This window comes from Phyllobates terribilis, unplaced genomic scaffold (genome assembly GCF_046119375.1).
Source record: "Phyllobates terribilis strain yellow unplaced genomic scaffold, ASM4611937v1 Scaffold_8__6_contigs__length_399053987, whole genome shotgun sequence".
Classification (NCBI taxonomy): domain Eukaryota; kingdom Metazoa; phylum Chordata; class Amphibia; order Anura; family Dendrobatidae; genus Phyllobates; species Phyllobates terribilis.
In genome coordinates, this window is record NW_027362768.1 from 157,832,294 (window position 1) to 158,120,651 (window position 288,358).

General features: G+C 45.5%; 7 protein-coding genes across 10 annotated transcripts in view; 2 read left to right on the top strand and 5 right to left on the bottom strand.

Annotated features, from left to right (window-relative positions):
• Window positions 1-15,606: 15,606 nt before the first annotated feature.
• On the bottom strand, window positions 15,607-46,238 carry LOC141157705 (dynein axonemal intermediate chain 3-like). The gene is made up of 12 exons (XM_073645249.1): window positions 46,197-46,238; window positions 45,688-45,726; window positions 44,433-44,506; window positions 42,000-42,351; window positions 28,070-28,157; window positions 25,967-26,097; window positions 24,337-24,400; window positions 19,955-20,085; window positions 18,916-19,120; window positions 18,338-18,429; window positions 15,951-16,073; window positions 15,607-15,819 (listed from the first exon to the last, which is right to left on the bottom strand). Exons 1-12 carry the CDS (start codon window positions 46,236-46,238, stop codon window positions 15,685-15,687), a joined length of 1,476 nt encoding a protein of 491 aa, XP_073501350.1. The 3' UTR covers window positions 15,607-15,684.
• Window positions 46,239-52,638: 6,400 nt separating this feature from the next.
• LOC141157706 (dynein axonemal intermediate chain 3-like) lies at window positions 52,639-93,417 on the bottom strand. The gene is made up of 14 exons (XM_073645250.1): window positions 93,375-93,417; window positions 88,880-89,004; window positions 88,724-88,813; window positions 86,691-86,813; window positions 85,714-85,787; window positions 83,485-83,632; window positions 64,060-64,147; window positions 61,957-62,087; window positions 60,327-60,390; window positions 57,188-57,318; window positions 56,149-56,353; window positions 55,571-55,662; window positions 53,184-53,306; window positions 52,639-53,052 (listed from the first exon to the last, which is right to left on the bottom strand). The coding sequence occupies exons 1-14, from the start codon at window positions 93,415-93,417 to the stop codon at window positions 52,918-52,920; spliced, it is 1,572 nt and encodes a 523-aa protein (XP_073501351.1). The 3' UTR covers window positions 52,639-52,917.
• Window positions 93,418-93,710: 293 nt separating this feature from the next.
• LOC141156445 (dynein axonemal intermediate chain 3-like) lies at window positions 93,711-107,362 on the bottom strand. The gene is made up of 10 exons (XM_073642639.1): window positions 107,288-107,362; window positions 105,054-105,201; window positions 102,718-102,805; window positions 100,236-100,366; window positions 98,648-98,711; window positions 98,255-98,385; window positions 97,216-97,420; window positions 96,634-96,725; window positions 94,248-94,370; window positions 93,711-94,116 (listed from the first exon to the last, which is right to left on the bottom strand). The coding sequence occupies exons 2-10, from the start codon at window positions 105,192-105,194 to the stop codon at window positions 93,982-93,984; spliced, it is 1,110 nt and encodes a 369-aa protein (XP_073498740.1). The 5' UTR covers window positions 105,195-105,201; window positions 107,288-107,362; the 3' UTR covers window positions 93,711-93,981.
• A 9,808-nt stretch (window positions 107,363-117,170) lies between these two features.
• On the bottom strand, window positions 117,171-145,299 carry LOC141156965 (dynein axonemal intermediate chain 3-like). The gene is made up of 10 exons (XM_073643569.1): window positions 145,225-145,299; window positions 142,995-143,142; window positions 128,584-128,671; window positions 126,481-126,611; window positions 124,851-124,914; window positions 121,712-121,842; window positions 120,673-120,877; window positions 120,095-120,186; window positions 117,708-117,830; window positions 117,171-117,576 (listed from the first exon to the last, which is right to left on the bottom strand). Exons 2-10 carry the CDS (start codon window positions 143,133-143,135, stop codon window positions 117,442-117,444), a joined length of 1,110 nt encoding a protein of 369 aa, XP_073499670.1. The 5' UTR covers window positions 143,136-143,142; window positions 145,225-145,299; the 3' UTR covers window positions 117,171-117,441.
• A 7,607-nt stretch (window positions 145,300-152,906) lies between these two features.
• Window positions 152,907-199,823, bottom strand: LOC141156963 (dynein axonemal intermediate chain 3-like). 3 transcript variants are annotated; one of them, XM_073643565.1, is made up of 24 exons: window positions 195,824-195,965; window positions 185,751-185,855; window positions 183,723-183,827; window positions 182,541-182,579; window positions 177,455-177,639; window positions 177,263-177,367; window positions 176,501-176,644; window positions 175,373-175,572; window positions 174,908-175,024; window positions 174,289-174,479; window positions 173,155-173,279; window positions 172,988-173,077; window positions 171,998-172,180; window positions 168,642-168,764; window positions 166,232-166,305; window positions 164,255-164,402; window positions 161,915-162,002; window positions 159,405-159,535; window positions 157,817-157,880; window positions 157,424-157,554; window positions 156,385-156,589; window positions 155,805-155,896; window positions 153,421-153,543; window positions 152,907-153,289 (listed from the first exon to the last, which is right to left on the bottom strand). In XM_073643565.1, exons 2-24 carry the CDS (start codon window positions 185,851-185,853, stop codon window positions 153,155-153,157), a joined length of 2,901 nt encoding a protein of 966 aa, XP_073499666.1. In that variant the 5' UTR covers window positions 185,854-185,855; window positions 195,824-195,965; the 3' UTR covers window positions 152,907-153,154. The 3 variants fall into 3 exon arrangements, with proteins under 3 accessions (XP_073499666.1, XP_073499665.1, XP_073499668.1); XM_073643564.1 differs by lacking the exon at window positions 195,824-195,965 and adding an exon at window positions 199,675-199,823 and having other exon boundaries at window positions 152,909-153,289; XM_073643567.1 differs by lacking the exon at window positions 195,824-195,965 and adding an exon at window positions 199,675-199,823 and having other exon boundaries at window positions 152,910-153,289; window positions 171,998-172,075.
• Window positions 199,824-199,916: 93 nt separating this feature from the next.
• MCOLN3 (mucolipin TRP cation channel 3) lies at window positions 199,917-228,830 on the top strand. Its single transcript, XM_073643568.1, has 14 exons — window positions 199,917-200,158; window positions 204,864-205,093; window positions 207,545-207,712; window positions 208,861-209,014; window positions 210,129-210,213; window positions 210,292-210,388; window positions 212,528-212,627; window positions 213,133-213,245; window positions 215,983-216,132; window positions 218,572-218,673; window positions 220,190-220,312; window positions 220,389-220,595; window positions 222,670-222,800; window positions 226,381-228,830. Exons 2-14 carry the CDS (start codon window positions 204,866-204,868, stop codon window positions 226,382-226,384), a joined length of 1,662 nt encoding a protein of 553 aa, XP_073499669.1. The 5' UTR covers window positions 199,917-200,158; window positions 204,864-204,865; the 3' UTR covers window positions 226,385-228,830.
• Window positions 228,831-276,579: 47,749 nt separating this feature from the next.
• Window positions 276,580-288,358, top strand: part of PLK3 (polo like kinase 3) — a 12,165-nt gene continuing 386 nt past the window's right edge. Inside the window, exons 1-15 of one of the 2 annotated variants that reach the window (XM_073643571.1) lie at window positions 276,580-276,838; window positions 278,881-278,988; window positions 279,364-279,480; window positions 280,294-280,423; window positions 280,513-280,600; window positions 280,751-280,846; window positions 281,343-281,541; window positions 281,626-281,752; window positions 282,386-282,492; window positions 283,225-283,348; window positions 283,443-283,526; window positions 283,605-283,767; window positions 284,011-284,140; window positions 284,721-284,831; window positions 286,854-288,358. The exon at window positions 286,854-288,358 is cut by the window's right edge and continues 386 nt beyond it. In XM_073643571.1, the coding sequence (XP_073499672.1) occupies window positions 276,680-276,838; window positions 278,881-278,988; window positions 279,364-279,480; window positions 280,294-280,423; window positions 280,513-280,600; window positions 280,751-280,846; window positions 281,343-281,541; window positions 281,626-281,752; window positions 282,386-282,492; window positions 283,225-283,348; window positions 283,443-283,526; window positions 283,605-283,767; window positions 284,011-284,140; window positions 284,721-284,831; window positions 286,854-287,048 (1,938 nt within the window). In that variant the 5' untranslated portion in view covers window positions 276,580-276,679 and the 3' untranslated portion in view covers window positions 287,049-288,358. Of the gene's footprint in view, window positions 276,839-278,880; window positions 278,989-279,363; window positions 279,481-280,293; window positions 280,424-280,512; window positions 280,601-280,750; window positions 280,847-281,342; window positions 281,542-281,625; window positions 281,753-282,385; window positions 282,493-283,221; window positions 283,349-283,442; window positions 283,527-283,604; window positions 283,768-284,010; window positions 284,141-284,720; window positions 284,832-286,853 lie in introns of both variants that reach the window. The other variant, XM_073643570.1, reaches the window with a different exon arrangement.

Genomic DNA, 288,358 nt, shown 5'->3' on the forward strand with positions numbered 1-288,358 from the left:
CGGGATTGGTGATGACTTTTGTAGGTTGACTAACCAGCCCCGGCGACTCAGAATGTCGATTGTGATTGAGACGCTGAGTTCGCAGTCCTTGAAGGTGGAAACCTTGATGAGGAGATCGTCCAGATATGGAACGACTATTATGCCTCTGGAGTGCAGGACGTCCATGGTGACTGCCATGACCTTGGTAAACACTCTGGTAGCCGTGGCGAGTCCGAACGGGAGAGCCACGAACTGGTAGTGTGCCTGGTCGATTGCGAACCTGAGAAATCTCTGATGGGCGGGCGCAATTGGTATATGTAGGTATGCGTCTTGAATGTCTATGGAGGCGAGAAATTCTCCTTTCTCCATGAACGCAATGATGGACCGAAGGGACTCCATGCGAAAATGACGTACCCGCACATATTTGTTGAGCTGTTTTAGGTCCAGTATGGGCCGTACGCTGCCTCCTTTTTTGGGGACTACGAATAAATGTCAGTAGAACCCTTGGAAGCGCTCGGCCGTGGGGACCGGTACTATGACTCCTGCTTGAAGAAGCGGGGAGACCGCGTGGTGGAAGGCAAGAGCCTTGGCTGGGGGTTTTGGGGGAACAGACAGAAAGAATCGGTTTGGCGGGTTGAAAGTGAACTCTATCTTGTATCCTGAAGACACCAGTTCCCTGACCCACCTGTCTTCTGTAATAGGCAGCCAGACTTGGTGAAAGAGCGAAAGATGGCCGCCTACAGGTGGGGTGGCTTCCCGAGTCCGTAAGTCACGATGAGGAGGAAATGCGAGATTTTCCTCCTTTAAATTTTGACTGGCCTGCCCTTGATTGCCAGGTCTTGTCCGACTTTTGCGTCGACCGCAAGTTGTCCCTGCGTGGATCGCGGTTGTTATTTTGTGCTGGTCGCGAGACGGACCAGCCGGAAGAGTTCTGAAAGGATTGGAATTGTGCTTGATTGCGCTTTTTGTAAGTGTGTTTGGGCTTCAGTTGGGGGAGAGAGGTACTCTTACCCCCGGTGGCGTTGGATATCATTGTGTCCAGCTGTTCACCGAAAAGCCGACCACTGAGATATGGGAGGTGTGTGAGGGACTTCTTTGAGGCTGCATCTGCCTTTCATTCCCGCAGCCAGAGGATACACCAAATCGTGATGGCGTTTAATGCTATCCCCACTGCACCCCTTGCATAATCCAGAGAAGCATGGAGCATGTAATCTGCTACAACTGCTATTTGGGCCGCTTGGTCCGACAGTTCAGGGGTAGATGCTTGTAGGCCAGTTTGTAAATTTTGGGTCCAGGCCAAGATGGCCTTGGCAGCCAAAACTGAGGCGAACACGGGAGCCAGGGAGGCCCCTGCAGCCTCGAAAATTTAACGAGCTATGCGTTCCACCTGCCGGTCTGCTGTGTCCCTGAGGGTCGAGCTATCTGGCAGTGAAAGGAGTGTCTGTGCTGCTAGTCTGGAGACTGGATCTGTCCAGTGTTTGGTGACCTCCTGTGGAAAGGGGTACCGCGCCTCCAGATATTTGTGATTAGTAAACTTTTTCTCAGGTTGTGAGAACTGCTTTTTAAGAATCGCTTTAAACTCTGGGTGGTCAAAGAAGACCTTAGGCGGCTTTAGGACTCCTTCAAAGTAAATCTTATGTCCTGGTGTCTCGAGGGGTGGGTCGGAGATGTCCAGTACCCGATGGATAGATGAGATTAGATCATCAACTAGCACTGTATTGCCAGGGGGATAGAGATTAAGGACCCTTCGGTTTCCTTGTCTGAGTCGGAATCACAGATGTCATCCGAATCTTGTGTATCACTAAGGCGTCTCCTGCTGGGAGAACCGGAGCGGAGGCCTTCTCTGGTCAGGGATGGCTGTGGAGATCTGCATTGTCTGCCCCTGGCAGGGGACGGTCTAGATGAGCTGGGAGTACGGTGTCTCTCACTGGAAGGGGACGACCGTATGGTATGGGATGATGCAGATGAACGTGACCTGTGGGTCCGTTTGCGTCCTGACCTAGACGTGGATGTGCCCATGCCATCATGTCCCCAAGTGGAACTCTCCCTTTGCTGAGTAGTGTTCATAGCCAAGGCATGACTCTGCAGAGCCTGAAGCAATGTGGATGTGAGGTTATCTATAGACTGCATCATAGATTGCGACATCTGAGTGACCCATTCCGGTGTGGTATTAGGCACCGAAGTATTGGCAGGGGCTTCATGGGGCTCTGGCACAGCAGTCTGCATGCAGTCCTGGCAATGTGGATACGTGCTGCCACTGGGGAGTGTCACGATACTAGTGGCTACAACTGGACACCAGTAGCTAGGTCAAAGAGACTGCAGACACAAGGGTTAAACAAGCGATATTGTATTGATGATTTTAATGCAATACAGCATAGAAGTTCAGACGAGTCTTTAGCCAATCCAACAGACAATAGCGGCAGAGCTTACATTCGGCAATATAGCATGCAAAGTCACTGAGCAATAAGAGCACCAAGATGTCCGGCACTGACAGACTCTCTTGCAGAGCAGAGGAACACAAGCTGGCGAGAGTTCTTACATAACCGCAGGTGTAGTCAGGTCGGAGATTTCTGAAGTCAGGTGTTAGCAATCACTCGGTCACCAGGCGGAGATCCAGATGTGCAGGTCGGCAGAGGACTCCGCCGTTAGGAAAGGACCAACAGGGATCGTAAGTCCAGGCTTGAGACTGCAGAGGAACCAGGTCCAAAACATAATACACAAGCAAGGAAACAGAACAGGTGCTGACTTTATATATATCTTTGGCAGGAAGCAAGATGGCCGATGTGAAACATAAAGATCCATGCTAACTAAGGGCAAAAGAAACAACAGGTTCCAGGCCTAGATCCTGACATTACTCCCACCTCAAGAACGGCCTCAGGACGATCCCAGACCAGGCTTGCCAGGGTACCTTTGATGGAACTGCTCAATCAATCGGGATGCATTAATATTATCCACGGGTTCCCAGAAATTCTCCTCTGAAGAATAGCCTTGCCATTTAATCAAGTACTGCAATCGATTTCTGTAGATTCTCGAGTCCAGAATCCTCTCAACGATAAACTGTTCTTGACGATCCACGAGAATGGGATCGGGAGGAGGAGATGAACGTCCTGGAAAAGGATTTTGTACTACAGCCTTAAGTAAGGAAGTATGAAAGACAGGATGTATCCTCATAGTTCTTGTGAGTTTTAAGCGACATGCAACAGCACCTACCAATCCACTGATCCTATAGGGACCGATATACTTCTGTCCCAACTTAGGGGAAGGGATCTTCAGCTTTAAATTTTTTGTAGACAACCAGACTAAATCTCCTACCTTGAATGTTGGTGTTGGTTTGCGAAATCTGTCAGCTGCCTTCTTGTACCTATCTCATGCGGAAACCAAAGTCTCTTTCAGAAGCTCAAGGTTCTGCTGAAGTGAAGAGATCCTGTCGGCAACTGCTGGTAACGATGTATCTACCGGTTATCTGGGAAGAATGCTAGGGTGATATCCCAAGTTAGCGTAAAATGGTGACTGCTTGGTGGAAGCACTCTGGGCATTATTATACGAAAATTCGGCCAATGGGAATAGTCTTACCCAATCATCTTGTAAATGGCCAACCTAACAGTGAAGGTATTGCTCCAATGTTTGATTGGTACGTTCTGTCTGCCCGTTGGACTATGGGTGGAAAGCAGAAGATAAATTAACCTCAATACCTAATGCCGAACAAAAGCTTCGCCAGAACTTTGAAGTAAATTGAACTCCACGGTCAGAAACAACTTCATCCGGAACCCCGTGCAAACGAAAGATGTTCTGGATGATTAGGTCAGCAGTGTCCTTCGCAGAGGGTAAGCCGGATCAAGGGATGAAATGGGCAGCCTTGGTCAGGCGATCGACCACCACCAAAATCGTACTCTTTCCCTCGGAAGTGGGCAGTTCCACAATAAAGTCCATGGAAATGGACCCCCACGGCCGAGACGGCACCAGCAAAGGCTGTAGCAGACCTGTAGGGGAGGCAAGTGGGATCTTGAATTTAGCATATACCTCACAAGATGAAACGTACTTCTGAACATCCTTCCGAAAACCTGGCCACCAGAAGAAGCGAGATAAGAATTCTTGAGTCTTCTGAATTCCTCTGTGCCCCGCAACCTTAGAGTCATGAACCAATCTCAACACTCTTAGCCTCACGGTCTCAGAAATGTAGAGGCGCCGTTGCCGGGTCCAAACTCCATTCCTAAAAAGAAGGCTTACCTCATCAGACGGCTGAGACAGGAAAGAGTCCGAGTTGTAAGCCTCTTTGATGACCTGTAACAAATCTTGATTATGAATGACTCCTACAAAATTGCGATCAGAAAGTATGGTCTTAGGTGGAGCATCTGGAACAGCATCAGTGGAGTACATCCGAGATAAAGCATCTGCTTTTCCATTGCGAGAACCTGGTCTATAAGAGATTGTAAAATTGAATTGGTTAAGGATAAGGCTCCAGCGGGCCTGTCGTGGGGTCAGACATCTTGCTGACCTGATAAACTCAAGGTTGCGATGATCCGTGAGGACAATGATCGGCTGTGAAGCTCCTTGGAGAAGATGTCTCCACTCCTTGAAGGCGGTGATGATAGTCAGTAATTCTTTATTTCCTACATCATAGTTCTTTTCGGCTGGAGACAGTCGCTTGGAAAGGAAAGCACAAGGATGAAGTAAGTTCTTCTCACCTGTTCTTTGGGACAGTATAGCCCCGACGGCACAGTTTGAGGCATCTACTTCAATAATGAAGGTGAGTTCCGGATCAGCGTGGATCAGTACTGGTGCCGATGTGAACTTCATCTTGAGCCAAGAGAATGCTTCTTGGGCTTGAGGGGACCAAATAAACGTTGTCTTCTTCTGTGTCTGCCGGGTGATGGGCGAGATGATGTCAGAGAAGTTCTTAATAAAGCGTCTGTAAAAGTTAGCAACCCCAATGAAATGTTGGACCTCCTTGACGTTCTTGAGGATCGGCCACTCCTGAATCGCCTTGATCTTACTGTTATCCATACTCAGATCCCGTGGAGAAATTACATATCCTAAGAACTGGACCTCAGTCTTGTGAAATTCACATTTCCCCAACTTGATGTATAGATGGTGTTACCTCAAACGTTGCAGGACAGTCTTGACATGTTGCGGATGTTCCTCCATGGAGCTAGAAAAAATCAGAATGTCATCCAGATAGATTAAGACAAAAAGGTCCAGAATATCTCTAAAGATATCGTTTACTAGATGTTGGAAGGTTGCTGGGGCATTACAAAGTCCAAATGGCATGACCAGATACTCAAAGTGTCCATATCGAGACCTAAATGCTGTCTTCCATTCCTCTCCAGGTCTTATTCGGACTAGATTATATGCCCCGCGTAGGTCCAATTTTGAAAAGACCTTGGCCTGACGGACTCTCTCGAGAAGCTCCGGAATTAATGGCAGGGGTTAGTGGTTCTCGATGGTCACTTTGTTAATTTCCCGGTAGTCAACACAGGGTCTAAGGGATCCATCCTTCTTTTTAACAAAAAAAATGGGTGCGCCGGCTGGAGAGGATGAGTGGCGTATGAAACCTTTGGACAGATTCTCATCAATGTATTCTTTGAGGGTCTTGAGCTCAGGACCGGACAAAGGATAAATATTTCCAAAGGGAATGGCAGCAGCAGGTAGGAGCTTGATTGGACAATCATAAGGTCGATGTGGTGGCAACTTGTCTGCATTCTTTTTATCGCACACATCCGAAAATTCTTTATAAACTGCCGGTAACCTTAAATCCGAAGATGGGTCGCCTGAAGATGGTCCACTCAAATCCCCAGAAATTACCTCCCTAGCTGGGAAGCGCAATCTCTTGGTCTCCCAGTCAATAATGGGATTCTGAGCCTGCAACCAGGGTAAACCCAAGATAATAGGGAAGTGTGGGGAGGAAATCAGAAGGAAGGGCAATTTCTCCTGGTGGTCATCTCCCATGAGAATCTTCAGGGGCTCAGTCTGCAGGTCCACTGGCCCCGAGGCCAAAGGAGAGCCATCCACAGTCTCCATCAGAATAGAAGATGCTCTTTTCTGTGATCAGATTCCATATTCATTAGCAAAGGAGGTGTCCATGAAGTTACCGCTGGTCCCCGAATCTATCATGGCGGAACTGTTCACCCAACGTGAGTCAATCCAGATCTTGATAGGGAGATAGCAATGTGAGTCTTTTTTCTTACTGTAGAGGTCTGAAACTGCAGAAGACAAAATAACAGCATTGATAGGTAGCACCGTTTCGGATGTAACAGAGTTCATGTCTGAAAAGTCATAGTCCGGAACAGCTGCTGCAATTCCGGGTGGCCCTGGTTCGGAAACCACGGAGCGTGAGTCTGAGAAGTCGTGTTCTACCACGGCTGTGGTTATTCTGCAAGAACGGCTGGGACAATTGATAATAAAATGTCCTGATTTTCCGCAGTAGAAACATAAATTCTCCTTTAAACGAAATTCCTTCCATTCGTCACTTGCTCGACTTCGTAGGGAATTTACCTGCATCGGTTCAGGTGTGGACTCCTGTGGACCTGGATCCAGAATCTCCTTGGGAAGGAAAGGTAGAAGCGATTTATTGCTGCGGTTCATCTCAGACCACCTCTCTAGTCTTCGTTTGGAGATGCGAGCATCTAGGCGAATACAATGATTGATGAAGTCGCCTAGAGCGGTGGGGGCCTCTGCACGTGCAAGCTCAACCTTGATAGAACTGGACAACCCCTTCTTGAATATTGAGTACTTTGCTGCACTATTCCAGGGGGTATCCTGGGCCCACCTTCTAAAATCCATAGCATACTCAATCACTGGGCGTTTACATTGACGCAAGTTCAGCAGGGCCGTCTCCGCTGTAAGGCTACGGTTCGGATCGTCAAACATCTGCCCCATGGCAGTGATAAACATATTGAAGTCATTCAGACATGCATCCTGCGATTCTATCAAGGGGTTTGCCCAGGCAAGAGCCTTGTTAGTCAGAAACATGATGATAGTCAATACTTTGGATCGATCAATAGGAAACTGTGTGGCATGTGCAGCAAAAAATAAATGACACTGGTTCAGAAATCCACGGTACTTATCTTGGTCGCCACCGAACCTGAATGGCGGTAGTTTGGGGATGGCAGGGACTGAAGTCTGGGGCTGTGCTTCCAGGGCCGCAACCCGGGCACGCAATTCCTGAATGGTCTGACTAAGTACTTGCACATCATATTTAGTTTGACCCTCTAGGCCTTCTATTCTGCTCTTTCATGTCTGCATCTCAGCGTGTACAGCGGCAGTGACATTATTAAGCTTCTTAACACGCAAGTCCAAAGTCTCTGACCCAGTGGCATCCATTTTAGCTGGCTTGAGTATCCTGTCACGATACTAGTGGATACAACTGGACACCAGTAGCTAGGTCAAAGAGACTGCAGACACAAGGGTTAAACAAGAGATATTGTATTGATGATTTGAATGCAATACAGCATAGAAGTTCAGACGAGTCTTTAGCCAATCCAACAGACAATAGCGGCAGAGCTTACACTCGGCAATATAGCATGCAAAGTCACTGTGCAATAAGAGCACCAAGATGTCCGGCACTGACAGACTCTCTTGCAGAGCAGAGAAACGCAAGCTGGCGGGAGTTCTTACATAACCGCAGGTGTAGTCAGGTCGGAGATTTCTGAAGTCAGGTGTTAGCAATCACTCGGTCACCAGGCGGGGATCCAGATGTGCAGGTCGGCAGAGGACTCCGCCATTAGGAAAGGACCAACAGGGATCATAAGTCCAGGCTTGAGACTGCAGAGGAACAAGGTCCAAAACATAGCACACAAGCAAGGAAACAGAACAGGTGCTGACTTTATATATATCTTTGCCAGGAAGCAAGATGGCCGATGTGAAACATAAAGATCCATGTTAACTAAGGGCAAAAGAACACAAACAACAGCTTCCAGGCCTAGATCCTGACAGGGAGAGTATTACTGCAGGCTGTACAGAGTGCTTAATAGCAGTCCTGCCTGGTTCTCTTGTACCTTGAGCCCGGCATAGTATACAGGGGTGGCTATGCAGAGGGGGCCAGCAATGCAGAGAAGCTTATAGGATTCACAGCCGAGTGAGAGACTCCAGCTGTGATCTTACCCCACCAGTGTGCCTCTTCAGTCCAGCGTCGCAGATCCACAATCCAGTGCCCCCCGGAGACTGGCAGGCCTGGTCTGTATGTGCCGACCGGTAGCTGCAGGGTTAATGTTCCTGTAGCAGATAATGGCCGCAGGAGTGTGAGGAAGAAGGTGGGCGGAGAGCTGAAAAGGGCGGCAGTATTGCTGAAAAACGCGCCCTTTCAGCTTGGCTCCGCCCCTTCTATGACACTGTAGAGTGTCATATTCATCATCCGGGGGGCGGGCCAGGGGGAGAGTGGGCGGCGGAGCCTCGGTGTAAATTTATAGCCGATGCCCAAAAGGGCTCCGGGCCGGCGCGGAAGTCCGGGGGGGTGCCGGATCTGAGCTGGACCCCCCCGGTTTTAATGGCAGTAATAGCGGTGGGGGTATTAGTGTAAGGGGGGGCCCTTGAAGGGTCCCCCTGAGGCACCATGGCGCTGGTGCCAGCAATGAGACAGGGCTGGGAAGGCCTGTATGTAAGTATGCCATGACTGCCTTGCACTCTCCCCCGGCCCCAACAGGAGTCCGCAGCAGGGCTGGGATTCCTGGACTCGGTGCAGAATGCCAGCTACTGGGAGCTGCGGATGCCTGCACAGGCCCTACCTGAGGAGTCTCAACCTAATACCCCCCAGAGGGGGATTAGGGAGGGTGCTGCTGTCACCATCAGGGGGCTGTTATTCTTGCCTCGACATCAACCCAGAGACCAAAAGGAATTGGGGAAGGAGGGGGGTCTCGACTTCGAACCAGCACCCGAGGGGCTGGGGAAGAAGCGACATGGTAAGTAGACATCTTGACTTCAACTGTGCACCCCATAAAAGGGGGCAGAGGAAGGAGCCATGCCGGGAGTCTCGCAGGAGACCCAATTATCTTCATCTGTAAATCCGTCAGAAAAAAATTGGAGTAAAAAATCTTTAGGTGTGCCTCCTATGCGACACTAAGAAAAACTGAAGATGGTTGACGCCGTCCAGGGGTGTATACTGCAGAGGAGGAGCCACAGTTAATCTTTTTCAGATTAAGCATAGTGTCGCCTCCTAGTGGACAGCAGCATAACACCCATGGTCCTGTGTCCCCCAATGAGCCGACAGAGTAAACATTAATAAAACACAAGATGGTAGAGACGGGTCTGAACGCAGACCCATGTCTTGCCTCCTTGGACACTAAGCAAAAACTGGTTAGTTCACTCCCAGTGTGGGTGTAGCCTGCTGGGGAGGAGTTAGTCTTTTTTACTGCCTAGTGTCAGCCCTCTAGTGGCAGCAGCATACACCCATGGTTTCCTGTGTCCCCCAATGAAGCGATAGAGAAAAAATGTTGCATTAAGTTTCCTGCCAGGGAAGTAAATGAGGGGGAAATGCTATTTTTTTTTGCATCCAGAATAAGTGACAGCGACCAGACATGACGGAGAAAGTGTCGGAGCCGCTCTAATAGGACAATAATCCCGGCCGGGGATTATCCGCAGATCCTTCTTCCGGTCATTTCTGGATCTGCTTTTCTTCTTTCTTCATAATCTAATACAAGCACCAAAATGACAGCTGTAGCATCAGATATTGTTATTTAGAGGATGCATGTATATACTGGTGTATGTGGGGGCAGAAATGTATATATGTGAAGGGGAACCACCGTTATAGGATCAGATATCCCAAATTCATGGAAGCGTTGGCCCCCTACTTGTCAGGCACCAGCAGCACCATACGGACAATGCCGGTACTTTCGGGTGGATATGCTCTGGCCTGAGCTTACAGGATAAATCTGAACAGGGCCCTGTAGGTACACGGCTTCTGGAGTATTAACAATAGGTAGAGAAGCATTGGCACAAGCATGGGCTCTAAATGCACCCGCTAGGCCAGCTGCAAACCTATCACTGTGCAAAAGCCATAACTTAAGGCCACGGCCCCGCTATCAGTATTTGGTCAGTATTCGGTCAGTATTTTTTCTCAGGAGTGGGAGCCAAAACCAGGAGAGGAACAATCAGAGAAAAGGTATAATAGAAACAAGTCACCAATTCTGCATTTATCACCCACTCCTGGTTTTGTCTCCCACTCCTGAGAAAAAATACTGACCGAATACTGACCAAATACTGTTATGTTGGCGCTGGGAGCAGCGGCAGAGATTCAGTGCTGGACATGGTGAGCTAAAAAAAACTTTACAATTGTTCTTGTTTCTGCCCATTTTTCCCGCTGTGCTCGGCATATGACTGATGATTTCTCATACAATCTTCTCTGGCTTACTGCTGTTTTGTAAAACAGTCTGTGTCGCACAGGGAGGCAGTGTATTGTATAGCACTTATAGAATAACCTGTAGTCACACTGAAATGGCGGTGGCCGGGACAGGAAGGCAAGTGTCTGCCAGCGAGAAGCAGAGAAATACTAAGGGATTAGGATGGAGTTACTGTAGCCTATAAGGCCCAGATATCTGCAGAGCAGCTGACAGCCATTTCTTCCAGACCCCGTACACCTGTGCTTCAGGGGGGGGAGTCGGGGGTCTCCATACAGGTTCGGATGACTTTCTCTAATGAATATGGAGGCCCATGGGCCTATAATGTGACCAAAAAGCTGTTAGTTAAGTTGGATCCTGATGGATCTGCACCTTGAGTAGTGGCCTCCAGATTAGATTGAGGTGTTTGAAGGTATCCGGCACCCCGAGAGGAGCCGCGTGCTGGTTCTCCTCTTGTTTTCTGCTTGTCGGCGTCTGTAGATGAGTCTTGTGTGAGCGAATGTCCCAGAACATCACAGAACTGTAGAGGAGAAATGAGATTGTGTCAAAGGAAATCCAACCAACTATTCATATGAGATGAGAAATCAATAGCAATCTCCAGAATATGGACGTCATGATGATTTGTCGCTAAGATTCTGCAATCTGCCTGGGAAATAAATGTCTCAGGACATTTTAAAAAAAAAAAATGTAGGTAGACTTTAGGATGACCATATACATGAGATGAATCTTGGCCAAACCAACGTGTCTTTGAAAACTTTGGATCGCAGCATGATGTCTAGCTTTTGAGGATCTTTTGGTCTACTTCAGTTTGTCAGGCAGGTTAAGTGATTTCTTGATTGAGAACAGGTGTGGCAATAATCAGGCCTGTGTGTGGCTAGGGAAATTGAACTCAGCTTCCCAAAAATGTGATATACCACAATTAATTTATGTTTTAAGGAGGTGGGGCAATCACTTTTTCACACAAGACCCTGTAGGTTTGGATTTCTTTTTCCCTTAATAATAAAGACCTTCATTCAAAATTTGCATTTTGTGTTTACTTCTGTTATCTTTGTCTAATATTTAAATTTGTTTTGTGATCTGAAACATTTAAGTGTGAGAAACATGCAAAAGAATAAGAAATCAGGAAGGGGGCAAACACTTTTCACACCAATGTATATCATGCTTCCTACAATCAGACGTCTCACTATAAGGCTAAATTCAGACGTCCATATATCATGTTCCAAGTAAGGACCACGATGTATGGAGCGCCTGCAGGGGTGGACTTTTATTTGTAATAAAGGACTTTATTCAGGCTGTATGTTTATTTACAATATGACTATGGGGTTAGTAATGGGGGCGTCTTATAGACCCCTGGGCTTCATGTCAGCTGCCAATACAAGACTGACATGAACCCCAACTGCCATCTCCTATCTCAGTAATGTAAAACTGGGAGTGAAGGATCAGTACAGAAGAAAGGAAATCTATTGAAAGTTTCTCTTTTTCACTTTTAATAAATAAAATAATGTTTTATATCAAAAAGAAAAAAAAGTCTTTGTTCCTCATAGTGAACAATCACAGCCCAGCTTCCACTTTTTGGGTTCCATAGTAAAGACTATTATGATGCCAGGTTGTGACACTTATGCCATTTCTATGACTATTTTGGTCAATTCCCCACCACCTGGTTTGCTAAAAATGCCACCCCTCTATAGAGGGGAGTCCTGTATCAAACACCATACAACACCAACGGAGATGAGATCAACCATTTGTGCCTGTTAACAATGGCCCCATAGCAGCCCATGGGCCACATCCATGGTGGATATTAAAGGGCATCACATTGGCTACATCTATTGTAATGGTTAAAGGTCATTATTCAGACATAGAACTAACGACAGCAGATATAGTCATCATTTTTTATTATTTTCATTATTGGACCATTTCCTTTTAATGATAATTCAACTTGTCAAATGGCTGTTTTGAAAATAACTAAAAGTACGCAGATTGTTTACATTTAAAAATTAATACTTGATTCCTATTGGCTGCTGGAAGTCCCTCCCATTTAGAATGCCCGAGTAGAACGCTCATAATCGTTGCCGCGGAAACAAATCGTTGATGCAGTGACGGCGGTTGGAGAGACAGCATCTCGTTTTGCGATTCCCCAAATTTTGCAAAATGTTTCGCATTTTATTTGAATTGTGTTCGAACGTCTTGAGATTTTCAGAAGGGCAGTACGTCATCACATCAGGTCAGATCTTTAGCAGCTTATGTACATTAAATTTAATATATTGGGAGAAGAAAAGCCGCCCAAAACTGATTTTGTGTGGCCAGATGCCCTTCATGAACGGAGGCGGTTAGTGGATGTTGGGATCTCCTATCCAAAATTTGCACCATCATCTCCTAAAAAGTGTACAAAAACTACCAATGTTAACATATAGAGATGACCAGGCCTTCAAAAATCATAGGCATTGACTTTGTATGATCATCTCCATGGTCATGTAGGTTTCTTCCGGGTTCTTCAAATTCTACAACCCAAAAATATCTTGGCCCAATATGAGTATTAGGGTAGGTGCACATGGTCAGGAATGGCTGCGGATCGGACGCAGCAAAGTAGTGTTGCATGCAATCCGCAGCGGCCAGATGTTACAGCATAGTGGATGGGATTTCAAGAAATCCCATGTACACTATGCGTCTCCGTGCTCCTGCGGCTCACCCGTGGAGACGGACATGCGGTGCGTCTTCTCAGACCGCAGCATGACAATTTCTCTTGCGGAGACGCAAGAGAAATTTTATCAGTGCAATGTATAGGATGCGGTGAATCCGCATGTGTTCAATGAACAAATGCAGATTCACCTGCGTGCAGCGCTTTGGACGCAGCATAAAGTAAAGTTCAAAGCGCTGCCAGAAATAATCGTGTGCACATAACCATACCATCCAAAATAGAAGAAGAAAACCGTTCTAGATATTCTAGTCTCGGACGGGAAGTTTGGTGGGATGATAACGGAGTTTAGACAGGACCCCCTGTACCCCTCTAACCTTCCAAATAAGCACAGTCTGTCTTCCTTAGAGCAGAGGATCTTCCTTCTTGCTTGGGTTGGTCTTAAACTGTCTTTAACTCCCACCATGTCTTCAGTTAGCCTTGGGCTCATGCACTCGGATGGTCACTCACTAGAGGCTTCTATGGGGTGATCAGAGACTAGATACATATTCAGTTACCAACCGAAATATATATATATATATATATATATATATATATATATTTATTTATTATTTTTTTTTTTTTTTTTTAAGACACAAACATTTTTTTTAAATTACTAATATATATAAATATATTAATAATTTCATTTAAAAACAAAATTGGTGCCTTAAAAAATCCCAAATTCTGGTGCTCGTAATTTTTGCAATAAAATTAGAAACTTTGGAAAAGTTTGGAAAGCGTGTGCGGTGTTAACAGGGAGGGATGATGGCCACAATCAGATCAATATAGATTTAATATTCATTATGGTAGAAATTGGCACAAATAATACAGTGATTTCAATTTCTGTATTTAGAAGAAAATGTGACATTTATTAAAGAGCGTGCGTCTTCTAATAAATTTGTGCATTTTCCTCCGCTGCACTTTGGTTTAAAATTGATGGATGAAACACAAGTCACAACAAGTCTCCCCAAAATACTTTCAGATACGTGATACCTGGTCACTTATAAACACAGTTTACATGGGAGGAGGACTGGATGTGAAACAGTATCAGTCTTGTCAATAGCCCCATTCTTGTCAATAGGCTGGGTCTGGTATTGCAGCTCGGCCCCATTCCAGCTGGAAAAAATACAGGAACTATTCAGGATTTTCTTGCCCTCCAAACAACCACCACTGTCTGACAGTTCTGCTCCAGAACTTCCTAAAGTTCAGGAGGTTCATCCCTCTTCATTATGGACTGAATGCACATAGGGCTACTCCTCTCCATAGGCCCCACAATAAGAGGGGAAGGTAAAGGCCCATGGGGCATTCTCTGTGGCCCACTTGTCTCTTCCCATGGGATGTAGTCAACAAATACCTGGTGTGAGCAGAGTGACTTATTCCTGGTGTATGTTCCTCCATAGATAATAACTGCAATATTAATTTCCGACAGGTTTGAATATAGACCTATCAGCTCTACTACCACCGATAAGACGTAGAAGACCAAGAATTAACGACCGGCAAAGAAGGATTTTCATCCAAAGAGTCCAGAGGGCCGGATACCGCGAGCTGGCAATGGGAGGATAAATGGTATGACACTGCCTTATAGGCACGTGCCCACCGACCCACACACGTGTATGTACATCCAAGCACCCAAAACATATCACAGAAAACTCCGGACCCTCTTACTAAAGAAAAAAATTCAGTCACGTAGATGATTATGTGACACTGCCACGTGGGCCACATCGATGCAATCTTTGCATGCCCGGCTCATACTGCAACTCCCTAATGCACATTGAGCCACGCCAGCATTGTCTGAACTAGGCCGCTCTTAAAGGAGTTGTGCCATATACATCACTGTATGATCAATGGGGATCAGAGTGCAGGGGTCCTCACCGATCACGAGAATAGGAGTCTCATAGTCCCCTGACGCCACTGCTTCACTCACTGTCCATGGGAGTGGTGGTCACATACGTGCAGTACTGCTCCCATAGAAGTGAATGGAGTGTACCATACATGTCTGATGGATCAGAATTCCACCTAAAAGAGACGATCAAGAAAATCGAGCAGCCTTGCTGATAGTTTTTGACTGCTGGACCAGAGCCCTGCAAATTTCTTCCTACCTTCCGATATTCTCGACGCCTCTTCTGCTTTGTGCCACAACGTCATAGCGTTGCAAGGCCTACTAATCAGAAGAGGCACCGAGGATGTGAGCAGATAGGAGGAGGTTCTCCGGGCTCGGATCCAGTGACCATGGCTACTAATATGGTCACTGGACCAGAGTCCTAATCTTTTAGCTCAATTATCACTTTAATAAATTAATTGAGACAAAAAATGTCCCTACTTGGATGACGGGAGACTCCACCAGCACATTGGGTGATAGAGACCTGGGGAGAAAGCGAGAGGTTCACCTTAAATAGTGTCAGAACGCTCCTAATTCTTTTCAACACAACTTTATTTGTACAGTCCAGAAGAACACATTTTATATGATCCATCAGACTAGCGGTGGATGTAAATATATGTTACACACCGGTGATCCACAACCTGTGACTTTACAACTGTTGCAAAAACTATGACTCCCTGCACGCTGGGATTTGTAGTCTTTGCAACATCTGCAGAGCCCCAGGTTGGGGGTGACCGCAGTACACCACAGTACAATGTATGCGCTGGGTTTTTACTATTCTGTAGCTTTGAAGAATACAAACATCTGTCATTATGAGAATTAGGTTTTCACAGTTCTTTTTCGTTCTCTTTCTTAATCCGCAGACCGATCAGCACAGAGCTCTCCAGGGCCAAGTATGTGCCATACTCTCGGCTTATCTCCTCCTCGAGCTGCTCCTTTGACTTCACCGGTGGAGAGATTTCCTAGACATAAACAGGACAGAGTTATACTCGACTTCCTTCTCTTATCCTATGTGATCACTCATGGATATAAAAACAAGTAGAAGTGACGGCACAAAGTGCAAGAGCTGAGCAGTGTGGAGCGAGACACTTACGCTTTTCTTGCTGTGCTCCTTCAGCTCCAGCGTTCTCTTCTCTGCAGCCCGAAATGTCTTTCTCTGTTCATAATATTCCAAATGACTGACCTCCCTGTCCAAGTAATGCAGGACCGCGGTGCTCTGCAGAAGAGAAAGGAGAATATTGCTGCGGACATGTTCCCACAATTGCAGACGGGACAACCCATAGCGGATCTTACAATGCAAGCTGCCAATGCCACCGTTGCAAATTTCCTCATAGTGCTAGAAGAAGCCATTGGTCAGGAAAAACAAATTCACCAATTCAGCTGCAACCAGCAGCTTTAGCAGAGGACCTCAATTATGAAGTCCAGATATTAGACCCTTCCACTGTTCCCAGTTGTTGGGGTCAATACTACTTCTTCACTAACTCTACTAGTGCCCATGTTTCCCTGGCATGGTGCCATGGAGTCACAGCTGTCAACTGGACCTAAATGGTTTCAACCAAGGAGCCAGGGCCAAAGAGCCAGTTGTGAAACTGGGCACAGACACAAACATTTATGTCTATAGGATTTACCAATAGTATATGAGACTGTTGGTTTTCCTTGGGGCGGACAAGGACCCAACATGGTGGCCCTTTTCTTGTCCAAGCCTCTTATATTCCCTGGAAAGGCCCAGGAGGAATCAGGACTGATCAATATTTCTGACAGTCATTATATGTATATGGTAAAGCACCTAAAAGGCTTCAAAGGGGTTGTCAACCTTCAATATTCCCTTTACCATAGAGGAACCTATGAAATTACCCTGATTACATGGTGTCTTGCGATGCAAGCTGCCAATGCCACCACTGCAAATTTTCATGTAGGCCTGGTGGCGAATGGTAGAAGAAGCCATAGGTCAGGAAAAACGAATTCACCAATTCAGCTGCAACCAGTAGCTTTAGCAGAGGACCTCAATTATGGAGTCCAGACATTAGACCCCTCCACTGTTTCCAGTTCTTGGGCTCAATACTTCTTCACTTACTCTACTAGTGCCAATGTTTTCCTGGCATGGTGCCATCGAGTCACAGCAGCCAACTGGACCTAAATGGTTTCAACCAAAGAACCAGGGTAAAAGAGCCAGTTGTGAAGCTGGGCACAGACACAGACATTTATGTCTATAGGACTTACCAATAGTATATGAAACTCTTGGTTTTCCTTGGGGCAGATAAGGACCCAACATGGTGGCCCTTTTCTTGTCCAAGCCTCTTATATTCCCTGGAAAGGACCAGGAGGAATCACGACTGATCAATATTTCTGACAGTCATTATATGTATATGGTAAAGTGCCTAAAAGGCTTCAAAGGGGTTGTCAACCTTCAAGAATCACTTTAACATAGAAGAACCTATGAAATGACCCTGATTACATGGTGTCTTGCAATGCAAGCTGCCAATGCCACCGCTGCAAATTTTCATGTAGGCCTGGTGGCGAATGGTAGAAGAAGCCATTGGTCAGGAAAAACAAATTCACCAAATCAGCTGCAACCAGCAGCTTTAGCAGAGGACCTCAATTATGGAGTCCAGACATTAGACTCTTCCACTGTTTCCAGTTGTTGGACTCAATACTTCTTCACTTACTCTATTAGTGCCCATATTTTCCTGGCATGGTGTCATCGAGTCACAGCTGTCAACTGGACCTAAATGGTTTCAGCCAGAGTCAAAGAGCCAGTTGTGAAGCTGGGCACAGACACAGACATTTATGTCTATAGGATTTACCATTAGTATATGAGACTCTTGGTTTTCCTTGGGGCGGACAAGGACCCAACATGGTGGCCCTTTTCTTGTCTAAGCCTTTTATAATCCCTGGAAAGGACCAGGAGGAATCACGACTGATCAATATTTCTGACAGTCATTATATGTATATGGTAAAGCACCTAAAAGGCTTCAAAGGGGTTGTCAACCTTCAAGAATCCCTTTACCATAGAGGAACCTATGAAAATACCCTGATGACATGGTGTCCCATGCTCGGACAACTATTGATCAGTGGTAATTTGCAAAAACAATAAAACAAACCTTGCCGAATGTGTTAAACTCACTGCAGTGCCACCATAGGACAACATGAAGTATCACTAGTAGTACGTTCAGTCCTAACGCCAGCGTGTGTCAGTGCGCATGATACACGAGAAACATTTAAACTGGCACGTGAGGCTGGTATAGACACCGAAAAAGGTGTAAAAAATGGTTTGTCAAAGATTCTTGTTATTAAAGCATCTTCCCGAGTTACAGTAAATGTACGACCACAGAAAGATGCAAGAGTGAAATGTAATAGAAGAAAAGCAAAGATTGTGCAAGTCTATAGGAGGCCGGAGCAAATCACATCGGCAGCAATAAAATAACACTTTCCTCGTTTATTAATGTGTTCAATATATGAAGACTCTGTCCCCGAACCAACCTCATTAGCGGACGGGTGATGTAAGGTCCACGGGATCTGTAATACATGGAGGGTCCCGCTGTCATCGGCCACGGCCAGGAAATGCTGCTTGGCTGCAATAAATAAGATGTAATTCATTATTTTGAGTCTGTATCTGTTTTGGTCTCACAATATAATTCCTTATCCTTGGGCATGTGCGAGAAATCCTTGAAGAGGTTGTCTCACAAAAACAACCCCTGTTATGGCATATGGGCATTGTAGATGGGGGTCAACAAATGAGGGCAGCCCCCCGTCTATGGGCCAAAATAGAGCTGATTTGTACAAGCAGCTTCCTCTCCGGCAGACCTGCGACTGCAAAGAAGTCACCGGTGTCGTCTGATCCGCTCATTTATTACCCTCTGAAGTCTTCCCCCTTCTGTTTGTGAATGAGAAAGAAAAGGGGATAGATGAATAGATAGATGAGAGTGACACATGACTGCAGGATCAGACTACACATAGTTTACTTGTAGTCTGTAACCATGGCGACACATTGGTCTGACTGCACCTGCATACACGAAAAGGCCATATCATCATCATTTTTGTATTATTTCAGCTGTTACCTGACATGATCCAGGGTTTAATGCAGGTGATGGCCGCTGCTGATATGTTCTGCGTCTGAGACGGCTCATGTGTCTTCTCCAGTAAGTCCCAGATATCCACATTTCCATCTTCCTTGCCGATGAAGAAGACGCCGGGCCTGGACAGTGACCAGTGGGCTGCGGTGTACCTCTTCTGAGTGCAACACGACTGCAGGATCGGTCCGCTCTGCGAGAGAAAGATGCAATAAAAAAATTAAAATACAAAATAAAATGTTATATAAATATGAAAAAAGTTATTGCAGTGTCTATAACAAACATCCATTTTATTTTATGTTCATTAATATTCCAGAGCCCGTTCATCACGCCGTCCTACGTGTTTCAGAGAGATATGTCATTAGTCATGGCCTAAAATTATCATACATGGTCAACACTGTTGAAAAAAAATGTCAGGGTTGCTGTTTTGTGTTCATTCCACCGTCCCAAAAAATTAAAAATGATCAAACACTTAAATGAAACCCAAGATGCTGCCGCAGGCTCTCGTTCACACGTCCGTTTACACTTTCCTTTTCTTTGCCCTGTTTTTAAGAACAGATAAATGGAATATATGTCCAAAACGGATCCGCTGCATAACTGAGGCAAATGGAAGCACTGGGCCACGTTGGGTCTTATGGGGTCCATCTTGGTTTTTAAAATGTAAGAAAAAGAGCAGCGTGCAACAAATTTTTTTTCTTAATAAGGCACATAATAGAACTCAAACATACCCCCTAATAATCAATGCGGCCCCTCTGATTGCATTTCCATCAGTTATCCAGCAGATACGTTTTGGACAAGAATTCTGCTATGGAGAGGAGCTCCGTCCACCATGATAATGTTGTGTTATTCCCTTCCTGAAGCAGGAGACCAAGGAGACATTTATTTCGGGGGTTTATAGGGCCCGAGAGTTATAGGGGCAGGACCTGCACTAGTTATGGATCCCGGGGTAGGTTCTGGGAGGAGCGCACTTCCCTGATCTCTTATATTATGTGATGGGGGTCCATCTGCCCAGAATAGTAATACTCACAGTGACTCCTTCCTTCCAGATAGCGAAGTTCCAGCCCCCGACGGTGAGTGCAAAGTCCTTCAGAAATGCAGATCTTTGCACAGTGTGGACCAGTCCATCATGGATGCCGTGTCTCTGCGAGGGTTTAGCACCTGCAAATACCAAAATTCAATCCACAGTCAGTGGATATGACGCGCCCCCTGGGCCAGTGTTGTTGGGGATACCCGGAGCCGGATCAGATGGGGGTTGTAGTCTCCGAGTGGCTGTGACCCGGTCCGTGCCCAGGGTGTCAAGCTCAGTGTGTGGCAGTCCTTACTGATATTACTAAAGTTCTTTATGTCGACTACGCCACCCGTTGAATTGCGGTCACTACGGCCGCCGCTGCAGCAGGGTCCGCTGAGGCTGATGGTGTTTGTGCAGCCCAGGTAGTATAACCCCCAACGGGAGGGGTATAGCCTCAGGGGGTCAGGTGCAGAGGATGGTGGTTGTGGAGGTGCAGTGAGGATGGTAATGAGAGTCAGAGTCGGGCTGTGCAGTTCAGGGTTTGTTTACTTACTGCTGTTCTTGTACCGGTCACTCCGGCCTTGAGTGACCACCCGAGCCGTGCTGCGTCCACCAGGTCCTGGACTCGGCCAACCCCCAAGTAGTTCTGGAGCGTGGTTCTGAGCTCCCTTTCTGTCCTGTCCTCTTCTCTGGCCTTCCCCACCAGGGATCCACCTATGTCCGGCTCCCTCGGGCCTCTTGGTGGTAAACCCTTGGCTCTGGGTTCCCTGACCCTATTCGTGGTCTGCCTTCCGGGTGGATTTAGTGGGTGATCGTGGCAGATCAATCCTGCCCACGACCTCCGGTTCCTGGCTAAGGTATGCTGTAGCCTCTGCCAGCTTGGGATCCGGTACCCTGTTGCCAACTCTTCACCCTCTGGTCTAATTTGGGCTCTTGGAGTTCCTTCTTTCTCCCCCTCTGGGTCCTTCTTTCTCCTCTCTCTCTCTTGGCCTTGGGGCTGCTCTGCTCCTCTGCTTTCCTCCACTGCTCTGCAAAAGGCTGACAGACTGACCAGCCTTCTACAAAAGACTCCTCTGCAAAGACCCTGTCCTAAGATGGTGCCCACCTTATATACTCCCTCTATGTGTGAGCTCAGGTGACCAGCACCCAATGAGCTCCTAGCTTTACCCAGGCTGCTCCCCCTATCTGCCCCTACACTACTGGGATATTCCACCCCCCTCCCACTCCAGCCAAGGACAGACTCGGTCGTACCTGCACATTATTAAGTGGGAGTACCATTGGTCCGTCCTCCGGAAATGGGATGTGTGTAGTGCATGCAGCTAACCGAGCTCAGTTCCACACTCCATCCTTACCCGGGAGTGGAATATCACACCTCTGGCTTGAGGTGCAATACCCCTGTAGCAGCCGAATCCTCAGGGTGCTACAGATACACTGGAGATAATGCTATGGGAGACGCTACATGCCCTTCCAATAATTGTGCAGTTTATAAAATGTTGCTGCCATGTCCAGATGGTGAATTTACTTATAAAAAAGACTATGATCCTGAAACTGCACTAAAAGTATATGACAAAGGTTCTAGACCCAATAATAATAATAATAATAATAATCTTTATTTATATAGCGCCAACATATTCCGCAGCGCTTAACAATTCACAGGTTCATGTACAACAGTCATAAGTAACATAGCTAAAGATAATACAATAATTACAGCAAAAATAATGACGACCCTGCTCCTAAGAGCTTACAATCTACAATGAGGTGGGGGTGACACAAAGTACAATGGCTTATTTACAAGGATAGTCCAGCCATCTTGAGGGGATGAGGGATAGATGAAGGCTGCATGAGCTCATCACCTGCCAGTATTTGTGGTGCTTTTTGGTTGGGTGGAGACTTATGTTTGGAGAAATAAGGAATGGGCTATGAGAATATAAAAGGACTTTGATTAGGGAACGTGATAGGCCGCCCTAAACAGATGTGTTTTTAGGGAGCGCCTAAAACTGTGTAAGTTGTGGTTCATCCTAATTTCTTGGGGTAGAGCATTCCAAAGAATAGGTGCAGCTCGGGAGAAGTCTTGAAGCCGGGAGTGGGAGGTACGGATTAGTGCGGATGTTAGTCGAAGGTCGCTTGCAGAGCGTAGAAAACGGGTAGGCCGATAGACAGAGATGAGGGAAGAGATGTAGGGGGGTGCCACACTGTGGAGAGCTTTGTGGGTGAGAACAAGCAATTTAAATTGGATCCTATAATTCATGGGCAGCCAGTGCAATGACTGGCACAGAGCGGAGGAGTCTGAGTAACGATTAGCCAGATAGATGACCCTGGCTGCAGCATTAAGGATGGACTGGAGGGGGGAAAGTCGAGTGAGGGGGAGGCCAATTAAGAGAGAGTTACAGTAGTCAAGGCGGGAGTGGATCAGGGCAACAGTGAGGGTTTTTGTTGTTTCCAAGGTGAGAAAGGGGCGGATTCTAGAAATGTTCTTCAGGTGCAAGCGACAAGAGCGGGCAAGAGATTGTATGTGGAGGGTGAAGGAGAGATTGGTGTCAAACACAACGCCCAGGCAACGCGCCTACTTGCTCGGCATTATTGTGGTGCCACACACTGAGAGAGAGATGTCAGATTTAGAGAGGTGAGTAGACAGCGGGAACAGAAGAAATTCAGTTTTTGAGAGGTTGAGTTTCAGATAGAGAGCGGACATGATTTTAGAAACTGCGGCCAGACAGTCACTGGTGTTCTGTAGTACAGCGGGGGTAAGGTCAGGGGATGAGGTGTATAGTTGTGTGTCATCAGCATAAAGATGATACTGCAAACCAAATTTGCTGATTGTCCGTCCAATTGGGGCTGTGTAGAGAGAGAAGAGAAGAGGGCCAAGGACTGAACCCTGAGGAACCCCAATAGTGAGAGGAAGAGGGGAAAAAGTGGAGCCAGCGAACGATACACTGAAAGAGCGGTCAGATAGGTAGGAGGAGAACCAGGAGAGAGCAGTGTCCTTTATGCCGATTGAGTGAAGCATAGAGAGTAGGAGGTTGTGGTCAACGGTGTCAAAGGCTGCAGAGAGGTCAAAAAGAATGAGCAAAGAGTGGTCACCATTACGTTTTGCTGTCAGAAGGTCATTGGTTACTTTGATGAGTGCAGTTTCTGTAGAATGTAGAGGGCGGAAGCCGGACTGTGATGGGTCTAGAAGAGAGTGAGTGGAGAGGTAGCTGGTAAGGCGGGAGTAGACCAGGCGCTCCAAGAGTTTAGAGATGAAGGGAAGATTGGAGACTGGCCTGTAGTTGTTTGTGCAGGAAGGGTCAAGAGAGGGCTTTTTTAATAATGGAGTGATGATGGAGTGTTTGAAGGAGGAGGGGAAGATACCCGAAGAGAGGGAGAGGTTGAAGATTTTAGTTAGGTGAGTAGTGACGACTGAAGAAAGAGACTGGAGTAGATGTGAGGGGATGGGGTCAGTGGTGCATGTGGTGGGATGAGAAGAAGAGAGGAGCCTGGAGACTTCGTCTTCTGTGACTGGGTCAAATGTGGAGAGGGATCCAGAGGGGATGTGCGGGGGGATGGGAGTCACGGCACTTTGTGGCTGGGAGCCGATTTCCTGACGGATGGTGTCTATTTTCTCTGTGAAGTAGGAAGCCAGGTCCTCAGCACAAATGTCCGTGGTGGGGCCTGCGCTTTAGGACTGAGGAGGGAGTGAAAGGTATCAAAGAGTTTTTTGGGGTTGTTGGATAGTGAGGAGATCAGGGTGGTGAAGTAGGTCTGTTTGGCGAAGTGAAGGGCAGAGTTATATGTTTTTAACATAAATTTGTAGTGGATAAAGTTTTCTGATGTCCGAGTTTTCCTCCATAGCCGTTCGGCACTTCTAGAGCATCGCTGGAGAAATCGGGTTTGCGGCGTGAGCCAGGGCTGTTTTACTCTGTGTTTAGAGGTTCTGAGGGTGAGGGGCGCTAATTGGTCCAGCATGCTTCTGAGAGTGTCATTGTAGTGGTTTACAACCAGATTAGGACAGGAAGAAGAGGAGATTGGGGACAGTGATGAGTGAAGGGAGTCTGTGAGTGTATGAGGGTTAATGGCTTGTAGATTTCTGAATGTGTGATAGGTAGGAGTGTGCTGGGGCGGGCGAGGATTTGTGAGCGTGAAGGAGAGAATGTTATGATCAGAGAGGGGAAGAGGGGAGTTATTTAGGTGGGGGATTGAACTAAGCCGGACAAAGACCAGATCAAGGGTGTTTCCATCTTTGTGTGTCTCAGAGGTTGAAAGCTGTGAGAGGCCGAGAGAAGTGGTTAAAGATAGAAGCTGGGATGCGGATGAGGAGGTGGGGCTGTTTATGGGGATGTTGAACGAAGAAGAAAACGGAGGAGGGTCCAGGATGGGTCTATGGACCACTGATGTACATAGTGTATATACAGACAACTCACTGATGAGTCTTCCAGTGTCTCCGTCCTTTTCCATCTTCCAGTCTGTGTACAGCAGCTCCCCGTCCTGTAGTAAGATGGACAGAGTGGACAATGGCGTGTTATATTGTCACTAATATATACACAAGACATATGGCCGCTCTTACCATTCCCAAAGTGCAGATCCAGTGAATGTCAGATAAGATGACCATACTTGTTAGATGGCTGGCACCAATCAGCCATTCCTCTGACCCCTCAATACACAGCTGGGTTCAACAAAACAATGGTATATCTCCAATGAGAACAAAGGTTCGGCCATGCTGGAGCCCATTATACCTGATCCCTCTTCCCCCTACATCTGCCATTAGGAGAGAGTTCAAACCCCTCTCGATGGTCGGCCGGTGACTTCAGCCGACGTTCGTCTCTTGTGTGTACTGCACCTTTATAAATGATCTGAGGGGATTAATCAGTATTATATTCCCTGAAATGCTGGTTATCACAGTTCCCCAACCAGTGGCTCAGGGGCCACGTGTGTCTCTTGGGACCCCGGCATGTGGCTCTTTTAGAAACAATCGTATCAGTGTAAAAACCATATCACTTGTAGTATAGCTGAAAAGTGACAAAAAACGCACAATAGGACATCACCCGGGCAATAAACGTTGTAGATAGTCTGGTATTACTCACCAGGCTGGGTTGTATCAGGCACAACTCCTATGCAGGTATAGAAATCAGCTGCGCCATATACCGGAATAAAACCAGCAGTAAATGCAATAGTAGAGAGGGATATACGGATAATTCTGCTGCAGGTCAAGAAGATATCCAATGGCGATGATGGTGTTGAAGAAAGAGCAGTTTTATTAAACAACGCGTTTCAGTCATTGCAGTCATTGTGTTTTGCTCCTGATGAAGGAGTTTGTTCAACTCTGAAATGCGTTAATTAATAAAACTGCTGTTTGTTCAACACCATCATCTCCATTAGATATCTTCTTGACCAGCAGCAGAATTATCCGTATATCCCTTTCTACTATATAAATAATTGTCCACTTTTATGATTTATTGATCTTACCTATGATGACTGTGCTGCTGACCACAAATATTTTCAGGATTTTGTCGTGTAGTCATGGGGCGATGTAAAGCCCCTGTACATTATCTCCTTCTGTGGATTCTTTATTTTGTGTGATTTGCTGTCAGGATTCCAGTTGACCTTCTACAGTTTGACCACTAGTGGCTGCTATTGTTCACCTTAATAATTGTGCTGCAATCCCACTCCTTACCACTGGAGGCTGCTGTTGTGTTCTGCAATTACCCTTTACTAAGATGGCAGATTCTGAACCTGTGGGATCCATCTTGTTTCCTGTTCAGTTCTACTTAAAGCTGCATGGATCTCTCACTCATTGCTTGAGTATTGTGTCTAGCTGTTAGCCTAGTTTCCAGTCTCCAAGCTCCTGAACATTCTTACCTGGATTGTTCTCACCTATCTATGGATTGTTTCCTACAACTCCTTTTTGCTAACTACAAGAACTTGTACTAATGCTTGCTTTTGCTGCTTGTGTGCCTTCGGCCACTGGTTTCCAGCAGTACTAGGCCAGTATCATAACATTTGCTGACATTTACCAAGCGCTACCGTCTGTATCTCAGAGATGGAAGAACTCACTTCAGTTCCGGCAAAATAACTGGTGTTGACGTCCTCCAGAATTTTGTTGTTCTTGGCAGAGGTCGCTCTTAAACTGCTGTAATGAATGGATCCCTCGGATTTCTTCTCTTTGATCGGAGTCTGTAGTTTATCTACACACGATGGAGAGAAAGAAGAGAATAAGTAATATTACAGATGTGCTATGAATATATATGGCTGTGTAAGCCCAGAGCGATCTGTCAGACCCATACAGCCAGGAATCATTATGTTCAAGAGACCACCTCACCGGCAGAGTATGGGGCGCTGGTGGTGGCAGCAATGGTCCTGGGTGATCACCATTGCTGACTATAGATCTTCCTCACCTTAAGCCTTTCTTAAGAACATATCACACTGAATCCTCCAAGACAATGGATGTCCTGTCTTTAGGAGCGGCCGTCACTGTTTGATCAGTGGGGGTCGCCCTATCCTATGGAGATACCTGACATCAGGGATCCCGTGCAGAGCCCTGTCCAGAATACAGGGAGGTGCACATGCCAACCTCCGCTCCATTCATTGCCTATGGGACTAGTGGAGAAGGAAGAGTACATCGCTCGGCTATTTCCATCAGTCCCACTGACGTCCTGCTTAGGGATGTCCTCCATGCTTGATTATCTATGAAGGAATGTCGTTTTCTGACCAGGCCACTGCTTGCCCAGAATAGATCCTTTCCTCATCCTTTATCTTTTTCACCGTGGATGTATTATCACAAATCTAAGGAACGGTGGTTCCTGCGAGGACGGCCAGCATCTTGCTATTAAAGGCGGCAGACTGGATCAGTGTCACATGAAGAAGCTGTGAGTTCCTGTATGTGATATCCTGAGGTTTAGGCGCTGAATGACAACGTGACGGAATTAGACTCAGGAGGAGAATGGCGTGTGCCGGGGAACCGTTGGCCGCGGCTCTGGAATGCCCGAATCTGGCTGTAAAACAAGCCTGAGGCTTCCGCATCATCCCCGGGAAGTGTAGACCCCATTGTCCTCAAAGGAGCAGAGTCCGGGGATACAACGCAGGACTGCAGGAACAGGAGCCGGCTGTGGGGGCAGAGGCCTCGCTGTCTGTGGGCCCCAATAATAGGGCCACAAAATGTAACCTCCCAGCATATATAAGCTAGGGTGATAAAACAGTGACCTATACTACAGTAAACTCAGGAATGGACGATACAATGGGCAAAAGGGGCAACTGGACTGGGGCACTGCAATTTAAAGGGGTATTATTACCACCCACTTTGCAATACAAAATGTAATGTCCCTGCTTGCTCATATGCCAACATGGCATCCAGAAAACACAGCAATCTTCTCCCTGTGCGGAGTCACATATCTGTAGCGTCATTCTAACATCTTAGATGTCTTATAGGGAAAGTAAAGGAGGAACTGCGGATGCTCATCCTACATAAAGATGGATAGGAGAGAACGTATCTACTGACAACAGTCCTTACACAATGGCTTGTACTGTTTAGCACAGTATGGCGGTATTATTACATTTGGAACAGTATGGCGGTATTATTACATTTGGCACTGTATGGAAGCTTCATTATATTTGACACTGTATGGCAGTATTAATATATTTGGCATTGTATAGTGGTATTATACTTGGCACTGTTTGATGGAATTATTACATTTGACACTGGCGGAATTATTATATTTCGCACTGTATGGTTGTATTATTATATTTGGCACACTATGGTAGTATTATTATATTTCGCACTGTATGGTGGCATTGTTATATTTGGCATAGTATGGTGGTATCATATTTGGCACTGTATGGTGTCATATTATATTTGACACTGGTGGTATCATATTTGCACAGTATGGCAGCATTATCATATTTTCCACTGTATGGCGGTATTATTATATTTGGCACAATGTGGCACTTATTTGGATTGTATTGTGACTATTAGTGGCATGTTCTCTCCTTACAAAACATGGCAGTAGTTTCCACAGATCCTGCCCTGGACTATATGATATTTCCCAAGTATTCTGCTCAGAGACTGCGTCACTCATAAATCATGGAGTACTCGAGTCACGTCATGTGCCCGGCCATCCATCGAGGTGGGATCCACCTGAGAGAGCACAGAGCTGGTCTTACCTGCCGTCCTGCAGTGATGATGCTCATCTCTAAGGCTGATTTTGTTGGGGCTGAACTCTCCTCCTGTCTCAATCTTTGGAATTGAAGACTTAAAATAGAAAGAAATAACAGCAAATGATTGTTAGAAGTACAAAACTGCAAAATTCAATTGATTTCCTTATATAAGATGAAGCTCCAAACCACGCACAGCTGTTGTTATACAATCTGTCTACCTAAAGCCACCACTAGAGGGAGCTCAAGAGATCAGATAATACTGTATATACATTGAACTCAACAAAAAGTCAGTATACAGTGAGCACAGAAGCTCCCCCTAGTGGGGGTAGCAGACAATCACAATGCTGTCATATAATTGCAGGGCACTAGAAGTTATACACAAAAATAAGAGCACCGATTCATATAAAGTTTTTGTAGAAATTAAAAATGTTAAACCTTCAAATGAGATGGTGTTAAAAGGCAGATATTACCTTCAATGCACGTAAATGAAAAGTCTGGTCACTTTGTATGTATAGTTTATTATTATTTCTCTTACACTAATGTAAAGTTATAGTGCTGGATTCACAATTCTGTAGCTTTCAGAGCTGAAATCTCCCAGCATGCCCCAGAATTGTAATTTCCATTAACAGTGATGCCTATTTACACCAGGTGATGTATAACAATCTAATGTGGAAACAGCTATCACTGCATCACAGCAGCTCGGCTTGTTGACCGTTTACAGTATGAACCAACAGAATTATGAATGCAGCTCTGGAGTATAAGGCTATGTGCACACATTGAATATTTGCAGCAGATTCTTCTGCAGCAAAAAACAGTAAAATACACATGTTTGTGAAGCCTTTTTTCTTGCATTTTTCTCACATTCACTTGAATAGATGAAAAACGCTGCAAGAAATTCTTAAAGAATTAACAAGATGCAGATATAAAAAAAGCATTAATGCTTCAAATCTGCAAGGAAAGCATAATCCACAAGTGCAGGAGATTTCACAAATCCCAGGAAAGCGCTGGTATGTCGTCAACGCCTGTCCGTCCGAAAGTCTGCAATTAATTACATGGCTGGGGAAAAAATGTTGCATTAAGTTTCCAGCCAGGGAAGTAAATGAGGGGGAAAAGGAGATTTTTGTGTACTCACCGTAAAATCTCTTTCTCTTAGCCTCTAATTGGGGGGACACAGGACCATGGGTGTTATGCTGCTGTCCACTAGGAGGCGACACTATGCATAATCTGAAAAAGATTAACAGTGGCTCCTCCTCTGCAGTATACACCCCTGGACGGCGTCAGCCTTCTCCAGTTTTGTGCCAAAGCATTAGGAGGAACGTAACATGGATAACATACCATGTATATAAGAAGGCAACTATGTATGAGCTCAAACAAAACAATATGAGAACTCAACATAACAACGGCCCGGAACGGGCAACAGGGTGGGAGCTGTGTCCCCCAAATAGAGGCTAAGAGAAAGAGATTTTACGGTGAGTACACAAAAATCTCCTTTACTCTGTCGCCTCATTGGGGGACACAGGACCATGGGACGTCCCAAAGCAGTCCCTGGGTGGTGTAACGGGTCTGGGAGGCGGAACCTCTGAGCTACTATACAAGGGGGCGGTCCTTGTAAGGGAGCGGGTGGCGACCAGGCAGGCAGTCACAGCAGGTGACCGGGACAGTCTCTGGAAGAACGGGCAGGAGGTCACGGCAAGTGACCGGGGCAGTCTCTGGATGAACGGGCAGATGGTCACGGCAAATGACCGGGGCAGTCTCTGGGTAAAGGGTTGGTACGACCTGTGGCGGCTGATGGTAGACGTGAGCTCCCAGGTGAGCAGGCGAGAGTCTCTGGATAAACGGGTGGTCACAGCATGTGACGGCGGAGCCTCCAGGAAGATCAACAGACAGGCGGCAGATGAGCGCTCCCAGGTGAGCGGGCAGAAGTCTCTAGACAGGCGGGTGGTCACAGCACGTGACGGCAGAGCCTCGAGGTAGGCTAGCAGACAGGCAGCAGATGAGCGCTCCCAGGTGAGCGTGCAGGAGTCACTGGACAGGCAGGTGGTCACAGCACGTGACGGCGGAGCCTCCAGGTAGGCTAGCAGGCAGGTAGCAGATGTGCGCTCCCAGGTGAGCGGGCAAGCTGGTCCATAGACAGACTGACAGGAGTTGTAAGGCAGACCGTCGGACCTCAGGCTAGCAGAATATCAGGCAGGAATAAGACAGCAAGCTGGCAGGAATCTGGCAGGTATCTGGCAGGTAACTGGCAACGGGACCTGAGGGCTGAAGCAGAGTAGTGAACAGTGCAACAACATTGCTCGGGCACCTCCATTTTGGAGGAGGTGCCTTATATATGGTGAAGTCCTCCGGCCATTGGCCGGGGACTCCTTAGGACGGCGCGCGCGGCCCCTTTAAGAGGGAGGGAGAGCGCGCGCGCGCGCCCTAAGCACAGTGGCCGGGAAGGAGCGCGCGCTGCCAGCAGAGAGGGAGGAGGACGCCGGGCACGGAGCAGAGAGGTGAGGGGAACAGCGTCCCTGCCTAGCAGAGGGCAGGGACGCCGGCGCTACAGTACCCCCCCCTTTAGGCCCCCCCTTTTTTAGGCCAGACAGAAATTTAGCAAGGATAAGAGGGGCATGGATGTTCTCCCGGGGCTCCCACGTTCTCTCCTCAGGACCAAACCCCTTCCAATCTACTAGAAAAAAGGTCTTTCCTCTTACCCTTTTGGTGGCAAGAATGTTCTCTACCTCAAACTCGTCCTCAGCAGAAACCGGAGCAGGAGGCGTACCTGTAGACTTGGAAAAAGAGTTAAGTACCACAGGTTTGAGGAGAGATACATGGAAGGAGTTAGGGATCCGTAAGTTGGCCGGGAGTTTCAATTTATAGGCCACCGGGTTGATCTGACTGATGACCTCCAGAGGGCCGATGAACCGAGGCCCTAACTTGTAAGAAGGTATCTTGAGTCGGACATATTTAGATGAGAGCCAGACTTTATCTCCAGGACGAAATTGTGGAGGATCCAGGCGTTTTTTGTCAGCGTGTCTTTTCATCCGTTCGGACGACTGAAGGAGTGCGGATCGGGTACTCTCCCAAATGGAGGAAAATTTGCTAACGAGAGATTCCGCAGCCGGGTTGTCCACAGAGGTGGAGACAGGAAAAGGAATCCGAGGATGCTGACCGAAGACTACAAAAAACGGGGATTTGGAGGAGGATTCGCTCTCGTGATTGTTATAAGAGAACTCGGCCCATGGTAGGAGATCCACCCAGTCTGAATGATGAGCATTAACGAAGTGCCGGAGGTAACTGGTCAGGTTCTGATTGATCCGCTCCACTTGACCATTGGACTGTGGGTGGTAAGCGGAAGAGAAGTCCAGGGTGACGTCTAGCAGTTTACAAGTGGCTCTCCAGAAGCGTGAGGTGAACTGTACCCCACGATCCGACACGATGTGGAGGGGCAGGCCATGAAGACGAAAGATGTGACGAATAAAGTCTTTAGCTAGCTCGGGTGCAGACGGGAGGCCTGGCAGGGGAACGAAATGAGCCATCTTGGAGAAGCGGTCAGCGACCACCCAAATGACCGTACAACCGGCAGAGACTGGGAGGTCAGTTATAAAGTCCATTGCTATATGCTGCCAGGGGGCAGCAGGTACAGAAAGCGGAAGGAGGTGACCGGCTGGCAGATGTCTCGGAACCTTGTTGCGGGCGCAGGACACACAGGCAGAAACAAAGTCTATTACGTCCTTGTGCAGGGTAGGCCACCAGTAGTGCCGGGTAATAAGCTGGAGGGTCTTTTTCTGACCGGCGTGGCCAGCCAGTTTAGACGAGTGACCCCAGTGAAGGATCTTCTCCCGATCAGGTACTGATACGAACGTCTTTCCGGGAGGGAGACGATTTAGACTCACGGGAGCCACCTGCATTACTCTGGCGGGATCGATGATGTGTTTCGGATCTTCCTCGAGATCAGACACCAGAAAGGATCGAGACAAGGCGTCCGCCTTGACGTTTTTGTCAGCCGGGCGAAAATGAAGAACAAAATCAAAGCGAGCAAAAAACAAGGACCACCGGGCTTGGCGCGGGTTAAGTCTCTGGGCATGCTGGAGGTAAGCCAAGTTCTTGTGGTCAGTGTAAATTATTACCGGGTGAAGAGCCCCCTCGAGCAGGTAACGCCACTCCTCCAATGCCAGTTTGATGGCCAATAACTCTCGGTCTCCTATGGAATAATTGCGCTCTGAGGAGGAGAAGAGTTTCGAGAAGAAGCCGCAAGTTACCATCCTCCCGGAAGATGATTTTTGAGTAAGTACCGCTCCGGCTCCAGAGGAGGAGGCGTCAACTTCCAGGAAGAACTGCTTGTTGCCGTCCGGGCGATACAGCACCGGGGCGGAAGAGAAGGCCTGTTTTAAGGAAAGAAAGGCCTCTTCTGCTTCGGGCGGCCACTCTTTGGGATTAGTACCCTTACGGGTGAGCGCGGAAATTGGGGCAGTCCGGGAAGAGAAGTGTGGTATGAAGAGGCGGTAGTAGTTGGCGAAGCCCAGGAACCGCTGAATGGCCTTCAACCCCTGCGGTCGAGGCCATTTCTCGATGGCAGACAGTTTCTCTGGATCCATTCGTAGGCCGGTCTGAGAAATAATGTAGCCCAAAAACGGAAGCGAGGTCTGCTCAAAGAGGCACTTCTCGTATTTAGCGAAGAGGTGATTCTGCCTGAGCCTGAGCAGGACCTGACGAACGTCCCTCCGGTGAGTCTGGAGATCCGGAGAGAAGACCAAGATGTCGTCCAGGTACACCACTACGCAGGAGTAGAGAAGGTCCCGGAAGATGTCATTGACCAACTCTTGAAAGACGGCAGGAGCGTTACAGAGACCAAAGGGCATTACCAGATATTCATAGTGGCCGTCCCGGGTGTTGAATGCCGTCTTCCATTCATCCCCCTGACGGATACGAACCAGGTTGTACGCCCCACGGAGGTCCAGTTTGGTGAAGATTCTAGCCCCCCTCAGACGATCAAATAACTCCGGAATGAGCGGAAGGGGGTACTTATTCTTCACCGTGATCTGGTTAAGGCCTCTATAGTCTATACAGGGACGGAGAGAGCCGTCCTTCTTTTTGACGAAAAAGAAGCCTGCTCCCGCCAGGGAGGTAGATTTCCGGATGAATCCCCTGGCCAGATTCTCCTCAATATATTCGGACATCGACCGGGTCTCAGCAGCGGATAATGGATAAATACGCCCACGGGGAGGAGTAGTACCGGGTAACAGGTCGATAGGGCAGTCGTATGGTCTATGAGGGGGTAGTGTCTCTGCCTCCTTTTTATTAAAGACATCAGCATAAGACCAATAAGGAATCGGAAGTCCAGGTAGATTAGCTGGGGTAGGAGAAGGACGGACGGGATGGACGGGAACCAGACAGGTCTTATGGCAGTCCTGTCCCCAGCGAAGGACTTCTCCGGTCTGCCAGTCAAGCACGGGTGCATGTCTCTGGAGCCAAGGTAGACCTAGCAAGAGGGCGTGAGAGAGTCCAGGCAGAACATGAAAGGAGATACTCTCAGAATGCAGCATTCCCACCTGCAGAGTAATGGATTCGGTGATGAGTTGGATGGGGCGTGGTAAGAGACCCCCATCCACGGCAGCAACAGACAAGGGTACAGCCAGAGGTTTGGTGGGGATGCGGTATTTCTCTACCAGGGACTGTGAAATAAGATTCCCGGCTGCTCCAGAGTCAAGTTGGGCTAGTTCGAAATAACGGTTCTCCCCGCAGACGATTGAGACTGACAGCAGCAGAGATGGAGAGGATTTATTCTTGTCTAGGTCGACCTCTCCGAGCGAACCTAGACACAGGTGTTTCCCGACCTCTCCGGGCAGGCACGGATCCGGTGCTCCTTACTGCCACAGTAGAAGCAGCTCCCCTCGGCACGGCGTAAGTCCTGACGGGTTTTGACCATCTTGGTCTGGTCGACCTGCATAGGCTCAGGAGAGTGTACCTGGGGAGAGACGGAGGGAGTAACGGGTTTCTGAAAAGTAGGAGTTAGACGTGGAAACCTCCTCTCACGGGTGACCTCTTTGGCACGCTCCTGGAACCGTAGGTCAATCCGGGTGGCAAGAGTTATTAGGTCATCGAGAGTGGTAGGAATGTCCCGACCGGCAAGTTCATCTTTAATACGTCCGGACAGACCCTCCCAGAAGACGGATACCAGAGCGTCGTTATCCCAGGCCAGCTCCGAGGCAAGGGTACGGAACCGTATGGCATATTGGCCCACGGTGAGACTTCCCTGACGGAAGCGTAGCAGTGATGATGCGGATGAGGTCTTCCGTCCGGGTTCGTCGAAGACTTTCCGGAAAGCCGTGAGAAAGGCAGGCAAGTCGGACACCAGGGGTCTCCTCTCTCCCATAGAGGATTTAGCCAGGCCAGGGCCTCCCCGGTGAGATGGGACATGATGTAGGCAATTTTGGCCCGGTCGGAGTTAAACTGGTGGGACAGGAGTTCAAAGTGCAGGGTGCACTGATTTATGAAGCCCCGAGCCTGGGCGGAGTCGCCTCCGAAGCGAGGAGGTGCAGAAAGCCGGGGTCCGGGGTAGGATACCATGGTATTAGTGGGCAGCGGAGCTGCCGGATTGCGAGTCATGGCACTGGCGGAGGTTGTTGGCGGAGCAGTCAGAGTGTCCAGGCGAGAATTGACATTCCGCAGGTGACCCAGGATGGACTCCTGTTGGGACCTCTGACGGGACAGTTCATGACACAGGTCCGAGAGAGAGGGAGCTTGGGTGCCACCGGGTTCCATGGCCCGAGCAAACTGTAACGGGTCTGGGAGGCGGAACCTCTGAGCTACTATACAAGGGGGCGGTCCTTGTAAGGGAGCGGGTGGCGACCAGGCAGGCAGTCACAGCAGGTGACCGGGACAGTCTCTGGAAGAACGGGCAGGAGATCACGGCAAGTGACCGGGGCAGTCTCTGGATGAACGGGCAGATGGTCACGGCAAATGACCGGGGCAGTCTCTGGGTAAAGGGTTGGTACGACCTGTGGCGGCTGATGGTAGACCTGAGCTCCCAGGTGAGCAGGCGAGAGTCTCTGGATAAACGGGTGGTCACAGCATGTGACGGCGGAGCCTCCAGGAAGACCAACAGACAGGCGGCAGATGAGCGCTCCCAGGTGAGCGGGCAGAAGTCTCTGGACAGGCGGGTGGTCACAGCACGTGACGGCAGAGCCTCCAGGTAGGCTAGCAGACAGGCAGCAGATGAGCGCTCCCAGGTGAGCGGGCAGGAGTCACTGGACAGGCAGGTGGTCACAGCACGTGACGGCGGAGCCTCCAGGTAGGCTAGCAGGCAGGTAGCAGATGTGCGCTCCCAGGTGAGCGGGCAAGCTGGTCCATAGACAGACTGACAGGAGTTGGAAGGCAGACCGTCGGACCTCAGGCAAGCAGGCAGGTAGCTGATGTGCGCTCCCAGGTGAGCGGGCAAGCTGGTCCTTAGACAGACTGACAGGAGTTGTAAGGCAGACCGTCGGACCTCAGGCTAGCAGAATATCAGGCAGGAATAAGACAGCAAGCTGGCAGGAATCTGGCAGGTATCTGGCAGGTAACTGGCAACGGGACCTGAGGGCTGAAGCAGAGTAGTGAACAGTGCAACAACATTGCTCGGTGAGGGGAACAGCGTCCCTGCCTAGCAGAGGGCAGGGACGCCGGCGCTACAGGTGGGAAGCAATGGACGAATATTGTGTAGAAAGGCCCCTAGAACTGGAGCACCGCCGCCTGCAGAACACGTCTACCCAGGCTAGCGTCTGCTGAGGACTGGGTATGAACCCTGTAGTGTTTGGTAAACGTGTGTAGACTTGTCCAGGTGGCTGCCTTACACACTTGTTGTGCCGAAGCCTGGTGCCGAATGGCCCAGGAGGCCCCTACCGCACGTGTAGAGTGTGCCGTAATACCTGCTGGAAGAGGAGAATTTTTGAGGCGGTAGTCCTCTTGTATGGTGGATTTGATCCACCTGGCAAGGGTAGCTTTGGAAGCTGGCAGACCCTTGCGGCCGCCTTCCAGTAGAAGGAAAAGAGAATTAGACTTCCGGAAGGGCGCAGTCCTAGACACATAGATACGTAATGCCCTGACAAGGTCAAGCGTATGCAGAGCCTTCTCCATTCTATGAACCGGGACCGGACAGAGGGATGGTAGTGAAATTTCCTCATTGAGGTGGAAGTTGGACACAACCTTCAGAAGAAAGGATGGGACTGTACGGAGAACTACCTTGTCCTGGTAAAAAAACAGGAAGGGCTGCCTGCAGGAGAGTGCTGTGAGTTCAGACAGCCTGCGTAGCGAGGTTATTGCCACCAGGAAAACCACTTTCTGGGATAGAAGGTGGAGTGGGACTTCACTAAGGGGTTCAAAGATGTTTCCTGCAATGTTGTCAGTACCAGGTTGAGGTCCCACGTTTTTAGCGGTCGTCTGTAGTGGGGAACCAATCGGGAAACCCCCTGAAGAAATGTCCTTACTTGCGGCTTGTTAGGAATGCACTTCTGAAAAAGCACTGAGACAGCTGACACCTGGCTCTTAAGGGAGGCCAGGGACAGTCTGGCCTCCAGACCCGATTGGAAAAACTCAAGTACCCTGGGGAGGCAATAAGGGAATGGGGTCTGGCCACGAGATTCGCACCAGGTAAAGAAGGCTTTCCAGGTACGGTAATAAATCTTAGCAGAGGTTGGCTTCCGTGCCCTGATCATGGTTGCAATGACGTCCGGTGAGAACCCTGACTGGGTTAGAACCTAGGTCTCAATGGCCACACCGTCACAGAAGATCCGGGCGGTCGGGGAGACGTCAGGGGATGTCTGCTGTGAGCTGAACAATGTCAGCGTACCATGTATGTCTGGGCCAGTCCGGTGCGATTAGGTGGTTGGAACTCCCTCTTGCTTGATCTTCCTCACCACTCTGGATATCAGGGGGAGAGGTGGAAAAAATGTACAGGAGCTGGAACTGGGTCCATTCCTGAACCAGGGCGTCCGCTCCTAGCGCCCTCGGGTCGTGTGTTATGGCCATGAAGTTGGAGACCTTGGCATTGAAGTGGGATGCCATTAGGTCCACGTCCGGAGTCCCCTAGCGATGGCAGATCTGGCGAAAAACTTCGGGATGGAGAGACCGCTCTCCTGAGTCCATTGCTTGCTGGCTGAGGAAGTCAGCTTCCTAGTTGTCCACACCCGGAATGTGGACCGCAGAGAGAACCGAACCTGTGTCTTCCGCCCAGTTGAGAATGTGTGTCACTTCTCGCATCGCCTGGGCACTGCGGGTCCCCCCATGGTGATTCACATATGGTGGCATTGTCTGACTGTACTCTGATGTGAGAGGCTGCCAGTAAGTGATGGAAGGCTCTCAACGCCAGGAGGATGGCACGAAATTCCAAGATGTTGATGGGCATGGTCGCTTCCTGGGGACCACTTGCCCTGTGCTCCGTGGTGTAAGTGCACCGCACCCCAACCAGTCAGGCTCGCGTCGGTGGTCAGAACCTTCCATTGACCCGTGAGAAAGGATTTCCCCTTTGTTAGTGACGCTGGCTTGAGGCACCAGTGCAGGGTCCTCCTGGTTGACGACGTCAGCTGGAACTCCCTGTCGAGAGACAAAGGGGTTCCTGTCCCATGACTTGAGGATGGCTAGTTGGAGAGGCCTGAGGTGAAGCTGGGCAAATGGGACCGCTTCTCTTGCCGCCATCATCCTGTCGAGGACTCTCATGGCAGACCGGAGAGATCGAGGGGATTTGTTGGTTGAATAGCATTCCCAGGAAGGTCAGAGACTGACTCGGGGTTGGTGATGACTTTTGTAGGTTGACTAACCAGCCCAGGCGACTCAGAGAGTCGGTTGTGATTGAGACGCTGAGGTCGCAGTCCTTGAAAGTAGGAGCCTTGATAAAGAGATCGTCCAGGTATGGAACGACTACTATGCTTCTGGAGTGCAGGACGTCCATGGTGGCTGCCATGGCTTTGGTAAACCCTCTGGGAGCTGTGGCGAGTCCGAACGGGAGAACCACTAACTGGTAGTGGTCCTGGTCGATTGCGAACCTGAGAAATCTCTGATGGGCGGGAGCAATTGGTATATGCAGGTATGCGTCTTGTATGTCTATGGAGGCGAGAAATTCTCCCTTCTCCATGGACGCAATGATGGGTTTTAGGTCCAGTATGGGCCGTACGCCGCCTCCTTTCTTAGGGACTACGAATAGATTGGAGCAGAACCCTTGGATTGGAAGTGAACTCCATCTTGTATCCCGAAGACACTAGTTCCCTGACCCACCTGTCTTCTGTAACAGGCAGCCAGACTTGATGAAAGAGAAAAAGTCGGCCGCCCTGAGATTTTTCTCCTTTGGACTTTGACTGGCATGCTTTTGACTGCCAGGTCTTGTCCGACTTTTGCGTCAACCGCGAGTTGTCCTTGCGTGGGGTGCGGTTGCTATTATGTGCTGGACGCGAGACGGACCACCCCGAAGAGTTCCGAAAGGATCGGAATCGAGTTTGGTTACGCTTCCTGTAAGTGCGTTTGGGTTTCAGTTGGGGGAGAGAGGTACTCATACCCCTGGTGGCGTTGAATATCATCATGTCCAACTGTTCGCCAAAAAGTCGACCACTGAGGTACGGGAGGTGCGTGAGGGACTTCCTTGAGGCTGCGTCTGCTTTCCATTCCCGCAGCCAGAGGATACGCCAAATCGTGATGGCGTTTGATGCTATCCCTGCTGCACCCCTTGCTGAATCCAGAGTTGCATGAAGCATATAATTTGCTACAACTGCTATTTGAACCGTTTGGTCCGACAGCTCAGGAGCAAATGCTTGGAGGCCAGCTTGTAAATTTTTGGGGCCAAGCCAGGAGACCTTGGCAGCCCCAAACTGAAGCGAACGCGGGAGCCAGGGAGGCCCCTGCGGCCTTGAAAATTGAACGAGCCTTGCGTTCCATCTGCCGGTCTGCTTCATCCCTGAGGGTTGAGCTATCTGGCAGTGAAAGGGGTGACTGTGGTGCTAGCCTAGAGACTGGGGGATCCACTTTGGGTGGATCTGTCCATTCCTTGGTGACCTCCTGTGGGAAGGGGTACCGCGCCTCCAGATATTTGCGATTTAATGATTGATTTAAACTGTTGGTGGTCAAAGAGATCTTAGGCGGCTTCAGAGCTCCTTCGAAGGAAATGTTGGATGGATGGGCGAGATTACGTCCTCAACTAGCGCTGTATTGCTAGGGGGGATTGAGATCAGCGACCCTTCAGTTTCCTTGTCAGAGTCGGAATCACAGATGTCTTCCGAATCCTGTGTATCGCTAAGGTGTCTCCTGCTGGATGAACCGGGGCGGAGGCTTTCTCTGGTCGGGGATCGCTGCAGAGATCTGCATTGTCTGTCCCTGGTAGGGGACGGTCTAAATGACCTGGAATTACGGTGTCTCTCTCTAGAAGGGGATGACCGTGTGTTATGGGATGACGCAGATGAACATGACCTGTGGGTCCGCTTGCGTCCTGACCTAGACGTGGATGTGCCCGGGTCGCATGTCCCTGAGTCGAGCTCTCCCTTTGCTGGGTAGCCCCCTTTGCTAGGTAGCGTTCATAGCCGAGGCATGACACTCCAGAGCCTGAAGCAATGTGGGGGTTGGGCTATCTATAGACTGCGTCATAGATTGCGACATCTGAGTCACCCATTCCTGCGTGGCAGTAGACCCGAAGCATTAGCAGGGGCTTCTTGGGGCTCTGGCACAGTAGTCTGGATGCAATCCTGGTAGTGCGGGTACGTGCTACCACTGGGGAGAGTATTACTGCAGGCTGTACAGAGTGCATAATAGCAGTCCTGCCTGGTTCTCTTGGACCTTGAGTCCGGCATAGTGCACAGGGGTAGGGCCCTACTATGTAGAGGAGCGTATAAGAAATAATGGATTCACAGCCGAGGAGGAACTCCAGCTGTGATCTTACCCCACCAGTGTGCCCCTAGGTCCAGCGCCGAAGATCCACAGTCCTGTGCCTCCCCGGAGACTGGCAGGCCTGGTCTGTATCTGCCGACCGGTAGCTGCAGGGTTAATTCTTTATCCTGCAGCAGATAATGGCCGCCGGAGTAAATTTTAAGGAAGAAGGGCAGCAGTTGCTGTGTGAAATCGCGCCCTTTCAGTCTGGATCTGCCCCCTCTATGACACTGTAGAGTGTCATATTTGTCATCCGGGGGGCGGAGAGGAGGTGGCGGCTTCGGCCTAGTCGGCTTCGGTCTAAATTAGATGCCTGATGCCCAAAGGGGCTCCAGGCCGGCGCGGAAGTCGGGGAGGGGGCCGGATCTGAACCGGACCCCCCCCCCGGATTTAAAGGCAGGATAGCGGTGGGGGTATAAGCGGAAGGGGGGCCCTGAGAAGAGTCCCCCTGAGGCACCATAGAGCTGGTGCTGCCGCAGAGACAGGGCAGGGAGGCCTGTGCCTGTGTTGTGCCATGCCTGCCTGCACTCCCCCCGACCCCGACAAGAGCCTGCAGCAGGGCTGGGGTCCCTGAATTCAGCTGCAGTGTGCTGGCTACTGGGAGCTGCAGAGTGCTGCCTGTACAGGCCCTACCTGAGGCGTCTAAACCTAATGCCCCCAGAGGGGGATTAGGGAGGGTGCTGCTGTCACCATCAGGGGGCTTTATCCTCGCCTCGCCTTGACCTCAACCCAGAAACCAAAAGGAATCCGAGGGGATGGGGAAGGAGCGACATGGGGAATAGCCATCTCGACTTCAACTGTGCACCCCGTAATAGGGGGCAGAGGAAGGAGCCATGCCGGGAGTCTTGCAGGAGACCCATTTTTCTTCATCTGTAATCCTGTCTGGAGAAAACGAAGTAAAAGTTTTAGGTGTGCCTCCTATGCGACACTAAGCAAAAACTGGAGAAGGCTGACGCCGTCCAGGGGTGTATACTGCAGAGGAGGAGCCACGGTTAATCTTTTTCAGATTATGCATAGTGTCGCCTCCTAGTGGACAGCAGCATAACACCCATGGTCCTGTGTCCCCCAATGAGGCGACAGAGTAATGCTATTTTTTTTTGCATCCAGCATAAGTGATAGCGACCAGACATGATGGAGAAAGGGCTGGAGCCGCTCTAATATGACAATAATCCTGGCCGGGGATTATCCGCAGATCCTTCTTCTGGTCATTTCTGGATCGGCTTTTCTTCTTTCTTCATAATCTAATACAAGCACCAAAATGACAGCTGTAGCATCAGATATTGTTATTTAGAGAAGCATTGGTACAAGCATGGGCTCTAAATGCACCCGCTAGGCCAACTGCAAACCTATCACTATGCAAAAGCCATAACTTAAGGCCACGGCCCCACTATCAGTTTTCGGTCAGTATTCGGTCAGTATTTTTTCTCAGGAGTGGGAGTTAAAACCAGGAGAGGAACAATCAGAGAAAAGGTATAATAGAAACAAGTCATCAATTCTGCACTTATCACCCACTCCTGGTTTTGGCTCCGACTCCTGAGAAAAAATACTGACCGAATACTGACCAAATACTGATAGAGGGGCCGTGGCCTAAGAGGAGTTTTCTGCTATCAGTAAACCTCTGGATGCAATTTGTTTTAAAATATCAAACTGATCTTTTCTCACCCTCCCCGGGTCCAGCGCTGATATCATCTAGCCACCACTGCATGTAATCACCCTCTGAGAGGCTTATGCCATCAACTCAGGAAGAGCCGCTGAGCTCAGTGATTGGCTGCAGCGCTGGTAATATGCAAAGATTCAGTGCTGGACCTGGTGAGCTGGAAAAAAAACTTTAAAATTGTTCTTGTTTCTGCCCATTTATCCCGCTGTGCTTGGCATACGACTGATGATTTCTCATACAATCTTCTCTGGCTTACTGCTGTTTTGTTAAACAGTCTGTGTCGCACAGGGAGGCAGTGTATTGTATAGCACTTACAGAATAACCTGTAGTCACACTGAAATGGCGGTGGCCGGGACAGGAAGGCGAGCGTCTGCCAGCGAGAAGCAGAGAAATACTAAGGGATTAGGATGGAATTACTGTAGCCATAAAGGTGCCCAGGTATCTGCAGAGCAGCTGACAGCCATTTCTTCGAGAACCCATACACCTGTGCTTCGGGGGAGAGTCGGGGGTCTCCATACAGGTTCGGATGACTTTCTCTAATGAATATGGAGGCCCATGGGCCCATAATGTGACCAAATAGCTGTTAGTTAAGTTGGATCTTGTATCCTGATGGATCTGCACCTTGAGTAGTGGCCTCCAGATTAGATCGAGGTGTTTGAAGGTATCCGGCACCCCGAGAGGAGCCGAGTGCTGGTTCTCTTCTTGTTTTCTGCTTGTCGGCGTCTGTAGATGAGTTTTGTGTGAGCGAATGTCCCAGAACATCACAGAACTGTAGAGGAGAAATGAGATTGTGTCAAAGGAAATCCAACCAACTATTCATATGAGACAAGAAATCAATAGCAATCTCCAGAATATGTGCGTCATGATGATTTGTCGCTAAGATTCTGCAATCTGCCCGGGAAATAACATCCGACAGAACGTGAGTGAACGAACGCTGGAGTGGACTTGGCGTTTTATGTCTGTGGTGTCTGAGCTCCTACTTATGCAGAAGCTGGTGGTCACCTCTGCGTGCTGAGAGATTATTGGGGGTCTCAGGACTTTTAAAAAAAAAAAAAAATGTAGGTAGACTTTAGGATGACCATATACATGAGATGAATCTTGGCCAAACCAATGTGTCTTTGAAAACTTTGGATCACAGCATGATGTCTAGCTTTTGAGGATCTTTTGGTCTACTTCACTTTGTCAGGCAGGTCCTCGTTAAGTGATTTCTTGATTGAGAACAGGTGTGGCAGTGATCAGGCCTGTGTGTGGCTAGGGAAATTGAACTCAGCTTCCCAAAGATGTGATATACCACAATTAATTTATGTTTTAAGGGGGGGGAGCAATCACTTTTTCACACAGGACCCTGTAGGTTTGGATTTCTTTTTCCCTTAATAATAATGACCTTCATTCAAAAACTGCATTTTGTGTTTACTTGTGTTATCTTTGTCTAATATTTAAATTTGTTTTGTGATCTGAAACATTTAAGTGTGAGAAACATGCAAAATAATAAGAAATCAGGAAGGGGGCAAACACTTTTCACACCAATGTATATTATGCTTCCTACAATCAGACGTCTCACTATAAGGCCAAATTCAGACGTCCATATATCATGTTCCAAGTAAGGACCACGATGCACGGAGCGCCTGCAGGGGTGGACTTTTAATAAAGAATTTTATTCGGGCTGTTTGTTTATTTACAATATTGACTATGGGGTTAGTATTGGGGGCGTCTTATAGACACCCTCCATTACTAACCTGGACTTCATGTCAGCTGCCAATACAAGGCTGACATGAACCCCGACACTATTACCCCACTGCCACTGCACCAGGGCAAGTGGGAAGAGCGGAGGCTAAGCGCCAGAGTTGGCGCATCTTATTGATGCGCTATTCCTGGGGCCACTGAGGGCTGATCTCATTAGCCTTGGAAGGGGCCAGTATCCATGGCCCCTTACCTGGCTAGTAACATCAGCCCCCCACGGTCAGCTTTCCCTCTGCTGGTTATGAAACTGATGCGGGAGCCCACACCATTATTTTTAATTTTATTCTTCATTTTACACTGGATGCTGAATACAACTCCCATCATTGTCTCTGAGATCAGCGCGAGCAGGGGACAATGATGAGAGCTGCCTCCAGCAGTCGGTGCAGGGGATCAGCGTGAACTGTACTGCTGATTCCCAGACGCCGGTACGTGTCACGCTGATAACACACGTATGTCATCTGTGTGTCATCTGTGTGCACGTGTGCAGCATGCATTTTGTGAGTGCTGCACCAAAAAACCTGTCATGTCTGCGGGTTTCTCACATGGACACACAGCCCGTGTGACAAACCGAACATCTGCGCACACCCACTGAATACAATGGTTGTGTGTATGTCCGTATTTGGGCCCTTTAAAAACGGACAGCATACGGACATACAAAACAGACCTGTGAATAGGGCCTTACAACGTGTAAAAGTAACCGCGTCGTCTGGAAATCATCAGGACAGGATTTTAGCCTTTGAGTTTGATTCCAGAAAAGTCTCAGTAAATCACAGGTTATGCGGCTTTTGCAGAAACTCATTGTTTTCCAATATGGAAAAAAGTTGTGAGAGTTTTTGCAACTTTCCGAAACTTCTGAATAGAGAATATGCCAAATTGTCCAGCCATGAAGCCCGCTCTCCTGTATCAGCAGGCAGATTGTTGTTGGGGCGTATAGTAATTGGATGATGATTACTGTTATGGCAGCAAGATTTATCGTCACCCGGATTTCCAGAAATGATGGGTGTTATTGTTACATCATAAGAGAAAAGAACAACTCAATGACTTTTACTACAAGGAAGATCCAGAGCATCGTCTAATGGAAACCCGGAAAAGAAAAGTCACTCCACATACCAGTCAGCAGAACACGTGGCGAGCTGGACGCAGTAACCGCTTTTATTCTCATAAGGATATCCAGTCCGAGTTATCTGAAAAGTAAAAATCACATAAACAAATATGGATTTATTATAAAATATTGTTTGTATGAACGTGGGGTTACATGGCATTAAATCTTGTAAAGGCCTAAAACCTGGAATGGATGGAGACAATTTTCTAAATACATTACTCATACTGATCCTGAGTTACATCCTGTATTATACTCCAGAGCTGCACTCACTATTCTGCTGATGCAGTCACTGTGTACATACATTACATTACTTATCCTGTACTGATCCTGAGTTACCTCCTGTATTATACTCCAGAGCTGCACTCACTATTCTGCTGGTGGAGTCACGATGTACATACATTACATTACTTATCCTGTACTGATCCTGCGTTACATCCTGTATTATACTCCAGAGCTGCACTCACTATTCTGCTGGTGCAGTCACTGTGTACATACATTACATTACTTATCCTGTACTGATCCTGAGTTACCTCCTGTATTATACTCCAGAGCTGCACTCACTATTCTGATGGTGGAGTCACGATGTACATACATTACATTACTTATCCTGTACTGATCCTGCGTTACATCCTGTATTATACTCCAGAGCTGCACTCACTATTCTGCTGGTGCAGTCACTGTGTACATACATTACATTAGTGATCTTGAGTTACATCCTGTATTATACTCCAGAGTTGCACTCAATATTCTTCTTGTGCAGTCACTGTGTACATACATTACATTACTGATCCTGTACTGATCCTGAGTTACATCCTGTATTATACTCCAGAGCTGCATTCAATATTCTGCTGGTGCAGTCATTGTATCTATATAAAATGCATCCGTAATTTACATGTCGCATTTTGTAGATTTTTGAAGATAAATGAATCTATGAGATGTAAATAGTGACATAAAATTGTAGAACAGTGATCTGAGTCGCTCCTCCTGTTGGACTCGCTGAGTGTCTCTTCCTTATGACACATCATGGCGGCGGTACATCTGCCAATATTCTGCATAGGAATCTGACACATCACAAGTCCTCTCATGCCGGACTTTTCCTCCCGATGTTCTGGACTTCGTCAGAGGAGTTTTTGAAAGAAAAAAAAAACATAAATAAAATAATTGGTGGCCAAAACTCGCCTCAAAGTAGTCTGGGAGCCAGTGTAAGTCAGTGACCACCTCCCGGTGGCCGTGCTCTATAGAGGACACTGCGCAGTATCTCACCAGCGGAGAATCATGGGATTGCTTCACTTCCAGAGGTGTCTGTAGAAAGAAAAACAGCAATGTACCAGGCGGTAATAATATTACCAGTAATACACCAGGCGGTAATATTACCAGTAATACACCAGGCGGTAATAACATTACCAGTAATACACCAGGCGGTAATAATATTACCAGTAATACATCAGGCGGTAATAATATTACCAGGAATACACCAGGCGATAATAACATTACCAGTAATACACCAGGCGGTAATATCAACATCAATATCAATATTCCAACCTTGGATGGAAAACACAACGTCAAGATCCTTGAACATCCGATCTGCCTTTTGTTAAGCGTTATTTCACACTTTTGAGCTCCAGGGACCTTCTGCTCCAAAAACGCCTCAAAATAAATCAGTGTCATCGTACCCTAAAGACCCCCATACATTTTAGACTCACGGCAGCCGAACCCTCAGATATCAGCAGGGTCGTCCGACATTAGTTTAATGTGAATAGGAGCCTCCCGACTCTCCCCGACACATCATGTTCGGAGACAGAAGGGTCGAACATGTTCGATTGTTGCCTCTGAGATAAGCCACATCCTTAGGACTGACAGTGGCTCCTTCATGGAGGAGAGTTCAGATGACAGCTATCTATCGTGTACACTGGCCACATATGTGGCACCCCAGAGGGTCTGGTTGCCACAGTGGTAGTAATACCATGTCTGGGAGCAAAACAGGAGTTTCCTGGTTAGGGAACACACTACCTGCAACACCTCCTGCTGCAGACCAGAAAAGGGGAGGATCCTGCCCTTTATTACTGGATCTGGAGGCGGGGTTAGCCAGTCTAGTGACAGGAGTCAAGCAGGACACACTAAGGAGCAAGGAGCTGAGGACTGGAGCTGGCAGAGTTCATCCTAGCCGGAGTATATACAGAGTTGTGGACACCGGAGTCCGAGGCTGTGGGACCCTTCAGGCTCAGCAGCAGATACCGCAGGGCAGGGGATTTCAGGTCTCCTGGCCCAACAGAAGCCCGGAGGCTCAGCCACAGGAAAGGACCAGTACCATCACAGAGGAGCGAGGAATACACGGGATCCGAGTCGCCAGCCATACGGGTGAGCACCGCACGTCACACTCAGGGACGTGGGCTACAACACGACTATAAGCGAGATAGCCAAAGAGTAGAGTCAGAACGGCAGGCCTACAACTCCACCTGGCCAAGGGAATTCCAGGACTGCTCCCAGACTGACCAGGCCCTCATCCATAGCAAGTACTCCCGTTGGGGTCTATATAATTACCACCAGTAAAGACCCTAGGACTGCACTGCAAAGACTCCGTGTTATTATTACTGATCCAGGCACTATCACCACCATCATCCATACATGCTGCCCTGAAGCTCCACTCTTCCTGTGGGGAGTTACATCACCTTGCTGCCCATACCATCAGCTTCAGTGGACTGCTCCGCAGCGGCGGTTACCAATAACCGCATCCCACAGGTGGCGTAGTCGGACTATATATAGCCTATACACATAGACTAGCCTGGTTTGACCGCCCTGGGTCACAGACCGGGTCGCCGCCACGGTGACTACAACCCCCAGCATCTACAAGGTCCGGCTCCGGGTACCCCCCATGGCCCAGGGGGCGCATAACATACAGAAAAAGTCAGCCGATATAGTGGAATTTAGAAGTTTGGCCGATCAATTATAAAAAACGATTATTCACGGTTGTCGACAGGTAACTTCCATTTGCCAAAAGTGTGATCTGTCAGTTTGGGCGCTTTTTAGGCCGTTGTTGGTGACATTAATGATGTGTATTATGGCACGAGCGTTAATAATAATAATTTTTATTTATATAGTGCCAACATATTCCGCAGCACTTTACAATTAAATTAGAACGTTGATCATTTGCTGCTATGATACAAGTGATCAGTTTGTTTCGCCTCATGTACAGCAGACCCTTCCCTTTAATAATCCACCTTCTGTAATGTTCCCAGTACCTGACCGTTCATACATCCTGCAGCGATAATATTGGGGTCACTTGGGCAGAACTGGAAGCAATAAATGTCATCTGGGCATTCGAGCATCAGCTGGAGAGAATAAGAGAAAAAGTCACCATGAGACGGGATCGCAGCAGAATTCAGGAGCCCCAGGACCTGCGGATGGATGGGGTCATTCAGGCTCCAAATGAGAATCAGCGATGGCGTCAAGATGAGTTTAAAAGAAGCGTTGACTCGATCCTCCAGCGACAGCCGTTCTGTGAGCGAGACTGCGACCAAACCTGGTGAAGGAATAAGTAGTACAGAACGTATAATGTATAGTGGATTGCAAAGTGGGCAGACATGTCAGGAGCTGAGCTGCTCCATAGCCAGGCGGTGCCGGCTGTGTAATACGACCGACACCTGCTGCTATGGGCGCAGTCACATAAGTCGGACCAAGATCGGAACACAATGCCCGGACTGGCTGGCGAGTCTCCCGACCCGAGCATGAAGCCGACACGCTTGGGTCGGGAGAGCCGCCGGCCAGTCCGAGCATTGTGTTCTGATCTTGGTCCGATTTATACGGCCGTCTGACTGCGCCCCAATAGTAATGATGGGAACTTGCTGGCGCTGGTTGCGCCTGTGTGATAAGGAAATCATTAAATGTGATGTCGCAACACAACACTGTTTACTGCCATAACATTACAGTCATGTACATACTGTATATATATATATATATATATATAAAAAAATACACATATGTGGTATCCTCGTGTTCAAAAAAGTCCGATCTATCAAAATATAAAAACAATTAACCTTATCGGTAAACACCGTAAACGGAAAAAATTCAAGAACACCAAAATTACATCTTTTTGGTTGCCACAATTCCACATAAAGGGATGTAACAAGCGATCAAAAAGTCACATGTATTCAAAATGATGTTAATCAAAACGTTGTCTCACCCCGCAAAAAAATAAGCCTCCACACAGCTCTATAGGCTGAAAAATAAAATTGTTACGGGACTCAAAAAATGGCGACTAACCCCAAATTTTTTTGTTTACAAACTTCTGATTTTACATAACAAAAAATGGACATATTGGGTATAGTCGTAATCATATTGATGAGGAGACTCATATTGTAAGGTTGTTTTTACCAAAAAAAAGTCAGAATTGGGTTTTCCTTTCACAATTTCACCACACTTGGAATTTTTTTCCCATTATCCAGTACACTATGTGCTAAAATGAATGGTGACATTCAAGAGTATAACCCGTCCTGCAAAAAACTAGTCCTGATATGTCCATGTGGACAGAAAAATAACAGTTATGGCTCTGGAAGAAGGGGAGAAAAAAACAGAAATTGGCCGCAGCGTGAAGGGGTTAATGTATAACTATCGTTTCAGGAGAACTTGCAGCTTAATGTCAGTATCGGCCTCTCGCTCCTCCCCCTCCAGAGAATTTTATGAGCACCAACTGCCATCTCCTATCTCAGTAATGTGAAATTGGGAGTGAAAGATCAGTACAGGAGAAGAAAGGAAATCTATTAAAAGTTTTTCTTTTTCACTTTTAATAAATAAAATAATGTTTTATATCAAAAAGAAAAAAAAGTCTTTGTTCCTCATACTGAACAATCACAGCCCAGCTTCCACGTTTTGGGTTCCATAGTAAAGACTATTATGATGCCAGGTTGTGACACTTATGCCATTTCTATGACTATTTTGGTCAATTCCTCACCACCTGGTTTACTAAAAATGCCACCCCTCTATAGAGGGGAGTCCTGTATCAAACACCACACAACACCAACGGAGATGAGATCAACCAGTTGTACCTGTTTATAATGGCCCCATTGCAGCCCATGGGCCACATCCATGGTGGATATAAAAGGGCATCACATTGGCTGCATCTATTGTAATGGTTAAAGGTCATTATTCAGACATAGAACTAACGACAGCAGATATAGTCATCATTTTTTATTATTTTCATTATTGGACCATTTCCTTTTAATGATAATTCAACTTGTCAAATGGCTGTTTTGAAAATAACTAAAAGTACGCAGATTGTTTACATTTAAAAATTAATACTTGATTCCTATTGGCTGCTGGAAGTCCCTCCCATTTAGAATGCCCGAGTAGAACGCTCATAATCGTTGCTGCGGAAACAAATCGTTGATGCAGTGACGGCGGTTGGAGAGACAGCATCTCGTTTTGCGATTCCCCAAATTTTGCAAAATGTTTCGCATTTTATTTGAATTGTGTTCGAACGTCTTGAGATTTTCAGAAGGGCAGTACGTCATCACATCAGGTCAGATCTTTAGCAGCTTATGTACATTAAATGTAATATATTGGGAGAAGAAAAGCCACCCAAAACAGATTTTGTGTGGCCAGATGCCCTTCATGAACGGAGGCGGTTAGTGGATGTTGGAATCTCCTATCCAAAATTTGCACCATCATCTCCTAAAAAGTGTACAAAAACTACCCATGTTAATATATAGAGATGACCAGGCCTTCAAAAATCATAGGCATTGACTTTGTATGATCATCTCCATGGTCATGTAGGTTTCTTCCAGGTTCTTCAAATTCTACAACACAAAAATATCTTGGCCCAATATGTCCGTGGAGACAGACATGCGGTGCGTCTTCTCAGACCGCAGCATGTCAATTTCTCTAGTCTCCACATGCGAAATTTTATCAGTGCAATGTATAGGATGCGGTGAATCCGCATGTGTTCAATGAACAAATGCAGATTCACCTGCGTGCAGCGCTTTGGACGCAGCATAAAGTATACTGTGTTCAAAGAGCCGCCAGAAAGGACCGTGTGCACATACCCTTAGTATCATCCAAAATAGAAGAAGAAAACCGTTCTAGATATTCTAGTCTCGGATGGGAAGTTTGGTGGGATGATAATGGAGTTTAGACGTCACCCTGAGCAGGACCCCCTGTACCCCTCTAACCTTCCAAATAAGCACAGTCTGTCTTCCTTAGAGCAGAGGATCTTCCTTCTTGCTTGGGTTGGTCTTAAACAGTCTTTAACTCCCACCATGTCTTCAGTTAGCCTTGGGCTCATGCACTCGGATGGTCACTCACTAGAGGCTTCTATGGGGTGATCAGAGACTAGATACATATTCAGTTACCTACTCAAATTTATATATATATTTATTTTTTTTAAGGCACATGCATTTTTTTTAAATTACTAATATATATAAATATATTAGTAATTTAATTTAAAAACAAAATTGGTGCCTTAAAAAATCCCAAATTTTGGTGCTCGTAATTTGTGCAATAAAATTAGAAACTTTGGAAAAGTTTGGAAAGCGTGTGCGGTGTTAACAGGGAGGGATGATGGCCACAATCAGATCAATATAGATCTAATATTCATTATGGTAGAAACTGGCACAAATAATACAGTGATTTCAATTTCTGTATTTAGAAGAAAATGTGAAATTTATTAAAGAGCGTGCGTCTTCTAATAAATTAGTGCATTTTCCTCTGCTGTACTTTGGTTTAAAATTGATGGATGAAACACAAGTCACAACAAGTCTCCCCAAAATACTTTCAGATACGTGATACCTGGTCACTTATAAACACAGTTTACATGGGAGGAGGACTGGATGTGAAACAGTATCAGTCTTGTCAATAGCGCCATTCTTGTCAATAGGCTGGGTCTGGTATTGCAGCTCGGCCCCATTCCAGCTGGAAAAAATACAGGAACTATTCAGGATTTTCTTGCCCTCCAAACAACCACCACTGTCTGACAGTTCTGCTCTAGAACTTCCTAAAGTTCAGGAGGTTCATCCCTCTTCATTATGGACTGAATGCACATAGGGCTACTCCTCTCCATAGGCCCCACAATAAGAGGGGAAGGTAAAGGCCCATGGGGCATTCTCTGTGGCCCACTTCTCTCTTCCCATTGGATGTAGCCAACAAATACCTGGTGTGAGCAGAGTGACTTATTCCTGGTGTATGTTCCTCCATAGATAATAACTGCAATATTAATTTCCGACAGGTTTGAATATAGATCTATCAGCTCTACTACCACCGATAAGACGTAGAAGACCAAGAATTAACGACCGGCAAAGAAGGATTTTCATCCAAAGAGTCCAGAGGGCCGGATACCGCGAGCTGGCAATGGGAGGATAAATGGTATGACACTGCCTTATAGGCACGTGCCCACCAACCCACACACGTGTATGTACATCCAAGCACCCAAAACATATCACAGAAAACTCCGGACCCTCTTACTAAGGAAAAAAAATCAGTCACGTAGATGATTATGTGACACTGCCACGTGGGCCACATCGATGCAATCTTTGCATGCCCGGCTCATATTGCATCTCCCTAATGCACATTGAGCCATGCCAGCATTGTCTGAGCTAGGCCGCTCTTAAAGGAGTTGTGCCATATACATCACTGTATGATCAATGGGGATCAGAGTGCAGGGGTCCTCACCGATCACGAGAATAGGAGTCTCATAGTCCCCTGACGCCACTGCTTCACTCACTGTCCATGGGAGTGGTGGTCACATACGTGCAGTACTGCTCCCATAGAAGTGAATGGAGTGTACCATACATGTCTGATGGATCAGAATTCCACCTAAAAGAGACGATCAAGAAAATCGAGCAGCCTTGCTGCTAGTTTTTGACTGCTGGACCAGAGCCCTGCAAATTTCTTCCTACCTTCCGATATTCTCGACACCTCTTCTGCTTTGTGCCACAACGTCATAGCGTTGCAAGGCCTACTAATCAGAAGAGGCACCAAAGATGTGAGCAGATAGGAGGAGGTTCTCCGGGCTCGGATCCAGTGACCATGGCTACTAATGTGGTCACTGGACCAGAGTCCTAATCTTTTAGCTCAATTATCACTTTAATAAATTAATTGAGACAAAAAATGTCCCTACTTGGATGACGGGAGACTCCACCAGCACATTGGGTGATAGAGACCTGGGGAGAAAGCGAGAGGTTCACCTTAAATAGTGTCAGAACGCTCCTAATTCTTTTCAACACAACTTTATTTGTACAGTCCAGAAGAACACATTTTATATGATCCATCAGACTAGCGGTGGATGTAAATATATGTTACACACCGGTGATCCACAACCTGTGACTTTACAACTGTTGCAAAAACTATGACTCCCTGCACGCTGGGATTTGTAGTCTTTGCAATATCTGCAGAGCCCCAGGTTGGGGGTGACCGCAGTACACCACAGTACAATGTATGCGCTGGGTTTTTACTATTCTGTAGCTTTGAAGAATACAAACATCTGTCATTATGAGAATTAGGTTTTCACAGTTCTTTTTCATTCTCTTTCTTAATCCCCAGACCGATCAGCACAGAGCTCTCCAGGGCCAAGTATGTGCCGTACTCTCGGCTTATCTCCTCCTCGAGCTGCTCCTTTGACTTCACCGGTGGAGAGATTTCCTAGACATAAATAGGACAGAGTTATACTCGACTTCCTTCTCTTATCCTATGTGATCACTCATGGATATAAAAACAAGTAGAAGTGACGGCACAAAGTGCAAGAGCCGAGCAGTGTGGAGCGAGATACTTACGCTTTTCTTGCTGTGCTCCTTCAGCTCCAGCGTTCTCTTCTCTGCAGCCCGAAATGTCTTTCTCTGTTCATAATATTCCAAATGACTGACCTCCCTGTCCAAGTAATGCAGGACCGCGGTGCTCTGCAGAAGAGAAAGGAGAATATTGCTGCGGACATGTTCCCACAATTGCAGACGGGACAACCCATAGCGGATCTTACAATGCAAGCTGCCAATGCCACCGTTGCAAATTTCCTCATAGTGGTAGAAGAAGCCATTGGTCAGGAAAAACAAATTCACCAATTCAGCTGCAACCAGCAGCTTTAGCAGAGGACCTCAATTATGAAGTCCAGATATTAGACCCTTCCACTGTTCCCAGTTGTTGGGGTCAATACTACTTCTTCACTAACTCTACTAGTGCCCATGTTTCCCTGGCATGGTGCCATGGAGTCACAGCTGTCAACTGGACCTAAATGGTTTCAACCAAGGAGCCAGGGCCAAAGAGCCAGTTGTGAAACTGGGCACAGACACAAACATTTATGTCTATAGGATTTACCAATAGTATATGAGACTGTTGGTTTTCCTTGGGGCGGACAAGGACCCAACATGGTGGCCCTTTTCTTGTCCAAGCCTCTTATATTCCCTGGAAAGGCCCAGGAGGAATCAGGACTGATCAATATTTCTGACAGTCATTATATGTATATGGTAAAGCACCTAAAAGGCTTCAAAGGGGTTGTCAACCTTCAAGATTCCCTTTACCATAGAGGAACCTATGAAATTACCCTGATTACATGGTGTCTTGCGATGCAAGCTGCCAATGCCACCACTGCAAATTTTCATGTAGGCCTGGTGGCGAATGGTAGAAGAAGCCATAGGTCAGGAAAAATGAATTCACCAATTCAGCTGCAACCAGTAGCTTTAGCAGAGGACCTCAATTATGGAGTCCAGACATTAGACCCCTCCACTGTTTCCAGTTCTTGGGCTCAATACTTCTTCACTTACTCTACTAGTGCCAATGTTTTCCTGGCATGGTGCCATCGAGTCACAGCAGCCAATTGGACCTAAATGGTTTCAACCAAAGAACCAGGGTAAAAGAGCCAGTTGTGAAGCTGGGCACAGACACAGACATTTATGTCTATAGGACTTACCAATAGTATATGAGACTCTTGGTTTTCCTTGGGGCAGATAAGGACCCAACATGGTGGCCCTTTTCTTGTCCAAGCCTCTTATATTCCCTGGAAAGGACCAGGAGGAATCAAGACTGATCAATATTTCTGACAGTCATTATATGTATATGGTAGAGTGCCTAAAAGGCTTCAAAGGGGTTGTCAACCTTCAAGAATCACTTTACCATAGAAGAACCTATGAAATGACCCTGATTACATGGTGTCTTGCAATGCAAGCTGCCAATGCCACCGCTGCAAATTTTCATGTAGGCCTGGTGGCGAATGGTAGAAGAAGCCATTGGTCAGGAAAAACAAATTCACCAAATCAGCTGCAACCAGCAGCTTTAGCAGAGGACCTCAATTATGGAGTCCAGACATTAGACCCTTCCACTGTTTCCAGTTGTTGGACTCAATACTTCTTCACTTACTCTATTAGTGCCCATATTTTCCTGGCATGGTGCCATCGAGTCACAGCTGTCAACTGGACCTAAATGGTTTCAGCCAGAGTCAAAGAGCCAGTTGTGAAGCTGGGCACAGACACAGACATTTATGTCTATAGGATTTACCATTAGTATATGAGACTCTTGGTTTTCCTTGGGGCGGACAAGGACCCAACATGGTGGCCCTTTTCTTGTCTAAGCCTTTTATAATCCCTGGAAAGGACCAGGAGGAATCACGACTGATCAATATTTCTGACAGTCATTATATGTATATGGTAAAGCACCTAAAAGGCTTCAAAGGGGTTGTCAACCTTCAAGAATCCCTTTACCATAGAGGAACCTATGAAAATACCCTGATGACATGGTGTCCCATGCTCGGACCACTATTGATCAGTGGTAATTTGCAAAAACAATAAAACAAACCTTGCCGAATGTGTTAAACTCACTGCAGTGCCACCATAGGACAACATGAAGTATCACTAGTAGTAGGTTCAGTCCTAACGCCAGCGTGTGTCAGTGCGCATGATACACGAGAAACATTTAAACTGGCACGTGAGGCTGGTATAGACACCGAAAAAGGGGTAAAAAATGGTTTGTCAAAGATTCTTGTTATTAAAGCATCTTCCCGAGTTACAGTAAATGTACGACCACAGAAAGATGCAAGAGTGAAATGTAATAGAAGAAAAGCAAAGATTGTGCAAGTCTATAGGAGGCCGGAGCAAATCACATCGGCAGCAATAAAATAACACTTTCCTCGTTTATTAATGTGTTCAATATATGAAGACTCTGTCCCCGAACCAACCTCATTAGCGGACGGGTGATGTAAGGTCCACGGGATCTGTAATACATGGAGGGTCCCGCTGTCATCGGCCACGGCCAGGAAATGCTGCTTTGCTGCAATAAATAAGATGTAATTCATTATTTTGAGTCTGTATCTGTTTTGGTCTCACAATATAATTCCTTATCCTTGGGCATGTGCGAGAAATCCTTGAAGAGGTTGTCTCACAAAAACAACCCCTGTTATGGCATATGGGCATTGTAGATGGGGGTCAACAAATGAGGGCAGCCCCCCGTCTATGGGCCAAAATAGAGCTGATTTGTACAAGCAGCTTCCGCTCCGGCAGACCTGCGACTGCAAAGAAGTCACCGGTGTCGTCTGATCCGCTCATTTATTACCCTCTGAAGTCTTCCCCCTTCTGTTTGTGAATGAGAAAGAAAAGGGGATAGATGAATAGATAGATGAGAGTGACACATGACTGCAGGATCAGACTACACATAGTTTACTTGTAGTCTGTAACCATGGCGACACATTGGTCTGACTGCACCTGCATACACGAAAAGGCCATATCATCATCATTTTTGTATTATTTCAGCTGTTACCTGACATGATCCAGGGTTTAATGCAGGTGATGGCCGCTGCTGATATGTTCTGCGTCTGAGACGGCTCATGTGTCTTCTCCAGTAAGTCCCAGATATCCACATTTCCATCTTCCTTGCCGATGAAGAAGACGCCGGGCCTGGACAGTGACCAGTGGGCTGTGGTGTACCTCTTCTGAGTGCAACACGACTGCAAGATCGGTCCGCTCTGCGAGAGAAAGATGCAATAAAAAAATTAAAATACAAAATAAAATGTTATATAAATATGAAAAAAGTTATTGCAGTGTCTATAACAAACATCCATTTTATTTTATGTTCATTAATATTCCAGAGCCCGTTCATCACGCCGTCCTACGTGTTTCAGAGAGATATGTCATTAGTCATGGCCTAAAATTATCATACATGGTCAACACTGTTGAAAAAAAATGTCAGGGTTGCTGTTTTGTGTTCATTCCACCGTCCCAAAAAATTAAAAATGATCAAACACTTAAATGTAACCCAAGATGCTGCCGCAGGCTCTCGTTCACACGTCCGTTTACACTTTCCTTTTCTTTGCCCTGTTTTTAAGAACAGATAAATGGAATATATGTCCAAAACGGATCCGCTGCATAACTGAGGCAAATGGAAGCACTGGGCCACGTTGGGTCGTATGGGGTCCATCTTGGTTTTTAAAATGTAAGAAAAAGAGCAGCGTGCAAAAAAAATTTTTTCTAAATACAGCACATAATAGAACTCAGACATACCCCCTAATAATCAATGCGGCCCCTCTGATTGCATTTCCATCAGTTATCCAGCAGATACATTTTGGACAAGAATTCTGCTATGGAGAGGAGCTCCGTCCACTATGATAATGTTGTGTTATTCCCTTCCTGCAGCAGGAGACCAAGGAGACATTTATTTCGGGGGTTTATAGGGCCCGAGAGTTATAGGGGCAGGACCTGCACTAGTTATGGATCCTGGGGTAGGTTCTGGGAGGAGCGCACTTCCCTGATCTCTTATATTATGTGATGGGGGTCCATCTGCCCAGAATAGTAATACTCACAGTGACTCCTTCCTTCCAGATAGCGAAGTTCCAGCCCCCGACGGTGAGTGCAAAGTCCTTCAGAAATGCAGATCTTTGCACAGTGTGGACCAGTCCATCATGGATGCCGTGTCTCTGCGAGGGTTTAGCACCTGCAAATACCAAAATTCAATCCACAGTCAGTGGATACACTGGAGATAATGCTATGGGAGACGCTACATGCCCTTCCAATAATTGTGCAGTTTATAAAATGTTGCTGCCATGTCCAGATGGTGAATTTACTTATAAAAAGACTATGATCCTGAAACTGCACTAAAAGTATATGACAAAGGTTCTAGACCCAATAATAATAATAATAATAATAATCTTTATTTATATAGCGCCAACATATTCCGCAGCGCTTAACAATTCACAGGTTCATGTACAACAGTCATAAGTAACATAGCTAAAGATAATACAATAATTACAGCAAAAATAATGACGACCCTGCTCCTAAGAGCTTACAATCTACAATGAGGTGGGGGTGACACAAAGTACAATGGCTTATTTACAAGGATAGTCCAGCCATCTTGAGGGGATGAGGGATAGATGAAGGCTGCATGAGCTCATCACCTGCCAGTATTTGTGGTGCTTTTTGGTTGGGTGGAGACTTATGTTTGGAGAAATAAGGAATGGGCTATGAGAATATAAAAGGACTTTGATTAGGGAACGTGATAGGCCACCCTAAACAGATGTGTTTTTAGGGAGCGCCTAAAACTGTGTAAGTTGTGGTTCATCCTAATTTCTTGGGGTAGAGCATTCCAAAGAATAGGTGCAGCTCGGGAGAAGTCTTGAAGCCGGGAGTGGGAGGTACGGATTAGTGCGGATGTTAGTCGAAGGTCGCTTGCAGAGCGTAGAAAACGGGTAGGCCGATAGACAGAGATGAGGGAAGAGATGTAGGGGGGTGCCACACTGTGGAGAGCTTTGTGGGTGAGAACAAGCAATTTAAATTGGATCCTATAATTCATGGGCAGCCAGTGCAATGACTGGCACAGAGCGAAGGAGTCTGAGTAACGATTAGCCAGATAGATGACCCTGGCTGCAGCATTAAGGATGGACTGGAGGGGGGAAAGTCGAGTGAGGGGGAGGCCAATTAAGAGAGAGTTACAGTAGTCAAGGCGGGAGTGGATCAGGGCAACAGTGAGGGTTTTTGTTGTTTCCAAGGTGAGAAAGGGGCGGATTCTAGAAATGTTCTTCAGGTGCAAGCGACAAGAGCGGGCAAGAGATTGTATGTGGAGGGTGAAGGAGAGATTGGTGTCAAACACAACGCCCAGGCAACGCGCCTACTTGCTCGGCATTATTGTGGTGCCACACATTGAGAGAGAGATGTCAGATTTAGAGAGGTGAGTAGACAGCGGGAACAGAAGAAATTCAGTTTTTGAGAGGTTGAGTTTCAGATAGAGAGCGGACATGATTTTAGAAACTGCGGCCAGACAGTCACTGGTGTTCTGTAGTACAGCGGGGGTAAGGTCAGGGGATGAGGTGTATAGTTGTGTGTCATCAGCATAAAGATGATACTGCAAACCAAATTTGCTGATTGTCCGTCCAATTGGGGCTGTGTAGAGAGAGAAGAGAAGAGGGCCAAGGACTGAACCCTGAGGAACCCCAATAGTGAGAGGAAGAGGGGAAGAAGTGGAGCCAGCGAACGATACACTGAAAGAGCGGTCAGATAGGTAGGAGGAGAACCAGGAGAGAGCAGTGTCCTTTATGCCGATTGAGTGAAGCATAGAGAGTAGGAGGTTGTGGTCAACGGTGTCAAAGGCTGCAGAGAGGTCAAAAAGAATGAGCAAAGAGTGGTCACCATTACGTTTTGCTGTCAGAAGGTCATTGGTTACTTTGATGAGTGCAGTTTCTGTAGAATGTAGAGGGCGGAAGCCGGACTGTGATGGGTCTAGAAGAGAGTGAGTGGAGAGGTAGCTGGTAAGGCGGGAGTAGACCAGGCGCTCCAAGAGTTTAGAGATGAAGGGAAGATTGGAGACTGGCCTGTAGTTGTTTGTGCAGGAAGGGTCAAGAGAGGGCTTTTTTAATAATGGAGTGATGATGGAGTGTTTGAAGGAGGAGGGGAAGATACCCGAAGAGAGGGAGAGGTTGAAGATTTTAGTTAGGTGAGTAGTGACGACTGAAGAAAGAGACTGGAGTAGATGTGAGGGGATGGGGTCAGTGGTGCATGTGGTGGGATGAGAAGAAGAGAGGAGCCTGGAGACTTCGTCTTCTGTGACTGGGTCAAATGTGGAGAGGGATCCAGAGGGGATGTGCGGGGGGATGGGAGTCACGGCACTTTGTGGCTGGGAGCCGATTTCCTGACGGATGGTGTCTATTTTCTCTGTGAAGTAGGAAGCCAGGTCCTCAGCACAAATGTCCGTGGTGGGGGCCTGCGCTTTAGGACTGAGGAGGGAGTGAAAGGTATCAAAGAGTTTTTTGGGGTTGTTGGATAGTGAGGAGATCAGGGTGGTGAAGTAGGTCTGTTTGGCGAAGTGAAGGGCAGAGTTATATGTTTTTAACATAAATTTGTAGTGGATAAAGTTTTCTGATGTCCGAGTTTTCCTCCATAGCCGTTCGGCACTTCTAGAGCATCGCTGGAGAAATCGGGTTTGCGGCGTGAGCCAGGGCTGTTTTACTCTGTGTTTAGAGGTTCTGAGGGTGAGGGGCGCTAATTGGTCCAGCATGCTTCTGAGAGTGTCATTGTAGTGGTTTACAACCAGATTAGGACAGGAAGAAGAGGAGATTGGGGACAGTGATGAGTGAAGGGAGTCTGTGAGTGTATGAGGGTTAATGGCTTGTAGATTTCTGAATGTGTGATAGGTAGGAGTGTGCTGGGGCGGGCGAGGATTTGTGAGCGTGAAGGAGAGAATGTTATGATCAGAGAGGGGAAGAGGGGAGTTATTTAGGTGGGGGATTGAACTAAGCCGGACAAAGACCAGATCAAGGGTGTTTCCATCTTTGTGTGTCTCAGAGGTTGAAAGCTGTGAGAGGCCGAGAGAAGTGGTTAAAGATAGAAGCTGGGATGCGGATGAGGAGGTGGGGCTGTTTATGGGGATGTTGAACGAAGAAGAAAACGGAGGAGGGTCCAGGATGGGTCTATGGACCACTGATGTACATAGTGTATATACAGACAACTCACTGATGAGTCTTCCAGTGTCTCCGTCCTTTTCCATCTTCCAGTCTGTGTACAGCAGCTCCCCGTCCTGTAGTAAGATGGACAGAGTGGACAATGGCGTGTTATATTGTCACTAATATATACACAAGACATATGGCCGCTCTTACCATTCCCAAAGTGCAGATCCAGTGAATGTCAGATAAGATGACCATACTTGTTAGATGGCTGGCACCAATCAGCCATTCCTCTGACCCCTCAATACACAGCTGGGTTCAACAAAACAATGGTATATCTCCAATGAGAACAAAGGTTCGGCCATGCTGGAGCCCATTGTACCTGATCCCTCTTCCCCCTACATCTGCCATTAGGAGAGAGTTCAAACCCCTCTCGATGGTCGGCCGGTGACTTCAGCCGACGTTCGTCTCTTGTGTGTACTGCACCTTTATAAATGATCTGAGGGGATTAATCAGTATTATATTCCCTGAAATGCTGGTTATCACAGTTCCCCAACCAGTGGCTCAGGGGCCACGTGTGTCTCTTGGGTCCCCGGCATGTGGCTCTTTTAGAAACAATCGTATCAGTGTAAAAACCATATCACTTGTAGTATAGCTGAAAAGTGACAAAAAACGCACAATAGGACATCACCCGGGCAATAAACGTTGTAGATAGTCTGGTATTACTCACCAGGCTGGGTTGTATCAGGCACAACTCCTATGCAGGTATAGATATCAGCTGCGCCGTATACCGGAATAAAACCAGCAGTAAATGCAATAGTAGAGAGGGATATACAGATAATTCTGCTGCAGGTCAAGAAGATATCCAATGGCGATGATGGTGTTGAAGAAAGAGCAGTTTTATTAAACAACGCGTTTCAGTCATTGCAGTCATTGTGTTTTGCTCCTGATGAAGGAGTTTGTTCAACTCTGAAATGCGTTAATTAATAAAACTGCTGTTTGTTCAACACCATCATCTCCATTAGATATCTTCTTGACCAGCAGCAGAATTATCCGTATATCCCTTTCTACTATATAAATAATTGTCCACTTTTATGATTTATTGATCTTACCTATGATGACTGTGCTGCTGACCACAAATATTTTCAGGATTTTGTCGTGTAGTCACTGGGCGATGTAAAGCCCCTGTACATTATCTCCTTCTGTGGATTCTTTATTTTGTGTGATTTGCTGTCAGGATTCCAGTTGACCTTCTACAGTTTGACCACTAGTGGCTGCTATTGTTCACCTTAATAATTGTGCTGCAATCCCACTCCTTACCACTGGAGGCTGCTGTTGTGTTCTGCAATTACCCTTTACTAAGATGGCAGATTCTGAACCTGTGGGATCCATCTTGTTTCCTGTTCAGTTCTACTTAAAGCTGCATGGATCTCTCACTCATTGCTTGAGTATTGTGTCTAGCTGTTAGCCTAGTTTCCAGTCTCCAAGCTCCTGAACATTCTTACCTGGATTGTTCTCACCTATCTATGGATTGTTTCCTACAACTCCTTTTTGCTAACTACAAGAACTTGTACTAATGCTTGCTTTTGCTGCTTGTGTGCCTTCGGCCACTGGTTTCCAGCAGTACTAGGCCAGTATCATAACATTTGCTGACATTTACCAAGCGCTACCGTCTGTATCTCAGAGATGGAAGAACTCACTTCAGTTCCGGCAAAATAACTGGTGTTGACGTCCTCCAGAATTTTGTTGTTCTTGGCAGAGGTCGCTCTTAAACTGCTGTAATGAATGGATCCCTCGGATTTCTCCTCTTTGATCGGAGTCTGTAGTTTATCTACACACGATGGAGAGAAAGAAGAGAATAAGTAATATTACAGATGTGCTATGAATATATATGGCTGTGTAAGCCCAGAGCGATCTGTCAGACCCATACAGCCAGGAATCATTATGTTCAAGAGACCACCTCACCGGCAGAGTATGGGGCGCTGGTGGTGGCAGCAATGGTCCTGGGTGATCACCATTGCTGACTATAGATCTTCCTCACCTTAAGCCTTTCTTAAGAACATATCACACTGAATCCTCCAAGACAATGGATGTCCTGTCTTTAGGAGCGGCCGTCACTGTTTGATCAGTGGGGGTCGCCCTATCCTATGGAGATACCTGACATCAGGGATCCCGTGCAGAGCCCTGTCCAGAATACAGGGAGGTGCACATGCCAACCTCCGCTCCATTCATTGCCTATGGGACTAGTGGAGAAGGAAGAGTACATCGCTCGGCTATTTCCATCAGTCCCACTGACGTCCTGCTTAGGGATGTCCTCCATGCTTGATTATCTATGAAGGAATGTCGTTTTCTGACCAGGCCACTGCTTGCCCAGAATAGATCCTTTCCTCATCCTTTATCTTTTTCACCGTGGATGTATTATCACAAATCTAAGGAACGGTGGTTCCTGCGAGAACGGCCAGCATCCTGCTATTAAAGGCGGCAGAATGGATCAGTGTCACATGAAGAAGCTGTGAGTTCCTGTATGTGATATCCTGAGGTTTTGGCGCTGAATGACAACGTGACGGAATTAGACTCAGGAGGAGAATGGCGTGTGCCGGGGAAACGTTGGCCGCGGCTCTGGAATGCCCGAGTCTGGCTGTAAAACAAGCCTGAGGCTTCCGCATCACCCCCGGGAAGTGTAGACCCCATTGTCCTCAAAGGAGCGCGGTCCGGGGATACAACGCAGGACTGCAGGAACAGGAGCCGGCTGTGGGGGCAGAGGCCTCGCTGTCTGTGGGCCCCAATAATAGGGCCACAAAATGTAACCTCCCAGCATATATAAGCTAGGGTGATAAAACAGTGACCTATACTACAGTAAACTCAGGAATGGACGATACAATGGGCAGAAGGGGCAACTGGACTGGGGCACTGCAATTTAAAGGGGTATTATTACCACCCACTTTGCAATACAAAATGTAATGTCCCTGCTTGCTCATATGCCAACATGGCATCCAGAAAACACAGCAATCTTCTCCCTGTGCGGAGTCACATATCTGTAGCGTCATTCTAACATCTTAGATGTCTTATAGGGAAAGTAAAGGAGGAACTGCGGATGCTCATCCTACATAAAGATGGATAGGAGAGAACGTATCTACTGACAACAGTCCTTACACAATGGCTTGTACTGTTTAGCACAGTATGGCGGTATTATTACATTTGGAACAGTATGGCGGTATTATTACATTTGGCACTGTATGGAAGCTTCATTATATTTGACACTGTATGGCAGTATTAATATATTTGGCATTGTATAGTGGTATTATACTTGGCACTGTTTGATGGAATTATTACATTTGACACTGGCGGAATTATTATATTTCGCACTGTATGGTTGTATTATTATATTTGGCACACTATGGTAGTATTATTATATTTCGCACTGTATGGTGGCATTGTTATATTTGGCATAGTATGGTGGTATCATATTTGGCACTGTATGGTGTCATATTATATTTGACACTGGTGGTATCATATTTGCACAGTATGGCAGCATTATCATATTTTCCACTGTATGGCGGTATTATTATATTTGGCACAATGTGGCACTTATTTGGATTGTATTGTGACTATTAGTGGCATGTTCTCTCCTTACAAAACATGGCAGTAGTTTCCACAGATCCTGCCCTGGACTATATGATATTTCCCAAGTATTCTGCTCAGAGACTGCGTCACTCATAAATCATGGAGTACTCGAGTCACATCATGTGCCCGGCCATCCATCGAGGTGGGATCCACCTGAGAGAGCACAGAGCTGGTCTTACCTGCCGTCCTGCAGTGATGATGCTCATCTCTAAGGCTGATTTTGATGGGGCTGAACTCTCCTCCTGTCTCAATCTTTGGAATTGAAGACTTAAAATAGAAAGAAATAACAGCAAATGATTGTTAGAAGTACAAAACTGCAAAATTCAATTGATTTCCTTATATAAGATGAAGCTCCAAACCAAGCACAGCTGTTGTTATACAATCTGTCTACCTAAAGCCACCACTAGAGGGAGCTCAAGAGATCAGATAATACTGTATATACATTGAACTCAACAAAAAGTCAGTATACAGTGAGCACAGAAGCTCCCCCTAGTGGGGGTAGCAGACAATCACAATGCTGTCATATAATTGCAGGGCACTAGAAGTTATACACAAAAATAAGAGCACCGATTCATATAAAGTTTTTGTAGAAATTAAAAATGTTAAACCTTCAAATGAGATGGTGTTAAAAGGCAGATATTACCTTCAATGCACGTAAATGAAAAGTCTGGTCACTTTGTATGTATAGTTTATTATTATTTCTCTTACACTAATGTAAAGTTATAGTGCTGGATTCACAATTCTGTAGCTTTCAGAGCTGAAATCTCCCAGCATGCCCCAGAATTGTAATTTCCATTAACAGTGATGCCTATTTACACCAGGTGATGTATAACAATCTAATGTGGAAACAGCTATCACTGCATCACAGCAGCTCGGCTTGTTGACCGTTTACAGTATGAACCAACAGAATCATGAATGCAGCTCTGGAGTATAAGGCTATGTGCACACATTGAATATTTGCAGCAGATTCTTCTGCAGCAAAAACCAGTAAAATACACATGTTTGTGAAGCTTTTTTTCTTGCATTTTTCTCACATTCACTTGAATAGATGAAAAACGCTGCAAAAAATTCTTAAAGAATTAACAAGATGCAGATATAAAAAAAGCATTAATGCTTCAAATCTGCAAGGAAAGCATAATCCACAAGTGCAGGAGATTTCACAAATCCCAGGAAAGCGCTGGTATGTCGTCAACGCCTGTCCGTCCGAAAGTCTGCAATTAATTACATGGCTGGGGAAAAAATGTTGCATTAAGTTTCCAGCCAGGGAAGTAAATGAGGGGGAAAAGGAGATTTTTGTGTACTCACCGTAAAATCTCTTTCTCTTAGCCTCTAATTGGGGGGACACAGGACCATGGGTGTTATGCTGCTGTCCACTAGGAGGCGACACTATGCATAATCTGAAAAAGATTAACAGTGGCTCCTCCTCTGCAGTATACACCCCTGGACGGCATCAGCCTTCTCCAGTTTTGTGCCAAAGCATTAGGAGGAACGTAACATGGATAACATAACCATGCCTATAAGAAGGCAACTATGTATGAGCTCAAACAAAACAATATGAGAACTCAACATAACAACGGCCCGGAACGGGCAACAGGGTGGGAGCTGTGTCCCCCAATAAGAGGCTAAGAGAAAGAGATTTTACGGTGAGTACACAAAAATCTCCTTTACTCTGTCGCCTCATTGGGGGACATAGGACCATGGGACGTCCCAAAGCAGTCCCTGGGTGGTGTAACGGGTCTGGGAGGCGGAACCTCTGAGCTACTATACAAGGGGGCGGTCCTTGTAAGGGAGCGGGTGGCGACCAGGCAGGCAGTCACAGCAGGTGACCGGGACAGTCTCTGGAAGAACGGGCAGGAGGTCACGGCAAGTGACCGGGGCAGTCTCTGGATGAACGGGCAGATGGTCACGGCAAATGACCGGGGCAGTCTCTGGGTAAAGGGTTGGTACGACCTGTGGCGGCTGATGGTAGACGTGAGCTCCCAGGTGAGCAGGCGAGAGTCTCTGGATAAACGGGTGGTCACAGCATGTGACGGCGGAGCCTCCAGGAAGACCAACAGACAGGCGGCAGATGAGCGCTCCCAGGTGAGCGGGCAGAAGTCTCTGGACAGGCGGGTGGTCACAGCACGTGACGGCAGAGCCTCCAGGTAGGCTAACAGACAGGCAGCAGATGAGCGCTCCCAGGTGAGCGGGCAGGAGTCACTGGACAGGCAGGTGGTCACAGCACGTGATGGCGGAGCCTCCAGGTAGGCTAGCAGGCAGGTAGCAGATGTGCGCTCCCAGGTGAGCGGGCAAGCTGGTCCATAGACAGACTGACAGGAGTTGGAAGGCAGACCGTCGGACCTCAGGCAAGCAGGCAGGTAGCTGATGTGCGCTCCCAGGTGAGCGGGCAAGCTGGTCCTTAGACAGACTGACAGGAGTTGTAAGGCAGACCGTCGGACCTCAGGCTAGCAGAATATCAGGCAGGAATAAGACAGCAAGCTGGCAGGAATCTGGCAGGTAACTGGCAACGGGACCTGAGGGCTGAAGCAGAGTAGTGAACAGTGCAACAACATTGCTCGGGCACCTCCATTTTGGAGGAGGTGCCTTATATATGGTGAAGTCCTCCGGCCATTGGCCGGGGACTCCTTAGGACGGCGCGCGCGGCCCCTTTAAGAGGGAGGGAGAGCGCGCGCGCGCGCCCTAAGCACAGTGGCCGGGAAGGAGCGCGCGCTGCCAGCAGAGCGGGAGGAGGACGCCGGGCACGGAGCAGAGAGGTGAGGGGAACAGCGTCCCTGCCTAGCAGAGGGCAGGGACGCCGGCGCTACAGTACCCCCCCCTTTAGGCCCCCCCTTTTTTAGGCCAGACAGAAATTTAGCAAGGATAAGAGGGGCATGGATGTTCTCCCGGGGCTCCCACGTTCTCTCCTCAGGACCAAACCCCTTCCAATCTACTAGAAAAAAGGTCTTTCCTCTTACCCTTTTGGTGGCAAGAATGTTCTCTACCTCAAACTCGTCCTCAGCAGAAACCGGAGCAGGAGGCGTACCTGTAGACTTGGAAAAAGAGTTAAGTACCACAGGTTTGAGGAGAGATACATGGAAGGAGTTAGGGATCCGTAAGTTGGCCGGGAGTTTCAATTTATAGGCCACCGGGTTGATCTGACTGATGACCTCCAGAGGGCCGATGAACCGAGGCCCTAACTTGTAAGAAGGTATCTTGAGTCGGACATATTTAGATGAGAGCCAGACTTTATCTCCAGGACGAAATTGTGGAGGATCCAGGCGTTTTTTGTCAGCGTGTCTTTTCATCCGTTCGGACGACTGAAGGAGTGCGGATCGGGTACTCTCCCAAATGGAGGAAAATTTGCTAACGAGAGATTCCGCAGCCGGGTTGTCCACAGAGGTGGAGACAGGAAAAGGAATCCGAGGATGCTGACCGAAGACTACAAAAAACGGGGATTTGGAGGAGGATTCGCTCTCGTGATTGTTATAAGAGAACTCGGCCCATGGTAGGAGATCCACCCAGTCTGAATGATGAGCATTAACGAAGTGCCGGAGGTAACTGGTCAGGTTCTGATTGATCCGCTCCACTTGACCATTGGACTGTGGGTGGTAAGCGGAAGAGAAGTCCAGGGTGACGTCTAGCAGTTTACAAGTGGCTCTCCAGAAGCGTGAGGTGAACTGTACCCCACGATCCGACACGATGTGGAGGGGCAGGCCATGAAGACGAAAGATGTGACGAATAAAGTCTTTAGCTAGCTCGGGTGCAGACGGGAGGCCTGGCAGGGGAACGAAATGAGCCATCTTAGAGAAGCGGTCAGCGACCACCCAAATGACCGTACAACCGGCAGAGACTGGGAGGTCAGTTATAAAGTCCATTGCTATATGCTTCCAGGGGGCAGCAGGTACAGAAAGCGGAAGGAGGCGACCGGCTGGCAGATGTCTCGGAACCTTGTTGCGGGCGCAGGACACACAGGCAGAAACAAAGTCTATTACGTCCTTGTGCAGGGTAGGCCACCAGTAGTGCCGGGTAATAAGCTGGAGGGTCTTTTTCTGACCGGCGTGGCCAGCCAGTTTAGACGAGTGACCCCAGTGAAGGATCTTCTCCCGATCAGGTACTGATACGAACGTCTTTCCGGGAGGGAGACGATTTAGACTCACGGGAGCCACCTGCATTACTCTGGCGGGATCGATGATGTGTTTCAGATCTTCCTCGAGATCAGACACCAGAAAGGATCGAGACAAGGCGTCCGCCTTGACGTTTTTGTCAGCCGGGCGAAAATGAAGAACAAAATCAAAGCGAGCAAAAAACAAGGACCACCGGGCTTGGCGCGGGTTAAGTCTCTGGGCATGCTGGAGGTAAGCCAAGTTCTTGTGGTCAGTGTAAATTATTACCGGGTGAAGAGCCCCCTCGAGCAGGTAACGCCACTCCTCCAATGCCAGTTTGATGGCCAATAACTCTCGGTCTCCTATGGAATAATTGCACTCTGAGGAGGAGAAGAGTTTCGAGAAGAAGCCGCAAGTTACCATCCTCCCGGAAGATGATTTTTGAGTAAGTACCGCTCCGGCTCCAGAGGAGGAGGCGTCAACTTCCAGGAAGAACTGCTTGTTGCCGTCCGGGCGATACAGCACCGGGGCGGAAGAGAAGGCCTGTTTTAAGGAAAGAAAGGCCTCTTCTGCTTCGGGCGGCCACTCTTTGGGATTAGTACCCTTACGGGTGAGCGCGGAAATTGGGGCAGTCCGGGAAGAGAAGTGTGGTATGAAGAGGCGGTAGTAGTTGGCGAAGCCCAGGAACCACTGAATGGCCTTCAACCCCTGCGGTCGAGGCCATTTCTCGATGGCAGACAGTTTCTCTGGATCCATTCGTAGGCCGGTCTGAGAAATAATGTAGCCCAAAAACGGAAGCGAGGTCTGCTCAAAGAGGCACTTCTCGTATTTAGCGAAGAGGTGATTCTGCCTGAGCCTGAGCAGGACCTGACGAACGTCCCTCCGGTGAGTCTGGAGATCCGGAGAGAAGACCAAGATGTCGTCCAGGTACACCACTACGCAGGAGTAGAGAAGGTCCCGGAAGATGTCATTGACCAACTCTTGAAAGACGGCAGGAGCGTTACAGAGACCAAAGGGCATTACCAGATATTCATAGTGGCCGTCCCGGGTGTTGAATGCCGTCTTCCATTCATCCCCCTGACGGATACGAACCAGGTTGTACGCCCCACGGAGGTCCAGTTTGGTGAAGATTCTAGCCCCCCTCAGACGATCAAATAACTCCGGAATGAGCGGAAGGGGGTACTTATTCTTCACCGTGATCTGGTTAAGGCCTCTATAGTCTATACAGGGACGGAGAGAGCCGTCCTTCTTTTTGACGAAAAAGAAGCCTGCTCCCGCCAGGGAGGTAGATTTCCGGATGAATCCCCTGGCCAGATTCTCCTCAATATATTCGGACATCGACCGGGTCTCAGCAGCGGATAATGGATAAATACGCCCACGGGGAGGAGTAGTACCGGGTAACAGGTCGATAGGGCAGTCGTATGGTCTATGAGGGGGTAGTGTCTCTGCCTCCTTTTTATTAAAGACATCAGCATAAGACAATAAGGAATCGGAAGTCCAGGTAGATTAGCTGGGGTAGGAGAAGGACGGACGGGATGGACGGGAACCAGACAAGTCTTATGGCAGTCCTGTCCCCAGCGAAGGACTTCTCCGGTCTGCCAGTCAAGCACGGGTGCATGTCTCTGGAGCCAAGGTAGACCTAGCAAGAGGGCGTGAGAGAGTCCAGGCAGAACATGAAAGGAGATACTCTCAGAATGCAGCATTCCCACCTGCAGAGTAATGGATTCGGTGATGAGTTGGATGGGGCGTGGTAAGAGACCCATCCACGGCAGCAACAGACAAGGGTACAGCCAGAGGTTTGGTGGGGATGCGGTATTTCTCTACCAGGGACTGTGAAATAAGATTCCCGGGTGCTCCAGAGTCAAGTTGGGCTAGTTCGAAATAACGGTTCTCCCCGCAGACGATTGAGACTGACAGCAGCAGAGATGGAGAGGATTTATTCTTGTCTAGGTCGACCTCTCTGAGCGAACCTAGACACAGGTGTTTCCCGACCTCTCCGGGCAGGCACGGATCCGGTGCTCCTTACTGCCACAGTAGAAGCAGCTCCCCTCGGCACGGCGTAAGTCCTGACGGGTTTTGACCATCTTGGTCTGGTCGACCTGCATAGGCTCAGGAGAGTGTACCTGGGGAGAGACGGAGGGAGTGACGGGTTTCTGAAAAGTAGGAGTTAGACGTGGAAACCTCCTCTCACGGGTGACCTCTTTGGCACGCTCCTGGAACCGTAGGTCAATCCGGGTGGCAAGAGTTATTAGGTCATCGAGAGTGGTAGGAATGTCCCGACCGGCAAGTTCATCTTTAATACGGCCGGACAGACCCTCCCAGAAGACGTATACCAGAGCGTCGTTATCCCAGGCCAGCTCCGAGGCAAGGGTACGGAACCGTATGGCATATTGGCCCACGGTGAGACTTCCCTGACGGAGGCGTAGCAGTGATGATGCGGATGAGGTCTTCCGTCCGGGTTCGTCGAAGACTTTCCGGAAAGCCGTGAGAAAGGCAGGCAAGTCGGACACCAGGGGTCTCCTCTCTCCCATAGAGGATTTAGCCAGGCCAGGGCCTCCCCGGTGAGATGGGACATGATGTAGGCAATTTTGGCCCGGTCGGAGTTAAACTGGTGGGACAGGAGTTCAAAGTGCAGGGTGCACTGATTTATGAAGCCCCGAGCCTGGGCGGAGTCGCCTCCGAAGCGAGGAGGTGCAGAAAGCCGGGGTCCGGGGTAGGATACCATGGTATTAGTGGGCAGCGGAGCTGCCGGATTGCGAGTCATGGCACTGGCGGAGGTTGCTGGCGGAGCAGTCAGAGTGTCCAGGCGAGAATTGACATTCCGCAGGTGACCCAGGATGGACTCCTGTTGGGACCTCTGACGGGACAGTTCATGACACAGGTCCGAGAGAGAGGGAGCTTGGGTGCCACCGGGTTCCATGGCCCGAGCAAACTGTAACGGGTCTGGGAGGCGGAACCTCTGAGCTACTATACAAGGGGGCGGTCCTTGTAAGGGAGCGGGTGGCGACCAGGCAGGCAGTCACAGCAGGTGACCGGGACAGTCTCTGGAAGAACGGGCAGGAGATCACGGCAAGTGACCGGGGCAGTCTCTGGATGAACGGGCAGATGGTCACGGCAAATGACCGGGGCAGTCTCTGGGTAAAGGGTTGGTACGACCTGTGGCTGCTGATGGTAGACGTGAGCTCCCAGGTGAGCAGGCGAGAGTCTCTGGATAAACGGGTGGTCACAGCATGTGACGGCGGAGCCTCCAGGAAGACCAACAGACAGGCGGCAGATGAGTGCTCCCAGGTGAGCGGGCAGAAGTCTCTGGACAGGCGGGTGGTCACAGCACGTGACGGCAGAGCCTCCAGGTAGGCTAGCAGACAGGCAGCAGATGAGCGCTCCCAGGTGAGCGGGCAGGAGTCACTGGACAGGCAGGTGGTCACAGCACGTGACGGCGGAGCCTCCAGGTAGGCTAGCAGGCAGGTAGCAGATGTGCGCTCCCAGGTGAGCGGGCAAGCTGGTCCATAGACAGACTGACAGGAGTTGGAAGGCAGACCGTCGGACCTCAGGCAAGCAGGCAGGTAGCTGATGTGCGCTCCCAGGTGAGCGGACAAGCTGGTCCTTAGACAGACTGACAGGAGTTGTAAGGCAGACCGTCGGACCTCAGGCTAGCAGAATATCAGGCAGGAATAAGACAGCAAGCTGGCAGGAATCTGGCAGGTATCTGGCAGGTAACTGGCAACGGGACCTGAGGGCTGAAGCAGAGTAGTGAACAGTGCAACAACATTGCTCGGGCACCTCCATTTTGGAGGAGGTGCCTTATATATGGTGAAGTCCTCCGGCCATTGGCCGGGGACTCCTTAGGACGGCGCGCGCGGCCCCTTTAAGAGGGAGGGAGAGCGCGCGCGCCCTAAGCACAGTGGCCGGGAAGGAGCGCGCGCTGCCAGCAGAGCGGGAGGAGGACGCCGGGCACGGAGCAGAGAGGTGAGGGGAACAGCGTCCCTGCCTAGCAGAGGGCAGGGACGCCGGCGCTACAGGTGGGAAGCAATGGACGAATATTGTGTAGAGAGGCCCCTAGAACTGGAGCACCGCCGCCTGCAGAACACGTCTACCCAGGCTAGCGTCTGCTGAGGACTGGGTATGAACCCTGTAGTGTTTGGTAAACGTGTGTAGACTTGTCCAGGTGGCTGCCTTACACACTTGTTGTGCCGAAGCCTGGTGCCGAATGGCCCAGGAGGCCCCTACCGCACGTGTAGAGTGTGCCGTAATACCTGCTGGAAGAGGAGAATTTTTGAGGCGGTAGTCCTCTTGTATGGTGGATTTGATCCACCTGGCAAGGGTAGCTTTGGAAGCTGGCAGACCCTTGCGGCCGCCTTCCAGTAGAAGGAAAAGAGAATTAGACTTCCGGAAGGGCGCAGTCCTAGACACATAGATACGTAATGCCCTGACAAGGTCAAGCGTATGCAGAGCCTTCTCCATTCTATGAACCGGGACCGGACAGAGGGATGGTAGTGAAATTTCCTCATTGAGGTGGAAGTTGGACACAACCTTCAGAAGAAAGGATGGGACTGTACGGAGAACTACCTTGTCCTGGTAAAAAAACAGGAAGGGCTGCCTGCAGGAGAGTGCTGTGAGTTCAGACAGCCTGCGTAGCGAGGTTATTGCCACCAGGAAAACCACTTTCTGGGATAGAAGGTGGAGTGGGACTTCACTAAGGGGTTCAAAGATGTTTCCTGCAATGTTGTCAGTACCAGGTTGAGGTCCCACGTTTTTAGCGGTCGTCTGTAGTGGGGAACCAATCGGGAAACCCCCTGAAGAAATGTCCTTACTTGCGGCTTGTTAGGAATGCACTTCTGAAAAAGCACTGAGACAGCTGACACCTGGCTCTTAAGGGAGGCCAGGGACAGTCTGGCCTCCAGACCCGATTGGAAAAACTCAAGTACCCTGGGGAGGCAATAAGGGAATGGGGTCTGGCCACGAGATTCGCACCAGGTAAAGAAGGCTTTCCAGGTACGGTAATAAATCTTAGCAGAGGTTGGCTTCCGTGCCCTGATCATGGTTGCAATGACGTCCGGTGAGAACCCTGACTGGGTTAGAACGTAGGTCTCAATGGCCACACCGTCACAGAAGATCCGGGCGGTCGGGGAGACGTCAGGGGATGTCTGCTGTGAGCTGAACAATGTCAGCGTACCATGTATGTCTGGGCCAGTCCGGTGCGATTAGGTGGTTGGAACTCCCTCTTGCTTGATCTTCCTCACCACTCTGGATATCAGGGGGAGAGGTGGAAAAAATGTACAGGAGCTGGAACTGGGTCCATTCCTGAACCAGGGCGTCCGCTCCTAGCGCCCTCGGGTCGTGTGTTATGGCCATGAAGTTGGAGACCTTGGCATTGAAGTGGGATGCCATTAGGTCCACGTCCGGAGTCCCCTAGCGATGGCAGATCTGGCGAAAAACTTCGGGATGGAGAGACCGCTCTCCTGAGTCCATTGCTTGCTGGCTGAGGAAGTCAGCTTCCTAGTTGTCCACACCCGGAATGTGGACCGCAGAGAGAACCGAACCTGTGTCTTCCGCCCAGTTGAGAATGTGTGTCACTTCTCGCATCGCCTGGGCACTGCGGGTCCCCCCATGGTGATTCACATATGGTGGCATTGTCTGACTGTACTCTGATGTGAGAGGCTGCCAGTAAGTGATGGAAGGCTCTCAACGCCAGGAGGATGGCACGAAATTCCAAGATGTTGATGGGCATGGTCGCTTCCTGGGGACCACTTGCCCTGTGCTCCGTGGTGTAAGTGCACCGCACCCCAACCAGTCAGGCTCGCGTCGGTGGTCAGAACCTTCCATTGACCCGTGAGAAAGGATTTCCCCTTTGTTAGTGACGCTGGCTTGAGGCACCAGTGCAGGGTCCTCCTGGTTGACGACGTCAGCTGGAACTCCCTGTCGAGAGACAAAGGGGTTCCTGTCCCATGACTTGAGGATGGCTAGTTGGAGAGGCCTGAGGTGAAGCTGGGCAAATGGGACCGCTTCTCTTGCCGCCATCATCCTGTCGAGGACTCTCATGGCAGACCGGAGAGATCGAGGGGATTTGTTGGTTGAATAGCATTCCCAGGAAGGTCAGAGACTGACTCGGGGTTGGTGATGACTTTTGTAGGTTGACTAACCAGCCCAGGCGACTCAGAGAGTCGGTTGTGATTGAGACGCTGAGGTCGCAGTCCTTGAAAGTAGGAGCCTTGATAAAGAGATCGTCCAGGTATGGAACGACTACTATGTGTTATGTTCTGCTACCAAAGCTAAGGAAAGAGAGGAGATCTGTCCCTACTATGAGACTCAGCTGAATCCCTACGATGTAACAGGGAACCTGATCCTGCGATCAGACCTGCTAAAGTCCTAATCTAGTCTGTACGAAGACCTATAGATGTGGGGAGGGAATCCCTACAAGTACTAAGGACTGGGAGGAATATGGGACACCTCCTAACAGAAATAGTAGCAGACAGAAGAACAAACAAAATAGATAGAACATAGAGGTCCGTAGACCAAGCAAACTAACAGAGTTAGATACAGAGCACAGGCTAGCTAGAAAGTAGATATACAAAGAAGTCCAGCAAAGCCAGAAGGGCGGAGCAGGACTAAATAGGCCAACAAGGTCATGTGACCAGCAAAGGAAAAAAAAACTAACAGCAAGGTTCTAACAGTACCCCCCCTTCTAAGAGGATCCTCCGGATCCCCTAGGACCAGGCTTATCAGGAAATCTCCTGTGAAACGCTCTGATAAGTCTGGACGCGGAAACATCATCTGACCTCACCCAAGAGTTATCCTCGGGTCCGAAACCTTTCCAGGCCACAAGATACTGCAAACTACCTCTATACCGTCTAGAGTCAAGGATGCGAGAAATTTCATATTCCCCGTCCTCCACCACCGGAGGAACAGAGGCAGAGGCGTCACCATCCGACACAACAGCTTTTTTTAACAGAGAGACATGAAAGACCGGATTAATTCTCCAGGAGGTAGGAACCTCCAACCTAACAGCAGATTGGTTGACAACCTGAAGCACCTTAAAGGGCCCTACAAACTTGGGACCCAATTTCTTAGAAGGAATCCTCAACCGCAGATTCCTAGAGGACAACCAAACCATGTCACCAACAGCGAACAAAACCTCCTGTCGTTTCCTATCAAAGTAGTCTTTAGATTTTCTGTTGGCCTCCTGAAGATTACCACGCACATCCGTCCAAACTCTTTCCAAATCACCGGAAAAATTCTCCTCCTCAGGCACGGCAGATCCCAACTTGGAGAACGACCCAAACGACGGATGTCTCCCAGAACAACAAAAAAAAGGCGAACAACCAGCAGAAGAAGATGTATGATTGTTCAGAGCAAATTCGGCAAGTGGCAGAAACTCAGACCACCCCTCTTGATTGTCTGCCACAAAACAACGCAAGAACTGCTCAACATCCTGGTTTTTCCTTTCTGTCTGGCCATTAGATTCAGGATGATATCCGGACGAAAACGACAAATGAATTCCCAACCTGTCACAAAAGGCACGCCAAAAACGAGCCACGAACTGAGGACCCCTATCAGAAACAATGTCAGTAGGAACGCCATGAAGTCTGACAATTTCCTTGACAAAGGCCTTAGCGAGAGTTTTAGCGCAGGGCAGTTTGACGAAGGGAACCAAGTGACACATCTTGCTAAAACGGTCCACGACCACCCAGATGACAGTAAAACCCTCAGAGGGGGGAAGGTCAGTTATAAAGTCCATAGCCAAATGTGTCCAAGGAGCACTGGGGACCTCCAAAGGACAAAGCAACCCCGCAGCAGGAGTATGTGAGGACTTAGATCTAGCACATATAGTACATTGGCGCACCCACTTAATGACTTCCTTCTGCCATCCAGGCCACCAAAAACTGCGACCCACCAGTCTCTTGGTCTCAGAGATTCCGGGATGACCTGCCAACCGAGATTCGTGACACTCAACAAACAAATCTCTCCTAAAGGTCTCAGGCACAAACAACCTCCCATGAGGAGTGTTAGATGGGGCATTCTCCTGAGCTTTAAGAATCTCATCTTCCAAAACGGAGTCTAAAGCAGCTATCACAACACCTTCTTGTAAAATGTTTTCCTCTTTCTCAGCACCGACTATGGGAGAAAAACTGCGAGACAAGGCATCCGCCTTAACATTCTTAGTACCAGGGATGTAAGTAACGGAGAAATTAAACCGCGAGAAAAACAGTGCCCACCTAGCCTGACGGGCATTCAGGCGCTTGGCAGCATCAAGATATATCAGATTTTTATGATCCGTAAGAACCTGAACGGGAAATTCCGCACCTTCCAAGAAGTGGCGCCAGTGTTCAAATGCGAGTTTAATAGCCAATAATTCCCGATTACCAATATCGTAATTCAATTCAGTCTCCGAAAATTTTTTTGAAAAAAAGGCACAGGGATGTAATCCATCCCCGTTATCCTGAGACAATACTGCGCCAACCCCCACAGAGGAAGCATCAACCTCAACCAAAAACGGCCTAGTAACATCAGGCTGCATAAGGATGGGAGCAGAGGTGAACCTCTCCTTGAGATACACAAAAGCTTCAATGGCCTCAGAAGACCACTGAACCGCATCAGCACCTTTCCTGGTGAGATCAGTCAGAGGTTTGACAATACTAGAAAAATTTTTTATGAACTTTCTATAGTAATTGGCGAAACCCAAAAACCTCTGTATCGATTTCAAACCAATAGGCCTAGGCCATTCCTGCACAGCCTGAACCTTAACCGGATCCATCTCAAAACCTTTGCTGGAGATAATGTAGCCCAAAAAACTAATTCTCTGTACAGCGAACTCACATTTCTCCAGCTTAGCAAAAAGCGAATTGTCCATTAATAACTGTAATACCTCACGCACGCTCCGCCAATGAGACTCCAGATCTGGCGAATAAATCAAAATGTCATCCAAATACACAACCACATTTTTACCGATCAAAGGTCTAAGGATGTCATTAATCAGATTCTGAAAAAATGCAGGAGCATTAGTGAGACCAAAAGGCATAACCAGATTCTCAAAATGACCCACAGGAGTGTTAAAAGCAGTCTTCCATTCATCACCCTCCTTCATGCGCAACAGATTGTATGCCCCCTTAAGGTCAATTTTAGAGAACCACTTGGCCCCCAATAACTGGTTAAACAGATCAGGAATCAATGGCAGTGGGTAAGGATTGCGTACCGTAATTTTGTTAATCTCACGAAAATCCAGACAAGGACGTAAACCGCCGTCCTTTTTTTTTACAAAAAAAAATCCAACCGCCACAGGAGACTTAGAGGGCCTAATGTGACCGGCGGCCAAGCTTGTCTGTATGTATTCCTCCAAAGCCTTCCTCTCAGGAATAGTAAGGTTAAATAAACGACTCTTAGGAAGAGTCGCTCCAGGGACAAATTCAATAGAACAATCATAGTCTCTATGGGGAGGCAAAACCTGCGATTCCTTCTCAGAAAAAACTCTCCAAAAATCCTGAATAGGAACAGGCAATTCTCCCCTATCCAAAGCTGCAATACGCCCGTTACAACACTTGTCATAACATTTATGGCTCCAGGATTTAATTTCACTGGTAGACCAATCCAGTACAGGATTGTGAAATTTTAACCAGGGCAAACCCAATATTACTGGAGAAGGCAAGTTATTCAACACTACCAAATCCAATTTCTCATGGTGAACACCATTAATAGTGAGAGGAAATTCACTGACCTTGAGAGTAATATTCTTCAAAGGGGAACCATCCACAGAAACCACAGCAATGGGGGATGATAAAGGTTCAGGTTTTAAATTGAGTTTTTCCACGAATCCCCCATCAATTACATTCAGTGTAGACCCGCAATCAACAAACACCCGAAATTCCATTAATTTTTCCTGAGCAATCGTGGAAGCAGCTAAAAATATACCCTTGGAATTTAAACAGGCAATACGGGCGTGACTGACCATTTTTTTTTTCTTTCTTCATACGAAGCTCACAGCCTTTAATCAAATGACCAGATTTTCCGCAGTAGAAACACAAGCCTTGCGAAAAACGACGGTCTTTTTCTTGAGAGCGAGGTGCCACCGATCCAATCTCCATCGGTTCACCACTGTTAGTACACACATTATCATAACCAGAAACTGACATAGCAGAGGATTTGCTCTCATTAACCCTAGCACGCAGTCTTCTATCCACCCGTATAGCTAATTGCATAGCCTGTTGCAAATCTTCAGGTGTAGGATAAGCAATTAGCAGGTCTTTAACCCTTTCACTGAGCCCAGCAAGAAATAGACTTTTCAGAGCAGAATCGTTCCACCCTGTTTGAGTGGACCAACGACGAAAATGTGTACAATATTTTTCCACATTACCCGATCCTTGTTTTAGACGTCTCAACTCAGTCTCAGCTGATGCGACACGGTCAGGATCATCATATAATAGTCCCAAAGCAGAAAAAAAACTATCCACTGATCTGAAGCATGAATCACTAGGTTGCAAAGAAAAGGCCCACTCCTGAGGCTCTTTGCGCAAAAGTGACATTATGAACCCTACGCGCTGGGATTCATCCCCAGAGGACTTAGGTCTCAAACGAAAATACAATAAGCAAGCATTTTTAAATGAAAAAAATTCTCGGTGTTCACCAAAAAACAAATCCGGCAAACATACCTTAGGCTCCAAGAAATGTGCTCCAGGACAGTTACTCACGTGCTGACGGAGCTCGGTCACCTCCAGAGAGAGTCCCTGCAGGCGATGAGCCAAATCCTGAACCGACACCATGATGGAACAGAAAAATCTTTCCTTAGAGAATTTGCTGGCTGGACTTACTGTTATGTTCTGCTACCAAAGCTAAGGAAAGAGAGGAGATCTGTCCCTACTATGAGACTCAGCTGAATCCCTACGATGTAACAGGGAACCTGATCCTGCGATCAGACCTGCTAAAGTCCTAATCTAGTCTGTACGAAGACCTATAGATGTGGGGAGGGAATCCCTACAAGTACTAAGGACTGGGAGGAATATGGGACACCTCCTAACAGAAATAGTAGCAGACAGAAGAACAAACAAAATAGATAGAACATAGAGGTCCGTAGACCAAGCAAACTAACAGAGTTAGATACAGAGCACAGGCTAGCTAGAAAGTAGATATACAAAGAAGTCCAGCAAAGCCAGAAGGGCGGAGCAGGACTAAATAGGCCAACAAGGTCATGTGACCAGCAAAGGAAAAAAAACCTAACAGCAAGGTTCTAACACTATGCTTCTGGAGTGCAGGACGTCCATGGTGGCTGCCATGGCTTTGGTAAACCCTCTGGGAGCTGTGGCGAGTCCGAACGGGAGAACCACTAACTGGTAGTGGTCCTGGTCGATTGCGAACCTGAGAAATCTCTGATGGGCGGGAGCAATTGGTATATGCAGGTATGCGTCTTGTATGTCTATGGAGGCGAGAAATTCTCCCTTCTCCATGGACGCAATGATGGGTTTTAGGTCCAGTATGGGCCGTACGCCGCCTCCTTTCTTAGGGACTACGAATAGATTGGAGCAGAACCCTTGGATTGGAAGTGAACTCCATCTTGTATCCCGAAGACACTAGTTCCCTGACCCACCTGTCTTCTGTAACAGCCAGCCAGACTTGATGAAAGAGAAAAAGTCGGCCGCCCTGAGATTTTTCTCCTTTGGACTTTGACTGGCATGCTTTTGACTGCCAGGTCTTGTCCGACTTTTGCGTCAACCGCGAGTTGTCCTTGCGTGGGGTGCGGTTGCTATTATGTGCTGGACGCGAGACGGACCACCCCGAAGAGTTCCGAAAGGATCGGAATCGAGTTTGGTTACGCTTCCTGTAAGTGCGTTTGGGTTTCAGTTGGGGGAGAGAGGTACTCATACCCCTGGTGGCGTTGAATATCATCATGTCCAACTGTTCGCCAAAAAGTCGACCACTGAGGTACGGGAGGTGCGTGAGGGACTTCCTTGAGGCTGCGTCTGCTTTCCATTCCCGCAGCCAGAGGATACGCCAAATCGTGATGGCGCTTGATGCTATCCCTGCTGCACCCCTTGCTGAATCCAGAGTTGCATGAAGCATATAATTTGCTACAACTGCTATTTGAACCGTTTGGTCCGACAGCTCAGGAGCAAATGCTTGGAGGCCAGCTTGTAAATTTTTGGGGCCAAGCCAGGAGACCTTGGCAGCCCCAAACTGAAGCGAACGCGGGAGCCAGGGAGGCCCCTGCGGCCTTGAAAATTGAACGAGCCTTGCGTTCCATCTGCCGGTCTGCTTCATCCCTGAGGGTTGAGCTATCTGGCAGTGAAAGGGGTGACTGTGGTGCTAGCCTAGAGACTGGGGGATCCACTTTGGGTGGATCTGTCCATTCCTTGGTGACCTCCTGTGGGAAGGGGTACCGCGCCTCCAGATATTTGCGATTTAATGATTGATTTAAACTGTGGGTGGTCAAAGAGATCTTAGGCGGCTTCAGAGCTCCTTCGAAGGAAATGTTGGATGGATGGGCGAGATTACGTCCTCAACTAGCGCTGTATTGCTAGGGGGGATTGAGATCAGCGACCCTTCAGTTTCCTTGTCAGAGTCGGAATCACAGATGTCTTCAGAATCCTGTGTATCGCTAAGGTGTCTCCTGCTGGATGAACCGGGGCGGAGGCTTTCTCTGGTCGGGGATCGCTGCAGAGATCTGCATTGTCTGTCCCTGGTAGGGGACGGTCTAAATGACCTGGAATTACGGTGTCTCTCTCTAGAAGGGGATGACCGTGTGTTATGGGATGACGCAGATGAACATGACCTGTGGGTCCGCTTGCGTCCTGACCTAGACGTGGATGTGCCCGGGTCGCATGTCCCTGAGTCGAGCTCTCCCTTTGCTGGGTAGCCCCCTTTGCTAGGTAGCGTTCATAGCCGAGGCATGACACTCCAGAGCCTGAAGCAATGTGGGGGTTGGGCTATCTATAGACTGCGTCATAGATTGCGACATCTGAGTCACCCATTCCTGCGTGGCATTAGACCCGAAGCATTAGCAGGGGCTTCTTGGGGCTCTGGCACAGTAGTCTGGATGCAATCCTGGTAGTGCGGGTACGTGCTACCACTGGGGAGAGTATTACTGCAGGCTGTACAGAGTGCATAATAGCAGTCCTGCCTGGTTCTCTTGGACCTTGAGTCCGGCATAGTGCACAGGGGTAGGGCCCTACTATGTAGAGGAGCGTATAAGAAATAATGGATTCACAGCCGAGGAGGAACTCCAGCTGTGATCTTACCCCACCAGTGTGCCCCTAGGTCCAGCGCCGAAGATCCACAGTCCTGTGCCTCCCCGGAGACTGGCAGGCCTGGTCTGTATCTGCCGACCGGTAGCTGCAGGGTTAATTCTTTATCCTGCAGCAGATAATGGCCGCCGGAGTAAATTTTAAGGAAGAAGGGCAGCAGTTGCTGTGTGAAATCGCGCCCTTTCAGTCTGGATCCGCCCCCTCTATGACACTGTAGAGTGTCATATTTGTCATCCGGGGGGCGGAGAGGAGGTGGCGGCTTCGGCCTAGTCGAAGCCGCGGTCTAAATTAGATGCCTGATGCCCAAAGGGGCTCCAGGCCGGCGCGGAAGTCGGGGAGGGGGCCGGATCTGAACCGGACCCCCCCCCGGATTTAAAGGCAGGATAGCGGTGGGGGTATAAGCGGAAGGGGGGCCCTGAGAAGAGTCCCCCTGAGGCACCATAGAGCTGGTGCTGCCGCAGAGACAGGGCAGGGAGGCCTGTGCCTGTGTTGTGCCATGCCTGCCTGCACTCCCCCCGACCCCGACAAGAGCCTGCAGCAGGGCTGGGGTCCCTGAATTCAGCTGCAGTGTGCTGGCTACTGGGAGCTGCAGAGTGCTGCCTGTACAGGCCCTACCTGAGGCGTCTAAACCTAATGCCCCCAGAGGGGGATTAGGGAGGGTGCTGCTGTCACCATCAGGGGGCTTTATCCTCGCCTCGCCTTGACCTCAACCCAGAAACCAAAAGGAATTGGGGAAGGAGGGGGGTCTCGACTTCGAACCAGCACCCGAGGGGATGGGGAAGGAGCGACATGGGGAATAGCCATCTCGACTTCAACTGTGCACCCCGTAATAGGGGGCAGAGGAAGGAGCCATGCCGGGAGTCTTGCAGGAGACCCATTTTTCTTCATCTGTAATCCTGTCTGGAGAAAACGAAGTAAAAGTTTTAGGTGTGCCTCCTATGCGACACTAAGCAAAAACTGGAGAAGGCTGACGCCGTCCAGGGGTGTATACCGCAGAGGAGGAGCCACGGTTAATCTTTTTCAGATTATGCATAGTGTCGCCTCCTAGTGGACAGCAGCATAACACCCATGGTCCTGTGTCCCCCAATGAGGCGACAGAGTAATGCTATTTTTTTTTGCATCCAGCATAAGTGATAGCGACCAGACATGATGGAGAAAGGGCTGGAGCCGCTCTAATATGACAATAATCCTGGCCGGGGATTATCCGCAGATCCTTCTTCTGGTCATTTCTGGATCGGCTTTTCTTCTTTCTTCATAATCTAATACAAGCACCAAAATGACAGCTGTAGCATCAGATATTGTTATTTAGAGAAGCATTGGTACAAGCATGGGCTCTAAATGCACCCGCTAGGCCAACTGCAAACCTATCACTATGCAAAAGCCATAACTTAAGGCCACGGCCCCACTATCAGTTTTCGGTCAGTATTCGGTCAGTATTTTTTCTCAGGAGTGGGAGTTAAAACCAGGAGAGGAACAATCAGAGAAAAGGTATAATAGAAACAAGTCACCAATTCTGCATTTATTACCCACTCCTGGTTTTGGCTCCGACTCCTGAGAAAAAATACTGACCGAATACTGACCAAATACTGATAGAGGGGCCGTGGCCTAAGAGGAGTTTTCTGCTATCAGTAAACCTCTGGATGCAATTTGTTTTAAAATATCAAACTGATCTTTTCTCACCCTCCCCGGGTCCAGCGCTGATATCATCTAGCCACCACTGCAGGTAATCACCCTCTGAGAGGCTTATGCCATCAACTCAGGAAGAGCCGCTGAGCTCAGTGATTGGCTGCAGCGCTGGTAATATGCAAAGATTCAGTGCTGGACCTGGTGAGCTGGAAAAAAAACTTTAAAATTGTTCTTGTTTCTGCCCATTTATCCCGCTGTGCTTGGCATACGACTGATGATTTCTCATACAATCTTCTCTGGCTTACTGCTGTTTTGTTAAACAGTCTGTGTCGCACAGGGAGGCAGTGTATTGTATAGCACTTACAGAATAACCTGTAGTCACACTGAAATGGCGGTGGCCGGGACAGGAAGGCGAGCGTCTGCCAGCGAGAAGCAGAGAAATACTAAGGGATCAGGAAGGAGTTACTGTAGCCATAAAGGTGCCCAGGTATCTGCAGAGCAGCTGACAGCCATTTCTTCGAGAACCCATACACCTGTGCTTCGGGGGGGAGTCGGGGGTCTCCATACAGGTTCGGATGACTTTCTCTAATGAATATGGAGGCCCATGGGCCCATAATGTGACCAAATAGCTGTTAGTTAAGTTGGATCTTGTATCCTGATGGATCTGCACCTTGAGTAGTGGCCTCCAGATTAGATCGAGGTGTTTGAAGGTATCCGGCACCCCGAGAGGAGCCGAGTGCTGGTTCTCTTCTTGTTTTCTGCTTGTCGGCGTCTGTAGATGAGTCTTGTGTGAGCGAATGTCCCAGAACATCACAGAACTGTAGAGGAGAAATGAGATTGTGTCAAAGGAAATCCAACCAACTATTCATATGAGACAAGAAATCAATAGCAATCTCCAGAATATGTGCGTCATGATGATTTGTCGCTAAGATTCTGCAATCTGCCCGGGAAATAACATCCGACAGAACGTGAGTGAATGAACGCTGGAGTGGACTTGGCGTTTTATGTCTGTGGTGTCTGAGCTCCTACTTATGCAGAAGCTGGTGGTCACCTCTGCGTGCTGAGAGATTATTGGGGGTCTCAGGACATTTAAAAAAAAAAAAAAATGTAGGTAGACTTTAGGATGACCATATACATGAGATGAATCTTGGCCAAACCAATGTGTCTTTGAAAACTTTGGATCACAGCATGATGTCTAGCTTTTGAGGATCTTTTGGTCTACTTCACTTTGTCAGGCAGGTCCTCGTTAAGTGATTTCTTGATTGAGAACAGGTGTGGCAGTGATCAGGCCTGTGTGTGGCTAGGGAAATTGAACTCAGCTTCCCAAAGATGTGATATACCACAATTAATTTATGTTTTAAGGGGGGGGGGCAATCACTTTTTCACACAGGACCCTGTAGGTTTGGATTTATTTTTCCCTTAATAATAATGACCTTCATTCAAAAACTGCATTTTGTGTTTACTTGTGTTATCTTTGTCTAATATTTAAATTTGTTTTGTGATCTGAAACATTTAAGTGTGAGAAACATGCAAAATAATAAGAAATCAGGAAGGGGGCAAACACTTTTCACACCAATGTATATTATGCTTCCTACAATCAGACGTCTCACTATAAGGCCAAATTCAGACGTCCATATATCATGTTCCAAGTAAGGACCACGATGCACGGAGCGCCTGCAGGGGTGGACTTTTAATAAAGAATTTTATTCGGGCTGTTTGTTTATTTACAATATTGACTATGGGGTTAGTATTGGGGGCGTCTTATAGACACCCTCCATTACTAACCTGGACTTCATGTCAGCTGCCAATACAAGGCTGACATGAACCCCGACACTATTACCCCACTGCCACTGCACCAGGGCAAGTGGGAAGAGCGGAGGCTAAGCGCCAGAGTTGGCGCATCTTATTGATGCGCTATTCCTGGGGCCACTGAGGGCTGATCTCATTAGCCTCGGAAGGGGCCAGTATCCATGGCCCCTTACCTGGCTAGTAACATCAGCCCCCCACGGTCAGCTTTCCCTCTGCTGGTTATGAAACTGATGCGGGAGCCCACACCATTATTTTTAATTTTATTCTTCATTTTACACTGGATGCTGAATACAACTCCCATCATTGTCTCTGAGATCAGCGCGAGCAGGGGACAATGATGAGAGCTGCCTCCAGCAGTCGGTGCAGGGGATCAGCGTGAACTGTACTGCTGATTCCCAGACGCCGGTACGTGTCACGCTGATAACACACGTATGTCATCTGTGTGTCATCTGTGTGCACGTGTGCAGCATGCATTTTGTGAGTGCTGCACCAAAAAACCTGTCATGTCTGCGGGTTTCTCACATGGACACACAGCCCATGTGACAAACCTGATATCTGCGCACACCCACTGAATACAATGGTTGTGGGTATGTCCGTATTTGGGCCCTTTAAAAACGGACAGCATACGGACATACAAAACAGACCTGTGAATAGGGCCTTACAACGTGTAAAAGTAACCGCGTCGTCTGGAAATCATCAGGACAGGATTTTAGCCTTTGAGTTGGATTCCAGAAAAGTCTCAGTAAATCACAGGTTATGCGGCTTTTGCAGAAACTCATTGTTTTCCAATATGGAAAAAAGTTGTGAGAGTTTTTGCAACTTTCCGAAACTTCTGAATAGAGAATATGCCAAATTGTCCAGCCATGAAGCCCGCTCTCCTGTATCAGCAGGCAGATTGTTGTTGGGGCGTATAGTAATTGGATGATGATTACTGTTATGGCAGCAAGATTTATCGTCACCCGGATTTCCAGAAATGATGGGTGTTATTGTTACATCATAAGAGAAAAGAACAACTCAATGACTTTTACTACAAGGAAGATCCAGAGCATCGTCTAATGGAAACCCGGAAAAGAAAAGTCACTCCACATACCAGTCAGGAGAACACGTGGCGAGCTGGACGCAGTAACCGCTTTTATTCTCATAAGGATATCCAGTCCGAGTTATCTGAAAAGTAAAAATCACATAAACAAATATGGATTTATTATAAAATATTGTTTGTATGAACGTGGGGTTACATGGCGTTAAATCTTGTAAAGGCCTAAAACCTGGAATGGATGGAGACAATTTTCTAAATACATTACTCATACTGATCCTGAGTTACATCCTGTATTATACTCCAGAGCTGCACTCACTATTCTGCTGGTGCAGTCACTGTGTACATACATTACATTACTGATCCTGTACTGATCCTGAGTTACATCCTGTATTATACTCCAGAGCTGCACTCACTATTCTGCTGATGCAGTCACTGTGTACATACATTACATTACTTATCCTGTACTGATCCTGAGTTACATCCTGTATTATACTCCAGAGCTGCACTCACTATTCTGCTGGTGCAGTCACTGTGTACATACATTACATTAGTGATCTTGAGTTACATCCTGTATTATACTCCAGAGCTGCACTCACTATTCTTCTGGTGCAGTCACTGTGTACATACATTACATTACTGATCCTGTACTGATCCTGAGTTACATCCTGTATTATACTCCAGAGCTGCATTCAATATTCTGCTGGTGCAGTCATTGTATCTATATAAAATGCATCCGTAATTTACATGTCGCATTTTGTAGATTTTTGAAGATAAATGAATCTATGAGATGTAAATAGTGACATAAAATTGTAGAACAGTGATCTGAGTCGCTCCTCCTGTTGGACTCGCTGAGTGTCTCTTCCTTATGACACATCATGGCGGCGGTACATCTGCCAATATTCTGCATAGGAATCTGACACATCACAAGTCCTCTCATGCCGGACTTTTCCTCCCGATGTTCTGGACTTCGTCAGAGGAGTTTTTGAAAGAAAAAAAAAACATAAATAAAATAATTGGTGGCCAAAACTCGCCTCAAAGTAGTCCGGGAGCCAGTGTAAGTCAGTGATCACCTCCCGGTGGCCGTGCTCTATAGAGGACACTGCGCAGTATCTCACCAGCGGAGAATCATGGGATTGCTTCACTTCCAGAGGTGTCTGTAGAAAGAAAAACAGCAATGTACCGGGCGGTAATAATATTACCAGTAATACACCAGGCGGTAATAACATTACCAGAAATACATCAGGCGGTAATAATATTACCAGGAATACACCAGGCGATAATAACATTACCAGTAATACACCAGGCGGTAATAATATTACCAGTAATACACCAGGCGGTAATATCAACATCAATATTAATATTCCAACCTTGGATGGAAAACACAACGTCAAGATCCTTGAACATCCGATCTGCCTTTTGTTAAGCGTTATTTCACACTTTTGAGCTCCAGGGACCTTCTGCTCCAAAAACGCCTCAAAATAAATCAGTGTGATCGTACCCTAAAGACCCCCATACATTTTAGACTCACGGCAGCCGAACCCTCAGATATCAGCAGGGTCGTCCGACATTATTTTAATGTGAATAGGAGCCTCCCGACTCTCCCCGACACATCATGTTCGGAGACAGAAGGGTCGAACATGTTCGATTGTTGCCTCTGAGATAAGCCACATCCTTAGGACTGACAGTGGCTCCTTCATGGAGGAGAGTTCAGATGACAGCTATCTATCGTGTACACTGGCCACATATGTGGCACCCCAGAGGGTCTGGTTGCCACAGTGGTAGTAATACCATGTCTGGGAGCAAAACAGGAGTTTCCTGGTTAGGGAACACACTACCTGCAACACCTCCTGCTGCAGACCAGAAAAGGGGAGGATCCTGCCCTTTATTACTGGATCTGGAGGCGGGGTTAGCCAGTCTAGTGACAGGAGTCAAGCAGGACACACTAAGGAGCAAGGAACTGAGGACTGGAGCTGGCAGAGTTCATCCTAGCCGGAGTATATACAGAGTTGTGGACACCGGAGTCCGAGGCTGTGGGACCCTTCAGGCTCAGCAGCAGATACCGCAGGGCAGGGGATTTCAGGTCTCCTGGCCCAACAGAAGCCCGGAGGCTCAGCCACAGGAAAGGACCAGTACCATCACAGAGGAGCGAGGAATACACGGGATCCGAGTCGCCAGCCATACGGGTGAGCACCGCACGTCACACTCAGGGACGTGGGCTACAACACGACTATAAGCGAGATAGCCAAAGAGTAGAGTCAGAACGGCAGGCCTACAACTCCACCTGGCCAAGGGAATTCCAGGACTGCTCCCAGACTGACCAGGCCCTCATCCATAGCAAGTACTCCCGTTGGGGTCTATATAATTACCACCAGTAAAGACCCTAGGACTGCACTGCAAAGACTCCGTGTTATTATTACTGATCCAGGCACTATCACCACCATCATCCATACACGCTGCCCTGAAGCTCCACTCTTCCTGTGGGGAGTTACATCACCTTGCTGCCCATACCATCAGCTTCAGTGGACTGCTCCGCAGCGGCGGTTCCCAATAACCGCATCCCACAGGTGGCGTAGTCGGACTATATATAGCCTATACACATAGACTAGCCTGGTTTGACCGCCCTGGGTCACAGACCGGGTCGCCGCCACGGTGACTACAACCCCCAGCATCTACAAGGTCCGGCTCCGGGTACCCCCCATGGCCCAGGGGGCGCATAACATACAGAAAAAGTCAGCCGATATAGTGGAATTTAGAAGTTTGGCCGATCAATTATAAAAAACGATTATTCACGGTTGTCGACAGGTAACTTCCATTTGCCAAAAGTGTGATCTGTCAGTTTGGGTGCTTTTTAGGCCGTTGTTGGTGACATTAATGATGTGTATTATGGCACGAGCGTTAATAATAATAATTTTTATTTATATAGTGCCAACATATTCCGCAGCACTTTACAATTAAATTAGAACGTTGATCATTTGCTGCTATGATACAAGTGATCAGTTTGTTTCGCCTCATGTACAGCAGACCCTTCCCTTTAATAATCCACCTTCTGTAATGTTCCCAGTACCTGACCGTTCATACATCCTGCAGCGATAATATTGGGGTCACTTGGGCAGAACTGGAAGCAATAAATGTCATCTGGGCATTCGAGCATCAGCTGGAGAGAATAAGAGAAAAAGTCACCATGAGACGGGATCGCAGCAGAATTCAGGAGCCCCAGGACCTGCGGATGGATGGGGTCATTCAGGCTCCAAATGAGAATCAGCGATGGCGTCAAGATGAGTTTAAAAGAAGCGTTGACTCGATCCTCCAGCGACAGCCGTTCTGTGAGCGAGACTGCGACCAAACCTGGTGAAGGAATAAGTAGTACAGAACGTATAATGTATAGTGGATTGCAAAGTGGGCAGACATGTCAGGAGCTGAGCTGCTCCATAGCCAGGCGGTGCCGGCTGTGTAATACGACCGACACCTGCTGCTATGGGCGCAGTCACATAAGTCGGACCAAGATCGGAACACAATGCCCGGACTGGCTGGCGAGTCTCCCGACCCGAGCATGAAGCCGACACGCTTGGGTCGGGAGAGCCGCCGGCCAGTCCGAGCATTGTGTTCTGATCTTGGTCCGATTTATACGGCCGTCTGACTGCGCCCCAATAGTAATGATGGGAACTTGCTGGCGCTGGTTGCGCCTGTGTGATAAGGAAATCATTAAATGTGATGTCGCAACACAACACTGTTTACTGCCATAACATTACAGTCATGTACATACTGTATATATATATATATATATATATATATAAAAAAATACAGACATGTGGTATCCTCGTGTTCAAAAAAGTCCGATCTATCAAAATATAAAAACAATTAACCTTATCGGTAAACACCGTAAACGGAAAAAATTCAAGAACACCAAAATTACATCTTTTTGGTTGCCACAATTCCACATAAAGGGATGTAACAAGCGATCAAAAAGTCACATGTATTCAAAATGATGTTAATCAAAACGTTGTCTCACCCCGCAAAAAAATAAGCCTCCACACAGCTCTATAGGCTGAAAAATAAAATTGTTACGGGACTCAAAAAATGGCGACTAACCCCAAATTTTTTTGTTTACAAACTTCTGATTTTACATAACAAAAAATGGACATATTGGGTATAGTCGTAATCATATTGATGAGGAGACTCATATTGTAAGGTTGTTTTTACCAAAAAAAAGTCAGAATTGGGTTTTCCTTTCACAATTTCACCACACTTGGAATTTTTTTCCCATTATCCAGTACACTATGTGCTAAAATGAATGGTGACATTCAAGAGTATAACCCGTCCTGCAAAAAACTAGTCCTGATATGTCCATGTGGACAGAAAAATAACAGTTATGGCTCTGGAAGAAGGGGAGAAAAAAACAGAAATTGGCCGCAGCGTGAAGGGGTTAATGTATAACTATCGTTTCAGGAGAACTTGCAGCTTAATGTCAGTATCGGCCTCTCGCTCCTCCCCCTCCAGAGAATTTTATGAGCACCAACTGCCATCTCCTATCTCAGTAATGTGAAATTGGGAGTGAAAGATCAGTACAGGAGAAGAAAGGAAATCTATTAAAAGTTTTTCTTTTTCACTTTTAATAAATAAAATAATGTTTTATATCAAAAAGAAAAAAAAAGTCTTTGTTCCTCATACTGAACAATCACAGCCCAGCTTCCACGTTTTGGGTTCCATAGTAAAGACTATTATGATGCCAGGTTGTGACACTTATGCCATTTCTATGACTATTTTGGTCAATTCCTCACCACCTGGTTTACTAAAAATGCCATCCCTCTATAGAGGGGAGTCCTGTATCAAACACCATACAACACCAACGGAGATGAGATCAACCAGTTGTACCTGTTTATAATGGCCCCATTGCAGCCCATGGGCCACATCCATGGTGGATATAAAAGGGCATCACATTGGCTGCATCTATTGTAATGGTTAAAGGTCATTATTCAGACATAGAACTAACGACAGCAGATATAGTCATCATTTTTTATTATTTTCATTATTGGACCATTTCCTTTTAATGATAATTCAACTTGTCAAATGGCTGTTTTGAAAATAACTAAAAGTACGCAGATTGTTTACATTTAAAAATTAATACTTGATTCCTATTGGCTGCTGGAAGTCCCTCCCATTTAGAATGCCCGAGTAGAACGCTCATAATCGTTGCTGCGGAAACAAATCGTTGATGCAGTGACGGCGGTTGGAGAGACAGCATCTCGTTTTGCGATTCCCCAAATTTTGCAAAATGTTTCGCATTTTATTTGAATTGTGTTCGAACGTCTTGAGATTTTCAGAAGGGCAGTACGTCATCACATCAGGTCAGATCTTTAGCAGCTTATGTACATTAAATGTAATATATTGGGAGAAGAAAAGCCACCCAAAACAGATTTTGTGTGGCCAGATGCCCTTCATGAACGGAGGCGGTTAGTGGATGTTGGAATCTCCTATCCAAAATTTGCACCATCATCTCCTAAAAAGTGTACAAAAACTACCCATGTTAATATATAGAGATGACCAGGCCTTCAAAAATCATAGGCATTGACTTTGTATGATCATCTCCATGGTCATGTAGGTTTCTTCCAGGTTCTTCAAATTCTACAACACAAAAATATCTTGGCCCAATATGTCCGTGGAGACAGACATGCGGTGCGTCTTCTCAGACCGCAGCATGTCAATTTCTCTAGTCTCCACATGCGAAATTTTATCAGTGCAATGTATAGGATGCGGTGAATCCGCATGTGTTCAATGAACAAATGCAGATTCACCTGCGTGCAGCGCTTTGGACGCAGCATAAAGTATACTGTGTTCAAAGAGCCGCCAGAAAGGACCGTGTGCACATACCCTTAGTATCATCCAAAATAGAAGAAGAAAACCGTTCTAGATATTCTAGTCTCGGATGGGAAGTTTGGTGGGATGATAATGGAGTTTAGACGTCACCCTGAGCAGGACCCCCTGTACCCCTCTAACCTTCCAAATAAGCACAGTCTGTCTTCCTTAGAGCAGAGGATCTTCCTTCTTGCTTGGGTTGGTCTTAAACAGTCTTTAACTCCCACCATGTCTTCAGTTAGCCTTGGGCTCATGCACTCGGATGGTCACTCACTAGAGGCTTCTATGGGGTGATCAGAGACTAGATACATATTCAGTTACCTACTCAAATTTATATATATATTTATTTTTTTTAAGGCACATGCTTTTTTTTTAAATTACTAATATATATAAATATATTAGTAATTTAATTTAAAAACAAAATTGGTGCCTTAAAAAATCCCAAATTTTGGTGCTCGTAATTTGTGCAATAAAATTAGAAACTTTGGAAAAGTTTGGAAAGCGTGTGCGGTGTTAACAGGGAGGGATGATGGCCACAATCAGATCAATATAGATCAAATATTCATTATGGTAGAAACTGGCACAAATAATACAGTGATTTCAATTTCTGTATTTAGAAGAAAATGTGAAATTTATTAAAGAGCGTGCGTCTTCTAATAAATTTGTGCATTTTCCTCCGCTGCACTTTGGTTTAAAATTGATGGATGAAACACAAGTCACAACAAGTCTCCCCAAAATACTTTCAGATACGTGATACCTGGTCACTTATAAACACAGTTTACATGGGAGGTGGACTGGATGTGAAACAGTATCAGTCTTGTCAATAGCGCCATTCTTGTCAATAGGCTGGGTCTGGTATTGCAGCTCGGCCCCATTCCAGCTGGAAAAAATACAGGAACTATTCAGGATTTTCTTGCCCTCCAAACAACCACCACTGTCTGACAGTTCTGCTCTAGAACTTCCTAAAGTTCAGGAGGTTCATCCCTCTTCATTATGGACTGAATGCACATAGGGCTACCCCTCTCCATAGGCCCCACAATAAGAGGGGAAGGTAAAGGCCCATGGGGCATTCTCTGTGGCCCACTTCTCTCTTCCCATTGGATGTAGCCAACAAATACCTGGTGTGAGCAGAGTGACTTATTCCTGGTGTATGTTCCTCCATAGATAATAACTGCAATATTAATTTCCGACAGGTTTGAATATAGACCTATCAGCTCTACTACCACCGATAAGACGTAGAAGACCAAGAATTAACGACCGGCAAAGAAGGATTTTCATCCAAAGAGTCCAGAGGGCCGGATACCGCGAGCTGGCAATGGGAGGATAAATGGTATGACACTGCCTTATAGGCACGTGCCCACCGACCCACACACGTGTATGTACATCCAAGCACCCAAAACATATCACAGAAAACTCCGGACCCTCTTACTAAGGAAAAAAAATCAGTCACGTAGATGATTATGTGACACTGCCACGTGGGCCACATCGATGCAATCTTTGCATGCCCGGCTCATATTGCATCTCCCTAATGCACATTGAGCCATGCCAGCATTGTCTGAGCTAGGCCGCTCTTAAAGGGGTTGGCCATATACATCACTGTATGATCAATGGGGATCAGAGTGCAGGGGTCCTCACCGATCACGAGAATAGGAGTCTCATAGTCCCCTGACGCCACTGCTTCACTCACTGTCCATGGGAGTGGTGGTCACATACGTGCAGTACTGCTCCCATAGAAGTGAATGGAGTGTACCATACATGTCTGATGGATCAGAATTCCACCTAAACGAGACGATCAAGAAAATCGAGCAGCCTTGCTGCTAGTTTTTGACTGCTGGACCAGAGCCCTGCAAATTTCTTCCTACCTTCCGATATTCTCGACACCTCTTCTGCTTTGTGCCACAACATCATAGCGTTGCAAGGCATACTAATCAGAAGAGGCACCGAGGATGTGAGCAGATAGGAGGAGGTTCTCCGGGCTCGGATCCAGTGACCATGGCTACTAATGTGGTCACTGGACCAGAGTCCTAATCTTTTAGCTCAATTATCACTTTAATAAATTAATTGAGACAAAAAATGTCCCTACTTGGATGACGGGAGACTCCACCAGCACATTGGGTGATAGAGACCTGGGGAGAAAGCGAGAGGTTCACCTTAAATAGTGTCAGAACGCTCCTAATTCTTTTCAACACAACTTTATTTGTACAGTCCAGAAGAACACATTTTATATGATCCATCAGACTAGCGGTGGATGTAAATATATGTTACACACCGGTGATCCACAACCTGTGACTTTACAACTGTTGCAAAAACTATGACTCCCTGCACGCTGGGATTTGTAGTCTTTGCAATATCTGCAGAGCCCCAGGTTGGGGGTGACCGCAGTACACCACAGTACAATGTATGCGCTGGGTTTTTACTATTCTGTAGCTTTGAAGAATACAAACATCTGTCATTATGAGAATTAGGTTTTCACAGTTCTTTTTCATTCTCTTTCTTAATCCCCAGACCGATCAGCACAGAGCTCTCCAGGGCCAAGTATGTGCCATACTCTCGGCTTATCTCCTCCTCGAGCTGCTCCTTTGACTTCACCGGTGGAGAGATTTCCTAGACATAAATAGGACAGAGTTATACTCGACTTCCTTCTCTTATCCTATGTGATCACTCATGGATATAAAAACAAGTAGAAGTGACGGCACAAAGTGCAAGAGCCGAGCAGTGTGGAGCGAGACACTTACGCTTTTCTTGCTGTGCTCCTTCAGCTCCAGCGTTCTCTTCTCTGCAGCCCGAAATGTCTTTCTCTGTTCATAATATTCCAAATGACTGACCTCCCTGTCCAAGTAATGCAGGACCGCGGTGCTCTGCAGAAGAGAAAGGAGAATATTGCTGCGGACATGTTCCCACAATTGCAGACGGGACAACCCATAGCGGATCTTACAATGCAAGCTGCCAATGCCACCGTTGCAAATTTCCTCATAGTGGTAGAAGAAGCCATTGGTCAGGAAAAACAAATTCACCAATTCAGCTGCAACCAGCAGCTTTAGCAGAGGACCTCAATTATGAAGTCCAGATATTAGACCCTTCCACTGTTCCCAGTTGTTGGGGTCAATACTACTTCTTCACTAACTCTACTAGTGCCCATGTTTCCCTGGCATGGTGCCATGGAGTCACAGCTGTCAACTGGACCTAAATGGTTTCAACCAAGGAGCCAGGGCCAAAGAGCCAGTTGTGAAACTGGGCACAGACACAAACATTTATGTCTATAGGATTTACCAATAGTATATGAGACTGTTGGTTTTCCTTGGGGCGGACAAGGACCCAACATGGTGGCCCTTTTCTTGTCCAAGCCTCTTATATTCCCTGGAAAGGCCCAGGAGGAATCAGGACTGATCAATATTTCTGACAGTCATTATATGTATATGGTAAAGCACCTAAAAGGCTTCAAAGGGGTTGTCAACCTTCAAGATTCCCTTTACCATAGAGGAACCTATGAAATTACCCTGATTACATGGTGTCTTGCGATGCAAGCTGCCAATGCCACCACTGCAAATTTTCATGTAGGCCTGGTGGCGAATGGTAGAAGAAGCCATAGGTCAGGAAAAATGAATTCACCAATTCAGCTGCAACCAGTAGCTTTAGCAGAGGACCTCAATTATGGAGTCCAGACATTAGACCCCTCCACTGTTTCCAGTTCTTGGGCTCAATACTTCTTCACTTACTCTACTAGTGCCAATGTTTTCCTGGCATGGTGCCATCGAGTCACAGCAGCCAATTGGACCTAAATGGTTTCAACCAAAGAACCAGGGTAAAAGAGCCAGTTGTGAAGCTGGGCACAGACACAGACATTTATGTCTATAGGACTTACCAATAGTATATGAGACTCTTGGTTTTCCTTGGGGCAGATAAGGACCCAACATGGTGGCCCTTTTCTTGTCCAAGCCTCTTATATTCCCTGGAAAGGACCAGGAGGAATCAAGACTGATCAATATTTCTGACAGTCATTATATGTATATGGTAGAGTGCCTAAAAGGCTTCAAAGGGGTTGTCAACCTTCAAGAATCACTTTACCATAGAAGAACCTATGAAATGACCCTGATTACATGGTGTCTTGCAATGCAAGCTGCCAATGCCACCGCTGCAAATTTTCATGTAGGCCTGGTGGCGAATGGTAGAAGAAGCCATTGGTCAGGAAAAACAAATTCACCAAATCAGCTGCAACCAGCAGCTTTAGCAGAGGACCTCAATTATGGAGTCCAGACATTAGACCCTTCCACTGTTTCCAGTTGTTGGACTCAATACTTCTTCACTTACTCTATTAGTGCCCATATTTTCCTGGCATGGTGCCATCGAGTCACAGCTGTCAACTGGACCTAAATGGTTTCAGCCAGAGTCAAAGAGCCAGTTGTGAAGCTGGGCACAGACACAGACATTTATGTCTATAGGATTTACCATTAGTATATGAGACTCTTGGTTTTCCTTGGGGCGGACAAGGACCCAACATGGTGGCCCTTTTCTTGTCTAAGCCTTTTATAATCCCTGGAAAGGACCAGGAGGAATCACGACTGATCAATATTTCTGACAGTCATTATATGTATATGGTAAAGCACCTAAAAGGCTTCAAAGGGGTTGTCAACCTCAAGAATCCCTTTACCATAGAGGAACCTATGAAAATACCCTGATGACATGGTGTCCCATGCTCGGACCACTATTGATCAGTGGTAATTTGCAAAAACAATAAAACAAACCTTGCCGAATGTGTTAAACTCACTGCAGTGCCACCATAGGACAACATGAAGTATCACTAGTAGTAGGTTCAGTCCTAACGCCAGCGTGTGTCAGTGCGCATGATACACGGGAACCATTTAAACTGGCACGTGAGGCTGGTATAGACACCGAAAAAGGGGTAAAAAATGGTTTGTCAAAGATTCTTGTTATTAAAGCATCTTCCCGAGTTACAGTAAATGTACGACCACAGAAAGATGCAAGAGTGAAATGTAATAGAAGAAAAGCAAAGATTGTGCAAGTCTATAGGAGGCCGGAGCAAATCACATCGGCAGCAATAAAATAACACTTTCCTCGTTTATTAATGTGTTCAATATATGAAGACTCTGTCCCCGAACCAACCTCATTAGCCGACGGGTGATGTAAGGTCCACGGGATCTGTAATACATGGAGGGTCCCGCTGTCATCGGCCACAGCCAGGAAATGCTGCTTTGCTGCAATAAATAAGATGTAATTCATTATTTTGAGTCTGTATCTGTTTTGGTCTCACAATATAATTCCTTATCCTTGGGCATGTGCGAGAAATCCTTGAAGAGGTTGTCTCACAAAAACAACCCCTGTTATGGCATATGGGCATTGTAGATGGGGGTCAACAAATGAGGGCAGCCCCCCCCCGTCTATGGGCCAAAATAGAGCTGATTTGTACAAGCAGCTTCCGCTCCGGCAGACCTGCGACTGCAAAGAAGTCACCGGTGTCGTCTGATCCGCTCATTTATTACCCTCTGAAGTCTTCCCCCTTCTGTTTGTGAATGAGAAAGAAAAGGGGATAGATGAATAGATAGATGAGAGTGACACATGACTGCAGGATCAGACTACACATAGTTTACTTGTAGTCTGTAACCATGGAGACACATTGGTCTGCACTGCACCTGCATACACGAAAAGGCCATATCATCATCATTTTTGTATTATTTCAGCTGTTACCTGACATGATCCAGGGTTTAATGCAGGTGATGGCCGCTGCCGATATGTTCTGCGTCTGAGACGGCTCATGTGTCTTCTCCAGTAAGTCCCAGATATCCACATTTCCATCTTCCTTGCCGATGAAGAAGACGCCGGGCCTGGACAGTGACCAGTGGGCTGTGGTGTACCTCTTCTGAGTGCAACACGACTGCAGGATCGGTCCGCTCTGCGAAAGAAAGATGCAATAAAAAAATGAAAATACAAAATAAAATGTTATATAAATATGAAAAAAGTTATTGCAGTGTCTATAACAAACATCCATTTTATTTTATGTTCATTAATATTCCAGAGCCCGTTCATCACGCCGTCCTACGTGTTTCCGAGAGATATGTCATTAGTCATGGCCTAAAATTATCATACATGGTCAACACTGTTGAAAAAAAATGTCAGGGTTGCTGTTTTGTGTTCATTCCACCGTCCCAAAAAATTAAAAATGATCAAACACTTAAATGAAACCCAAGATGCTGCCGCAGGCTCTCGTTCACACGTCCGTTTACACTTTCCTTTTCTTTGCCCTGTTTTAAAGAACAGATAAATGGAATATATGTCCAAAACGGATCCGCTGCATAACCGAGGCAAATGGAAGCACTGGGCCACGTTGGGTCGTATGGGGTCCATCTTGGTTTTTAAAATGTAAGAAAAAGAGCAGCGTGCAAAAAAAATTTTTTCTAAATACAGCACATAATAGAACTCAGACATACCCCCTAATAATCAATGCGGCCCCTCTGATTGCATTTCCATCAGTTATCCAGCAGATACATTTTGGACAAGAATTCTGCTATGGAGAGGAGCTCCGTCCACCATGATAATGTTGTGTTATTCCCTTCCTGCAGCAGGAGACCAAGGAGACATTTATTTCGGGGGTTTATAGGGCCCGAGAGTTATAGGGGCAGGACCTGCACTAGTTATGGATCCCGGGGTAGGTTCTGGGAGGAGCGCACTTCCCTGATCTCTTATATTATGTGATGGGGGTCCATCTGCCCAGAATAGTAATACTCACAGTGACTCCTTCCTTCCAGATAGCGAAGTTCCAGCCCCCGACGGTGAGTGCAAAGTCCTTCAGAAATGCAGATCTTTGCACAGTGTGGACCAGTCCATCATGGATGCCGTGTCTCTGCGAGGGTTTAGCACCTGCAAATACCAAAATTCAATCCACAGTCAGTGGATACACTGGAGATAATGCTATGGGAGACGCTACATGCCCTTCCAATAATTGTGCAGTTTATAAAATGTTGCTGCCATGTCCAGATGGTGAATTTACTTATAAAAAGACTATGATCCTGAAACTGCACTAAAAGTATATAACAAAGGTTCTAGACCCAAGAAAATGGAGGAGGGTCCAGGATGGGTCTATGGACCACTGATGTATATAGTGTATATACAGACAACTCACTGATGTGTCTTCCAGTGTCTCCGTCCTTTTCCATCTTCCAGTCTGTGTACAGCAGCTCCCCGTCCTGTAGTAAGATGGACAGAGTGGACAATGGCGTGTTATATTGTCACTAATATATACACAAGACATATGGCCGCTCTCACCATTCCCAAAGTGCAGATCCAGTGAATGTCAGATAAGATGACCATACAAGTTAGATGGCTGGCACCAATCAGCCATTCCTCTGACCCCTCAATACATAGCTGGGTTCAACAAAACAATGGTATATCTCCAATGAGAACAAAGGTTCGGCCATGCTGGAGCCCATTGTACCTGATCCCTCTTCCCCCTACATCTGCCATTAGGAGAGAGTTCAAACCCCTCTCGATGGTCGGCCGGTGACTTCAGCCGACGTTCGTCTCATGTGTGTACTGCACCTTTATAAATGATCTGAGGGGATTAATCAGTATTATATTCCCTGAAATGCTGGTTATCACAGTTCCCCAACCAGTGGCTCAGGGGCCACGTGTGTCTCTTGGGTCCCTGGCATGTGGCTCTTTAAGAAACAATCGTATCAGTGTCAAAACCATATCACTTGTAGTATAGCTGAAAAGTGACAAAAAACGCACAATAGGACATCACCCGGGCAATAAATGCTGTAGATAGTCTGGTATTGCTCACCAGGCTGGGTTGTATCAGGCACAACTCCTATGCAGGTATAGAAATCAGCTGCGCCGTATACCGGAATAAAACCAGCAGTAAATGCAATAGTAGAGAGGGATATACGGATAATTCTGCTACTGGTCAAGAAGATATCCAATGGCGATGATGGTGTTGAACAAAGAGCAGTTTTATTAACCAACGCGTTTCAGTCATTGCAGTCATTGTGTTTTTCTCCTGATGAAGGAGTTTGTTCAACTCTGAAATGCGTTAATTAATAAAACGGCTCTTTGCTCAACACCATCATCTCCATTGGATATCTTCTTGATCAGCAGCAGAATTATCCGTATATCCCTTTCTACTATATAAATAATTGTCCACTTTTACGATTTACACTGTGTTCCAAATTATTATGCAAATAATATTTTCTCAGATTTTCCCAAATTACCTGGGAATTGCAGTCATTGTAATTTTCCAGTCAAATAACTATTAGAGTACAATTGAAAGGTTTTTGTACAAACTGCCTATGATAACAGTATATTTTTAAAAACATAAAAAACTCAAACTGCACTCAAAATGCATTATCATGCATGAAAATGATCTTGCTGCGGAATGCACGGTTCTTCTTCTTGAACCATGGAAGGAAGTGCTGTTTGAGAAACTTTAAAGCTGCATGGATCTCTCACTCATTGCTTGAGTATTGTGTCTAGCTGTTAGCCTAGTTTCCAGTCTCCAAGCTCCTGACCATTCTTACCTAGATTGTTCTCACCTATCTACGGATTGTTTCCTACAACTCCTTTTTGCTAACTACAAGAACTTTTACTAACGCTTGCTGTTCCTGCTTGGGCTCCTTTGGCCACTGGTTTTCAGCAGTACAAGGCCAGTAGTATAACATTTGCTGACATTTACCAAGCGCTACCGTCTGTATCTCAAAGATGGAAGCACTCACTTCAGTTCCGGCAAAATAACTGGTGTTGACGTCCTCCAGAATTTTGCTGTTCTTGGCCGAGGCCGCTCTTAAACTGCTGTAATGAATGGATCCCTCGGATTTCTCCTCTTTGATCGGAGTCTGTAGTTTATCTACACACGATAGAGAGAAAGGAGAGAATAAGTAATATTACAGATGTGCTATGAATATATATGGCTGTGTAAGCCCAGAGCGATCTGTCAGACCCATACAGCCAGGAATCATTATGTCCAAGAGGCCACCTCACCGGCAGAGTATGGGGCGCTGGTGGTGGCAGCAATGGTCCTGGGAGATCACCATCGCTCACTATAGATCTTCCTCGCCTTAAGCCTTTCTTAAGAACATATCACACTGAATCCTCCAAGACAATGGATGTCCTGTCTTTAGGAGCGGCCGTCACTGTTTGATCAGTGGGGGTCGCCCTATCTTATGGAGATACCTGACATCAGGGATCCCGTGCAGAGCCCTGTCCAGAATACAGGGAGGTGCACATGCCAACCTCCGCTCCATTCATTGCCTATGGGACTAGTAGAGAAGGAAGAGTACATCGCTCGGCTATTTCCATCAGTCCCACTGACGTCCTGCTTAGGGATGTCCTCCATGCTTGATTATCTATGAAGGAATGTCGTTTTCTGACCAGGCCACTGCTTGCCCAGAATAGATCCTTTCCTCATCCTTTATCTTTTTCACCGAGGATGTATTATCACAAATCTAAGGAACGGTGGTTCCTGCGAGGACGGCCAGCATCCTGCTATTAAAGGCGGCAGACTGGATCAGTGTCACATGAAGAAGCTGTGAGTTCCTGTATGTGATATCCTGAGGTTTCGGCGCTGAATGACCACGTGACGGCATTAGACTCAGGAGGAGAATGGCGTGTGCCAGGGAAACGTTGGCCGCGGCTCTGGAATGCCCGAGTCTGGCTGTAAAACAAGCCTGAGGCTTCCGCATTCCCCCCTGGGAAGTGTAGACCCCATTGTCCTCATAGGAGCGCGGTCCGGGGATACAACGCAGGACTGCAGGAACAGGAGCCGGCTGTGGGGGCAGAGGCCTCGCTGTCTGTGGGCCCCAATAATAGGGCCACAAAATGTAACCTCCCAGCATATATAAGCTAGGGTGATAAAACAGTGACCTATACTACAGTAAACTCAGGAATGGACGATACAATGGGCAGAAGGGGCAACTCCACTGGGGCACTGCAATTTAAAGGGGTATTATTACCACCCACTTTGCAATACAAAATGTAATGTCCCTGCTTGCTCATATGCCAACATGGCATCCAGAAAACACAGCAATCTTCTCCCTGTGCGGAGTCACATATCTGTAGCGTCATTCTAACATCTTAGATGTCTTATAGGGAAAGTAAAGGAGGAACTGCGGATGCTCATCCTACATAAAGATGGATAGGAGAGAACGTATCTACTGACAACAGTCCTTACACAATGGCTTGTACTGTTTAGCACAGTATGGCGGTATTATTACATTTGGAACAGTATGGCGGTATTATTACATTTGGCACTGTATGGCAGCATCATTATATTTGACACTGTATGGCAGTATTAATATATTTGGCATTGTATGGTGGTATTATATTTGGCACTGTTTGATGGAATTATTACACTTGACACTGGCGGAATTATTATATTTGGCATTGTATGGTGGCATTATTATATTTGGCACTATGGTAGTATTATTATATTTGGCACTGTATGGTAGTATTATTATATTTGGCACTGTATAGTGGCATTATTATATTTGCCACTATGGTAGTACTATTATATCTGGCACTGTATGGTAGAATTATTATATTTTTAACTGTATGATGGCATTATTATATTTGGCATTATGGTAGTATTATTATATTTGGCATTATGGTAGTATTATTATATTTGGCAGTGTATGGTAGTAGTATTATTATATTTGACACTATGGTAGTATTCTTATATTTGGCACTGTATGGTGGCATTATTATATTTGGCATTGTATAGTGGTATTATATTTGGCACTGTTTGATGGCATTATTACATTTGACACTGACGGAATTATTATATTTGCCACAGTATGGTGCCATTATTATATATGGCACTATGGTAGTATTATTATATTTGACACTGTATGGTGGATTATATTTAGAACTATATGGTAGTGTTATATTTGGCAGTGTATGGTGTCATTATTATATTTGGCATTGTATGGTGGTATCATATTTGGCACTGTATGGCGGTATTATTATATTTGGCACAGTGTGGCACTTATTTGGATTGTATTGTGACTATTAGTGGCTACTTCTCTCCTTACAAAACATGGCAGTAGTCTCCACAGATCCTGCCCTGGACTATATGATATTTCCCAAGTATTCTGCTCAGAGACTGCGTCACTCGTAAATCATGGAGTACTCGAGTCACATCATGTGCCCGGCCATCCATCGAGGTGGGATCCACCTGAGAGAGCACAGAGCTGGTCTTACCTGCCGTCCTGCAGTGATGATGCTCATCTCTAAGGCTGATTTTGATGGGGCTGAACTCTCCTCCTGTCTCAATCTTTGGAATTGAAGTCTTAAAATAGAAAGAAATAACAGCAAATGATTGTTAGAAGTACAAAACTGCAAAATTCCTTATAAAAGATGAAGCTTCAAACCACGCACAGCTATTGTTATAAAATCTGTCTAACTAAAGCCACCACTAGAGGGAGCTCAAGAGATCAGATAATACTGTATATACATTGAACTGAACAAAAAGTCAGTATACAGTGAGCACAGAAGCCCCCCCCCCTAGTGGGAGTAGCAGATAATCACAATGCTGTCATATAATTGCAGGGCACTAGAAGCTATACACAAAAATAAGAGCACCGATTCATATAAAGTTTTTGCAGAAATTAAAAATGTTAAACCATCAAATGAGATGGTGTTAAAAGGCAGATATTACCTTCAATGCACGAAAATAAAAAGTTTGGTCACTTTGTATGTACATTTTATTATTTATCTTACACTAATGTTAAGTTATAGTGCTGGATTCACAATTCTGTAGCTTTCAGAGCTGAAATCTCCCAGCATGCCCCAGGATAGTAATTTCCATTCACAGTAATGCCTATTTACACCAGGTGATGTATAACAATCTAATGTGGAAACAGCTATCACTGCATCACAGCAGCTCGGCTTGTTGACCGTTTACAGTATGAACCAACAGAATTATGAATGCAGCTCTGGAGAATAAGGCTGTGTGCACACATTGAATATTTACAGCAGATTCTTCTGCAGCAAAAACAGTAAAATACACGTCTGTGATGCCTGTCTGCAATTAAAAAAATGTTGCATTAAGTTTCCTGCCAGGGAAGTAAATGAGGGGGAAATGCTATATATTTTTTTTTTGCATCCAGAATAAGTGACAGCGACCAGACATGACGGAGAAAGTGCCGGAGCCGCTCTAATAGGACAATAATCCCGGCCGGGGATTATCCGCAGATCCTTCTTCCAGTCATCTCTGGATCGGCTTTTCTTCTTTCTTCATAATCTAATACAAGCACCAAAATGACAGCTGTAGCATCAGATATTGTTATTTAGAGGATGCATGTATATACTGGTGTATGTGGGGGCAGAAATGTATATATGTGAAGGGGAACCACCGTTATAGGAACAGATATCCCAAATTCATGGAAGCATTGGCCCCCTACTTGTCAGGCACCAGCAGCACTATACGGACAATGCCGGTACTTTCGGGTGGATATGCTCTGGCCTGAGCTTACAGGATAAATCTGAACAGGGCCCTGTAGGTACACGGCTTCTGGAGTATTAACAATAGGTAGAGAAGCATTGGTACAAGCATGGGCTCTAAATGCACCCGCTAGGCCAGCTGCAAACCTATCACTGTGCAAAAGCCATAACTTAAGGCCACGGCCCCGCTATCAGTATTTGGTCAGTATTTGGTCAGTATTTTTTCTCCGGAGTGGGAGCCAAAACCAGGTGAGGAACAATCAGAGAAAAGGTATAATAGAAACAAGTCACCAATTCTGCATTTATCACCCACTCCTGGTTTTGGCTCCCACTCCTGAGAAAAAAATACTGACCGAATACTGATAGTGGGGCTGTGGACTAAGAGGAGTTTTCTGCTTTCAGTAAACCCCTGGATGCAATTTGTTTTAAAATATCAAACTGATCTTTTCTCACCCTCCTCGGGTCCAGCGCTGATATCATCTTGCCACCACTGCAGGTAATCACCCTCTGAGAGGCTTATGCTATCAACTCGGGAAGAGCCGCTGAGCTCAGTGATTGGCTGCAGCGCTGACGATGTTATGTTGGCGCTGGGAGCAGCGGCAAAGATTCAGTGCTGGACCTGATGAGCTGGATAAATACCCTTTAAAATTGTTCTTGTTTCTGCCCATTTTTCCCGCTGTGCTCGGAATATGACTGATGATTTCTCATACAATCTTCTCTGGCTTACTGCTGTTCTGTAAAACAGTCTGTGTCGCACAGGGAGGCAGTGTACTGTATAGCACTTATAGAATAACCTGTAGTCACACTGAAATGGCGGTGGCCGGGACAGGAAGGCAAGTGTCTGCCAGCGAGAAGCAGAGAAATACTAAGGGATTAGGATGGAGTTACTGTAGCCATAAAGGTGCCCAGGTATCTGCAGAGCAGCTGACAGCCATTTCTTCCAGACCCCGTACACCTGTGCTTCAGGGGGGAGAGTCGGGGGTCTCCATACAGGTTTGGATGACTTTCTCTAATGAGCATGGAGGCCCATGGGCCCATAATGTGACCAACAAGCAGTTAGTTAAGTTGGATCTTGTATCCTGATGGATCTGCACCTTGAGTAGTGGCCTCCAGATTAGATCGAGGTGTTTGAAGGTATCCGGCACCCCGAGAGGAGCCGAGTGCTGGTTCTCCTCTTGTTTTCTGCTTGTCGGCGTCTGTAGATGAGTCTTGTGTGAGCGAATGTCCCAGAACATCACAGAACTGTAGAGGAGAAATGAGATTGTGTCAAAGGAAATCCAACCAACTATTCATATGAGATGAGAAATCAATAGCAATCTCCAGAATATGTGCGTCATGATGATTTGTCACTAAGATTCTGCAATCTGCCCAGGAAATAACATCCGACAGAACGTGAGAGAATGAACGCTGGAGTGGACTTGGCGTTTTATGTCTGTGGTGTCTGAGCTCGTACTTATGCAGAAGCTGGTGGTCACCTCTGCGTGCTGAGAGATTATTGAGGGTCTCAGGACATTTAAAAAAAAAATGTAGGTAGACTTTAGGATGACCATACACATGAGATGAATCTTGGCCAAACCAATGTGTCTTTGAAAACTCTGGATCGCAGCATGATGTCTAGCTTTTGAGGATCTTTTGGTCTACTTCACTTTGTCAGGCAGGTCCTGGTTAAGTGATTTCTTGATTGAGAACAGGTGTGGCAGTGATCAGGCCTGTGTGTGGCTAGGGAAATTGAACTCAGCTTCCCAAAAATGTGATATACCACTATTAATTTATGTTTTAAGGGAGGGGGGCAATCACTTTTTCACACAGGACCCTGTAAGTTTGGATTTCTTTTTCCCTTAATAATAAAGACCTTCATTCAAAAACTGCATTTTGTGTTTACTTTTGTTATCTTTGTCTAATATTTAAATTTGTTTTGTGCTCTGAAACATTTAAGTGCGAAAAACATGCAAAAGAATAAGAAATCAGGAAGGGGGCAAACACTTTTCACACCAATGTATATCATGCTTCCTACAATCAGACGTCTCACTATAAGGCCAAATTCAGACGTCCATATATCATGTTCCAAGTAAGGACCACGATGCACGGAGCGCCTGCAGGGGTGGACTTTTATTTGTAATAAAGGATTTTATTCAGGTTTATTACAATATGACTATGGGGTTAGTAATGGGGGCGTCTTATAGACACCCTCCATTACTAACCTGGGCTTCATGTCAGCTGCCAATACAAGGCTGACATGAACCCCAACCCTATTACCCCACTGCCACTGCACCAGGGCAAGTGGGAAGAGCGGAGGCTAAGCGCCAGAGTTGGCGCATCTTATTGATGCGCTATTTCTGGGGCCACTGAGGGCTGATCTCATTAGCCTCGGAAGGGGCCAGTATCCAAGGCCCCTTCCCTGGCTAGTAACATCAGCCCCCCGCGGTCAGCTTTCCCTCTGCTGGTTATGAAAATGATGAGGGAGCCCACACCATTATTTTTAATTTAATTCTTCATTTTACACTGGATGTGGACAGCGGGTGCTGAATACAACTCCCATCATTGTCTCCGAGATCAGCGCGAGCAGGGGACAATGATGAGAGCTGCCTCCAGCAGCCGATGCAGGGGATCAGCGTGAACTGTACTGCTGATTCCCAGACGCCGGTACGTGTCACGCTGATAACACACGTATGTCATCTGTGTGTCATCTGTGTGCACGTGTGCAGCATGCATTTTGTCAGTGCTGCACCAAAAAACCTGTCATGTCTGCGGGTTTCTCACATGGACACACAGCCCGTGTGACAAACCTGACATCTGCGCACACCCACTGAATACAATGGTTGTGGGTATGTCCGTATTTGGGCCCTTTAAAAACGGACAGCATACGGACATACAAAACAGACCTGTGAATAGGGCCTTACAACGTGTAAAAGTAACCGCGTCGTCTGGAAATCATCAGGACAGGATTTTAGCCTTTGAGTTTGATTCCAGAAAAGTCTCAGTAAATCACAGGTTATGCGGCTTTTACAGAAACTCATTGTTTTCCAATATGGAAAAAAGTTGTGAGAGTTTTTGCAACTTTCCGAAACTTCTGAATAGAGAATATGCCAAATTGTCCAGCCATGAAGCCCGCTCTCCTGTATCAGCAGGCAGATTGTTGTTGGGGCGTATAGTAATTGGATGATGATTACTGTTATGGCAGCAAGATTTATTGTCACCCGGATTTCCAGAAATGATCGGTGCTATTGCTACATCATAAGTGAAAAGAACAACTCAATGACTTTTACTACAAGGAAGATCCAGAGCATCGTCTAATGGAAACCCGGAAAAGAAAAGTCACTCCACATACCAGTCAGGAGAACACGTGGCGAGCTGGACGCAGTAACCGCTTTTATTCTCATAAGGATATCCAGTCCGAGTTATCTGAAAAGTAAAAATCACACAAACAAATATGGATTTATTATAAAATATTGTTTGTATGAACGTGGGGTTACATGGCATTAAATCTCATAAAGGCCTAAAACGTGGAATGGATGGAGACAATTTTCTAAATACATTACTCATGCTGATCCTGAGTTACATCCTGTATTATACTCCAGAGCTGCACTCACTATTCTGCTGGTGCAGTCACTGTGTACATACATTACATTACTTATCCTGTACTGATCCTGAGTTACATCCTGTATTATACTCCAGAGCTGCACTCACTATTCTGCTGGTGGAGTCACTGTGTACATACATTACATTACTTATCCTGTACTGATCCTGAGTTACATCCTGTATTATACTGCAGAGCTGCACTCACTATTCTGCTGGTGCAGTCACTGTGTACATACATTACATTACTTATCCTGTACTGATCCTGAGTTACATCCTGTATTATACTGCAGAGCTGCACTCACTATTCTGCTGGTGCAGTTACTGTGTACATACATTACATTACTGATCCTGTACTGATCCTGAGTTACATCCTGTATTATACTCCAGAGCTGCACTCACTATTCTGCTGGTGCAGTCACTGTGTACATACATTACATTAGTGATCTTGAGTTACATCCTGTATTATACTCCAGAGTTGCACTCACTATTCTTCTGGTGCAGTCACTGTGTACATACATTACATTACTGATCCTGTACTGATCCTGAGTTACATCCTGTATTATACTCCAGAGCTGCATTCAATATTCTGCTGGTGCAGTCACTGTGTACATACATTACATTACTGATCCTGCGTTACATCCTGTATTATACTCCAGAGCTGCACTCACTATTCTTCTGGTGCAGTCACTGTGTACATACATTACATTACTGATCCTGTACTGATCCTGAGTTACATCCTGTATTATACTCCAGAGCTGCATTCAATATTCTGCTGGTGCAGTCATTGTATCTATATAAAATGCATCCGTAATTTACATGTCACATTTTGTAGATTTTTGAAGATAAATGAATCTATGAGATGTAAATAGTGACATAAAATTGTAGAACAGTGATCTGAGTCGCTCCTCCTGTTGGACTCGCTGAGTGTCTCTTCCTTATGACACATCATGGCGGCGGTACATCTGCCAATATTCTGCATAGGAATCTGACACATCACAAGTCCTCTCATGCCGGACTTTTCCTCCCGATGTTCTGGACTTCGTCAGAGGAGTTTTTGAAAGAAAAAAAAAACATAAATAAAATAATTGGTGGCCAAATCTCGCCTCAAAGTAGTCCGGGAGCCAGTGTAAGTCAGTGATCACCTCCCGGTGGCCGTGCTCTATAGAGGACACTGCGCAGTATCTCACCAGCGGAGAATCATGGGATTGCTTCACTTCCAGAGGAGTCTGTAGAAAGAAAAACAGCAATGTACCAGGCGGTAATAATATTACCAGTAATACACCAGGCGGTAATATCAACAGTAATACACCAGGCGGTAATAACATTACCAGTAATACACCAGGCGGTAATAATATTACCAGTAATACATCAGGCGGTAATAATATTACCAGTAATACACCAGGCGGTAATAATATTACCAGTAATACACCAGGCGGTAATAATATTACCAGTAATACACCAGGCGGTAATATTACCAGGAATACACCAGGCGGTAATAATATTACCAGTAATACACCAGGCGGTAATAATATTACCAGTAATACACCAGACGGTAATAATATTACCAGTAATACACCAGGCGGTAATAATATTACCAGTAATACACCAGGCGGTAATATTACCAGGAATACACCAGGCGGTAATAATATTACCAGTAATACACCAGGCGGTAATAATATTACCAGTAATACACCAGGCGGTAATAACATTACCAGTAATACACCAGGCGGCAATAATATTACCAGTAATACACCAGGCGGTAATATTACCAGTAATACACCAGGCGGTAATATTACCAGTAATACACCAGGCGGTAATAATATTACCAGTAATACACCAGGCGGTAATATTACCAGTAATACACCAGGCGGTAATAATATTACCAGTAATACACCAGGCGGTAATAATATTACCAGTAATACACCAGGCGGTAATATTACCAGTAATACACCAGGCGGTAATAACATTACCAGTAATACACCAGGCGGTAATAATATTACCAGTAATACACCAGGCGGTAATATCAACAGTAATACACCAGGCGGTAATAATATTACCAGTAATACACCAGACGGTAATAATATTACCAGTAATACACCAGGCGGTAATAATATTACCAGTAATACACCAGGCGGTAATATCAACAGTAATACACCAGGCGGTAATAATATTACCAGTAATACACCAGACGGTAATAATATTACCAGTAATACACCAGGCGGTAATAATATTACCAGTAATACACCAGGCGGTAATATTACCAGGAATACACCAGGCGGTAATAATATTACCAGTAATACACCAGGCGGTAATATTACCAGTAATACACCAGACGGTAATAATATTACCAGTAATACACCAGGCGGTAATAATATTACCAGTAATACACCAGGCGGTAATAACATTACCAGTAATACACCAGGCGGCAATAATATTACCAGTAATACACCAGGCGGTAATAATATTACCAGTAATACACCAGGCGGTAATATTACCAGTAATACACCAGGCGGTAAAAATATTACCAGTAATACACCAGGCGGTAATAATATTACCAGTAATACACCAGGCGGTAATATTACCAGTAATACACCAGGCGGTAATAATATTACCAGTAATACACCAGGCGGTAATAATATTACCAGTAATACACCAGGCGGTAATATTACCAGTAATACACCAGGCGGTAATAATATTACCAGTAATACACCAGGCGGTAATATTACCAGTAATGCACCAGGCGGTAATAACATTACCAGTAATACACCAGGCGGTAATAATATTACCAGTAATACACCAGGTGGTAATAATATTACCAGTAATACACCAGGCGGTAATATTACCAGTAATACACCAGGCGGTAATAACATTACCAGTAATACACCAGGCGGTAATAATATTACCAGTAATACACCAGGCGGTAATATCAACATCAATATCAATATTCCAACCTTGGATGGAAAACACAACGTCAAGATCCTTGAACATCCGATCTGCCTTTTGTTAAGCGTTATTTCACACTTTTGAGCTCCAGGGACCTTCTGCTCCAAAAACGCCTCAAAATAAATCAGTGTCATCGTACCCTAAAGACCCCCATACATTTTAGACTCACGGCAGCCGAACCCTCAGATATCAGCAGGGTCGTCCGACATTAGTTTAATGTGAATAGGAGCCTCCCGACTCTCCCCGACACATCATGTTCGGAGACAGAAGGGTCCAACATGTTCGATTGTTGCCTCTGAGATAAGCCACATCCTTAGGACTGACAGTGGCTCCTTCATGGAGGAGAGTTCAGATGACAGCTATCTATCGTGTACACTGGCCACTTATGTGGCACCCCAGAGGGTCTGGTTGCCACAGTGATAGTAATGCCATGTCTGGGAGCAAAACAGGAGTTTCCTGGTTAGGGAACACTCTACCTGCAACACCTCCTGCTGCAGACCAGAAAAGGGGAGGATCCTGCCCTTTATTACTGGATCTGGAGGCGGGGTTAGCCAGTCTAGTGACAGGAGTCAAGCAGGACACACTAAGGAGCAAGGAGCTGAGGACTGGAGCTGGCAGAGCTCGTCCTAGCCGGAGTAGATACAGAGTTGTGGACACCGGAGTCCGAGGCTGTGGGACCCTTCAGGCCCAGCAGCAGATACCACAGGGCAGGGGATTTCAGGTCTCCTGGCCCAACAGAAGCCCGGAGGCTCAGCCACAAGAAAGGACCAGTACCATCACAGAGGAGCGAGGAATACACGGGATCCGAGTCGCCAGCCATACGGGTGAGCACCGCACGTCACACTCAGGGACGTGGGCTACAACACGACTATAAGCGAGATAGCCAAAGAGTAGAGTCAGAACGGCAGGCCTACAACTCCACCTGGCCAGGGGAATTCCAGGACTGCTCCCAGACTGACCAGGCCCTCATCCATAGCAAGTACTCCCGTTGGGGTCTATATAATTACCACCAGTAATGACCCTAGGACCGCACTGCAAAGACTCTGTGTTATTATTACTGATCCAGGCACTATCACCATCATCATCCATACACGCTGCCCTGAAGCTCCACTCTTCCTGTGGGGAGTTACATCACCTTGCTGCCCATACCATCAGCTTCAGTGGACTGCTCCGCAGCGGCGGTTCCCAATAACCGCATCCCACAGGTGGCGTAGTCGGACTATATATAGCCTATACACATAGACTAGCCTGGTTTGACCGCCCTGGGTCACAGACCGGGTCGCCGCCACGGTGACTACAACCCCCAGCATCTACAAGGTCCGGCTCCGGGTACCCCCCATGGCCCAGGGGGCGCATAACATACAGAAAAAGTCAGCCGATATAGTGGAATTTAGAAGTTTGGCCGATCAATTATAAAAAACGATTATTCACGGTTGTCGACAGGTAACTTCCATTTGCCAAAAGTGTGATCTGTCAGTTTGGGTGCTTTTTAGGCCGTTGTTGGTGACATTAATGATGTGTATTATGGCACGAGCGTTAATAATAATAATTTTTATTTATATAGTGCCAACATATTCCGCAGCACTTTACAATTAAATTAGAACGTTGATCATTTGCTGCTATGATACAAGTGATCAGTTTGTTTCGCCTCATGTACAGCAGACCCTTCCCTTTAATAATCCACCTTCTGTAATGTTCCCAGTACCTGACCGTTCATACATCCTGCAGCGATAATATTGGGGTCACTTGGGCAGAACTGGAAGCAATAAATGTCATCTGGGCATTCGAGCATCAGCTGGAGAGAATAAGAGAAAAAGTCACCATGAGACGGGATCGCAGCAGAATTCAGGAGCCCCAGGACCTGCGGATGGATGGGGTCATTCAGGCTCCAAATGAGAATCAGCGATGGCGTCAAGATGAGTTTAAAAGAAGCGTTGACTCGATCCTCCAGCGACAGCCGTTCTGTGAGCGAGACTGCGACCAAACCTGGTGAAGGAATAAGTAGTACAGAACGTATAATGTATAGTGGATTGCAAAGTGGGCAGACATGTCAGGAGCTGAGCTGCTCCATAGCCAGGCGGTGCCGGCTGTGTAATACGACCGACACCTGCTGCTATGGGCGCAGTCACATAAGTCGGACCAAGATCGGAACACAATGCCCGGACTGGCTGGCGAGTCTCCCGACCCGAGCATGAAGCCGACACGCTTGGGTCGGGAGAGCCGCCGGCCAGTCCGAGCATTGTGTTCTGATCTTGGTCCGATTTATACAGCCGTCTGACTGCGCCCCAATAGTAATGATGGGAACTTGCTGGCGCTGGTTGCGCCTGTGTGATAAGGAAATCATTAAATGTGATGTGGCAACACAACACTGTTTACTGCCATAACATTACAGTCATGTACATACTGTATATATATATATATATATATATAAAAAAATACAGACATGTGGTATCCTCGTGTTCAAAAAAGTCCGATCTATCAAAATATAAAAACAATTAACCTTATCGGTAAACACCGTAAACGGAAAAAATTCAAGAACACCAAAATTACATCTTTTTGGTTGCCACAATTCCACATAAAGGGATGTAACAAGCGATCAAAAAGTCACATGTATTCAAAATGATGTTAATCAAAACGTTGTCTCACCCCGCAAAAAAATAAACCTCCACACAGCTCTATAGGCTGAAAAATAAAATTGTTACGGGACTCAAAAAATGGCGACTAACCCCAAATTTTTTTGTTTACAAACTTCTGATTTTACATAACAAAAAATGGACATATTGGGTATAGTCGTAATCATATTGATGAGGAGACTCATATTGTAAGGTTGTTTTTACCAAAAAAAAGTCAGAATTGGGTTTTCCTTTCACAATTTCACCACACTTGGAATTTTTTTCCCATTATCCAGTACACTATGTGCTAAAATGAATGGTGACATTCAAGAGTATAACCCGTCCTGCAAAAAACTAGTCCTGATATGTCCATGTGGACAGAAAAATAACAGTTATGGCTCTGGAAGAAGGGGAGAAAAAAACAGAAATTGGCCGCAGCGTGAAGGGGTTAATGTATAACTATCGTTTCAGGAGAACTTGCAGCTTAATGTCAGTATCGGCCTCTCGCTCCTCCCCCTCCAGAGAATTTTATGAGCACCAACTGCCATCTCCTATCTCAGTAATGTGAAATTGGGAGTGAAAGATCAGTACAGGAGAAGAAAGGAAATCTATTAAAAGTTTTTCTTTTTCACTTTTAATAAATAAAATAATGTTTTATATCAAAAAGAAAAAAAAAGTCTTTGTTCCTCATACTGAACAATCACAGCCCAGCTTCCACGTTTTGGGTTCCATAGTAAAGACTATTATGATGCCAGGTTGTGACACTTATGCCATTTCTATGACTATTTTGGTCAATTCCTCACCACCTGGTTTACTAAAAATGCCACCCCTCTATAGAGGGGAGTCCTGTATCAAACACCACACAACACCAACGGAGATGAGATCAACCAGTTGTACCTGTTTATAATGGCCCCATTGCAGCCCATGGGCCACATCCATGGTGGATATAAAAGGGCATCACATTGGCTGCATCTATTGTAATGGTTAAAGGTCATTATTCAGACATAGAACTAACGACAGCAGATATAGTCATCATTTTTTATTATTTTCATTATTGGACCATTTCCTTTTAATGATAATTCAACTTGTCAAATGGCTGTTTTGAAAATAACTAAAAGTACGCAGATTGTTTACATTTAAAAATTAATACTTGATTCCTATTGGCTGCTGGAAGTCCCTCCCATTTAGAATGCCCGAGTAGAACGCTCATAATCGTTGCTGCGGAAACAAATCGTTGATGCAGTGACGGCGGTTGGAGAGACAGCATCTCGTTTTGCGATTCCCCAAATTTTGCAAAATGTTTCGCATTTTATTTGAATTGTGTTCGAACGTCTTGAGATTTTCAGAAGGGCAGTACGTCATCACATCAGGTCAGATCTTTAGCAGCTTATGTACATTAAATGTAATATATTGGGAGAAGAAAAGCCACCCAAAACAGATTTTGTGTGGCCAGATGCCCTTCATGAACGGAGGCGGTTAGTGGATGTTGGAATCTCCTATCCAAAATTTGCACCATCATCTCCTAAAAAGTGTACAAAAACTACCCATGTTAATATATAGAGATGACCAGGCCTTCAAAAATCATAGGCATTGACTTTGTATGATCATCTCCATGGTCATGTAGGTTTCTTCCAGGTTCTTCAAATTCTACAACACAAAAATATCTTGGCCCAATATGTCCGTGGAGACAGACATGCGGTGCGTCTTCTCAGACCGCAGCATGTCAATTTCTCTAGTCTCCACATGCGAAATTTTATCAGTGCAATGTATAGGATGCGGTGAATCCGCATGTGTTCAATGAACAAATGCAGATTCACCTGCGTGCAGCGCTTTGGACGCAGCATAAAGTATACTGTGTTCAAAGAGCCGCCAGAAAGGACCGTGTGCACATACCCTTAGTATCATCCAAAATAGAAGAAGAAAACCGTTCTAGATATTCTAGTCTCGGATGGGAAGTTTGGTGGGATGATAATGGAGTTTAGACGTCACCCTGAGCAGGACCCCCTGTACCCCTCTAACCTTCCAAATAAGCACAGTCTGTCTTCCTTAGAGCAGAGGATCTTCCTTCTTGCTTGGGTTGGTCTTAAACAGTCTTTAACTCCCACCATGTCTTCAGTTAGCCTTGGGCTCATGCACTCGGATGGTCACTCACTAGAGGCTTCTATGGGGTGATCAGAGACTAGATACATATTCAGTTACCTACTCAAATTTATATATATATTTATTTTTTTTAAGGCACATGCATTTTTTTTAAATTACTAATATATATAAATATATTAGTAATTTAATTTAAAAACAAAATTGGTGCCTTAAAAAATCCCAAATTTTGGTGCTCGTAATTTGTGCAATAAAATTAGAAACTTTGGAAAAGTTTGGAAAGCGTGTGCGGTGTTAACAGGGAGGGATGATGGCCACAATCAGATCAATATAGATCAAATATTCATTATGGTAGAAACTGGCACAAATAATACAGTGATTTCAATTTCTGTATTTAGAAGAAAATGTGAAATTTATTAAAGAGCGTGCGTCTTCTAATAAATTAGTGCATTTTCCTCTGCTGCACTTTGGTTTAAAATTGATGGATGAAACACAAGTCACAACAAGTCTCCCCAAAATACTTTCAGATACGTGATACCTGGTCACTTATAAACACAGTTTACATGGGAGGAGGACTGGATGTGAAACAGTATCAGTCTTGTCAATAGCGCCATTCTTGTCAATAGGCTGGGTCTGGTATTGCAGCTCGGCCCCATTCCAGCTGGAAAAAATACAGGAACTATTCAGGATTTTCTTGCCCTCCAAACAACCACCACTGTCTGACAGTTCTGCTCTAGAACTTCCTAAAGTTCAGGAGGTTCATCCCTCTTCATTATGGACTGAATGCACATAGGGCTACTCCTCTCCATAGGCCCCACAATAAGAGGGGAAGGTAAAGGCCCATGGGGCATTCTCTGTGGCCCACTTCTCTCTTCCCATTGGATGTAGCCAACAAATACCTGGTGTGAGCAGAGTGACTTATTCCTGGTGTATGTTCCTCCATAGATAATAACTGCAATATTAATTTCCGACAGGTTTGAATATAGATCTATCAGCTCTACTACCACCGATAAGACGTAGAAGACCAAGAATTAACGACCGGCAAAGAAGGATTTTCATCCAAAGAGTCCAGAGGGCCGGATACCGCGAGCTGGCAATGGGAGGATAAATGGTATGACACTGCCTTATAGGCACGTGCCCACCAACCCACACACGTGTATGTACATCCAAGCACCCAAAACATATCACAGAAAACTCCGGACCCTCTTACTAAGGAAAAAAAATCAGTCACGTAGATGATTATGTGACACTGCCACGTGGGCCACATCGATGCAATCTTTGCATGCCCGGCTCATATTGCATCTCCCTAATGCACATTGAGCCATGCCAGCATTGTCTGAGCTAGGCCGCTCTTAAAGGAGTTGTGCCATATACATCACTGTATGATCAATGGGGATCAGAGTGCAGGGGTCCTCACCGATCACGAGAATAGGAGTCTCATAGTCCCCTGACGCCACTGCTTCACTCACTGTCCATGGGAGTGGTGGTCACATACGTGCAGTACTGCTCCCATAGAAGTGAATGGAGTGTACCATACATGTCTGATGGATCAGAATTCCACCTAAAAGAGACGATCAAGAAAATCGAGCAGCCTTGCTGCTAGTTTTTGACTGCTGGACCAGAGCCCTGCAAATTTCTTCCTACCTTCCGATATTCTCGACACCTCTTCTGCTTTGTGCCACAACGTCATAGCGTTGCAAGGCCTACTAATCAGAAGAGGCACCAAAGATGTGAGCAGATAGGAGGAGGTTCTCCGGGCTCGGATCCAGTGACCATGGCTACTAATGTGGTCACTGGACCAGAGTCCTAATCTTTTAGCTCAATTATCACTTTAATAAATTAATTGAGACAAAAAATGTCCCTACTTGGATGACGGGAGACTCCACCAGCACATTGGGTGATAGAGACCTGGGGAGAAAGCGAGAGGTTCACCTTAAATAGTGTCAGAACGCTCCTAATTCTTTTCAACACAACTTTATTTGTACAGTCCAGAAGAACACATTTTATATGATCCATCAGACTAGCGGTGGATGTAAATATATGTTACACACCGGTGATCCACAACCTGTGACTTTACAACTGTTGCAAAAACTATGACTCCCTGCACGCTGGGATTTGTAGTCTTTGCAATATCTGCAGAGCCCCAGGTTGGGGGTGACCGCAGTACACCACAGTACAATGTATGCGCTGGGTTTTTACTATTCTGTAGCTTTGAAGAATACAAACATCTGTCATTATGAGAATTAGGTTTTCACAGTTCTTTTTCATTCTCTTTCTTAATCCCCAGACCGATCAGCACAGAGCTCTCCAGGGCCAAGTATGTGCCGTACTCTCGGCTTATCTCCTCCTCGAGCTGCTCCTTTGACTTCACCGGTGGAGAGATTTCCTAGACATAAATAGGACAGAGTTATACTCGACTTCCTTCTCTTATCCTATGTGATCACTCATGGATATAAAAACAAGTAGAAGTGACGGCACAAAGTGCAAGAGCCGAGCAGTGTGGAGCGAGATACTTACGCTTTTCTTGCTGTGCTCCTTCAGCTCCAGCGTTCTCTTCTCTGCAGCCCGAAATGTCTTTCTCTGTTCATAATATTCCAAATGACTGACCTCCCTGTCCAAGTAATGCAGGACCGCGGTGCTCTGCAGAAGAGAAAGGAGAATATTGCTGCGGACATGTTCCCACAATTGCAGACGGGACAACCCATAGCGGATCTTACAATGCAAGCTGCCAATGCCACCGTTGCAAATTTCCTCATAGTGGTAGAAGAAGCCATTGGTCAGGAAAAACAAATTCACCAATTCAGCTGCAACCAGCAGCTTTAGCAGAGGACCTCAATTATGAAGTCCAGATATTAGACCCTTCCACTGTTCCCAGTTGTTGGGGTCAATACTACTTCTTCACTAACTCTACTAGTGCCCATGTTTCCCTGGCATGGTGCCATGGAGTCACAGCTGTCAACTGGACCTAAATGGTTTCAACCAAGGAGCCAGGGCCAAAGAGCCAGTTGTGAAACTGGGCACAGACACAAACATTTATGTCTATAGGATTTACCAATAGTATATGAGACTGTTGGTTTTCCTTGGGGCGGACAAGGACCCAACATGGTGGCCCTTTTCTTGTCCAAGCCTCTTATATTCCCTGGAAAGGCCCAGGAGGAATCAGGACTGATCAATATTTCTGACAGTCATTATATGTATATGGTAAAGCACCTAAAAGGCTTCAAAGGGGTTGTCAACCTTCAAGATTCCCTTTACCATAGAGGAACCTATGAAATTACCCTGATTACATGGTGTCTTGCGATGCAAGCTGCCAATGCCACCACTGCAAATTTTCATGTAGGCCTGGTGGCGAATGGTAGAAGAAGCCATAGGTCAGGAAAAATGAATTCACCAATTCAGCTGCAACCAGTAGCTTTAGCAGAGGACCTCAATTATGGAGTCCAGACATTAGACCCCTCCACTGTTTCCAGTTCTTGGGCTCAATACTTCTTCACTTACTCTACTAGTGCCAATGTTTTCCTGGCATGGTGCCATCGAGTCACAGCAGCCAATTGGACCTAAATGGTTTCAACCAAAGAACCAGGGTAAAAGAGCCAGTTGTGAAGCTGGGCACAGACACAGACATTTATGTCTATAGGACTTACCAATAGTATATGAGACTCTTGGTTTTCCTTGGGGCAGATAAGGACCCAACATGGTGGCCCTTTTCTTGTCCAAGCCTCTTATATTCCCTGGAAAGGACCAGGAGGAATCAAGACTGATCAATATTTCTGACAGTCATTATATGTATATGGTAGAGTGCCTAAAAGGCTTCAAAGGGGTTGTCAACCTTCAAGAATCACTTTACCATAGAAGAACCTATGAAATGACCCTGATTACATGGTGTCTTGCAATGCAAGCTGCCAATGCCACCGCTGCAAATTTTCATGTAGGCCTGGTGGCGAATGGTAGAAGAAGCCATTGGTCAGGAAAAACAAATTCACCAAATCAGCTGCAACCAGCAGCTTTAGCAGAGGACCTCAATTATGGAGTCCAGACATTAGACCCTTCCACTGTTTCCAGTTGTTGGACTCAATACTTCTTCACTTACTCTATTAGTGCCCATATTTTCCTGGCATGGTGCCATCGAGTCACAGCTGTCAACTGGACCTAAATGGTTTCAGCCAGAGTCAAAGAGCCAGTTGTGAAGCTGGGCACAGACACAGACATTTATGTCTATAGGATTTACCATTAGTATATGAGACTCTTGGTTTTCCTTGGGGCGGACAAGGACCCAACATGGTGGCCCTTTTCTTGTCTAAGCCTTTTATAATCCCTGGAAAGGACCAGGAGGAATCACGACTGATCAATATTTCTGACAGTCATTATATGTATATGGTAAAGCACCTAAAAGGCTTCAAAGGGGTTGTCAACCTTCAAGAATCCCTTTACCATAGAGGAACCTATGAAAATACCCTGATGACATGGTGTCCCATGCTCGGACCACTATTGATCAGTGGTAATTTGCAAAAACAATAAAACAAACCTTGCCGAATGTGTTAAACTCACTGCAGTGCCACCATAGGACAACATGAAGTATCACTAGTAGTACGTTCAGTCCTAACGCCAGCGTGTGTCAGTGCGCATGATACACGGGAACCATTTAAACTGGCACGTGAGGCTGGTATAGACACCGAAAAAGGGGTAAAAAATGGTTTGTCAAAGATTCTTGTTATTAAAGCATCTTCCCGAGTTACAGTAAATGTACGACCACAGAAAGATGCAAGAGTGAAATGTAATAGAAGAAAAGCAAAGATTGTGCAAGTCTATAGGAGGCCGGAGCAAATCACATCGGCAGCAATAAAATAACACTTTCCTCGTTTATTAATGTGTTCAATATATGAAGACTCTGTCCCCGAACCAACCTCATTAGCGGACGGGTGATGTAAGGTCCACGGGATCTGTAATACATGGAGGGTCCCGCTGTCATCGGCCACGGCCAGGAAATGCTGCTTTGCTGCAATAAATAAGATGTAATTCATTATTTTGAGTCTGTATCTGTTTTGGTCTCACAATATAATTCCTTATCCTTGGGCATGTGCGAGAAATCCTTGAAGAGGTTGTCTCACAAAAACAACCCCTGTTATGGCATATGGGCATTGTAGATGGGGGTCAACAAATGAGGGCAGCCCCCCGTCTATGGGCCAAAATAGAGCTGATTTGTACAAGCAGCTTCCGCTCCGGCAGACCTGCGACTGCAAAGAAGTCACCGGTGTCGTCTGATCCGCTCATTTATTACCCTCTGAAGTCTTCCCCCTTCTGTTTGTGAATGAGAAAGAAAAGGGGATAGATGAATAGATAGATGAGAGTGACACATGACTGCAGGATCAGACTACACATAGTTTACTTGTAGTCTGTAACCATGGCGACACATTGGTCTGACTGCACCTGCATACACGAAAAGGCCATATCATCATCATTTTTGTATTATTTCAGCTGTTACCTGACATGATCCAGGGTTTAATGCAGGTGATGGCCGCTGCTGATATGTTCTGCGTCTGAGACGGCTCATGTGTCTTCTCCAGTAAGTCCCAGATATCCACATTTCCATCTTCCTTGCCGATGAAGAAGACGCCGGGCCTGGACAGTGACCAGTGGGCTGTGGTGTACCTCTTCTGAGTGCAACACGACTGCAAGATCGGTCCGCTCTGCGAGAGAAAGATGCAATAAAAAAATTAAAATACAAAATAAAATGTTATATAAATATGAAAAAAGTTATTGCAGTGTCTATAACAAACATCCATTTTATTTTATGTTCATTAATATTCCAGAGCCCGTTCATCACGCCGTCCTACGTGTTTCAGAGAGATATGTCATTAGTCATGGCCTAAAATTATCATACATGGTCAACACTGTTGAAAAAAAATGTCAGGGTTGCTGTTTTGTGTTCATTCCACCGTCCCAAAAAATTAAAAATGATCAAACACTTAAATGTAACCCAAGATGCTGCCGCAGGCTCTCGTTCACACGTCCGTTTACACTTTCCTTTTCTTTGCCCTGTTTTTAAGAACAGATAAATGGAATATATGTCCAAAACGGATCCGCTGCATAACTGAGGCAAATGGAAGCACTGGGCCACGTTGGGTCGTATGGGGTCCATCTTGGTTTTTAAAATGTAAGAAAAAGAGCAGCGTGCAAAAAAAATTTTTTCTAAATACAGCACATAATAGAACTCAGACATACCCCCTAATAATCAATGCGGCCCCTCTGATTGCATTTCCATCAGTTATCCAGCAGATACATTTTGGACAAGAATTCTGCTATGGAGAGGAGCTCCGTCCACTATGATAATGTTGTGTTATTCCCTTCCTGCAGCAGGAGACCAAGGAGACATTTATTTCGGGGGTTTATAGGGCCCGAGAGTTATAGGGGCAGGACCTGCACTAGTTATGGATCCTGGGGTAGGTTCTGGGAGGAGCGCACTTCCCTGATCTCTTATATTATGTGATGGGGGTCCATCTGCCCAGAATAGTAATACTCACAGTGACTCCTTCCTTCCAGATAGCGAAGTTCCAGCCCCCGACGGTGAGTGCAAAGTCCTTCAGAAATGCAGATCTTTGCACAGTGTGGACCAGTCCATCATGGATGCCGTGTCTCTGCGAGGGTTTAGCACCTGCAAATACCAAAATTCAATCCACAGTCAGTGGATACACTGGAGATAATGCTATGGGAGACGCTACATGCCCTTCCAATAATTGTGCAGTTTATAAAATGTTGCTGCCATGTCCAGATGGTGAATTTACTTATAAAAAGACTATGATCCTGAAACTGCACTAAAAGTATATGACAAAGGTTCTAGACCCAATAATAATAATAATAATAATAATCTTTATTTATATAGCGCCAACATATTCCGCAGCGCTTAACAATTCACAGGTTCATGTACAACAGTCATAAGTAACATAGCTAAAGATAATACAATAATTACAGCAAAAATAATGACGACCCTGCTCCTAAGAGCTTACAATCTACAATGAGGTGGGGGTGACACAAAGTACAATGGCTTATTTACAAGGATAGTCCAGCCATCTTGAGGGGATGAGGGATAGATGAAGGCTGCATGAGCTCATCACCTGCCAGTATTTGTGGTGCTTTTTGGTTGGGTGGAGACTTATGTTTGGAGAAATAAGGAATGGGCTATGAGAATATAAAAGGACTTTGATTAGGGAACGTGATAGGCCACCCTAAACAGATGTGTTTTTAGGGAGCGCCTAAAACTGTGTAAGTTGTGGTTCATCCTAATTTCTTGGGGTAGAGCATTCCAAAGAATAGGTGCAGCTCGGGAGAAGTCTTGAAGCCGGGAGTGGGAGGTACGGATTAGTGCGGATGTTAGTCGAAGGTCGCTTGCAGAGCGTAGAAAACGGGTAGGCCGATAGACAGAGATGAGGGAAGAGATGTAGGGGGGTGCCACACTGTGGAGAGCTTTGTGGGTGAGAACAAGCAATTTAAATTGGATCCTATAATTCATGGGCAGCCAGTGCAATGACTGGCACAGAGCGAAGGAGTCTGAGTAACGATTAGCCAGATAGATGACCCTGGCTGCAGCATTAAGGATGGACTGGAGGGGGGAAAGTCGAGTGAGGGGGAGGCCAATTAAGAGAGAGTTACAGTAGTCAAGGCGGGAGTGGATCAGGGCAACAGTGAGGGTTTTTGTTGTTTCCAAGGTGAGAAAGGGGCGGATTCTAGAAATGTTCTTCAGGTGCAAGCGACAAGAGCGGGCAAGAGATTGTATGTGGAGGGTGAAGGAGAGATTGGTGTCAAACACAACGCCCAGGCAACGCGCCTACTTGCTCGGCATTATTGTGGTGCCACACATTGAGAGAGAGATGTCAGATTTAGAGAGGTGAGTAGACAGCGGGAACAGAAGAAATTCAGTTTTTGAGAGGTTGAGTTTCAGATAGAGAGCGGACATGATTTTAGAAACTGCGGCCAGACAGTCACTGGTGTTCTGTAGTACAGCGGGGGTAAGGTCAGGGGATGAGGTGTATAGTTGTGTGTCATCAGCATAAAGATGATACTGCAAACCAAATTTGCTGATTGTCCGTCCAATTGGGGCTGTGTAGAGAGAGAAGAGAAGAGGGCCAAGGACTGAACCCTGAGGAACCCCAATAGTGAGAGGAAGAGGGGAAGAAGTGGAGCCAGCGAACGATACACTGAAAGAGCGGTCAGATAGGTAGGAGGAGAACCAGGAGAGAGCAGTGTCCTTTATGCCGATTGAGTGAAGCATAGAGAGTAGGAGGTTGTGGTCAACGGTGTCAAAGGCTGCAGAGAGGTCAAAAAGAATGAGCAAAGAGTGGTCACCATTACGTTTTGCTGTCAGAAGGTCATTGGTTACTTTGATGAGTGCAGTTTCTGTAGAATGTAGAGGGCGGAAGCCGGACTGTGATGGGTCTAGAAGAGAGTGAGTGGAGAGGTAGCTGGTAAGGCGGGAGTAGACCAGGCGCTCCAAGAGTTTAGAGATGAAGGGAAGATTGGAGACTGGCCTGTAGTTGTTTGTGCAGGAAGGGTCAAGAGAGGGCTTTTTTAATAATGGAGTGATGATGGAGTGTTTGAAGGAGGAGGGGAAGATACCCGAAGAGAGGGAGAGGTTGAAGATTTTAGTTAGGTGAGTAGTGACGACTGAAGAAAGAGACTGGAGTAGATGTGAGGGGATGGGGTCAGTGGTGCATGTGGTGGGATGAGAAGAAGAGAGGAGCCTGGAGACTTCGTCTTCTGTGACTGGGTCAAATGTGGAGAGGGATCCAGAGGGGATGTGCGGGGGGATGGGAGTCACGGCACTTTGTGGCTGGGAGCCGATTTCCTGACGGATGGTGTCTATTTTCTCTGTGAAGTAGGAAGCCAGGTCCTCAGCACAAATGTCCGTGGTGGGGGCCTGCGCTTTAGGACTGAGGAGGGAGTGAAAGGTATCAAAGAGTTTTTTGGGGTTGTTGGATAGTGAGGAGATCAGGGTGGTGAAGTAGGTCTGTTTGGCGAAGTGAAGGGCAGAGTTATATGTTTTTAACATAAATTTGTAGTGGATAAAGTTTTCTGATGTCCGAGTTTTCCTCCATAGCCGTTCGGCACTTCTAGAGCATCGCTGGAGAAATCGGGTTTGCGGCGTGAGCCAGGGCTGTTTTACTCTGTGTTTAGAGGTTCTGAGGGTGAGGGGCGCTAATTGGTCCAGCATGCTTCTGAGAGTGTCATTGTAGTGGTTTACAACCAGATTAGGACAGGAAGAAGAGGAGATTGGGGACAGTGATGAGTGAAGGGAGTCTGTGAGTGTATGAGGGTTAATGGCTTGTAGATTTCTGAATGTGTGATAGGTAGGAGTGTGCTGGGGCGGGCGAGGATTTGTGAGCGTGAAGGAGAGAATGTTATGATCAGAGAGGGGAAGAGGGGAGTTATTTAGGTGGGGGATTGAACTAAGCCGGACAAAGACCAGATCAAGGGTGTTTCCATCTTTGTGTGTCTCAGAGGTTGAAAGCTGTGAGAGGCCGAGAGAAGTGGTTAAAGATAGAAGCTGGGATGCGGATGAGGAGGTGGGGCTGTTTATGGGGATGTTGAACGAAGAAGAAAACGGAGGAGGGTCCAGGATGGGTCTATGGACCACTGATGTACATAGTGTATATACAGACAACTCACTGATGAGTCTTCCAGTGTCTCCGTCCTTTTCCATCTTCCAGTCTGTGTACAGCAGCTCCCCGTCCTGTAGTAAGATGGACAGAGTGGACAATGGCGTGTTATATTGTCACTAATATATACACAAGACATATGGCCGCTCTTACCATTCCCAAAGTGCAGATCCAGTGAATGTCAGATAAGATGACCATACTTGTTAGATGGCTGGCACCAATCAGCCATTCCTCTGACCCCTCAATACACAGCTGGGTTCAACAAAACAATGGTATATCTCCAATGAGAACAAAGGTTCGGCCATGCTGGAGCCCATTGTACCTGATCCCTCTTCCCCCTACATCTGCCATTAGGAGAGAGTTCAAACCCCTCTCGATGGTCGGCCGGTGACTTCAGCCGACGTTCGTCTCTTGTGTGTACTGCACCTTTATAAATGATCTGAGGGGATTAATCAGTATTATATTCCCTGAAATGCTGGTTATCACAGTTCCCCAACCAGTGGCTCAGGGGCCACGTGTGTCTCTTGGGTCCCCGGCATGTGGCTCTTTTAGAAACAATCGTATCAGTGTAAAAACCATATCACTTGTAGTATAGCTGAAAAGTGACAAAAAACGCACAATAGGACATCACCCGGGCAATAAACGTTGTAGATAGTCTGGTATTACTCACCAGGCTGGGTTGTATCAGGCACAACTCCTATGCAGGTATAGATATCAGCTGCGCCGTATACCGGAATAAAACCAGCAGTAAATGCAATAGTAGAGAGGGATATACAGATAATTCTGCTGCAGGTCAAGAAGATATCCAATGGCGATGATGGTGTTGAAGAAAGAGCAGTTTTATTAAACAACGCGTTTCAGTCATTGCAGTCATTGTGTTTTGCTCCTGATGAAGGAGTTTGTTCAACTCTGAAATGCGTTAATTAATAAAACTGCTGTTTGTTCAACACCATCATCTCCATTAGATATCTTCTTGACCAGCAGCAGAATTATCCGTATATCCCTTTCTACTATATAAATAATTGTCCACTTTTATGATTTATTGATCTTACCTATGATGACTGTGCTGCTGACCACAAATATTTTCAGGATTTTGTCGTGTAGTCACTGGGCGATGTAAAGCCCCTGTACATTATCTCCTTCTGTGGATTCTTTATTTTGTGTGATTTGCTGTCAGGATTCCAGTTGACCTTCTACAGTTTGACCACTAGTGGCTGCTATTGTTCACCTTAATAATTGTGCTGCAATCCCACTCCTTACCACTGGAGGCTGCTGTTGTGTTCTGCAATTACCCTTTACTAAGATGGCAGATTCTGAACCTGTGGGATCCATCTTGTTTCCTGTTCAGTTCTACTTAAAGCTGCATGGATCTCTCACTCATTGCTTGAGTATTGTGTCTAGCTGTTAGCCTAGTTTCCAGTCTCCAAGCTCCTGAACATTCTTACCTGGATTGTTCTCACCTATCTATGGATTGTTTCCTACAACTCCTTTTTGCTAACTACAAGAACTTGTACTAATGCTTGCTTTTGCTGCTTGTGTGCCTTCGGCCACTGGTTTCCAGCAGTACTAGGCCAGTATCATAACATTTGCTGACATTTACCAAGCGCTACCGTCTGTATCTCAGAGATGGAAGAACTCACTTCAGTTCCGGCAAAATAACTGGTGTTGACGTCCTCCAGAATTTTGTTGTTCTTGGCAGAGGTCGCTCTTAAACTGCTGTAATGAATGGATCCCTCGGATTTCTCCTCTTTGATCGGAGTCTGTAGTTTATCTACACACGATGGAGAGAAAGAAGAGAATAAGTAATATTACAGATGTGCTATGAATATATATGGCTGTGTAAGCCCAGAGCGATCTGTCAGACCCATACAGCCAGGAATCATTATGTTCAAGAGACCACCTCACCGGCAGAGTATGGGGCGCTGGTGGTGGCAGCAATGGTCCTGGGTGATCACCATTGCTGACTATAGATCTTCCTCACCTTAAGCCTTTCTTAAGAACATATCACACTGAATCCTCCAAGACAATGGATGTCCTGTCTTTAGGAGCGGCCGTCACTGTTTGATCAGTGGGGGTCGCCCTATCCTATGGAGATACCTGACATCAGGGATCCCGTGCAGAGCCCTGTCCAGAATACAGGGAGGTGCACATGCCAACCTCCGCTCCATTCATTGCCTATGGGACTAGTGGAGAAGGAAGAGTACATCGCTCGGCTATTTCCATCAGTCCCACTGACGTCCTGCTTAGGGATGTCCTCCATGCTTGATTATCTATGAAGGAATGTCGTTTTCTGACCAGGCCACTGCTTGCCCAGAATAGATCCTTTCCTCATCCTTTATCTTTTTCACCGTGGATGTATTATCACAAATCTAAGGAACGGTGGTTCCTGCGAGAACGGCCAGCATCCTGCTATTAAAGGCGGCAGAATGGATCAGTGTCACATGAAGAAGCTGTGAGTTCCTGTATGTGATATCCTGAGGTTTTGGCGCTGAATGACAACGTGACGGAATTAGACTCAGGAGGAGAATGGCGTGTGCCGGGGAAACGTTGGCCGCGGCTCTGGAATGCCCGAGTCTGGCTGTAAAACAAGCCTGAGGCTTCCGCATCACCCCCGGGAAGTGTAGACCCCATTGTCCTCAAAGGAGCAGAGTCCGGGGATACAACGCAGGACTGCAGGAACAGGAGCCGGCTGTGGGGGCAGAGGCCTCGCTGTCTGTGGGCCCCAATAATAGGGCCACAAAATGTAACCTCCCAGCATATATAAGCTAGGGTGATAAAACAGTGACCTATACTACAGTAAACTCAGGAATGGACGATACAATGGGCAAAAGGGGCAACTGGACTGGGGCACTGCAATTTAAAGGGGTATTATTACCACCCACTTTGCAATACAAAATGTAATGTCCCTGCTTGCTCATATGCCAACATGGCATCCAGAAAACACAGCAATCTTCTCCCTGTGCGGAGTCACATATCTGTAGCGTCATTCTAACATCTTAGATGTCTTATAGGGAAAGTAAAGGAGGAACTGCGGATGCTCATCCTACATAAAGATGGATAGGAGAGAACGTATCTACTGACAACAGTCCTTACACAATGGCTTGTACTGTTTAGCACAGTATGGCGGTATTATTACATTTGGAACAGTATGGCGGTATTATTACATTTGGCACTGTATGGAAGCTTCATTATATTTGACACTGTATGGCAGTATTAATATATTTGGCATTGTATAGTGGTATTATACTTGGCACTGTTTGATGGAATTATTACATTTGACACTGGCGGAATTATTATATTTCGCACTGTATGGTTGTATTATTATATTTGGCACACTATGGTAGTATTATTATATTTCGCACTGTATGGTGGCATTGTTATATTTGGCATAGTATGGTGGTATCATATTTGGCACTGTATGGTGTCATATTATATTTGACACTGGTGGTATCATATTTGCACAGTATGGCAGCATTATCATATTTTCCACTGTATGGCGGTATTATTATATTTGGCACAATGTGGCACTTATTTGGATTGTATTGTGACTATTAGTGGCATGTTCTCTCCTTACAAAACATGGCAGTAGTTTCCACAGATCCTGCCCTGGACTATATGATATTTCCCAAGTATTCTGCTCAGAGACTGCGTCACTCATAAATCATGGAGTACTCGAGTCACATCATGTGCCCGGCCATCCATCGAGGTGGGATCCACCTGAGAGAGCACAGAGCTGGTCTTACCTGCCGTCCTGCAGTGATGATGCTCATCTCTAAGGCTGATTTTGATGGGGCTGAACTCTCCTCCTGTCTCAATCTTTGGAATTGAAGACTTAAAATAGAAAGAAATAACAGCAAATGATTGTTAGAAGTACAAAACTGCAAAATTCAATTGATTTCCTTATATAAGATGAAGCTCCAAACCACGCACAGCTGTTGTTATACAATCTGTCTACCTAAAGCCACCACTAGAGGGAGCTCAAGAGATCAGATAATACTGTATATACATTGAACTCAACAAAAAGTCAGTATACAGTGAGCACAGAAGCTCCCCCTAGTGGGGGTAGCAGACAATCACAATGCTGTCATATAATGCAGGGCACTAAAAGTTATACACAAAAATAAGAGCACCGATTCATATAAAGTTTTTGTAGAAATTAAAAATGTTAAACCTTCAAATGAGATGGTGTTAAAAGGCAGATATTACCTTCAATGCACGTAAATGAAAAGTCTGGTCACTTTGTATGTATAGTTTATTATTATTTCTCTTACACTAATGTAAAGTTATAGTGCTGGATTCACAATTCTGTAGCTTTCAGAGCTGAAATCTCCCGGCATGCCCCAGAATTGTAATTTCCATTAACAGTGATGCCTATTTACACCAGGTGATGTATAACAATCTAATGTGGAAACAGCTATCACTGCATCACAGCAGCTCGGCTTGTTGACCGTTTACAGTATGAACCAACAGAATTATGAATGCAGCTCTGGAGTATAAGGCTATGTGCACACATTGAATATTTGCAGCAGATTCTTCTGCAGCAAAAACCAGTAAAATACACATGTTTGTGAAGCCTTTTTTCTTGCATTTTTCTCACATTCACTTGAATAGATGAAAAACGCTGCAAAAAATTCTTAAAGAATTAACAAGATGCAGATATAAAAAAAGCATTAATGCTTCAAATCTGCAAGGAAAGCATAATCCACAAGTGCAGGAGATTTCACAAATCCCAGGAAAGCGCTGGTATGTCGTCAACACCTGTCCGTCCGAAAGTCTGCAATTAATTACATGGCTGGGGAAAAAATGTTGCATTAAGTTTCCAGCCAGGGAAGTAAATGAGGGGGAAAAGGAGATTTTTGTGTACTCACCGTAAAATCTCTTTCTCTTAGCCTCTAATTGGGGGGACACAGGACCATGGGTGTTATGCTGCTGTCCACTAGGAGGCGACACTATGCATAATCTGAAAAAGATTAACAGTGGCTCCTCCTCTGCAGTATACACCCCTGGACGGCGTCAGCCTTCTCCAGTTTTGTGCCAAAGCATTAGGAGGAACGTAACATGGATAACATAACCATGCCTATAAGAAGGCAACTATGTATGAGCTCAAACAAAACAATATGAGAACTCAACATAACAACGGCCCGGAACGGGCAACAGGGTGGGAGCTGTGTCCCCAAAATAGAGGCTAAGAGAAAGAGATTATACGGTAAGTACACAAAAATCTCCTTTACTCTGTCGCCTCATTGGGGGACACAGGACCATGGGACGTCCCAAAGCAGTCCCTGGGTGGTGTAACGGGTCTGGGAGGCGGAACCTCTGAGCTACTATACAAGGGGGCGGTCCTTGTAAGGGAGCGGGTGGCGACCAGGCAGGCAGTCACAGCAGGTGACCGGGACAGTCTCTGGAAGAACGGGCAGGAGGTCACGGCAAGTGACCGGGGCAGTCTCTGGGTAAAGGGTTGGTACGACCTGTGGCGGCTGATGGTAGACGTGAGCTCCCAGGTGAGCAGGCGAGAATCTCTGGATAAACGGGTGGTCACAGCATGTGACGGCGGAGCCTCCAGGAAGACCAACAGACAGGCGGCAGATGAGCGCTCCCAGGTGAGCGGGCAGAAGTCTCTGGATAGGCGGGTGGTCACAGCACGTGACGGCAGAGCCTCGAGGTAGGCTAGCAGACAGGCAGCAGATGAGCGCTCCCAGGTGAGCGGGCAGGAGTCACTGGACAGGCGGGTGGTCACAGCACGTGACGGCGGAGCCTCCAGGTAGGCTAGCAGGCAGGTAGCAGATGTGCGCTCCCAGGTGAGCGGGCAAGCTGGTCCATAGACAGACTGACAGGAGTTGGAAGGCAGACCGTCGGACCTCAGGCAAGCAGGCAGGTAGCTGATGTGCGCTCCCAGGTGAGCGGGCAAGCTGGTCCTTAGACAGACTGACAGGAGTTGTAAGGCAGACCGTCGGACCTCAGGCTAGCAGAATATCAGGCAGGAATAAGACAGCAAGCTGGCAGGAATCTGGCAGGTATCTGGCAGGTAACTGGCAACGGGACCTGAGGGCTGAAGCAGAGTAGTGAACAGTGCAACAACATTGCTCGGGCACCTCCATTTTGGAGGAGGTGCCTTATATATGGTGAAGTCCTCCGGCCATTGGCCGGGGACTCCTTAGGACGGCGCGCGCGGCCCCTTTAAGAGGGAGGGAGAGCGCGCGCGCGCGCCCTAAGCACAGTGGCCGGGAAGGAGCGCGCGCTGCCAGCAGAGCGGGAGGAGGACGCCGGGCACGGAGCAGAGAGGTGAGGGGAACAGCGTCCCTGCCTAGCAGAGAGCAGGGACGCCGGCGCTACAGTACCCCCCCCCTTTAGGCCCCCCCTTTTTTAGGCCAGACAGAAATTTAGCAAGGATAAGAGGGGCATGGATGTTCTCCCGGGGCTCCCACGTTCTCTCCTCAGGACCAAACCCCTTCCAATCTACTAGAAAAAAGGTCTTTCCTCTTACCCTTTTGGTGGCAAGAATGTTCTCTACCTCAAACTCGTCCTCAGCAGAAACCGGAGCAGGAGGCGTACCTGTAGACTTGGAAAAAGAGTTAAGTAGCACAGGTTTGAGGAGAGATACATGGAAGGAGTTAGGGATCCGTAAGTTGGCCGGGAGTTTCAATTTATAGGCCACCGGGTTGATCTGACTGATGACCTCCAGAGGGCCGATGAACCGAGGCCCTAACTTGTAAGAAGGTATCTTGAGTCGGACATATTTAGATGAGAGCCAGACTTTATCTCCAGGACGAAATTGTGGAGGATCCAGGCGTTTTTTGTCAGCGTGTCTTTTCATCCGTTCGGACGACTGAAGGAGTGCGGATCGGGTACTCTCCCAAATGGAGGAAAATTTGCTAACGAGAGATTCCGCAGCCGGGTTGTCCACAGAGGTGGAGACAGGAAAAGGAATCCGAGGATGCTGACCGAAGACTACAAAAAACGGGGATTTGGAGGAGGATTCGCTCTCGTGATTGTTATAAGAGAACTCGGCCCATGGTAGGAGATCCACCCAGTCTGAATGATGAGCATTAACGAAGTGCCGGAGGTAACTGGTCAGGTTCTGATTGATCCGCTCCACTTGACCATTGGACTGTGGGTGGTAAGCGGAAGAGAAGTCCAGGGTGACGTCTAGCAGTTTACAAGTGGCTCTCCAGAAGTGTGAGGTGAACTGTACCCCACGATCCGACACGATGTGGAGGGGCAGGCCATGAAGACGAAAGATGTGACGAATAAAGTCTTTAGCTAGCTCGGGTGCAGACGGGAGGCCTGGCAGGGGAACGAAATGAGCCTTCTTGGAGAAGCGGTCAGCGACCACCCAAATGACCGTACAACCGGCAGAGACTGGGAGGTCAGTTATAAAGTCCATTGCTATATGCTGCCAGGGGGCAGCAGGTACAGAAAGCGGAAGGAGGCGACCGGCTGGCAGATGTCTCGGAACCTTGTTGCGGGCGCAGGACACACAGGCAGAAACAAAGTCTATTACGTCCTTGTGCAGGGTAGGCCACCAGTAGTGCCGGGTAATAAGCTGGAGGGTCTTTTTCTGACCGGCGTGGCCAGCCAGTTTAGACGAGTGACCCCAGTGAAGGATCTTCTCCCGATCAGGTACTGATACGAACGTCTTTCCGGGAGGGAGACGATTTAGACTCACGGGAGCCACCTGCATTACTCTGGCGGGATCGATGATGTGTTTCGGATCTTCCTCGAGATCAGACACCAGAAAGGATCGAGACAAGGCGTCCGCCTTGACGTTTTTGTCAGCCGGGCGAAAATGAAGAACAAAATCAAAGCGAGCAAAAAACAAGGACCACCGGGCTTGGCGCGGGTTAAGTCTCTGGGCATGCTGGAGGTAAGCCAAGTTCTTGTGGTCAGTGTAAATTATTACCGGGTGAAGAGCCCCCTCGAGCAGGTAACGCCACTCCTCCAATGCCAGTTTGATGGCCAATAACTCTCGGTCTCCTATGGAATAATTGCGCTCTGAGGAGGAGAAGAGTTTCGAGAAGAAGCCGCAAGTTACCATCCTCCCGGAAGATGATTTTTGAGTAAGTACCGCTCCGGCTCCAGAGGAGGAGGCGTCAACTTCCAGGAAGAACTGCTTGTTGCCGTCCGGGCGATACAGCACCGGGGCGGAAGAGAAGGCCTGTTTTAAGGAAAGAAAGGCCTCTTCTGCTTCGGGCGGCCACTCTTTGGGATTAGTACCCTTACGGGTGAGCGCGGAAATTGGGGCAGTCCGGGAAGAGAAGTGTGGTATGAAGAGGCGGTAGTAGTTGGCGAAGCCCAGGAACCGCTGAATGGCCTTCAACCCCTGCGGTCGAGGCCATTTCTCGATGGCAGACAGTTTCTCTGGATCCATTCGTAGGCCGGTCTGAGAAATAATGTAGCCCAAAAACGGAAGCGAGGTCTGCTCAAAGAGGCACTTCTCGTATTTAGCGAAGAGGTGATTCTGCCTGAGCCTGAGCAGGACCTGACGAACGTCCCTCCGGTGAGTCTGGAGATCCGGAGAGAAGACCAAGATGTCGTCCAGGTACACCACTACGCAGGAGTAGAGAAGGTCCCGGAAGATGTCATTGACCAACTCTTGAAAGACGGCAGGAGCGTTACAGAGACCAAAGGGCATTACCAGATATTCATAGTGGCCGTCCCGGGTGTTGAATGCCGTCTTCCATTCATCCCCCTGACGGATACGAACCAGGTTGTACGCCCCACGGAGGTCCAGTTTGGTGAAGATTCTAGCCCCCCTCAGACGATCAAATAACTCCGGAATGAGCGGAAGGGGGTACTTATTCTTCACCGTGATCTGGTTAAGGCCTCTATAGTCTATACAGGGACGGAGAGAGCCGTCCTTCTTTTTGACGAAAAAGAAGCCTGCTCCCGCCAGGGAGGTAGATTTCCGGATGAATCCCCTGGCCAGATTCTCCTCAATATATTCGGACATCGACCGGGTCTCAGCAGCGGATAATGGATAAATACGCCCACGGGGAGGAGTAGTACCGGGTAACAGGTCGATAGGGCAGTCGTATGGTCTATGAGGGGGTAGTGTCTCTGCCTCCTTTTTATTAAAGACATCAGCATAAGACCAATAAGGAATCGGAAGTCCAGGTAGATTAGCTGGGGTAGGAGAAGGACGGACGGGATGGACGGGAACCAGACAGGTCTTATGGCAGTCCTGTCCCCAGCGAAGGACTTCTCCGGTCTGCCAGTCAAGCACGGGTGCATGTCTCTGGAGCCAAGGTAGACCTAGCAAGAGGGCGTGAGAGAGTCCAGGCAGAACATGAAAGGAGATACTCTCAGAATGCAGCATTCCCACCTGCAGAGTAATGGATTCGGTGATGAGTTGGATGGGGCGTGGTAAGAGACCCCCATCCACGGCAGCAACAGACAAGGGTACAGCCAGAGGTTTGGTGGGGATGCGGTATTTCTCTACCAGGGACTGTGAAATAAGATTCCCGGCTGCTCCAGAGTCAAGTTGGGCTAGTTCGAAATAACGGTTCTCCCCGCAGACGATTGAGACTGACAGCAGCAGAGATGGAGAGGATTTATTCTTGTCTAGGTCGACCTCTCTGAGCGAACCTAGACACAGGTGTTTCCCGACCTCTCCGGGCAGGCACGGATCCGGTGCTCCTTACTGCCACAGTAGAAGCAGCTCCCCTCGGCACGGCGTAAGTCCTGACGGGTTTTGACCATCTTGGTCTGGTCGACCTGCATAGGCTCAGGAGAGTGTACCTGGGGAGAGACGGAGGGAGTGACGGGTTTCTGAAAAGTAGGAGTTAGACGTGGAAACCTCCTCTCACGGGTGACCTCTTTGGCACGCTCCTGGAACCGTAGGTCAATCCGGGTGGCAAGAGTTATTAGGTCATCGAGAGTGGTAGGAATGTCCCGACCGGCAAGTTCATCTTTAATACGGCCGGACAGACCCTCCCAGAAGACGGATACCAGAGCGTCGTTATCCCAGGCCAGCTCCGAGGCAAGGGTACGGAACCGTATGGCATATTGGCCCACGGTGAGACTTCCCTGACGGAGGCGTAGCAGTGATGATGCGGATGAGGTCTTCCGTCCGGGTTCGTCGAAGACTTTCCGGAAAGCCGTGAGAAAGGCAGGCAAGTCGGACACCAGGGGTCTCCTCTCTCCCATAGAGGATTTAGCCAGGCCAGGGCCTCCCCGGTGAGATGGGACATGATGTAGGCAATTTTGGCCCGGTCGGAGTTAAACTGGTGGGACAGGAGTTCAAAGTGCAGGGTGCACTGATTTATGAAGCCCCGAGCCTGGGCGGAGTCGCCTCCGAAGCGAGGAGGTGCAGAAAGCCGGGGTCCGGGGTAGGATACCATGGTATTAGTGGGCAGCGGAGCTGCCGGATTGCGAGTCATGGCACTGGCGGAGGTTGCTGGCGGAGCAGTCAGAGTGTCCAGGCGAGAATTGACATTCCGCAGGTGACCCAGGATGGACTCCTGTTGGGACCTCTGACGGGACAGTTCATGACACAGGTCCGAGAGAGAGGGAGCTTGGGTGCCACCGGGTTCCATGGCCCGAGCAAACTGTAACGGGTCTGGGAGGCGGAACCTCTGAGCTACTATACAAGGGGGCGGTCCTTGTAAGGGAGCGGGTGGCGACCAGGCAGGCAGTCACAGCAGGTGACCGGGACAGTCTCTGGAAGAACGGGCAGGAGATCACGGCAAGTGACCGGGGCAGTCTCTGGATGAACGGGCAGATGGTCACGGCAAATGACCGGGGCAGTCTCTGGGTAAAGGGTTGGTACGACCTGTGGCGGCTGATGGTAGACGTGAGCTCCCAGGTGAGCAGGCGAGAGTCTCTGGATAAACGGGTGGTCACAGCATGTGACGGCGGAGCCTCCAGGAAGACCAACAGACAGGCGGCAGATGAGCGCTCCCAGGTGAGCGGGCAGAAGTCTCTGGACAGGCGGGTGGTCACAGCACGTGACGGCAGAGCCTCCAGGTAGGCTAGCAGACAGGCAGCAGATGAGCGCTCCCAGGTGAGCGGGCAGGAGTCACTGGACAGGCAGGTGGTCACAGCACGTGACGGCGGAGCCTCCAGGTAGGCTAGCAGGCAGGTAGCAGATGTGCGCTCCCAGGTGAGCGGGCAAGCTGGTCCATAGACAGACTGACAGGAGTTGGAAGGCAGACCGTCGGACCTCAGGCAAGCAGGCAGGTAGCTGATGTGCGCTCCCAGGTGAGCGGACAAGCTGGTCCTTAGACAGACTGACAGGAGTTGTAAGGCAGACCGTCGGACCTCAGGCTAGCAGAATATCAGGCAGGAATAAGACAGCAAGCTGGCAGGAATCTGGCAGGTATCTGGCAGGTAACTGGCAACGGGACCTGAGGGCTGAAGCAGAGTAGTGAACAGTGCAACAACATTGCTCGGGCACCTCCATTTTGGAGGAGGTGCCTTATATATGGTGAAGTCCTCCGGCCATTGGCCGGGGACTCCTTAGGACGGCGCGCGCGGCCCCTTTAAGAGGGAGGGAGAGCGCGCGCGCGCGCCCTAAGCACAGTGGCCGGGAAGGAGCGCGCGCTGCCAGCAGAGCGGGAGGAGGACGCCGGGCACGGAGCAGAGAGGTGAGGGGAACAGCGTCCCTGCCTAGCAGAGGGCAGGGACGCCGGCGCTACAGGTGGGAAGCAATGGACGAATATTGTGTAGAGAGGCCCCTAGAACTGGAGCACCGCCGCCTGCAGAACACGTCTACCCAGGCTAGCGTCTGCTGAGGACTGGGTATGAACCCTGTAGTGTTTGGTAAACGTGTGTAGACTTGTCCAGGTGGCTGCCTTACACACTTGTTGTGCCGAAGCCTGGTGCCGAATGGCCCAGGAGGCCCCTACCGCACGTGTAGAGTGTGCCGTAATACCTGCTGGAAGAGGAGAATTTTTGAGGCGGTAGTCCTCTTGTATGGTGGATTTGATCCACCTGGCAAGGGTAGCTTTGGAAGCTGGCAGACCCTTGCGGCCGCCTTCCAGTAGAAGGAAAAGAGAATTAGACTTCCGGAAGGGCGCAGTCCTAGACACATAGATACGTAATGCCCTGACAAGGTCAAGCGTATGCAGAGCCTTCTCCATTCTATGAACCGGGACCGGACAGAGGGATGGTAGTGAAATTTCCTCATTGAGGTGGAAGTTGGACACAACCTTCAGAAGAAAGGATGGGACTGTACGGAGAACTACCTTGTCCTGGTAAAAAAACAGGAAGGGCTGCCTGCAGGAGAGTGCTGTGAGTTCAGACAGCCTGCGTAGCGAGGTTATTGCCACCAGGAAAACCACTTTCTGGGATAGAAGGTGGAGTGGGACTTCACTAAGGGGTTCAAAGATGTTTCCTGCAATGTTGTCAGTACCAGGTTGAGGTCCCACGTTTTTAGCGGTCGTCTGTAGTGGGGAACCAATCGGGAAACCCCCTGAAGAAATGTCCTTACTTGCGGCTTGTTAGGAATGCACTTCTGAAAAAGCACTGAGACAGCTGACACCTGGCTCTTAAGGGAGGCCAGGGACAGTCTGGCCTCCAGACCCGATTGGAAAAACTCAAGTACCCTGGGGAGGCAATAAGGGAATGGGGTCTGGCCACGAGATTCGCACCAGGTAAAGAAGGCTTTCCAGGTACGGTAATAAATCTTAGCAGAGGTTGGCTTCCGTGCCCTGATCATGGTTGCAATGACGTCCGGTGAGAACCCTGACTGGGTTAGAACCTAGGTCTCAATGGCCACACCGTCACAGAAGATCCGGGCGGTCGGGGAGACGTCAGGGGATGTCTGCTGTGAGCTGAACAATGTCAGCGTACCATGTATGTCTGGGCCAGTCCGGTGCGATTAGGTGGTTGGAACTCCCTCTTGCTTGATCTTCCTCACCACTCTGGATATCAGGGGGAGAGGTGGAAAAAATGTACAGGAGCTGGAACTGGGTCCATTCCTGAACCAGGACGTCCGCTCCTAGCGCCCTCGGGTCGTGTGTTATGGCCATGAAGTTGGAGACCTTGGCATTGAAGTGGGATGCCATTAGGTCCACGTCCGGAGTCCCCTAGCGATGGCAGATCTGGCGAAAAACTTCGGGATGGAGAGACCGCTCTCCTGAGTCCATTGCTTGCTGGCTGAGGAAGTCAGCTTCCTAGTTGTCCACACCCGGAATGTGGACCGCAGAGAGAACCGAACCTGTGTCTTCTGCCCAGTTGAGAATGTGTGTCACTTCTCGCATCGCCTGGGCACTGCGGGTCCCCCCATGGTGATTCACATATGGTGGCATTGTCTGACTGTACTCTGATGTGAGAGGCTGCCAGTAAGTGATGGAAGGCTCTCAACGCCAGGAGGATGGCACGAAATTCCAAGATGTTGATGGGCATGGTCGCTTCCTGGGGACCACTTGCCCTGTGCTCCGTGGTGTAAGTGCACCGCACCCCAACCAGTCAGGCTCGCGTCGGTGGTCAGAACCTTCCATTGACCCGTGAGAAAGGATTTCCCCTTTGTTAGTGACGCTGGCTTGAGGCACCAGTGCAGGGTCCTCCTGGTTGACGACGTCAGCTGGAACTCCCTGTCGAGAGACAAAGGGGTTCCTGTCCCATGACTTGAGGATGGCTAGTTGGAGAGGCCTGAGGTGAAGCTGGGCAAATGGGACCGCTTCTCTTGCCGCCATCATCCTGTCGAGGACTCTCATGGCAGACCGGAGAGATCGAGGGGATTTGTTGGTTGAATAGCATTCCCAGGAAGGTCAGAGACTGACTCGGGGTTGGTGATGACTTTTGTAGGTTGACTAACCAGCCCAGGCGACTCAGAGAGTCGGTTGTGATTGAGACGCTGAGGTCGCAGTCCTTGAAAGTAGGAGCCTTGATAAAGAGATCGTCCAGGTATGGAACGACTACTATGCTTCTGGAGTGCAGGACGTCCATGGTGGCTGCCATGGCTTTGGTAAACCCTCTGGGAGCTGTGGCGAGTCCGAACGGGAGAACCACTAACTGGTAGTGGTCCTGGTCAATTGCGAACCTGAGAAATCTCTGATGGGCGGGAGCAATTGGTATATGCAGGTATGCGTCTTGTATGTCTATGGAGGCGAGAAATTCTCCCTTCTCCATGGACGCAATGATGGGTTTTAGGTCCAGTATGGGCCGTACGCCGCCTCCTTTCTTAGGGACTACGAATAGATTGGAGCAGAACCCTTGGATTGGAAGTGAACTCCATCTTGTATCCCGAAGACACTAGTTCCCTGACCCACCTGTCTTCTGTAACAGGCAGCCAGACTTGATGAAAGAGAAAAAGTCGGCCGCCCTGAGATTTTTCTCCTTTGGACTTTGACTGGCATGCTTTTGACTGCCAGGTCTTGTCCGACTTTTGCGTCAACCGCGAGTTGTCCTTGCGTGGGGTGCGGTTGCTATTATGTGCTGGACGCGAGACGGACCACCCCGAAGAGTTCTGAAAGGATCGGAATCGAGTTTGGTTACGCTTCCTGTAAGTGCGTTTGGGTTTCAGTTGGGGGAGAGAGGTACTCATACCCCTGGTGGCGTTGAATATCATCATGTCCAACTGTTCGCCAAAAAGTCGACCACTGAGGTGCGTGAGGGACTTCCTTGAGGCTGCGTCTGCTTTCCATTCCCGCAGCCAGAGGATACGCCAAATCGTGATGGCGTTTGATGCTATCCCTGCTGCACCCCTTGCTGAATCCAGAGTTGCATGAAGCATATAATTTGCTACAACTGCTATTTGAACCGTTTGGTCCGACAGCTCAGGAGCAAATGCTTGGAGGCCAGCTTGTAAATTTTTGGGGCCAAGCCAGGAGACCTTGGCAGCCCCAAACTGAAGCGAACGCGGGAGCCAGGGAGGCCCCTGCGGCCTTGAAAATTGAACGAGCCTTGCGTTCCATCTGCCGGTCTGCTTCATCCCTGAGGGTTGAGCTATCTGGCAGTGAAAGGGGTGACTGTGGTGCTAGCCTAGAGACTGGGGGATCCACTTTGGGTGGATCTGTCCATTCCTTGGTGACCTCCTGTGGGAAGGGGTACCGCGCCTCCAGATATTTGCGATTTAATGATTGATTTAAACTGTGGGTGGTCAAAGAGATCTTAGGCGGCTTCAGAGCTCCTTCGAAGGAAATGTTGGATGGATGGGCGAGATTACGTCCTCAACTAGCGCTGTATTGCTAGGGGGGATTGAGATCAGCGACCCTTCAGTTTCCTTGTCAGAGTCGGAATCACAGATGTCTTCCGAATCCTGTGTATCGCTAAGGTGTCTCCTGCTGGATGAACCGGGGCGGAGGCTTTCTCTGGTCGGGGATCGCTGCAGAGATCTGCATTGTCTGTCCCTGGTAGGGGACGGTCTAAATGACCTGGAATTACGGTGTCTCTCTCTAGAAGGGGATGACCGTGTGTTATGGGATGACGCAGATGAACATGACCTGTGGGTCCGCTAGCGTCCTGACCTAGACGTGGATGTGCCCGGGTCGCATGTCCCTGAGTCGAGCTCTCCCTTTGCTGGGTAGCCCCCTTTGCTAGGTAGCGTTCATAGCCGAGGCATGACACTCCAGAGCCTGAAGCAATGTGGGGGTTGGGCTATCTATAGACTGCGTCATAGATTGCGACATCTGAGTCACCCATTCCTGCGTGGCATTAGACCCGAAGCATTAGCAGGGGCTTCTTGGGGCTCTGGCACAGTAGTCTGGATGCAATCCTGGTAGTGCGGGTACGTGCTACCACTGGGGAGAGTATTACTGCAGGCTGTACAGAGTGCATAATAGCAGTCCTGCCTGGTTCTCTTGGACCTTGAGTCCGGCATAGTGCACAGGGGTAGGGCCCTACTATGTAGAGGAGCGTATAAGAAATAATGGATTCACAGCCGAGGAGGAACTCCAGCTGTGATCTTACCCCACCAGTGTGCCCCTAGGTCCAGCGCCGAAGATCCACAGTCCTGTGCCTCCCCGGAGACTGGCAGGCCTGGTCTGTATCTGCCGACCGGTAGCTGCAGGGTTAATTCTTTATCCTGCAGCAGATAATGGCCGCCGGAGTAAATTTTAAGGAAGAAGGGCAGCAGTTGCTGTGTGAAATCGTGCCCTTTCAGTCTGGATCCGCCCCCTCTATGACACTGTAGAGTGTCATATTTGTCATCCGGGGGGCGGAGAGGAGGTGGCGGCTTCGGCCTAGTCGAAGCCGCGGTCTAAATTAGATGCCTGATGCCCAAAGGGGCTCCAGGCCGGCGCGGAAGTCGGGGAGGGGGCCGGATCTGAACCGGACCCCCCCCCGGATTTAAAGGCAGGATAGCGGTGGGGGTATAAGCGGAAGGGGGGCCCTGAGAAGAGTCCCCCTGAGGCACCATAGAGCTGGTGCTGCCGCAGAGACAGGGCAGGGAGGCCTGTGCCTGTGTTGTGCCATGCCTGCCTGCACTCCCCCCGACCCCGACAAGAGCCTGCAGCAGGGCTGGGGTCCCTGAATTCAGCTGCAGTGTGCTGGCTACTGGGAGCTGCAGAGTGCTGCCTGTACAGGCCCTACCTGAGGCGTCTAAACCTAATGCCCCCAGAGGGGGATTAGGGAGGGTGCTGCTGTCACCATCAGGGGGCTTTATCCTCGCCTCGCCTTGACCTCAACCCAGAAACCAAAAGGAATTGGGGAAGGAGGGGGGTCTCGACTTCGAACCAGCACCCGAGGGGATGGGGAAGGAGCGACATGGGGAATAGCCATCTCGACTTCAACTGTGCACCCCGTAATAGGGGGCAGAGGAAGGAGCCATGTCGGGAGTCTTGCAGGAGACCCATTTTTCTTCATCTGTAATCCTGTCTGGAGAAAACGAAGTAAAAGTTTTAGGTGTGCCTCCTATGCGACACTAAGCAAAAACTGGAGAAGGCTGACGCCGTCCAGGGGTGTATACTGCAGAGGAGGAGCCACGGTTAATCTTTTTCAGATTATGCATAGTGTCGCCTCCTAGTGGACAGCAGCATAACACCCATGGTCCTGTGTCCCCCAATGAGGCGACAGAGTAATGCTATTTTTTTTTGCATCCAGCATAAGTGATAGCGACCAGACATGATGGAGAAAGTGCCGGAGCCGCTCTAATATGACAATAATCCTGGCCGGGGATTATCCGCAGATCCTTCTTCCGGTCATCTCTGGATCGGCTTTTCTTCTTTCTTCATAATCTAATACAAGCACCAAAATGACAGCTGTAGCATCAGATATTGTTATTTAGAGAAGCATTGGTACAAGCATTGGCTCTAAATGCACCCGCTAGGCCAACTGCAAACCTATCACTATGCAAAAGCCATAACTTAAGGCCACGGCCCCACTATCAGTTTTCGGTCAGTATTCGTTCAGTATTTTTTCTCAGGAGAGGGAGTTAAAACCAGGAGAGGAACAATCAGAGAAAAGGTATAATAGAAACAAGTCATCAATTCTGCACTTATCACCCACTCCTGGTTTTGGCTCCGACTCCTGAGAAAAAATACTGACCGAATACTGACCAAATACTGATAGAGGGGCCGTGGCCTAAGAGGAGTTTTCTGCTATCAGTAAACCTCTGGATGCAATTTGTTTTAAAATATCAAACTGATCTTTTCTCACCCTCCCCGGGTCCAGCGCTGATATCATCTAGCCACCACTGCAGGTAATCACCCTCTGAGAGGCTTATGCCATCAACTCAGGAAGAGCCGCTGAGCTCAGTGATTGGCTGCAGCGCTGGTAATATGCAAAGATTCAGTGCTGGACCTGGTGAGCTGGAAAAAAAACTTTAAAATTGTTCTTGTTTCTGCCCATTTATCCCGCTGTGCTTGGCATACGACTGATGATTTCTCATACAATCTTCTCTGGCTTACTGCTGTTTTGTTAAACAGTCTGTGTCGCACAGGGAGGCAGTGTATTGTATAGCACTTACAGAATAACCTGTAGTCACACTGAAATGGCGGTGGCCGGGACAGGAAGGCGAGCGTCTGCCAGCGAGAAGCAGAGAAATACTAAGGGATTAGGATGGAGTTACTGTAGCCATAAAGGTGCCCAGGTATCTGCAGAGCAGCTGACAGCCATTTCTTCGAGAACCCATACACCTGTGCTTCGGGGGGGAGTCGGGGGTCTCCATACAGGTTCGGATGACTTTCTCTAATGAATATGGAGGCCCATGGGCCCATAATGTGACCAAATAGCTGTTAGTTAAGTTGGATCTTGTATCCTGATGGATCTGCACCTTGAGTAGTGGCCTCCAGATTAGATCGAGGTGTTTGAAGATATCCGGCACCCCGAGAGGAGCCGAGTGCTGGTTCTCCTCTTGTTTTCTGCTTGTCGGCGTCTGTAGATGAGTCTTGTGTGAGCGAATGTCCCAGAACATCACAGAACTGTAGAGGAGAAATGAGATTGTGTCAAAGGAAATCCAACCAACTATTCATATGAGACAAGAAATCAATAGCAATCTCCAGAATATGTGCGTCATGATGATTTGTCGCTAAGATTCTGCAATCTGCCCGGGAAATAACATCCGACAGAACGTGAGTGAATGAACGCTGGAGTGGACTTGGCGTTTTATGTCTGTGGTGTCTGAGCTCCTACTTATGCAGAAGCTGGTGGTCACCTCTGCGTGCTGAGAGATTATTGGGGGTCTCAGGACATTTAAAAAAAAAAAAAAATGTAGGTAGACTTTAGGATGACCATATACATGAGATGAATCTTGGCCAAACCAATGTGTCTTTGAAAACTTTGGATCACATTATGATGTCTAGCTTTTGAGGATCTTTTGGTCTACTTCACTTTGTCAGGCAGGTCCTCGTTAAGTGATTTCTTGATTGAGAACAGGTGTGGCAGTGATCAGGCCTGTGTGTGGCTAGGGAAATTGAACTCAGCTTCCCAAAGATGTGATATACCACAATTAATTTATGTTTTAAGGGGGGGGGGGCAATCACTTTTTCACACAGGACCCTGTAGGTTTGGATTTCTTTTTCCCTTAATAATAATGACCTTCATTCAAAAACTGCATTTTGTGTTTACTTGTGTTATCTTTGTCTAATATTTAAATTTGTTTTGTGCTCTGAAACATTTAAGTGTGAGAAACATGCAAAATAATAAGAAATCAGGAAGGGGGCAAACACTTTCACACCAATGTATATTATGCTTCCTACAATCAGACGTCTCACTATAAGGCAAAATTCAGACGTCCATATATCATGTTCCAAGTAAGGACCACGATGCACGGAGCGCCTGCAGGGGTGGACTTTTAATAAAGAATTTTATTCGGGCTGTTTGTTTATTTACAATATTGACTATGGGGTTAGTATTGGGGGCGTCTTATAGACACCCTCCATTACTAACCTGGACTTCATGTCAGCTGCCAATACAAGGCTGACATGAACCCCGACACTATTACCCCACTGCCACTGCACCAGGGCAAGTGGGAAGAGCAGAGGCTAAGCGCCAGAGTTGGCGCATCTTATTGATGCGCTATTCCTGGGGCCACTGAGGGCTGATCTCATTAGCCTTGGAAGGGGCCAGTATCCATGGCCCCTTACCTGGCTAGTAACATCAGCCCCCCACGGTCAGCTTTCCCTCTGCTGGTTATGAAACTGATGCGGGAGCCCACACCATTATTTTTAATTTTATTCTTCATTTTACACTGGATGCTGAATACAACTCCCATCATTGTCTCTGAGATCAGCGCGAGCAGGGGACAATGATGAGAGCTGCCTCCAGCAGTCGGTGCAGGGGATCAGCGTGAACTGTACTGCTGATTCCCAGACGCCGGTACGTGTCACGCTGATAACACACGTATGTCATCTGTGTGTCATCTGTGTGCACGTGTGCAGCATGCATTTTGTGAGTGCTGCACCAAAAAACCTGTCATGTCTGCGGGTTTCTCACATGGACACACAGCCCGTGTGACAAACCTGACATCTGCGCACACCCACTGAATACAATGGTTGTGGGTATGTCAGTATTTGCGGCCCTTTAAAAACGGACAGCATACGGACATACAAAACAGACCTGTGAATAGGGCCTTACAACGTGTAAAAGTAACCGCGTCGTCTGGAAATCATCAGGACAGGATTTTAGCCTTTGAGTTTGATTCCAGAAAAGTCTCAGTAAATCACAGGTTATGCGGCTTTTGCAGAAACTCATTGTTTTCCAATATGGAAAAAAGTTGTGAGAGTTTTTGCAACTTTCCGAAACTTCTGAATAGAGAATATGCCAAATTGTCCAGCCATGAAGCCCGCTCTCCAATATCAGCAGGCAGATTGTTGTTGGGGCGTATAGTAATTGGATGATGATTACTGTTATGGCAGCAAGATTTATCGTCACCCGGATTTCCAGAAATGATGGGTGTTATTGTTACATCATAAGAGAAAAGAACAACTCAATGACTTTTACTACAAGGAAGATCCAGAGCATCGTCTAATGGAAACCCGGAAAAGAAAAGTCACTCCACATACCAGTCAGGAGAACACGTGGCGAGCTGGACGCAGTAACCGCTTTTATTCTCATAAGGATATCCAGTCCGAGTTATCTGAAAAGTAAAAATCACACAAACAAATATGGATTTATTATAAAATATTGTTTGTATGAACGTAGGGTTACATGGCATTAAATCTCATAAAGGCCTAAAACCTGGAATGGATGGAGACAATTTTCTAAATACATTACTCATACTGATCCTGAGTTACATCCTGTATTATACTCCAGAGCTGCACTCACTATTCTGCTGATGCAGTCACTGTGTACATACATTACATTACTTATCCTGTACTGATCCTGAGTTACCTCCTGTATTATACTCCAGAGCTGCACTCACTATTCTGCTGGTGGAGTCACGATGTACATACATTACATTACTTATCCTGTACTGATCCTGAGTTACATCCTGTATTATACTCCAGAGCTGCACTCACTATTCTGCTGGTGCAGTCACTGTGTACATACATTACATTAGTGATCTTGAGTTACATCCTGTATTATACTCCAGAGTTGCACTCAATATTCTTCTTGTGCAGTCACTGTGTACATACATTACATTACTGATCCTGTACTGATCCTGAGTTACATCCTGTATTATACTCCAGAGCTGCATTCAATATTCTGCTGGTGCAGTCATTGTATCTATATAAAATGCATCCGTAATTTACATGTCGCATTTTGTAGATTTTTGAAGATAAAAGAATCTATGAGATGTAAATAGTGACATAAAATTGTAGAACAGTGATCTGAGTCGCTCCTCCTGTTGGACTCGCTGAGTGTCTCTTCCTTATGACACATCATGGCGGCGGTACATCTGCCAATATTCTGCATAGGAATCTGACACATCACAAGTCCTCTCATGCCGGACTTTTCCTCCCGATGTTCTGGACTTCGTCAGAGGAGTTTTTGAAAGTAAAAAAAAACATAAATAAAATAATTGGTGGCCAAAACTCGCCTCAAAGTAGTCCGGGAGCCAGTGTAAGTCAGTGATCACCTCCCGGTGGCCGTGCTCTATAGAGGACACTGCGCAGTATCTCACCAGCTCCAGGGACCTTCTGCTCCAAAAACGCCTCAAAATAAATCAGTGTGATCGTACCCTAAAGACCCCCATACATTTTAGACTCACGGCAGCCGAACCCTCAGATATCAGCAGGGTCGTCCGACATTAGTTTAATGTGAATAGGAGCCTCCCGACTCTCCCCGACACATCATGTTCGGAGACAGAAGGGTCGAACATGTTCGATTGTTGCCTCTGAGATAAGCCACATCCTTAGGACTGACAGTGGCTCCTTCATGGAGGAGAGTTCAGATGACAGCTATCTATCGTGTACACTGGCCACATATGTGGCACCCCAGAGGGTCTGGTTGCCACAGTGGTAGTAATACCATGTCTGGGAGCAAAACAGGAGTTTCCTGGTTAGGGAACACACTACCTGCAACACCTCCTGCTGCAGACCAGAAAAGGGGAGGATCCTGCCCTTTATTACTGGATCTGGAGGCGGGGTTAGCCAGTCTAGTGACAGGAGTCAAGCAGGACACACTAAGGAGCAAGGAGCTGAGGACTGGAGCTGGCAGAGTTCATCCTAGCCGGAGTATATACAGAGTTGTGGACACCGGAGTCCGAGGCTGTGGGAACCTTCAGGCTCAGCAGCAGATACCGCAGGGCAGGGGATTTCAGGTCTCCTGGCCCAACAGAAGCCCGGAGGCTCAGCCACAGGAAAGGACCAGTACCATCACAGAGGAGCGAGGAATACACGGGATCCGAGTCGCCAGCCATACGGGTGAGCACCGCACGTCACACTCAGGGACGTGGGCTACAACACGACTATAAGCGAGATAGCCAAAGAGTAGAGTCAGAACGGCAGGCCTACAACTCCACCTGGCCAAGGGAATTCCAGGACTGCTCCCAGACTGACCAGGCCCTCATCCATAGCAAGTACTCCCGTTGGGGTCTATATAATTACCACCAGTAAAGACCCTAGGACTGCACTGCAAAGACTCCGTGTTATTATTACTGATCCAGGCACTATCACCACCATCATCCATACACGCTGCCCTGAAGCTCCACTCTTCCTGTGGGGAGTTACATCACCTTGCTGCCCATACCATCAGCTTCAGTGGACTGCTCCGCAGCGGCGGTTCCCAATAACCGCATCCCACAGGTGGCGTAGTCGGACTATATATAGCCTATACACATAGACTAGCCTGGTTTGACCGCCCTGGGTCACAGACCGGGTCGCCGCCACGGTGACTACAACCCCCAGCATCTACAAGGTCCGGCTCCGGGTACCAGAAAAAGTCAGCCGATATAGTGGAATTTAGAAGTTTGGCCGATCAATTATAAAAAACGATTATTCACGGTTGTCGACAGGTAACTTCCATTTGCCAAAAGTGTGATCTGTCAGTTTGGGTGCTTTTTAGGCCGTTGTTGGTGACATTAATGATGTGTATTATGGCACGAGCGTTAATAATAATAATTTTTATTTATATAGTGCCAACATATTCCGCAGCACTTTACAATTAAATTAGAACGTTGATCATTTGCTGCTATGATACAAGTGATCAGTTTGTTTCGCCTCATGTACAGCAGACCCTTCCCTTTAATAATCCACCTTCTGTAATGTTCCCAGTACCTGACCGTTCATACATCCTGCAGCGATAATATTGGGGTCACTTGGGCAGAACTGGAAGCAATAAATGTCATCTGGGCATTCGAGCATCAGCTGGAGAGAATAAGAGAAAAAGTCACCATGAGACGGGATCGCAGCAGAATTCAGGAGCCCCAGGACCTGCGGATGGATGGGGTCATTCAGGCTCCAAATGAGAATCAGCGATGGCGTCAAGATGAGCTTAAAAGAAGCGTTGACTCGATCCTCCAGCGACAGCCGTTCTGTGAGCGAGACTGCGACCAAACCTGGTGAAGGAATAAGTAGTACAGAACGTATAATGTATAGTGGATTGCAAAGTGGGCAGACATGTCAGGAGCTGAGCTGCTCCATAGCCAGGCGGTGCCGGCTGTGTAATACGACCGGCACCTGCTGCTATGGGCGCAGTCACATAAGTCGGACCAAGATCGGAACACAATGCCAGGACTGGCTGGCGAGTCTCCCGACCCGAGCATGAAGCCGAAACGCTTGGGTCGGGAGAGCCGCCGGCCAGTCCAAGCATTGTGTTCTGATCTTGGTCCGATTTATACGGCCGTCTGACTGCGCCCCAATAGTAATGATGGGAACTTGCTGGCGCTGGTTGCGCCTGTGTGATAAGGAAATCATTAAATGTGATGTCGCAACACAACACTGTTTACTGCCATAACATTACAGTCATGTACATACTGTATATATATATAAAAAAATACACACATGTGGTATCCTCGTGTTCAAAAAAGTCAGATCTATCAAAATATAAAAACAATTAACCTTATCGGTAAACACCGTAAACGGAAAAAATTCAAGAACACCAAAATTACATTTTTTTGGTTGTCACAATTCCACATAAAGGGATGTAACAAGCGATCAAAAAGTCACATGTATTCAAAATGATGTTAATCAAAACGTTGTCTCACCCCGCAAAAAAATAAGCCTCCACACAGCTCTATAGGCTGAAAAATAAAATTGTTACGGGACTCAAAAAATGGCGACTAACCCCCAAATTTTTTTGTTTACAAACTTCTGATTTTACATAACAAAAAATGGACATATTGGGTATAGTCGTAATCATATTGATGATGAGTCTCATATTGTAAGGTTGTTTTTACCAAAAAAAAGTACACTGTAAAAACAATTCTCAAAAAACAATGTCAGAATTGGGTTTTCCTTTCACAATTTCACCACACTTGGAATTTTTTTCCCATTATCCAGTACACTATGTGCTAAAATGAATGGTGACATTCAAGAGTATAACTCGTCCTTCAAAAAACTAGTCCTGATATGTCCATGTGGACAGAAAAATAACAGTCATGGCTCTGGAAGAAGGGGAGAAAAAAACAGAAATTGGCCGCAGCATGAAGGGGTTAATGTATAACTATCGTTTCAGGAGAACTTGCAGCTTAATGTCAGTATCGGCCTCTCGCTCCTCCCCCTCCAGAGAATTTTATGAGCACCAACTGCCATCTCCTATCTCAGTAATGTGAAATTAGGAGTGAAAGATCAGTACAGGAGAAGAAAGGAAATCTATTAAAAGTTTTTCTTTTTCACTTTTAATAAATAAAATAATGTTTTATATCAAAAAGAAAAAAAAGTCTTTGTTCCGCATACTGAACAATCACAGCCCAGCTTCCACGTTTTGGGTTCCATAGCAAAGACTATTATGATGCCAGGTTGTGACACTTATGCCATTTCTATGACTATTTTGGTCAATTCCTCACCACCTGGTTTACTAAAAATGCCACCCCTCTATAGAGGGGAGTCCTGTGTCAAACACCATACAACACCAATGGAGATGAGATCAACCAGTTGTGCCTGTTTATAATGGCCCCATTGCAGCCCATGGGCCACATCCATGGTGGATATAAAAGGGCATCACATTGGCTGCATCTATTGTAATGGTTAAAGGTCATTATTCAGACATAGAACTAACGACAGCAGTTATAGTCATCATTTTTTATTATTTTCATTATTGGACCATTTCCTTTTAATGATAATTCAACTTGTCAAATGGCTGTTTTGAAAATAACTAAAAGTACGCAGATTGTTTACATTTAAAAATTAATACTTGATTCCTATTGGCTGCTGGAAGTCCCTCCCATTTAGAATGCCCGAGTAGAACGCTCATAATCGTTGCCGCGGAAACAAATCGTTGATGCAGTGACGGCGGTTGGAGAGACAGCATCTCGTTTTGCGATTCTCCAAATTTTGCAAAATGTTTTGCATTTTATTTGAATTGTGTTCGAACGTCTTGAGATTTTCAGAAGGGCAGTACGTCATCACATCAGGTCAGATCTTTAGCAGCTTATGTACATTAAATGTAATATATTGGGAGAAGAAAAGCCGCCCAAAACAGATTTTGTGTGGCCAGATGCCCTTCATGAACGGAGGCGGTTAGTGGATGTTGGAATCTCCTATCCAAAATTTGCACCATCATCTCCTAAAAAGTGTACAAAAACTACCCATGTTAATATATAGAGATGACCAGGCCTTCAAAAATCATAGGCATTGACTTTGTATGATCATCTCCATGGTCATGTAGGTTTCTTCCAGGTTCTTCAAATTCTACAACACAAAAATATCTTGGCCCAATATGTCCGTGGAGACAGACATGCGGTGCGTCTTCTCAGACCGCAGCATGTCAATTTCTCTAGTCTCCACATGCGAAATTTTATCAGTGCAATGTATAGGATGCGGTGAATCCGCATGTGTTCAATGAACAAATGCAGATTCACCTGCGTGCAGCGCTTTGGACGCAGCATAAAGTATACTGTGTTCAAAGAGCCGCCAGAAAGGACCGTGTGCACATACCCTTAGTATCATCCAAAATAGAAGAAGAAAACCGTTCTAGATATTCTAGTCTCGGATGGGAAGTTTGGTGGGATGATAATGGAGTTTAGACGTCACCCTGAGCAGGACCCCCTGTACCCCTCTAACCTTCCAAATAAGCACAGTCTGTCTTCCTTAGAGCAGAGGATCTTCCTTCTTGCTTGGGTTGGTCTTAAACAGTCTTTAACTCCCACCATGTCTTCAGTTAGCCTTGGGCTCATGCACTCGGATGGTCACTCACTAGAGGCTTCTATGGGGTGATCAGAGACTAGATACATATTCAGTTACCTACTCAAATTTATATATATATTTATTTTTTTTAAGGCACATGCATTTTTTTTAAATTACTAATATATATAAATATATTAGTAATTTAATTTAAAAACAAAATTGGTGCCTTAAAAAATCCCAAATTTTGGTGCTCGTAATTTGTGCAATAAAATTAGAAACTTTGGAAAAGTTTGGAAAGCGTGTGCGGTGTTAACAGGGAGGGATGATGGCCACAATCAGATCAATATAGATCAAATATTCATTATGGTAGAAACGGGCACAAATAATACAGTGATTTCAATTTCTGTATTTAGAAGAAAATGTGAAATTTATTAAAGAGCGTGCGTCTTCTAATAAATTTGTGCATTTTCCTCTGCTGCACTTTGGTTTAAAATTGATGGATGAAACACAAGTCACAACAAGTCTCCCCAAAATACTTTCAGATACGTGATACCTGGTCACTTATAAACACAGTTTACATGGGAGGAGGACTGGATGTGAAACAGTATCAGTCTTGTCAATAGCGCCATTCTTGTCAATAGGCTGGGTCTGGTATTGCAGCTCGGCCCCATTCCAGCTGGAAAAAATACAGGAACTATTCAGGATTTTCTTCCCCTCCAAACAACCACCACTGTCTGACAGTTCTGCTCTAGAACTTCCTAAAGTTCAGGAGGTTCATCCCTCTTCATTATGGACTGAATGCACATAGGGCTACTCCTCTCCATAGGCCCCACAATAAGAGGGGAAGGTAAAGGCCCATGGGGCATTCTCTGTGGCCCACTTGTCTCTTCCCATTGGATGTAGCCAACAAATACCTGGTGTGAGCACAGTGACTTATTCCTGGTGTATGTTCCTCCATAGATAATAACTGCAATATTAATTTCCGACAGGTTTGAATATAGACCTATCAGCTCTACTACCACCGATAAGACGTAGAAGACCAAGAATTAACGACCGGCAAAGAAGGATTTTCATCCAAAGAGTCCAGAGGGCCGGATACCGCGAGCTGGCAATGGGAGGATAAATGGTATGACACCGCCTTATAGGCACGTGCCCACCGACCCACACACGTGTATGTACATCCAAGCACCCAAAACATATCACAGAAAACTCCGGACCCTCTTACTAAGGAAAAAAAATCAGTCACGTAGATGATTATGTGACACTGCCACGTGGGCCACATCGATGCAATCTTTGCATGCCCGGCTCATATTGCATCTCCCTAATGCACATTGAGCCACGCCAGCATTGTCTGAGCTAGGCCGCTCTTAAAGGAGTTGTGCCATATACATCACTGTATGATCAATGGGGATCAGAGTGCAGGGGTCCTCACCGATCACGAGAATAGGAGTCTCATAGTCCCCTGACGCCACTGCTTCACTCACTGTCCATGGGAGTGGTGGTCACATACGTGCAGTACTGCTCCCATAGAAGTGAATGGAGTGTACCATACATGTCTGATGGATCAGAATTCCACCTAAAAGAGACGATCAAGAAAATCGAGCAGCCTTGCTGCTAGTTTTTGACTGCTGGACCAGAGCCCTGCAAATTTCTTCCTACCTTCCGATATTCTCGACACCTCTTCTGCTTTGTGCCACAACATCATAGCGTTGCAAGGCCTACTAATCAGAAGAGGCACCGAAGATGTGAGCAGATAGGAGGAGGTTCTCCGGGCTCGGATCCAGTGACCATGGCTACTAATGTGGTCACTGGACCAGAGTCCTAATCTTTTAGCTCAATTATCACTTTAATAAATTAATTGAGACAAAAAATGTCCCTACTTGGATGACGGGAGACTCCACCAGCACATTGGGTGATAGAGACCTGGGGAGAAAGCGAGAGGTTCACCTTAAATAGTGTCAGAACGCTCCTAATTCTTTTCAACACAACTTTATTTGTACAGTCCAGAAGAACACATTTTATATGATCCATCAGACTAGCGGTGGATGTAAATATATGTTACACACCGGTGATCCACAACCTGTGACTTTACAACTGTTGCAAAAACTATGACTCCCTGCACGCTGGGATTTGTAGTCTTTGCAATATCTGCAGAGCCCCAGGTTGGGGGTGACCGCAGTACACCACAGTACAATGTATGCGCTGGGTTTTTACTATTCTGTAGCTTTGAAGAATACAAACATCTGTCATTATGAGAATTAGGTTTTCACAGTTCTTTTTCATTCTCTTTCTTAATCCCCAGACCGATCAGCACAGAGCTCTCCAGGGCCAAGTATGTGCCGTACTCTCGGCTTATCTCCTCCTCGAGCTGCTCCTTTGACTTCACCGGTGGAGAGATTTCCTAGACATAAATAGGACAGAGTTATACTCGACTTCCTTCTCTTATCCTACATGATCACTCATGGATATAAAAACAAGTAGAAGTGACGGCACAAAGTGCAAGAGCTGAGCAGTGTGGAGCGAGATACTTACGCTTTTCTTGCTGTGCTCCTTCAGCTCCAGCGTTCTCTTCTCTGCAGCCCGAAATGTCTTTCTCTGTTCATAATATTCCAAATGACTGACCTCCCTGTCCAAGTAATGCAGGACCGCGGTGCTCTGCAGAAGAGAAAGGAGAATATTGCTGCGGACATGTTCCCACAATTGCAGACGGGACAACCCATAGCGGATCTTACAATGCAAGCTGCCAATGCCACCGTTGCAAATTTCCTCATAGTGGTAGAAGAAGCCATTGGTCAGGAAAAACAAATTCACCAATTCAGCTGCAACCAGCAGCTTTAGCAGAGGACCTCAATTATGAAGTCCAGATATTAGACCCTTCCACTGTTCCCAGTTGTTGGGGTCAATACTACTTCTTCACTAACTCTACTAGTGCCCATGTTTCCCTGGCATGGTGCCATGGAGTCACAGCTGTCAACTGGACCTAAATGGTTTCAACCAAGGAGCCAGGGCCAAAGAGCCAGTTGTGAAACTGGGCACAGACACAAACATTTATGTCTATAGGATTTACCAATAGTATATGAGACTGTTGGTTTTCCTTGGGGCGGACAAGGACCCAACACGGTGGCCCTTTTCTTGTCCAAGCCTCTTATATTCACTGGAAAGGCCCAGGAGGAATCAGGACTGATCAATATTTCTGACAGTCATTATATGTATATGGTAAAGCACCTAAAAGGCTTCAAAGGGGTTGTCAACCTTCAAGATTCCCTTTACCATAGAGGAACCTATGAAATTACCCTGATTACATGGTGTCTTGCGATGCAAGCTGCCAATGCCACCACTGCAAATTTTCATGTAGGCCTGGTGGCGAATGGTAGAAGAAGCCATAGGTCAGGAAAAATGAATTCACCAATTCAGCTGCAACCAGTAGCTTTAGCAGAGGACCTCAATTATGGAGTCCAGACATTAGACCCCTCCACTGTTTCCAGTTCTTGGGCTCAATACTTCTTCACTTACTCTACTAGTGCCAATGTTTTCCTGGCATGGTGCCATCGAGTCACAGCAGCCAATTGGACCTAAATGGTTTCAACCAAAGAACCAGGGTAAAAGAGCCAGTTGTGAAGCTGGGCACAGACACAGACATTTATGTCTATAGGACTTACCAATAGTATATGAGACTCTTGGTTTTCCTTGGGGCAGATAAGGACCCAACATGGTGGCCCTTTTCTTGTCCAAGCCTCTTATATTCCCTGGAAAGGACCAGGAGGAATCAAGACTGATCAATATTTCTGACAGTCATTATATGTATATGGTAGAGTGCCTAAAAGGCTTCAAAGGGGTTGTCAACCTTCAAGAATCACTTTACCATAGAAGAACCTATGAAATGACCCTGATTACATGGTGTCTTGCAATGCAAGCTGCCAATGCCACCGCTGCAAATTTTCATGTAGGCCTGGTGGCGAATGGTAGAAGAAGCCATTGGTCAGGAAAAACAAATTCACCAAATCAGCTGCAACCAGCAGCTTTAGCAGAGGACCTCAATTATGGAGTCCAGACATTAGACCCTTCCACTGTTTCCAGTTGTTGGACTCAATACTTCTTCACTTACTCTATTAGTGCCCATATTTTCCTGGCATGGTGCCATCGAGTCACAGCTGTCAACTGGACCTAAATGGTTTCAGCCAGAGTCAAAGAGCCAGTTGTGAAGCTGGGCACAGACACAGACATTTATGTCTATAGGATTTACCATTAGTATATGAGACTCTTGGTTTTCCTTGGGGCGGACAAGGACCCAACATGGTGGCCCTTTTCTTGTCTAAGCCTTTTATAATCCCTGGAAAGGACCAGGAGGAATCACGACTGATCAATATTTCTGACAGTCATTATATGTATATGGTAAAGCACCTAAAAGGCTTCAAAGGGGTTGTCAACCTCAAGAATCCCTTTACCATAGAGGAACCTATGAAAATACCCTGATGACATGGTGTCCCATGCTCGGACCACTATTGATCAGTGGTAATTTGCAAAAACAATAAAACAAACCTTGCCGAATGTGTTAAACTCACTGCAGTGCCACCATAGGACAACATGAAGTATCACTAGTAGTACGTTCAGTCCTAACGCCAGCGTGTCAGTGCGCATGATACACGAGAAACATTTAAACTGGCACGTGAGGCTGGTATAGACACCGAAAAAGGGGTAAAAAATGGTTTGTCAAAGATTCTTGTTATTAAAGCATCTTCCTGAGTTACAGTAAATGTACGACCACAGAAAGATGCAAGAGTGAAATGTAATAGAAGAAAAGCAAAGATTGTGCAAGTCTATAGGAGGCCGGAGCAAATCACATCGGCAGCAATAAAATAACACTTTCCTCGTTTATTAATGTGTTCAATATATGAAGACTCTGTCCCCGAACCAACCTCATTAGCGGACGGGTGATGTAAGGTCCACGGGATCTGTAATACATGGAGGGTCCCGCTGTCATCGGCCACGGCCAGGAAATGCTGCTTTGCTGCAATAAATAAGATGTAATTCATTATTTTGAGTCTGTATCTGTTTTGGTCTCACAATATAATTCCTTATCCTTGGGCATGTGCGAGAAATCCTTGAAGAGGTTGTCTCACAAAAACAACCCCTGTTATGGCATATGGGCATTGTAGATGGGGGTCAACAAATGAGGGCAGCCCCCCCGTCTATGGGCCAAAATAGAGCTGATTTGTACAAGCAGCTTCCGCTCCGGCAGACCTGCGACTGCAAAGAAGTCACCGGTGTCGTCTGATCCGCTCATTTATTACCCTCTGAAGTCTTCCCCCTTCTGTTTGTGAATGAGAAAGAAAAGGGGATAGATGAATAGATAGATGAGAGTGACACATGACTGCAGGATCAGACTACACATAGTTTACTTGTAGTCTGTAACCATGGAGACACATTGGTCTGCACTGCACCTGCATACACGAAAAGGCCATATCATCATCATTTTTGTATTATTTCAGCTGTTACCTGACATGATCCAGGGTTTAATGCAGGTGATGGCCGCTGCTGATATGTTCTGCGTCTGAGACGGCTCATGTGTCTTCTCCAGTAAGTCCCAGATATCCACATTTCCATCTTCCTTGCCGATGAAGAAGACGCCGGGCCTGGACAGTGACCAGTGGGCTGCGGTGTACCTCTTCTGAGTGCAACACGACTGCAGGATCGGTCCGCTCTGCGAAAGAAAGATGCAATAAAAAAATGAAAATACAAAATAAAATGTTATATAAATATGAAAAAAGTTATTGCAGTGTCTATAACAAACATCCATTTTATTTTATGTTCATTAATATTCCAGAGCCCGTTCATCACGCCGTCCTACGTGTTTCAGAGAGATATGTCATTAGTCATGGCCTAAAATTATCATACATGGTCAACACTGTTGAAAAAAAATGTCAGGGTTGCTGTTTTGTGTTCATTCCACCGTCCCAAAAAATTAAAAATGATCAAACACTTAAATGAAACCCAAGATGCTGCCGCAGGCTCTCGTTCACACGTCCGTTTACACTTTCCTTTTCTTTGCCCTGTTTTTAAGAACAGATAAATGGAATATATGTCCAAAACGGATCCGCTGCATAACCGAGGCAAATGGAAGCACTGGGCCACGTTGGGTCGTATGGGGTCCATCTTGGTTTTTAAAATGTAAGAAAAAGAGCAGCGTGCAAAAAAAATTTTTTCTAAATACAGCACATAATAGAACTCAGACATACCCCCTAATAATCAATGCGGCCCCTCTGATTGCATTTCCATCAGTTATCCAGCAGATACATTTTGGACAAGAATTCTGCTATGGAGAGGAGCTCCGTCCACCATGATAATGTTGTGTTATTCCCTTCCTGCAGCAGGAGACCAAGGAGACATTTATTTCGGGGGTTTATAGGGCCCGAGAGTTATAGGGGCAGGACCTGCACTAGTTATGGATCCCGGGGTAGGTTCTGGGAGGAGCGCACTTCCCTGATCTCTTATATTATGTGATGGGGGTCCATCTGCCCAGAATAGTAATACTCACAGTGACTCCTTCCTTCCAGATAGCGAAGTTCCAGCCCCCGACGGTGAGTGCAAAGTCCTTCAGAAATGCAGATCTTTGCACAGTGTGGACCAGTCCATCATGGATGCCGTGTCTCTGCGAGGGTTTAGCACCTGCAAATACCAAAATTCAATCCACAGTCAGTGGATACACTGGAGATAATGCTATGGGAGACGCTACATGCCCTTCCAATAATTGTGCAGTTTATAAAATGTTGCTGCCATGTCCAGATGGTGAATTTACTTATAAAAAGACTATGATCCTGAAACTGCACTAAAAGTATATAACAAAGGTTCTAGACCCAAGAAAATGGAGGAGGGTCCAGGATGGGTCTATGGACCACTGATGTATATAGTGTATATACAGACAACTCACTGATGTGTCTTCCAGTGTCTCCGTCCTTTTCCATCTTCCAGTCTGTGTACAGCAGCTCCCCGTCCTGTAGTAAGATGGACAGAGTGGACAATGGCGTGTTATATTGTCACTAATATATACACAAGACATATGGCCGCTCTCACCATTCCCAAAGTGCAGATCCAGTGAATGTCAGATAAGATGACCATACTTGTTAGATGGCTGGCACCAATCAGCCATTCCTCTGACCCCTCAATACATAGCTGGGTTCAACAAAACAATGGTATATCTCCAATGAGAACAAAGGTTCGGCCATGCTGGAGCCCATTGTACCTGATCCCTCTTCCCCCTACATCTGCCATTAGGAGAGAGTTCAAACCCCTCTCGATGGTCGGCCGGTGACTTCAGCCGACGTTCGTCTCATGTGTGTACTGCACCTTTATAAATGATCTGAGGGGATTAATCAGTATTATATTCCCTGAAATGCTGGTTATCACAGTTCCCCAACCAGTGGCTCAGGGGCCACGTGTGTCTCTTGGGTCCCCGGCATGTGGCTCTTTAAGAAACAATCGTATCAGTGTCAAAACCATATCACTTGTAGTATAGCTGAAAAGTGACAAAAAACGCACAATAGGACATCACCCGGGCAATAAATGCTGTAGATAGTCTGGTATTGCTCACCAGGCTGGGTTGTATCAGGCACAACTCCTATGCAGGTATAGAAATCAGCTGCGCCGTATACCGGAATAAAACCAGCAGTAAATGCAATAGTAGAGAGGGATATACGGATAATTCTGCTACTGGTCAAGAAGATATCCAATGGCGATGATGGTGTTGAACAAAGAGCAGTTTTATTAACCAACGCGTTTCAGTCATTGCAGTCATTGTGTTTTTCTCCTGATGAAGGAGTTTGTTCAACTCTGAAATGCGTTAATTAATAAAACGGCTCTTTGCTCAACACCATCATCTCCATTGGATATCTTCTTGATCAGCAGCAGAATTATCCGTATATCCCTTTCTACTATATAAATAATTGTCCACTTTTACGATTTACACTGTGTTCCAAATTATTATGCAAATAATATTTTCTCAGATTTTCCCAAATTACCTGGGAATTGCAGTCATTGTAATTTTCCAGTCAAATAACTATTAGAGTACAATTGAAAGGTTTTTGTACAAACTGCCTATGATAACAGTATATTTTTAAAAACATAAAAAACTCAAACTGCACTCAAAATGCATTATCATGCATGAAAATGATCTTGCTGCGGAATGCACGGTTCTTCTTCTTGAACCATGGAAGGAAGTGCTGTTTGAGAAACTTTAAAGCTGCATGGATCTCTCACTCATTGCTTGAGTATTGTGTCTAGCTGTTAGCCTAGTTTCCAGTCTCCAAGCTCCTGACCATTCTTACCTAGATTGTTCTCACCTATCTACGGATTGTTTCCTACAACTCCTTTTTGCTAACTACAAGAACTTTTACTAACGCTTGCTGTTCCTGCTTGGGCTCCTTTGGCCACTGGTTTTCAGCAGTACAAGGCCAGTAGTATAACATTTGCTGACATTTACCAAGCGCTACCGTCTGTATCTCAAAGATGGAAGCACTCACTTCAGTTCCGGCAAAATAACTGGTGTTGACGTCCTCCAGAATTTTGCTGTTCTTGGCCGAGGCCGCTCTTAAACTGCTGTAATGAATGGATCCCTCGGATTTCTCCTCTTTGATCGGAGTCTGTAGTTTATCTACACACGATAGAGAGAAAGGAGAGAATAAGTAATATTACAGATGTGCTATGAATATATATGGCTGTGTAAGCCCAGAGCGATCTGTCAGACCCATACAGCCAGGAATCATTATGTCCAAGAGGCCACCTCACCGGCAGAGTATGGGGCGCTGGTGGTGGCAGCAATGGTCCTGGGAGATCACCATCGCTCACTATAGATCTTCCTCGCCTTAAGCCTTTCTTAAGAACATATCACACTGAATCCTCCAAGACAATGGATGTCCTGTCTTTAGGAGCGGCCGTCACTGTTTGATCAGTGGGGGTCGCCCTATCTTATGGAGATACCTGACATCAGGGATCCCGTGCAGAGCCCTGTCCAGAATACAGGGAGGTGCACATGCCAACCTCCGCTCCATTCATTGCCTATGGGACTAGTAGAGAAGGAAGAGTACATCGCTCGGCTATTTCCATCAGTCCCACTGACGTCCTGCTTAGGGATGTCCTCCATGCTTGATTATCTATGAAGGAATGTCGTTTTCTGACCAGGCCACTGCTTGCCCAGAATAGATCCTTTCCTCATCCTTTATCTTTTTCACCGAGGATGTATTATCACAAATCTAAGGAACGGTGGTTCCTGCGAGGACGGCCAGCATCCTGCTATTAATGGCGGCAGAATGGATCAGTGTCACATGAAGAAGCTGTGAGTTCCTGAATGTGATATCCTGAGGTTTCGGCGCTGAATGACCACGTGACGGAATTAGACTCAGGAGGAGAATGGCGTGTGCCGGGGAAACGTTGGCCGCGGCTCTGGAATGCCCGAGTCTGGCTGTAAAACAAGCCTGAGGCTTCCGCATTCCCCCCTGGGAAGTGTAGACCCCATTGTCCTCATAGGAGCGCGGTCCGGGGATACAACGCAGGACTGCAGGAACAGGAGCCGGCTGTGGGGGCAGAGGCCTCGCTGTCTGTGGGCCCCAATAATAGGGCCACAAAATGTAACCTCCCAGCATATATAAGCTAGGGTGATAAAACAGTGACCTATACTACAGTAAACTCAGGAATGGACGATACAATGGGCAGAAGGGGCAACTGGACTGGGGCACTGCAATTTAAAGGGGTATTATTACCACCCACTTTGCAATACAAAATGTAATGTCCCTGCTTGCTCATATGCCAACATGGCATCCAGAAAACACAGCAATCTTCTCCCTGTGCGGAGTCACATATCTGTAGCGTCATTCTAACATCTTAGATGTCTTATAGGGAAAGTAAAGGAGGAACTGCGGATGCTCATCCTACATAAAGATGGATAGGAGAGAACGTATCTACTGACAACAGTCCTTACACAATGGCTTGTACTGTTTAGCACAGTATGGCGGTATTATTACATTTGGAACAGTATGGCGGTATTATTACATTTGGCACTGTATGGCAGCATCATTATATTTGACACTGTATGGCAGTATTAATATATTTGGCATTGTATGGTGGTATTATATTTGGCACTGTTTGATGGAATTATTACACTTGACACTGGCGGAATTATTATATTTGGCATTGTATGGTGGCATTATTATATTTGGCACTATGGTAGTATTATTATATTTGGCACTGTATGGTAGTATTATTATATTTGGCACTGTATAGTGGCATTATTATATTTGCCACTATGGTAGTACTATTATATCTGGCACTGTATGGTAGAATTATTATATTTTTAACTGTATGATGGCATTATTATATTTGGCACTGTATGGTGGCATTATTACATTTGGCATTATGGTAGTATTATTATATTTGGCATTATGGTAGTATTATTATATTTGGCAGTGTATGGTAGTAGTATTATTATATTTGACACTATGGTAGTATTCTTATATTTGGCACTGTATGGTGGCATTATTATATTTGGCATTGTATAGTGGTATTATATTTGGCACTGTTTGATGGCATTATTACATTTGACACTGACGGAATAATTATATTTGCCACAGTATGGTGCCATTATTATATTTGGCACTATGGTAGTATTATTATATTTGGCACTGTATGGTGGATTATATTTAGAACTATATGGTAGTGTTATATTTGGCAGTGTATGGTGTCATTATTATATTTGGCATTGTATGGTGGTATCATATTTGGCACTGTATGGCGGTATTATTATATTTGGCACAGTGTGGCACTTATTTGGATTGTATTGTGACTATTAGTGGCTACTTCTCTCCTTACAAAACATGGCAGTAGTCTCAACAGATCCTGCCCTGGACTATATGATATTTCCCAAGTATTCTGCTCAGAGACTGCGTCACTCATAAATCATGGAGTACTCGAGTCACATCATGTGCCCGGCCATCCATCGAGGTGGGATCCACCTGAGAGAGCACAGAGCTGGTCTTACCTGCCGTCCTGCAGTGATGATGCTCATCTCTAAGGCTGATTTTGATGGGGCTGAACTCTCCTCCTGTCTCAATCTTTGGAATTGAAGTCTTAAAATAGAAAGAAATAACAGCAAATGATTGTTAGAAGTACAAAACTGCAAAATTCCTTATAAAAGATGAAGCTCCAAACCACGCACAGCTATTGTTATAAAATCTGTCCAACTAAAGCCACCACTAGAGGGAGCTCAAGAGATCAGATAATACTGTATATACATTGAACTGAACAAAAAGTCAGTATACAGTGAGCACAGAAGCCCCCCCCCCCCCCCAGTGGGAGTAGCAGATAATCACAATGCTGTCATATAATTGCAGGGCACTAGAAGCTATACACAAAAATAAGAGCACCGATTCATATAAAGTTTTTGCAGAAATTAAAAATGTTAAACCATCAAATGAGATGGTGTTAAAAGGCAGATATTACCTTCAATGCACGAAAAGAAAAAGTTTGGTCACTTTGTATGTACATTTTATTATTTATCTTACACTAATGTTAAGTTATAGTGCTGGATTCACAATTCTGTAGCTTTCAGAGCTGAAATCTCCCAGCATGCCCCAGGATAGTAATTTCCATTCACAGTAATGCCTATTTACACCAGGTGATGTATAACAATCTAATGTGGAAACAGCTATCACTGCATCACAGGAGCTCGGCTTGTTGACCGTTTACAGTATGAACCAACAGAATTATGAATGCAGCTCTGGAGAATAAGGCTATGTGCACACATTGAATATTTACAGCAGATTCTTCTGCAGCAAAAACAGTAAAATACACGTCTGTGATGCCTGTCTGCAATTAAAAAAATGTTGCATTAAGTTTCCTGCCAGGGAAGTAAATGAGGGGGAAATGCTATATATTTTTTTTTTGCATCCAGAATAAGTGACAGCGACCAGACATGATGGAGAAAGTGCCGGAGCCGCTCTAATAGGACAATAATCCTGGCCGGGGATTATCCGCAGATCCTTCTTCCGGTCATCTCTGGATCGGCTTTTCTTCTTTCTTCATAATCTAATACAAGCACCAAAATGACAGCTGTAGCATCAGATATTGTTATTTAGAGGATGCATGTATATACTGGTGTATGTGGGGGCAGAAATGTATATATGTGAAGGGGAACCACCGTTATAGGAACAGATATCCCAAATTCATGGAAGCATTGGCCCCCTACTTGTCAGGCACCAGCAGCACCATACGGACAATGCCGGTACTTTCGGGTGGATATGCTCTGGCCTGAGCTTACAGGATAAATCTGAACAGGGCCCTGTAGGTACACGGCTTCTGGAGTATTAACAATAGGTAGAGAAGCATTGGCACAAGCATGGGCTCTAAATGCACCCGCTAGGCCAGCTGCAAACCTATCACTGTGCAAAAGCCATAACTTAAGGCCACGGCCCCGCTATCAGTATTTGGTCAGTATTTGGTCAGTATTTTTTCTCCGGAGTGGGAGCCAAAACCAGGTGAGGAACAATCAGAGAAAAGGTATAATAGAAACAAGTCATCAATTCTGCATTTATCACCCACTCCTGGTTTTGGCTCCCACTCCTGAGAAAAAAATACTGACCAAATACTGATAGTGGGGCTGTGGACTAAGAGGAGTTTTCTGCTTTCAGTAAACCCCTGGATGCAATTTGTTTTAAAATATCAAGCTGATCTTTTCTCACCCTCCCCGGGTCCAGCGCTGATATCATCTTGCCACCACTGCAGGTAATCACCCTCTGAGAGGCTTATGCTATCAACTCGGGAAGAGCCGCTGAGCTCAGTGATTGGCTGCAGCACTGACGATGTTATGTTGGCGCTGGGAGCAGCGGCAAAGATTCAGTGCTGGACCTGATGAGCTGGATAAAAACCCTTTAAAATTGTTCTTGTTTCTGCCCATTTTTCCCGCTGTGCTCGGAATACGACTGATGATTTCTCATACAATCTTCTCTGGCTTACTGCTGTTCTGTAAAACAGTCTGTGTCGCACAGGGAGGCAGTGTACTGTATAGCACTTATAGAATAACCTGTAGTCACACTGAAATGGCGGTGGTCGGGACAGGAAGGCAAGTGTCTGCCAGCGAGAAGCAGAGAAATACTAAGGGATTAGGATGGAGTTACTGTAGCCATAAAGGTGCCCAGGTATCTGCAGAGCAGCTGACAGCCATTTCTTCCAGACCCCGTACACCTGTGCTTCAGGGGGGAGAGTCGGGGGTCTCCATACAGGTTCGGATGACTTTCTCTAATGAGTATGGAGGCCCATGGGCCCATAATGTGACCAACAAGCAGTTAGTTAAGTTGGATCTTGTATCCTGATGGATCTGCACCTTGAGTAGTGGCCTCCAGATTAGATCGAGGTGTTTGAAGATATCCGGCACCCCGAGAGGAGCCGAGTGCTGGTTCTCCTCTTGCTTTCTGCTTGTCGGCGTCTGTAGATGAGTCTTGTGTGAGCGAATGTCCCAGAACATCACAGAACTGTAGAGGAGAAATGAGATTGTGTCAAAGGTAGACTTTAGCATGACCATACACATGAGATGAATCTTGGCCAAACCAATGTGTCTTTGAAAACTCTGGATCGCAGCATGATGTCTAGCTTTTGAGGATCTTTTGGTCTACTTCACTTTGTCAGGCAGGTCCTGGTTAAGTGATTTCTTGATTGAGAACAGGTGTGGCAGTGATCAGGCCTGTGTGTGGCTAGGGAAATTGAACTCAGCTTCCCAAAAATGTGATATACCACTATTAATTTATGTTTTAAGAGAGGGGGGCAATCACTTTTTCACACAGGACCCTGTAGGTTTGGATTTCTTTTTCCCTTAATAATAATGACCTTCATTCAAAAACTGCATTTTGTGTTTACTTGTGTTATCTTTGTCTAATATTTAAATTTGTTTTGTGATCTGAAACATTTAAGTGCGAAAAACATGCAAAAGAATAAGAAATCAGGAAGGGGGCAAACACTTTTCACACCAATGTATATCATCCTTCCTACAATCAGACGTCTCACTATAAGGCCAAATTCAGACGTCCATATATCATGTTCCAAGTAAGGACCACGATGCACGGAGCACCTGCAGTGGTGGACTTTTATTTGTAATAAAGGATTTTATTCAGGTTTATTACAATATGACTATGGGGTTAGTAATGGGGGCGTCTTATAGACACCCTCCATTACTAACCTGGGCTTCATGTCAGCTGCCAATACAAGGCTGACATGAACCCCAACCCTATTACCCCACTGCCACTGCACCAGGGCAAGTGGGAAGAGCGGAGGCTAAGCGCCAGAGTTGGCGCATCTTATTGATGCGCTATTTCTGGGGCCACTGAGGGCTGATCTCATTAGCCTCGGAAGGGGCCAGTATCCAAGGCCCCTTCCCTGGCTAGTAACATCAGCCCCCCGCGGTCAGCTTTCCCTCTGCTGGTTATGAAAATGATGAGGGAGCCCACACCATTATTTTTAATTTAATTCTTCATTTTACACTGGATGTAAACAGCGGGTGCTGAATACAACTCCCATCATTGTCTCCGAGATCAGCGCGAGCAGGGGACAATGATGAGAGCTGCCTCCAGCAGTCGGTGCAGGGGATCAGCGTGAACTGTACTGCTGATTCCCAGACGCCGGTACGTGTCACGCTGATAACACACGTATGTCATCTGTGTGTCATCTGTGTGCACGTGTGCAGCATGCATTTTCTGAGTGCTGCACCAAAAAACCTGTCATGTCTGCGGGTTTCTCACATGGACACACAGCCCATGTGACAAACCTGACATCTGCGCACACCCACTGAATACAATGGTTGTGGGTATGTCAGTATTTGCGGCCCTTTAAAAACGGACAGCATACGGACATACAAAACAGACCTGTGAATAGGGCTTTACAACGTGTAAAAGTAACCGCGTCGTCTGGAAATCATCAGGACAGGATTTTAGCCTTTGAGTTTGATTCCAGAAAAGTCTCAGTAAATCACAGGTTATGCGGCTTTTACAGAAACTCATTGTTTTCCAATATGGAAAAAAGTTGTGAGAGTTTTTGCAACTTTCCGAAACTTCTGAATAGAGAATATGCCAAATTGTCCAGCCATGAAGCCCGCTCTCCTGTATCAGCAGGCAGATTGTTGTTGGGGCGTATAGTAATTGGATGATGATTACTGTTATGGCAGCAAGATTTATCGTCACCCGGATTTCCAGAAATGATGGGTGTTATTGTTACATCATAAGAGAAAAGAACAACTCAATGACTTTTACTACAAGGAAGATCCAGAGCATCGTCTAATGGAAACCCGGAAAAGAAAAGTCACTCCACATACCAGTCAGGAGAACACGTGGCGAGCTGGACGCAGTAACCGCTTTTATTCTCATAAGGATATCCAGTCCGAGTTATCTGAAAAGTAAAAATCACACAAACTAATATGGATTTATTATAAAATATTGTTTGTATGAACGTAGGGTTACATGGCATTAAATCTCATAAAGGCCTAAAACCTGGAATGGATGGAGACAATTTTCTAAATACATTACTCATGCTGATCCTGAGTTACATCCTGTATTATACTCCAGAGCTGCACTCACTATTCTGCTGGTGCAGTCACTGTGCACATACATTACATTACTTATCCTGTACTGATCCTGAGTTACATCCTGTATTATACCCCAGAGCTGCACTCACTATTCTGCCGGTGCAGTCACTGTGTACATACATTACATTACTTATCCTGTACTGATCCTGAGTTACATCCTGTATTATACTCCAGAGCTGCACTCACTATTCTGCTGGTGGAATCACTGTGTACATACATTAGATTACTGATCCTGTACTGATCCTGAGTTACATCATGTATTATACCCCAGAGCTGCACTCACTATTCTGCTGGTGCAGTCACTATGTACATACATTAGATTACTGATCCTGTACTGATCCTGAGTTACATCATGTATTATACTCCAGAGCTGCACTCACTATTCTGCTGGTACAGTCACTGTGTACATACATTACATTACTGATCCTGTGCTGATCCTGAGTTACATCCTGTATTATACTCCAGAGCTGCACTCACTATTCTGCCGGTGCAGTCACTGTGTACATACATTAGATTACTGATCCTGTACTGATCCTGAGTTACATCATGTATTATACCCCAGAGCTGCACTCACTATTCTGCTGGTGCAGTCACTATGTACATACATTAGATTACCGATCCTGTACTGATCCTGAGTTACATCATGTATTATACTCCAGAGCTGCACTCACTATTCTGCTGGTGCAGTCACTGTGTACATACATTACATTACTGATCCTGTACTGATCCTGAGTTACATCCTGTATTATACCCCAGAGCTGCACTCACTATTCTGCTAGTGGAGTCACTATGTATATACATTACTTTACTTATCCTGTACTGATCCTGAGTTACATCCTGTATTATACCCCAGAGCTGCACTCACTATTCTGCTGGTGCAGTCGTGGTGTACATACATAACATTACTGATCCTGTACTGATCCTGAGTTACCTCCTGTATTATACTCCAGAGCTGCACTCACTATTCTGCTGGTGCAGTCACTGTGTACATACATTACATTACTGATCCTGTACTGATCCTGAGTTACCTCCTGTATTATACTCCAGAGCTGCACTCACTATTCTGCTGGTGGAGTCACTGTATACATACATTACATTACTGATCCTGCGTTACATCCTGTATTATACTCCAGAGCTGCACTCACTATTCTGCTGGTGCAGTCACTGTGTACATACATTACATTACTGATCCTGTATTGATCCTGAGTTACATCCTGTATTATACTCCAGAGCTGCACTCAATATTCTGCTGGTGCAGCCACTGTGTACATACATTACATTACTGATCCTGTACTGATCCTGAGTTACATCCTGTATTATACTCCAGAGCTGCACTCACTATTCTGCTGGTGCAGTCACTGTGTACATACATTACATTACTGATCCTGCGTTACATCCTGTATTATACTCCAGAGCTGCACTCACTATTCTGCTGGTGCAGTCACTGTGTACATACATTACATTACTGATCCTGTACTGATCCTGAGTTACATCCTGTATTATACTCCAGAGCTGCACTCACTATTCTGCTGGTGCAGTCACTGTGTACATACATTACATTACTGATCCTGTACTGATCCTGAGTTACATCCTGTATTATACTCCAGAGCTGCACTCACTATTCTGCTGGTGCAGTCACTGTGTACATACATTACATTACTGATCCTGCGTTACATCCTGTATTATACTCCAGAGCTGCACTCACTATTCTGCTGGTGCAGTCACTGTGTACATACATTACATTACTGATCCTGTACTGATCCTGAGTTACATCCTGTATTATACTCCAGAGCTGCATTCAATATTCTGCTGGTGCAGTCATTGTATCTATATAAAATGCATCCGTAATTTACATGTCGCATTTTGTAGATTTTTGAATATAAATGAATCTATGAGATGTAAATAGTGACATAAAATTGTAGAACAGTGATCTGAGTCGCTCCTCCTGTTGGACTCGCTGAGTGTCTCTTCCTTATGACACATCATGGCGGCGGTACATCTGCCAATATTCTGCATAGGAATCTGACACATCACAAGTCCTCTCATGCCGGACTTTTCCTCCCGATGTTCTGGACTTCGTCAGAGGAGTTTTTGAAAGAAAAAAAAAACATAAATAAAATAATTGGTGGCCAAAACTCACCTCAAAGTAGTCCGGGAGCCAGTGTAAGTCAGTGATCACCTCCCGGTGGCCGTGCTCTATAGAGGACACTGCGCAGTATCTCACCAGCGGAGAATCATGGGATTGCTTCACTTCCAGAGGTGTCTGTAGAAAGAAAAACAGCAATGTACCGGGCGGTAATAATATTACCAGTAATACACCAGGCGGTAATAATATTACCAGTAATACACCAGGCGGTAATAACATTACCAGTAATACACCAGGCGGTAATAATATTACCAGTAATACACCAGGCGGTAATAATATTACCAGTAATACACCAGGTGGTAATAACATTACCAGTAATACACCAGGCGGTAATAATATTACCAGTAATACACCAGGCGGTAATATTACCAGGAATACACCAGGCGGTAATAATATTACCAGTAATACACCAGGCGGTAATAATATTACCAGTAATACACCAGGCGGTAATATCAACAGTAATACACCAGGCGGTAATAATATTACCAGTAATACACCAGGCGGTAATAATATTACCAGTAATACACCAGGCGGTAATAACATTACCAGTAATACACCAGGCGGTAATAATATTACCAGTAATACACCAGGCGGTAAATTACCAGTAATACACCAGGCGGTAATAACATTACCAGTAATACACCAGGCGGTAATAACATTACCAGTAATACACCAGGCGGTAATAATATTACCAGTAATACACCAGGCGGTAATAATATTACCAGTAATACACCAGGCGGTAATAACATTACCAGTAATACACCAGGCGGTAATAATATTACCAGTAATACACCAGGCGGTAATAATATTACCAGTAATACACCAGGTGGTAATAACATTACCAGTAATACACCAGGCGGTAATAATATTACCAGTAATACACCAGGCGGTAATATTACCAGGAATACACCAGGCGGTAATAATATTACCAGTAATACACCAGGCGGTAATAATATTACCAGTAATACACCAGGCGGTAATATCAACAGTAATACACCAGGCGGTAATAATATTACCAGTAATACACCAGGCGGTAATAATATTACCAGTAATACACCAGGCGGTAATAACATTACCAGTAATACACCAGGCGGTAATAATATTACCAGTAATACACCAGGCGGTAAATTACCAGTAATACACCAGGCGGTAATAACATTACCAGTAATACACCAGGCGGTAATAACATTACCAGTAATACACCAGGCGGTAATAATATTACCAGTAATACACCAGGCGGTAATAATATTACCAGGAATACACCAGGCGGTAATATCAACAGTATTACACCAGGCGGTAATAATATTACCAGGAATACACCAGGCGGTAATAATATTACCAGGAATACACCAGGCGGTAATAATATTACCAGTAATACACCAGGCGGTAATATTACCAGTAATACACCAGGCGGTAATAATATTACCAGTAATACACCAGGCGGCAATAATATTACCAGTAATACACCAGGCGGTAATAATAAAAGTAATACACCAGGCGGTAATAATATTACCAGTAATACACCAGGCGGTAATAATATTACCATAATATACTGTATCAGGCATTAATGATAACAGTAATACACCAGGCGGTAATAATATTACCACTAATACACCAGGCGGTAATATTAACCCTATTATACCAGGTGGTAATAATAACAGTAATACACCAGGTGGTAATAATATTACCCGGAATACACCAGGCGGTAATAATATTACCAGGAATACACCAGGCGGTAATAATATTACCAGGAATACACCAGGCGGTAATATCAACAGTAATACACCAGGCGGTAATAATATTACCAGTAATACACCAGGCGGTAATATTAACCCTATTATACCAGGTGGTAATAATAACAGTAATACACCAGGCGGTAATAATATTACCAGGAATACACCAGGCGGTAATAATATTACCAGTAATACACCAGGCGGTAATATTAACCCTATTATACCAGGTGGTAATAATAACAGTAATACACCAGGCGGTAATAATATTACCCGGAATACACCAGGCGGTAATAATATTACCAGGAATACACCAGGCGGTAATAATATTACCAGTAATACACCAGGCGATAATAACATTACCAGTAATACACCAGGCGGTAATAATATTACCCGGAATACACCAGGCGGTAATAATATTACCAGGAATACACCAGGCGGTAATATCAACAGTAATACACCAGGCGGTAATAATATTACCAGTAATACACCAGGCGGTAATAATATTACCAGTAATACACCAGGCGGTAATAATATTACCAGGAATACACCAGGCGGTAATAATATTACCAGTAATACACCAGGCAGTAATAATAAAAGTAATACACCAGGCGGTAATAATATTACCAGTAATACACCAGGCGGTAATAATATTACCATAATATACTGTATCAGGAGTTAATGATAACAGTAATACACCAGGCGGTAATAATATTACCACTAATACACCAGGCGGTAATATTAACCCTATTATACCAGGTGGTAATAATAACAGTAATACACCAGGTGGTAATAATATTACCATAATATACTGTATCAGGCGTTAATAATAACAGTAATACACAATTTCTAGACCTTTTGTTTGGCTTAAGGCTCATTCAGACTTCGGTGATTTTTCAGCAATGTTCTTGATCAGAGTGATCAGAGTTTGCTCAGTATAAATATTCACCATCAGAGTTTGCTCAGCGTTTCAGCAGTTCTTCTTGGAGGAGACTCGGATGGAGTCTCCAGCTTCTCTTACCAGACGGCCGCGGTTGACATCCAGGCGCTGTATGATTTTCTCACTGACCCATAGACTGCCATTGGTATTTTTGATCTGAGAATGGGATCAATATCGGACAAGTCTCCGCGCTCTTGTGCCGACCACTCAGTCCAAGGAAAAAATATCTAACATGTGAACGACCCCATAGACTTATCATAGGTGAGAGTGGTGTCCGCGAAAAACACAGATGAGAAAAACTGACGTCTGAACGAGCCCTTACTTTGTGTCACATTTTCTAACATGTTGCGCCATACCCCTTTGATCTAGGACTTGCATCTTATGCTCTGAAGCACAAAAGTGTCTAAAGCACATAATGATAGGTGTAAAACATAATGACACATTAAATGATGCAAAAAATGTGCCAAAATTTGATGCCTATTTCACCGAATTCTAGACATAAAGACATTAGTGAATCTGCCCCATATTCTTATCACATTATGCCGAGCGTGCAATGCTATTCTATAATCTAAGCCGGCAATTTACAATGCAAAGTGCTGTAGACGATGTATGGAAGTACTGCCCCCTACTGGCCAGAAGGATAATAATTCTAAAGATACTAAATAGCCTCTATTTCTCACCTTTGAGGCGGTGTTCTTGGTCACAGCAGTTTTTGCTGACAGCAGCTCGTAGTAAGCGGAGATGTCCCACAGCACAACCTTGGAGGGAAAACACAACGTCAAGATCCTTGAACATCCGATCTGCCTTTTGTTAAGCGTTATTTCACACTTTTGAGCTCCAGGGACCTTCTGCTCCAAAAACTCCTAAAAAAAAATCAGTGTGAATGTACCCTAAAGACCCCCATAGATTTTAGACTCACGGCAGCGAATCCTCCGATATCAGCAGGGTCATCCGACATTAGTCTAATTAAAGAAAAACGAGTGGCCGTCATTACTTTAAGAAATGAAGGTCAGTCAGTTCGAAAAATTGGGCAAACTTTGAATGTGTCCCCAAGTGCAGTTGCAAAAACCATCAAGCGCTACAAAGAAACTGGCTCACATGAGGAAAGCCCCAGGAAAGGAAGACCAAGAGTCACCTCTGCTTCTGAGGATAAGTTTATCCGAGTCACCAGCCTCAGAAATCGCAGGTTAACAGCAGCTCAGATTAGAGACAGAAGGGTCCGACATGTCCGATTGTTGCCTCTGAGATAAGCCGCATCCTTAGGACTGACAGTGGCTCTCTCATGGAGGAGAGTTCAGATGACAGCTATCTATCGTGTACACTGGCCACATACAGAAAAAGTCAGCTGATATAGTGGAATTTAAAAGTTTGGCCGATCAATTATAAACAAACGATTATTCACGGTTGTCGACAGGTAACTTCCATTTGCCAAAAGTGTGATCTGTCAGTTTGGGTGCTTTTTAGGCCGTTGTTGGTGACATTAATGATGTGTATTATGGCACGAGCGTTAATAATTTTTATTTATATAGTGCCAACATATTCCGCAGCACTTTACAATTAAATTAGAACGTTGATCATTTGCTGCTATGATACAAGTGATCAGTTTGTTTCGCCTCATGTACAGCAGACCCTTCCCTTTAATAATCCACCTTCTGTAATGTTCCCAGTACCTGACCGTTCATACATCCTCCAGCGATGATATTGGGGTCACTTGGGCAGAACTGGAAGCAATAAATGTCATCTGGGCATTCGAGCATCAGCTGGAGAGAATAAGAGAAAAAGTCACCATGAGACGGGATCGCAGCAGAATTCAGGATCCCCAGAAATGAAGTCGGACCTGCGGATGGATGGGGTCATTCAGGCTCCAAATGAGAATCAGCGATGGCGTCAAGATGAGTTTAGAAGAAGCGTTGACTCGATCCTCCAGCGACAGCCGTTCTGTGAGCGAGACTGCGACCAAACCTGGTGAAGGAATAAGTAGTACAGAACATATAATGTATAGTGGATTGCAAAGTGGGCAGACATGTCAGGAGCTGAGCTGCTCCATAGCCAGGCGGTGCCGGCTGTGTAATACGACCGGCACCTGCTGCTATGGGCGCAGTCACATAAGTCGGACCAAGATCGGAACACAATGCTCGGACTGGCCGGCGGCTCTCCCGGCCCGAATGTGACAGCAGCATAGATATACGGTGTATGAAGCAGTCACGCTCGGGTCGGGAGAGCCGCCGGCCATTATGTTCCAATCTTGGTCCGATTTATATGGCCATCTGACTGCGCCCCAATAGTAATGATGGTAACTTACTGGCGCTGGTTGCGACCATCGCTCACCCATTACCTCCTACCCTGTGTGATAAGGAAATCATTAAATGTGATGTCGCAATGTAACACTGTTTACTGCCATAACATTACAGTCGTGTACAAATATTATTATTACATTTATTATAATAATCTTTATTCACCTGATGCATCTAAAATGAAAAATAGGAACATTTGCAAATAGTCCTATTGTTTTGTGGATACAGCCCCTAAACAAACTTATGTGTCTCTATGGTTACAGACTACAATATAATCCCTGTGTGTAGTCTGATCCTCTTCCTCTTTTGCTGTCTTCAGCCAAAAAAAGAAAACTGGGGAGAGACGTGATGGAAAAATCATGATTTATTAGTACGCTGCAACCATGGAGACACATAGATCTGCAGAGAACCTGTAAGCGCAGAACGGTAGGAGATTTAAATCTAATATAACATTAAAGGGTTTTCGCCCCAATGTTAACTTAGATAGAATAGGGGATCATTTACTGATCTATGGGGTCTTAACCAATGGGACCCCCAGCCACACCTTAGTATGAACGTGTTCTTCTCCACTCCATATAGGAACTTAAAAACTTGGTACGATCCCTTTAAGTTACTGGAAGTCATGAGAAATCATGGGAGAAAACAATATCAGGAAAGACAGAGGGTCCGGCATTTACCCTGCAGTGTCGGGTGCCAGCTGATGCAGCTGATGGTTTTTTCTTTGCCTGACTGGTGTTCTGTAAAAGACTGATATTCCTTAAGGTGGGAGTCAGATTTGCCCCCGAAAGTGCTCTCCTGCTCGCACAATGCTCGCCAGTCGTCCACAAAGGCGTTCACTATCTCATTTTGCTGTAAAGCCAATTCCAGTCTGTGGCAAAGAAACAGAAGGATGCGGATGAGGAATAACAAATGAGTACACTGCTACTGTGTATGTGGGCTCTACAGTGGAGGTCTGCAACCTGACAGCTGAATAATGGGAGTTGTAGTTTCACAACAGATAGAGCGCCGTAGATAGCAGACATCTGACAGGGGTCTGACTACTGGCAACCCTGCGCATCAGCTGATCGGAGGGGCACCAGAATGTTTAGTGACTGTGCCGGGTATTACAGACTCCTACATATACGGGCTGCAAGACCGGGCACTGCCACTACTAAAGAGATATAGAGGACAGGCGGACCGCCGGAGTGTGATTGGCCAGATACCGGACCCCCACCAACCTAGTATTCATATCCTAGCCATTGGGTAGGTCATTCATTTTACAAACCCCATGTGACCCCTTTAATCTTGCAGTTTTACCTTAATGACACGGAGTTGACGAATTCCTTCAGACTCTTAGATGAGAGATATTCCCACTTCTGCTCTTCGGTGAACTCTCTCGGTGTGTACTGGGTACAGGCATTTCGAGGGTAAGTCCTAAATCAAATAAATACAGAATTAGGGGATGGGATACGGCCATGGCTGATGGCGCTGAGTTGGTGTGGGTTCTCGCCATGCCCTCTTGATGGGTATATGTGGTGAGTGCTAGCGTTAAATTACAGCCTAAAACAACCACTCTCAATATTGTCAGTGGAGCGAAGAAGTAGTCTGAGGGTCCCTGTGACATCCATCGTCCACTGTATAGACATAAAGAGTTAGTCTCATCTCAGTAAGTGATGGCATATCGTTAAGTTACAACCTCTGGGACCCCCATCAATTCTGTGCATTAAGTGTGTGTCCCTGGCACAACCTAATCTCTACAAACAGAAGTGACTGATGTCTTACCACTTGGTCTGGGTGCTCCGCTCCTGTAGTGACGGCACCGCTTGTACGCCGGTGTCTCGCTCTTTGGGTTTAACGCTGAACCGTTTGTCCTGGTAAGAGGCGCACTCCATGTACCCGTCCTTTACATCGGACGCATTGCAATCGCCGAAAGTGACCCGTGAGCCAAACTCTCTGTGCAGCCGCGAAATCATGAATTTGATCTGTGAAACAAATGGGACGGCTGAATCTTACTAGATAGTGGATGCCGTCCTTGTGCCCCAGGCTGGATTCACCGTGGCACTGTCTCGGTGTCAGATGCTTGTACGTTTTTCTTTTTTTTTCTATTGTATATTTTGTTTTCTCTTAGAAGGGTGTTCCTATCAAAAGAACACATTGTAGTGTGCGAGCTCCACAAAAACTGAGCATGGAGGTCCAACAGCCAGACCCCCAAGGCCAAGGATGCCCTTTGCTGGGGGGAGAAAAAAGCTGATATTTGGTGCTCCAGCTTTCTTAATATCTCGTGAAGGAGGGGAAGAAGACTTGGCAACTTTTAAAAATGACTGAGAATATTGCCTTTTTATGCAGCATTAAAAATGTTTTGCAAATCCATGTGATAGGGAATAATTTCGAGTTCTTCTGAAGAGACCACAGCGATCCAGAGAACGTTGGTTTAGTATCTCTGTAGCCCCTTCCTGAGGTGCACGTACTCGGTCTCCGCTCCATTTATTATCTATGGGACCAACGGACATAGCCAGCAGTCCCACAGACAATGAATGGAGCGCAGGCCAAGCATGTGCGCCTCCGCACCCCTCGGGAACGGGTTGCAGAGCGTCATTCTCAGACTTCCAGGATCGCTGGAAACCCAGTATTCAGAGCCACAGCGATCGGGGATATCTTGATTTTTTGGAGAATAACCTTTTAACTCCAAATATAAATTATTGGTTACTTGTCTAGAAAAAAAAAAACTTTTTCGTCGTACTTGAGAATATCGGACGTCAGGATGAGCCCTTACTGGAAGCATTTGAGGGATTCGATTTTCCTGTGCAAAGTCGTCCACTTTGGCTCAATAATAAATGAGATTCCTGATCTAACTACTTTTATATGAAGTGACATCTTATACCATATATCATCCCATGTAAATCATCTGACCTTGGTCTGAGATTCCTTCACCATTTCTTCCTCGACCTCCAGCTCGCTGCCTAAAGAGATCCAAGGTCTGGGTACTGGAGAGCTGTACGTGAACTCTTCAGAGTCATCGTCTTTCTCTTCTTCATCAGTTACAGCTTCTGGTGGCTACAAATCAATGACAAATAACCTCAGTAATACATGGCTTCTAAGCACCTTATCTCTATTCAGTGTCCACATCACTGGCGGCTCCTCGGTCATACAGAAGGATGTGGTATCCTCTGCGACACTGGACAGGCCAGGACTGTGCACATTAAACTCGTCCGAATCTGCTGATCTGGTGGGACCGGACGGCCATCTTATGTGAATGGAGGCCATAGAAAAATGTAATATGCCGGATCCTTTTCTTTCCAAAGTAGATAAGCAGCTGCCACTAATGTCTGGCAGTGGCTTACTCTGCTCTCCTCACTGAAATGACATGCATGCTCAGCCTAGAAGAGTGTGCATGTGTATGACACAAAGATGGGGGTTGCAAGAATGAAGCAGCAGCGGGGCTAGGAAAGCGTTCATCCAATTCATCGTTTGTCCGCTCTGTTCAGCTTTATCTAGAAGTGATGAAGTTGGGTATTAAGTCTAATGGGCCGACTATGTGTCCTCCAGAATAAAGCCAAAGTGGAGTCGACAGGAGATGAGATGGCCGCTTCTGTGGCGCTGCCATTGGCAGACGTACCGGGACCACCACCGCCTAGCGGACATATCTGACATATCTGAACCCCGGCTTCTTACCTTCAGGGCTGACTCTTTGGCTTCCTCAGTTACAATGAGATAAAAGTTCTGACCGTAGGTGAAATCTCTATCGAACACCAGCAGCAGCTCTTCTCCGGGGTACTCCTTTATATTCAGAGAGAAAAAGGTAAATGATTACAAGGCAGAACATTCACCAGGAGGCTGTAAGAAGACCACGGCCATCGACTGTACCGTAATTATAGACTTAAAGGGGCTGAAGTCAGAAACCGCCGCTCTGCTCTTCAGATCGCTGAGAATCTCATCTTTCTTTAATAGTCTGAATGGGTTTTCTTGGGTGACGTCCTCATCGATTCGACAGCTGAAGATCTCCTGAGTCTTGGAGGTTAGAACCAGAGGAACGATATATTCGGGGTGACCTGTGCAGACAGAAAGTTACCCCAATAGGTGCCATCTTGTTCACTTGATCAAATTACCCCCATTCTGAAACGGGGGTCTTTCTGCTCCCCATCCTTCTTAAAGGATAGATAACAAGTGTCTGATTGCTGGGGGTCCGGCCACTGGAATTCCAACTGATCAAAAGTCTGGGGGTCCCTATGTCCCCTGTGTAAATAGAGCAGTAGTGAGACCACCGCTATTCTGCACTGCAGCCCCGTCTCCATGGACCTAATGACGGCAGCATCCATTGAAGTAGCTCCTTAACATCTGAAGACTTATTGTAAAATATCTCTAGGATTTTTTTATTCTCCTATACCAAGGACCCTATTAATAAAAGTGATGGAAAATACAAACATCAGGTCCTCTCTTTACAAATCAGGAGGGTTAAATTACATGAGACAACGTGAAAAGGAAGTTTTGAGACGGCTGCAATTAGACATGGCGGTCACCAAAATATCAGCCGTATCCTTGTGTCTGTGATTACAGCCGGGATGTTGGTGACTCCCAGCACCGCAGCACTGACGTCACTGGTGAATATAGGACAAAGGGACATGGAGAAGGGCACAGCGACACCTGCTGGGGGAATTGTGTACAGCAAAAGGGTAAATATGGCATTGTCACAGGTTAAAGGGGGCACTCATGGGACCTTATTACTTTTTAGGGGGTATTCAGGGGTCATTATTACTTTTTAGGGGTGTACTCCGGGGACATTATTACTTTTTAGGGGGTACTCAGAGGACAATATTACTTTTTAGGGGTGTACTCAGGGGACAATATTACTTTTTAGGGGGGTACTCATTATTATTATAGCGCCATTTATTCCATGGCGCTTTACATGTGAAGAGGGGTATACATAATAAAAACAAGTACAATAACCTTGTACAATACAAGTGGGCGACTGGTTCAGGAGGAGCGAGGACTCACAATCTACAAGGGATGGGTGAGGATACAGTAGGTGAGGGGAGAGCTGGTCGTGCAGCGGTGGTTACTGCAGGTTGTAGGCTTGTTGGAAGAGGTGGGTCTTCAGGTTCCTTTTGAAGGTTTCCACGGTAGGCGAGAGTCTGATACGTTGGGGTAGAGAGTTCCAGAGTAGGGGGGATGCACGGGAGAAATCTTGTATACGATTGTGGGAGGAGGAGATAAGAGGGGAGTAGAGAAGGAGATCTTGTGAGGATCGGAGGCTGCGTGCAGGTATGTAACGGGAGACTAGGTCACAGATATAAGGAGGAGACAGGTTGTGGATGGCTTTGTATGTCATGGTTAGGGTCTTGAACTGGAGTCTCTGAGCAATGGGGAGCCAGTGAAGGGACTGACAGAGGGGAGAAGCCGGGGAATAGCAGGGGACAGGTGGATTAGTCGGGCAGCAGAGTTTAGGATAGATTGGAGGGGCAAAAGAGTGTTGGAACGGAGGTCACAGAGCAGGAGGTTGCAGTAGTCGAGGCGGGAGATGATGAGGGCGTGCACTAGTGTTTTTGCAGATTCGTGGTTGAGGAATGAGTGGATTCGGGAGATATTTTTGAGTTGGAGTCGGCAGGAGGTGGAAAGGGCTTGGATATGTGGCTTGAAGGAGAGATCAGAGTCCAGGGTTACCCCGAGGCAGCGAGCTTGCGGGACTGGGGAGAGTGAAGAGCCATTGACTTTGATGGATAGGTCAGATGAGGGGCTGAGTGAGATGGTGGAAAGATGATGAATTCTGTTTTATCCATATTAAGTTTTAGAAATCTGTCAGAGAAGAAGGATGAGATGGTGGACAGGCAGTGTGGGATTCTGGTTAGTAGGGAGGAGATATCGGGTCCAGAGAGGTAGATCTGTGTGCCATCAGCATAGAGGTGATACTGAAAGCCATGGGACTCTATGAGCTGACCGAGGCCGAAGGTGTAGATGGAAAAGAGCAGAGGTCCTAGAACTGAACCATAGGGGACACCGACAGATAGGGGGCGAGATGAGGAGGTGGTGTGTGAGTGGCAGACACTGAATGTCCGGTCAGTTAGGTATGAAGAGATCCAAGATAGCGCCAAATCTGTGATGCCGAGAGATGAGAGAGTCTGCAGTAAGAGGGAATGGTTCACTGTGTCAAAGGCAGATGACAGGTCCAGGGGGAGGAGGATGGAGTAGTGTCGCTTGGATTTGGCGGTCAGTAGGTCGTTGGTGACTTTAGTCAGGGCAGTTTCAGTGGAGTGGTGCAGTCGGAAGCCAGATTGGAGGCGGTCAAAGAGGGAGCAAGAGGAGAGGTGGGAGGACTGCTCAAGATGGATGTGTTGTTCCAGTAGTTTTGAGGCGTAAGGGAGAAGTGATATGGGGCGATAGCTAGCCAGAGAGGATGGGTCAAGGGAAGGCTTTTTGAGGATGGGAGTGATTGAGGCATGTTTGAAGCATGAGGGGAAGACACCAGTTGTTAGTGAAAGGTTAAAGAGATGGGCTATGGTTAGGGTAAAGACTGTGGTGATGTTTGGGTTGAGGTGAGACAGGATCATGGGGCATTATTTATTTTTTTTAAGGGGATACTGGGGGTTGCATTAAGACTTTCAGAAAGGCACTTAGGGGGCATTATAACTTACATAAAGGGGCATTAGCACAGTCTAGAGGGTCCTCAGAGGGCATTATTGCCTTAGCACAGTCTAGAGGGTCCTCAGAGGGCATTATTGCCTTAGCACAGTCTAGAGGGTCCTCAGAGGGCATTAATGCCTTAGCACAGTCTAGAGGGTCCTCAGAGGGCATTATTGCCTTAGCACAGTCTAGAGGGTCCTCAGGGGGCATTATTGCCTTAGCACAGTCTAGAGGGTCCTCAGGGGGCATTATTGCCTTAGCACAGTCTAGAGGGTCCTCAGAGGGCATTATTGCCTTAGCACAGTCTAGAGGGTCCTCAGGGGGCATTATTGCCTTAGCACAGTCTAGAGGGTCCTCAGAGGGCATTATTGCCTTAGCACAGTCTAGAGGGTCCTCAGGGGGCATTATTGCCTTAGCACAGTCTAGAGGGTCCTCAGAGGGCATTATTGCCTTAGCACAGTCTAGAGGGTCCTCAGGGGGCATTATTGCCTTAGCACAGTCTAGAGGGTCCTCAGAGGGCATTATTGCCTGCTAACTTGCACACAGGGGACATTATTATTGACTAAGTTGCTCTAATGAGGTATCAATACATTGCAGGTAAAAATATTACAATTTAAGTGGGCACATAGGGGGCTTTATAACATGCAAAGAGGCACACAGGGGGCACCAGTGCTGTCAAGGAAGCACTCAGGGGCAATATTATTTTTTAAAGGGACACTAAATGGACATTATCACTTTTGGAGGGGTCATTTAGGCATTATTATTTCTAGGTCCCTCGTCCTCCGTGCACCCTGGTATCTGTATACAGAGAGCGGCAAACGGCTCATCTGCAATGTGTTGGCGGTCGGTGTGGGGTCATGGATGAATGAAGTCATTTTTGCAGACCCCTCTGGTCCCCCCCGCACATGATATGTGTGATACGATGTTACATTGCTTTCTCGTTTGATCCCGCCGGCTCGGGGCAATGTGGAACAATGAGAAGGTTCATCTCGCTGCCGGCGTCTGTGCGCCGCACAAAAATCCCTATTTTTTTCTAGATGGGAATTCTGTCTGATGTGGGGTTTTAACCTGAGAATGACTTCTAAGAAATAAGATCTGAATGCACACGCCGCCACGTCGGACAATCCTTTGAGATTGGGGACTACAAAGACATGTCTCCCTTAGGGTTTGTTCACACCTACCGTTTTTTTTTGTCAATTAATTATTTTGTGAGGACCAAATGCAACATTGTAGAGTAACAGCAAAATGAGTGACATTTCAAGAATCTAATTCACACGGTGCATTTTTTTCCTTCCGTTTTTTGCACCTGCGGTGCTCTTTTTTTCTTTTTTTTTAATGCAGGATGTCAATTTTTCAGCCTTTTTAATGCAGTTTTTTTTTGTGTGTGTTTTATTCCCCTTGAGATCAAAATGGCTTGGCACCAAAAAAATGCACCAAAAACTTGCGTAATCTCTGCTGTGGTTTTCTGCCCATCGGCTGCCTTTTTCATACAGAAAAAAAATGTTGTTTTTTTTTCAGGTACCACATAAAAACCTATAGGAAAAAAAAACGCACCAAAAGCAGTGTTTACGCTAGGTGTGAACACAGCCTTATAGCGACACACTCAATTCTTCTTAAAGGATACATTGGAAAATCCTCCAGGTCTATGTCTCCGATACAGCGTGACGTGACCCTTGCACAGCTGTGCTGTGAACCCTGTTCTTTTACAGTAAGCACACCAGCCTCACCAGGTCTACAAGATGTATTTATTAGTGTGTACGGTTTGTATTGTGATAGATCTACTTCAATTATCACCATGTAAGCCAGGAAGGATATGGATATTGTTTTTTGGGGGTCAAAGGAGATCTCCGTAACAATATGAACCTGACCAAAATGATAGGGAGGCACAATGTCTTCAGCCTCAGGCTTTGAGGTTGTAGTTTCAGCACAGGAGACAGATAGTTTTCACAATTTTACTGCCCATTAAAGGGCTTTTTTCATGTCTCATTTAAAGTAAGGTTGTAAAAGATTAGAAAAACGAGGCCTCTTTCTTTACAAAACAGCGCCACTCATGTCCATAGGTTGTGTATGGTATTGCTGATCTGCCTCCTTCACTCCACTTGAGCTGCTATACCAGTCACAACCTATAAACAGGTGTGGCGCTGTTCCTGGAAGAAAGCATTTTTATAATTCTGCACAAGTTTTTTTTATTTATGGGGAATGCATTTAGTTACTAAAACACATATTAGGAAAGCAGACAGGCCCTCTTTGGCTTTGGTCAATGACTTCAGTAGGTGACCAATACACTGGGCTATCCCTCTCCTAATGTCCCAGCCATTTCTCAGAGGTGACTTACCTGACCGGGTGGAAGCCTCCGAGTCCTCGCGCTTTTTAGCTAAAGGTAATAATGAAAATAACCAATCAGATGATCCGAAAAATGATACTGAGACCTGAGGGAGTCAAATGGTTAATGATCATACCAGTACATGATGGGAGTAGTAGTCCCCAATCATGCAACAAACATGCAGCCGTACAAGCAGGTATAACACCAAATATTAAGAATCTATGGTATGACTTAGAATATGTAACTTGTGCCCATAGCTCTGCAATTACTCCTCATCCTCTCCCCTATATGCAGTGCAGGCTCACGTTATGTGGCTAGTCATCGCCACCATGTGGTCAGACAATGTGCAGCATGGAATCACTCCTGTTAGGACTCATTCACACAGTACTAGTCCTATCTCTGTTTTTTTCCTCGAATCGATCTCATTGTTGACATGTCCATGTATTTTTGCGGATTGATTGGTCGGCATCAAAAACATGGAGAACTGTCCGATTTTGATCAAACTCGTCTATGGCCCCGATTCATCACGCCCGGTCTTGATGAGGGAACATGTTGGGGTCAGACGCTCCTGATTTATTAAGTGGCGCGAGCTTCTTAATGGATCAGGAGCGTCTTTAAAAGTAGTGTGCACCTATGTGTGCTGCCCACCACAGATCTTACTCCAGTCCAGTGACTGGAGTAAGATTTGTGATGTAACCATGGATTTGATGAGCCGGTGTCGCCATGCCCTGTCCCAACTCTGCCCATTTTGGCGTAGCTGGCCAAATCTGTCGTGAAAATGGCAAAAGTCGCAAAATTTTTCAGTAACCACAAGTTTTGCAATTTTTCAAAGTATTTTAAGATTTACGGAGTAAACACTTTTAATGAATCGGGGTCTGTAAAAAATTGGACAACATTCAGATTTTATCGGTGTCTTGTCCGTTTTTCCCTGTTTGATAGGAAAATCTTAAGAAACCGCCATTAGTGGGGTTTATTTATATAAGAAAAACTGATGAAACTCTGATGGTAAAAACTGACGCTGATAAAAAAAATCGGATCCAAAACACATAAAAAAGGTCAATTTTTCGCATGCGAGAAAAAACACTGAAGTCTGAATGAGGCCAAGATGAGCAGCCGAGTAAAAAACACTTCACGGGCATTTTAATTTCTGAACAATCTGATATATCTAACACCGACATCTTGAAGAAGAGTCACCTGAGAGTTTTGCTTTCCTCTTTGCGCTCCCCTTCCTCTTGCCTCTACGAGACGATGACCTGGAACCTGCAGACGGAGATCGGGATGAATCCCTGGTGGACATATCTGCAAAACATGAAGCAATCCGTGAGATACGTGAAACGCAAATATACACGCCGCAACGCGGAAACTGCAACACCAAGAAGAAAAAGTGGTGGAACGATGGAAATCGCAGGATAGAGACATGATCTGCAAATGAGGAAAATGGAAAGAAAATGTTCAAAACAGCTCGATTTATTCAGTCTGCGAGCTTAAAGACGATTCTTTGAGCCAATTTTCACGTGGATTTCACCCTTTGCAATGCATAATGTGAAATCTGCAACAAAATCTGCATAGATTTTTCCCAGTCACATTTGAACTTATCAAATAAGGGTTTGTTCACACAGACATTTTTTTTCGCAGGGAATTTTCTGGCTGAAAAAGTCTAAAAAAAAACCTGCTTCTAAGATCCATGTTGATTTTGATGCATTTTTTTCTCAGCCTGTTTTTTATGATGTATTTTAATTATAATATGGGGTGTAATGATAAGGCGCGATTTAGACGTCCGGATATTTCAGGTACTGGAAAAAACAGTACCGGAGATATCCATGTCCGTGTGCAACTGTGTGACAACCGTGTGCCATATCAGGATCACATGTACCGGCGCCTGGGAATCAGTGTACAGTTAGCGCTGTTCCCAAGCGCCGGGTGCTGAACGCTGCCCTCATCATTGTCCCCTGCTGGTGCTGCCATCAGCACAAGCAAGGGACAATGTTGAGAGTAGTATTCTGCTTCCGCTGTGTCCTGGTGTAAAAATAAGAATGAAATAAAAAAATCCTTATACTCAACTGTCTGAAGAGGTCGTCCGCTGTAATTCATCTGACTGCTCATGCCAAGGAGTCAGTGAGAAAGACTCGTTGCAGCGAGCGAGCCCCAGAGTTGCGCTCAGTGAGTGACAGGACACCGCTCACTGCAGTGAGTCATTCTCCCCGTCTACTCGGCATGAGCGGTCAGATGGGTTACAGCAGGGGACTTCTTCGGACAGGATTTTTTTATTTTATTCCTTGTTTTACACCAGGACACAGCGGGAGCAGAATACTACTCTCATCATTGTTCTTTGCTAGCGCTGATCACAGCGCCAGCAGGGGACAATGATGAGGGCAGCTCACTGCATGGAAAACATGGAATAAAAACTGCAGCAAAAATGTGCGTTGTCTGTGATTCCGCCAAAGAGCTGATATGATGCTTTATTAACAACACGTTAAAAAAAAAATAGGACTTGTGAGCTATAGATGCAATGTCTCCATTATTGCAAGAGGATTTGAAGCATTTTTAGGTGGATTTTTAACAGAATCTGCATAAGAAAACTCCATGAAAACATTCCCTTTAACGTGACATACAGGTCACCCAGGACTATGACTGCCTTGTGACAGCTGTGATGGCAGCCATGCTGTCTCTTCTTTCACAAAAAATAGAAATAACTAGGAAACCACTGAAATTAATTTGTTGTTGGATTTAAAGGGATTGTCCAGTATATAATAGTATGTATAAAAATGGCAGGGATTGTAATGAAGCAATAAAATAACTAATAAGCATCCCCTTTAAGCCACTGATGTTCCAGCATGGCCGCCACTCCAAAGTCAGTCTATATTGGGATGCACCCCATTGCAAATAAGACTTGTATGCCCACATACCAGCTTTTTTTTGTATATTTCCATAATTTAGAATATTCAACATAAATCCATACCTATAGATATAGATTCACTGCGGCTCCAAGTGATAAGCAGCGTAGTCTCATGTTATGTGTAAGGCTGTGTTCACACACAGTGTAGTCTCTCTCACGTTATGTCTAATTCACGTGATATCGCCACCATGTGGCCAGACTGGGTACTGCATGGAGCTTTCCTGTTACTCAAAGAGCATAAATGAGTAGAAACCTTCATGTGACTTCTGCACAATCTAGCACATAGATGCATGACTTTAATATCGAGATCTTATGAGAAGAGTCACCTGAGCGTTTCGCTTTCCGCTCTGCGCTCCCCTTCTTCTTGCTTTTAAGAGAGGACGACCTGGAACCTCCAGATGGAGATCGGGATGAATCTCTATCGGACATGTCTGTGAAACAAGAAGCAGTTTGTGAGACAGGTGAAATGCAAACATATGACACTGGCATGGCGGCACGAGATTATGGATCCATACAGCACTGCAGCACTGGGGTCCTGGGCTCAAATCCCACCAAGGACAACATCTGCAAGGAGTTTGTATGTTCTCCTCGTGTCTGCTGGGTTTCCTCCTGGTTCTCCGATTCCTTCCACACTCCAAAGACATCCTGATAGAGATAAGTAGCAATAGGGCACTTCTGCACTGCGCCATTTACTGCTTATCAAAATTTTCAGCTGTTCTTTAGATATTAACACTTTATTTTGTTTATTTTTTATAATCTCGTAGCCTTGGAGACCGACCACCGCTGCTAGACAGCAGATCAGACGCAGTGCTTACAAGCTCTTTTCTATTGAGCTTGTAGGCACAGTTTTGAAACCAGGCCAGGATCGCTGCAGTGCGCTCTTACCTCCCGACCAGTTTTAGAACAGAGCTTACTAAACAGCATTTCTTTTCATGAATTTCCAGGAGGAATAACAGAGGAATGGCACAATACAGAATTTTAAGTAAAGATGATGCAGAATTGTTATTACATGGGGAATACATGTATTTACGAAATAAAAGATGGTGACAGATGATGTTTGTTACAGCAGCCTTAGTCTGTGGGGTCACAATGTACGTCCACATGCTGTCAGTCCATTAGGTGAATGATGGCACCTTCCACCATCATATACATACTACAGGGGTCGACAAAGTTGTTCAGAATCTAGGAGCCAGCCAAAAAATTTAGGAGCCAGAATTTTTTTTAAGCAAACTTGGTTTTTAATTTAACAAAAAAAAACATTACAAACGTTATAAACAACATTTTTACTTTTAAAGATAATAAATATTATATTTTGATATTTTAGATTTTAGGCAACATTCTAGTGTTTTTCACTTTGCTTTTTGTGGCCATGAACATGCCTTGTGATTTTAGAGCTGAAGTACCAGTGGTCCACAGCCTTGGCAGGATCAAACGCCTTCACAGATGGCCCATTCATGGTGATCATAAACAAGTCACTTAAACTTTCTTCTTGCATCCTTGACCTGAATTTATTTTTGACCATGTTCATCAAACTAAATCCTCTTTCACAACATGAGGTTGAGACAGGGAGCACCGCCACAATCGACAACAGGTTTCCCAGAACTGGAAATCTCTCGGTGTTGGAGAGTGCCAAATCCAGAAGCTCACACAGTTTCTTTCCTTTTCCAAGGACCTTAAACTCATACCACTCATTGAGGAGTGAGTGAATGCATTGGTCATCACTTTCAGGTGGAGATAGCTGTTTACGAAAATGATGAGCCAATGCAGTAATCTCAACCACACCGTAGTCTTGCAATGTTGTTCCTGCTGGCCAGGCAAAGGTGTCAAACACTGCGGTGGATCTTTCAATATTTATATCACTTAGAAATCGCACTGTCAAGTATTTAACTGCATGATTAATTAAATTAGCTTTTTCCTGCTGAATTGATGCAGCTACAGTTTTGCTCAGTCCATGTAGCTGTACATTTTGAAACAGTCCTTGAAGAGATGTTCCTGAGACAAATCTGGCCTCATGTTGTTTTGGTGCATCTCTAAGTGAATTGATTGTTGAAATTGTGCTTTTCACATGCAACTCAATTGTGCTTAAAAAAAGCTCTTCCCTTTGAAATATAAGTGACAAGTTTTTAAGAATTTCCAGATAGTCCAGTAGAAAATGGAGCATGTGAACAAATTTAAAATCTGTGAGCTTTCTCAGTAAACCATGGGCAGCTGCAGAGGAAATGTCTTTTTCCGCAGCCACACTTTCTAGGTGGATTGTCACGCATTTCCAGTCTTTGACAAGTGCAGACAGAGCACCGACTTTGCTTGCTACCCATCTGACATTATGCAAGTATTGGAATTTCAGAATTGTAAGCTGCAGGTTTTCTGCTACTTGCTTCAGCTGTCGCATTCTCTTAGGTGAGTATTGATAAAATTGGTAGAGTTTCTTTAAAATAGAGTCAAAATCATCAATTAATTTAGCTTCTTTTACTGAACTTAATACACTTAAGTTCAATCGGTGTGCAACACAGTGAATGCCAATTAAATGACTGATGTTTTGGCGTATTTTCTGCACCAAGCCATTTTCGGTCCCAATCATGCTGGCAGCACCATCTGTACCAATGGCAATCAAGTGACTTGAAGAAAGCCAGCCTACAAGACCAAGTGTTCTAAGTTCTTCTGTGAGCGCTTCTAAATATCCATCTGCAGTAGCCATTTCAAGAGGAGAAACAGAAAGAAATACTTCTTTGACCCTGTTGTCCTTGATGTACCTGACATACAGAATCAGTTGTTCAACCCCTGCTTTGTCAGTTGAGCCATCTAGCATCAAGCTGACATATTTTGCCTCTTTGAGCTCACTGATTAGGTTTTTCCTGATTATTTCTGCAATATGGGAAATGAATTCTTTGCATCTTTTATCGTTTGCATATTCCTGTCGCACAGCACTCCCTAATTTCTCCGTCAACTCTAGCAACCCTTCAAAATCTGTGAAAGGTCTGTTGTTTTTGGCAATATAATAGGCCACATTAAATAGAATGGTCATATGTTTAAAAATGTCTTCATCCATTTTCCTTATACAAGCAGCCAATGGAGTAGCTTCTGGAGCCAACGCTGCATGTTTAGCCTCCACACAATTTAGATGCTGGAGAGACTTTGCTGCTTTTTGAAGGTTTCAAGTTTAAAGGGTCCTGAAAATCCTTTTACGATCCTAGATGCTTGGTCAGCAATGCCAGGGAAGGAAGCACAAATCTCGCATATAGCTATACCAGTTGTATGGTCAAATTTAAGCCATGCGAGTTCTTTACACCACTCTTGCCTAAATCTCCTGGGTCCAGCAGTTTGACAACGGCTTGTTGATGGGGACTCCTCTGCTGGTGGGTCAACTCTTGTTTCTTCAGTTACCTGTTGCCCGGCACTTTCTACCTGTTGCACTGCGCTTTCAAGAGAGGTCTTTGTAAAGAACTGTGTCATTTTCAGTTGCTTTTCATTTTCTGGTATTCTCTCTGTTGCTCTGCGCTTCATTTTTTTCCTGAACCCAGAAAAGAAAAAAAAAATGTGCACTTTGCTCTGCTATGCCAATTATAACTTACACATGATCTCTTTACCCTTCTTTGTCCGAGTGGACGAGGCAGTACTCCGGCTTCGTTCTCCCGGCGGCACCCGACTTTGTTCTTCCAGCAGCACTCCGCAGTCCGCCATATAGTACCCATATAATAATGGGATACACTGTGAATATACTGCCATATAGTAACCATATAATTACAGCATATACTGTGTATATACTGCTATACCCTACTTACAAAAAGATTTAGCAATGTAGGAAACTCCATTCAGTGGTGGTCCAGCAGGATAGGGTCTCTCAGCACTTCTAGAGAAGATTAAAAATCAATCTGCCTTATTATCCATATATTTTATTTTCTAACCATAAGAAGTTTCAAATCCTTTTTTGTAGGAACAACACTTTTCTAAATCAATGAAACAACATACTCACCTTAAATGTTTTTTGGAGGGAAAAGTAAAGATAAATTGTTGTTCCGTTTTTTTCTTGACATTTTTTTTTTAATTTTTACGAATGCTTTAAAAATTGCTTTTTAAAAAAAAATAAATAGATGTCATTACATTTATAAATTTTTTATATTCTCAGTTTTTTTCTCAGAAAAATCAAAGAAACTAATTTTTTTAAAAAAATGCCTGTTCCGTTTTTTTGTTGACAAACTGTACATATAGACCCCCTCACACACGGCGTCTCCCCGGGGAGCACGGCCTTTGTATGTACTTACACAGGTAGCGGGAGATGAGAACGGACCCCAGGCCACAGCGATCCTTCCCCCGTAACCCAACTCTCCCTGTCCAGTCCCGGAGCATAAGGGGGGCGGAGCAAAGTGGAGAAGGCGGCCTGAGCGATACTGTCCCTGCTTCCTCCGATTGGATGACTCCGTGCAGGAGGTGGGATTGGATTGAGAGTATTTTTTTTTCTTCTCAACTCCTCAACTCCTCAAGCACCAGGCAACATTTTCTAGGCGCCAGACAACATTTTCTAGGCGCCACTGGCGACCAGGCGCCTGGGTTTGTCGAGCCCTGACATACTATATACTATATACTGCCCCTATAATGCAGATCTGCAAGGACAGGCACAGACACATAGCTCTTTTCGAACACTAATAGCAGTGGGAACATTATCTGCAGGTAAACCCTTATTTATGAGCCATTGAAGCAGAAATGCACCTGGTTGGGCGCGTGACTCGGTAATCACTGGGTCCGGCTTGTTTATGACCGCTGTATGCACCAGAAATGTACAAGACAGAAATGCATCCCCCGAATATCGACATCAATAGAGGAAAAACTCGGGACTGAGTAGCAGAATAGTGAAAATATTTTAATTAGACAATCCAATTGCACAAAATATAAACATTTCGGTACTAGACCTTGGACCTTCATCGGAAGGCAACGGACTGCCGAAGAGATGGAGTTCTCAGGAGATGTAGCGCAGAGGAACAGCGACGCCAGTCGCACGTGCAGGGAAAGAGAGACGGACCAGACCTAGGCTCGGCTTCCACTCATAGGCCGGTTATTGGGGAATTCACAGTGAGTGTATGGTATATACACCTCCGATTCCAAAGCATGGAACATATAGATATACCCCAAAGCGATCACCGCAAACTCCACAATAACAAAAAGTACTACTATCTGCCACTACCAATTGTTTATACAGGCCAATTGGACACCGATTACAGGTAGCATATGGCTTCAGGGGTGCGATTTACAAAGCAAGAGGAACAGAGCTATTAAGTTTTAGATATTTAATCTGGAAAGGTAGGCAGTGTTTAAACTCTGATTTTTATTAGATCAAGGTTAACCCACATACCTCACATGAGGAGCAGGTTGTGGGATGTGCTAGGTCTTTTAGCAGATTATGAGATCCCCAACTTTTATGATATTTTCGCTCCTGGAGGTCCCAGATGGTAGATATTGTTGTCATGTTTCCTATCGCGATTTTACATTTCTATAGAGATGAAACATGGCACGGATAGCATCATCCATCTGATTAAGTTGGAGGGATTAGAATGGCCTTACAGTGATGTGAATAAATGTCTTATGTTCGTCCCTTTGCTACAACGCCGAGAATATATCTCCCATAAATATCGGATCAATGCAAACCCAATATTCATCACTAACCACTGGCTCCAGAAAGTCTGGGGACCAGTGCTTTGAACAGAGGAAGCTCTTGCCTCGGAAGTGTACGTCTCTGCTTCAGAGTAAACAAATCCGAATCTTGGTGGCTGGTTCTCAGAGAAGATCTCTGCTGTAATTACCTGTTCATCGCAGGGGGTCCCTACTTCAATGGGGGTTGGAGTGTCAGCTCTTTCTCACTTCCCAAGTTATATTTAATCCCATATGTTCAATGTGAGGGTGATATGTCCCCTCTCCGGAAAGGTCTTTATGGATTTTAATTTTTCTCTATGGCATTTTGAAACAAGAGTAGGCGTTGTATTATTCTATATTGTTACTTGAGGTTCCACATCTCGTCCACGGGCACCTCGACATACAGACTGTGCGCACGCTAATCTACTTTATAGACTATGACAGCAGAGACTAGTGATTGGAGCAGCGATCACCTGCTACGAAAGCAATGTTCAGCTGTCCAAAAATTAAAGAAATACCCACGGGGACCGAAGTGGTTTAGAACTGTCGGCCTAAAGAGGTGAGTATTGGTTATTTTATTGTTTTATCACGCCGCCTACCTTTTGATAAAATGTGTATAGCAGACATTTTGGTTGTTCTGTCTATTGTATTGGGTTCACTTATGCCAGCAAAAAATCATCATCATCATCATCTACAAAAATGTAAAAAGGTAACTTATGTCATAACAGGATTGTATCATCAGGAAATTGTCCTTTCATTTGAGTAAGGTTTTGGCTTGTTGGTTTTTTTTTTTTCATTTTGACTATGATTTTTTTTCTTCCTATCACATTATTTATTATAAAACACAATTAGTAATCTTGCAATATTCACACTGGCCACTGGGTCAAATTTAGACTCTAATTTCCTGTCCTTTCAGGAAAAGCTTTCAGCAGTCTCATTATCATCAGAGCCAGGATTAAAATGACAGGAGACACCTCTATAAACAGCTGATAACACAGGATCCACCAATCACAATAGGTGATATCACAGCTCACCTCCTCCGCCCTTCACAATGATCTTTGCACATGCTCATTAGATGCTTCAGTACAAAAGATAAGGTCAGGATACAATCATTGTGGCTAATGTACATGTGCTATCTCCTGAAACCACCTGAAGTATGAGTATAAAAAAGCCCTATTGGCCAGTGCTGTGGACAGAGGATACAATATAGAATATTTTGTACTGTACATAAGTGAAATAGTCATGTAAAGCATTTGGAAAAAAATAATGGCATATCCTCTATGAAGTGAGATGTGTGTTAGTCGGCTGTCTGTAAGCAGAAGTAAAACATACGGTGATTATAGCGGACGCGGAGCGTTCACCAGACTGTGACTTAGCGGTGACTCACGTCTGTTATGCTGGGAAGCTGCAAACATAAGATGGAAAAAACTTCTCGGCTTCACAGCTGCCCAGAAAATGGCGAGAGAGGAAATATACAGTACACGTGATGCAGATTTCCCACATTACTATACATCTGACACATATGGCACGCTATAGGCTGACACTGCCATACAATGCTGATTGACTGCCATTATAGCAAAAAATAACGCAAAATACAGTATACTTTTGGGCATCGGCAATGGCCAGTGAATAAAGTGGAAAATTTTGGAGAGTTCAGTCTGCTGCACTTTCCTATACACTAAAAAAAAAAAGTATATCAGCCTGACGGAGGCCAAAACAGTGCCAAATGTAGGGCTCAAAAGCAGATTACTAATAATTAACCAAACCAAATAACTATGTGCTCAGCATGTCCTGATCTGGATGACATTGTGCAACAGAACTGAGATCGGGAGCAGAAAGGGCTCTATACACTGGGGTATACACTGGCGTCTGCTCCAGGCGGTCACTAGAAATATACAGGTGCATCTCACTAAGTTAGAATATCATCAAAAAGTTCATTTATTTCAGCAGTGCCACATCCTGATCGCCTCCATGCCACATTGCCGCATTGATACAGGAATTGATGCAAAAGGAGCCCGACCAAGTATTGAGGGCATTTACTGAACATACATTTCAGTAGGACAACTTTTCAGATTTTAATAACATTTTTCAAGCTGTTATAAAGTATTCTAATTTACTGAGATAATGACTTTTGTGTTTTCATTGGCTGTAAGTCATAATCATCAACATTAAGGCTGAGTTCACACGATGCGTTTTTCATGCGTTTCCGCGGCGTTTTTGCAGTTGCGTAAACGCAGCGGAAACGCATGAAAAACGCATGGTAGAAGGGCAGCAATGTTCCCCAATTGAAATCCGCATGTGCTGTGCCCATGATGCGGATTTTTCCGCAGCGTAAACGCTGCGGTCAAAAATCTGCAGCATGTCAATTAATTTTGCGGAAACGCTGCTCTTTTGCCGCCATTGACTTGCATTAGACCGCATGGAATCCGCATCACTGTATATGTTGAAGCGCTTTTCATACGGTCTAATGTGCGGATGGTACCCGGGTGTGGATGAGAGGACTCTCATCCAGACCCAGGTACCATTAAAAAAAAAAGAATAAAATAAAAAATATATATATTCTCACCTTCTGACGGCCCGCGCTGCGTCCTGCTGGCTTCCCGCGCACTTCGCGGTTGAATGAAGGACCTTCGCTGACGTCAGAGTCATGTGACCGGGTCACGTGACGCTGACGTCGGAAGGTCCTAAAGTCTTCACTGCCGGCAGCCGGGACCGATGAAGCAGGACACCGGGGGCCATCAGAGGGTAAAGTATATATTTATTTTTTATTTTTTGACATTCACACACTATATAAATCCATGCCGGTTGCATGGATTTATATAGTGTGAAGTTGACAAGCACTTTCCAAGTGATGCTAAAATCGCTTGGGAAGCGCTTGTCAACCCGCATGCGGAAATGAAAGTGAAGACCGCTTCATTTCCGCATGTCCCTGGCAGGAAACCGCATGTACAATCCGCATGCGTTTTTTCCTGCCAGAGAGACGCAGAAACGCTCAGGAAAAAATCCTGAGCATTTCTGCATCGTGTGCACATACCCTAACAGAAATAAACACTTGGAATAGATCACTCTGTTTGTAATGACTCTATATAATATAGGAGTTTCACTTTTTTGTATTGAAGAACTGAAATAAATTAACTATTTGATGATATTCTAATTTAGTGAGATGCAGCTGTAGGATCAGACCCAAAGGATACAGATATAAGGTATAAACACCTCCTGATCTATGGCCCGTTGAAAAGTGGATCTCCAATGTTGAACATTACAATATTACTTTGTAATAAGAATGAAATTAGACTTGTTTTGCCCACAGCCATTTATCCACCGCTACATAGAGGCAGATCGGCAGACGCTTAGTAGCCTGTTTAGACCTCACGACCGCACTTCCGTGCTAACAGACCGATCGTTAATATGATTGATCATTAATATGATTGATCTGTGTGTTTAAGGTATCGTTATCCTCAGCAGCACATCTTGTTTACACAGGACGACGTGCTACCGAGAACGATGATTTTTAGCCGAGCTAAAACGAGCATTCTGCTTGTTCATGGGGTGATTGGCAGCCTGTTTCCACTAGGCCGGTGTAAATGAGGCTGCGTTCACACGTTGCAACTACATTGAGTTTTTCTCCTCTGTAACGTTTGTGTCATGGTATTGGAAAATCCTGGACAATGTATGTTTTTGCTGCGATGGCTGCGAGGCCTTCTTCACAGAACTTTTTCAGCTTATTTACTAATGTAATTTTTTTTTTACAAGCTTTTCGCTGGGAGTTCATTTTTTTATGAGATTTGTAACGTTTGTTTCTGCCATGTTAAAAGAACTATAACAAAGTCTATGGGGGAAAAAAAACTGAAAAAGATGCCATACCACCAAAATGCCACAAAAAAATGCAGTGTACGTAGAAATGTCACTTTTTTTGCTATGTAATCTGAGTGCAGCATGATGTAGGGGCAGAGAGCCAAAAATGGATCAAAATCGGATCCAGAACGCTCACGAATAATTGTCTGTTTTTTTTTCACGTGAAAAAAAAAAAATGGACATTTTAGCGAGGCCTCACTGTGTAATATAAGTAACGCAAAGCTTTTACTACATCACTGTGAGCTCCATTCCTCTGGTTTACTAGAAGACCTCCCTCCAACGCGCGTTTCAGGCATACACTAATTCTACTATCTACAATTACACAGCGTTCACTGGCTTCATGGGATTCACAAATTGATTTGATTATTTATTAACATGGTTGCTTCATGTGGCTGACACGCTGCGGAGGAAACAAAGGGAGAAGCAATGTTTGTTGGCACAGGGCTGTAAAAACAATTGTGAAATATGAAGTCCGGGGACAGAAAGCCAAAATGTGCAGCGTGTGCTGCTACTGAGGATCAATGGGTCACTGCATGGCTAATGTCTAGGAATAATCATCTACTGACCCCGCTCATGGTCATAAAACTACAGGGTGGCAGCTACTGGGGGTCCCACAACTACAGGGGGGCTCATATTGTCTTGGTGGTGAGAGGCTGATAGCGCTAAAAAGAATAAATGCAGATCAGTGATAAAACAGGGAAAGTGCTGACCAAAATAACCCCAGCTGGGAATTGGCCAACTCTATCAGGAGTCAGGGATGTCTCCTGTTTTTCTACAGGTGCTACAATATAGGCAATATAGGCACAGATGTCTCTGCAGAAAGTACTATTGTCCTTCTGAGGACAATCCCCTCATTATCGTAAGGACCAGAAAGTACTAACAATCCCCTCATTATCGTAAGGACCTTCCATCTGTCACTCACCTTTCCTGGATCCAGCGCTGAGCGCTGCGTCCACAGTCTTCTGTCGTCAGATCCCTCAACTCCTCTGTGAATGACACTTTCCCAGGCCTTATAGCTCGGCTCAGGTGGTGGGACACCACCTGAGTATTCAGGAAATAGGACACCACGCTGCTACTCTGTTTCATGTTACATTGCTATTCTGATACATTGAACTGAGTTGTTGACTCAACTCAACAGCTGAGTCAACTCTGCTACATCACTGTGCCAGCTCTGCTGCATTAAACTCGGTGGCTGGCTTGCCACTTCTACTATAGTTCCTCACTGCTGAGTCAACTCTGCTACATCACTGTGCCAGCTCTGCTGCATTAAACTCAGAGGCTGGCTTGCCACTTCTGCTATGGTTCCTCACTACTGAGTCAACTCTGCTACATCACTGTGCCAGCTCTGCTGCATTAAACTCAGAGGCTGGCTTGCCACTTCTGTTATGGTTCCTCACTGCTGAGTCAACTCTGCTACATCACTGTGCCAGCTCTGCTGCATTAAACTCAGAGGCTGGCTTGCCACTTCTGTTATGGTTCCTCACTGCTGAGTCAACTCTGCTACATCACTGTGCCAGCTCTGCTTCATTAAACTCAGAGGCTGGCTTGCCACTTCTACTATGGTTCCTCACTGCTGAGTCAACTCTGCTACATCACTGTGCCAGCTCTGCTGCATTAAACTCAGAGGCTGGCTTGCCACTTCTGCTATGGTTCCTCACTACTGAGTCAACTCTGCTACATCACTGTGCCAGCTCTGCTGCATTAAACTCAGAGGCTGGCTTGCCACTTCTGTTATGGTTCCTCACTGCTGAGTCAACTCTGCTACATCACTGTGCCAGCTCTGCCGCATTAAACTCAGAGGCTGGCTGCCATTTCTACTATGGTTCCTCACTGCTGAGTCAACTCTGCTACATCACTGTGCCAGCTCTGCTGCATTAAACTCAGAGGCTGGCTTGCCACTTCTGTTATGGTTCCTCACTGCTGAGTCAACTCTGCTACATCACTGTGCCAGCTCTGCTTCATTAAACTCAGAGGCTGGCTTGCCACTTCTACTATGGTTCCTCACTGCTGAGTCAACTCTGCTACATCACTGTGCCAGCTCTGCTGCATTAAACTCAGAGGCTGGCTTGCCACTTCTACTATGGTTCCTCACTGCTGAGTCAACTCTCCTACATCACTGTGCCAGCTCTACCGCATTAAACTCAGAGGCTGGCTTGCCACTTCTACTATGGTTCCTCACTGCTGAGTCAACTCTGCTACATCACTGTGCCAGCTCTGCTGCATTAAACTCAGAGGCTGGCTTGCCACTTCTACTATGGTTCCTCACTGCTGAGTCAACTCTGCTACATCACTGTGCCAGCTCTACCGCATTAAACTCAGAGGCTGGCTTGCCACTTCTACTATGGTTCCTCACTGCTGAGTCAACTCTGCTACATCACTGTGCCAGCTCTGCTGCATTAAACTCAGAGGCTGGCTTGCCACTTCTACTATGGTTCCTCGCTGCCGAGTCTACTCTGCTACATGGCTGTGCCATCCAGACCAAGGGCTTCGAGGGTCCACCTCATCAGGGGAGACGTAATACCATTAATGTAATTTCCAGGTAAATATCTTTAAATGTGTCATTTGTATAATGCGCTAACCTTCATATATTAGATCAGTGGGGGTCCGACTCTCTAAGCTGTGGCTTTGCGGTTATTATTAGGACATATTTTCCATAAATTACATGTTATATTATGAGAATAGATAAGATGTGTGACCATCATGTGATGACTCCCCATAGAACACCATGCTATGTTCCTGGCCGTAATTACAGCCTAAGGCTATAATGCGGTTCAGTGCTATGTTCTAGGGTTTTTTCCTGGAAATTTCCCTTTTTCTTGTATCCTCCAGGTCAGATGAGAAGCCCCCATTTATCTGTAGCCAAGACACACAGTGGCCGGGGCGGGGGGCGCTGCGGACCTGTGACTCCTCTATGGACTGTTTGTTTACTGAATCAGAAATGACACAATATGTGATAGAAGAAATGTCACTGATTAATAAACCAGGGCTGTGTAAGAAAATGTGAGAAATGGATTGTTTAAAGGGATTCTCTATAATAAAAGTTAATCTTAATGGGCCCAGGGCAGCTGATCATTATCTGCTTATTGGCTGCAGCGGTCATGTGATGCCCCTCACTGGGGACCTGCTGGACACACAGTATGGAGGAAATATTTCAGTCGGACATGCACACATCCAGCTGAAATGTATTGCAGCCCAGAGACCCATCGGTTCCCTCCATTGCAAAACATACCACTGGCCATTCGGAGGCCACAGCTGACATCATGCGCTGCCGGAGACGGGCACGCAGAAGTCAGCTGCCGGCCTCTGTGCTGGCTAAGGAAGAGAACTCCGCACAGCGTGGGGGTGTAGGAGAGGAGGAGGAATCTTTTATTTCTTATTTTAAATGTGGTGAGAAGAACGGCAGAACGGAAGATGGGGGACATTTTAACAGCAAGGGGCCCAGGATGGGCAAAATTATAACAGGAAGAGACCCAGGATGGGGGACATTATACCAGGAAGGGACCCAGGATGGGGGACATTATACCAGGAAGGGACCTAGGATGGGGGACATTATATCAGGAAGGGACCCAGGATGGGGGACATTATATCAGGAAGGTACCAAGGATGGGGGATATTACACCAGGAAGGGACCAAGGATGGGGGATATTACACCAGGAAGGGACCAAGGATGAGGGACATTATATCAGGAAGGTGCCCAGGATGGGGGATATTATACCAGGAAGGTGCCCAGGATGGGGGAAATTATAACAGGAAGGGGCCCAGTATGGGAGAAATTATAACAGGAAGGGACCCAGGATGGGGGACATTATACCAGAAAGGGGCCCAAGATGGGTGACATTATACCAGGAAAGGACCCAGGATGGAGAACATTATATCAGGAAGGGGCCCAGAATGAGGGATATTATAACAGGAAGGGGCCTTGGATGGGGAACATTATACCAAGAATGGGAGCAGGATTAGGGATAATACACCGGTATGGGAGTCATTATACCAGGAAGGGGCCCAGGATAGGGGGCATTATACCAGGTTCAGGGGCACTATATCCTAAGAAAGGACCCAGGATGGGGGATAAAAGGACATTATTACAGGAGGGGGCCAGGATCGCAGAAATTATTACAGGAAGGGGCCAGAATCAGGGACATTATTACAGAAAGGGGCCAGGATGGGGACATTATAACACAGTGGCGGAACAGGTATGTATTTATAGGATCTAAAACACTACAAGGGCACATACATCTGACCAACATGCAGGTGGGGGCCCAGGTCCAAATTTTGCACCAAAGCCCATTGGACTCTAGTTACGCCACTGCTGACATGTCTGTTTTAGTAAATACTTGATTTCCTCATAATAAAACAGATCTGGAACCTCTTTTATTAGAACTTGTTGATCCTCTGTTATTCCTCCTGGAAATGTATTCGAGTTAAGCAAAAGATTTGCAGGACCCCAGTCCAATGTCCGCATTAGTAAGTAAGTTAGTAAGGTGGCCATGGACTACCAAGATGGCCACTGGATTTGGAAATAACAATGTCACTGGAAGTCACAGTTGCCGGTTCGAGGGGAAGGGGGATAAGTATTTTCTTTTTATTTTTTAGAGGCAAGTAAGCAATAAAAAAGGATTGTCCAGCAATGGACAACCCCTTTAAATAGGAGGCCGTCCCCCATAACTTACGTTTGCAGCTAAGTTTTACATTTTGAGGGTCAGTTCCTTCCTTTTCTCTATTTATCCTCCACAACTCCCAGACCTGCCAGGATTAACAAATGAACAGAAATACCTCAGTATTATTGTGGGGGGCTTCTCCCGACTCAGGAGGTCACCGGAGAGAAACGGGGGTACAGCCGTGTCCTCCTCCAGCGTCCCTAGTAATTGTTACCAAGTCACGTGAGGAACACGAAACCCTTCTCGACCAATAGATTACCCTCCTGCCTGATGGGCGGAGCTAACAAGTGATTGACAGTGATATTAGCCAATGAATTCTGCCCTGCGAATTTTTTTTTTTATTTTGAACACGCCCTCTGGCTGCAGCAGCAGTAGCGCGTGTCACGTGACGGAGAATTTGACAGCGATGCGCAGAGAGCGAGAGAGGGGAAGACTGGCAGAGGGGAAGCCGGGCATCGAGCTGCGGCAGACAGAGCACTGCCCGCTGAGCTGCCACAGTGTGCGGACCGGGTACATGGAGGCTGCTGCCTGCCGCAAAGATGAGGCTGCAGAGGGGGTAGAATAGGAAGATCCGGCAACAAAGGCGCCTGTTATTCCAGGTGAGCGGCCATCGTGCTGATAGGCATCATATGTTATTCATTTATTATCTACTCGTACTTATTTTTTTCCTTATTTTAATGTTCTTTTTTTTTTACATATATTTTGTCTTTATTTAATTTATTTTTTTTTATTTTATTTATATCTTTTATTCTTTAATTAACTATTTATATTTTTTAATATATATATATATATATATATATATATATATAATGATATTGTAGGAGCTTCTTGCCCTGTTTTAAAAGGGGACCTGTCATCGGATTCATGTTACCTGGCCCTCAACAACTTTAATCAGAGCCCGGCTGTGTTATAGCAGGAGTGTGTGTTTTACTGTAACCTGGCCGGGGACCATGAGTCTCTTGAGTAGTCCCAGGCAGGTCCCCGGCGGCTTCTCCTGGCCCTACTCCTCTTTAATGACAGGTGTCTTCCTATTCTCACACACACACAGAGACCTGTCACCAGGGCCAGATCCAGGTGTTTGTGGGCCCTGGGCGGAAGAGTCTCAGTGGCCCCTTTAGCACATACCACGATTCATGATGCACAGATACGGCAGAGAAATATAGGAATACAACACAGGGCCCAGCCTGCCACCTCATCCTTCACATATGCAAACATGCACACACAATATACGCACGCACGCACAATATACGCACGCACATACATATTTGAACACATTCTTAAAAACACATATAAAACAGACATAAATATATATACACAGTCATACACACTGACATACACAGACATTCACATCATACATGCACACACATAAGAAATATTTTTTATATGGGGATTGGGGAAGCTCGCTCACCTGCCCCCTGGCCTGTTTCCCATCCAGCTCCTCAGTCATGTGGCAGTGCAGGGCCTCAGGTGTGTCACATGACACTGGACCATCAGGGGGGCCCACTCGCCGTCAGGGCCCGGCCGCTTCCCCGGCATCTGTGCAGGGCCGCCGGTGCTGTCCGAGCCCTGCTCTGCTTCATGCAGCAGTGTGCGGTCAGTGTGCTGCTGCTGCTCCACCAATCAGGCCCAGTGGTGTCACTTTCCAGACATGGCCGCGCGTTGTGCTGCTGTGTCTGGTAGTAATGACGCGGCAGGTGCGTCACACAAGCACAATTAAAGGCGAGTGGGCCCCCCTGATGGTCCAGGGCCCCGGCACTTGCCCGGGTACGTCGGGTGCTGACGCCGGCCCTGCCTGTCAGTCTAGATGAGCGGGACAGAGAGAAGCCGCCGGGGACCGGCCTCTTGGACTAGTGATTTGAGACACATAGTCCCCGGCCAGCTTTTCACAGTACTCCGCAGCGTTTCAGACACAGACATACTCATCTGCATGCCATCTGTGAGTCAGGCATCATGATCGTTCTGTCAGGTTCCCTTTAAAGTTTTTTACTATGTAATCTGTGAGCAGCATGATGTAGGGGCAGAGACCCTGATTCCAGGGATATGTCACTGATTAGGCTGTGTGCTGTAGCTTCAATACAATCAGTGTTTTTTTTCAGCAGGAAATTATCACTGCCGGACTAGGTGTCACGTGCCGGGTAGTCCACTCTGTAAAACCCCGCCTCCACCACTGATTGGCAGCTTTACAGGAAGCTGCCAATTAGGGGTGTAGACTGGGTTATACACAGCTCAGCATTCTGAGCACTGCTACATCTACAGCAGAGGAAACCTGGATTTTATCAAAACTGCACCAAGCAGCCCAGTAAGTGACACATCGCTGGAATCAGGATCTCTGCCCCTACATCATGCTGCTCTCAGATTCCATAACAAAAACCTGCTGACTAATTCCCTTTAAGAAATGTCATTATTACATAGTAAATAGAAGGGCAAAATGCAGCTTCATCCCTGATAATACTGTCCAATCAATCAGCGATAGGAAGGTTGTAGCAGAATCCCAGCATTGGATTGTGACTCCTCTCTGTCATCACACTGCTCGCCCCATAGGGGGCACCATTCCAGGGACACAAATATACTAAGGAAATGCCTTATATAGAGGTCAGAGATATATAAGTTCAGGTCACAATCAGAACCCACCCTTTAACTTTTACTGATAAAGTTTCTGTGATCGTTACCGATTTAAAATAGTAAAAAGTTCCAAAAAGTTGTCCAAGTTTCATTTGATAACTTCCCATAGCCGATAGTTATATTCTTGTTAGGACACTGGAGTCACCAGCAGGAGACTGACCTTTCTTAGACATAAATACAAGAGCTTAATCGTAGTCCCGTCTGCCGGCTTTATTAAAAGAAAATTATAGTTTTTTCAGCCCAATGACTGAAGCGATAGACAATGGAGAACATATTAACCCTTTAAGACTGCAATCTTGAGAATGGAGGGGATCTTTGAGTAATAAATTGCAAAGGTGCTTGTGTTTCCCAGCACTTTGCAATATGAACCATTAATGAACATGAGACAGCCCCTCTTAATTGAAATTATTTATTTAAAAAAATATTTTATTCCAATGAAAAATATATATACAGTACAGACCAAAAGTTTGGACACACCTTCTCATTTAAAGATTTTTCTGTATTTTCATGACTTTGAAAATTGTACATTCACACTGAAGGCATCAAAACTATGAATTAACACATGTGGAATTATATACTTAACAAAAAAGTGTGAAACAAGTGAAAATATGTCTTACATTATAGGTTCTTCAAAGTAGCCACCTTTTGCTTTAATGACTGCTTTGCACACTCTTGGCATTCTCTTGATGAGCTTCAAGAGGTAGTCACCGGAAATGGTCTTCCAACAATCTTGAAGGAGTTCCCAGAGATGCTTAGCACTTGTTGGCCCTTTTGCCTTCACTCTGCGGTCCAGCTCACCCCAAACCATCTCGATTGGGTTCAGGTCTGGTGACTGTGGAGGCCAGGTCATCTGGCGTAGCACCCCATCACTCTCCTTCTTGGTCAAATAGCCCTTACACAGCCTGGAGGTGTGTTTGAGGTCATTGTCCTGTTCAAAAATAAATGATGGTCCAACTAAACGCAAACCGGATGGAATAGCATGCCGCTGCAAGATGCTGTGGTAGCCATGCTGGTTCAGTATGCCTTCAATTTTGAATAAATCCACAACAGTGTCACCAGCAAAGCACCCCCACACCATCACACCTCCTTCTCCATGCTTCACGGTGGGAACCAGGCATGTAGAGTCCATCCGTTCACCTTTTCTGCGTCGCATAAAGACACGGTGGTTGGAACCAAAGATCTCAAATTTGGACTCACAGACCAAAGCGCAGATTTCCACTGGTCTAATGTCCATTCCTTGTGTTCTTTAGCACAAACAACTCTCTTCTGCTTGTTGCCTGCCCTTAGCAGTGGTTTCCTAGCAGCTATTTTACCATGAAGGCCTGCTGCACAAAGTCTCCTCTTAACAGTTGTTGAAGAGATGTGTCTGCTGCTAGAACTCTGTGTGGCATTGACCTGGTCTCTAATCTGAGCTGCTGTTAACTTGCGATTTCTAAGGCTGGTGACTCGGATAAACTTATCCTCAGAAGCAGAGGTGACTCTTGGTCTTCCTTTCCTGGGGTGGTCCTCATGTGAGCCAGTTTCTTTGTAGCGCTTGATGGTTTTTGCAACTGCACTTGGGGACACTTTCAAAGTTTGCCCAATGTTTCGCACTGACTAACCTTCATTTATTAAAGTAATGATGGCCACTCGTTTTTCTTAGCTGCTTTTTTCTTGCCATAATACAAATTCTAACAGTCTATTCAGTAGGACTATCAGCTGTGTATCCACCAGACTTCTGCACAACACAACTGATGGTCCCAACCCCATTTATAAGGCAAGAAATCCCACTTATTAAACCTGACAGGGCACACCTGTGAAGTGAAGACCATTTCCGGTGACTACCTCTTGAAGCTCATCAAGAGAATGCCAAGAGTGTGCAAAGCAATCATCAAAGCAAAAGGTGGCTACTTTGAAGAACCTAGGATATAAGACATATTTTCAGTTGTTTCACACTTTTTTGTTAAGTATATAATTCCACATGTGTTAATTCATAGTTTTGATGCCTTCAGTGTAAATGTACAATTTTCAAAGTCATGAAAATACAGAAAAATCTTTAAATGAGGTGTGTCCAAACTTTTGGTCTGTACTGTATATTTAATATTATACAACATGGTAAAAATAAGTAAGAAAAAAGCTAATTTTTTTTCTTTTTCATTTCGCACCCCACTCCTTATTAAAGTAAAAGAAGTTGATTAAATTTGTTCCCTGAAATAATGCTTGTAAAGTTTTTAAAAACTTTATGGCTGTCAAAATGTGATGGTGCAAATGCAACATTTTTTTTGGGGGGGTGGTGGGGGAGGGTTCTAGGGAAAAAACTTTTGGGGTGATTACAAATTTTTTATACCCACCTACTTTAAATAAATAAAAAATAATAATAATAATAAATTCCATTTTAAAAAGTGTATCAGGAAAACACAACCTGTCCCAGTGAAATATTAGCCCTCATAGGAGTGATGGAAACTCATAGAAAAGCGTATAAAATAGGATGTGACCTTAGCAGGGTTAAAAAACGCTATAGGATTGGGCTCCGCCCCTGAGCAGTGGGATAACCACCAATGTGACCTTCTGATGTAGTCCGTTAGAAATCTACCATTCTGTTAAATCTTCTGGTTAACACTGAGATTTCTATCAAACCTTCTGTCGATGACCTGGGCTACATAGTTTTCACACATTGTAACACTACGGTCTGTTCTGTTAAAGTAATGGAGACCCCAGAGATAACGGTGAAGCCGTCCCCTTCCCTGGATGAACATGACAGTCCCTACCTGAGTAAGACCTGCTCCATTACAGAGGAGCTCCTCCTAGAAGACATGCTGAAGAGGAAGCTCAAATTTTATTTTATGAATCCTTGTGAAAAATTTCGAGCTCGTGGTCGCAAGCCGTGGAAACTTTGCATCCAGATCTTGAAGATTGCATTGGTGACAATCCAGGTGAGCTCTGAAATGAGATAAGGAAGGGCCTGTATTTATTTATTTTTCTGCAGGAAAATGTAGATGTTGGACCTTTTAAGGACTATTCCCAAGTTTTTTAATGGGTAAAGTTGCAAAGTGCATGTAAAGACGGGCAACTTTGCAATTTATCTCTATAATTTATTGTTTGTTGCCTGGGGTACCGACCACCTCTGCAGTGGCAAGGAGCAAAGTTTTTACAAGCTATTTGCTATAAAGGTTGTGAGCGCTGCTCTGAAGTTGGCCATAACCATGAATCCGCTCTTTCAGTGTCCCTGTGCTCCTTTGATTATGCAGATGCAAAGCTGCCTCATTTTGCATCATCAGAGAGCTCACCGTTCAGGCTACCTGTGCACTCATGCTGCTGGCTGAACTGTCAATCACTGCCCCATGGGTGGGGATTGATGCGCTGCTGAAGATCAATCATGATACAACCCCTTTAATAAAACCATGCCGTTTAATTTCAGTTTTGCACACTTTTGAAAAGCCGCATCCAAAAACGGGCTATGACTAAAGGGATTGCCCAATAGAAAAAACTGACTTTTCATAAAATAGCGCCTCTTTTGTCCATGGGAAGTGTTTGATATTGCAGTTCACTTGAGTGGGAATGAGCTGCAATGTCCGATATCTATAGGCTGAAAAAACCTAAGGGTGCTTTAAAGTAGCTGTCCCATAGTTTAACCCCGCGGCCCTTTTCCGTTTTTGCGCTTTTGTTTTTTGCTCCCCTTCTTCCCAGAGCCATAACTTTTTTTTAATTTTTCTGTCAATATGGCTGTGTGAGGGCTTATTTTTTGCAGGACAAGTAAGTTGTACTTTTGAACTACACCATTGGTTTTACCATATCGTGTAATGGAAATCGGGAAAAAAAATTCAAAGTGCAGTGAAATTGCCAAAAAAGTCCAATTCCACAATTGTCTTTTACCAAGTTCACTAAATGCTAAAACTGACCTGCCATTATGCTTCTCCAGGTCATTACGAGTTTGTAGATGCCAAACATGTACAGGTTAATTTTTATTTAAGTGGTGAAAAAAAAATCCAAAGTTTGTTTAAAAAAAAAAAAAAAAAAAAAGTGCCATTTTCTGAGACCTGTAGCGTCTCCATTTTTCAGGATCTGGGGCGGGGTGAGGACTTATTTTTGCTCACCCAGCTGACTTTTTTTTTTTTTTATACCAATTTTGTGTAGATACGATGTTTTGATCGCCTGTTATTGCATTTTATTGCAATTTTGCGGCGACCAAAAGAAAAAACGTAATTGTGGCGTTTTGATTTTTTTCTCGTTATGCCGTTTACCGATCAGATTAATTCTTTTATTTATAGTGATTGGGTGATTCTGAACGTGGTGATACCAAACGTGTATTTGATTTTTTTTTTTATTATTATTGTTTTATTTCGAATGGGGCGAAAGGGGAGTGAGTTGAACTTTTATAATTTTTTTTAATATTTTTAAACTTTTTTTTTTTTTCTACTTTTTACTGCTTCAGTAGTCTCCATGGGAGACTAGAAGCTGCGATCGGATGATCGCTTCAGCCCTGCTATGTGTAACAAAAGTGCTCATCTGCTATCAACGCGACCGCTGGGCGGCGCTCGTACCAGATCGGCTATGATAACCACAGGGGTCTCCTGCCGACCTTGGGTTGTCATGCCAACCCATTGGTGACCCGCGATCATGTGACACGAGCGCCGATGGGTGGGTCCTATGACGCACTTCTGGTGCGGCGATGTTAAATGCCTCTGTCAGTTTGACAGTGGCATTTAACAGGTTAACAGCAGAGGGTGGATCGCGATTCCACCTGCAGCTTTTGGGGGCACATGACAGCTGTACAGATCAGCTGTAATGTCCCCGGAAAGGTGCAGGCTCAGCGCCGGAGCCCAGACCAAAGGGGGAGATGAGTCATACATGTATGATCCATGTCGTGAAAGGGTTAAGAAATAAAACTAGGTGTAGGAAGACTAGAAAAATAACTTATTCACCTAATAAATGCCCGACCGCTCCAGCGCTGATACTTTGGTGGTCCCGGGCTGTCTAGGTTACTTTCCTGGAGCAAATATGTGCCATGCATGATGGCATCACCGCTGGTGCCACTGATTGGCTGCAGCGGTTGCACGCTGTTACGGCACATCAGTGCTCCAGAAAATTAAACAAAGACCATCAGGGACCACTAGATATCGGCAGGGATTTATCAGCTGCAGATAATTTAATTTTTTTTGTGTTTTAGACAATCCCCGAAATCTCCTTTTAAGTAAATCTTAGCCTTGGGTGGGTGGTGGGGGGACAAGGTAATTTTGAAAAGTAGATATGACCTCAGCGTTACCGAACAAAAGTGCACATTCAGGGAATTAAGCAAAGTTTATTTCACCCCTGTATAACAAAGCCGTAATTGTAATGAGCTCCTGCCATGGTGAATGCCTGCATTGTGCCCGTCTCTCCCGTAGCTGGTGTTATTTGGGCTCAGCAATGAGATGGTCGTCAGTTTCAAGGAGGAGAACACGGTGGCCTTCAAACACTTGTTTCTAAAGGGCTACAAGGATGCCAGAGATGATACGTACGCCGTCTATCGGCAGGAGGACGTCTATGATCACATTGCTTTTACAATTCAGCGGGTGAGTTCATACGGTGACTTTCGACAGCCATTCTGTCTTTTATGACCCCTTGAACATGTTAAAGATCTGGCAATTTTTAATTTTTGCATATTTTTTTTTTTTTTGCTCCAAGAGCCATAACTTTTTTTTTTTTTTTTTTTTTTACTATTCAGTTGACTTAACTGTATGAGGCTTGTTTTTTTTTTTTTTTTTCATTTTTGCAGGTTGAGTTGTAGTTTTGAATGTCGCCATTCAATTTGCCATGTAATGTAGTGAAGAATGGGAAAAATTCCAAGTGGGGTGAAATGATGATCAAAAAGAAAGTAATTTAATTCTGCAATAGTTTTTTTGGAGGGAGTTTTGATTTTACAGAGTTCATTGTGCGGCAAAAATAACCCGGATGACTGCGATACCAAAGCGATATAGTTTAGTTAATATTTTAGTGGCTACAAAAAAAAAAGGTAGAACTTTGAAAAATGGTGATTTTTTTTTTTTTTTTTTGTGTGCAGTGAGCTGACATCTTTATTGATACAATTTTGGGGTACATACAATGTTTTGATTTATTTTTATTACATTTTTGGTTACGTTCTCACGACACAGCGTCTTACGCTTCCAGCAAAGTAGACGGGATTTATAATAATCTAATTCCCAAAACGTTTTTTTTTTTAAACTTTATACTTTTATTGTTTAGTCCTCCTAGAGGACTTGTGTTGATCATCCTAAACTCTGCTTATATCTGCATTGTTGGTCCTGTAGTGTAAGAAACAACAACATGCGGGATCTGTTATACAATGGATCCATACAGCGCCTGATAGACCCATTGACTAGTAATGGGCTCTTTTGAGGTTTCATCATGTTATCAGTTGTGGAACTGATGATGATGCAGGGTGATTTTATGCCCCAGATTATTACAGTCTCTTTCGAGGACCAGATGATTTTCTTTTTGGCCTTTGATAAACTGAAGATAACGGAGTACAATGCTTGGCCATCCCATGTAGTTCCATTGAGAATATGCCCGACCTCCGCTCCTTTCAGATCAGGCTCTACAGTTGGATCTCCATTCAGACAGGGTCCCTGCAGTCTGATCCCCAGTGATTAATAAGTTATCCCTTATTAATTTGGTACAACCCCTTTAAGGTGGTGATGAGTCTTTATTCTTGTTTTCACAGTACTTGGAGCTCAGAAATATATCAGTCGGGAACCATGCCTATGAGAGGATGGCAGGGGGGCAGCACGGGATGACTGTCTGCAAGTACTTCTATAAACAGGGGAGCATCTTTCCTGGAAATGAAACCTTTGATATTGATCCTAAAATTGAGACAGGTAATGTAACCTGAAGGTGAAAAATCTGGTGCTGAATTTAAAGAAACATACCAGATCTGTAGTTTTTGACAACCACCGATCTGCACGTGGATCAACGCTATGTAATGGGTCAATTAATGAATATGTGACTTCCGCATAATATATCAAAGAAATTGCTGTACAATATATAACATTAATGACTTCCCAAACCATCCTGTTTTTTGTTTTCCTGCCAAAAATGCCCCTCTCTTGTCCCTAAACACACACCACTAATTACTAAATATGCCCGTCTCTCATATTAATATGCTGACCCTTATGTCTATATTCCTACCTATTCCTATACTTCCCACGTCTACTATTAAAGTCCTAAAATCTCCATGCATGCAGAGATCCCATTTATGGCTCCTCATTTCTGTGTCTGTTATGGTCCCTAAATTCGTCACCCTGGAAAATTCCAAAATTTATTAAACGGCTCACCCTCGCTTGTGGGACATTAGGGTTTACACCAGTTATGGATAACTCTTGTCTCCCATATAGTAGTACTTTCTATATAGAGCGATTATTGCTGTAGATTGTCCCATACACATGTGGGGAGGACAAGTGGCGTAACTAGAATCCGATGGCCCCGGTGCTACTCATCCTGGCCCCATCCCGGAGCTTGTGTGTGTATGTATATGCCCTCCATCCTGGTATATATGTCCCTTATCCTGGTATATACAGTATATCCCCCATCTTGGTATATGCCCCCGTTCTGCCACTGTTCTTTACTACATAGAAAAAAATAAACCATTACACTCACCTTCCCTCTGCTCCCCCGCTGTGCTGCGTCCTTTTCTGAAGCGGCAGCTGACTTCAGCGTGCGAGCAATGGGAGCGTATGTCGTCACGTGCACGCCGATGTCAGCTACTGGCCTCTGATTGTCCGGCAGCGTGTATTGCCATGCACGGACCCGACTGGTCTGTGTGCCACGATACCGCACATCCAGGTGAAGCTTGTGCGGGCATCTTCACCTCGACGGTCGTGACCTCTGAGACCGTGGTCATTACACCCCTGGGGGAGATGGAATTACGTGATATAATGGGGTTATGAGAGCCGGAAAGTCCTGTACAGCTGGTAAGAGCCTCTCTCCTTCCAGAATGCTTCACTGTGGAACCAATGACCCCGATGAGTGATATCTCCCTGGATGACAAGTTCTGGAACATGACACTGGACTTCTATCGGTGAGTCCCAGTTTCACAGGTAGCGTCCCAGTTTCCCCAGTTCACGTACCTTCTAATGTGAATTATTTACACCTCCAGGCTCATCTCGGTGGAGATCATGTTTAAACTCAAGGCGATCAATCTACAGACCATCCGTCACCATGAGCTCCCTGACTGCTACGACTTTACCGTCACAGTGAGTACGTGTGATGTGCTGCCCCCTACAGTCACCTGGAAACACACCGGACATTTACGCCTCGTCTCTTACACCTGCAGGCAGTGTTGTATGGGAAGGCGATCATTTAGGTTTTTCTATCTGCTTTAACTTTACACGTCGTGATTCACAGCTCGTGTGATTCCTTTTCTTCCTCTGTAGTATCACATGATTTGGTTAAAAAAAAAAACACAAAAAAGCAAGTAAAATGAATAGCTAACTACTGATACAGAAAAAAATATTGCATATATTGTGTTTCATTTTTCTCAATTGACTCCCAGCAGAGGGTTGTTGTTTTTTTGGTTTTGTTTTTTTTTTTGCAGCAAAGAAACTGTGTGAAACCACCCTTAGAGGCTATGGACACCTTTGACAAGGAAAAAGATTGTTTACGTGTGTTGGTTACTTTTAGTTAATAAAAATTTCAGTCTACAATCTTCATTCCTTCACTCTTGATACGCCATTTGCAGCCTGATCCAAGTTTCACATTTTTCTCTTCTGGGAGTGTCTCTCCCAGTACTATAGGCTGGATGTGATGCCTGCCTATCCAGGGTGCTGCTGTCCTCTTTAGATTATTAGCACAGCTTCTATCCTTCACTTTTTTCCTCTTTGTTTTCTTTCCTCCTCCTCTATAATCCTGTTTTATCTGCTTCTCCCAGAGGTTATATCTCCCCTTTCCATCCTATGGAGATCTGTGTACAACTCCTTCCTTTCTGTTATCTCTAAGGCCTCCTTCACATGTCCATGTTTGCAGTACTTGTGGCATCCATTTTTTTCACGGATGCCACACGTACCCATTATAATCTATTGTGCTATGCGGATGTCCAGCAGCACGAATGACAAGGGCCAATACATGTCTATGGGTCCATGTTTGGAAAGCAAATGAATAGTAAAAGAAAAATTGCGGCAGTGTACATAACCTTTTAAGTTAATAATTCGAATCTTCAACTGGTGCTCACACATGATGTAAGCAATTAATTAAAAAAAGCTAGCAGCACCTGTGGATTGTATATCAAGCGGAGCATAATCGCAAATAGTACATACCCAACAACAACAAGAAAAAGAAAAATACGATCAAATAACCCCAATGATATGAACGATGTGAAAAAATAGAATCTTTATTAAACAAATAAGTAAAATTGTAGTACAGGTAAGTGTACACAAATCATTAAAACATATAATTGCAGCATACCCCCTGAAGAAGGCCGTGCCGAAACGTGCGTTGGGGTGGACACGCGACCTCTCTGGGTTCCCCAGTACCCCGCTGTTCCATTTCTTTGTATGCTGCAATTACATTCTTTTTAATGATTTGTGTCACATCATGGATCGATTATGTCACGTGACTGACTGATCATATTTCATGTATGATACCTTAATGGACAGCTTTGATACACACTATTGTGGATCTATTTACTGTTGATCATGTGGGGTCTGTTCATTATTATGTTATTGCACAATATAGAGATTTTTAATATTACTAGGGTCCCACAGTGTAACGTGCTGTCCTTTTTCATGTGTGTATGTGTCCCTACCATTATGTCCCACTTACCTGTATTACAATTTTACTTATTTGTTTAATAAAGATTCTATTTTTCACATAGTTCATGTCATTGGGGTAATTTGATCATATTTTTCTAGTGGTTGTCGGGTATAACTTTTAAGTTGTATGTGGTAAGAAAGGCATGTCTACTATATTCCAAAAATTGCCACTCTTGTGCGTGGTTGTGTCCGGTATTTACTTGAATGGGGTTGAGCTGTAATACCAGACACAGCCAGAAGTAGCGCTGTCTTTTTGTTTTGTTTTTTTTAAATTTTAACAGAAAATTCAGATTTTGTTCTCATAGACACTTAAAAATGCCTTTGCCTGCAATATATCCCTTGTTGGACTGACATCAATCACACAATCAAGGTATATCTTACGGGTATACCAGTGCTTTAAGGTACAGACACCCTTTCAGAGTGAGGCAAACTCTTATCGGATCTAATAGCCATTATAAAACTCAGTTCCCCAGGACTCAGAAACCCAAGATTGTTCCTCGATATGGACGGTTTATCTCTGTGCCCCTAATACTTACATTTATAAGAAGATGTAATCAGGGCCCTGCTTTGCTTTGTTCTATGCAGATCACCTTCGACAATAAAGCCCACAGTGGCCGTATTAAAATACGCCTAGATAATGATGTTGGCATCCAGGAATGCAGAGACTGGCACGTGTCCGGGTCCAGTAAGTACAAGTCTATTCTATAAGATGTATAATATCCCTGGGACTTCCCATCGCTCAACCCCTATGTAATAAATCTGGAACCTCACATTGGGTGACTTGTCTCTAAGGCCCAGAGCGAATGCTACCGGTCCTGTCTGCACCTGCGCACTGACACTGGATGATCGCGGCGGCGCACTCAGTGTCGGTGCTGTTTAGGCAGTTTAAATGCCATTTTGGAGGTGACAGACTCTTTAATTCATCACTGTAGAAATGGCCATACTGGATGATATACACAGTTGCAAGAAAAAAATATCATTTCCTAATATCTGTTGCATATTGCTGTTACACTGTTCATTTTTCATAAAAAGTTTTTCTAAAAAGTTCCTGGTAAGTCTGCATTTAACATATTTCTGTATTCTAGCCATTTCCCTAACCACAATGCCTACGATTCAGTCAGTTTCCAGTGTGTAATTTTTCATTTTCCCTCAATGAAAATAATAATTTTTGTGTTTGTTGCCACTTTTAGTACAGAAAAATACTCACTACATGATGATTTTTGATGCAGTCATAATCGTAACTTGTATATCTTCCATAAGTCTCTGCATACGATCAGTGGTTCGAGGTATTCACCTTCAGAGGGTAAGTCTTTAGGATACGATCAATAATTTACCATTTTGACTTATATCTAGTGTTGAGCGAGTATGTTCTGTCCGAGTACGCTCGGGCCGAGCTCCGAGTATTTATAGCTGCTCGGTGATATGGTTAAATCGCTCCCGTGTGCATGATTTGCAACTGTTTGGCAGCTTTATTACATGTGAGGAATGTGTAAGAAATAGACATTCCTCCCATGTATTAAAACTGTCAAACAGTCGCAAATCATGCACACGGGAGCGATTTAACCTTATCACCGAGAAGCTATAAATACTCGGAGCTGGGCCCGAGCGTACTCGGACAGAACATACTCGCTCAACACTACGTTATATCCCATTGACGAAAAACAATGGTCATCCTGCATAAAAACAGAAAGGCTGGCTTGTTTATTTTGATATATACACCGGTGGTGGCGCTGTTGCATTGTTGTCTATGGAATTAACCTGTCCATGGATGTGGTTAAGAATGGAACTGCAAGTAATTTAAAGGGAATGCACTAAGGCTTGCTGCTTAAATCAGGTTTTTATGTTAAATGTTTTTTTTTTTTTAAAACCTAAAAATTGCCAGATTTAAAAAAAAAAAAAAAAAAAAAAGTATTCAAATTGTAATGTGAAAAAAATGCATATTCTTAAAGGTAAAGTACCATCAGAAAATGAAATGTTTATGCTAAATTTTTGCCAATGATCCCAAAGTGTTTCATTATTTCATGTTGACTATATAAAAGACATTATTTTCTGTAGCACTTAGTCACGAGTCCCTGTCCATTGTGGGAAATACAGTACAGACCAAAAGTTTGGACACACCTTCTCATTTAAAGATTTTTCTGTATTTTCATGACTATGAAAATTGTACATTCACACTGAAGGCATCAAAACTATGTGGAATTATATACTTAACAAAAAAGTGTGAAACAACTGAAAATATGTCTTATATTCTAGGTTCTTCAAAGTAGCCACCTTTTGCTTTGATGACTGCTTTGCACACTCTTGGCATTCTCTTGATGAGCTTCAAGAGGTAGTCATGGGAAATGGTCTTCCAACAATCTTGAAGGAGTTCCCAGAGATGCTTAGCACTTGTTGGCCGTTTTGCCTTCACTCTGCGGTCCAGCTCACCACAAACCATCTCGATTGGGTTCAGGTCTGGTGACTGTGGAGGCCAGGTCATCTGGCGTAGCACCCCATCACTCTTCTTCTTGGTCAAATAGCCCTTACACAGCCTGGAGATGTGTTTGGGGTCATTGTACTGTTGAAAAATAAATGATGGTCCAACTAAACGCAAACCAGATGGAATAGCATAGCGCTGCAAGATGCTGTGTTAGCCATGCTGGTTCAGTATGCCTTCAATTTTGAATAAATCCCCAACAGTGTCACCAAAAAAGCACCCCCACACCATCACACCTCCTCCTCCTTGCTTCACGGTGGGAACCAGGCATGTAGAGTCCATCCGTTCACCTTTTCTGCGTCGCACAAAGACACGGTGGTTGGAACCAAAGATCTCAAATTTGGACTCACAGACCAAAGCACAGATTTCCAATGGTCTAATGTCCATTCCTTGTGTTCTTTAGCCCAAACAAGTCTCTTCTGCTTGTTGCCTGTCATTAGCAGTGGTTTCCTAACAGCTATTTTACCATGAAGGCCTGCTGCACAAAGTCTCCTCTTAACAGTTGTTGAAGAGATGTGTCTGCTGCTAGAACTCTGTGTGGCATTTACTTGGTCTCTAATCTGAGCTGCTGTTAACCTGCGATTTCTGAGGCTGGTGACTCGAATAAACTTATCCTCAGAAGCAGAGGTGACTCTTGGTCTTCCTTTCCTGGGGCAGTCCTCATGTGAGCCAGTTTCTTTGTAACGCTTGATGGTTTTTGCAACTGCACTTGGGGACACTTTCAAAGTTTTCCCAATTTTTCGCGCTGACTGAGCTTCATTTCTTAAAGTAATGATGGCCACTCATTTTTCCTTACTTAGCTGCTTTTTTCTTGCCATAATACAAATTCTAACAGTCTATTCAGTAGGACTATCAGCTGTGTATCCACCAGACTTCTGCACAACACAACTGATGGTCCCAACCCCATTTATAAGGCAAGAAATCCCACTTATTAAACCTGACAGGGCACACCTGTGAAGTGAAAACCATTTCCGGTGACTACCTCTTGAAGCTCATCAAGAGAATGCCAAGAGTGTGCAAAGCCGTCATCAAAGCAAAAGGTGGCTACTTTGAAGAACCTAGAATATAAGACATATTTTCAGTTGTTTCACACTTTTTTGTTAAGTATATAATTCCACATGTGTTAATTCATAGTTTTGATGCCTTCAGTGTGAATGTACAATTTTCCTAATCATGAAAATACAGAAAAATCTTTAAATGAGAAGGTGTGTCCAAACTTTTGGTCTGTACTGTAGGTCTAGATCCCTTATCTGAGACACTGTGATCCTTGTATATGAGCCAATAGAAATGGGAAGCAAAGCAGAAAGCTAATTTTATTGGCTACCCTGCAGTGAACAGGCTGTGGGGAGAGCGACTGAGCATGTGCGACCACCAGCACCGTCAATAGGTGGACGTACACATTGCTATACACTATGAACACTAGTTGGCGCTACACTATATATGAAAGAACTTGTCACTGGGTCAACAGTATGTAAATGGGAAACTTTTTTTTTTATGATCCACCATTACACATCCCATCCAATGCATAGGGCAATCTGTTTAAATCCTTCTTTATTTCCCTAAGGAATACGTAGGCTTTGTCCATCAACGATTCTCCAAGTCTGTGCCATGGTCAGACCAGATGGAGTTTGTCAATGGCTGGTACATCCTAATCATTGTGAGCGATATCCTGTCTATCGTGGGCTCCATTCTCAAGATGGAAATCCAGGCAAAGGTGAGTGTCAGCGCACACTGTACGAGAGAGATGAGTATGGGGTGAAGGATCTGGTGGACATCATTTACTACTGCAGAGCGGCTTTATTTCTTTATGACTCAAATATTTCCCAAGTATTAACTTTATAAGTTTTGTTTGGTTTGGGTCCTGCTGCTGGAACCCGCAACTATTCTGCAGGCGTTTAACCATTTGGTAAGCTGAAAAGTACAGGAAAAATATCATATTCTGACTTCATAATACTGCTGCATAGTGCCAAGATAATACTGCACTATTCTGTGTCCATAATACTGCCATATTAGATGATGCTACCATGTACTGCACACACAATACTGCCATTCAGTGCAAGGTAAACCTGCCTTATAGTGTATAGATAGAGATAAAAAAGTCTGGAGACGCCATGGTGGACCTTATGTCTGTAACATCATGCAGCTTAATCGGTTTGGCAGTGGGTTAGTGGTGTTCGGCGCTGGCGTATCCTTGGAGGGTCATACAAACCCCTACTTTATAGCCAACTGTACCCTGACTGTTAGACACAAGGATGAAATCTTCATAGCCCTTGTCAGACCTTACACTGGTGCAGTGGACACTGGCTTCCTCCTGGCGCGGGTGTAATGCCCCCGGCTTCCTCCTGGCGCGGGTGTAACGCTCCCGGCTTCCTCCTGGCGCGGGTGTAACGCCCCCGGCTTCCTCCTGGCGCGGGTGTAACGCCCCCTGTCGCCAGATTTCTGTTCAGGTTGTGGTAAATTTTCCAGCAATGGCTGGCCTCCATTATACATGCAGTCCAGTTGTTCTGCACTTAGGCCATTCACACAAAGTATTATTTTCACAAAAATGTCCGTTTAAAATTGCAGATCGTATTTTTTTTCCTTTTTATCCATGATCTCGCCATATCAGGAGAGCAGCGGATTTTGTACTCGTTGTACTTGTATGATGAGACGGCGGGTCACTTGATGACTGTTAATGACTGGCATTATCACCACGAGTCGGTGCATGACTTCTTCTATTAGCGGTTATTATCCATTATTGTACCCATCTCCCTGCATCAGTGACTCTAATATCTGTCCATAGTGCCCATTACCAGAATTACCTCCTCCTACCACCTGCTCTATAATCTGATCCTGTCTCTCACCATTAGATTCATTTCCCTCTGCTGTTCCCTGACCCAATTTTGTATTTTTTTTACACATTTCATCATTTCTATTTCTAGCAGCGCTGTTTATTAGCAACCATCTGCTCATGATTGTTTATTCTGCTCATGTGCCGATTGTTTGGCACTAATATTCTCCGGCATTTGTTGAACCATATAAACTCCGGATAAGACCATGGTGGATCTATCTAGACTTGCAGAAGATCGATCTTCCTACATATCTTTCATCCATGTAGACGCCATGGCTCAAGATCGAGCCGGAAGCCGTTAAAAAAAAAAAAAAACGCCATTGCAAAGACTGGCCCTAGTAGACCCATCCTATGTATTGCATAGATGGCCACTTGAATGGTGGGCATGTAATATTACACTTGCACTGCACAGGTGAAATAATCATAAGGCCCCATAAGTTTTCCGAGTGAGAACAGATTCTTTCTCTGATTTCTGCAATTAGACCCATTGTAAGCAGTTGATAGTTTTCTTTTGTTAAAGGGGAGGTTTAATTTGTCTAGAATAAAGCTAGACTATCTCACTAGTACCATCCTTTTGAGGTAGCTACACCTATACCTATAGGGTAGCTGACTCTACAGGCTGACCCTGGCGAGATGGTATTCCTTCTTTATGGGATTGAGATAATTTGCATACTTTCTTGCTATGTAGCCTTGCCAATGAGACCCCAGATATAGCTGATCTCTTTAAGAAAAGCCAGTCACGACCAGCCACTCTGACAAGCTAAAAAGGGGTTGCTTTGGTAATTTATAGCTTTTAGGGACCGCAATGGGCACCACGTAGACTCCTGCTTACTCCCTATTGTATAAAAGTGTTACCTGTCGTTTTTTATTTGCTTCATCTGTCTCCTTTTATGGTTCTAGTTACTATTTATTGCCATTTTCTAATTTTAAGATGAAATTGAGCAAATCAGGTCAGATTTTTAGAACAGCCTCTTCCTTGCTTGAAGAACAATTTCCTCCAAAATCTTACTGTATAAAAATTCAGTCTATGCCTGCTGTTATTACCCGATGTATGACCTAATGGTTTTTGCTTTCCTTTGTCACCTTCTTGAAATGTAAATCTGATGCCTGTGCTGGACCTATGCATAGGGCGTACTCCTATTGTTACAAAGACAATGTTTCCAATACAGACTCTGATGTATAAAGCAGGAATCGTAACCTGGCAGGGGCTTTTGAGGAAGTTGGGTAACAGTCTACCACATATATTAAAATGGTCAATATTCATAATTGTCTGCCAAAGTATATAGTATGTACATTAGTAACGAATATATTTCTCTCCAACAGAGTCTGACAAGTTATGACGTGTGCAGTATTCTCCTGGGGACATCTACCATGCTGGTCTGGCTTGGTGTTATTCGCTATTTAGGGTTTTTCCAGAAATACAATGTAAGAGTCGACTGTTGTACCAGATATACATTTTTGTAAGGTTTTGGCAAATTTTGCAAATAATTTCAACACTCTCATATCTATGGGTGCTGGCAGCCACCTACCAAAGTCTGGGGTCAGGACAAAACCTAGATTGGACAGCTTTACATTTTCTCTGTCCAATACAGAAAATGTTAAGGGGGGGGTATTTAGACAAAAAAAAAATCTATGCAAGCAGCAATCTATCTAAAATGAATCGCCAATAACTTTTTTTTACAAATGTTACAATACAAACTTTATGCGTTATTAATGCATTTTAAACCTGATGAGACTGGTGTACTTACCTTTGAAAATCCATGTCAGATCTGCTGAATAATCCTGATGAGCCTCTAGTTGGACATTTAAAATGTTAATTTCAAGTGAGAAGACTTTCATAAAACAATATACAGCTATTCTGACATGGATTGTTTTTTTTTTTTCAAAGTAAGTTCATCAACCTCATCAGGTCTACGAGATCTAATTTATAATGTATGCAGTTTTGGTATTGTGAAATCTGGTGAGAAGTCACCTACACTTAAGGCCCCGTCACACTTAGCGACGCTACAGCGATCCCAACAACGATACGACCTGTTAGGGATCGTTGCTGCGTCGCTATGTGGTCGCTGGTGAGCTGTCAAACAGGCAGGCTCACCAACGATCAGGGGAGCAGCGACATCGTGGAAAGAATCTTTCCACGATGTCCTGCTCCTGGTTACCAGCCTGCTGAAGCAGGAGCAGGCTGGTAACCATGGTAAACAGCGGGTTACTAGGGGCACACGCTCACTTAGTAACCCGCTGTTTATCATGGTTACGAGCCTGCTACGGTGAGCGGGAGGTTACCGCTCACGTAGCAGAGTGGTAACCATGATAAACAGCGGGTTACTAAGTGCCCGTGTGCCCCTAGTAACCCGCTGTTTACCATGGTTACCAGCTTAAATCGCTGGTCACACTCAGCGATGTGTGCTGACCAGCAGGAGAGCAACGACCAAAAAATGGTCCAGGACATTTTGCAGCGATCAGCGACCTCACAGCAGGGGCCTGATCGCTGCAAAGTGTCACACATAGCGACATCGCTGGTGAGGTCACTGTTGCGTCACCAAAACCGTGACTCAGCAGCGATCTCGTTAGCGATCTCGCTATGTGAGACGGGGGCTTTACCCGAAGGACACACATCTAATGGGGCTGGTGTGCTTACTTTGAAAATCCACGTCTGAATGAATGCATGATATTGAAATGAAAGTGCTCATTTTAGTCCAGTTAGAGGATTTATAAAATGTTTGTTTTTACATTAGGAAGGAAAACGTTCACAAAGGGTTAAATAATCATTTCTGACATTTAAATTTATTATGTAAGCAAACCAGCTTCATCAAGTCTGGGATTTTTTTTTTTTTTTTTTTACAAAACCAGAATTTAGGCTCTTCATAAAACCTCTACATTGTAGTATTTGGATGTCAAATTATATAGTTAGGAAGGTGTTGATTTCCTCCATTTTCTACAGATCTTGATCCTGACGCTGAGGGCGGCTCTTCCCAATGTGATCCGGTTCTGTTGCTGCGCAGCCATGATCTATCTGGGTTACTGCTTCTGTGGCTGGATAGTACTGGGGCCGTATCACACCAAGGTAGTTTCCCAGCACGCCAGCCCTTGTCCATCCCTCACACTGCTCGCTGCTGATCTGTATGCTTCTCCTTCTTCAGTTTAGGTCCCTGAACATGGTCTCCGAGTGTCTCTTCTCCCTCATTAATGGAGATGACATGTTCACCACGTTTTCCATCATGCAGCAGAAAAGTTACTTGGTCTGGTTGTTCAGCCGGGTCTATCTGTACTCCTTCATCAGTCTGTTCATCTACATGGTCCTCAGCCTGTTTATCGCCCTCATTACAGACACCTACGAAACCATTAAGGTGGGTGGCATTCTGTGTCCGATCTCTGTAATGGTTACAGAGGATGTCCGCCTTTGAACAAGTCGCACTTCTTAGAATGGTCTCTTGGCAATAGGCTGATCACAAAGTGTCCCTCTTCTGAGACAGTAATCTGTGAGCACAATATAGAAGAAGAAAAAAGAACTACATATCGATGAGCACACCTGCAAATGCATAAAAAATCAATCTTTATTAGGAAGTATGGACAGACATTTCAAATATACGACATGCCAAAACCTAATACCTCATGCTGTTCAAGTGAACAAAATCGCATATTTCACTTTTCATGCTCATGACCCCCAGAGTGGTCCTAGAATTGCGTCTGGCTGCCCATCTTTATCAAATACTCCAAGGGTTTGCCCCATGGTGTGTCTCTAATCTCGCCGCTGGTCACACTATTGGAACTTTTGTCATAAGACAATCCATTATTCTAACTCCCCAGACAACATGATGCTACTTAACATTAGCGGTATCTTAATCTCTCTTTTTGTATAATTATGGATGAGTGCTGCACAAATGTATGTTAAGACATCAGATTGGCACACAGGTGGCAACACGTTGTGGCACCCTGCTTCACGTATGAGATACCCTAGCACGATGTATTAATGCGATCATTCACTTTGGTTGCGCAGCGATTTTTTCCCATGCCATCGCTCATGCGCTCTGCGAGGTATGGGCAAAGACGTTTGCCCTTACTAGTTTAGCCCATCATTATGCTACTGCCCCTATGCCATATCGCACGCGCGCTGCGAGGTATGGGCAAAGACGTTTGCCCTTACTAGTTTAGCCCGTCATTATGCTTCTGCCCCTTTGCCATATCGCACGCGCGCTGCGAGGTATGGGCAAAGACGTTTGCCCTTACTAGTTTAGCCCGTCATTATGCTTCTGCCCCTTTGCCATATCGCACGCGCGCTGCGAGGTATGGGCAAAGACGTTTGCCCTTACTAGTTTAGCCCGTCATTATGCTTCTGCCCCTATGCCATATCGCACGCGCGCTGCGAGGTATAGGCAAAGACGTTTGCCCTTACTAGCGCAGCCCGTCATTATGCATCTGCCCTTATGCCATATCGCACGCGTGCTGCGAGCTATAGGCAAAGACGTTTGCCCTTACTAGTTTAGCCCGTCATTATGCTTCTGCCTCTATGCCATATCGCACGCGTGCTGCGAGCTATAGGCAAAGACGTTTGCCCTTAATAGTTTAGCCCGTCATTATGCTTCTGCCCCTATGCCATATCGCACGCGTGCTGCGAGGTATGGGCAAAAGACGCTTGCCCTTACTAGCGCAGCTCGCCATCATGCTTCCGCTTCCGTCCTCAGATGGCGGCACCGTTACCACCACTGGTATGTACTTATGAGTAATCAACCATATATTTAAGTGATGCGGATCTTATAGACCTCGTTTCCCCTGATGAAGCCGTGCTTGACATGGCGATACGCGTGGGGTCCTCTTGCCTAATCATTCCGTACTGCTCCCCCCAGTTTAAGGGGCCCTTTCATCCTAGGTGTCAGCAGGTATACTTTATCCTCTGTCCAGCCCCTATCATACTCTATCCCCCATTGTGGGACTAAATCGTCTGGCGGCACTATTTGTCCCTGCGTCTGTCTGCATTCCTTGTATGTACGGACCAGGAGACTCCTCTTCTCCATGTATATAGTTTTGGCATGCAAATGGGACATTGTATTATTGGTGCTATTCTGTGACCAATTTATTAGATGTTTTTTATGAATTTGCAGGTGTGCTCTTCGATATGTAGTTCTCTTTTCTACTTCTATATTGTACTTCTGGCTATCCATAATTAAAAAATAAGGTGGCGGGATTTTCCGAAGCGTTTTCTGCTTAAAAAAAAAAATGTCACTTTTGACTGCCAGAAAGAACCAGAGTGTGAACATACCCCAAAGATTGGTTCAAATACTGGAGTACTTCCATGACAGATCTATAGGGATCCACAACCAAATGTGCAGTCTATATCTGTAAAATTTGTATCTGTCTATATGGAACTTTATCTTTCACATAAAATGCATTACATAATGAGATTTTCATTTTGATGTTACTTAGAATTACCAAAAAGACGGCTTTCCGCAGTCCGAGCTTCACACTTTTGTGTCTGAGTGTAAGGATTTACCAACTTCCGGACGTTACAGAGAAGTGGAGGACATGTCTACGTCGCTGCTGTGTTGCTGTGAACGGTGAGTGTCCATTATATTTATTGCGGGGAGTGGAATATATACAGCTGAAACCAGAAGTTTACATACACTATATAAAAAGACACATATGCTTGTTTTTCTCAATATCTGACATGAAATCTGAATAAATCTTTCATGTTTTAGGTCAGTTAGGATTACCATAATTTTTAATATTTGGCAAATGCCAGAATAATGAGAGAGAATGCTTTAAGACATTTTTATTACTTACTGCAAAGTCAAAAGTTTACATACATTTCATTAGTATTTGGTACCATTGCCGTTAAACTGAATGACTTGGGTCAAGTGTTTGGGATATCCTTCCACAAGCTTCTCACAATAGTTGGTCGGAATTTGGGCCCATTCCTCCTGACAAAACAGGTGTAATTGATCCAGGTTTGTAGGTCGCCTTGCTCGCACCTGCCTTTTCAGCTTTGCCCATAAATTTTCAATAGGATGCAGGTCCTTCTTGCAGCAAAACAGCCCCACAACATGATGCTGCCACCCCCGTGTTTCACAGTTGGGATGGTGTTCTTGGGCTTCCAAGCTTCTCCCTTTTTCCTCCAAACGTAACGATGGTCATTATGCCCAAAAAGTTCAATTTTAGTTTCATCAGACCACAAGACTTGTCTCCAAAAATCAAGGTCTTTGTTCCTGTGTTCATTTGCAAACATTAATCTGGCTTTTTTATGTTTCTTTTGGAGTAATGGCTTCTTCCTGGCAGAGTGGCCTTTCAGCCCATGTTGATACAGTACTCGTTTCACTGTGGATATGGACACAATCTTACCAGCTTCAGCCATCATCTTCACAAGGTCTTTTGCTTTTGTCCTTGGGTTGATATGCACATGTTGGACCAAAGCACGTTCATCTCTGGGACACAGAACCCGTCTCCTTCCTGAGCGGTATGATGGCTGGACATTCCCATCTTGTTTGTACTTGCGTATAATTGTTTGTACAGATGAACGAGGCACCTTCAGGTATCTTGAAATTGTACCCAAGGATGAGCCAGACTTGTGCAAGTCCACAATTCTCTTCCTGATATCTTGGCTGATTTCTTTAGACTTTCCCATGATGCTACACAAAGAAGCAGAGTGTTTCAGGTGTGCATTAAAATACATTCACAGGTGCGTCTCTAATTAACTCAGATGTTGCCAAAAAATAAGCTTCCAAACACATGACGTCATCATATGAGCAGTTCAGAATTGTTTAAAGCCATAGTAATCTTAGTGTATGTAAACTTTTGATTTTGCAGTAAGTAATAAAAATGCCTTAAAACATTCTCTCTCTCTCTGTCATTATTCTGGCATTTGGCAAATATTAAAAATTATGGTAATCCTAACTGACCTAAAACAGGAAAGGTTTATTCTGATTTCATGTGTCTTTTTTTTATAGTGTATGTAAACTTCTGGTTTCAGCTGTGTGTGTGTGTCTGTGTATATATATATATGTATGTGTATATATATATATATATATATATATATATATATATATATATATATATATATATATATATATATATATATATATATATATATATATGTACAGTTATATGAAAAAGTTTGGGCACCCCTATTAATCTTAAGCTTATTGTTTTATAAAAATTGGTGTTTTTGCAACAGCTATTTCAGTTTGATATATGTAATAACTGTTGGACACAGTAATGTTTCTGCCTTGAAATGAGGTTTATTGTACTAACAGAAAATGTGCAATCTGCATTCAAACAAAATTTGACTGGTGCATAAGTATGGGCACCTCACCAGAAAAGTGACATTAATATTTAGTACATCCTCCTTTTGCAAAAATAACAGCCTCTAGTCGCTTCCTGTAGCTTTTAATGAGTTCCTGGATCCGGGATGAAGGTATTTTTGACCATTCCTTTTTACAAAACAATTCCAGTTCAGTTAAGTTTGATGGTCGCCGAGCATGGACAGCCCTCTTCAAATGATCCCACAGATGTTCAATGATATTCAGGTCTGGGGACTGGGATGGCCATTCCAGAACATTGTAATTGTTCCTCTGCATGAATGCCTGAGTAGATTTGGAGCTGTGTTTTGGATCATTGTCTTGCTGAAAGATCCATCCTCTGCGTAACTTCAACTTTATCACTGATTCTTGAACATTATTGTCAATAATCTGCTGATACTGAGTGGAATCCATGCGTCCCTCAACTTTAACAAGATTCCCGGTGCCGGCATTGGCCACACAGCCCCAAAGCATGATGGAACCTCCACCAAATTTTACTGTGGGTAGCAAGTGTTTTTCTTGGAATGCTGTGTTTTTTTGCCGCCATCCATAGCGCCTTTTTGTATGACCAAACAACTCAATCTTGGTTTCATCAGTCCACAGGACCTTCTTCCAAAAAGAAATTGGCTTCTCCAAATGTGCTTTTGCATACCTCAGCCAACTCTGTTTGTGGCGTGCTTGCAGAAACGGCTTCTTTCACATCACTCTCCCATACAGCTTCTCCTTGTGCAAAGTGCGTTGTATAGTTGACCGATGCACAGTGACACCATCTGCAGCAAGTTGATGCTGCAGCTTTCTGGAGGTGGTTTGAGAATTGTCCTTGACTGATCTCACCATTCTTCTTCTCTGCCTTTCTGATGTTTTTCTTGGCCTGCCACTTTTGGCCTTAACAAGAACTGTCACTGTGTTCTTCCATTTCCTTACTATGCTCCTCACAGTGGAAACTGACAGGTTAAATCTCTGAGACAGCTTTTTGTATCCTTCCCCTGAACAACTGTGTTGAAAAATCTTTGTTTTCAGATCATTTGACAGTTGTTTTGAGGAGCCCATGATGCCACTCTTCAGAGGAGATTCAAACAGGAGAACAACTTGCAAGTGGCCACTTTAAGTAGCTTTTCTCATGATTGCATACACCTGGCTATGAAGTTCAAAGCTCAATGAGGTTACAAAACCAAAAAAAGTGCTTTAGTAAGTCAGTAAAAAGTAGGCAGGAGTATTTAAAACAAGAAAATGATAAGGGTGCCCATACTTATGCACCTGTCAAATTTTGTTTGAATGCAGATTGCACATTTTCTGTTAGTACAGTAAACCTCATTTCAAGGCAGAAACATTACTGTGTCCAACAGTTATTACGTATATCAAGCTGAAATAGCTGTTGCAAAAACACTAATTTTTATAAAACATTAAGCTAAAGATTAATAGGGGTGCCCAAACTTTTTCATATAACTGTGTGTGTGTATATATATATATATATATATATATATATATATATATATATATATATATATATATATATATATATATATATATATATATATATATATATATATATATATATATATATATATAATTATATTGCACACAAATCAAGCAGTCACACAACACAAGTTCAAGTCCATTTAGATGGGCTAAAAAGAGAAAGTGTAAAATATTAAGAAAAAAAATCTAAGTTTGAATTATCCCCTTTTCCTTTTTTTAAAAAGAAAAAATAAAGAAAGAAATCAAAATCGACATATTTGGTATGGAGAGGAGTGGTGCTTTTCCTGAAAATAAAGTAGATCACTTTAATTCTAATCCTAGACAAACCCTTAATATAACATCTTTTTTTGCTTTTTCTGTGCAGGTAGAAATAATTTGGAAGATGAAGATTGTTTTCCGCCTCCATCTGTAGAATATTTCTAGACACAAGCTTGGAAAAATCTACTGAAGGAACTCTAAACCCTGAAGTTTCATTCTAATGAGAGGAGGAGCCGCTACAACTTTCTCAGGACTGACGATTTGTGACATAAAGTGGTGAACAAGGAGGCAGAGACTTTACCAGATTTCCTCACCATCATCCCAATGAAGGACGCTATAGTCAGTCTCTGAGAAACCTGGAATGGCTGATACCAGAGAATGATAGCTTGTATTCAACTGCACAACAAATAGACTCTAAGTTTGGTGTCCCTGGCCTCAGCACACCATTTCCGATGGGCATGGTTTCTATGAAGAAGTATTTTATTTGTTGTGTATATGCAGTATCCTGTCCGAGGATCAACTCTGATAGCGTGTCGTGTGTACAGTATGGCGGCATAAACTCTTCAAGGTTAAGCGACGATCCTCAGTCTTTCTGCCTGTGTCTCTTATTGAGAAATTCAGAATAATGGGGATTTCTATTAGTAGTGATGCCAAATCCAGATTGGCAGACATGGCACAAATGGCACCAAATTTATCACAATGATACAAGTCGTCGGTCATGTTAGATGCCGCACATCTCTCTCTTATACCGCCTCATGATTGTTGTACATCTATACCAATAATTTACGTAAGAAATATGGTGTATCCTGTTATTATACCACTTTCTCTTGAAACTTTTCAAAAGTGTTGAGGTCGGTGTAAAGTGTCGAAAAGCACATAATAAATTTGGCGCATGACTTTTACATTTTTTTTTTTTTTATATGATTTTTGCTTAGTAAAATGGTTTAGGTATCCCGCATATGGGCGGTAACCAAAAGGGGCAAACTTAGTCGGCGCACAAGACTGCGCAGGGCAGATCTAAGAGGATTGTGGTCTTTTAACAGGCCCATTCACTTTATTAGAACCAAACTGCAAAATATTGGTAATAGGTAGGAGTCTGAGATTAGACATTCCTTAAGGTTTAGTTAAAGGAGTTCTCCTCTTTCCCATGACAGTAAAAAGATCATAAAGAGCACCCCTCTCTCTTCCCCTGCTAGGACTTAACAGTGATGGACTGTTGTGTGTGGAAATATGACAGGAAGTGTTCAATTTCCATGTAGCACTCCCGCAGGGGAAATCGGGTATTACACAAGACCAATTCACATCTATAGGTTGTCTGTGTAATAGAGGACAGGACTGGTCCTCCAGAACAAGAGAACGCTCCACGGTAGCCAAATGTGAGAATCCTAAACCAATGACCCCTCACTATTATTTAAGAGTTCACAAATGGGGTATAAGAAACTGGGTTTTCTAACTGGATAACCCACATTACTGGACCGAGCCCCTCCTAATAGCTGAAAGCCGGGAACATAGTAAATGCTGGGAACACCAGCCTGTGGCCTGCCAAATAAGCACGCAAGGGGAAGCCGCAAAAATAAGGGTGCATATAAAGAATAAAACCACAACACTAAGGTGGGGGTATGTTACACTCGAAAGACCGATTCACACACCCATTTTTTGGGGTTGGTCCCTAAAATGAGATTGTAGAGTTTGGGTCAGGAGACCCACGGCCGGACCGTGCATCACAGTCTGTACTCGGACCCAAAAACATGGATGTGTGACTGAGGCCTTCCATAAAAATGGCCAGGAGATGAGATTCTGCACCTGGGCTCTGTGCACACTACACCGCTACAGTCCTGTTAGGCATTTTCATAGGAGAAAAAAAATGGACATATTTTCATCCATTATTGGTCCATGTGTCCATTTTTACCATCAGTGGTGGTGTCTGCTTTTCTCATATGCAAAAAGAAAGTCCATGCTTTTTATAGCCATTAAACAGTAAAATAAAGACTGCACTTGGATGAGTGCTGAGTTTTTTGTTTTGTTTTTTTGCAGACCCTTTGGCTTGCATTGGTGAGTTTGATTTGGGCCTCTGATTAAAAATTAACTTATCATTTTTCTTTCTTTTTTTTCTTTGTTTTAGAATTAGGATCACATACCAAAAAGAAGTAATGGGCACCCTACTATTTAGGGTGGGTTGGCCTACAGCAGTTAGCGCTATAAAGACCTCAAAAGTATTGTGGATTTAGTGACAAGTATATCGCTTTATCGGTAGACAGACCTGTTTGTGGGGGCAATATGATGCTTTAGGAATAGCAATACCCCCCAACCTCCTTAGCAAAACAGCTGACATGGCTGCCAACAGAGGGACCCCCCCCCGCACCTTGATATCAGCTCGACATTCATCAGATCGCACGGTTCCATCTACCTGTCTCTGATTTCCAGACTTCCCCGTGGCAGGGAGCATCACTTCCCAAACCAGAATAAGGGCTCATTCAGACTAGTGGGTATGGAAAGTGTTCAGACCCCTTTACATTTTTTTACTCTTTGTTTCATTGCAGCCATTTGGTAAATTCTAAAAGGTTCATTTATTTTCTCATTCATGTACACTCTGCACCCCATCTTCACTGAAAAAAACAGAAATGTAGAAATTTTTGCAAATTTATTAAAAAAGAAAAATTGAAATATCACATGGTCATAAGTATTCAGACCCTTTGCTCAGACACTCATATTTAAGTCACATGCTGTCCATTTCCTTGTGATCCTCCTTGAGATGGTTCTACTCCTTCATTGGAGTCCAGCTGTGTTTAAACTGATAGGTGTGTGCCTTTCCAAATCAAGTCCTGTCTATATAAGACCTCACAGCTCACAGTGCATGTCAGACCAAATGAGAATCATGAGCTCAAAGGAACTGCCCAAGGAGCTCCGAGACAGAACTGTGGCAAGGCACAGATCTGGCCAAAGTTACAACAGAATTTCTGCATTACTCAAGGTTCCTAAGAGCACAGTGGCCTCCATAATCCTTAAATGGAAGAAGTTTGGGACCACCTAAAGTCTTCCTAGACCTGGCCGTCCAGCCAAGCTGCGCAATCGTGGGAGAAGAGCCTTGGGGACAGAGGTAAAGAAGAACCCCAACATAACTGTGGCTGAGCTCCAGAGATGCAGTAGGGAGATGGGAGAAAGTTCCACAAAGTCAACTATCACAGCAGCCCTCCTCCAGTCGGGCCTTTATGGCAGAGTGGGCCGACGGAAGCCTCTTCTCAGTACAAGACATATCAAAGCCTGCATAGAGTTTGCTCAAAAACACACGAAGGACTCCCAGACTATGAGAAATAAGATTCTCTGGTCTGATGAGACGAAGATAGAACTTTTTGGTGATAATTCTAAGAGGTATTTGTGGAGAGAACCAGGCACTGCTCATCACCTGCCCAATACAATCCCAACAGTGAAACATGGTGGTGGCAGCATCATGCTATGGGGGTGTTTTTCAGCTGCAGGGACAGGACGACTGGTTGCAATTGAAGGAAACATGAATGCGGCCAAGTACAGATATATCCTGGATAAAAACCTCTTCCAGAGGGCTCTGGACCTCAGACTTGGCCAAAGGTTCACCTTCCAACAATACAATGACCCTAAGCACACAGCTAAAATAACAAAGGAGTGGCTTCAGAACAACTCTGTGACCATTCTTGACTGGCCCAGCCAGAGCCCTGACCTAAACCCAATTGAGCATCTCTGGAGACACCTGAAAATGGCTGTCCACCAACGTTCACCATCCAACCTGACGGAACTGGAGAGGATCTGCAAGGAAGAATGGCAGAGGATCCCCAAATCCAGGTGTGAAAAACTTGTTGCATCATTCCCAAGAAGACTCATGGCTGTACTAGCTCAAAAGGGTGATTCTACTCAATACTGAGCAAAGGGTCTAAATACTTATGATCATGGGATATTTCAGTTTTTCTTTTTTAATAAATTTGCAAAAATTTCTACATTTCTGTTTTTTTATCAGTCAGGATGGGGTGCAGAGTGTACTTTACTGAGAAAAAAAATGAACTTTTTAGAATTTACCAAATGGCTGAAATGAAACAAAGTGAAAAATTTAAAGGGGTCTGAATACTTTCCGTACCCACTGTAATTGGTCCATCTGCTGTCCATGTGCGTCACTGACCCATTATAGCCAGTGGTTTTCCTCTTCGCCTTGTTCCTTCTATTCTTCTGACCATGATGTTCTTCTCCAGTGATTGCGCTCTTCATAAGATGTGTCCAAAGTAGGCAAGTCGTAGCTCGGTGATCTTTGCTTCCAGTGACATGTCTGGCTTGATTTGTTCCAAAATTGATTTGTTGGTTCTTCTTGCCATCCATGGTATTGATAACATCCTTCTAACGTCTGTTCTTCTACTGTCTTGTTTCTTTATCGTCCAGGTTTCACCTCCATATGTTACTACAGAAAAAAAACAGACTATGTACGTGTTCATTGTCAGTGAAATAAATGTTCCTCGATTTGAAGACCTTGTCCAGTGAACACATTAATTCCACCATCCTGCAGTCACCACTAGATGGCGATCACGTCTCACAGATTTAGAGTGAGGTCCTAGTAGCAGCAATCGTGCAGCCAAAAACCTTCACGCTCATGTAAGTCAATGCGGTTTACAAATGGATTGTGGTTTTACCATTAACAATCAGAAAGTATTTTCCATGTAATTTTTAACAATCCATATGAAAACCCTGTGACCTGCATGACGCTGCAGGCTTTCGGCAGCACCACAGCCATCTGGCTTTGGGTGCATTAAACTTTTTGTCTCAAGCTACGGCTGTACACAGATAACAGACACGGTTAAGACAGAGTTCAGACAAGCGTATGCAAAATCGTCCATTTTTCATCCAGAAAGAAAAATAAACTGGATATTTTGTCTTCCAATACGCCATCAATATATATTTTTTTTACTTCCATGTAGCATTCGTTTTCTACAACAATATTTTAAAATAACAGGAGAAATAGAGGTTAGCCTTGCAACGCTGGGGTCCTGAGTTCAAATCCCACCAAGGACAACATCTGCAAGGAATTTGTATGTTCTCCCCGTGTTTGTGTGGGTTTCCTCTGGGTTCTCCGGTTTCCTCCCACACTCCAAAGACATACTGATCGGGAATGTAGATTGTGAGCCCCAATGGGGACAGTGATGATGATGTCTGTAAAGAGCTGTGGAATTAATGGCGCTATATAAGTGAGTAAGATAAATAAATAAATTGCGTTTCCCATGTTAATCATTGCAATGGAGCTGTAAAAAACACATGACATGCGGATAACGTTAACGTGTGTATTTATCTTCTTGGTACACAGTAATATACATTTTTACTTAAAAAGGATCTGTCACTAGTTCCGAAGTGTTTAAATCTTTTTTTTTTTGTTTAAGTCCACCGTATGGTACCAGAGATATGGACTTTTCATTTAGTGCTACGTTTTATACACTTTACCAAGGGGTCGTGGCTCACAGGATGAACCCTGTGGGGATAAAAAAACAAAATGTAACACTACATAAAAAGGTCCGTATCTCTGGAACTGTATAGCCATGTTCCCACGATGAGCTTTTGGTGACTTTTTGATGTTGCAGATTTTCTGCACCCATTAAGCAAAATAGGTTACTTGCATTTTTTTTTAAATATTCAGCATGAAAAAGTCACCAATAACTCATCGTGGGGACATAGCCTATGGATGATTTAAAGAAAATGGAATACTCTGGAGCAGCGGGGAAAAAAAAGAGCAAAAACAGTTCATTTTTGATCTCAGGACAGACCCAAGGAGGTTGCTGTTTTGTGAACGACTAGCCTTCATCTCTAATTATGGGGAGACTGGTCAATGCGAATGAGGGGTGGGTGTATATTCCCTGAGTGACAGTAATATCTAGTATAATAGTAGTAACTCATTAAACACAAACATCAGACCTGCTAATTAAGCCCACGTTCACACGTTCAGTATTTTACACCAGTATTTGTAAGTCAAAACCACAAGTGGGTGATAAATGCAGAAGTGGTGACGTGTTTCTATTATACTTTTCCTCTGATTGTTCCACTCCTGGTTTTGGCTTATAAATACTGATGTAAAATACTGACCAAATACTGAATGTGTGAACGTGGCCTAACACTGTAACAATGGGCCTGACACTCGTACAGGTGCATCTCACTAATTTAGAATATCATCAAATAGTTTATTTATTTCAGTTCTTCAATACAAAAAGTGAAACTAATATTATATAGAGTCATTACAAACAGCGTGATCTATTTCAAGTATTTATTTCTGTTAATGTTGATGATTATGGCTTACAGCCAATGAAAACACAAAAGTCACTATCTCAGTAAATTAAAATAATTAACAAAAAACACCTGCAAAGGCTTTGTAAGCATTTAAAAAGGTCCCTTAGTCTGTTTCAGTAGGCTCCATGATCATGGGGAAGACTGCTGACTTGACAGATGTCCAGAAGGCAGTCATTGACACACTCCACAAGGTCCCAGAGTCTGGAGGAAGAGTGGAGAGGCCACAATCCAAGCTGCTTGAGGTCTAGTGTGAAGTTTCCACAATCAGTGATGGTTTGGGGAGCCATGTCATCTGCTGGTGTAGGTCCACTGTGTTTTATCAGGACCGAAGTCAGTGCAGCCGTCTACCAGGACATTTTAGAGCAGTTCATACTTCCCTCTGCCGACAAGCTTTCTGGAGATGGAAATGTCATTCTCCAGCAGGACTTGGCCCCTGTCCACACTGCCAAAAGTACCAATACCTGGTTTACACACAGCAGTATCACTGTGCTTGATTGGCCAGCAAACTCGCCTGACCTTAACCCCATAGAGAATCTATTATAGAGAATCTATGGGGTATTGTGCAGAGGAAGATGAGAGATCACAGACCCAACAATGCAGACGAGCTGAAGGCTGCTATCAAAGCAACCTGGGCTTCCATAACCCCTCAGCAGTGCCACAGGCTGATCGCCTCCATGCCACGCCACATTGATGCAGTAATTGATGCAAAAGGAGCCCCACCAAGTATTGAGGGCATTTACTGAACATACATTTCAGTAGGACAACATTTCAGATTTTAAAATAATTTTTCAAGTTGTTGTTATAAAGTATTCTAATTTACTGAGATAATGACTTTTGTGTTTTCATTGGCTGTAAGCCATAATCATCAACATTAACAGAAATAAATACTTGAAATAGATCACGCTGTTTGTAATGACTCTATATAATATTAGTTTCACTTTTTGTATTGAAGAACTGAAATAAATAAACTTTTTGCTGATATTCTAATTTAGTGAGATGCTTTGGTAATTGTGGTGCCGCCTCTGCATTGTGATTGGTTGCAGTTTTTTTTAAAGAGAAACTGTCACCCCATTCCTGCTGCCCAAACTACGCATAAATTAAATCTCACCAACTCCTGAATTCTAAAAATCTTTTTTTTTTTTCACTCTGAAACACAATGGCAACAATTCATCATTGCAGTCACTTTTCTTTGTCTTTTGGTATTCGCTGTCATTTTTTTTTGTGCCAAATTCTTTAAACTGGCGCATGCGGTTAATCAATTTTGCACAAAGTAGAAATACTCTTATCTTTGTATTTAGCCTTTTTTGTGACTTTATAGTGCAAAAAAAAAAAAATCACAACTTTTACAAAAAGGTGCAAAATTTGTGCCAAAATATTCGGCCTGCATAAAATCACTCGAGGAAAAGGAAGGGAGGACTGGAGTACATCTGCGACAAATTTATGCAACTTTTGGGAAAGTTGAAAATGAGGAATCGTCCGGGAACGCAAAACTCCACTCACAATAGCAAAAGCAACAACAACAAGAAAAACAAAACAGCGAACACATATAAAATACACTTGAAAAAAAAACACCGCAAATTAAGGGAAGAGTTAGGTGCAAATTAAAAACAGGTAAAAAACACCAAAAACTAGACAAAGAAAAGGTGAAAATACAATAATGAATTGGGCGCTATCGGTTGTCAGAGAAAAAACACAGTTGGAAGTGCGGCTGGGGATGAGGCCACTAGTCTAAGATTAAGGTCCCCATAGACGTCTCCTATGCAGAGGAGATGGGCCGCCGGGTCGGCCATTTTGATTGGCCACTTAGCTCCACAATGTGAGATTCTGTGAGCAGAGTTGTCAATAGCAACCACTCCACATTCAATGAGATCCCTGATCTAATCTACGGGAAAAAAATAAAAGTCAAAATCTGATTGGTCTACAAGAATTTTAGTTGCTACGGACAACGTCTCTACAACATGGCTGCAATGATACTTCTTCATTAGGCCTTTGGCTGTAATGTGACATGTAGAAACCTCTGTGCAGCTGACAACTTCATTAGTACGGTGGATAAGGGTTGTCAGCAAGGATTATGGCCTAGGCCGCCTGAAAATCTCCAATCATTACAGTGACACGCGTATAATGGACTTAGCTGACGCAAAGGCTCTTGGGGTCCTGGGGGGGCTTTCTGGGGGACACAAACGATTCTCTGGCCGCACAGTGTGAAATTTCAGCTGATATAAATGACAATAATAAACCCCCTTGAAGCCTCTGAATTAAGCAGCTCAAGCCACAAGGAGCGCCAATAAAGCCCCCCTGCTGTGTGTCCCCCCACAACGAGTCCTGAGGGGCCCACAGGACCAGAGCGCATCCTGTGACATTATCCCACCATCTCCTAAATATCTTAATGTTTCATGTTACGCTTCCAGTATAATTTTTGGCTTAGGATAAGGTTGATAAGAAGCGAGAAAATAAAATAATAGGGTTAGCGTTATAATAGGACCCCTGGTATCTTCTGTGACCGGAGACCACACTCAGTTTTCTCATAATTTTTCATAGCTCAAAAATTAGAATTAAAGGTTTAAATGTTTTGCAAATATGTCACACATCCCCTGTAAAAAAATGTGGGTGCAGTTTAGGGCAAAAACAGGAATAATTTACATTTTGCATTTGATAGACATGATGGGTTGTTGCTATGAGACCATGTTTACATCTGAATAATGAGGTAACGAGGAAATAATTAGGGACATGAGGGTCCACCTGTCCTAAATGTTGATGTGATGTCATAGGGATGAATGGCCGCTATTGTCATGCGGATGAAATGCCATTTTCACAGGGTCTTCATGACATGTCAGATCCCTGTATACAGTGCCGCACAGGATGTTATAACACTGCACCGATTACCATGTGATTCATTTATGTGGACTCATCACAGGTAGCAAATTAGACCTATCCTTCCAAAATCCCCAGGTACCACAGTCACTTCTGTCACATTGGTATAAATCGCTTTTTAATCATTTCTGGAAAAGACGGAGAGACAAACAAAATGGCCGCCACTGAAAACAAAAAATCCTGAAAGAAGAATCAACCTAATTATTTAGCAATATAGTTGCGGAGTATCTATCATTGCAGAGTTTGTAGATACGGAATCAGGAACAACAATATGCCTGCTAAAACATCACCCAAAATGTAATCAGTCAATTTCCCTAGGACATGTTCACACAGAGTTTTTGAAGCTTTCAAGAACAATGCGTTTTTCAAGCAGAAAACCTTCATTTTTTGGGGGAGTGTTTGAGTAGTCTTTAAGTAAGTTCACACAGTCAAGTGTTATTTTCTGCATTAAAAACGCAGAGCCTTGGCACTAAAAACGCACATTTTTTATGCGTTTTTGATTTGTTTTTTATGTACTCAATTGAATGGCTAAAAAAATGCAGCAACAACGATGCAAGAATTGACATGCTGCGGGTTAAAAAAAAAAGGCATCCAGCTCTAATAAACACAAGGAAAAAAATGCACCGTATGAATGGGATTTTAGAAATCTAATTTATTGCGCTGCTACTGTAAAATGTGGCGTTCTTTCTGCATGAAAAAAAACGAATGGAAAAATCATAGCAAGAATAAGCCCTTGCTTTTCTTGAAGCGGTTTTGGAAGACTTTTTGATTGGTTTGTGCCTAGTTTGAAACAGATTCCATCAGGATCTATATTAAAGAAGTGGCATGCACTTATTTTTTTCTGCCAGACAGCGTTTTTCCAAACGTCAAAAAACTCCACATATGAACATGGATTTTCTATAGAAATTATAAACAAGTTAATAAATAACTAGCAAGGATACATTCCCATGATGAGTATTTGGTGAGTTTTTGATGTTGCAGAATTTCTGCACCTACTTGCGTAATTTTAAAATGCGTTTTTATCACGTTTTTGACGCTGCAGTTTTTGTCTCTTTGTGTTATGTCATGTTTTAAACACAGGTATTTTTCTTTTTAAACGTCTTGATATTTGCCTTTTACAAAACTTCATCTGCGGATTACACACGTTTTTGAAATGCACTAAAAACTCATGCGCTTTTTTTACCAGTGGAATTTCTGCATCTAATGCAAGTCTGTGGGAAAAATATGCACATAAAACTCAGTGTACCTACAAAAGAAATTGACATGTTGCAGGTTTGAAACATACACCGCAGGTCAGTTAACACTGATTAAAAAATAAGCACAGTGGGCATGAGATTCCTATAAATCCCATACATTTTGCTAGAACTGTAAATGCAGCGTTTTTGAAGCAGAGAAAGTACGCAGCGTCAAAAACTCACCAAAAATTCATTATGGGCACACAGCCTTAGGCCTCGTTCACAAGTCTTTGTTTAAACATGTACGTGAACGTGCCGATTTCATTGGTCTTCTGCATCACTGTGTCATCCGTGTGTCCATTTTTACTATGAGTGAATCATCAGCACAGATGGATAAAGAAAGAAATTCCAAAGATTATTATTATTATTTATTATTATAGCACCATTTATTCCATGGCGCTTTACATGTGATAGGGATATACATAGCGAAAACACTTACAATAATCTTGAACACAACGAGTCAGCGACTGGTACAAGAGGAGCGAGGACCCTGCCCGCGAGGGCTCACAATCTACAAGGGATGGGGGAGGATACGGTAGGTGAGGAAGAGTCTCCTAAACAAGGACAGCACACGGATGGGACCTGGATACTAGCTGTATTTTGTACGTGTTTCTCACGGACCAATGGACTTGTATTGGCCCTTGTCATCCGTGCTGCTGAAAAAAAAACAGACATGCCTCTGTGTGTATTGCATGGACACACGGACATGTAAATAGAACCAAAGATTATAATGGTACGTGTGGGATCCGTGAAATAAAAGGATACAACATGTCCGTGTGTAAACACGTACGGGAAAAAATTGTACTTGTGTCATCAGTGTTTTGGATCAGTGTGTCATCCGTCTGTCCGTTTTTACCATCAATGAATATGTTTTTTCCATCAGTGTGTCATCCGTCTGTCATCCATGTGTCCGTTTATACCATCAGTGTGTCATCCGTGTGTCCCTTTTTACCATCAATGAGTCCGTTTTTACGATCAGTGTGTCATCCGTGTGTCATTCGTATGTCTGTTTTTACCATCAGTGTGTCATCCGTGTGTCCGTTTTTACCATCAGTGTGTCATCCCTGTGTCCATTTTTACCATCAGTGTGTGATCCGTGTCTCCATTTTTACCATGCATGTGTCCGTTTTTACCATCAGTGTATCATCCCTGTGTCCGTTTTTACCATCAGTGTATCATCCCTGTGTCCGTTTTTACCATCAGTGTGTCATCCATGTGGCCGTTTTTGCTATCAGTGTGTCATCAGTGTGTCATCCATGTGTCTGTTTTAACCATCAGTGTATCATCAGTGTGTCATCCATGTGTCCGTTTTTACCATCCATGTGTCTGTTTTTACCATCAGTGTGTCCGTTTTTACCATCATTGCGTCATTCATATGTCTGTTTTTACCATCCATGTGTCTGTTTTTACCATCAGTGTGTCATCAGTGTGTCCATTTTTACCATCATTGTGTCATCCATATGTCTGTTTTTACCATCAGTGTGTCGTCAGTGTTTCTCACGGATGGATAAAGAAATAAATTCCACATTTTCTCCAATACTTTGCAATGTTAAATACGGACAGCACCCGGATATCATCTGTGTGCTGTACGAGTTTTTCATGTACCCATATACTTTCTGCAGAGTTTCTGCAAGGTTCTGCACCTCTTGACAGCAAAAACACTGCGGAAAATCCAAGCGTTTTTGATGCGTTTTCATGCATTTTTTGTGCGTTTTTGCCCTCGGATTTGCCATGCGTTTTTTTTCCAATGCATTGTATTGGAAAAACGTAGGCCAAGAAGCACAAGAATGGACATGCTGCTTCTTTTTCTGCACATGAAATACAGTCAGGAAAAATCCTGATCATGTGCACAGATCTTGCAAAATGTCATAGGAAATCATGAGATAAGGTTTGTAATGCGTTTTTGGTCCATTTCTGCGTGGAAAAAAACGCACAAAAAACTCACCAAAAACGCACCGTGTGCACATTAGGCAGATCTGTGCACATGATCAGGATTTTTCCTGACTGAATTTCATGTGCAGAAAAAGAAGCAGCATGTCCATTCTTTTTGCGTTTTTGCCGGCTTTTTTCCTATACAATGCATTGGAAAAAGCGCATCGCAAATCCGCAGGCAAAAACGCACAAAAAAACACATGTAAAAGCAAAAAAACGCATCAAAAACGCACGGAATTTCCACAGCGTTTTTGCTGCCTGAGGGTATGAGTAGACTGTCCGGAGCTGCCTGCGGCCCCAACACAGCGTCAAGCCCGCAGCGGCTCCTGACCGTGGGAACATACCCAAAAGATGCAGAACCTTGCAGAAACGCTGCAGAAATTACTGCAAGCAATTCCTGATCGTGCGCACATAACCTAAATGATGAAGCAGCAACATTTAGCCGCATTTTATATAAAGTCCGTGCAATATTCTCTATTGTTATCTGTATATGGGCTATAAACCCCTTCTACAGACTCCCCGGGGCCCCGACTCCCTGCCTCACCCCTGGGGGTCGATTACATAGGAACAATGGGTCTATTGTTGGTGCAAAGCATTGTGCGACTTTCACTCACTAGGGCAAACAAGATTATGCCTCTTATACCCCATCCCTGCTGGGAGAGCCAGGATCAGGCTTTGTGTCGCCCTCATTTACACGCCCCACACCTTCACTGAGCATGTAATAAACACTGACAGATTACTTATAATGTCCCCCTGTCCTGCCCTCACACCTGATAATGAGGGATTAGATAATCCACTTGAAGGCTTTGTATCTAACTATTCCTGATATGAGGCTCAAGGTCCTGTCTGATCCCAACAATGGGGAGAGACACTGACAGGCGGGATCTCAGATACTCTCGTCTATAGGACCTGTCTGGTTGTTCAGCATAAAGTCGCTGATTGCAATTTAAATAAATCATATCTGTTTATAGGAAAGCTGGGTGACCACCAACGTAAAGTGCACGACAAGAGCAGGGTTAATAGGTGTAACAAGTTAGAGTATCAGCCATAATATTTTACACGTAGCACTGACTGCCAGTGCATGTTTTATACGTAAGATCTGCTGCTGAGCTTTATACGTAACATCTGCTGCTGCAGTGCTTTATATTTAACATCTGCTGCTGCTGAGCTTTATACGTAACATCTGCTGCTGCAGTGCTTTATATGAAACATCTGCTGCTGCGGTGCTTTATATGTAACATCTGCTGCTGTGGTGCTTTATATGTAACATCTGCTGCTGTTGAGCTTTATATGTAACATCTGCTGCTGTGGTGCTTTATATGTAACATCTGCTGCTGTGGTGCTTTATATGTAACATCTGCTGCTGTTGAGCTTTATATGTAACATCTGCTTTTCCTATGGTGCTTTATATGTAACATCTACTGCTGTGGTGCTTTATATGTAATATCTGCTGCTGTGGTGCTTTATATGTAACATCTGCTGTTGAGCTCTATATGTAACATTTGCTGCTGCTGAACTTTATATGTAACATCTGCTGCTGCAGTGCTTTATATTGTAATATCTGCTGCTGCTTAGTTTTACATCTAGCATCTGCTGCTGCCGTGCTTTATATGTAACATCTGCTGCTGCAGTGCTTTATATTGTAATATCTGCTGCTGCTTAGTTTTACATCTAGCATCTGCTGCTGCCGTGCTTTATATGTAACATCTGCTGCTGCAGTGCTTTATATTGTAATATTTGCTGCTGCTTAGTTTTACATCTAGCATCTGCTGCTGCCGTGCTTTATATGTAACATCTGCTGCTGCAGTGCTTTATATTGTAATATCTGCTGCTGCTTAGTTTTACATCTAGCATCTGCTGCTGCCGTGCTTTATATGAAACATCTGCTGCTGCAGTGCTTTATATGTAACATCTGCTATTGAGCTTTATATGCAACATTTGCTGCTGCTGAACTTTAGATGTAACATCTGCTGCTGCAGTGCTTTATATGTAATATCTGCTGCTGTTGAGCTTTATACGTAACATCTGCTGTTGCTATGGTGCTTTATATGTAACATCTACTGCTGTGGTGCTTTATATGTAACATCTGCTGCTGAGTTTTATATGTAACATCTGCTGCCGCCATGCTTTATATGTAACATCAGCTGCTGCTGCGGTGCTTTATATGTAACATCTGCGGCTGCGATGCTTTATATGTAACATCTGCTGTTGAGCTTTATATGGAACATTTGCTGCTGCTGAGCTTTAGATGTAACATCTGCTGCTGCTGAGCTTTAGATGTAACATCTGCTGCTGCAGTGCTTTATATGTAACATCTGCTGCTGCAGTGCTTTACATCTAGCATCTACTGCTGTGGTGCTTTATATATAACATCTGTTGCTCCAGCTGTATATGACCTAAGATGTCATTTTTTATCACCCACTCTGGAAACCCAGCCTTGTGAAAAGAAAACTTCCAAGATCCCAGTACAGATTGTAGAGTAAGCTGTCACTGTTCTCATTTTTCTCTTTCACTTCCTTTCCTATTGTTTCAGACATAACAGGCTCGAGCTCCGCCGGCTGAAATCTTACGACTCAATATTTCCAAAGGTCAAAAAAAAATGGAGATTCATCTGTAACTGATTACACTGTAACAATTACAATGATACTACAAATAAAACTAAATTCAGACACATTTTCTGGCTCTGGGGAAGTTCGGTGACCACCCATATTCCAGCATTGTAGCTGTGCTGTTTGCTCAAGTATTGCAATCCAACAGTTTATTCCCATCTTCATAAATGGGTATTGTCACATAGTGCTTGTATTTACAATTAATTTTGCAATTTATTGCTTATTAATCTCGTTGCCTGGGAGACCGATCACCGCTGCAGAACATGCGCAGTGCTTACAAGCCTTTTTCTATTGAGCTTGTAAGCACGGTTTTAAAAAATCGCCAGGATCACTTTGAGAGCACTGTTACCTCCTAATCCCGGCCATCTTCAGAGCATTACTTACAAGCTAGACAGCAGTGGTGGTCGTTCTCTTAGGTAACGAGCTGTAAACAAAAGAAAGAAAATTGGTAATATCTCAAGAACAGCTGCAAATTTTAATAGGCAGAAAATTGCAAAAGTGCTTGTTTTTAGATGCTCTCTCTGACAATATAGATCGTTGAAGAGGGGAATGATAACTTTTTAAGTCCTGAATGCTAAATCCTTGTTTTATAGTAATGGCAGAGCAGTTAAGTAACTGGATATTAAAGCAAATTCCTTGTTTGGGATCTCTGCAGTCATTGCCAATTGCCAATGTAATGAAACTGTAGCCAATCTGACATATTGGAAAATCTCTTAATGGGATAATTTGGCAGCACAAATTCCTCCCCGAGAACATAAAGGATCTCACGTTTTAGGCTACGTTCCCACAGGGAGGTTTTGGAGAGTTTTTTACGCTGCGTATTTTTGAAAAATTGCAAGTAACCTATTACTTAATGGGTGCAGACCTTATTATTATTATTATTATTATTATTATTATAGCGCTGTTATTTCCAAAGCGCTTTACATGAGAAATGGTGCAGAAAATCTGCAACATCAAAAACTCACCAAAAGCTCATCGTGGGAACATAGCCTTAGAAGAACTCCCTAAGTACATAACGTTAGTTTGGATGACTTTTTTCTAATGTGTATGGAAGTCTTTAGATCCTTGTAATCAATGGATCAGCAATCGATTCACAAATTATTCTAACAGTGTCCAGCAGGGGATAAGTAATGAGACAATGATCAGATCAATCAGCGGATGTATCAGGATTGTGTAAAACATGGCGCCCATCAACTCGTTTGTAGGTTGATAGGATCGTTTGTACCAACATAAAAACATTATTGTCGGCAGCACATCGCCACGTGTAAACAGGGGATATGCTGACGACAACATGCTTGCTGTATGGGGACAGAACGGCCACCTTAAGGGTGCAGTCAGGCGGCCGTATAACATGGATGACGATCACATCGCAATGCTCAGACTGGCCGGCGGCTATCCTGACCTGAGCATGAAAGCTGCATAGAACCGCTGGCCAGTCCGAGAACTACGCTGCGATCGTTGACCGTGTTATATGGCCGTCTGACTTCACCCTAAGTGTCATTCTCTCCCCATGATATCGGCCCTTGTGAGCAGATAATTAAAAGAGCGCCAATTGACTTGTATACCGTTGATCAGCCCTCATTATTTGCCTGCAGCAAACTCCTGATTCCTCGGCTGTTCTCCACTCCTGGTCATACATCTTATATGGCCGTCAGATAAAGGTGCTTGTGTTGTGGAGAGGATAAATCAGAGTCTGCCACACAACCCTGAGCCGCGTCTGGATGATATTTATCTAAGGTGTATGAACATCTTAACCTATGAACTATTGGTTTAGTATTATTTTAAGCTCCCACAACGATTAGTGTTCGATGCTGTTTTTTTTGCGCAGCGAAAATCTTACCATTCCAGCAAAGTGGATGGGATTTATGCTCACTGTGCTTTTTTGTTACTCAATACTCAGCATAAATTGACCTGCTTTATTTAAAGCTTGATATAACAGAAAGACAAAAAATGAAGGGGTCAAAGACGCTTGTAAAACAGCAATGAAAAAAAAAACACAAGTAACTTAATTTACGTAAGGCTAAGTTCACATATTGGGTTTTTGCACCAGTTTTTTTTTCTGTGTGCAGATTTTATGTGTCATTTGTCTACAGCACATGATTAATAAAGTAAGTTTTATTCACCAAAAATGCATTGTTGTGTTTTTTTTGCACTTTTTCATTGCTTTCTATGGGTGGAAAAATGCTGCAAAAACGCTGTTGTAACTGACATGTTGCAGATTTTCAAAAACTCTGCAGTTTTCCAATTCAGTTAGAAGAAAAAAAAAAGTCTGATTGAATTTGAGCACTGCAGCGTTTTTGAAAATCTGCAACATGTCAATTACTTCAGCATTTTGCAGATTTTTTTCACCCATAAAAAAAAAAAAAAAAAAAATGCGGCATACCACTTGCTTTTTTTGCAGCAGCAGCATTTTTGCTGAATAAATCTAACTTTATTAACGTGCACTGTAGACAAATCACACTGAAGCAGTTTTCAACAGTTTTTTAAAGTTTTTGTTTGCAGTCTTCTGATTGGCCAGTGTCACGTCTGGAGTGGATTTTATCAGGAACAGCTTCAAAGAATCAAAATGCACTCTCTGTTTTCCTAGCATTCATTTTTCAAAACCTTAAGAGGAAAAAATGCATGTAAGTCTATATATAGACATATATATATATATATATATATATATATATATATATATATATATGTGTGTACAGTGAAGGAAATAATTATTTGATCACTTGCTGTTTTTGTAAGTTTGCCCACTGACAAAGAAATTAACAGTCTATAATTTTAAGGGTAGATTAATTTTAACATTGAGAGATAGAATATCCCAAAAAAATTTAAGACAATCACATTGTATAAATTAGATACATTTATTTGCATTTTGCAGTGAGAAATAAGTATTTGATCCCTCTGACAAACAACACTTAATACTTGGTGGCAAAACCCTTGTTGGCAAGCACAGCAGTCAGACGTTTTTTGTAGTTGATGATGAGGGTTGTGCACATGTCAGGAGGAATTTTGGTCCACTCCTCTTTGAAGATCATCTCTAAATCATTAAGATTTTGAGGCTGTCGCTTGGCAACTCGGAGCTTCAACTCCCTCCATAAGTTTTCTATGGGATTAAGGTCTGGAGACTGGCTTTGCCACTGCACAACTGTTATGTTCTGCAACTTAGAACTAAGGAATAGGAGGGAAAAGCTGTCCCTGCACTGAGACTCAGCTTAACGCTACGCTGGGGTGGGTGCCCTATTCCTTGTGAATAGCCCCACCGAAACTCCAGCACTGAACTCAAACGAAGACCTGAAGGAAGGGGAAAGGGGTCCCTAAAAGATCTAAGGACTGGGAGCAAAAACAGGAGACCTTCTAACAGAAAAGTTAGTTGCAGAAACGAAGATTAAAGGGAACAAAACTGGTGGAACAAGAAGTCCCAGGATATCAATTGTCCAAAGCACAAAGAACTTAACAAGGCAACTTAGCCAGAGCACAAGCGTAACAACACTGATGTCCAGCAGGGAATGGGAGACAGGTGCTGAGTAATAAAGAGTGAAGAGATCACGTGACCAAGACACCCAGCACAAGAGAAAAAGACTAGAAGCCAGCAAACCACAACAAGATGGCCGATAGTAAACAACATAGATTCCAACAGTAGCTTCCCTTTTACGAGGATATTCCGGATCCTCTAGGCGAGCCTTACCAGGAAATCTCCTGTGAAAAGCCTTAATTAGCCTTGAGGCCGAGACGTCCTCGGTCTTCACCCAGGAATTATCCTCGGGGCCGAAACCTCTCCAGGACACAAGATACTGTAATCTTCCTCTATGCCACCTGGAATCCAAAATGCGAGAAATCTCAAATTCACCGTCCTCATCAACAGGAGGAACAGTAGGCTTCGTCTGCTTATCAGGCATGTCCGCCTTCTTAAGTAACGACACATGAAGCACAGAATTAATCCTCCAGGACGAGGGAATGCCCAACCTCACCGCTGCCGAGTTGACAATCTGGACCACTTTGAAAGGACCCACAAATTTAGGCCCCAGTTTTTTAAAAGGAATTTTCAAACGAAGATTCCTAGAGGACAACCAAACCATGTCCCCAACAGCAAACAAGGACTCCTTTCTTTTTTTGTCAAAATACCTTTTTGATCTCCTGTTAGCCTCTTTAAGGTTCAGGCGTACACTGGTCCAAACCCTCTCCAAATCACCAGAAAAATTGTCCTCCTCCGGTACAGCAGCCCCAACTTTGGAAAATGGACAAAAAGATGGATACCTGCCAGTACAACAAAAAAAAAGGAGAACAACCAGCCGAGGAAGAAGTATGATTATTAAGGGCAAACTCCGCAAGTGGTAGAAATTCTAACCACATTTCCTGATTATCTGCCACAAAACATCTCAAAAACTGCTCGACATCCTGGTTCTTCCTTTCAGTCTGTCCATTGGACTCTGGATGATACCCCAACGAGAATGACAAATTAATTTTCAATCTGTCACAAAAAGCACGCCAAAAGCGAGCCACAAACTGTGGTCCTCTATCGGAAACAATGTCACCATGGAGCCTGACAATCTCCTTCACAAAAGCCTTAGCAAGAGTCTTGGCGCAAGGTAACTTGTTGAACTGAACCAGATGACACATTTTACTAAACCGGTCCACAACAACCCAGATGACAGAAAAACCCTCCGATAAAGGCAGATCGGTGATAAAATCCATGGCAAGGTGCGTCCATGGCGAACTAGGAACTTCCAAGGGGCACAGCAACCCCGCAGCCGGAGCGTGAGAGGCCTTCGACTTAGCGCACACAGAACACTGACGCACCCACTTGATGACTTCCCTTTGCCATCCTGGCCACCAGAAACTCCGACCGATAGACTTCCTAGTTTCCGAAATCCCTGGGTGACCCGCCAATCGAGACTCTTGACATTCAACAAACAACGCTCTCCTCAAGGCTCTAGGCACAAACAATATACCACACGGAGTGTTAGTTGGTGCCGCACTCTGAGCTCCTAGGATGCTATTCTCCAACTCAGAATCCAATGCGGCCACCACCACCCCTCTCTGCAAAATACACTCCTCCCTCTCAGCATTCACCGCTGGAGAGAAACTACAAGACAAAGCGTAAGGACTGGGAGTAAAAACAGGAGACCTCCTAACAGAAAAGTTAGTTAAAGGGAACAAAACTGGTGGAACAAGAAGTTCCAGGATATCAATTGTCCAAAGCACAAGGAACTTAACACGGCAACTTAGCCAGTGCACAAGCGTAACAACACTGATGTCCAGCGGGGAATGGGAGACAGGTGCTGAGTAATAAAGAGTGAAGAGATCACGTGACCAAGACACCCAGCACCAGAGGAAAAGACTAGAAGCCAGCAAACCACAACAAGATGGCCGATAGTAAAACAACATAGATTCTAACAACAACCTTACTGTGCTTCTTTTTGAGCCACTCCTTTGTAGCCTTGGATGTATGTTTTGGGTCATTGTCTTGCTGGAAGACCCAGCCATAACCCATTTTTAATGTCCTGGCAGAGGGAAGGAGGTTGTTGGCCAAAATCTCATGATACATGGCCCCATCCATCTTCCCTTCAGTATGGTGCAGTCGTCATGTCAACTTTGCAGAAAAGCACCCCCAAAGTATAATGTTTCCTCCACCATGCTTCACGGTTGGGACGATGTTCATAGGGTAGTACTCATCCTTCTTCTTCCTCCATACACGGCGAGCTGAGTTAATGCTAAAGAGCTAAATTTTTGTCTCGTCTGACCACAGCACATTCTCCCAACAACTCACAGAATCATCCAGGTGTTCATTGGCAAACTTCAGACGGGCCTGCACATGTGCCTTCTTGAGCAGGGGGACCTTGCGGGCACTGCAGGATTTTAAACCTTTAAGGATTAAAATGTATTACCAATGGTTTTCTTGGTGACTGTGGTCCCAGCTGCCTTGAGATCATTAACATGTTCTCCCCCGTGTAGTTTGAGGCTATGTGCCCACGATGCAGAAATGCTCAGGACTTTTTCTGCATCTCCCTGGCAGAAAAAAACGCATGCGGATTGTACATGCGGATTGTACATGCGTTTTTCCTGCCAGGGACATGCGGAAGTGAAGCGTTCTTCACTTGCATTTCCGCATGCGGGTTGACAAGCGCTTTTCAAGCGATTTTAGCATCACTTGGAAAGTGCTTGTCAACTTGGTCACACTACATAAATCCATGCAAACAGCATGGATTTATATAGTGTGACCGAGAGAATGTCAAAAAATAAAAATGTATACTTACCCTCCGATGGCCCGCGCTGGCTTGCTTCACCGTCCCGGCTGCCGGCAGCGGTACACTGCACTGAAGGACCTGCCAACGTCAGCGTCGCGTGACCCGTCACATGACTCTGACGTCAGCGCAGGTCCTTCCTTCCATCGTGAACTGCTGCCATGCAAGGAGGAGCACACCGCGGGCCGCCGGAAGGTAAGTATATATTTATTTTTTATTTTATTCTTTTTTTTTCCAGTTTTCAATGGTACCCAGGTCTGGAGGAGAGTCTCCTCTTCTCTAGACCGGGGTACCATCCGCACATTAGAACGCATGGAATGTGCATCTACATATGCAGTGATGCGCAATCCATAAGTTCTAATGCAAGTCAATGGATGCGAAAACGCAGCACTTCCGCAAAATAATTGGTAGTGCTGCGGCTTTTTCCGCAATGATAATCCGCAGCGGAAATGTCCGCAGCATGTGCACAGCACATGCGGATTATCATTGGGGACCATGGCAGGCCTTCTACAATGCGTTTTTAAGCGTTTCTGCAGCGTTTTTGCCGCTGCAGAAATGCTTAAAAAACGCATCGTGGGCACACAGCCTTAGGCTGATCTCTCACCTTCCTTCTGATCAAGGATACCCCACGAAGTGAGATTTTGCATGGTGCCCCAGATCGATGTCGATTGACAGTCATTTTGTATTTCTTCCATTTTTTTTACTGTTGCACCAACAGTTGTCTCCTTCTCATCCAGCATCTTACTTATGGTTTTGTAGCCCATTTCAGCTTTGTGCAGGTCTATGATCTTGTCCCTGACATCCTTAGAAAGCTCTTTGATCTTGCCCATGTTGTAGAGGTTAGAGTCTGACTGATTAATGGAGTCTGTGGACAGGAGTCTTTTATACAGGTGACTATGTAAGACAGCTGTCTTTAACCCCTTAACCCCCGAGGGTGGTTTGCACGTTAATGACCAGGCCAATTTTTACAATTCTGACCACTGTCACTTTATGAGGTAATTACTCTGGAACGCTTCAACGAATCACGCTTATTATGAGACTGTTTTTTCGTGACATATTGTACTTCATGATTGTGGTAAAATATCTTCGATATCACTTGCATTTATTTGTGAAAAAAAACAGAAATTTGGCAAAAATTTTGAAAATTGTGCAATTTTCAAAATTTGAATTTTTATGCCCTTAAATCAGAGAGATATGTCACACAAAAGAGTTAATAAATAACATTTCTAACATGTCTACTTTACATCAGCACAATTTTGGAACCAAAATTTTTTTTTGTTACGGAGCTATAAGGGTTAAAAGTTGACCAGCGATTTCTCATTTTTCCAACAAAATTTACAAAACCATTTTTTTAGGGACCACATCACATTTGAAGTCACTTTGAGAGGTCTTTACGACAGAAAATGCCCAAAAGTGACACCATTCTAAAAACTACACCCCTCAAGGTGCTCAAAACCACATTCTAGAACTTTATTAACCCTTCAGGTGCTTCACAGGAATTTTTGGAATGTGGAAGAAAAAATGAACATTTAACTTTTTTCACAAAAATGTTACTTTAGACCCAATTTTTTTATTTTCACAGGGGTAACAAGAAAAAATGGACCCCAAAATTTGTTGTGCAATTTCCCCTGGGCACGCAGATACCCCATATGTGGGGAAAAAACACTGTTTGGGCGCACGGCAGGGCTCGGAAGGGAAGGAGCGCCATTTGACTTTTTGATTGTAAAATTTGCTTGAATAATTAGCGGACGCCATGTTGCGTTTGGAGAGACCCTGTGTGCCCAAACATTGGAGCTCCCCCACAAGTGACCCCATTTTGGAAACTAGACCCCCCAAGGCACCTATCTAGATGCATAGTGAGCACTTGGAACCCCCAGGTGCTTCACAAATTGATTCGTAAAAATGAAAAAGTGTTGTTTTTTTTTCACTTTTTCATTTTTACGAATCAGTTTGTGAAGCACCTAGGGGTTCCAAGTGCTCACTATGCATCTAGATAGGTGCCTTGGGGGGTCTAGTTTCCAAAATGGGGTCACTTGTGGGGGAGCTCCAATGTTTGGGCACACAGGGACTTTCCAAATGCAACATGGTATCCGCTAACAAATTGTGGGCTCAAATTGTTAGCGGACACCATGTTGCGTTTGGAGAGCCCCTGTGTGCCCAAACATTGGAGCTCCCCCACAAGTGATCCCATTTTGGAAACTGGACCGACCAATGCACCTATCTAGATGCATAGTGAACACTTGGAACCCCCAGGTGCTTCACAAATTGATTCTTAAAAATGAAAAAGTGGTTTTTTTTTTCACTTTTTCATTTTTACGAATCAATTTGTGAAGCACCTAGGGGTTCCAAGTGCTCACTATGCATCTAGATAGGTGCCTTGGGGGGTCTAGTTTCCAAAATGGGGTCACTTGAGGGGGAGCTCCAATGTTTGGGCACACAGGGACTCTCCAAATGCAACATGGTGTCCGCTAACAAATTGAATGGAAAATCGGCTCAAATTGTTAGCGGACACCATGTTGCGTTTGGAGAGCCCCTGTGTGCCCAAACATTGTAGTTCCCCCACAAGTGACCCCATTTTGGAAACTAGACGCCCCAAGGCACCTATCTAGATGCATAGTGAGCACTTGGAACCCTCAGGTGCTTCACAAATTGATTCGTAAAAATGAAAAAGTGAAAAAAAAAACACGTGCATGGCAGGCAATCCCCGCAAAGTTTTTTAGGCTGCGAAGCATATGGGGCGGAGACTCGAGCATGTCACTCAAATACCCACGATACTCAATGTATACCAGAGCACCCGATGCAAACTCAAGTAGCGAGCACTTGCGCTCAACACTAGTCGCCATATCGTCATCTTTTTTTCTTACTTTTGAAAAAAATCACAACCCTAACCCCAAACCCAGCCCTAACCCTAGCCCAACCCTAACCCGAGAGTTTATTTTTTACGCAGTTCCTCGTGCGGTATAAGTGATTAGACGACTTTATTCTTCGGGTCGGTGTGATTACAGCGATACCAGAATCATATGGGGTTTTTATGACTGACAGCTGTCACACACTAAAAGACGCATTTTTTGTAAAATCTAGTTTTTGCATCGCCATATTTTGAGAGCTATAATTTTTCCAGATTTTGGCAGATAGTCATGTGACGACTTGTTTTTTGCGGGATGAGTTGACGTTGTTATTGGTGCCATTTTCAGGCACATGACATTTTTTGATCGCTTTCTATTCCGATTTTTGGGAGGCAGAATAAACAAAAAACAACAATTCAGGAATTGTTCTTTTTGGTTTTTTTTATTCTGTTCCGCGTGTGGTAAAATTGATAAGGCAGCTTTATTCTTCGGGTCAGTACGTTTACAGCGGTACCACATTTATATAGTTTTTCTATGTTTTACACCTTTACATAATAAAAGCAATTTTATAGAAAAAAATATTTTTTAGCATAGCTTTATTCTGAGAGCTATAACTTTTTTATTTTTCGGCTGATGGAGCTGTATGGCGACTTGTTTTTTTGCGGGGCGAGATGACGTTTTCAGCAGTACCATTTTTATTTATATTTGTCTTTTTGATCGCGTGTTATTCCATTTTTTGTTTGGCGGTATGGTGATAAAGCATTGTTTTTTGCTTCGTTTTTTTTTTTTACCGTGTTCACTGAAGGGGTTAACTAGTGGGACAGTTTTATAGGTCAGGTTGTTTCGGATGCGGCGATACCAAATATGTGTACTTTTATTGGTTTTTTTTTTGTTTTTATATAATAATATTTATTGATGGGTACATTATATTTTTATTTTTGGTGGATTATTTTTATTTCTTTTTTTTTTATATTTTTTTTTTTTTTTTTTTTTTTTTTCACTTTCTGATAGTTTTTATACTCTATTACTTTGTCCCACTCTGGGACTTTCACTTTTTTTTCTCTGATCGCCTGCATGGCACAGGAATGCAGCACCATCCCTGTGCCATGCAGGCTGTCAGCGCTGGACAGGGAGAAGATTGTTTGGAGATGCACTGCGCATGTCCAAAAAATCTTCCTGCTGTCTGGTGACCCAGATGTTGTCATGACGACATTGGGTCATCATGGCAACATCCTGGAAGCCACGGCAGACAGCGCTGGAAGCCGGAAGAGGAGGTGAGTATCTGCGATCACCTCCCCTTGCCACCGCAATGCTGCGATCGACTTCGATCGCAGCATCGCGGGGGTTAATGTGCTGGGAGCGGTGCGTGACCGCTCCCTGCACATAGTACCGGGTGTCAGCTGTGACAATCAGCTGACACCCGGCGGCGATCGCGCCCGCACAACCTGTGTGCGCGCGCGATCGCCATGACGTACTAATACGGGTCTGGCTCTTAAAGCCCAGGGCACAGACACGTATTAGTACGTCAAATGTTGTTAAGGGGTTAATGAAGGTAACGAGTTGATTAGGAGCGTCTAACTGGTCTGTAGGAGCCAGAACTCATAATGGTTTGTAGGGGATCAAATACTTATTTCTCACTGCAAAATGCAAATAAATTTATCTAATTTATACAATGTGATTTTCTTGATTTTTTGGGGGGATATTCTATCTCTCAATGTTAAAATTACCCTACCCTTAAAATTATAGACTGTTCATGTCTTTGTTAGTGGACAAACTTACTAAAACAGCAAGGGACCAAATACTTATTTCTTTCACTGCATATACAGTACAGACCAAAAGTTTGGACACACCTTCTCATTTAAAGATTTTTCTGTATTATTCATGACTATGAAAATTGTACATTCACACTGAAGGCATCAAAACTATGAATTAACACATGTGGAATTATATACTTAACAAAAAAGTGTGAAACAACTGAAAATATGTCTTATATTCTAGGTTCTTCAAAGTAGCCACCTTTTGCTTTGATGACTGCTTTGCACACTCTTGGCATTCTCTTGATGACCTTCAAGAGGTAGTCACCGGAAATGGTCTTCCAACAATCTTGAAGGAGTACCCAGAGATGCTTAGCACTTGTTGGCCCTTTTGCCTTCATTCTGCGGTCCAGCTCACCCCAAACCATCTCGATTGGGTTCAGGTCTGGTGACTGTGGAGGCCAGGTCATCTGGCGTAGCACCCCATCACTCTCCTACTTGGTCAAATAGCCCTTACACAGCCTGGAGATGTGTTTGGGGTCATTGTCCTGTTAAAAAATAAATGATGGTCCAACTAAACGCAAACTGGATGGAATAGCATGCCACTGCAAGATGCTGTGGTAGCCATGCTGGTTCAGTATGCCTTCAATTTTGAATAAATCCCCAACAGTGTCACCAGCAAAGCACCCCCACACCATCACACCTCCTCCTCCATGCTTCACGGTGGGAACCAGGCATGTAGAGTCCATCCGTTCACCTTTTCTGCGTTGCACAAAGACACGGTGGTTGGAACCAAAGATCTCAAATTTGGACTCATCAGACCAAAGCACAGATTTCCACTAGTCTAATGTCCATTCCTTGTGTTCTTTAGCCCAAACAAGTCTCTTCTGCTTGTTGCCTGTCCTTAGCAGTGGTTTCCTAGCAGCTATTTTACCATGAAGGCCTGCTGCACAAAGTCTCCTCTTAACAGTTGTTGTAGAGATGTGTCTGCTGCTAGAACTCTGTGTGGCATTGACCTGGTCTCTAATCTGAGCTGCTGTTAACCTGCTATTTCTGAGGCTGGTGACTCGGATAAACTTATCCTCAGAAACAGAGGTGACTCTTGGTCTTTCTTTCCTGGGGCGGTCCTCATGTGAGCCAGTTTCTTTGTAGCGCTTGATGGTTTTTGCAACTGCACTTGGGGACACTTTCAAAGTTTTCCCAATCTTTCGCACTGACTGACCTTCATTTCTTAAAGTAATGATGGCCACTCGTTTTTCTGTATATATATATATATATATATATATATATATATATATATATATATATATATATACAGTACAGACCAGAAGTTTGGACACACCTTCTCATTTAAAGATTTTTCCGTATTTTCATGACTATGAAAATTGTACATTCACACTGAAGGCATCAAAACTATTAATTAACACATGTGGAATTATATACTTAACAAAAAAGTGTGAAACAACTGAAAATACGTCTTATATTCTAGGTTCTTCAAAAGTAGCCACCTTTTGCTTTGATGACTGCTTTGCACACTCTTGGCATTCTCTTGATGAGCTTCAAGAGGTAGTCACCGGAAATGGTTTTCACTTCTCAGGTGTGCCCTGTCAGGTTTCATAAGTGGGATTTCTTGCCTTATAAATGGGGTTGGGACCATCAGTTGTGTTTTGCAGAAGTCAGGTGGATACACAGCTGATAGTCCTACTGAATAGACTGTTAGAATTTGTGTTATGGCAAGAAAAGAGCAGCTAAGTAAAGAAAAACGAGTGGCCATCATTACTTTAAGAAATGAAGGTCAGTCAGTGCGAAAGATTGGGAAAACTTTGAAAGTGTCCCCAAGTGCAGTTGCAAAAACCATCAAGCGCTACAAAGAAACTGGCTCACATGAGGACCGCCCCAGGAAAGGAAGACCAAGAGTCACCTCTGTTTCTGAGGATAAGTTTATCCGAGTCACCAGCCTCAGAAATCGCAGGTTAACAGCAGCTCAGATTAGAGACCAGATCAATGCCACACAGAGTTCTAGCAGCAGACACATCTCTACAACAACTGTTAAGAGGAGGCTTTGTGCAGCAGGCCTTCATGGTAAAATAGCTGCAAGGAAAACACTGCTAAGGACAGGCAACAAGCAGAAGAGACTTGTTAGGGCTAAAGAACACAAGGAATGGACATTAGACTAGTGGAAATCTGTGCTTTGGTCTGATGAGTCCAAATTTGAGATCTTTGGTTCCAACCACCGTGTCTTTGTGTGACGCAGAAAAGGTGAACGGATGGACTCTACATGCCTGGTTCCCACTGTGAAGCATGGAGGAGGAGGTGTGATGGTATGGGGGTGCTTTGCTGGTGACACTGTTGGGGATTTATTCAAAATTGAAGGCATACTGAACCAGCATGGCTACCACAGCATCTTGCAGCTGCATGCTATTCCATCCGGTTTGCGTTTAGTTGGACCATCATTTATTTTTCAACAGGACAGTGACCCCAAATACACCTCCAGGCTGTGTAAGAGCTATTTGACCAAGTAGGAGAGTGATGGGGTGGTATGCCAGATGACCTGGCCTCCACCGTCACCAGACCTTAACCCAATCGAGATGGTTTGTGGTGAGCTGGACCGCAGAGTGAAGGCAAAAGGGCCAACAAGTGCTAAGCATCTCTGGGAACTCCTTCAAGATTGTTGGAAGACCATTTCCGGTGACTACCTCTTGAAACTCATCAAGAGAATGCCAAGAGTGTGCAAAGCAGTCATCAAAGAAAAAGGTGGCTACTTTGAAGAACCTAGAATATAAGACATATTTTCAGTTGTTTCACACTTTTTTGCAAAGTATATAATTCCACATGTGTTAATTCATAGTTTTGATGTCTTCAGTGTGAATGTACAATTTTCATAGTCATGAAAATACAGAAAAATCTTTAAATGAGAAGGTGTGTCCAAACATTTGGTCTGTACTATATATATATATATATATATATATATATATATATATATATATATATATATATATATATATATATATATAAAAAAAAAAATACAGACATGTGGTATCCTCGTGTTCAAAAAAGTCCGATCTATCAAAATATAAAAACAATTAACCTGATCGGTAAACACCGTAAACGGAAAAAATTCAAGAACACCAAAATTACATTTTTTTGGTTGCCACAATTCCACATAAAGGGATGTAACAAGCGATCAAAAAGTCACATGTATTCAAAATGATGTTAATAAAAACGTTGTCTCGCCCCGCAAAAAAATAAGCCTCCACACAGCTCTATAGGCTGAAAAATAAAATTGTTACGGGACTCAAAAAATGGCGACTAACCCCCAAATTTTTTTGTTTACAAACTTCAGATTTTATTTTCACCACTAAAATCATAACAAAAAATGGACATATTGGGTATAGTCGTAATCATATTGATGAGGAGTCTCATATTGTAAGGTTGTTTTTACCAAAAAAAAGTACACTGTAAAAACAATTCCGAAATAACAATGTCAGAATTGGGTTTTCCTTACACAATTTCACCACACTTGGAATTTTTTTCCCATTATCCAGTACACTATGTGCTAAAATGAATGGTGACATTCAAGAGTATAACTCGTCCTGCAAAAAACTAGTCCTGATATGTCCATGTGGACAGAAAAATAACAGTTATGGCTCTGGAAGAAGGGGAGAAAAAAACGGAAATTGGCCGCAGCGTGAAGGGGTTAATGTATAACTATCGTTTCAGGAGAACTTGCAGCTTAATGTCAGTATCGGCCTCTCGCTCCTCCCCCTCCAGAGAATTTTATGAGCACCAACTGCCATCTCCTATCTCAGTAATGTGAAATTTGGAGTGAAAGATCAATACAGAAGAATGGAAATATATTAAAAGTTTTTCTTTTTCACTTTTAATAAATAAAATAATGTTTTATATCAAAAAGAAAAAAAAGTCTTTGTTCCTCATACTGAACAATCACAACCCAGCTTCCATTTTTTTGGGTTCCATAGTAAAGACTATTATGATGCCAGGTTGTGACACTTATGCCATTTCTATGACTATTTTGGTCAATTCCTCACCACCTGGTTTACTAAAAATGGCACCCCTCTATAGAGGGGAGTCCTGTATCAAACACCACACAACACCAATGGAGATGAGATCAACCAGTTGTGCCTGTTTATAATGGCCCCATAGCAGCCCATGGGCCACATCCATGGTGGATATAAAAGGGCATCACATTGGCTGCATGTGTTGTAATGGTTAAAGGTCATTATTCAGACATATAACTAACGACAGCAGTTATAGTCATCATTTTTTATTATTTTCATTATTGGACCATTTCCTTTTAATGATAATTCAACTTGTCAAATGGCTGTTTTGAAAATAACTAAAAGTACGCAGATTGTTTACATTTAAAAATTAATACTTGATTCCTATTGGCTGCTGGAAGCTCCTCCCATTTAGAATGCCCGAGTAGAGCGCTCATAATCGTTGCCGTGGAAACAAATCGTTGATGCAGTGACGGCGGTTGGAGAGACAGCATCTCGTTTTGTGATTCCCCAAATTTTGCAAAATGTTTTGCATTTTATTTGAATTGTGTTCGAACGTCTTGAGATTTTCAGAAGGGCAGTACGTCATCACATCAGGTCAGATCTTTAGCAGCTTATGAACATTAAATTTAATATATTGGGAGAAGAAAAGCCGCCCAAAACTGATTTTGTGTGGCCAGATGCCCTTCATGAACGGAGGCGGTTAGTGGATGTTGGAATCTCCTATCCAAAATTTGCACCATCATCTCCTAAAAAGTGTACAAAAACTACCAATGTTAATATATAGAGATGACCAGGCCTTCAAAAATCATAGGCATTGACTTTGTATGATCATCTCCATGGTCATGTAGGTTTCTTCCAGGTTCTTCAAATTCTACAACCCAAAAATATCTTGGCCCAATATGTCCGTGGAGACAGACATGCGGTGCGTCTTCTCAGACCGCAGCATGTCAATTTCTCTAGTCTCCACATGCGAAATTTTATCAGTGCAATGTATAGGATGCGGTGAATCCGCATGTGTTCAATGAACAAATGCAGATTCACCTGCGTGCAGCGCTTTGGACGCAGCATAAAGTATACTGTGTTCAAAGAGCCGCCAGAAAGGACCGTGTGCACATACCCTTAGTATCATCCAAAATAGAAGAAGAAAACCGTTCTAGATATTCTAGTCTCGGACGGGAAGTTTGGTGGGATAATAATGGAGTTTAGACGTCACCCTGAGCAGGACCCCCTGTACCCCTCTAACTTTCCAAATAAGCACAGTCTGTCTTCCTTAGAGCAGAGGATCTTCCTTCTTGCTTGGGTTGGTCTTAAACTGTCTTTAACTGCCGCCATGTCTTCAGTTAGCCTTGGGCTCATGCACTCGGATGGTCACTCACTAGAGGCTTCTATGGGGTGATCAGAGACTAGAGACTAGATACAAATTCAGTTAACAACCCAAATATATATATATATATATATATATATATATATATATATATATATATTTATATATTTATTTATTTATTTATTTTTTTAAGGCACACACATTTTTTTTAAATTACTAATATATATAAATATATTAGTAATTTAATTTAAAAACAAAATTGGTGCCTTAAAAAATCCCAAATTTTTGTGCTCGGAATTTTTGCAATAAAATTAGAAACTTTGGAAAAGTTTGGAAAGGGTGTGCGGTATTAACAGATAGGGATGATGGCCACAATCAGATCAATATAGATCTAATATTCATTATGGTAGAAACTGGCACAAATAATACAGTGATTTCAATTTCTGTATTTAGAAGAAAATGAGAAATTTATTAAAGAGCGTGCGTCTTCTAATAAATTAGTGCATTTTCCTCCGCTGCACTTTGGTTTAAAATTGATGGATGAAACACAAGTCACAACAAGTCTCCCCAAAATACTTTCAGATACGTGATACCTGGTCACTTATAAGCACAGTTTACATGGGAGGTGGACTGGATGTGAAACAGTATCAGTCTTGTCAATAGCGCCATCCTTGTCAATAGGCTGGGTCTGGTATTGCAGCTCGGCTCCATTCCAGTGGAAAAAATACAGGAACTATTCAGGATTTTCTTGCCCTCCAAACAACCACCACTGTCTGACAGTTCTGCTCCAGAACTTCCTAAAGTTCAGGAGGTTCATCCCTCTTCATTATGGACTGAATGCACATAGGGCTACTCCTCTCCATAGGCCCCACAATAAGAGGGGAAGGTAAAGGCCCATGGGGCATTCTCTGTGGCCCACTTGTCTCTTCCCATTGGATGTAGCCAACAAATACCTGGTGTGAGCAGAGTGACTTATTCCTGGTGTATGTTCCTCCATAGATAATAACTGCAATATTAATTTCCGACAGGTTTGAATATAGATCTATCAGCTCTACTACCACCGATAAGACGTAGAAGACCAAGAATTAACGACCGGCAAAGAAGGATTTTCATCCGAAGAGTCCAGAGGGCCGGATACCGCGAGCTGACGATGGGAGGATAAATGGTATGACACTGCCTTATATACACGTGCCCACCTACCCACACACGTGTATGTACATCCAAGCACCCAATACATATCACAGAAAACTCCGGACCATCTTACTTAAGAAAAAAAATCAGTCACGTAGATGATTATGTGACACTGCCACGTGGGCCACATCGATGCAATCTTTGCATGCCCGGCTCATACTGCAACTCCCTAATGCACATTGGGCCACGCCAGCATTGTCTGAACTAGGCCGCTCTTAAAGGAGTTGTGCCATATACATCACTGTATGATCAATGGGGATCAGAGTGCAGGGGTCCTCACCGATCACGAGAATAGGAGTCTCATAGTCCCCTGACGCCACTGCTTCACTCACTGTCCATGGGAGTGGTGGTCACATACGTGCAGTACTGCTCCCATAGAAGTGAATGGAGTGTACCATACATGTCTGATGGATCAGAATTCCACCTAAAAGAGACAATCAAGAAAATCGAGCAGCCTTGCTGATAGTTCTTGACTGCTGGACCAGAGCCCTGCAGAGAGGTAATAAAGGAAATGGAGGGACTAGAATACCCAGAGAGGTTGTCAAAATTAGGCCTATTTACATTGGAAAAGAGAAGGCTTAGGGGAGACCTCATAAACATGTATAAATACATCAGGGGGCAGTACAGAGATCTCTCCCATGACCTGTTTATACCAAGGATGGTGACAAAGACGAGGGGGCACACTATGCGTCTGGAGGAAAGGAGGTTCCTGCACCAGCATAGAAGGGGATTCTTTACGGTCAGAGCCGTGAGACTCTGGAACTCTCTGGGAGAGGAAGTGGTGATGTCCAACTCACTTAATGAGTTCAAGAGAGGCCTGGACGCCTTTCTTGAGAACAATAAAATTACATCTTATGCTTAGTGATAATTAATTAATCCAGGGATTTTATCTGACTGCCAGATTGGAGTCGGGGAGTGAATTTTTCCTCAATGATGTAAATTGGCCTATACTGCATGGTTTATTTTTGTCTTCCCATGGATCAACGCTGCGGAATAGCTGCAGTGCACAAGAAATAGGCTGAACTGGATGGACGCTTGTCTTTTTCGGCCTTATAAACTATGTAACTATGTAACTGTGTAAGAAGTAGTCACCGGAAATGGTCTTCCAACAATCTTGAAGGAGTTCCCAGAGATGCTTAGCACTTGTTGGCCCTTTTGCCTTCACTCTGCGGTCCAGCTCACCACAAACCATCTCGATTGGGTTCAGGTCTGGTGACTGTGGAGGCCAGGTCATCTGGCGTAGCACCCCATCACTCTCCCTCTTGGTCAAATAGCCCTTACACAGCCTGGAGGTGTGTTTGGGGTCATTGTCCTGTTGAAAAATAAATGATGGTCCAACTAAACGCAAACCGGATGGAATAGCATACCGCTGCAAGATGCTGTGGTAGCCATGCTGGTTCAGTATGCCTTCAATTTTGAATAAACCCCCAACAGTGTCACCAGCAAAGCACCCCCACACCATCACACCTCCTCCTCCATGCTTCACGGTGGGAACCAGGCATGTAGAGTCCATCCGTTCACCTTTTCTGCGTCGCACAAAGACACTGTGGTTGGAACCAAAGATCTCAAATTTGGACTCATCAGACCAAAGCACAGATTTCCACTGGTCTAATGTCCATTCCTTGTGTTCTTTAGCCCAAACAAGTCTCTTCTGCTTGTTGCCTGTCCTTAGCAGTGGTTTCCTAGCAGCTATTTTACCATGAAGGCCTGCTGCACAAAGTCTCCTCTTAACAGTTGTAGTAGAGATGTGTCTGCTGCTAGAACTCTGTGTGGCATTGACCTGGTCTCTAATCTGAGCTGCTGTTAACCTGCAATTTCTGAGGCTGGTGACTCGGATAAACTTATCCTCAGAAGCAGAGGTGACTCTAGGTCTTCCTTTCCTGGGGCGGTCCTCATGTGAGCCAGTTTCTTTGTAGCGCTTGATGGTTTTTGCAACTGTACTTGGGGACACTTTCAAAGTTTGCCCAATTTTTCGGACTGACTGACCTTCATTTCTTAAAGTAATGACGGCCACTCGTTTTTCTTTACTTAGCTTCTTTTTTCTTGCCATAATACAAATTCTAACAGTCTATTCAGTAGGACTATCAGCTGTGTATCCACCTGACTTCTGCACAACACAACTGATGGTCCCAACCCCATTTATAAGGCAAGAAATCCCACTTATTAAACCTGACAGGGCACACCTGTGAAGTGAAAACCATTTCCGGTGACTACCTCTTGAAGCTCATCAAGAGAATGCCAAGAGTGTTCAAAGCAGTCATCAAAGCAAAAGGTGGCTACTTTGAAGAACCTAGAATATAAGACATATTTTCAGTTGTTTCACACTTTTTTTGTTAAGTATATAATTCCACATGTGTTAATTCATAGTTTTGATGCCTTCAGTGTGGATGTACAATTTTCAAAGTCATGAAAATACAGAAAAATCTTTAAATGAGAAGGTGTGTCCAAACTTTTGGTCTGTACTGTATATAGCAAAGTGGTTTTACAGTCGAAATGAACTGGAAAAATCTCTTTCAAGCATTTTTTAAGAGAGTCGTTTTATTGAGTGAACCCATTCCAAAATACTCCTCAAAAAACTCTGTGTGCACATGGACTCTGCTAGTTTAAAGAGAGTTGTCCGGGACTTTAACATTGATGGTCTATACTTAAGATAGGTCATCAATGTCTGATCGGTGGGGGTGCGAAACCCGGCTGATCATCTATTCCCAGTGTCGGCTAGAACTGCTCAGTTACTGAGCTGCACAGCACAGCTCCGTCACCTATATATTGGTAGTGGTTGGGTAAACCACATACACCCCTTATTCAAATCAATAGGAGGCGGATGTGCATTACTCAATCGCAGCCATTATTCTGTCGACAGAGCTGCGCTGAAATTCTGCAGTTCCGGCCGCCGCTGGCCGACACCAGGAACAGCTGATCAGCGGGGTCCCAGGGTACCTCACCTCCACCAATCTGACATTGATGACCTATTCTGACATCGCCTTTAAGAAATAATTAGGTGTAGGGATGCAGAATCCTACAGAACGCTATGTCTATAATCACATCATAAAGAATCTCCCGACACTTGTAACATTTCTATGATTTGGTATTTTATCCTCACCTAGTTTTCATAGTTCCACAGATAGAAAAAAGAAACAGATCCACTAAGTTTTCGTCTGACCAGATTTCCCCTCCAGTTACCTTTACTGGTGTCTTACCACAGAGCAATGCTGCGATACATCTTCCCTTTTTTTTTCAGAGACTGACATTAAAGAATATTTCCCTCTGAAATAAAATTTCCCATAAAAAGTCCACAAATAGTTTTTTTATTTTCATGTTTCAGATATTTCTGGTCCGGATTTTTTTTCCGCCCTTCGGCCCCACCTCGAGCCATGGGCAACTTGATGGAGGAACGATCTGTAGGAATATCGACCAGGTGCAAGCCTAGATATGTCCACTAGGGTCTTCTCCACCGTTTTCTTGACAGTATCGAGCCATCAGGTTGCTAGTCTTCCTCTTCGCCTTGTTCCTTCTCTTCTTCTGACCATGATGTCCTTCTTCAGTGATTGCTCCCTTTAGGGGCGTATCTGGGAGGGGCAGATGGGGCGCAGCCGGCAGGGGGGCACCGTCGGGCCACCTGATGCGGTGCTCCAAGGTGTCTCCCCGACATCTACATTTTGCCGCCCCCCCATTGTGGGAGTAGTGTGAGTCAGCAGTTCTCTGAGCCGGCTGTCAAGCTGACAGCCGGCTCAGAGACAGCGTGCCGGCTCCCAGTGATCAATTGTATTTGCGTCTTTCAGGTGCGAGTACAATTGAAGACCTGACTACCAGCACTTCTGGGTCATGCCGACGTCAGTAGCCTGATCAGGTCATGTGATCACACTGTTGATGTAACTCCTCGGCGGTGCATAGATGGCAGAAGTTTGGCATGGTTAAGTGCTCCAATGGAGCTGAAGACATCGGAGATTTATTGTAATTAAGAGAAGGGGGGAAGAAATTTGAAGACACAATATGGGGAGCGAGGGGTGGGATGGGTGCGGACACAGTATGGGGAGCGAGGGAGGATGGGTGCAAACAGTATGAGGAGAGAGGGGGTGTGGGTGCAAACACAGTATGAGGAGCAAGGGGGGATAGGTGCAGACACAGTATGGGGAGCAAGGGGGTGGGATGAGTGCACACACAGTATGGGGAGTGAGGAGGGAGGATTTGGGGACACAATGTGGAGAGCGAAGGGGATGGGTGCAGACACAGTGTGGGGAGCGAGGGGGGATGGGTGCGGACACAGTATGGGGAGCGAGGGGGTAGAAATTTGAAGACAGAATGGAGAGAGAGTGGGTAAATTTGAGGCACAGTATGAGGAGTGAGAGGGGATGGGTGCGGACACAGTATGGTATTGTGCCCCCTTTTTTTCCCCCCAATCACCCTTCCTCTTTTGTCTCACTGATTTTATTGAAATGTTTTGTTCTTACATATTTAAAAAAAAACGTAATTAAAAGTCATGTTTTAATATTTAATATCATGGCGGATGCTGGAATTTTTCTTCTCTACGTTGCTTTCTGCCCAGAAGCCTGGAGTCCGTGCACTGCAGTTTTTCATGCAGGCATTTCTTCCACACTTGGTGAGCTGAATTTCCCCTCCCCCTTTTCTCCCATTTTTCCTTTTGAAAATGTCCAATTGATATACAATTGATATGCATTATGGTATGTCCAATTGATATGCAAACGAGGCTGAAGAGCTATGGTAGATCTAAAGCCTGTGTCACTCCAGCTCTTTTTCCTGCCAAGTGCCGCCTTTTCCTGCTTAACTGACAGTTCCTTTGTCTGAAGTCAAACAACACAGAGACTGCCAGTCAAGCAGGAAGAAGCAATTCTGGCGGGGAATAGAGCTGGAGTGACAGAGACTATCATAGTCCTTCAGCCTCAATTGCATATCAATTCAAACACCAATTTCTCAGTAAAAGAGGAACGGACTGGCCATGTAAAGGAATTGCTGGACTTGTCTTTAAAAGAGCTACATGGGCTTAGAAATAGTTTGGGGGTGAAATCCTGCTGACAGATTCCCAGAATTATTATGCACTCAGGCATAGACAGCACATACAGCGGAGTAGGATGTACCAAATTCATTAACAGGAGCACACTATTAAATTAATTTGGCGCATCTTCTCAGTGGCGTACGCCTCCAGGCATCTTTCTAGAAATGCTACTCCAGTCAAGCACTGGAGTAACATTTCTGGGGTAAGTTACATCATAGCTTTTGATGAATTGTCCAGGCAAACACCGCCATGCCTCATCCCTTCTCTTTGGTGATGATGTAAAAATGCCAAAAGTCACAACATTTTTACAGAACTTTGCTCAAAAATGTTGCAACTTTTCAAAGTGTCTTACGACCGTTATCTACTGGAAACAATTTGATAAATCGGCACCTCGGGCTTTTAAGAAAAAAGAAAAATGTGATCTTCAGAGAAAGAGAAACAAAACGTTTATGCATAAAAAGTTAAGAAAAAATAACTTGTACTGAAATAACAGGTTTAGGAACCAGATCTGTGACCAGTGACCTATGATTCTGATAAATCTGCGGCCCGGCAAGAGAAGGTCACAAGGTGGAATGCTTAGAACTTCATTATCCTAATGTCACTGCTGCAGGGGCAATGCCCCCAATACCCACGATCAACCCTCACCTACTCACCCAATATGTCACTGCTTTTAAATATATTTGTATTTCCACTGAAACCCAATGAGAACTCGTTAGTACCCTATAATTGACGCGCCCCCTGGGACATATTCCTTTTTGAGGGGAATACCCGGCACCGGATCAGATGGGGGGTTGTAGTCTCCGAGCGGCTGTGACCCGGCCCCGTGCCCAGGGCGTCAAGCTCAGTGTTATGTGGCAGTCCTACAGATGTTATTAAGAGTTCTTTTGTGTCGACTACGCCACCCGTTGTGATGCGGTCACTGTGGCCGCCGCTGCAGCAGGGTCCGCTGAGGCTGATAGTGCAGGTGCAGCTTGAGATGGTATAACCCCCAACGGGTGGGGTATAGCCTCAGGGGGAACAGGTGCAGAGGATGGGGGTTGTGGTGGTGCAGTGCAGACGGCAGTGAAGACAGAGTCGGGTTGTGCAGTTAAGGGTGTTTACTTACTGCAGATGTTGTACTGGTCACTCCAGCTCCGAGTGACCACCCGAGCCGTGCTGCGTCCACCAGGTCCTGGATCCAGCCAACCCCCAAACAAGTCCGGAGCGTGGCCCTGAGCTCTCCTTCTGTCCCGTTCTCTGGCCGTCCCCACCAGTGATCCACCTAGGTCCAGCTCCCTCGGGCCTTCTGTTGGGACACCCTTGGCCTTGGGTTCCCTGACCCTTCATGTGGTGTGCCTTCGGGGTGGATGTGGTGGGTGACCGTGGCAAACGCTGCCCACGGTCTCCGGTCTCTGGCTGGGGAGTGTTTTTACCCCCACCAGCTTGGGTTCCGGTACCCTGTGCCGACTTTTCACCCGGGGTTTTAATTTGGGATCTTAGAGTCCTGTTCTTCTGTGCCTCTGGGTCTCTCTCTCTCCTCTCTCACTCTGGGTCTTTCCTTCTCCTCTGCTCCTGACTTGTTCTCTGCATCTGACCCTGTTCTTAGTTGGTGCCCACCTTATATACACCCTCTATGTGTGAGCTCAGGTGACCAGCACCCAATGAGCTCCTAACTTTACCCAGGCTGCTCCCCCTATCTGCCCCTACACTACTTGGGATGTACCACCCCCCTCCCACTCCAGCCAGGAACAGACTCGGTCGTACCTGCACATTTCTAAGTGGGAGTACCGTCGGTCTGCTCCTCGGAAATGGGATGTGTGTAGTGCATGCAGCCTACCGAGCTCAGTTCCACACTCCATCCTTACCCGGGAGTGGAATATCACACCTCTGGGTTGAGGTGCAATACCCCTGTAGCAGCCGAATCCTCAGGGTGCTACATTCCCCCCTGGTAAATCACAGCACGTCCTCGGGCTGTAAGACATAAAACATCACCAAAACATACAAATTTTTCATATGAACATATAAAACATTATATATATATAAAACTTTTCATATAACATTCTCGTCGTCTCTTGTTTCTGGTTCCTCCTCCGGACACTGTGCAACGTGTGTCCGGGAAAAGTGCGACAGTCTCTTAGAAAAACTGGTTTTCTATAAAACCGGTAGGGGGCGCTTTAGGAAGCGCAACTATATACAGGGAATATGGCCGCTCTCAGTCCTCGGCCAGTTAAGGAGGGAAAGGGAATGGCTGCTCACAGTCCTCAGCCTGTGGGATTAAGGGGTTAACGGGTAAACAGTTCACTCAGCTGGTCCCAACGGGGACTATATTAGCAACAACAGTTTCAGTTTCTTTATACCCCGATCGGGTAACTTATTTACAGCACCTGCTCTGCCGCACTCAACGGCGTCTTCCTCCTGCTCTTTGCTTGTAGCTGATGGTAACTTCAGACCCGTCCGGGTCCTCTTGCTCCTCCTCCTCGCACCGCAACTCCTCCTCCGTCAGGCGGTGTACGTGGAGGGCGTAAGGTCCTTTGGCACACTTGTGCCGGGTGAAGGTGACCTCGTCTCCGATGTAGAGGTCACGACCTCTATGCCCCTCCGGCAGATGGGACTCAACGTCTCTGCGCGTTACAAAAACGTCGCCGGGGGTGTTGTGGTCTCTGATGAAGCCCCACCCATGCTGCTGGTTGAACTTGATCACTGTCCCGATGGTGCGGGGACAATGCGCTGCACGGGGGTCCCTCCTGGTCCGGCTCTTCTGCTCGGCGCTCCGTACTTGGGCCTGTTGCTCCCGGACCCGCCTCTCTCTCCGCTCCCGTGCGAACTCCTCGAGCTGCTGTCGGCAACACTCAGCACGCTCTGCTGCAGCTGCCCTGGTTTCTTGAGTGAACCCCATTAGGTCTTCTCCGATGGGGTCCCACTCAAATTGGGCTTCTTCCAGAAGAGGCGAGATCCTTATCACGGGCTTCGGAGCCGGAATCAGGGGTGCACACATGGCCCCAACCCTCCTCTGGTGCTCCAGTTCGTAATATTTCTGGGGCCAGATGAAAGGCTGCCCGTCCGGCCACGTGTGCTGGGCAAACAAGTCCTCTCCCAGACGCGGCACCCTTGGTTTTACGGGTGCGGGCGCGGTGGTGGTGGCGCCCGGGTTGCCCAGGCCTTGCGGCCAGGCCTGGGGCACCTGGAAGGTGAAGGGCACCGTTAGGACGGCGGCACCCTGGGCTACCTGGCCTTGCGACCAGGCCGGAGGCTCCGCGGAGGTAGGGGGCGCTGTTGGTATTGCGGCGCCCGGGGGTACTAGGCCTTGCGACCAGGCTGGTGGTACTTCCTGCTTGGTCACGCTCGGGGTCGAGGCGTGTGACGTCACAGGGGTCGCGGCGGCGGCTTCCGGTTGGGGCCTAGTCTGCGTCGGTGACATGGCGTTTTCGGGCACAGCAGGGGGACTTTCGGGCTCTGCGACGGGGAGCTGGGGCAGGTAAGCGGTGTCCCGGCTTGGGGTGTAGACGTCCCCTTTACCTGCCTCCATGCGTTCGGCTCCCTTCTCGGCGCCGTCTCCGGCCTTTGGTCCTCCCGCGCCATCCTCAGAGGCGGTCTGTTTCCTCATCTTGGCTGGCGTGCTCCGGGTCTTGGTTTCAGCTTGCTGGGCCATCTCCCGGCTCCATTCCGCCAATATCTCGCGCTGTACCCGGGCCATCCTCCGTGCGAGGCCCTCCAGGGCAGTCTGTGCACACTCCCGGTCTCGGGGGAGCTGTGCAAGGACCTCCACTAGGCCTAGTGGGGTCGTGGTGTCCAGCAGGCTCCTGACCAACGGGTCGGTGCTGCTCTGCTCTTCTTCCAGCAGGCTCCTGGCCAGCGGGCCGGTGCTGCTCTGCTCTCTGGACATCTCCGGGTGAGCTTTTCTGCTGCTCCTCTCCAGGCTTCCTGCCTCCGGGTGCGCTCGCTCCAGACTGCTCCAGGCGGCACCCATCTTCGTTCTTTTCTTTCGTCTCCTCCCACTTCGAGGGCGGTCCCGGGGCAACTCGGTGACGGTCAGCTCCAGGGGTAGTTCTTTCACGCTGACAGACACCTCTAGCATCACAGTCTCTGTTGGTGGGGGCGGTTTCCACTTTTGGCGCCATTTTCTGTCCCGGCCCACGATGGGAGGCGGCCTCTTGCCCTCCTTTGGCACGCCCATAATGGCGTCCGCTGCTCTTCCAAGGCGGGAAATCTTCGGATTTGGCGGGAAGCGTCGCCCAGTGGCGGGAAACTCTGCAGATGGCGGGAACAAGCTGGAAATGGCGGACAATCGGCGGGAAACGACCTGTGATGGGGTCCGATGGCGTGGACCCTCCGGAACCGGCGGGAGACTTCTTTCTGAGGTAAACTTGCACTTTTCTTCAGGCACGCAGTACCCGGGTGTTGCGGGCACGTAATCCTGCCGACTACGCCAAAGTTGACGCGCCCCCTGGGCCATATTCCTTTTTGAGGGGAATACCCGGCACCGGATCAGATGGGGGGTTGTAGTCTCCGAGCGGCTGTGACCCGGCCCCGTGCCCAGGGCGTCAAGCTCAGTGTTATGTGGCAGTCCTACAGATGTTATTAAGAGTTCTTTTGTGTCGACTACGCCACCCGTTGTGATGCGGTCACTGTGGCCGCCGCTGCAGCAGGGTCCGCTGAGGCTGATAGTGCAGGTGCAGCTTGAGATGGTATAACCCCCAACGGGTGGGGTATAGCCTCAGGGGGAACAGGTGCAGAGGATGGGGGTTGTGGTGGTGCAGTGCAGACGGCAGTGAAGACAGAGTCGGGTTGTGCAGTTAAGGGTGTTTACTTACTGCAGATGTTGTACTGGTCACTCCAGCTCCGAGTGACCACCCGAGCCGTGCTGCGTCCACCAGGTCCTGGATCCAGCCAACCCCCAAACAAGTCCGGAGCGTGGCCCTGAGCTCTCCTTCTGTCCCGTTCTCTGGCCGTCCCCACCAGTGATCCACCTAGGTCCAGCTCCCTCGGGCCTTCTGTTGGGACACCCTTGGCCTTGGGTTCCCTGACCCTTCATGTGGTGTGCCTTCGGGGTGGATGTGGTGGGTGACCGTGGCAAACGCTGCCCACGGTCTCCGGTCTCTGGCTGGGGAGTGTTTTTACCCCCACCAGCTTGGGTTCCGGTACCCTGTGCCGACTTTTCACCCGGGGTTTTAATTTGGGATCTTAGAGTCCTGTTCTTCTGTGCCTCTGGGTCTCTCTCTCTCCTCTCTCACTCTGGGTCTTTCCTTCTCCTCTGCTCCTGACTTGTTCTCTGCATCTGACCCTGTTCTTAGTTGGTGCCCACCTTATATACACCCTCTATGTGTGAGCTCAGGTGACCAGCACCCAATGAGCTCCTAACTTTACCCAGGCTGCTCCCCCTATCTGCCCCTACACTACTTGGGATGTACCACCCCCCTCCCACTCCAGCCAGGAACAGACTCGGTCGTACCTGCACATTTCTAAGTGGGAGTACCGTCGGTCTGCTCCTCGGAAATGGGATGTGTGTAGTGCATGCAGCCTACCGAGCTCAGTTCCACACTCCATCCTTACCCGGGAGTGGAATATCACACCTCTGGGTTGAGGTGCAATACCCCTGTAGCAGCCGAATCCTCAGGGTGCTACATTCCCCCCTGGTAAATCACAGCACGTCCTCGGGCTGTAAGACATAAAACATCACCAAAACATACAAATTTTTCATATGAACATATAAAACATTATATATATATAAAACTTTTCATATAACATTCTCGTCGTCTCTTGTTTCTGGTTCCTCCTCCGGACACTGTGCAACGTGTGTCCGGGAAAAGTGCGACAGTCTCTTAGAAAAACTGGTTTTCTATAAAACCGGTAGGGGGCGCTTTAGGAAGCGCAACTATATACAGGGAATATGGCCGCTCTCAGTCCTCGGCCAGTTAAGGAGGGAAAGGGAATGGCTGCTCACAGTCCTCAGCCTGTGGGATTAAGGGGTTAACGGGTAAACAGTTCACTCAGCTGGTCCCAACGGGGACTATATTAGCAACAACAGTTTCAGTTTCTTTATACCCCGATCGGGTAACTTATTTACAGCACCTGCTCTGCCGCACTCAACGGCGTCTTCCTCCTGCTCTTTGCTTGTAGCTGATGGTAACTTCAGACCCGTCCGGGTCCTCTTGCTCCTCCTCCTCGCACCGCAACTCCTCCTCCGTCAGGCGGTGTACGTGGAGGGCGTAAGGTCCTTTGGCACACTTGTGCCGGGTGAAGGTGACCTCGTCTCCGATGTAGAGGTCACGACCTCTATGCCCCTCCGGCAGATGGGACTCAACGTCTCTGCGCGTTACAAAAACGTCGCCGGGGGTGTTGTGGTCTCTGATGAAGCCCCACCCATGCTGCTGGTTGAACTTGATCACTGTCCCGATGGTGCGGGGACAATGCGCTGCACGGGGGTCCCTCCTGGTCCGGCTCTTCTGCTCGGCGCTCCGTACTTGGGCCTGTTGCTCCCGGACCCGCCTCTCTCTCCGCTCCCGTGCGAACTCCTCGAGCTGCTGTCGGCAACACTCAGCACGCTCTGCTGCAGCTGCCCTGGTTTCTTGAGTGAACCCCATTAGGTCTTCTCCGATGGGGTCCCACTCAAATTGGGCTTCTTCCAGAAGAGGCGAGATCCTTATCACGGGCTTCGGAGCCGGAATCAGGGGTGCACACATGGCCCCAACCCTCCTCTGGTGCTCCAGTTCGTAATATTTCTGGGGCCAGATGAAAGGCTGCCCGTCCGGCCACGTGTGCTGGGCAAACAAGTCCTCTCCCAGACGCGGCACCCTTGGTTTTACGGGTGCGGGCGCGGTGGTGGTGGCGCCCGGGTTGCCCAGGCCTTGCGGCCAGGCCTGGGGCACCTGGAAGGTGAAGGGCACCGTTAGGACGGCGGCACCCTGGGCTACCTGGCCTTGCGACCAGGCCGGAGGCTCCGCGGAGGTAGGGGGCGCTGTTGGTATTGCGGCGCCCGGGGGTACTAGGCCTTGCGACCAGGCTGGTGGTACTTCCTGCTTGGTCACGCTCGGGGTCGAGGCGTGTGACGTCACAGGGGTCGCGGCGGCGGCTTCCGGTTGGGGCCTAGTCTGCGTCGGTGACATGGCGTTTTCGGGCACAGCAGGGGGACTTTCGGGCTCTGCGACGGGGAGCTGGGGCAGGTAAGCGGTGTCCCGGCTTGGGGTGTAGACGTCCCCTTTACCTGCCTCCATGCGTTCGGCTCCCTTCTCGGCGCCGTCTCCGGCCTTTGGTCCTCCCGCGCCATCCTCAGAGGCGGTCTGTTTCCTCATCTTGGCTGGCGTGCTCCGGGTCTTGGTTTCAGCTTGCTGGGCCATCTCCCGGCTCCATTCCGCCAATATCTCGCGCTGTACCCGGGCCATCCTCCGTGCGAGGCCCTCCAGGGCAGTCTGTGCACACTCCCGGTCTCGGGGGAGCTGTGCAAGGACCTCCACTAGGCCTAGTGGGGTCGTGGTGTCCAGCAGGCTCCTGACCAACGGGTCGGTGCTGCTCTGCTCTTCTTCCAGCAGGCTCCTGGCCAGCGGGCCGGTGCTGCTCTGCTCTCTGGACATCTCCGGGTGAGCTTTTCTGCTGCTCCTCTCCAGGCTTCCTGCCTCCGGGTGCGCTCGCTCCAGACTGCTCCAGGCGGCACCCATCTTCGTTCTTTTCTTTCGTCTCCTCCCACTTCGAGGGCGGTCCCGGGGCAACTCGGTGACTGTCAGCTCCAGGGGTAGTTCTTTCACGCTGACAGACACCTCTAGCATCACAGTCTCTGTTGGTGGGGGCGGTTTCCACTTTTGGCGCCATTTTCTGTCCCGGCCCACGATGGGAGGCGGCCTCTTGCCCTCCTTTGGCACGCCCATAATGGCGTCCGCTGCTCTTCCAAGGCGGGAAATCTTCGGATTTGGCGGGAAGCGTCGCCCAGTGGCGGGAAACTCTGCAGATGGCGGGAACAAGCTGGAAATGGCGGACAATCGGCGGGAAACGACCTGTGATGGGGTCCGATGGCGTGGACCCTCCGGAACCGGCGGGAGACTTCTTTCTGAGGTAAACTTGCACTTTTCTTCAGGCACGCAGTACCCGGGTGTTGCGGGCACGTAATCCTGCCGACTACGCCAAAGTTGACGCGCCCCCTGGGCCATATTCCTTTTTGAGGGGAATACCCGGCACCGGATCAGATGGGGGGTTGTAGTCTCCGAGCGGCTGTGACCCGGCCCCGTGCCCAGGGCGTCAAGCTCAGTGTTATGTGGCAGTCCTACAGATGTTATTAAGAGTTCTTTTGTGTCGACTACGCCACCCGTTGTGATGCGGTCACTGTGGCCGCCGCTGCAGCAGGGTCCGCTGAGGCTGATGGTGCAGGTGCAGCTTGAGATGGTATAACCCCCAACGGGTGGGGTATAGCCTCAGGGGGAACAGGTGCAGAGGATGGGGGTTGTGGTGGTGCAGTGCAGACGGCAGTGAAGACAGAGTCGGGTTGTGCAGTTAAGGGTGTTTACTTACTGCAGATGTTGTACTGGTCACTCCAGCTCCGAGTGACCACCCGAGCCGTGCTGCGTCCACCAGGTCCTGGATCCAGCCAACCCCCAAACAAGTCCGGAGCGTGGCCCTGAGCTCTCCTTCTGTCCCGTTCTCTGGCCGTCCCCACCAGTGATCCACCTAGGTCCAGCTCCCTCGGGCCTTCTGTTGGGACACCCTTGGCCTTGGGTTCCCTGACCCTTCATGTGGTGTGCCTTCGGGGTGGATGTGGTGGGTGACCGTGGCAAACGCTGCCCACGGTCTCCGGTCTCTGGCTGGGGAGTGTTTTTACCCCCACCAGCTTGGGTTCCGGTACCCTGTGCCGACTCTTCACCCGGGGTTTTAATTTGGGATCTTAGAGTCCTGTTCTTCTGTGCCTCTGGGTCTCTCTCTCTCCTCTCTCACTCTGGGTCTTTCCTTCTCCTCTGCTCCTGACTTGTTCTCTGCATCTGACCCTGTTCTTAGTTGGTGCCCACCTTATATACACCCTCTATGTGTGAGCTCAGGTGACCAGCACCCAATGAGCTCCTAACTTTACCCAGGCTGCTCCCCCTATCTGCCCCTACACTACTTGGGATGTACCACCCCCCTCCCACTCCAGCCAGGAACAGACTCGGTCGTACCTGCACATTTCTAAGTGGGAGTACCGTCGGTCTGCTCCTCGGAAATGGGATGTGTGTAGTGCATGCAGCCTACCGAGCTCAGTTCCACACTCCATCCTTACCCGGGAGTGGAATATCACACCTCTGGGTTGAGGTGCAATACCCCTGTAGCAGCCGAATCCTCAGGGTGCTACATAATGAACACACATGAAGAGAGGGTAACAACCAAATAAAAGTGCAATAAACTGGTATTTGGGCTTACCTAGTTCTCCGCTAATATGTAGCGTACAATACTACATCATATTCCTAAAATATGTATCAGACACTTATCATATGGTATATACTATTACTGCCTAAAATAATCTACAAATTACATTACACTGCACCTGGTGGTCATACTGAGTATTGCAAGTGCTTCTATTATTTTTTTTATTTTTTTTTACTGATTTAGAAATTAATTTTGGAAAATAAAATATTTTAAAAATTGTAATAATCCACCATAAAAATAAGAAAAAGGTTTAGAGGTGTAGTCATAGACAAAATGATTAATTTAGAGATATCCCCAGTAAATGATATCATTATAATGGTGGGACTTTCACCTGCAGCTGTGGACACTTTCCTGTAGAAAAAAAGATCTATTATCCAAGAGCAAAGTCCTGATATCTCAGCAGTGGAGGGCGGGCGCGGCTGAGGGAGATACAAGGAGACCATAGAGATTTCACAGGATGTTTGCAGAATGACGTTATGGGATTGTGTCTCTCTGTAGTGATTTATCAGTCACATTCTCCTGCTACTTTCTAGCGTCTCCGACACACTGATTAGAACCAGAAGGGTTAACGCAGTGCAGGAGGCCAATATTAACCTCGTCACGTGGACCCATAAATGTCCCAATGCAGACGATACGTACCTTAGGAAGCTTTCACGCTGCTTTTTGGCACCCGTTAGTTGTTCCCGCTGGGGCTTACGTCCAAAACCCCCGCAAAAAGGGATTCGGGCGTATCTAGGGGTGGACATATCATTGGTGCAACCTGTGCACCTGCACAGGGGCCCAAGGGTTAAGTGGGCCACTACCACCTCCAAAATATGTGGAATTGTGCATTATGATGAGTTATTGGACTGCAAAAGGGGCCACTAGTGGTCTGAACCATGCCTACCATGCCTTTCTCGGCTCTGGGATGGGCACAGCTCTACGCTCAGATGTCTTCAGCACTCCCAATGAGAGCAAATGGAGCAGAGACAGGGGCGGACATATCATTGGTGCAACCTGTGCGGCCGCACAGGGGCCCAAGAGGTAAGGGGGCCCATTTATACCTCCAAAGCATGTGCAATTTTTAATTTTTAGGAGCTCTTGGGCTGCAAAGGGCCCATATATTGTTCTTGCACAGGGGCCCTTTTCTGTCTGTGTCCGCTAGTGTGCATGCTTGACCTCCACTCCATTCACAGTCCCCTTTCTCAAGATTGGTGGGCTCAAGCCCCAAGTACCAGGAAGTTATCCTCTATCTTATGGTTAGGGAATAACTTGCAATCTTGTTACAAACTCTTTAAGGGAGTCCAGACTTTTGCAACCAAGTTTGCTTATTAATACAAAGTATCAAGATCAGAATGAAACAACCTCAGGACTCATTTTCATGTCAGTTTTTTTCACGTACAGGATAAACTGACCGAGTTTCATCAGTGTTTTCGGTCAGAGTTTTATTAGACTTTGATCCAATTTTCATCACTTTTTTCTTGTAAGGATAAAAAAAATTTCTCCACCTTCTCCTATCTAACAGTCCATGAAAATCGGACCGCACTTGGACCCAAGGATCCAAGACTTGCATTGCAGATTCTGATCTGACACTTGGCTCAATATTAGATATGTCTCCGCGATTTTGCGCAGACCGCTTGGTCCGCGAAAAATCTCAGACGTGATTGACCCCATTCACTAACACTGGTACGAGTGCGATCAGTGAAAACATGGATAGCACTCTCATGCAAAAAACTGATGTGAATGAGCCCTGACAAACAGCCTTTGTGAACCCGTCCTCCCCCTTTCCGTTTTGTGTATTCCCTACCGTTTGGGGTTTACAGCTTCTATGCGGAAATATTTGAGTCCATAGTTTCAGACTCCAAAAAAAGTTCCTTGTGTAACCCAATTCTGCAGACATGCGTTTCTCTTTTTCACCCCTGTTCTTACTGATCTATCGAAAATTGGTTGCAAGGTCAACAAAAAATTATTGCATATTGAACAACTTTCTAAAAGAATATGGAGTCAATTCATCATTTGCATTCTTGCATCTTTTTTAAAGTGATGTTTCATTCCTGTCTTGTTGCCGCACCAAATTCTTAAAAATAGCTCATGCGGGTTGATGAATTTTACACAAAATTAAAGATGCTCCTTGGGACCAATTTATTTTGGGTTTTTTTTGTCGCGTTTTGGTGTAATGCACCAAATTCATCTTTTCACTTGTACCTTTTTTTTAAATCTATTTTATGTGTTCGCCTGTTTTCTTTTTTTTTAGTTTGCCACTGTGGATTTTCCAGATATTTTCATCTAATTCATAATTTGCAACTTTTCAGAAAGTGGTAAACTTTGTTGGAAATTTACTCTAGCTCCCCCTTGGAATGATTTCATGCATGACAGAGATTTTTGCTAATTTTGGTGCAGGCACTGTATATACTGCTATAAGGCTGGTGCAGGCACAGTATATACTGCTATAAGGCTGGTGCAGACACTATATACTGCTATAAGGCTGGTGCAGACACTATATACTGCTATAAGGCTGGTGCGGGCGCTGTATACTGCTTTAAGTCTGGAGCAGGCACAGTATATACTGCTATAAGGCTGGTGCATGCACTATATACTGCTATAAGGCTGGTGCAGACACTATATACTGCTATAAGGCTGGTGCAGACACTATATACTGCTATAAGGCTGGTGCAGGCACAGTATATACTGCTATAAGGCTGGTGCAGGCACAGTATATACTGCTATAAGTCTGGTGCAGGCACAGTATATACTGCTATAAGGCTGGTGCAGGCACAGTATATTCCGCTATAAGGCTGGTGCAGGCACTATATACTGCTATAAGGCTGGTGCAGGCACTGTATATACTGCTATAAAGCTGGTGCAGGCACAGTATATACTGCTATAAAGCTGGTGCAGGCACTATATACTGCTATAAGGCTGGTGCAGGCACTATATACTGCTATAAGGCTGGTGCAGGCACTATATACTGCTATAACGCTGGTGCAGGCACTATATACTGCTATAAGGCTGGTGCAGGCACTATATACTGCTACAAGGCTGGTCCAGGCACTATAGACTGCTACAAGGCTGGTGCAGGCACTATAGACTGCTACAAGGCTGGTGCAGGCACTATAGACTGCTACAAGGCTGGTGCAGGCACTATAGACTGCTATAAGGCTGGTGCAGGCACTATAGACTGCTACAAGGCTGGTGCAGGCACTATAGACTGCTACAAGGCTGGTGCAGGCACTATGTACTGCTATAAGGCTGGTGCAGGCACTATAGACTGCTACAAGGCTGGTGCAGGCACTATAGACTGCTACAAGGCTGGTGCAGGCACTATACACTGCTATAAGGCGGGTGCAGGCACTATATACTGCTATAAGGCTGGTGCAGGCACTATAGACTGCTACAAGGCTGGTGCAGGCACTATAGACTGCTACAAGGCTGGTGCAGGCACTATATCCTGCTATAAGGCTGGTGCAGGCACTATATACTGCTACATTGCTGGTGCAGGCACTATAGACTGCTACAAGGCTGGTGCAGGCACTATTTACTATATACTGCTTAACTGTGGGACTAGGAGGCGTGTCTGTTAGATGCCGGTGGGCGGGGCAGATTGGAGCAGGAGGAAGGAGGAGACACGTGGCTGCGCCTCGCACCCGCCTGCAAAGCTGCGCGCATGCGTCTGACGTCACGTTCTCATTCATAAAAGCTGTAGTCAGGGGTCCGGGGCAGTGGCGCTGCGGGCGGCGGAGATGAGAGATGGAGGCTGCGTGTTATATCCAGAGCCAGCCATACCCCAGCGCTCTGCTGACGGCCCCCAAGCCAGAATCCCCCAGACCTGCACAGCCAACACCCTGCAAGCTCATCACTGACCCCCTGACCGGACGGAGCTATACGCGGGGCAGGACCCTGGGCAAGGTGAGGAGTAGCCGGGGCTTGTGAATGGTGGCAGGGGGTGTCTGACATTAAGCAAAAGATAACAATAAATTATCAAAAAATACCAAAAGTAATAAATATAAAATCTTGTTCCTCTGTACATGTACAATATACGTGCAGCCCACTGAATGTGAATGGGGACACTGAACTGCGTTTTGCTGTTTTCCCACATCTGGGAAATTAATAAATTTATTTTTTTATCCTCCTATTAGATCATTAAAAGTGACTTCCATCATCATTCTTTCCCCCCTAGTATATTGTGACCCCTATACTCTGGCAGAGGTCAGGGGCAGCTGATTGTGTGCCTCCCCTCCTGCTCCCATTATGTCTGACTGGTGTAGAACTATCAGTCCCAGAATACCTTTATGGTTGGGTTGCGCTTCATTATTATTTTATTTTTTTTCTGCTTGTGCCCTCTGGTTACTGCTCTCTCGTCACATCCATCATGGCCCTGTATATATTCAGCACCGTGTTGATGTCATGGCGCTTGTTCTGGCTGTGGCGTCATCCAGTGGTGATGGGTCTGGAATATAAATGTGTCCCTGCAGGAGTGTGCGGAGCCCCCCGTGTGGTGTGCCGCTCTGCAGTGTCTGTGTGGATTGTTGGGTTGTCACGAATATTGCTGTATCCTTATATATAATGGAATATATGTACCTTGTGGTGCAGATGGCACTCTCTCCTGTGTGGTGCTTTCTGCACCCTGCCTGGCATTGTTCTGCCGTGGGACACTGTTTCTGCAGTGAGTTTACACTGTTTGCAGAATTATTATTATTATTATTATTATTATTATTATTATTATTATTATTATTATTATTATTATTATTATTATTATTATTATTATTATTATTATTATTATTATTATTATTATTATTATTATTATTATTATTATTATTATTATTATTATTATTATTATTATTATTATTATTATTATTATTATTATTATTATTATTATTATTATTATTATTATTATTATTATTATTATTATTATTATTATTATTATTATTATTATTATTATTATTATTATTATTATTATTATTATTATTATTATTATTATTATTATTATTATTATTATTATTATTATTATTATTATTATTATTATTATTATTATTATTATTATTATTATTATTATTATTATTATTATTATTATTATTATTATTATTATTATTATTATTATTATTATTATTATTATTATTATTATTATTACACTACTCCACCAATGTAGGTGCAATGGGGCTGCTTAGGGCCCATATAGTGTTCTTGCTGAGGGACTCTCCAGTGTTCCCTGACTAGCGCACGGTGACTGGCACTGTGGGTGTGCAGCTGGCAGGTGCTGACACTTCTGAAGAATTGGTGATGGTTCTGAGTCACGGCCTTACCCTGGATATGATTCCTCCATATAGGAATCTGATTTATGCACTCTTCACCTTTTGGCTTCCATTGTCTTCTGCTGGTTACAATGTAATGTTTTCCTGGGCATCTCCTGATATTGCTCATTTAAAGGGATGCGCTCTGTAATGAGTTTGCAATGAATTCTGCTCTTTAATGTGGAAGAAGTGAATTTCTGCAGCAGTTAATGGACTGAGCAGCTATTATGGGTGCGTTGTCTGCAGTCGTCCTCCATTATTGCTTCTGCAGACACTAAATAATCATTTATTGGAGAGGGGTGGGGGGGGATTCTATTAATGTCTCATGTAGAGGAAGCTCTAAGATCACAGGCTGTTATTTTAAGCTCTGTGATTGATTATCAGTCAGGACAGGGTGGATCAGTGCTGTGAATCAGGCTGGCTGCTGGCTTCCTGCAAGGAGCACTGTTCATCCACATCCTTCCTCGGCTGATAAATGCTATAAGAAGCTCTCAGGGTCACAAGACCTAAAATATAGGATGAGACATTCTGCGATTTCCTATTTTATCACAACTCTCAAAAGATCTGCTTGCTGTCAATGAATAGAAGTTTGGTCATGTGTTTTTTGGGTGCATTGCTTCACCCGGAGTTTATTGTATTGTCCTTTTTTTTACTTTCCAGGGAGGATTTGCTCGATGCTATGAAATGACCGAGGTTTCCACTAATAAAACCTATGCTGTGAAAGTGATTCCACACAGCTGTGTGGCCAAGCCTCATCAGCGGGAAAAGGTGAGCGCCATGGATGCCCAGCGCCAGCTCCAAGAGTTTATTAACCTGTGTGGATCTATGGGCTGCCTTGTGGCCTGTGAGGGGTTAACAGCATAATGGTCTAGTTGCGGAGCCCAGCCCTGGTTTCATAGGCTTGTAAGGAGCCTGAGGTTCCCAGTTCTGCAATTAAAGGACATGAGCCTTTTGTTTTCTGGGATGTTCAAAGGAATCCGTTGACTTAAAACACCATAATTCATATATTCCGGCCCGACACTCCTGCGAGTGGGAGTATGATGCCATTACCCCATTTTCTCAGGACAGCGTGAGAAATACGCTTCATAACTTTGTCAACTGTAAAATTCCTTCATCTTATTTTTTATATTTTTTTCTTTGCAGATTGTGAATGAAATCGACCTTCACAGGCAGCTTTATCACAAACACGTTGTGAAGTTCTCCCACCATTTTGAAGACTCTGATAACATTTACATCTTCCTGGAGCTCTGCAGCCGCAAAGTAAGTTTTGGCTTTACTGGTAGAAAGTCGTCGTCCTTGCAGCATCTGGAGAAATGTCTGGTCTGCAGTGACGGTGCACTTAGCGCAGTGACGGTGCACTTGGTGCAGGTTTTTTTTTTTTTTCTCCCTTCTCAGCTGCTGCTTTTGTGCTCTGGTCATGGAAGGTTTATTCTGCGCTGTCGTCGGTTTCATTCATATGCACTGAGGCAGCTGTCAGCTTTGTACAGAGGAGTCGGACGGCTGCGAGAGATCGGTTCTAGAATTGCCCCTTTGTGCAGGTTACATTTACACAACCCCCGCCCCTGTGGAAATATGTAACCTAAGCTGGGTCCCAGTCAAATGCAGCCAGCTGTACATCCCAGCTGCTCTGAAGGCTCTTTGTAGTAAAGACTCCAAAAATAAATCCCAGCTCTTCTGTGGCCCCTGGGTCTCCCCAGACACAATACAGATGTTACAAAGCCGCCTGCTGTAACCACTGATTCATGGTGCTCGATGCTACTGTTGGCTAAAGTCTATAGAGATGGTCAACAGCCGGGGGGGTGTTAGAAACGGGTGGGGGGCTGCAGTGCAATGGACCTGATTCTGTAGATTCTATCTTTGGATTCCTCCCGAGTAATGAGACTTTAGATCTATCGTGTCGCAGCGTTACTATGTAATAGGATATAGACAGTCATGAATGTTTCCAGATACTTTGTTTCTTCAGGTCATTGTTTCCAGCTGGCTGTTTGCACAGGCAGCGGGGACTGTTTGCCTCTGGGGCTTGTGAATTTTGAGGTTTAGCCGCTAAGTGCAATGTGTCTTATCTTTTTGCAGTCTCTTGCTCATATCTGGAAGGCGCGTCACACGCTGCTGGAACCTGAGGTCCGGTATTACCTGAAGCAAATCATCTCTGGCCTCAAGTACCTGCACATGAGAGGAATCATTCACCGGGACCTCAAATTGGGTAAGTTGTGTGCCCTGCAGTCTCCCAGATGTAGCAGCATCTTTTGCCACTTGTGCTAATTTTATTTTTTTATTTTTTTTCTCCTACAGGGAACTTTTTCATCAATGAGGGCATGGAGCTCAAAGTTGGTGATTTTGGGCTGGCAGCAAGGCTGGAGCCTCCAGAGCAGAGGAAAAAGTGAGTAGTTGTGGTGGGGACACAAGAATGCAAACTTTTACCATGCAGGGGGATATGAATTGGATTAATATCCCACCATGGTCTGGGAATGTTCCTGGGCTTACAGACTGCCGTTTTACATATTAACATTTATCCTCTGGTCTCCTTTAGAACAATCTGTGGGACCCCAAATTACTTGGCCCCTGAAGTCCTCCAAAGACACGGTCACGGGCCGGAGTCGGATATCTGGTCTCTGGGATGTGTCATGTAGGTTTATTTTCCTTTTTTATCGCAATTAGGAAAATATAAGCTTGTGATTGTCATCCCGGAGCAGCGCGTGGGTTCAGCCGCACGCTGTGGTGGAACGATCTTGTTGTTCTCTCCAGCTGCATTTCTTGTTTGGCGTCACACAGGAAGCCTGCGGCATTGCCGTATAACTGATGTTCTGCTGCTCTACTTCCTGACGTTACAAACATCATGGCGCATGTAGTGTGCCCGACTCCCTGCAGGAGACTGACGCTGCCCCACGAGTGTTCTTCCTTAGGCATCACTTGTGTCGCATGCTGACACTACACTAATTACTGGGGAATACATGTTCCTAATGTTGGTCCCCTGTGGTTTAATTGACTCGTTTTATCTTCTGTGGAACTTGCATTTGACGTCAGTAAAGATATCGGAAAGTCAGTCATTTCCAAAGTGCCTATAAATGTCTGCATTGTGCATGGTATAACTAGTTTTATTAAATGACCCTTGTTCCCTGCAGGTACACACTACTTTGTGGTACGCCACCCTTTGAAACTGCAGATTTAAAGGAGACTTATCGCTGTATTAAGCAGGTGAAGTACACCTTGCCAGCTTGCCTCTCGTCCTCTGCCAAGCAGCTTATCATGGGGATCTTGAAGCGCACTCCAAGTGAGCGGCTGACACTCGACCAAATCATTGAGCATGAATTCTTCTCCAAGGTGCGTCCTACCTCCTCCACACATTTGAGAGCTTTTATTTATTTTTTTTCATCAGTAGATTAACCCTTGTGTATTCTTGTTCAGGGTTACACCCCGGAAAAGTTACCTCCAAGCAGCTGTGTCATGGTCCCGGATCTACACCCGCCCAACCCTGCAAAGAGCCTCCTCACCAAAGTTGCCAAGAGTTTGTTTGGAAAAGGAAAGTCAAAAGGTAATGAAAGTGCACTCTAACCTGTGCAATCAGTGAGGTAGCACCAAGGCTTTCAGCCTCCTATTTACTCTGCTACTGTAAGCTAATTACACTCCAAATTGGCTTCTGACACTTAAGACTTTTTTTTTTTTTTTTTTTAATGAAACTCTGCAGAGTCCAGCTCCCTGCACCCCTGCTGATCAGCTGTTAACAGGAGGCAGCTGCAGCTCCTTTAAACTCAAACCTTCCCTTTTTTAGACTCCTTTTTTGTACACATGTTATGTTATATGCCTTGAAGGGGTTATCCAGAGCTGCTCACGTTTGCATCAGAATTGAGTGGTGCAAATGAGGTTACAACCAGCCCAATTATGCACCATCAACAGGTATTGTGCACAGTCTGTAACCTAATGAACAGAATGTGAGCGCAGTACCTGCCGATCATGCTCTCATCTCGTCCGGTCGTAAAGTAATCGGCACCGCTTGTTTCTGATGCTCTGCAGAACACTGATCACTTCTAGTAAAAATAAAGGGCCCCTCTTCCCAAGTCACTAAAGCGTTATAATGCTGATCCTGCAGGAACTCTGATTAACTTCTAAACTGTTAATTCAGCAGTTTTCAGGCCTTTCTGTGTCTGACATCTGTTTGTTTTTGCAGCAAAGAATGGCTCCTCCGACAAGGACGAAATATCGAAGCTGGTGACGGGTCTGGTGAAAACTTCAATCTGCCGACAGCTCAGCTATAAAACTGTGGAAGGAAATGAGGTAAGGGGCAAAAGCTGGAAAGGGCCTTGTTTTTATCCCAAAAAAATCTATCTGTGTTCTCATGGATAAGACTGTTTATATATACGTTCCATAAAAGGTGTTGTCCTGTGGCCAAAAGATAGATTCTTGTGTTCGGCAGGGGTCCGACCACTGTGACTTGCACAATTTGGCAGAACGAGTAACTTCTTTTTTTTTTTTTTTTTTTTTTTTTTTTTAATCCCTGTTAGAATGGAGCAGTAAAGTGCTACGCTCTACATTTTACTGCAGAAGTTGTGGTTGGTGTTGGACCTGCTGCTCCATCTTATGATGGGAATTAAAAATATATCCCCTGTCTGATGGTTGGACACCGACTGATCTGCAAGTTATCACTGGATAAACCCTTTAAGGAGCCATTTTGGTCTAAATCTTCTGTAGAGACTAGAGTTAGTGCAAATTTGTCTGCAAAACCCAATTTGGGGTCCCCCCCCCCCCCTCAACCAAAAGCAAGATGCGGAGCCGCCTCTTGCCTGACTGCATCCATAACTTTTTGTTGGCTGGGCTGCCATGACTTCACATGGTCGCCATTCTGCAATCTCTGGCTGGTCTGGACCCAGTCCTATCAATTTTTGCACCGATGCTAGTGTAGACCCCCATGGCTCGCTGAGCAGCCGATGCCTATAGGGTCCCTTGTGAGACTCTTGTAGTTTGGCCTCTATTACTCTGCTGACCTTTTGCTTTGTCTCCTACCAGCAGGCGGCCGCCCCGGTCACTGGTCATGCCCTCAGCACCAGCTGTAGCCCAGTAGAATCCTTGACTGAAGAGGCTTCGGGGAAATCTGTGTCCAGATCAATCCGTGGGAGCCTGGTCAGTAGTGACGGTAAGTGACACAGCTTATGGCAGCCCTTCGTGGTTCTTTACGCTCATAAATCTGATCATGGCTGACTTATTTTTTTTTTTCCCCATCCTGACAGGTTTTGAAGATTGTGTCACCGCATCTGGTGTTATGGAGACTGCTCTAGAAGTCCTGAAAGACTGTATATCTTCCATGCCCATAGGTGAATACCCCATTCTGTACACGCTGCTCGTCAACAACTCTTGAATGGTTGGATTATAATAGTCTCTTGTTTTCCCAGGTGAAGGTAAACCAACCCCCCTCTCCAAATATGAGGACTTTATGTGGGTGTCAAAGTGGGTAGACTACTCCAACAAGTACGGCTTCGGTTACCAGTTATCCAATAGAAGCATTGGCGTCCTCTTCAACAATGGCACCCACATGGTTCTACCAGCCAGTCGCAGGTACGGGTCTGACTCTTATATACATGATTAATATGGCCGTGTCTGACCTGGGAACGGCCTCAAACTTGTCCCTTTTTCCTAAATTGTACAGTTTATTACTGAATGCTTCTGACGAGCCTCATGCCACGGTACAATGGGACTCTAGCAAAAAAAATTGCCTGTATCCCAAGCAAACACTTGAAATACGATTGGCTACAATGTATCAGGGAATGGTGTAATTCATTAGATTCTCTCCTAACATAGAAATGTCCACTACAACCTGACCAACAGCCGCCACTTTGTGTTCCCGATCTTGGCCGTTCCAGAGCAGCTCCAGGGTCAAATGAGCATCTTGCAGTATTTTGCCACGTACATGGAGAAGAACCTCATGAAGGTGAGCGTTTCGGTGGGATGTGGTGTCCACGTAGGAGTAGCATTTGAATGCTCATTTGCATCTCAAATTAAACATTTACATGACGGGTGTCAGAACAAATGCAAAACTGCTCACCTGAACTTTTCCACTGCATAAACTTCAATCTAAAATTCTTTATCAAGTAACGTCTTGTTTTCTTGGTGGCTGCTCACTTCCGCCGCTTAATGTCCAGAATAGCAGTTTTTGGGTCTCTGCAACTCCGCCAAAAAATACAACTTTTTGATCACTTATATATTTTAAGTCAGGAAGGGGTTATTTTGGATAGTAGGCTCCTCCACTGGGGAGAAGGACACCTACCATCAGTCTAGCAATGTCTTAAGGTGTGGTTAATCAGTCGCAGCGTCTTGCCTCATATTGGTGGTTTCTGATGGTCATAGGTCAGGAATGTGACGGACATAACCAGTTGTGGGGATCCAGCGGGAAGTGCGGGCTGGAAGCTGCTCTTGCCCCGTCCTCACTCGCCTCCATCAACACTTGAATCGTTGCCATTCCTCAATCTTCTGGCTGTAACTGACTCCTTACAAATTCCTCTTGTCTGCAGGGAGGGGATCTGCCATGTCAGGACGAGGGGAGCCGGCCGCTGCTGCTTCTCCTCCAGTGGGTGAAGACTGAACATGCCCTGCTGATGCTCTTCAACAACGGCACTCTGCAGGTGAGGCCACTAAGTATACACTATATACCTCCCCCAGTTACTGCCAACCTCTGCCCTCACTGCTACTTACTATCCTGCCTTGGGGTGCAGTCCTTTTCATGCGTGCGTGCCCCCCCCCCCCCTCTCACAAAATTAGAATATCAAATTTTATTTTTCAGTTCTATACAGAAAGTGAAACGCATTAGTCATTACAAGCAGTGATCTATTTCAAGTGTTTATTTCTGTTAATGTTGATTATGGCTTACAGCCAATGAAAACACTAGTCATTATCTCAGTAAATTAAAATAATTCATAAAAACCTGGAAAGGCTTCCTAAGCATTTAAAAAGGTCCCTTAGTCTGTTTCAGTAGGCTCCACAATCATGGGGGGGGGGGGGGGGGGGGAGAAAGACTGCTGACTTGACAGTTGTCCAGAAGGCAGTCATTGACACACTCCACAAGGTCCCAGAGTTCCAATTTTCATTTGGAAATCAAGGTCCCAGAGTCTGGAGGAAGAGTGGAGAGACCACAATCCAAGCTGCTGGAGGTCTAGTGTGAAGTTTCCACAATCAGTGATGGTTTGGGGAGCCATGTCGTCTGCTGGTGTAGGTCCACTGTGTTTTATCAAGACCAAAGTCAGAGCAGCCGTCTACCAGGACATTTTAGAGCACTTCATGCTTCCCTCTGCCGACAAGCTTTTTGGAGATGGAAATGTCATTCTCCAGCAGGACTTGGCCCCTGTCCACACTGCCAAAAGTGCCAAGACCTGGTTAACAAACAACAGTATCACTGTGCTTGATTGGCAGCAAACTCACCTGACCTTAACCCCATAGAGAATCTATTATAGAGAATCTATGGGGTATTGTCCAGAGGAAGATGAGAGACCCCAGACCCAACAATGCAGAAAAGCTGAAGGCTGCTATCAAAGCCACCTGGGCTTCCATAACCCCTCAGCAGTGCCACAGGCTGACCGCCTCCATGCCACGCCGCATTGATGCAGGAATTGATGGAAAAGGAGCCCGACCAAGTATTGAGTGCATTTACTGAACATAAATTTTGGATTTAAAAAAAAAACACTTTATAACACCAGCATGAAAAATAATAAAATTTACTGAGATAATGACTTGTGTTTTCATTGGCTGTAAGCCATAATCAACATTAGCAGAAATAAACACGTGAAATAGATCACTGTTTGTAATGACTCTATATAATGAGTTTCACTTTTTGCATTTAACTGAAATACATTAACTTTTTAATATGCTAACTTTGTGAGATGCACCAGTGTTCATTCCTAATGTAAAAGCTGCTTTTTTTTTTTTTTTTTTTTTTTGCATCTTTTAACCGCTTTAGGTTTCCAAATACTCCAAGCAGTTAAGTGACCCAACCATTCTTCAGATGTCATCTGCTTGGAAGACTCTATAATTTACAATAAGTTAATGGGAAGACTTTAAATCAGATCTCATACTTTGCACAGCCCAAAACCCAGTGTCTGCAAATTGAGATTCTGACTTTGCTATTATCCGAAGTCATATTGCAAGACTCGTTAAAGGATTGATTGTAACTTGTAGGATCGCTGCTTCCAATAGGTGGCGCTATAGAGTTCAAGTCGCCCCCCCCCCCCCCCCCCATCCCCTTTTAAAACAAGTGCACATTCCAAAAATAAAGTTTGGTACGATGCGTCAATGTTTCTCCAGCTTTATTGTATAACTGCATACATTGAATCAGGGGGGCGGGGGGGGGGCAAGCTACCAATACACATGACACAGCTGTCAACTGAATGTTAGGAGGCGAGAGGAAGCAGTTTGCAGAAAAGACAATCGGGTGGTCTGGCATAATATCCTCTAAGGTGTGTGGGGGGCTTGACCCTGCCAAAATCTGTTGCCATTCACTGTCCTCCAGCATATCCTTTAATATTGTGATGAATTTAACAAATGAGGTCTTTTCCTTGTAAGACCTAAGCCTTACAGATGCCTAGTATGGGAGATCTATCGGTGCTGTTCTCGACCTTCCATTTCTGCTGCTGACGGATTCTTCTTATTCTCAGGTGAACTTCTACAACGATCACACGAAGCTCATCCTCAGCAAACCTCAGGACGTCTACCTGCTGACCTACATCAACCGTGACCGCAGCTCCCAGACCTTCCTGCTCAGCTCCCTGGTGGAAAGCGGCTGCACCGCTGACATGTACCACCGCCTAAAGTACACCCTGAAGCTTCTAGAGCAGAAGTCTGAATCCTAAATTTCCTTGCCCCCTATACTTCGTCCTTCATGCCATTCCCTGCTCTTAACAGTGGCGGCCTGATTTATCTGCCTGGGATATGAGGCAGAGTCTTTATCTGGAGGACCAGACCCTGAGACTGTACAATCCAAGGCTCCTCAGAGCTCTTTGGTGCTTGAAATATGAAATCTGTAGCGACATTCTTGAAGTTGCCTTCACTTGACTTGATTCACAATGAGCCGGCAGTGGCTGTTCCTGCACAGATCACTGGGTGTGACACTATGGTTATGGGATGCGCACGGTTTGTCTGATCTCGTGACTGGAGGATTGGATTGTGGATACAGGATGCTCCTGGTAAAAGTTATCTGATCAGTGGATTTGGCAGCTCACTTACTGTATTAAGCTGAACACAAGAGGATTAAGCTGACTTGCGCTGGGGACATTAATCTGCTGTCTTGTTAAAAACAAAAAAACGCCAATCCATCAGGGTGTTGCTGATGCAATACAACCAGCTGCTGGGGGCTACTCTGATAAGACCCTTGAAGGGTCAGAAATGGGTGACTATTCCCCCCCCTGCTGCTCCAGGGTGACCTGCCATACAGGTGCAATATAGATCAGTTATTGATTGTCCTTGGTTGCAACAATGTATTCTGTCAACAAACTTTATGATCTTCTCAGTGCATGGAGCTGAATCTTCCATGCTGGGATCCAGAATTGTCGGCTTGATGCCATGTATCTCCTCTCATGAGACTTGCCCCCTTGTCTGATCTTGCTAATCCTACAGATGAGCAAATTGAGTCTCAGGATTCTGGAGCCCTGCAAATCTTCTCCTACCTGCCAGCATCTGGCAAAAACATCATCCTTATGGCAAGAGCTGCCGATGCTGACAGGTAGGAGGTCGCTTGCAGAATGAGCTGGGTCCTGCAAGCTTATTCTCCAATCTCTAATGCCATCTCATGCTGGGGGTCCTCATTCCATAACCCCCCACGTCTGCCAACTTGTAGTACTGCTCCTGTTAGTCTTGCAAACAGGCCATTGACTTAAATGGCTAATCCCCAAATTTTAAAAACTGCATGGTGAAATCCTAATGGGTGCAGGTTGGAGTTAATTTACTAAAGTCAATGCCCCCCCCCCTCACTTAATGCACTACATTACCAAAGGATTCTTTGATTTGTCAACTTTGCTGTTGTAAGCAAAAAAAAAAAAAATCTGAGGAATCCTCATTGCTCACTAAAACTTAACACAACCGTCTGCTTCATTTCTTGTGACTTCTACCAAAGACCCTTTAGACAAATCTGTGACTCCAGAGCTCCGTATAGAAGGTATTTTTA

Excerpts from the sequence above, each read along its gene's own strand:
- LOC141156965 (XM_073643569.1), bottom strand. The coding sequence starts at position 143,135 with ATGTTCTGGGACATTCGCTCACACAAGACTCATCTACAGACGCCGACA. Across the intron at positions 128,672-142,994 it reads TCTGGAGGCCACTACTCAAG|TCTTCAATTCCAAAGATTGA; the intron begins GTGCAGATCCAT and ends TTCTATTTTAAG. Across the intron at positions 117,577-117,707 it reads AGGAGCACAGCAAGAAAAGC|GAAATCTCTCCACCGGTGAA; the intron begins GTAAGTATCTCG and ends ATTTATGTCTAG.
- MCOLN3 (XM_073643568.1), top strand. The coding sequence starts at position 204,866 with ATGGAGACCCCAGAGATAACGGTGAAGCCGTCCCCTTCCCTGGATGAA. Across the intron at positions 213,246-215,982 it reads GAGGTATTCACCTTCAGAGG|GAATACGTAGGCTTTGTCCA; the intron begins GTAAGTCTTTAG and ends TATTTCCCTAAG. Across the intron at positions 220,596-222,669 it reads ACACCTACGAAACCATTAAG|AATTACCAAAAAGACGGCTT; the intron begins GTGGGTGGCATT and ends GATGTTACTTAG.
- LOC141157705 (XM_073645249.1), bottom strand. The coding sequence starts at position 46,238 with ATGTTCGACCCTTCTGTCTCCGAACATGATGTGTCGGGGAGA. Across the intron at positions 45,727-46,196 it reads AACATGATGTGTCGGGGAGA|ACACCTCTGGAAGTGAAGCA; the intron begins GTCGGGAGGCTC and ends TTCTTTCTACAG. Across the intron at positions 42,352-44,432 it reads GCCACGTGTTCTGCTGACTG|TTCTGTGATGTTCTGGGACA; the intron begins GTATGTGGAGTG and ends TCTCCTCTACAG.
- LOC141156445 (XM_073642639.1), bottom strand. The coding sequence starts at position 105,194 with ATGTTCTGGGACATTCGCTCACACAAGACTCATCTACAGACGCCGACA. Across the intron at positions 100,367-102,717 it reads TCATCACTGCAGGACGGCAG|ATAAACTACAGACTCCGATC; the intron begins GTAAGACCAGCT and ends TATCGTGTGTAG. Across the intron at positions 94,371-96,633 it reads ATCACCCGTCGGCTAATGAG|AGCACCGCGGTCCTGCATTA; the intron begins GTTGGTTCGGGG and ends TCTCTTCTGCAG.
- LOC141156963 (XM_073643565.1), bottom strand. The coding sequence starts at position 185,853 with ATGTCCGATAGAGATTCATCCCGATCTCCATCTGGAGGTTCCAGGTCG. Across the intron at positions 172,181-172,987 it reads GAGGATGTATGAACGGTCAG|GAGTTTTTGGAGCAGAAGGT; the intron begins GTACTGGGAACA and ends ATTTTTTTTTAG. Across the intron at positions 153,544-155,804 it reads ATCACCCGTCCGCTAATGAG|AGCACCGCGGTCCTGCATTA; the intron begins GTTGGTTCGGGG and ends TCTCTTCTGCAG.
- LOC141157706 (XM_073645250.1), bottom strand. The coding sequence starts at position 93,417 with ATGTTGTGGCACAAAGCAGAAGAGGTGTCGAGAATATCGGAAG. Across the intron at positions 56,354-57,187 it reads TCTGGAAGGAAGGAGTCACT|AGCGGACCGATCTTGCAGTC; the intron begins GTGAGTATTACT and ends TTTCTCTCGCAG. Across the intron at positions 53,053-53,183 it reads AGGAGCACAGCAAGAAAAGC|GAAATCTCTCCACCGGTGAA; the intron begins GTAAGTATCTCG and ends ATTTATGTCTAG.